The sequence below is a fragment of the Sitophilus oryzae genome, unplaced genomic scaffold, assembly GCF_002938485.1.
Source record: "Sitophilus oryzae breed Bouriz unplaced genomic scaffold, Soryzae_2.0 scaffold_1658_pilon_pilon, whole genome shotgun sequence".
Lineage (NCBI taxonomy): Eukaryota > Metazoa > Arthropoda > Insecta > Coleoptera > Curculionidae > Sitophilus > Sitophilus oryzae.
In genome coordinates this window covers 429,511-655,788 of record NW_022146345.1, presented here as the reverse complement: position 1 = coordinate 655,788, position 226,278 = coordinate 429,511, and the positions used below count along the sequence as shown (strand labels likewise).

Here is a 226,278-nt window from a genome sequence, read left to right as displayed (position 1 = left end):
ATATATTTGTTTTTTTATATAACTAATTTCAGCTATTCTAAAGTCTAATAAATTTCCTTAGAAAATGAAAACAGCTTATTTCCACAAGAAAATTTTTGTGTTTATATGTTCAGAAAAAGATTAAAAATAAAACGCAAAATATATTTTTTTATAGCAGATTTCAGTTATTCTAGAGTGCGAAATTTGGAAATTACGCATTTCCGCAGGAAAATTTGTGTTTTCCGTGGTTCACAGTAGCTTTTTAAAGACAATTTTTTTTCTAATAACTGATTTCAGCTAAACGAAAGTTGACCCATTATAAGTATTGAGAAGTTATATATTTAAAATTTATTATACATGGAAAACAATAATGCACTATATTAGAAGAACCTGATATAATAGAAGATTTACGATATAATTTAACTGGAATAAAATTTCTCTTTTACTGAGCTGAAAATTATTTCTCATTTATTTTTTCTTTATTCCTTCTTCTATTGTGACAGATATGTAGTAGTAGTATTTTTCAAATTCCTATTGTTGTTGGTTCTTTTCCTCAAATTCATTATTTTATACAATGTAGATTCATTTCTAATACTATCAATGTTTTTTAATAACAAATGTAACAAAATATATAAAAATTGTTGGCATTGTCTATAATTTATTTTTACAAAAAAGGCTGAAACATAAATTTAATTATATCGCAAATACACCATATTGAATTTTAAGTATAATAGGTTCATTTTGTTACAGCAGGTATTAATTTACTTCACAAACCTTGAGTTGTTTCCTAGTACTATATTCCTAGCACTATAATCTTATTTTTATTAAGTAAATCTTTTTTTATTGTAATAGATTTAAGACTTTGACTAGTTTTTTTTACTTATTTATTTAAAGAGATTATATAGTGATATTGATTGCAATTAAAAAAAAAACTTAGAACATCATAACTTTTTTTGAACACTCTGTTTGCAACAAAATATCTTTAGAATATGCAACATTATAGAATAGACCGTGCAACATTTGTATATAACTTTTTTTCATATCCTTTGTTAACAGGATATGAAAAAAAGTTTCTGTTGAAAGAGCCATGTGTTATAATACCACAAATATCGTTAAAAATTTAGAAAACACTTTAAATACAAAATATGTTTATTTTTTAAATATGCCATCTAAAAGAAAATTGACATAAAGGGTGTTGCATTCATAATTATAAATATACATATATTTATAATTAATTTATTTTTGTTTCCTAAAATATTAGATTAAAAGAAAATATGTAAAAGTGGGTTCTGTGATATTAGACTTTATCACATTAATGGGCCACCCTGTACGTATACTATAATGATACCGTGTTATTACTGAAAAGTGACAAAAACAATTTATTTGAAGCTTTACCATCATAACCATCGCCTCCATGAAGACAACTTTTGACACTCATTAGCCATATGATTAAAGATTGCAACTCCAGTAACTGTTTCTTGATCATTAGTTGATATTAATTATAAAAAAAAGTTAAACCAGCAAGTACTAAGAAACTACTAAAATAACTTTTCTTAGTATTTGTAAATCGAATGGTAGTAGTCGTCCGGGATTTTTTTAATTCCGGATTTGGGTAAAGTGTCCCGTATTCTGGAAACTCAGTATACTATCCCGGAAAGCGTCAATCAAATTATAAAATAAACTGTTTTAAAGTTCCCAAAGCTAATACACACTTACGCTTATTATTATTTCATTACATTTTTCGATTTAGCTTAGCGATACAGGGTGGTCCGAACTATATTCCGGAAACTTCGGCAGCATATTCTGCAGTTAAAAATAAGTAAAAAAGTTCGTATGAATGTATGTACAGGGTGTAGGTCACTCATTATTATTTCACCTTATTCACTTCATATTATTCCCCACTTTTGTTTCGATTGTATCCAAATAATTTCTGAAGTAACGTTAATATTTGGATGAAAATTGGTGTCTGGGAGTTTTTTGATATGAGAAATTTGATTTTGATGTCAATATGTCTCCTACTTGTAGGGGACACCACCTGCATATTTTCTAACTGGTTAAAAATATACAGTTTCGGTGAGTTTCGTTATTTTTTTACGTAAAAAAGGTCTCTGTGTAAAAATCGCTACGAGAAATGGTTCTCGAGATATTTGCAATCGAAATTATCTATACCTGTCGTCATTGACATAAATTAAACATGTTGACTGAATAGTTATTGACTGAAATCACAAATTTTAAATGTTTTTGTGTCAAAAGTTCAACAGAAACTGTTAAAACATTTTTTCGAAGAAAAAATTATGATTAATTTAAAAAAGTAAAAAGTTCCCAAATTTATCATTTCAGTCAAATAACTATCTACTCAAAATGCTTATTTTTGTCACATATATTGACTATTTCCATTCTAAAAATCTTGGGAACGGTTGCTCCTAGCGATTTTTACCAAGAGACCTTTTTATGTAAAAAATAATGATAATATATATTGTTTACCCAGTAGTTTTATACAGGTACGGACAAAAAGTGATTACGCTTCAATACAGTTAAAACACATATAGATGGCGCCCCCTACAAATAGGAGTCATATTGACATCAAAATCAAATTACTCATGTCAAAAAACTCCCAGACATTAATTTTCATCTAAATATTGACGTTACATCAGAAATTATTTGGAAAAAAATCTAAATAAAAATGAAATTTTACACCCTGTATCACTGAAACTAAGCATTTTAGGACATACATTTATACGAATTTTTTTATTTATTTTTATCTGCAGAATATGCTGCCGAACTTTCAGGAATACAGTTCGGACCATCCTGTATAACTACTTTCGTTTTTCGAGAGCGTCGTTTTTCCTTGCTCTCGTTTTTTTGCCCTCGAATTTAACGAAATTTAACGTAAAAATATTGCAATCCTAACTTGCAGTGAAAAATTGCTTACCGTGAATTTTCCAATTTTTTTAATGGTGTTTAAGCTTAACATGAAAAATTTCGAACTTGAAGGTGTGAATATTTTTCCTAGTGAAGTTTCAGTGATTTGATGTTCCAAACAATACTGAAATGCATGAATTAACTAAAATGATTTTGGGTAGTTGGGTTATATCATCATGCTTCTACTACTTTGAGTATACCCTCTAAAATGAACATACCATTTAGTAGTTTATTATTACAATTGACTTTGTGATGTAATAAAAAATTATAAGTTGACAAATAAAACAGTCGAATGAATTTCTAATATGCATTTATAATTTTATGCCATTATACATAATTCAAAATCTTCTAATACCAATAATGAAAGTACGAATATCACTAGGATTCAAAGTTATTTGAAGATCGTCCAAATTATCTTGTAATATTGACTGTGGTGTGATTTTTGACCTTTCCATCCAGGCGTTCTTGACTACATTTGCATACTCTATATTAGTATTATAATCTTCATATACGAGTTGTTCCAATGTGCTGTTTGTTTTAAATTTTAATCTGTTGCTATCTCTCAGCCATTGGTTTGCACCTAATGTTGTTTCTTCTAAAGATAAAATTTCGAAGCCAGTAAACAAATCCTAAAATTGTCGTGTTAATACAGGATTTACGAAATTAAATCAATATTACTACGCTTACTGTTAAGTTAACTAAAGCTGGTTGAGATAGAATAGAGTCTTCGTCATAATCAAATAAGTGTTCTAACCTAAGAAGTAAACTAGAATCTTTCCAGGGTTCCAAGGTGAGTATTTGAACATTTTTAGGCAAAGCACTACGCAATCCAGAGTACTGGAATTAAAATATATAAATGTATATTTCTTTGATTATGTCTTTAAGAAAAAATATGTACCTCCATAATATATTTGGATTTGTACTCATCCACATTATCTTGAAGGGGTGTAATAAAAGTCCAACTGTCCAATAGTTTCTTTTGTGCAATATCTTTTGTTATTGCAGAAATCGAGTTACCTATGTCGAAATACAATATCTGTCAGAAATCTTTAAACTAAATAACTAACAAAACATTATCTTTAATAAATAATATTGATCTACCTTACCATTTTCATCGCTCAAGTTGCCAACAGTTAGAAAATGGGAACCTCTGACTACTAATCCTTTCTCGAAAGCTTTCTCGTTTAGAGATTCGGAAACACCAAAACCGTCATCGTGATGACAGAGTCGATGAATCTGAAAAAGTTATATCATTTCCTTGTGTCAGTATAAGTAGAATAAAGAATATCATGATGAATATTCACGAATCGAACTTTTTAACTGTCGAAAATATTTGTTTTAATACAGTAATCTTTCTATTGATATTCGAGAAGTTGTTTTGAAATAATCATTTTAGACAATGACTCTGTCTATGAATCATTGGAATTAGTTAAATTAGGATTAGCCATTGACAATATTAAAGACCAAATAATATACAATCTTCTAAAAATATATGTGTGTGTGTGTATATGTGCGTGTTTGATATAGCAAAATACTTAAAATAGAAAAGTTATAATAAGAAAAGTATTTAATAACACCAACATTAGATAACTTAGCTGGGAAACTTAAATGGAAACGACAGTTCATTAGAAATAGTTTTTCCTCCAACCACCAGTATGCCGAAAATTCCAAAACTGTCAATATCAAAATGAAAATGCCAAAATTTGATTTTTAAACACGATACGCTTTTGTTGTGATTTTGCGGTTTGATTTCGTTTTGATCTTTCGAAATATTGTAAAGTATATTCCTAACTTTAGATTTTTTGCCAGTCTTCTGTTTTAGACAATATTTTGTAATAATGGTGGGCCAATCTGTGTTTTTGTATAGACTCTTATTTTTTTTTTGTCATAGAGATTAATTGTTGCACACCGATTTTGCGAATGATACAATTACAATGGTAAGTAAATTAAATATACCCATTAATATAGATTTTTTTTTCAATTAATATGATAATAATAGCTCCCGTATATAGCGTTTAACACCTTGGGAGTAGCAAGGTACAGCTTGCCATGCTAGAGCCGTTCGGTATACAAGGAAGGTAATGTGGCTAGCACTACGCTTCAACCGCCTATTATTCAAGTACTCATTTAAGGCTGAGTTGACCTAGGTACCCAAACTATTTTTATTTTAATAAAAATAGTCGGCTGATGAAATACCGGGTGTGGGATTCGAACCCACTACCTTGAGATTGGTAGACGAGAGCCTGTACCTCTACACCACCGGGCACTTTTTTTTCGATTAATACTTGTGAATAAATGCTCCTTTGCTAGTAGATATTTAAAAAAAAATCGGTACATGTAAGGAATTATGGACGCGCGTTGCGCTTTGTTAGCATAACCAGGAGATGTTTAAAATTGATTGAATTTGTTTGTTTTTATTATTTCATGTCTCAAACGGAAACAAACTCTGAGATTCTTGCCTATACAAAAATTAAATAGCTCTTTCCAATTAACTTCAAATGGAAGAAAATTATGTAAAAGAGCCTGCGATTTGCAGAAAACTGACAATAGATTAAATTGTTCAACCTAATTCTAAAGCTTCTAAACCTAAAAAGCACATAAATTGCTCTTACATGTCTAAATTTATTTTAAATCAACAAAAACAATCCCTTCCTCTCCGTTTCCTTCTCATTTTTTCCTTCAACCACCAGGTAGCGCACTTGTATAAAAAAAACAAAATTGTAATGTATTATAAGTTGCCTATCTATTTAATATGATAAGTTTTTTATCTCTAATTATATAACATACTAATTGATAAGACAAACTAACGTATCTTTATTATTTTTGAAAAGCAGCAAATAAAAGGGAAAAAGCAAGAAAGAATATGGTCGCGTTCATCAGGACGTAGCGCTACCGCAGCGATCACTAATTTTCTGCTGAACGCGCCGATTAGTTGTGAGCGCTCTGGGATCAGCCGCCATTTTTTCCATCAGATTTAAAATACGCTACGCTACCGATGCATGATGGATTAAACGTCACATACGCCAAATGTCACAAAATGTTTTGGAAAACGAAAACAAAGCATTTTGTTTATTGTTCTCGGTTCACTAATCCCCTCGATTTGTGCCAAAAATGGGTGAAAACAATTTAATATGCATTACTTATGATTTTGATCTAAAAAGCACGTTCAGCAGGACAACCAATCGATGGTACATCGCTCACTGATCAACTTGTCCTGATGAACGCGACCTATGTAATTAGTTAATTTCATAAATGATTAGTTTACTATACGTATGTATATATTATAGTCACTTGCCAGTGAAAAGATATTCCATTATTTGCCTCTTGTACATTACATGAACTATTTTACAGTCTTTTTTGATAAAACGCAATAGATTCACTGTTAATTTAAATCCTGACACAATTTCCTTCCAGATTTACTACTTCTAAACCAAAACCAGTCGTAGATAAAATAATAGATAACATAAAATAAACTCAGTAAAGACAAACAAATCCACAAAAATTCAAATCCAATTCATTTTTTTTACATGAAGCGTCAAACAAAACTGTCAAGGATCCCCCACTCTATATAATGGCAATTCCGTCTACCATGCATTTACATGCATATGCATACACATTATACATAGATAGAATAAAACTCCTTTTTCAATAGTTTTATTCAAATATATAGAACTATAGACTTTTTTCCAAGTATGTACATACATACATTTATTTGTATATCAGAATTTCGTTGTTGAAATAGGCGTACTTGTAAAAAATGCTTAAAGCTTCTTGCACGTTTGAAAATTTATTTTCTGTAGATGGGTGGGGGAGGAGAATATTTTTGAAACTCTTTAGTATTTTTTAGTTGGTTAAATTTGTTTGTAGGTATGGAGTCATGAGTTTTGTCTTTATCCATAAAAAAAAAATTAAGTTTTAGGTATCTTGTTTCAATGGTGCTATTTCCAGAAGATTATAGAAATATTATAATATTTTACCATTATTTCAATTTCTCCATTATGCAAGCTGGTTCCACCTTGAGCTCTGTCATTTAGTACTGCAACCTCTATCCCTTGCTCTTCATCTCTTATAGCTATTTTCGATGGTATTGGGTAATAATTACCAGACGCTAGTTCTGAATTATCCACTTCCCATGTAGGTCTGTAATCTCTCACTCGTTTCAGCATTTCTTTTCCATTTGAATCAGTGTAAAATGCAGAATTTGTTGATAACTTGGTTGAATACTTTGTTACTACCTCCACTCCTTTGGAACCGCTAAAATGTTATATTTTAAAATATATATTATTATTGATAAAACCTATGTTTATTACTCGGTAGGTAGCGGCCCAACAACCCAATCAAACTCGATATAGTTTTCAATTTTGTTGACTCTAACAGTTTGGCTAATGTACTCATTAAATGTCTGTCTTGCTTCTGATACAAGAGCACCTTCTAATAAAGTAACTTCAGCCGTATCATTAGTTTTAATAATATTTCCGTCAGGCCTAAATACGTAAGCTCCTGACGATCTTCTCTCAGGATCACCATTACCTCCAACGAAGCCTTGGTAATAGTAAAAGTTTTGATCTAGCGTGACTGACAAATTATTTAAAGATACTTTCTCTACCAGTCCTGTTTCTTCATTAATAACAAATGATGCGCTAGAACCCTATAAGGTATTAAGGACATTAAGGACTTCAGTTAGGGGGCTAAATAAAATACAATAAATCTACTTACGTCAACTTTTAGAGAACCAGAAATTTTAGTGGAGTGTACAGGTTTAAAACTTGAAGAATTGTCTAGGGAAATTATAAACGATTTCCATCCAAGTGCAGGTACATTTTTTGCCACAAAATAGAGATCGTGAGTAGCACTGCTATCTCTGCCAGGAATATTTTTCACAAAATCGGGAATTGGTAAAAGGTCGTTAGCATATGAATTCCCTAAATAAAAAAAAATAATTAAAATTACAAAGTTTCATTTAATAAGTGTTTTACCTTCTTTATCTGTTACATTATAGCCTTCTCCATTTACGGGTAACCTTACTAACTTATCTACTGATTTACTTAAAGGATTATAAATGGTAACTACGAAGTTTTCTGCATTTTCTGTTGTAGCACACTGACTTATGTTTGCTAATAGACAAGTCTTTAATGGAACTGAATTGCCATATTCTTTTTCTGAATTTGAACTTCCATTATTGAATAATTTACTATAAAATGTACATTTAAATCTGAAATTTATATTAGTATTCTTTATTTACTTTAAAGCAGTATTTGTTATATTTTCACATCCATCTATTGCGTGGTGCAATTGTCTAGCATAATCCTTGGCAACGTGTTGTTGTTCTGTTCCAGACACGGCATCGTGATGTTGCAGCACACCCATTATTTCTCTCAAATTGTCTAAACTTGTGCTCTCACCCAAGTTTGCTAACACAGAAAGTTGTTTACAAACCTAAAATCAAGAAAATTTAAACTAAGTGTCATTAACACAATATTAATAATAAAGGACATACTTGAAGAAAATTATTGCCAAGTCTTTCAAATCTTTTCAGAGCTGGCCTAGAGGTAAAATATCCCGTCCAATATGAGTGCTCGTCTGAGGCATATGGAAAAAAATCGTCATCTTTTAAAACCCAGTCTTTGTCTTGAGTCTCGTTGTTTACAGCTTTTACGTAACAAGATGGAGTAGAATACATTAAATTGAATTTTGATCCGCTCTCTTGGCGTTTGTTTACATGACTGAAATAATAAGGTTGCTGCATTAAACATTAGCTTTCACAAATAAACTAAGGTCTCATACTAGATAAGTTTGTCCAAATTGATGAACCAAGCTTCTGCGTCTTGGTAATTGAAGTCGCCACCCATGGTCATTAAGAAGTTGCTTGTAGTGTAAATTTGAGGAATACCATTAACGTATTCAAGAAATGCATCAACCTAAAATTGATAATTTATATGGTAAATGTGAATGGGAGTTTGTGCCTCCAATAAAAACAGCATATCTACTGGTAAAACTGTCTTCAAATAATAAATTAATAAAGTAAATATACCTATGAGTCTCAATACTAAAATAATACTATGATTACGCACAATGTTTGTCACGCCCATCGGCGTGACCAGGCAATTTTTTTTTCATACGGGCGTGCGCAAATTAATTTTCTGCACGCAGAAAATTGATTTTCCCGGTTTTCCAACGGTTTTTTTATGGATTTTCGTTTGAGGTCTTTTTTTATTTATTATTTACTCTGATAAGGGGGCTATGGCCCCCCTCCGTGGTTACGCCTATGGTCACGCCAATGACAAATTTTAGGTTTTTAGTGTTGTTTGTGGCAAGAAGATATAGGTAACAAGTAGGAGCGATAGTAAATGAAAGTTAAGTAAGTGTTAAAAATGAATTTTTAACAGAACGTCAACGGTTTCTTGTAGACGTATCTGTTTTAAAAAAGTAAAGTGTTCTCGAATAGTTGAATTTAAATATTTTAAATAGTTTTTTTTCTTATTCTTTGTATTTTTTTTTTGCTTCCGACGACGGAAAGATATAATTTACCGAAACGTTAAGCATTTTTAAACCTAACTTCTGACAAGCAGCGTCCGTTTAGGTTTAACGCAGAAGTGTTTACAAAAAATAATTATTTTATTTTGTAGATTTTCTTGCAGTGCAGTGGCGAAATACTCATAAAGGATTTTTTTGGAAAGATGAATCCGCCACATAGGTATAGACATTTTTTACATTCTTTAGGTTTGCACTTAAACAAAATTTCGAATTTTTTTATTTTAGTAGCTTCAGATGCCCGACGCACTATTGTCGGACCCTGTATAGTGGGGGAAATAACGACAATTTAATATTGTATGATAAAATAAGGCAGGAGAAGAAGCTGAAAGAATTATTTTTTTATACAGGAATAAACTTGAACATTTTCTCAGCATATCGTATCTGTTTAGAACATTTTGGAAATATGCTTATAAGAATATTTTACGTATCGGGTGGACAAATAAGAATGGACGCCGGCTGTATCCCAAAAACTTCTTCTACTTCTGGTACCGTCCGCTTCAGTAGCCTGTTGGCGTTCATAAAATATGTTCATTAGGCGCGATAAAAAATGTGTACCCTCCTTAGCTCTCCTAAATATCGTGGCAGCATCCGCAATGTTATAAGCTATTCCCGCATATTGCGAAGCCATGAATGCTGCTACCAGCATGGTCCTCTTCTTCTTTCGACCTTTCTCATAACCTAGGACCTCGCAGAAACTACATATCGTATATCTTTGTGAAAACACTGTAGTAAATAAATCGACCAAAGGAAATCGCTCGAAATTATTTTCAAGTTCGAAAAATATCCGCTAGGAGGCGCATCTGTAATGGCCAATCAGAAAACAAGATTTTCTTCAAAAATATGCAGGTGAAGATGTGTTTTAAATATTGGTATTCTAATCAGTTAATTGTATTTTTTTTCTCAGATAATAAAGTGCTGGGAGAATGTCAAACTTGCTTTTATTAAAATAAGGATAACACTGGTTTGGGTTAGCCGATTTAAATACACTAGGACTCGTTTAAAAGAGCTTTTCATTCTTAATAATCTCCAATATAAATTTTGTTTCCATAGATTTTGTCGTGTTAGCTATAGGAGGGCGCTGTTTTACATCATAACAGATATTGCGCTTTTGAATATAAAAAATTATATATAGATATAGATATGTTTCTTTCTCACAGTTTAATAGAGCACAACATTTCTAAAAGATCACCGTAAACCGCAACTTTCTATCTTCTCTCTAACGGGAGGTATTAAGAGAACAAATCATGTTAGGCTACCGCCTAGGATTATAAGGTCTAAAACTTATAGGACCTAGTAGGCTAGGAAACAAAAAGGGGCAAATTTGTTTTGTCAAGATACCAAAACGTTTAAGCATAGTTTTCATGCATCGGAATTTCGGACGTTTTCTGAGAAAAAAAGATCTCATAAATTTTTAGAACTGTTAGTCTAACATTATCGTCCATGCATATATTTTTTACGAATAGTTAATTTTATGTAGGTATTTGTCAGATTAAAATGTCCAAAAGTCGGACAATTAATAATTTTTATTTATTTTTTAGGAATTTTGTGTCGCCATATTGCATTTAACAGAAAACGTCTGAATTTCGTATTCTTGGGCTGAAACCTCGGGTTCAGGGAATTCTTGGGCTGAAACCTCGGGTTCAGGGAATTCTTGGGCTGAAACCGAGGGTTCAGGCTAAAGTTATTTAGTTATTAATCCAAGTTCGTTCTTGATTTAACTTGTTTTCGTGTTTTACTTATTGTTTATTTATTATTAATTATTATATTATTAAGTTTATGTTGTTCGCATCACTTTTCATATAGCAACAAAGGTGCGAATCTCAACAATATACACTACTGGTTTAAATCTACCCTTTTGATGCAAATATAGAGATCAGTACCAAGGCCGTTGGTCAGTAAATGTTTAGGCAGGAATTCTAGGAGGACGAGTGATTGGACTTTTTTAATCATCGAATGGAATGCACTGTCCACAATTTCTAAGAGAGGAATTGCCAATTTTGTTAGAGGATTCATGATGAAATTACATTTGTTGCTATTTTAGCATGATATTTTAGTTATTGCAGTTGTGCAGCTTATTTTGGTATGAAAGTGTTGGGCGTCCTGGATACCACTTACTTCAATAGATAGAAACGCTGGCGCTGGACCGGCATATTTCCATGGTCAGCTTGGTCACCGGATTTAAAACGCATGGTTCTTTATTTATGGGGTCGAATCAAGAACGAACATGGCATTAAAATGGAACTAAACTATACGTTCTGATATTCTGACGTAACCAGTTTACCTCTTTGTGTTTCCTAGCCTACCACTATAATTTTTAGACCTTATAATCCTAGGCAGTAGCCTAACAGGATTTGTTCCCTTAATATCTATCGTTAGAGAGAAGTAATAAAATTGCGGTTTGCGCTGATATTTTGGAAACTTTGTACTTTATTTAACTATGCAAAAAGGAGCATAACCTGCTATTATTTTTTTTTTATGCAAAAGCGCAATATTTGTTACGATGTCAAACAGCGCCCCCTAGTTATCACGAAAAAATCTATGAAAACAAAATTTATACTGAAGACGCTTAGAACGTTAGAGAAGAAAATCTCTTTTAAACGAACCCTAGTTAGTTTAAATCGGCTAAGCCAAACCAGAGTTATCCTTATTTTAATAAAAGTAAGTTTAAATTACCTCCACCACTTTATTTTATGACATAGAGCAAAGTACGCTATATAAAAAAAATTACAAATTTTCTTTTTATTTATAATAGCAATGTTTAAAATACCTCTTCACCTGCATTTTTTTTTTCGGAGGAAACTCCTGTTTTCTGATTGGCCATCGCAGCAGCGCCCCATAGTGGACATTTTTATAAGTCGAAAATAATTTCCAGCAATTTCTCTTGGTCGATTTACTTATTACAATTTTTATCCCAACATTACAGGATAAGTAGTTTCTGAGATACAGCCGGTGTCCATTCTTAGCTGACCACCCGGTACGCTGCGCTGAATAATTGTATTTTTTCATTATTTTTATGATTATATATTTAAAGTGAAATATCGCAATTTGTCTGTACCCTATCATCTACGTTGTATTCGTAGCTGTCTGGATCGTCGATAAACGGTATGTCACTACACAGAATGTCGAAACAGAATCCTGAAGGAGGTCCATATTCATTGTATAAAACACTAGTGAAGATATCGCTGGATTGTCCTACAATATAATAATAATAATAATAGTGAACATAAAAACGTGTTTCTACTTAAATAATATATGCTGTATTAGTTAATTAATAAAATTATATAAGGATTCTTGCCACTTAACTGCTGACATAGAAATTTAATTCTACGCTGTGTTTGTCACAATGTGGATCAACTTGCTCTCGCTACCGGTTTCGGAGCCCTACTCCATCATCAGGTGAGCTTGGGCAGATCCACAAAATGGCAACCACAGCGCAGAGTAGTTAATTCCGACTTGTCGGAAAGTATCGGTTAGATATTAAGTCCCGAACGGGAGATAGCGGCCTGCGCGCAATAGCCGGTAGTGAGAGCAGGTTGATCCACATTGTGATAAACACAGCGTAGAATTAAGTTTCTGTCAGCTGTTGAGTGGCAAGAATCCTTATATAATTTTATTATATACCTATACTGCAAGAAATTTCTTTTCTATTTTATAATTTGGCTTGCCTGAAAAAAAGCCTTTTACCATCCTTTTAGTATCGATAGTTGCGCCTCGGTGGTACTAAAGTACTGCTATTGCACGCAGGCCGCTATCTCCCGTTGGAACTTAATATCTAACCGATACTTTCCGACAAGTCGGAATTAACTACTCTGTGCTGTGGTTGTCATTTTGTGGATCTACCCAAGCTCGCCTGATGTTGGAGTAGGGCTTCGAAACCGGTAATGAGAGCAGGTTGATCCACATTGTGACAAACAAAGCGTAGAATTAAATGTCTATGTCAGAAGTTAAGTGTCAAGTATCCTTATATAATTTTATTATATACCTATACAGCAAGAAATTTCTTTTTTATTTTAGTTAATTAATACTCCTTGGAACATTTTTAAGTATCGTCATATTCTATTAATACTAAAATAAGTTTCTTGAACTCGACAGAGTCTTATGTTAAAAAATAAAGACATTTGTATATGTCCAAAAAGTTACATGGTCGAAATGTACTTGGACCAAGCCAGCCGGATGCTGTCATATATATCAGTATAGTTTGACTATATAGGTATAGGGATAAAGGAATCCGGCACTACCCAACTTTGGGTGTCTTATGGAAGATTCATATTTAGCAGCATTATTATAGGTATGTTATATGGCAGCATCTAAGTGTACTTAGATCAAGTACTCTTTAATGTGACACTTTGTCAACCCGTGTTTAATCTTATCAAGCTAGTTGATGTATTGCTGTTGAATAACATCTTTATAATGAAGTATTATTTTTAACTTTTTAGTTTACTTTACTATAAAAGTGTGTTGTTTAGTTCTTAAACCCTAAGTACCTATACATAGATTTCTAAAATCAATGTAGTCCAATTGCCCAGATAAAAAATATAAATATTAAAAGTTGTTTTTATTTCTTTGAATGTGAGTCAAAATAAAACTCGATTTTTTATTTAATTATAATTTTCTTTCAAGGTATTATTATAATTTTCGTAAGTAAAGTAATTTTAGCGATTTGAGTGAAATTTTTAAGATAAAAGTAACTATACATGGTACATAGCTTAATGCTAAAAATGTGTCGACAGATTCACCAGGGAAGTGCATATGAGTTATCACTGGAATATTTTTCTATGAAAAATTTTGTGCGCCACTGACTTTTTTCTCTTGTTAAAACAGGTGTGTAGCCCGTTTAATGCCGATTAATAGCTTAGTCTAGTTCACAGCTCGCAGTGGCCGCCTACCTTTAATCGGCATTAAACGGGCTACACACCTGTTTTAACAAGAGAAAAAAGTCAGTGGCGCACAAAATTTTTCATAGAAAAATATTCCAGTGATAACTCATATGCACTTCCCTGGTGAATCTGTCGACACATTTTTAGCATTTCAAACCAAATCGCTGCGAAAAATTCGCTGGAACCTGTCACGAACTAAAACGAGCGAAACTAAACTAAGATTTGAATTTTCGTTCACATATTTTCGTTTAGTTTCGCTCAAGTGGCCGCTGATGCATTTGTATGGGAGCTGATATTTAGCTGCAAAAGTATGGGAGCTGATTTTTAAAAATTTTATCTTCGCTTGGCTTAGTTTAGTTTCGCTAGCAGTGGTCGCCTGCCTTAAAAGTTGTCTCTTGATATTTTGTTGATTTCACTCTCCTTGATGGCACACTTTTATTAATTTGCCTTAATCTAAGGCTAATAACAATCTTTAAAAAAATGTAATGCCACTAACTGGCTCGCTAACTGGTTAAAGTGTTAAATAAGTATTCATTGGTTCCTCATAAAAATATAGAAAAAGAAGGTCCTATAAACATGGGTGCGGAAATGGATAGTTGAAAAGTTACAGGATTTAAAACTTTAAAAATAGGTCTTTTGTAATTATCTTAAATATATATTTTTTTTAATTTGCTCTAGGCAGCACTGAATATCAGTGTTATAAATATTAATAAGTAATAATAATAAAATAGATTAAATAAATAATTTTATTTTAATTTTTTTAACTGGGATTAATAAAATTTCGTTAATCTCATCGAAGAGATCGAAATCGACAAAATATCAAGATACAACTTTTTTAATCGGCATTAAGCGGCCTAGAGAATTTTGCTAACAAAAAATATTCCAGTGATAACCTATATTCACGTAACTGGTAAAGTTGTCGACACTTTTTTTTAGTACTAAACTATATCACACTAATAGTATATTTTACCCTCAAAATTTCATTCGAACCGCTAAAATCACTTGGAAGAACATTATAATAAATAAAAAAAAATCTTATTTTTACGTAAGGAATCTCCCCACGAGAGATGGCACATGTTTTTTGGAATACCCTGTATATGCCAATTCCGATGAGACATAGGTAGTACGATGTGTATTAAGATATTGTGAATTATATGGTAGTTTTTTCTTTATATTGCTTGGTCTTACCTAAACTTTTGCTCCCTCTCCAAACCACTTCTGGTGTCTTAGTTTCCCACCTGTATTCCTTGTCTTGATAATCGATTCTGGCTAAAATGTAACCATCAAAACCCAGCTGGGCAAAAATATTAGCCATTTCTTTGCTGTGACCGAATGGATCAATTTGCCATCCGATTTTGGGTCTCCCGCATGCACCAAAAGTGTCATTAAGTCTCCTATTATTTTGTGTAAACAGAAAATAAAATTAATTAAATTATTTTGTTAAATATAAATAAATCAGAATAACTCTTATGATCTGGCAATTGCCCAGTAGCAAAGCCAAATCCGAGACAAGACAAGACAACTCTTATGTTACATTATTACCTAATAGGTACTAATATATACTTGTGCCAAGTTAACAATGCTATTCTAAGAGTTAAAGCTTGACAGAATCTTATGGTATAAGGTTCTGTCAACCCTTATACCTCTTTAGGGTATCATTGGTATCATTTTTAAAGCTTGTTACCTCAAACCCCAAGTCATTTGGTCGATAATAGAATGATAATGTGTAGCAGCTTCATCGTTCATACTCCATCCTCCACCTATAAATTCCAGTTGCCCATTATTTACATAATTTATGACTTCTTGTTTTATTCTGTCATTTTGTTTAATCCACCATTTCCAGAAAAATGCAGTTTCCACATAGATAAACCTAAACAATCAATTTAACAGGATTATCACTTAAAAATGGACAATACAGGTATCTATTACTTTCTATCCGAATTTTTCCTCAAGGAATCCATTACTGTTTCGATGATATACTGGACACCAGCCTTTTGAATATTCGGGTTACCTAAAGTTTTTGAATTATTATTTTTGATGTTATTTATTTGTATAACTACTCACTTCCATAATAATATTGATCAACTGTTTTTAACCAACCAACGTCATCGTGTGAGTGTGCTACAATATGAATATTAGTATATCCTTCCTTGGTCGGTGTGCAGGACTAAAAATATATTTTTCGGGTAAGGGATTCATTATAGTTATTAATTCTCACTGCATTGTTTCTGTTGTTCCACTAAGACTAGCTCTCGGCTGTATCTCATAAAGCATTAGCCATAGAGAGAGCCCGTGGAAAAACTATTTATAATTAAATTGGTCATGATAAATTGCTGGAAAATATTTTCAAGTTTGCGGAAGCCATAGGACAAATAAGAAAATGGAATTTTTACAGAAATTTGCCTAGATAAAGGGTACAATAAATAATTGTATTATAATCTTCAGCAAGTTTCGGATTATTTTTGTCTGGACAATTTTGTGCTTTATTCTAAAATGAAGTAGTGGGAAAAGGTTATGTCTATTTTGATTTAATTATTAATAACCCCGGATTGGGTAATCGGAATCCAACAAACTAGGGCTCGTTTTAAATAACATTCCTTTCTCTAAATTATATCATATAAACAATAATAATGAGCATTCGAGAGGTGTCTCAATCGGGTAAAAAATGTACACGTACTGCCAAAATATCCTTCCACTGCGACTGCCATCTTCCTTGCGACTGCCAATGACTACGATGCCAATGACTACAATGCGACTGCCATAAGACTGCCAATGACTGCCAGCGACTGCCAAGAAAATGTACATGTAATTCCAGTAGTGAGGCACCCCTCGTAAGCATTTAACAGTAGACGCTAGAGGGCGCTCTCTTACAATTTACACACATTGCGCGTTTTTTCGCAGTTATAAATAAATAAATAAAAATGATTTATTGTGCAAAACTGCATTACAGTAATTATACACAAAGGGTAAGAGATTTGACGTAAAGCCACTATTCCACTCCACCCAAAAAATATGCAGCAAAGAAATACCTAATATAGAAATACAAAAAATACATACTTTATAAAATTAACTACCAAGAATAATAAACATTAGTATCCAAATACAAATAGAAATATCATAAAGAAAAATAATTATAGTTTAATAGCGAGAAAAATAAAATAAAAAATATCTTCTAGAAAAATATATCTAGAAATCCAAACTATAAAAGACTATACCTTTACGTAAATAGACGACACCTAATCTCATTTTTTAAATTATGATAGTGAACAATACCAACAAATCTAAAATTAAAAAAAGACAAGTTGCCATATAGAAAAAACAGCTCTTATATATCATAATCATTATATTTTTGCTAATATCATCAGTTTAAAAAGAGATATCAAGATGCGGTTTTAGCTGACTTTTTAAACTTTTATTTCTCTTTACTAATAGATAAAATAATTACACTCGCGATAAAATAATTACACGCGCCCTCTAACGTCTACTATTGAATGCTCATTATTATTGTTTATATGGTATGGTCTGCGAAAGGCTAAAAAGAAAAAAAAAAGACGCAGAAGGAAATCTTATAATAGACACGAGGAAGCAGATTATAGAATGGACGAATTATATCGAAATTCTTTTTCATGATACTAGACCGGAATTGAATCTTCCTCTTACAGAAAACATTGGATCAAAAATTTTGAAGGAAGAGGTGATTTATGTCATAAAACATACTAAGGCCGGCAAAGTCAGCGGTCCAGATGAAAGTCCTATCGAACTCCTAAAACTAATTGACGACGACTCAATTGACATCGTTGTAGACTTTTTCAGTGATATATATCCGAAGAGTGGCTTCAATCCATATTCATAACACAGCCCAAAAAAACCGAATGCTAGATTACAGAAGAAGCTTATTACAGAACCATTTCACTAATGAGAATGAGTCATACACTGATGGATCTATTCTACAGCAGGATATACTCAAAATTAGAAATGGCAATTCCCAGCTGGGATTTAGGAAGGAAATGGGTACAAGGGAAGCGCTCTTCGGTTTAAATGTTCTTACGCAAAGACGTTTAGGCGTAAATCAAGTTGTATACATTGGTTTTATAGACTTCGAGAAGGCGTTCGACCATACTTCGACACGAAAAGCTAATCCATAATATTACCAAGAAAGAATATTGATAGTCGAGACCCGAGAGATAAGATTGATACTGAACTGATTGATTGAACTGAATTGATACTGAATTTAAGCTCTCTTGTATTGGGGACAGGCCACTAAGATCAGATTAGATGATGATTTTTCAGAAAATATACAAATACAACGAGGTGTGCGTCAGGCATGATGTCTCCCCTTCTTTTCAAGTATATAGTTAGGCCATCTTTCAAGAAACTTTGGAAGAGGGAGATGAGGGAATGGTCGACGAATCAACAATATCGAATATGCTGACGATGCAGTAGTAATGACAGATAATAGTGAAGATCTGCAGAAATTACTTCAAAGAATACATGTCTCGTGCAAACGATATAGGCTGTATATGAATTTGAAAAAAATAAAATTCTTGATTATAGCAAAAGATCAAAATATAAATACTTCAATATCAATAGACAGCACGCAAATAGAAAAGGTCCAACACTACAAATATTTGGGCACAATAATAAGTGAAACTGTCGAACAATTACAAGAAGTAAAATCCAGGATTGATATAGTCAGAAATTCTTTTTTAAAACTAAAGAAATTTCTTTGCAGTAGAGACATAAACTTAAATTTAAGAATATGAATGATCCGATGCTACGTGTTTTCGAACTTATTGCATGGTGCCGAAGCGTGGACCCGTAAAACAGCCAAAGTAAACAAACTGGTGGCTTTCGAAAGTGGTGTTATCGTCGCATGTTACGGATTTCTTGAGTCGACAGAGTTACAAATATCGAGGTGTTACGCCGTATGAACAAGGAAGAGGAAATACACAAATCCCTTAAGAGGAAAAAATTAGAATATTTTGCACATGTTACACGAGATCCTAAATAACAATTACTCCAGAATATTAAGGAAGAAAAAATCTAAGAAGGACGTAGTCGGGGCAGAAGACAAACATCCTGGGTGAAGAACCTCAGAGAATGGTATGGAATGATATCAAATGGATTATTTAGAAGAGCCGCAAATAAAATAAAAATGGCCATGATGATAGCCAATCTCCGTTACGAAACGGTACTTGGAATGGTATAATATACGTATGTACTATGTACGTATAATATGGGTACGGCTCTAATAAATGAGCTCTAGTTTGTTGGATACCGATTACCCAGAGATGAATGATTAATATTTAAATAAAAACAAACTTAACCATTCCTTACCACTTAATTTTAACCGATAGGACAAAATTGACAAAAAAAAACAAAAAAAAAATCCAGTACAAAAATGTCACTTTCTTATTTGGTTGCAGTTTGGAGCAGTTACGCTCCTTTGAGGTCCTTTCTCAAAATCGAAAATATTTTCTATGATTTTATCATGGTTAATTTAATTATAAATATTTTTTTCCGCTGGCTCTACAGCTGAAAGCTATTCTTAGTGGAATACCCTGTACATATTAAGCCTTGCTTAATTTGTAAATAATTTGGCTAATTTCTATTAAAAAATGAGGAACAAAATATTTGAAATTCTACTTAATTTTAAGTGCCCACTCAATGTCGATCGACTTAAATATTTAGGAAATACCTAATGCTTGAGGATCTTTTTATAGTTTACGTAGTATATACTAATGGACTATAATGGCGCAGTATTTTTTGATTGACAATAAGTTACTTTGTGAATAGACTTCGTTTATTCACATGTTTTATGCGAATCAGTTCCTTATTCTTTCAGAATATGTGTTAATGTTTCTGGTTTCTTGAATATTCTGTAGAAAGAAAAAAATAAAGTAGTGTCTAAGCAGATTTTTTACCAAAGTAGTACTTCAAAGTTCTTTTTCCATTTCTAATCAATAACTTTCTTGCCACATTAAAAAAGTTGATATATTGAGTTATACTACTTATATATTTTATGTAGCTCTTTTAATGTGGGTTCTGATCTTATGCTTTAAGATACCTATGGTGAATAAGAAACTAAGTGTATATTAGTTTCGGATACAACCACGCATATTAGAGTGTTAAGTATTGATTGCTAGATTGATCGATGGTAGTGTTCTCTGCAGCATTAATACTTTAGGAGTATAACCAAATCTATCACATTTCCGTGCACTTAAGATGCAGTCTTTTATGACAGCATGTTATATCCTCGTCAATTTTGTTGGTCCTCACATTATACGTCTGCTATTTCTGCATTCATTCTATGTGAACGTTCTACATTCTACTCTGGGCCTAATCCGTATACTAGACATAAAACAAATCAGATTTAATTGAGTCTATGAATGACCTAGAAAGTAATATTCAAATCACTATTACTTAATTTTTTTATTAATTTTTTAGGTAATCGTATTAAATTTTAAGAATGAATATCTATACCAAATGATGAAATTGAGCAAGTATCTTGGAATGGACACCCTATCCGGATGGGATTGGAAAGACCGCCACTGCTAGCAACAGAATATTCTTCTTCTAATGCAACTCCATTAATCGATGTTTTTGATAATATTTTACATTGCTTCTCTGTGCCTGGCGGTGTTACCACGATTATACATCGTGTAGCTGTCCACTGTATAACACGCCTTATTGGGTGCTTTTCGCACCACACCAGTGGAGGGTCTTTATGCCTTATCCGGATATTCTTTCTTGTATCATAGGATAATTCTCCATACTCTTAATTATGGAATATCCATTAAGTCAAAGCCTTTTTGGATTGACTATGGCAAGTTCCTCGACTTACAATACATTGAAAGGTATACTGTTCATCCTAAATACCAACGCCCTATTAATATTAGATACCACCTATTTTCCTCCCAACAAAACATTCCTAGTATTTCTGTATCCACGTTTTCCGACCCACTGCCTCCTCTATGGAAGGAGGATCCTATTGCAATTAATATGGAACTTTGTAAATTAAAAAAATCTCACTAGTATATATATAACTAGTCTAATACAAATTTTAGACGAAAAATATCGTGACTGTATTTGTTTTTACACAGAGGGCTCGAAATCTGACCAAGGTTATGGCTGTGCTTTTTACAGCCCGATTTCTAATAAAAAATCAGATTACCTAATTTCTCTGGCATGTTAGCAGCCGAACTCACAGCTATTTATCAGGCTCTTTTCCAAATTCGGAGCATGCTACCGATTGAAGTAATACTAATAATAAAACCCTATTTCTTATATTATGTGTATTTTGAACTGTTCTGTATATTATCATGATTTGATGTTGTTGACTTCTCTCTTGTTTCATTGCAGACTGCCAGATCCGCAATGTAAACGTGAGAGCAGTCAACAGCAAGAGAAGAAAACCCCCTTCTGCGTCATGCTTGTGAGTCTAAATGTCTCTAAATGTTTCACAGGCATCTCTTGCATGATAAGATACGCTTATGACATTAAAACTGTATTTTTTAGCGCCAAATTTCTGACAATGCTTCAAATAATAGCTTCTGTATGCATGAACAATTATTTTTTTGACTCAAACAAAACGTTTTTTTTTTTCTTTGTCCACACAAAGTTACAGAAAAAAACACACACGCATGTATGTTTATGTATGTTAAATGATTATCGATGTTAACGAACTTTGCGGGAACTCTTGCATTTTCCAAATGCTTGAGAAAATTTGACTAGATGTACCACGTCAGTTATATCGATTTTCCGTCCAAGGTTACAAACTTCGCCGGTTTTAATTAAATAAATTCATCGGAGTATAATATCTGCTTGAATTATTTATATTCGAAGACAAATTGATTGGTAGCGTCAGCAAAAATTAGTCCCGTTTATGAACATGCATTATTAAATTCTTATACCAGGATATTGTATTTTCTATAAATTTTTGATTATTTCGAATAACGTAAATTGTTTTGTTGCAGCTGCGCAGATCCCCCAACGAGGCAGTAAGTAAAATTACAGTATTTTTCATAAATATATTAAGAACATTCATATCTTTCGAATATCCTATACTTAAAAACTCTACACTCTACAGGGTGGTCCGAATTGTATTCAGGAAGCTTCGGCAGTTTATTCTGCAGATAAAAATAAGTAAAAAAGTTCGTATAAATTTATGTCCTAAAATGCTTCGTTTCGGAGATACAGGGTGTAGAAGTTTCATTTTTATTTCGATTTTTTTCATAAATACATTCGTAAATACTAATAACTAATATCTGATTCACTTAGTTTACTCAACAATATTGCTTCGTTAAACTCCAAAAACTCTCTAACCTGCAGCATTAGAAATCTGGTATATAAACTTACTGAAAGAAACTACAATATTAACTTTATGTGGATTCCTGGACTCTCTGACATTGCTGGTAACGACCGAGCAGACAAACTAACTAACGAGGCAACGATCTTACACAATATTGAAGGAACTCCATCCGCTCTCTCTCTACATAGAGAGAAAGCGTATATATGTTCCTTTTCTGCTACACAATTAACATAAATTTAAAGTCATTACCTCATATCCACAGTTTACTTCGGAAAGATCGGGACTCTTTTCCAATGAAAGACCTTCTATTCCAGCCAATAGCAGGACTAGGATAATTATTGTCCGTTTGTCATACATTCTTAAGCAACCCTACAAAACAATTATGTAATTTAAGCTCTCTTGAGGAATAACATTTTCTTAGTTAAAGAAAATCAGTAACTGATTTTACTATTTGTAATAAATTTAGTAATTAATAATTAGGTTAGTTAGAATCTTAATTCTGACTTTGAGTAATACATGGTAACCGTAAATATAAAAAAGCATAATTATTTTTAAATATCAAGTTTAATAAATATTTGAATTGAGCTTAATTACTTACATAAAAAGGTATATAGTGTAATAAATAATTTAACGGATATCGTCTTATATATAAGGATTCAAGATATTTATAAATCAAGATTATTCTAAACTTAACTTTTAAAATATCTATTTTGAGAATACACTTAAGTAGTTAATGAGTCTTGACCAAAATGTGTTATTGATTAGTGATGTTTTTTCCAAAATTCCATTGCATGATTTGTACATTGTATTTATTGATAGGTATTAATATTTGCTTTCTATTAGATCATTATATTATCTTGTCTATTATGTAAGTATATCGCTATCTCATCTTGGCTCATTTTTCTTTGTTATCTTTATTTAATTATGTGAGTTTGTGTATTCTACTTATCCCGATACTCTCATTTCCTGATCCTTGGTCCTAATGATCGTCCGTATAACATTATAGATTATCTTCCATTCATTTTCTTCTCCCATGATGTCCAAGGCAAAGTTCTCCAGAGTAAACCTGCCCAATTCTTTCTCATATATCTCTCTTGCGTCATGCCATTTAGGACAGCAAAAAGCATATGTTCCGCATCATCTATTGCTTCACAGTATTTACAAATCTCCGTATTTGATCTTTTCCTTTTATATAGGAATGCGTTGAAGCAGCCGTACCCCGAGAGGGCCTGAGTGAGGTAGTAGTCGACCTCCCCGTAGCGCCTATTCTGCCAATTGCTAATGTTTGTGATGATCCTATGTGTCCATCGGCCTTTTGTAATAGTTCTCCAGCGCCCCTGCCAATTGGCCATTGGGGAATTTCGCGCCGTGGCTCTGTCCTGTCCGTTGTATATGTTGGCTCTTTCATTGATAAGGAGGTCTATGGGTAATATTGCAGCTATTACTCCGACTGCTTTAGCTGAGATTGTCTTGTAGGCCCTAGTTATTCTAATGGACATCTGAATTCTGGTGAGTTTCCTGGTATCTTACTACTCGTTGCGTTATTCCACACTGGTGCAGCATAAATTATCTGGGATTGCATTACACATGCCAGTATTTTCCTTTTAGATTTGCTTGGAATAAGTCTGGAAAGGGAGGACATTGTTTCTTCCGCTTTTTTATGGTACTGTGTACGTGTATGGAGAAAGTTAAAATGATCTACCAGGTACAACTCGTGTCCCAAGCAGGTTAAAATGCACTTGTTTCAAGTTAGTCCATTTAGTTAGGAGGACCGCTTCCGTTTTTTCCGATGCGAGTCTGAGACAGTTTTTGTCCATCCAGTTTTGTCCATACATTAAGACCCTCCATTTCCCGACATTTCCCTAACCTCACTGCTATCAACTGATACCATTGCTATATCGTCTGCAAATCCAAAACAAACAAACAAAACAAACAACGCTTTATTGTGCAAAAAGCCAAAACAGCTTCATCGACAAAGCACTCACATCATCGACAATCACAAAAAAATACAAACAACAAAAAATACACAATACAAATAATACAATTCAAAAAAAATTAAGTCTTTAAAATTACAAAAAGAATATACATGGACAATTTTAGAACAGTACGCAGTAAATAGATATAATTTTAAAGTTATAGAATATTAAATACTTGACCTTTGACCAGTGTGTGAGATGGTCTAAATTTTAAAATTCAAAATTGTTCATAATCAAACATCAACAAAAAAGTCGTTTACCGCATATAGGGCTCTCTCCAGTAGGTATGATTTTAGAGCCTTGCGAAATGCGGGAAAGAATGAAAGCGATTTGATATTCAAAGGCAGATGATTGTACATTTTTTTGGCATTGTACAGTATTGAACCCTTAACTAGTTCTGAGCTCGGGGTTGGCAGATAAAGATCGTGCTCTGCATTCCTAAGTGGATAGTTATGAGATGGCCTTTCGGGAATAGCAGATATGTGCTTGCGGATTAAGCAAACGGATTCAAAAATGAATAAAGAAGGAAGAGTCAGTATTTTCAAATTTTTAAAGAAATTCTGGCAGTGAGTTCTACTGTTCAGTCCCAATAAATATCGAACTGCTCTCTTTTGAAGTATGAAAACACGATCAAATTTTGTTGCGCAGCAAGTACCCCAGAATGGAAGGGCATAACGAAGATGTGACTCAAAAAGGGCATAATAGGCTATTCTAGAGGTTGAGAAGTTAAGTTCCTTAGAAACTGATCTTAGCGCAAAACAGGCAACGCTTAGTTTCTTTGATAGAGCTTCAATGTGAGAGTCCCATTTTAACGAGTTGTCTACAAGAAGTCCTAAGAATTTCACCGAGTCCACGGCGTCAATAGTAGTGTTATTGAGTACAAAAGGTTGTATAGTACTTTTATATGACAAAACTTTAGTTTTTGATAGGTTGAGGCATAGGAGATTAGAATCGCACCAAGACTTAATGGTGCGTAAGTCATGGGATATAGTATCATATAGCGCCGCAACATCTGGGCCGCTCCAAGTGAAACTAGTATCGTCCACAAAGAGGCAGATTTTACCGCTAATGTCCAGATTTGCAATGTCGTTGATAAACACTAGAAACAAAATAGGGCCAAGTACTGAACCCTGAGGGACACCACATTCTATAGGCTTACAAGAAGACATAGACGTATCAATCCTCACAAGCTGCCTTCTGTTGCCAAGATATGACTTAAGCCATTCGAGAGGCACTCCCCTGAAACCATAGTATTGCAATTTGTTAATTAAGATATTTTGATTTACACAATCGAAAGCCTTAGAGAAATCACAGAAAATTGTTGTTGCTGTAGAGTGATGGTTATTCAGGCTAGAGTATACATTATTAAAAGGTCGAACATAGCATCATTTGTGCAACTGTTACTTAGAAATCCAAATTGATGGGTAGTAAGTATTTTATATTTAAGGAGAAAAAGATAGAAACCTTTTTTAACCAATCTTTCAATGATCTTAGATAATGTGGGCAGGAGTGCAATTGGGCGATAGTTCGAAGCTTCATCTTTATCACCTCCTTTATACAGAGGAATAATTATTGCTGTCTTAAGACAGTTTGGAAAAACTCCTTTTGGAATGACTCGTTAATTAAAGTAGTAAGATGGTTTAATGTGCATTCAGGAAGTTCAGAGAACATTTTGAGAGTAAGCCCATCAGTCCCAGATGAGGATTTGTTTTTAATACTATTAATTGTACTACGGAGCTCATCTAATACTACGGGCGTGAGGAAGAAACTGTGTAAATTCTCATTTGCTTTAGGGAGATATGAAAGTGAATCATGGGAAGGAGTTATGGTGTTCACTAAATTTTTAGCCACATTAACAAAGTAAGTGTTTAAATCTTCAGGTGAATTAAAGACTGTGCCAGACGAAGAAGTCTTATTCCTTAAGTCATTTACAATAGCCCAAGTCTCCTTAGCGACATTACCGGCTTTGGCTAGCCTCGCATTATAATAAATGTCCTTGGCAGCTTTCATAGTCTTACGATAAACCTTTCTATAAAGTTTCACGTAATTATGAAAGAAGACGCTGTCCGTGAATTTCTTAAGCGTTAAGCATTTCTAAGCTTAAGATCCAATTAGCGTTACGTCCTTTGGCATCTCCGTTCTCAATAGATCGTCATACAAGACATTCCATAGAAATGGCCCAAGAACTGAGCCTTGAGGTACGCCACTACTCAGTTCCAAATTCTTATTTGCGTCTTCGTACTGCACAATCAACTCACGCTCACTCAGGTATCATTTTACCAATGCTAAAAGGCTTTCATCTATTCCTCGCCCCCTTAACTTGTCCAGAATTAACTGCCATGAAGCATTGTTGAATGCATTCTTCACGTCCAGTGTGATGACAGCTTATAATATATTTATATATTAAAAGCTATATATATGAGGCGTCAAGTTGCAAAACACGTCTTATCCCACAAACGTTGTGTCAAGATAACATGCAAAAACTGTTTTAGCATATGTTTGAAGCGTTAGTTTACAAAAAAAACGTGTCCATTGAGTGGAATCATTATTTTGTGTTTTATTTGTCTAGAAATAAAAATTAATATTTAATTTTTAAACAGAAAAAACACAAAAATAATTCAGATAAGGCGGGTTTTGTTGCAGTATGATGGATATTGCGGGTTTTGATACAATATGATCATGAAATGATTTGAAAAGACGTCAGTAGTAATATTATACTTGTGTAAAAAGCTTATAAAAATGCAGGATTTGTAACAATAACGACAATAAAAAGCTATATAAGTAGATAAGACGGATTTTGCTGTAGGAATGTAATTTGTAGTAAATTTTATACAGGAATAGGCGACTTTTACTGAACTTTGGGATTATGTTTATGTAGATTTCAGGGTCCCACTATTAATATATGTCATTAGATATGTAACAGTAAATTTATTTTATTTTATACTGTATCGTAAAACATATCTTTACATATCTGATTTCAGTCAGGAGAATAAGGTTTCTACAGTAATTTTTTTTACCGGACTAGACCGGTAAATAGTTGAAGCTAACTTATTATCCCGTTTCCATTGATCAAATACAGGAAATTCTGGCTGGGAAATGGCGATCGATAACATTTCCCATATAAATTTACATATAAAATGACAGCAATCTTTATTTCATAGCTATCGCTTCCGCCGTTTTTTTTTCGATCATACGTACGATCCTAATGCATTTTCTGGTATCAATTACTCACCGAGTGTCAATAATCGTTTTCTCCATGACTTTTTTTGAAATATGATTTTCAGTACTTATCAACTTCACTGATATTTAAGTGACAACTTTGACGTAAATAAAATTAGAACAGTTGCGCTGTATTAGGTGGATATGCCAAAGCATTCTGCACCAAATTCAAATTTTATGTCAGTACTGATAATGTTTTCATCAGTAAATACTATAATATATACTATATAAATTTAAATGTATTACAAATATATAATAATTTGAAAAAAGTACAGTAATATGAAATTGCATGAATAATGTCAACACTTATCGAGGATTCAAGATATATTTAATTTACTTGATAAGCGTCAATATCTGTTCAAATTGATTATGAGTTTTGGGGATGATTCTGTATCTTATTTTTAAAGAAATATTTTAATGTCGTTTATAATGAGTTTTTTCCAATTAACCGGATATAAAAAAAAACACTACAACTAAGTATTAGTATCATCTATATTTAATTTTCAATATTTTTAGTGTATTTAAATCCTCTTAATTTCAAGTACAAATGTACGAATATCACTTGGATTTAAGACTACTTCAAAAGCATTTATATTGTCATTCAGAGCCACATTGCCAACATTTTCTTCCTTATTATTCCACTTTTCATTGATCAAATTAGCGTACTCAATATCTGTATTTTCATCATTGTAAAGAAGATCTTCTAACGTACCAGTTGTATTGAATCTTAGACGTTCGTTATCTTTTAACCATTGATTAGCTCCTAAAGTTGTTTCTTGAAGAGATACAATTTCAAATTGTACAAATAAATTCTAAAACAACACGATTTTATATTATGCAATACAGAAAATGACAGACTTACTTTTAAACTAATGCTGACTGGTTGAGACAATGCTTGATCTTCATCATTTTCAAAAACGTGTTCGAGTCTTAAAAGTACACTTGAATTTTTCCATGGTTCTAATGTTAGTATTTGAACATTATTAGGTAGAGAATTATTAATCCCAGAATACTAAAAGAGTAATTTAAATATTTTTATACAGTTTCATATAACTACTGATTATTGTACCTCCATGACATAATTTGTCTTATAATCTTCAAAACTCTGTCTTAAGGGAGTAATAAAAGTCCATGTATCCAAAAGTCTTCTTTGAGCGATATCTCTTTCGACAGACGAAATTGATTTCCCTAAGTTTTAATAAAAATTCTTCTGAATGTTTTCAAATAATAAACAAAACGCCTAACTTACCACCTTCAGGATTTAAGTAACCTGCAGTTATATAATGAGATCCCCTTATTACTAGTCCAGTGTCAAATGCTTTTTCATTTAAGGCTTCACTGACACCAAAGTCATCATCATGAATACAACTTCTGTGAATCATTAGCTCAATTTCTCCATCTTTTAAACTCGATCCCCCTTGAGCTCTATCATTGAGTACAGCAACTTCAATACCTGCTTCTTCATCTCTAATTGATATTTTGGAGGTTATCGGGTAGTAATTTCCAGATTCCGGTTCTGTATTTTCTAGCTTCCAAGTAGGTCTAAAATCTCTAATTCTCTTTAGCATTTCTTTTCCATTGGAATCTGTATAAAACGTTGCGTTTGATGTTAAGTTGGTTGAATATTTTGTAACAATTTCAATTCCATTGGGACCACTAAAGTAAAAAAAATGTAAAAGGTTTAAATTAAAAATAGCCGACAACTTACGTATCTGGAATTGGTCCAATTACCCAATCAAATTCAATATAATTTTCTACTTTATTGACTCTTGCGGTCTGACTCACATAATCGCTGAATTTTTGTCTAATTTCAAAGACTAGCGACCCCTCGTAAGAAGTAACTTCCGCACGTTCAGCAATTTTTTTAATCTCACCGTCTGGTCTAAAAACGTAGGCACCAGATGATCTATTTTCAGGATGTTGATTATCTCCTACGAAACCATTATAAAAATAGAAGTTTTGTCCAAAAGGAATAGATATGTTGTTAAGAGTAATTTTATTGACTAATCCAGTATCTTCGTCAATGTCAAACGATGTCGTTGAGTTCTAAAATAATTTTGCTTAGAAGTTAAATAATTTATTACAGAAAGAAACTGCTTACTTTAAGTTTGATAGATGATTTTTTGGTGTCGTTTAAGCTAATAATGAAAGATTTCCAACCCAAAGGTGGAATACTCTTTCCGATAAAGTAAAGATCATGGGTTGCGTTGCTTTCTCTTCCAGGGATATTTTTTATATAGTCCGGTATAGGAAAAATGTCAGACTCCAAAATATTTCCTAGAAAGTATACATATATATATATATTTTTTTTTCTTCTGTTTTTAGTTGTTTTTTACCATCTTTGTCCTGAATATTGTAGTTACTTCCAGTTACAGGCAATGTAATCAGTTTATCAACAGATCTACTTAGTGGGTTGTAAAGAGTAACTACAAAATTTTCTAATGTTTCGGTAACTGAACATTGACTTATGTTAGCAAGTAAACATGTCTTGAAAGTAGCTTCAGTAGTATTTGAGTTAGAGTTTATTAATTTACTGAAACATTTTGTTAAAAGTTTTAAGTTAAAAGTTATTTTTATATTTTTTTACTTTAAAGCAGTATTAGCCAGATTTTCACATTCGTCAATTGCTCGTTGTAGCTGTCTGGCATAATCATCTGCTACATGTTGCTTTTCGGTCCCAGCTACAGCATCGTGATGCTGTAAAATTCCCATTATTTCCCTCAAATCACTAAGCTCTTCATTGTCATCTGATCCTAAATCTGCTAAAGCATATAACTGTTTACAGACCTAAAATTTAATTTGTAATATTATTAATTCGATTGGTCGTTACATGATCATTTTGTTCAGATTTTTAGGAAAATGTACATATTTAATAGAATTACGATCGTGATACCTAGCGCTTACATCTAGTGTCCTAAAATTTAGTTTGACACGCGTGCTATACTCTTAACGACGTCACGATTGAATTTGAGAGTTTGGTATTTGTTGATACGACTATACGACGCATATTAACCCTTAAGTACTAACACCCCGTCTCACAGACGCAACGGACTAGCTGGACATATGACATCTCCTCTCCTCTCCGCTTCTAATTATCATCCAACTCTGTAATTCAATACGCACCAAAACAAGTTAAAGGCCGGCAGGGCAATTTGGGAAAGTGTGCAGTTTTCGAAATATTTTAGTTCAAACTGTCGATGCCGTCTGACAGACGGAGTGTTAGCGTTAACGTATTTTTTTTTTAATTTGTGGAATGAATCAAGCACCTAGTAGCTCAAAACAGCTCAGTGAAGTATGGTGAGCAAAATTACAAGGGGGCTCTTCTAAAGTGGTTTGAAGAGACTGGCAGCGATAATAGCAAAATATTGACATAGAATCTGAATGTGGCGAAAATGTTGCCATAGAGAGCGATCATAATTCTGAATTCGAATTAGAAGGTAAAAAACGGTTTTTAACTAATATCTAACGGTATGTAGCTGTGTATGTTTTGTTATAGATGATGAAAATATGGATGTGAACGATCAGTAGACTAATATTGAAGAAAGTGAAGAGAACAATTTGTTTAGAATGCGCAAAAAAGTGTGTAGGGAACAAGCTCATCTTTAGGCACTGTCATTTTTTTATTCTTTATATTTTCTTTGCTTTTTGTGCTTAATAGATAGGTTTTTATCTTTTTATATACTATATAGAATAATAAATATATTTATAAATTAATAAATAATATTTTCTTGCCTTTAGCTGTGTATTTTTTTTAATTAATAATTTAAATTTTTAATTTTTTTTAATTAATAATAAAGTAGAGAAAAAAAATAAAAAGTGAAAAGAAAATTGTTTTGCTTTGTTCCTTGTCGTAAAGGGGGGGTTTCTGGGCCTACCCTTCATCAGGGGTGGTTCTCACCGATACGGCAAGCAAAACTTCTTCTATATCAACAGACGATGTCGTAAAGTGTCGGTGAGATATTAATGCATCCCCCGTCAAAAGATGGTAAAGAGCGTTTTTCGGCCCGCTCAAATATATATGAAATGAACAAAATTCTTACAGCTTTAGAATATATTAATAAATAAATAATATTTTCTTGCCTTTAGCTGTGTATTTTTTCTAATTTCAAAAATCGAAAGTAGAGAAAAAAAATAAAAAGAAAATTGTTTTGCTTGTCGTAAAGGGGGAAACCAAGCTCCCATAACCCGTTTTTTTTTGACGAGAGATGCATTAATATCTCACCGACACTTTGCGACATCGTCTGTTGATATAGAAGAAGTTTTGCTTGCCGTATCGGTGAGAACCAGCCCCTGGACAGCCCACCTGATGAAGGGTAGGCCCAGAAACCGGTTGTGGGAGTGGAGCTTGATTCCCTCCTTTACGACTAGCAAAACAATTTTCTTTTTACTTTTTTTTCTCAACTTTCGATTTTTCGAAATTAGAAAAAATACACAGCTAAAGGCAAGAAAATATTATTTATTAATATACACTAAAGCTGTAAGAATTTTGTTCATTTCATAATAAATATATTTTTTCATTTTCCTTTTGTTTTATTTTGGATCTCGATGAGAAATAAAGATATGTCAAAAATTCAAAACTAGTACTTGACAGAGAGCTATATGGAGAGTACAGTCTCCAAGTTGCAAGACTTTTTGAGAAGAATAGGACTGGATGATGTAACCTTAGGATGTAACCTAAGGATCAGTAGAAGATCACAATAGTTCTGAAAAGGTCGCAGTTGATCAGGCCGATAACTATGTCGAAGAATCGAATAATTTTTTGGTAAACTTTTGAAACTTAAGAGCGATAATAAAAATCGTTAGTTTTTATGGATCTAGAACACATATTCGCCTTTTATTCCATACGATTTAAAACACAAATGCACCTTTTATGCTAATTAATAAGGATATATCATCTTGTATCTTGTGTCTTCTGATCAGAAGAACTCTTTGATACTCTTGGAAACTAAGTTTTTTCATAACATACTGAACATTTTACATTATTCATCTATCCTGTTAATATTGTCACTGTCGAGGAAGATAAAAAATTGTAGAAAGTATTTTTGTTTAGTTAAAAGAGGCTTAAGTTCAATCTTAATTTTAAACATTTCTTCTCATTTACCAGAAAAGATGTTATTGTAAATAAAGAAATTTATATTTTTTGTCACTATGTTAGATTTACAGAAATCGGGATAGAATGTAAAATGGAATTTAGCGAATATTAGCAGAATATTGTGCTAGGTTTAAAATCACATCACAGATTTTAAACCTAGCATAAATGCCAAATTATACATTTTTGAGGAAGAAAAAAAAACAGTTTTGAACGAATGTTATGTTTTGAACATATTTCATCAGAAATATGTTCATATTCTGTTCATATTTCTTCTCTTCGTATATTAATACGAAGAATGAATATCTAATAATTAAGGCATTAAATAAAAAACATGGCTTGAAGGAACGATAAACAAAGTTTATTACAAAAAATATTTAAAAGTCAGTCTAATGCCAAAACGTTGCAAGTTATTATAAACATGCAAGTAAAAACGTTAATGACTATATTTTTAATCGTTGATTTCGGCAGTAGAAACTTGCCCTACGTAACCTAATTTATCTTTAAAGAAGTTTTTATCATCACCGTGCAGTATGAGAGCATTTTTTTAATACACGCTTCCTTTTTTTCCGTAATACCAAAGCGAGTTCTAGTTTTTTTGGATCTGCGGCTGCGTGCCATTAACGCCTTCTAATGTAGTACCAGACTTAAATATAATGGTCTGACTTCACCGATCTTGCTCAAACGTTTAGCCACCATCATCGTACCAAATTTCTCTTTTGTAGACCGAAGCTGCGAATAAACTTGCACTGTGATATTTACAACGTTACGACTTGTATAGCCACGCTACCCCCAATTTTCAGGTCGCCGCGCGCTGTCAACGATATCATCACAAAATAAATTTAGGCTTTTAACATGGCATTTACAACTGTTTTCCTATTAAGAGTCTCCTAACTGTTTTTCTATTAAAGCAACATAATAGGAAATATTGGCACTTACAACGTTATGGAAATGCATGCTTTAACTTACTTGAAGAAAATTGTTTCCAATTCTTTCATAACGCTTGATCGCAGGTCTCGAGGTAAAGTATCCCGTCCAGTAAGTGTGATTTTGCGATGCGTAAGGGAAGAAATCGTCTTTCTTCAGCAACCAGTTACTATTGTTTTTAGTTTCATCATAGACGGCTTTAACGTAACAAGATGGTGTCGAGTATAACAAGTTGAACTTTGATCCGGTGCTTTGACGTTCATTAGTGTAAAGTAGTAAATATGTTCTAAGTAAGTGTAATGGCAGAAGTATTACCGTATAAGTTTATCTAGATTTTTAAACCAAACTTCAGCATCTTGATAATGGAAATCCTCACCCATTGTAATCAGAATATTATTCGTAGTATAAATTTTGCTTACATTTGTAGCATAAGCCAAAAAGTCATCTACCTGAAATGATTTTATTGTTTTAATTAATAAACAGTGTTCTTAATTAATGTTTTTATGACAGATTTTTTTGAAAAATCCAGGTTACTGGAACAGATTAAAACAAAAACAAAAGCTATTTTTTGTAAACCCCCACTGCGTAGAATCCAAACAGAAAGCAGTCATTACACTACAACAAAAATCCATAACGTTTCAGAAGGCATATCTCTTCCCGGCGTCAGAAGCAAAAAGAAAAAGAATAAAAACCAATGAAATGTTAGAGGCCTTAACTTGCAAAACCCGCCTTATCTATTTGTTTTTAAAAATGGCCTAATGACATATGTTAATAGTAGATGAATAGGACCCCGAATTGAATGGAAATCTACATAAACATAATCCCAAATTGCAGTAAAAGTCGCCTGTTCCTATATAAAATTTACTACAAATTACGTTACTGAAGGAAAATTCGTTTTATAAACTTATATTTGCGTATTATTGTCATTATTGTTACAAATCCTGATTTTTTTATAAGCTTCTTATACAAGTATAATATACTACTGACGTCTTTTTAAATCCTTATTTAATTTTAATAAAATAGTATATTTAATAAATCAAGTTAGGATGCAAATACCGTATAATCGAAAAAAAACGGCATCCAGTTGGCTAGGAAATGACGATCGATGACATTTCCCATATAAATTTACATATAAAATGACAGCGTTCTTCTTTTCATAGACATCACTGACGCCTTTTTTCTTGGTCATATTGTATCAAAACCCGTAATGAGCATCATACTGCAACAAAACCCGGATAATCCGAACTATTTTTGTGTTTTTTTTTCTGTTTAAAATTAAATATTAATTTTAATTTCTAGAAAAACGAGATACTGAATGATTGATACGTGAATGATTCCACTCAATGGATACGTTTTTGGAAATGAATGCTTCAAATATTTGCTAAAACAGTTTTTGCTTAATATTTCGACGTTTTCGTCGTTTGTGGGATAAAAAAAAAAGAATTTTGCAACTTGACGCCTCGTTTGAATCTTACTACTACGAGAACACTTTTTATATTTATATGTATATGTTTTAATAGTTAGTATGTTTACGAGTAAAAAACTACTTAGAACACATTTGGATTCTACACAATGGCATTTTATATAATATAACTTCTTTTTAATTTTTTAGACTTCTTTTGCTACCGGCAAAATATTATTGGTACTGGAGTTTGGTAGTGACCATTTCTCAAGAAACTATGCTTTTATATTAATATATCTTACTCTTTTGTCTACGTTGTATTCAAAACTTTTTTTGTTGTCTATAAATGGTTCATCGCTGCATAATATGTCAAAACAGAAGCCTGGTGGTGGTGAGTACGTGTTATATAATATTCCAGAAAATATGTCGTTGGATTCTCCTAAAAATATGTTAGTTTAATCCTATTGATCCTTCCATATAGAATATTTAAATTATAATTAACAAGTATTTATTTCAGATGTTCTTTGCTTTTAATGAGAATAATGTCTAAATTCATTCTTCCTATCGAAATTTTAATCTTAATTGTTTTTATATTTACTGTAATTACTTTGTCTCTTGATTCTTAAAATATAGTTCTATTTGTCATTTTTACGATTTCCATAGGGTAGTCCTTATGTAGAATGTTTAGGAAGGGAGTTAATCACCGCGGCCTTACAAGTCTATTGTGTGTTCCCCTTTCTTGAGTTATCTTCTTCTTACAGTACCATATTCTATACAGAGCGTCGGCTACCTCTCGCATGTACTTGTGATGTGGGTCATCAGTGTTTCACAAGTACACGGACCTACAGTTTATCACCAAATCCGAACGGCATTATTTGAGATGCTGTCCAAAGCAAATATACTCAAGATGGTTTGCCATTGCCTTCCTTGAGGTGGCGGCTCGTTGGTCACTCTATTTAGTTAAATCAATATTTTTATTTAAATAAATAATGCGACCGTTCTGGCTGAGGATCGAACCCAGTACCATCGCATCTCTCGCACCGCAGATCGACACACTAACTGCTTGCGCTACGGCCGGCCACCTCACTTTCTTGAGTTATAACGAGTTATAATTCGTCATACAGGCTCAGGGCTTTAATAAAAGCCAGTATTTGAGACGGCGCCATAGAGGCCAGCTCTCCATCTTCGATATCATCCGCACAAAAGTTTTTGGCACGAACGCGTCGTTTCGGCGCACTCAGTGATAAGATGTTCTGGTGTTTCCCCATTTTCCCCACAGAATCTGCATTCGCCGCTGTTTTTCAGCTTTCGCTTACTGAGGTGTTCATTGAGAATACAGTGTCCTGTTAGAAACCCCGTGACAATCCGAAGATTGTTTTTACTTATATCAAGTAAAATCTTTAGAAGAACCATTCTGTATACTTACCAGACCACAAAAACCAGAAAGTGGAGTGAGAACTGAATTTATAAATCACATTGGGTAACCAGTGACGTGCGGTAAAATTTTAGAAGAGGAATATAATATAATTCGATAAAGGTAATAAAAAAAGAGACATTTTAGATTAGATATCATTTACTACCTAAATTCATATTAATTCTTACGTAAATTATTAATTAAAACTTGGTTTCATTTTTTCTCACTGTATAGGGAAGCACCGCTTTCCCAGCTTCAAAGGACTGAACAACCCCCCGTGGTGATCACAATTTAAGATACACATTAGCGTTGATTAATGTATCTCAAATGTGATCCCCACGGGCGGGGGGTGTTCAGTTCAGTCCATGTCATATGTTGGGACAAGATGAAACCAACTTTTTAATTAATAATACAAACCAAGAATTAATATGAATTTAGGTAGTTAATTATATCTGATCTCAAATCTTTCTCTTTTTTATTACCTTTATCGAATTATATTATATTCTTCTTATAAAATTTCACCGCACGTCACTGGTTACCCAATGTGATTTATAAATTAAGTTGTGCCTATTATACTATTATTAGTAAGGTAAGGATATTATACCTAAACTGCTACTTCCCCTCCATAGAAATTCGGGTGTTTGAGTTTGCCATCGGTAGTTCTTATCCTGGAAGTCGATTCTACCTATAAGATAAGCATCAAAGCCAAGTTGGGCAAATATATTAGCCATTTCTTTGCTGTGACCAAACGGATCTATTTGCCATCCAATTTTCGGACGACCACATTCTCCAAAAGTATCATTGAGTTTTCTATAACACATGCAGATTTAATGGAAACATTAAATTAAAAAACGATTTATTAATTAACCTTAGTCCCCAAGTCATTTGATCAATGATCGAGTGGTAATGAGTAGCAGCTTCGTCATTCATGCTCCATCCTCCTCCTATAAATTCCAGTCTGCCTGTGTTAACGAAGTTTTTTACTTCTTCTTGTACACTCTCACTTTGTTGTGTCCACCATTTCCAGAAGAATGCTGTTTCTACATATATAAACCTAAGAAACAACTTTAAATCAGAATTAATTTTTTTAGAGGGATTTTTTAATTACTAAATAAAATTAAAATAAATAAAATTCTTCGAAATAAAATGAGTCCTAAATGCATTCGCAAATTATGTAAACTTAGAACACAACCGTCCTCTAGCAGACATGCCAAATTTTTTTTGTGACTTAATCCGATTTGAAAGTGGGTTTTCATGTATTCGTTCGTAATATCCGATGGAACTTCGTAGGCACAATGGCATCTTAACTGATAGAGAACAAAGGTACCTTTTAACTACTGACTAACGAACAGGTCGATGCCGAGTAGTGATGGGCATTACGATTCTTTTTAGTGAATCGAATCACACGATTCAATTTCGCATTGAATGCCGAATCGACTTCTACGATTCATTCACTACCGGCGATAATTTGGTAGGACAATTACTTAAAGGATCAGAAAAAGAAATATACAGTTCTTTCATTTGTTTTTCAACACTTTATGGCACTGGCGTAATTGAATTGGTTATTTTACCAATAATATTAAATTATCAATCCAATTCATATATACTATTTATTAAAGAGTTTTTAATACCAATTTAATATTTTTAGAGCATATTTTAATTCCGATTTAATAATTATATAATAAATAGTATATAATACTGCATGATAAAAAAAATGGCATCCAGTTGGCTTGGAAATAAGCATCGATGACATTCCCCATATAATTTTATATATAAATGACAGCGACCTTTATTTCATAACCATCGCTGACGTCGTTTTTTTATCATATTGAGCAGAGGCCAGCAATATTTATTTGAAGTTGTATAAAAAGACGATTTCGTCTTTTAGTCTGATATCCAATGCTTTATAGTTGGTGCATATTTTTTAACAAAAATATTAACGTGAAAATTAAATGCATTACAGATACTCCCATACTTAGCCCAGTATAAATAAGTTTTTTTCTTATAAATAATTTTTCTTATTATTTGCATTTTATGTCTATGATGTTTGTTAGGGACTTTGTTCAACACTAAATATTGGTATCCCACTCTATGCATATATTACCGCCGCGCCGTAGAAACGAACTAGTCGCATTGTGATCAGATTCAATTCTTACGACTCTTTTTTACGGCTCATCTTTCAAATTCTATGGATCCGTGCTGGCCACGATTCATTTGAACGAACCGGATTGTAAGCAATGAATCAATTCTCACAACTCTTTGAATGAACAATCCGTAGAAACTAGAAATTCCGATTCAATTCTTACGACTCTTTTTTACGGCTCATCGTTCAAATTTAATGGATCCGTGCTGGCCACGATTCAATTGAACGAACCGGATTTTAAGCAATCAATCAATTCGCACGACTCTTTGAATGAACAATCCATAGAAAGTAAAAAACGAACCATCGCATTGTGATCCGATTCAATTCTTACGACTCTTTTTTACGGCTCATCGTTCAAGTTTTATGGATCCGTGCTGGCCACGATTCAATTGAACGGATCGAATTGTAAGCAATGAATCAATTCTCACGACTCCTTGAATGAACAATCCGTAGAAAGTAGAAACGAACCATCGCATTGTGATCTGATTCAATTCTTACGACTCTTTTTTATGGCTCATCGTTCAAGTTTTATGGATCCGTGCTGGCCACGATTCAGTTGAACGAACCACGATTCAGTTGAACGAAGCAATGAATCAATTCTCACGACTCTTTGAATGAACAACTCTGAACAATAATACAACACCGTGCTGGCCACTATTCAATTGAACGAACCATATTCTAAGCAGTGAATCGAATCTCACGATTTATTTTTAATAGTTGTTCAAATGAACGACTTGTTCAATCCTTGCCCACCTCTAATGCCGAGACGTCGTTTTGTTGGGTAATATAATTCGCATGCAATTTACAGAAAATTTGTAAATTTACCGAAAAAGTGCAAATTTACAGAAAAAGTGTAAACTTAAGTTTGCTTTCGTAGGCTTGATTTGATTTGAAATTTATATTGAATCTTATAATTATAGCCAAAATTACCTCCTGTCTTCACTTTTCCTTAGAGAATCTACTACAGTGTCTAAGATGTATTGCACCCCGGCTTTTTGAGTCGCTGTGTTACCTATACAATATTAGATGTAATAAAATATATAATACATATTTGATTTTAGAATAATACTTCCGTAGTAATATTGATCAACTGTTTTGAGCCAACCTACGTCATCGTGGGTATGTGGGATAATATGGACATTAATGAAACCATCTTTCACAGGATTGCAGGACTACAAAAAAGGAAAATATATAGAAATTAATTTTAATATAAATTATATATAATAATATAGTTTATTATTATATTTATAATAATATAGTTTATTATAGAAATTCCTTTTTATTAATTTATAGTAATTAACATTTCACTTCGAGTTGAACCAGGTCTGGCGAAGGACTTAACAGAATCTCAGCTATTCATAATTATTTGAGTCTTTGTTAAAAATTATAAAAATTACACTGAGTTTAATATAATTTGTTCCAGTGGGCCGATTTTAATTATTTTTTACGTAATTTTTAGAGTCTAATCCCCATCTGCCCATTATACGAGGCAAATCAAAATGTCAAGTCCTGTTAAATGGTCTATTTGTAAACCATTTTATCATCAAGTGCTTTTTTTTCTTCATAGTTTTTTTTGACTCAATAAAAAAAGATTTTATTTTTTCCTAATATCGCTTACATGAAAAAGTCATGTTATTATTGATATTCATTATTAATAATTATTTGTTAGCTACTGTTTACTCTAGGAGATATTTTTTTAGGTTTTGAGAAGTTGATCTCTATTATGTTGTCTTTAAATATTAACATTTGTTGGAAGTTACAAAAATAATAAACACTAATTCAAATGTGTGTTGATGAGGACAAAATTCTTCAAAAGCGAATATCTCCAATAAAAAACAAATTAAGATCAATCAAAACACATTAAGAAAATATTCACCTTGATAATAAATTTGTTATTAAATTCCTTACTATGTTAAACCATTCCACAGGGTGTTTCCAACTTTTGTCAAAATAACAACATTGCTTTTTCCAAATATAATAAACAGATCGGGACATTAATTCTTAATTTGAAAAGAAACTAATATATCAAATAATAAGAAATAACAGCTTTCTTTTAAGGTTTATTTGGCATTTCTTTTGACGATTTTGGATTTATAAATTTGGAAAGACATTGTATTAAGACTTGGTATTATAGTGAGATTATTATTAATCTTTTAAAGATGCTTCACCAGTTAGATAACTTGTGCAGCGAGCGATTATTTCTACAGTAAAAAGAAAAAATATTGGAAAACTTTTATGTTACTTAACTAAACCGTCAAAATCATGAAATTCGTTTAGGCATAACTAAAAAAATGTCTTTACAGAAGATCTGAATTAAAATAAGCTATTATTTTACTATTTTTTATATTACCTTATATCCATTTGACACATTTCACTTCTTTGATATTATTATTGAACCAAGGTAAACTCGTTGCACCAATAAAAAGATAAAACACTACTACTAGTGTTTGCCTGAAATTCATACTGAAATCCAAAAGTTCCTATTCAATAGAAGACAGAAATGAGAAATATACACCTTAAATTTTTACCTACTTTTTACTTACATACAGGAAATACAACTGTGTATATGTATAGAGACTATAATCGTTAATCTATTTAATAAGAGACGAAACGTTGATTTTAGTCTGACATAATTTGAAGAGGGTACTTAAGCATATTAGATGATATATAAAAACACTTTTTTTTCTTTTTAAATGCAGTACTTAAAATTATCAGGTATTTGTTTGTTTCTCAAAGAAAATTTAGTTTAATGTTCGTAAAATCTTTATAATTAATTTAATAACTTTATAATTTATTTTTTAGTTAGAAAATATGTTTTTTTGTAAAAGTACCAACGGAGTTTTATACAATTTGAGAAGTAGACACTTTCTATTTTGTATTAGGTATATTGCAATTTGGATATTATATTTCGATTTATAGTCTAAATAAGGAAACTATAGTAAGATAGTTCACTTAGATTGAGAACAACGATAGATTACTATTCCTAGATGTAGATGTAGAATGACTGCGAGGGCAACATCCTCCTCTGACAACAACTGCTCTTCTTCCGAGGGTATACGCCCTCCCACGGTTGGGGATTGGCTCTCCGTGCCCTTCATAGCGGAGGAGTTTGTCTCCGGCTGAGGTACCCGTGAGGTGTGTCTCTCCATATACCTGACACCGGTATTGTTCCAAATCTATAATAGAAGATATGTCCCTTTTTCTCTATTGCCCCCTTGAATTTGAGGTAAATACCTAATGTAAAATACCTGACCATGACCCTCCTTCCTCGAGATGATTACTCTACCTACTCGATGTCCTTACATTAAGTGCTGCCTGGATAAGGCTCAACAGGTAGGTGGTGCTTTTCCCCTTGCTCCTTGACAGAAAGACCATGATGGTCGCCCCTTTTGGGATGTTTTCTCCCTGCAATCAGCCCTGGCCCTTGCTAATTCTATGTATTAGTTCTTAGAAATACTAATAATTGCTTGGAATTTGGTATCTATAGAAAAAAAGACCACTACAGACATTCCTAATGATTCTGAATGAGAATACTATCTATGATACTATTGAACATAAGATGGCTAGTTTAACTTTCTTAGTTCATAGATTACTGACCAGAGCCGCACGCGCCGCATCGACCGAAGAAAAATATTGTTTGTGTTACTTTCAATGAAGGTGCGCACACTAGCCAGAGCCGCACGAATCGCATCGACAAAAATGCGGCCAGCATTGTTGGGCCAGAATGATTTTCGATAAATGCGGCTAGTGCTGCTGACGTCACACGCAATTCCTTCCACTCTACATAGGTAGCCGAAGAGGAGATTAGAAATTCAATATGCTAAGAAAGTTCGCAAATTTTTCATGGCTCATATTGAACATTTTTTAGTTCATCCTCAATTAAATATGGAAATAATTTGGATTTTTGCAAATATTGTGAAGATATAACTTTCGATTCTTTCTCGTGATTTCTTCTTCTTCTATTAGCAACGAGCTTATAATTATTTCTTGTTCGTTGTCATTCATTGTCAAGATATATTAAAAGACACGCTTATCACCGCAGACAAGACTCTGGAAGCGACTGATGAGAAATTCGATTGGCAAATACGGGTGTAGTATGGACAAAAAGAAACAAAATAGCGAATAATGCGGCACGTGTGGCGCGTTCGGTACGGCTCAGTGTGCGCGACAAGAAAAAAAAGTGCGATACGTGCGGCGATTGCGGCGCTGGTCAGTGTGCGCGTACCTTAAGTGTAATGCATATTCTCCTTCATTAGTTGATAAAACAATTAGAAAACGTAGGTAACGTTTTAGTTTACCAGTTCTGCGAATTTTACTTTTCAACTGGAGAAAGATACGTCAAACTGTATTTCAATACCATTTGACAGGGAGTTATCCCGTGGTATAAAAATAATTTTTAAGAATGTTAATTATAAACTTTTATATAGCGCTCATAATAAATTACAACTATTAGATAATCCTAAAGATAAAACACCTCCACTTCATAGGTCGGGTATTTATGAAATTTCATGTAAAAATTGTAATCAAAAATAATAATTGTTGGGCAACTAAATCAATCAGATTTAAAGAACATATATGGCTCAGATAAGATATATGGTAGAGCAAATAAATCTTGTGTTGCTCAACATATGTTTGATAAAGATCAAAAGAGATAGATGTTAATAACTTAAAATTATTCATACAACTCTCAAGTTACAGACAATTAGATGCATATGAGAACGTCAAAATAAATAAATGTATAAAGAATATATGAACAGAGGTAATGGTCTAATTCCTTACAGTTCTCTGTCCCCTCCCTTTAGCCTCGGTAATTAATTGTTACGCTCGATTGGTTTTCACGCGCTTGGCAAATTTTGTCAGTTTAATTTGATGCTAACATGGTTAGCGAAACGAGCGTTCAGCGTTAAAAGCGTATTGTGGTGAATTAGTTTTATATTTTGCTGGGATAATTCACAATTACAAAAATAAATCTTGTAATTATTTCGTTAAAATATAAAATTTTAGACTACTAAATAATATAGGCGCAATATATTTTAGTCATTTAACGGTTAATTATTACTTGATTAAATTAATGACGTAGATAATTTGTTTATTTGCCGTAAAAATTGAAACTGAAACTTAAATTACTGTGCATTTATTTTACAACAATAAAACTTGACGCTGTCATCAAATTATTATGCCGTTTTTGATGGGAAGATATACAGGGTGTCTTTTTTATATGTGCACTTATTTTAAGGGGTGGTAGATATGAATAAACATATTTTTTATTTTTTAAACATAAATTGACAATAACGATATGATTAAAATAATTTTTTGTGTAGAGAATTAAGATCACTGTGAACTTATAAACGCAAAAACAAGCATAATGTAGTTAACATATAAGAGGGAATATTGAAATAAATCTAGTATGATAGACAAACTAATATTTTTAGTTTATTGTTTATTATCACAGAAATAAATTTAACAAATATATAAGATAGGTATATAAGTTTCTAATAAATTGATTATAGTATATATTATTGTGTTTTATTTAGTGACATTTTAGATATTAAACTTTCTTAATATCTATTATGAAAGTACGAATTTGGCTTGGGTTCAGAACTATTTCAAAATTCTCCATGTTATCTTCTGCGTCTATAATCACTTCTCTTTTGACATTATCTTTACGAATATTTTGCTCCATCCATAATTTTTGCACAGTACTATCTTCGATATTCAAATCGATATCTTCATATACTAAGTCCTCTAGCGTTCCATTGGTATTAAACTTCATTCGGTTGTTATCTTTCATCCACTGATTCCCACCTAATGTTGTTTCTTGTACAGACACTATTTCAAATGCTGTAAACAGATCCTAAAATACATATAGAACAGTATGATAGAGAATGAATTTTTAAATTCTTATGTAGCTTGCCTTTAGTTTCACAACAGCAGATTTAGAATAAGTGGGATCTTCGTTTTGTTCGAAAACATGCTCCAATCGCAGGAGAAAACTAAATCCGATCCATGGTTCCAGAGTTAGTACATTTACGTTTGGTGGCAATGCAGTACGAAGTCCCGAAAGCTAGAAAACGACATTAGATTAGGATTGTTATGTCATATTATCTAATAATTATTATAAATAACTGAATAGTTGTAAATGAATATAAAAAAACGAAAGAGAAAGATTTTAAAATTGCTAATTTAAGGTTGATTCTCACTATACCTTCCATTGTAACGCTCTACAACAATAAAATAAAATTCAATAAACTAATGTCCTAGTTGCCAACTCTAATATTTCCCAGTGTTGGAACTGTAGCGGCCGCCAGCTTTACTACAGTGGGGACGGGTCGGGGTGAGGTGTAAGTTTTGGGCGCCACGTGATTACGCTACAGTCCAATCAGAATAAAAAAAAATACTTCTACATTTACTCTAATCACGAATAGTAAGTGACTAAATAATATTAGAAGCCAACAACAACAGGTTCAATAAAAGTTCTAATTTAGATAATAATGATTTATTTTAAACTATTAAAAATTATTTATTTTAAACTGTAAAAAAAATATTGATGAGTAGGAAAATACTTAAAAAATAAAAAAAAATATACACATTAATGCAATTGCGCACCCCCCAGACGTGATCACGTTGGTTCACACAAGACGCAAATTAAACTAATCTCAATAAATTTCGCTAATTAGAGATATCTATCTCTGTTTTAAGTATCTAATATCTACCAATTTTTCTCAAAGCAAAATAGTTATTTTCATGTAAACTAAATTAATCTTAATTTGAAAGTTGAATAGAATAAAAAAAAGTAACAGATAAAACGTTAAAAACTTGCGGTTTGTTGGCTATGGTTCCCAGGGTGGTTAGGGCACGTCGTGGTCCAGAAGTCGTCCCAATCCAAGGTCTCTGCTGTTAGGTTTGCATCAACAGCAAGGGTAACTGGATAATTGTCGAAACCCACGAGGTCCAAAAAGAAAACCAATCAAAACGGAATCTTCGGGAAAAGTGAAGACTTTCGAAAAACTTCCAAAAAAAAATGGAAAATCGGGGAAAGGAAAAAAACCCTATAAAATATTTCCAGAATTAAATCCTGAGAAAATAAGGAGAAAAATATATGCTACTTTACCTCGATGTTGGTGAGAGTTGATGTAATAGTAGTCTTATTCTGCGTTGAAAAAGTTTTGTACGGCTGAGGGCTAAATTACTCCCACAAAGTGGCGTGGAGAGCCGGTTCCAAATTCGCTAACAATACAACTCTACTACACAAGTTATCTTCTGATTTTTTGATCCTCACAAAGAGAAGGAGTCATCCACCAATCCAGAAGGAGACAACCAGAACAAATCAGAACGTCAGGCACCTGCACTACCGACAAAATTAAGCAGAAAAATGGATGCTTTCTGAATTTTAGCGAGACGTGTTAGTCCCGGAAGAAGATTTTTTCTACCCTTACTCTGAAGAATTTGAGCCAATAGGAATATACCACAATTCATTTGAAATTAACTGTCAACTGGTACTTTCCGGTACTGAGTAGTACGCAAGTACCATAGTAAAGAATCATATATTTTATATATGACAAGACTTAAGTTTCCTTAAATACTTAATGAAGATTGACAATCGGTGAAAGAGAAAAATACTTGATAAAAACTGGAAATTTATTTAACAGAAGAATGTAACCAAAATGATTAATAAATAATTAGTTAATAATTATAAAAACTTAAACAATTAACGCTAGCTTCACAGCCAACCATATTTACTGGTAACAGCGCCGTCTCCAAACCAAATCAAGACGTTAAAGCGCACTCTCAAGCAATTTACGTTAAAATGTCAAGATTTTCAAATATGTTTAAAAACAAATACACATAAAACCTAAATACCCATATTTATATTAAATCAAACCAATTATTACTTAAATCATAATTATCTAAAAATGTATTATATTTCATACTATAAGAAGATTCACGGGATATAATTATTTACAATCAGAAGGTAAGTGTAAAAACACCGGTTTATTTATAGCTTTAAATTTATAACAATAACAAACATTTTAGGAATTATTTACTGATCGAATAAAAATATACTTATACGATATAATATTTCTAACTGTATTTAAAAAAGGGAAGATATCCAGGAAAAATCAGCTTGAATATATATTTTAAACTTACAAAGGTAAAAATAGAAAAATCATTTGTTTATAAATATTTTCCACTATACTTCAAAACCATGTATTTTTCTTCAACATAATATCTAAACGAAGCTACTAATTATCAGGTATAGTAATTATTTTTTTTTTAAGAAAATAGAGTGAATATTATTTCTTTTCTTTTCCAAAAAAAAATTATTTCATAATAACAATAACTAAATTTATAGAAAGTAACTGATATTTTATTTCTTTTTAACAGCTAGATGTACAAAATATATAAAAGAAACCCTATTGAAAATATAAATACATATAATGAATAGACCCAAAGGATAAACAAGTGAGTATGCTCATAAACAAGCCGAGTATCTCATGCTCTTAAGGAACTGTAGAAAATGACTGCCTACTGAATTTTCTTATAAAATTTTTGACTCGTAACACCATATCAGCTCACTTCCGTTTCCCTTCCGTTTACATAAAATATTATATCATATAAATGAATAGGAAAATGCACACTATCCGTTCCATTTCCCTTCCGTTCCATATCGTTTTCTTCCATACATTTTTTTGGCGGACGGATTGAAGCGTATCGGAAACATGGTTGTCAAGTTCTTACATTTGTACCAGCTCTGTTAAAATTTAGCTGATAGACCTCTTAATTAAATCTATTACCTTTTTCAAAAGATACAAATTTTTAAAATAAAACTTTCTTAATGATATAAATTGTAAAATAAAAATATGGAAGTGATACGGAACGGAAGCTTACGTATAGCGTCAATACAATAAAAAATACGGAACGGATATGGAATGGAAATGGAAGGAATAGTGAGAATCAACCTTAATAACGCTTTGTTGACAAACTTATATAACGGGTGCGTCTCAAAAGTGACTCGCCCCTATAACTTTTTTATTTTTTCTGATAAAAGACCGAGACTTGGTATGGTAGTATATGACCTAAATTAGGATTGATTGACGATATCCAGTTGTTTTGGGTCACTTCCTGTTTCACCAGAAATGACTACAACTTTTAATTTTTAAATGACACCCTCGGTATTTTTTTTTTACTTTATTCAATAGAAAATGATATACACATTCAATAGAAAATGATTTTACATTCCCGCGTAATAAAAAAATCGTACTTAAAATTTCAATCTAGAGTGCCATGACTATGTTAAAACACTAATTTTTAATCAAGAGGCCTTGGAAAAATAGATTTGATCACCTAATGTTTTTAGTGTCTTGTCCTGGCCGGTTAAAAGATGCCCGAATCGTAATTTTAATCGTATCTTATTTTTTTTTAAACGGAACGAGGGTGGCTCATTAGCATATTTGGAAAAAGCATTTTTTTATGAATAATTTGATACCACACACTTGGTATTTCGAGTAAAATTTTCGTCATGAAACGCATGTTACAATTTCAAATAAACCATATGCGAAAATGTCATAAGTTGACATATGATATGTCATTCTATCTAGTGTGTCATTTTCTATCGAATAAAGTAAAAATATACTGAGGATACCATTTATAAATCAAAAGTTGTAGTCATTTCTGATGAAACAGGAAGTGACCAAAACAATTATTAATACGTCAATCAATCTAATTTATGTCTTATATTAACATACCAAATCTCGTTTGTTTATCTGAAAAAATAAAAAAGTTATAGCGGTGAACCACTTTTGAGATGCACTCGGTATATGATATCCAGTCAAAGTATCAAATTTGAAATGCAATTTGCGAAGCACATTCACTTACTGCCTTTTTTTATTTTTGGAGAGTAATCTTCCTATTCCGAATTAAAAACGTTTGAAGAACGTTGACCCTCTTAGAAGGTCAACGATAATTTCACGGAAAAGTAAAATCAGAAATGAAGAAATTAGGCAACAGATGGGAATAGAAGGAGCAATAATAAACGATTATATTAAATGTTGAGACCGAGACAGAGTCTTATTGCTTTGGCTTTTGTAATAATGTATGATAAGAACAAAAATAATTAATCTGGTAGGGCCACGTTCAGAGTATGCACAATGAGAGGTACTCCAGTTGATACCACCTGGTAAACGACAGGAAGAAGGACCTGAGAAATCATGAATGAGAGGAATAAGAAGATCGATAGGCGAAAAAATCTTACTGATAATCATTGAGAATCATTGGTCAACGTCGTAGGACATTCTAACGCGGATGATGGATAGGACGATCTTCCATTTTTGATAATAATGGTGATTTTAGAATGTCTAAAAGTCTACAAGTTAAATATGCTAACACAGTTGACAAAGTTGGAAATGTAACCTTCACTAAGCCTGTTGAGGATTATATTTCAATACGTAAATGGACAAGTATAGTGAATGGGAATAAAGATAATATAGAGCAAAAGATCTAGATTTTTTAGATGAATTGGAGAATTTTTCCGGAAATGTATAAAAGATTACCGATGTTGGCAAACCAGGATATTGTAAATTTAGTTTAAGTCCGAGGACACTTGAATTAAAATGAACAATGAGAAATTTGAAGTAACTTTCTATATACAGAACCTGTTCTAGGTATACCAATTAATACAACACGATACCATAATAAAGATTGAATTCGAAGAAAAATATTGTAAAGAAATTAAGAAAATAACCATCATAAAATAGCCGAGGAATCGCTATGATTAGAAATCAGCGTATTAAATAAGTCTTGCTTTAAAAAAAAGAACAAAAAGTAAAGTAAAGATTTCAGTTAACGTCTCCTTTTTGCTGCAACGGCTAATCTGGACGGGGCCTACTTTGTTTACGCGGAATCCGAACCGCGGTCCTCGGCCATATCATGGTCAGTGGCTTACCGACTTAGGAAGTGTCTAAATTAACTCTTACTCACGATATATCCGATCTCATCCGGCCTCGAACCGGCCTGAATGAGCAGTGTGTATCAATAGATTTTACACTTTTCCCTTGGACAACAGCACGATACAGAGTTTCGAGAAAAAAAAGAGAACAATATATATTATAATAATAGAAAAAAAAGGAACAGCTGAAATAAAGAATCCTGTTTAATTTAAACCCTCACTGCACACTATAAGTTGAAGCAGTTAACTAAAATGCAACACACAAAGAATGAGGAGTATACAAGTCACCATGTAGAGAGCATGATATTATTAATCGATATTCATTGAAAGGCAATAAGTAGTAAGAGTGCAGTGTTGCAACAAGATAACAGATGGATCTGTATTGAAATATATTCTTATCAGTTTCAATTTTTTTTTAAATCTGAGATAAATAATTACAAGGTATTACCTCCATAATGCGGCTTTTTTGATATTCCTTAGGAGTAGTTTGAAGTGGCGAAATGAAGGTCCAACTGTCAAGCAATTTCTTTTGTGCTATATCCTTCTCGATAAAGGCAGGTGTTTGCGCTAAAAACATTGATATTATTTCCAGTAAACAGATACCGAAATTAATTAAATACCCTTTCTATTATCTGTGTAACCGAATGTCAAATAATGTGATCCTCTGATTACCAATCCTTTTCCAAAAGCGGTTTCATTTAAAGCTTCTCCAACACCGAAGGCATCATCGTGAAGACAGTTTCTGTGAATCTGAAATGAAATACTAATTATTTTCTGTGACCTCAAAACGGAAAACGCTATTTTCTGTGCCCTAAATTGCAGTAGGGAGAGTGAGGGAATTAGTAAGTGCGCAATGAATGCGCACTTAAGCGTAAATCATTATAGAAATATAAACATTATAGATAGTTTAATTGTAAATATCGTAATGGAAGTATTATTTAGTCACTTTAAGTTCGTAAACCAATATTAAGGTAAAGTAAAAACTATTTAAAGCACAATATTGGTAAAGGTGCATTGCATTTGCGCGCCATTCCCCGCTATTGCGGTGATCATGCGCACATGTTAGCGAATGATGCGCATTAGAAGTAATATTAGCCAGAGTTAAAAGATACTCTCTTAACTCAGATTCTATGTGATCTGAAAACACAGGCTTTGAATCCTACGAGGTGGTTTAGGCTGCAACGGCTCTGACAAGTGTTGATTCGGAAATATTGGAGGCCCTTTATATTTCTGCCATCATTTCTAATTGTAAATATTGAGTTTTGTAAATTTTCTGTCGTATATTAGTGTATTGTCGTTTTTACAAATATAATAATAATTAAAATTAGATTACGTGTGGGAGGATGGTGTGTATCATTACCCCGTTAGATATTAAAAGAAAACACTTAACACAGTTAGCAAATTATTTTACTTAATAATTAATACGTAATATCGATTACAAACAAATTCAGTCACTGTCTTATATTCCAAGATCAAAAAATTACAAAAAAACTGGCTTGATTTTAAATAAAAAGTGCTAGTTCCATACAAGTGAGTAGAATGGATATGAATATGGCGTGAGTGATTCACAATAGGAAGTAGAAAGCGCAGCACTAGTCGAAGGAGCTAAAAATCCCGCGAATAAGAAATAACATGATGCGCATTATTACCCGACGCTCACGATGCCCCCATTCTCCCCTAATAGATATTGATATTTTTTATGTGAAAAAACTATGATTTATTTACTTGCTCTTGGTTATTGGTCTTGGTTATTGCTCTTGCTCATAAAAAAGATCACTACAAACAGCAATGTTTGCTAATAGCTAAATGAATCAAATATTAGCCCTTAAAATTGGACGAATTTTACCATTAGTTCAATTTCGCCATCATTTAAGCTGGATCCTCCTTGAGCTCTGTCGTTCAACACTGCTAATTCCAAATGTTGTTGCTCGTCTCTGATAGTTATTTTCGACGTGACAGGATAATAGTTTCCGGAAACAGGCTCGGAGACATTCAATTTCCATGTTGGTCTGAAATTTATCCTCCTTTTTAACATCTCTTTGCCATTAGAATCTGTATAAAAAGTTGAATTCGATTGAAAATTGGTTGAGTATCTGGTGACTATTTCTCTACCGCGCAATTCGCTAAAATAGAAATAAGGACTTAATTTTGAAATTGTTTAGTAGTAATTAGTATTACTTTGTTGGTAGTGGTCCAATAACCCAATCGAACTCTATGTAGTTTTCAATTCTATTGATCCTGATTGATTGACTTATATATTCGTTAAACGTTTGTCGTGCTTCTGCGATTATTTCGCCGATAATTGGTGTGAATCTGACCCCATTGCTGGCAGGTTTAATGGGGCCATACGGCCTAAAAACATAAGCTCCAGACGAGCGATTACTAAAAACCCTATTATCTCCTACGTAGCCTTCGTAATAAAAGAAATTTTGGGTTAAAGGCATGGAAACACCATCTACACGAACTTCTGTTATTAATCCAGTCAAAGAGTTTATTTGGAATGACGTATCTGTATCCTACAGTTAACAACCTACTGTAGTTTCCTACACAATCTATCAAAACGTTACTTACTTTAATAGATATTCTGTTACTAGTTTCTTCAGAGTTATAGTCGTTATTTTTCGATTTAGTTTTGCTAACTATATATGATTTAAAACCTAAAGCTGGTATGGCAGTTGCTACAAAGTACAAGTCGTAAGTAGCATTACTTGATCTTCCGGGAATGTTGATAACAAAGTCAGCTATGGGGACAAGTTGCGTTAGAACTGCAACTCCTGAAACATATACAGAACATAATCAATATTTTGTAATATGTATGAGAACTGTAAAGTAGTCTAATGAAGAGAAGGATATGAAAAAATAAATAATTTTTTTTCTTGCCACAGGAAAAAGATATTAAAGAGTAATTTACCTTTTTTATTATTTTCTTTTGTTAAAAAATATCAAAAAAACTTTGTGTCTTAATATAATTCGCTTCCGCAAGATATAGTGTTTAGTGAAATAGTACGTGGGTGTACAACGAGAGACTTTAGTTTAGGATTTTTTTTAATTTTGTGATCGGATTTTTAATTGCTATATTATTTGTTACATCATTAATTATTAGTACCTTCATCAATTTTTATTTGGTTAGTATGCTTTAAATTATGATAAATGCATTTTTAAAATTATTTGTTAAAAGATGTTTAATTTGTAGAATTTATGCAGAAATCGGATGTTGCATGCTCGACTTTACCTTTTGAATCGGTAACATTATATGAACCTCCCACTACTGGTATATTTATAACTTTATCAATTGATCTACTTAATGGATTATAAATTGTTACAACAAAATTGTCCAAATTTTCTGTAGAAGCACATTGGCTTATGTTAGCCAAGGGACAATGATAGAAGGGTTGAACAGATTCTTCAGGATTATGCGATGAAGAGTTGGTTGTTCCATTTGTTAATTTACTGAAACAACAAAAAAGTATTCTGTATTTTTAGTGAATTTTGGTAAACCTATTTTTTAATTGTCAAAAAATTTCAATAATATTTTTTTTCTAGTTTAGATATTATTTATTGAAGATTACATTAACAGAGCACATTATTGTGGTGAAAATTATATGTATAACTTACTTAAGGGCTGCGTTGCTAATAATTTCACATTCTTCAATCCCTCTTTGTAACAGTCTTGCATAATCGTTTGCAACGTGTTGCTTTTCAGTACCAGTAACTGCGTCATGGTGTTGCATTACACCCATCGCTTCCCTCAACGCATTTAAGTCTATTCTATCCTCTGGGCCCAGGTCGGCTAATGCATACAGCTGCTTACATACCTACAATATAAGTTTATTTTGTTAAGTAAAGCTGTTATTTTTATTCAGTTCTCTGTAATATTATTTATATTTTTTTTTCTTCCAATAAGTATCCAATAGTAGAAATAAATGCATGTATTGATATAAATTGTAGTGGAGATTATTAAAATGCCTGAAATGTAACAGATGTATGAATACGTAGACTTGTTTAGCATACTTAATTGAGATAATGACCAGAGAATCCACTATTCAAGGGAAATCGGAGAATATTGGTCTCAATTTAAGGTCTCACTTTACTGAAGACGTAAGGGCATATTGTAGCTGATATACTACGAGTAAATGGTTGAATATAAACGGTATCATATGTTCGAACGACTTTCTCTATAAAAATTTCTATATAAAATTATATAAGCTATTGTGGGAGTAGTTAGCTTTGCCAGAACTTCAATCTAAGGACATCGATTTGTCAAGTCAGCAACTTGAAGGAGGAGAGCCATGGTCAGGTCCTTACAATAGGAACTGACTTCAAATCCAAGGAGGCCAATCCAATCCATTATAGATCCCGAACAACACCTGTATTAGGGTTAAGGAGAGATCAAGTATAAGAGGTGGAGAAAATGGTGCCTGATCCTCCAGCCTCCACCTCAAGGGTGCCTCGGCTGAAGGCAAGCTCCTCGACTGTGAAAGGCGCGGAGGGCTAAACCCCAACCGTGGAAGGGTGTATACCCCGTAGGAGCTAGATGTCCAGCTGTCCTCGGAGGATGGACAGTTGTTATCAGAGGAGGATGGGAAATACACTGTCCCCCGTACAACAGGAAGATCCCCATATTTTCCATATATGATGAACGCAAGAAAGGGAGACACAATAGATCTTTAAGGTTGCGGTGATTAACCCTATTTCACTCATTCTACATTCTACAAGAGTCTATTTAGAGACTCGTTTGGTCGATAGGCAATTATATGGCTGAGTACTGCGGTTGGAGCTCTGCGTGAACAAATTAAGCCCAGTCAAGATAAGCTCAGGCAGCAAAAAGGAGACGTTTACTCATTAAATCGTTCAGAAAAAAATCTATTAAAAATTAACATGAACTAACCTGCAGAAAGTTATTGCCATATCTTTCGAATCGTTTGATTGCTGGTCTTGAGGTAAAATAACCAGTCCAATATGCGTGAGGGTCAGATGCATATGGGAAGAAGTCGTCATTTTTCAGTAGCCAGCTCTTGTTATTAGCGGTTTCGTCATGAATAGCCTTAACGTAACATGATGGTGTGGAATAAAGAAGATTGAATTTCGAACCGTTTACCTGACGAGCATTGGCATATCTGCAATTTAAAATATTTTAATAACTGTGTGATTGAATATAGCACCATAATAGCAGGTTTATAAATAGGTCATCGTCAGAGAGCGACGATGCATTTTCACTGTCAGGAACTTGAGGATCCGTTGCTAATTGCATTTTAACTACTTAAATATTAGACTTTATCATAAAAGATGGTTTAATTGTTGTCCGATAGTGTAGGTGAGTCCGAATTAAAGTATTATTTTTAAGTCTGACATCGTTTTTACTCAGTATACTATTAATAATAAGTAATAGTGTAAATTTGTTTTAGACGTACAGAATGAGTTTATCCAAGTTGATAAACCAAGCTTCTGCATCCTGGTAGTTGAAATCTTCTCCCATAGTGATTATAATATTGTTTGTAGTGTAAACTTTGCTGGCATTTGTGGCGTACTCTAGGAACTCGTCAACCTAAAATTGACATACAGTTTAATGTAGAATTTAGAAGAAATTGCGATAAAATATACCCTGCGATTAACGTTATATTCGAAACTTTTTTTATCGTCGATTATTGGTTCGTCACCACATAAAATATCAAAACAAAAGCCAGGCGGTGGGCCGTAAACATTGTACATAACTCCAGTAAAAATGTCGCTAGATTCTCCTGAAATAATATTGATATGATGTTACAGATTTTATCAGTAAAGTTGGAATTATAAGTAAAATCTATTTGCCAGAAATTGAGTTCATAATCTCATATTTCCAAATACTTCTAATTTGAGACAGTCATTATGTAAAGCTGGTAGATATTTTATCCAGTTAATAAATAATAAACAAAAGTTATTATGCTGTGGATAAGCTTTGGTTCGTATTGTATGCCTTGTACTTTCGTATTGTAAACTTTCATTACTTCGGTCTAAAAAAAAACACAGGACATATTTCATGGTACAGTCTCCAATCGTTATCATATATATAATTATTTTTTTTATTCCTAACCCCCTGTGTTTTCAGGTACGGATAGCGTGTTATAATCTGCCAGATATATTTTATTTGACGGATAGCAGAAAAACGCGTATCTTCACCTATAGATAACAGTATCTATTAGATAAATTAAACTTATCTCCCAGATATCCTATCTGGCGCCCGAACTGCCAAATAGTGCTTTATTTGTCGGATAAAAATTTGACGCATGAGCAAAGGCATGAGGAGATATTGATTTTATTTGATATTTGACACAAAATTGCTTAACATAACCAAGACATTGTTATTATTGAAGATTTCGTTTATTCCAATAAATTCCATTTTAGATTATTTGGAAAAGACTTACCTATTCTGTACAGGCTATAATCATTTTAGAACGTATGGGGTATAAACACCAATAAACACATTGAAATGGTGCAAAAAACTATTGTTGCTAGGACCGTTACAAAATAAAGAGAGTCTCTGTTCTGTTAGAGCATCAGAACGAAGAGAATGCATTAAGTTAGGATAATAGTGATAAAACAGTAATTTATAAATTATTTTATTTAAATCCTTTCAATTATAAACCATTACTACATATTATATAAAATGCTAATGTTTATCTGTGTCGTCTCTACTGAAGTAACGACTTGCTCTAGAAAGTTGCTTTTGTACTAAAAGATAGCTAAATGGCTCTTCTAAAAACTGTCGTCGCCGGATTTTTTTGTTTTTCATTTAATTAAAAAAAAAAATAAAAAGTATTTCTTTTCCTGATCTCGTGGCGGATGCGCCAGGCTTCAACTAGTTTTTAATAAAGCTCTAAAGTAGGTAAAAATAAATAAAACTTTTTAAATCAAACTATTTATTTCATTTTTAATTCGCATATCTTAATTCATTAATATTATAACAGGAACCTTATAAAACCTGTTATTCAACTCACATTTGCTTTTATTTCTTTTGTGTTACAATTTTAGTTTAATTTCTTGCACTATGTACCTTATACCGTATGATCGAAAAAAAAACGGCGTCCAGTTGGCTGGGAAATGATGATCGATGATATTTCCCATATAAATTTACATATGAAATGACAGCAATCTTTATTTCATAGCCATTGCTGACGCCGTTTTTTTCGATCATACGGTACATCTCTTCTCCATGCTGATTTTTAAGTAACTCTCTAGCTAAACCTTGCTAAAACTATTGTGGTCCTTTGAATTCCAGTTAGTTCAACTTTGTTTAGACAAGATTTTTCCTTTATTTTTTCTTTTTTTTGAAGTTCCATCACTTTAAGTTCTTAAAAATAAAAGTAATATGACAAAATTGTTTTTGTTTAATGTTTTTTATTAAACAATTTGTACATATATAATGTGTAAATATAACAATTATTATAGCTACTATTCATTTATTATTATTAAGACAAAAGTATAAGTGCATTTATCTATCTATTTTATAAAATAAAATCTCACCTTAATTACTATCATTGATGCTATCCTACCTATTTCTTTACTATGAGAAGCCCTAGAACAACATATTTGTTATTACTAACAGTCTTATGCTATTTTTAATTTTCAATATTAATAACTTACCAGATGGTGGTTTTAGGATTGGTTTATAAATCTCTGCTTGCACTTCACCAGCTTCTTCCATATTTTCTATTATGAATTGTACTAAAATGTTAATATAATAAATATAACAGTAATATCATGTAATTAAACTATAAATTACTTACAGATTTTCTTATTTTAATTTCTTATAAATCGCATTCCATCAATAGATCTATTGCACCACCACCACTGCTGAAATTGAATTATCTTTCCCTTTTTCCATAAAGGTAAATTTAAATAGCCTATACCATAATAGGACTAGTTGGAGTTGAACACAAAATGTATTTTAGTTGAATTTTATTGTTTTTATTTTCATTTTCACGATCTTTTGATAACTGAACAATAACCTCACCTTTTAATCTAACGATTTGAAATTCCGAGTTTCTGTCTCTGTCTGTTGTATCGACTTTTCATATATAACCATCTCAATTTCAGATATCTTATATTGGCAACACTTTCTCTACTGAGTGTCTACCGGTCCGTAGGCGGCCGTCCTCCAAATTGTTATCTATTGGATTATTTTGTATGAAAATACCCAAATGTTATATCCTATAGATATCAGGCTCTAGATTGTTTATCTTTTAGATGGTTATTTGTTAGATAAAAGTTATTTATTCATAACTGAAGAGACCGCGCCTTAGTGAATTAATATAAGCATATTATATTGTTTTGGTGACGCTAACCATAAGTAGTCATGACTTTCTTGGGACATTATTAACAGGAATTAAGATGCCATAATTCCGTCTACCTTTTCTAGGTAACAACCATGAAATACAATAGCGATTTTGAGTAATAATATAAAATGAAAATGACCCCATCTTACTACTCTAAATAATTTATTTACATCATGAATGTCACAATATAATAAATTTACAAGAGAACAGTTTTATCGGTATCCCTTCTATACATGAACCTTATTGAAAAAAACGTAAAATTATACAGGGTGGCGCACCTCATTCGCCTCGGTTGATTATACGAAAACGGAAAGATGTAGAATCAAAATATTTTATGGGTATATGTAGGAAGGCAATGTGCATAATTTAAAATTATTTTGAAATGTACAGGGTATGTTAGAACTAAGATCCATACCAAAGTTATATTTTTTCTTATGGAACACCCGGTATTTTATTTCATTTTTGAATTCTTGGGCCCAAAAAAACGAATTTATTATATGCTACACTTAAATAGATTATTAACACCCTGTACGTTACTTTTCAGAATTAATTCTTGTGCTGAGTTTAAAGGTAGAGAAATAAACTGTACTGAAAAATGTTATTGCTTTCTTAAATTTATACAGTGGTACCAAAAATTGCTGTTCTATTTTAAGGATTTATTTTACATAAAAACTTCGTTATTTCAAATACAACACCCTGTATTTTTTTTAAATAAATCGAAGTAGATTCAAAGGCTCTTTCAAACTATATTAGGGTTTCCTATACCTATCTAGCTTAGATTTTGAATAAAGAGCAATTTTTCAATAAAATTGAAAAGAGGGCTAGTGCCGTCATGGCAAGTTTCTAGTGACAGTTAGTAGCTATTTTCAAAATCGAAATTAGTTTATGGACTTTATTCAAATTTATACCAGTTTATTTTTATTTAATTTACCTACAATAGTTTAATAAGTAATATTTATTAAATATGTAGTTATTATTCTATCAAGAAAAAGGAAGTAGTTCTTTGATTTATTTTACGATGACTTCTAGATATATAGATTTTCTATAAAAGAGCCAATTACGGCAAATTCATTTCTACATTTCCAACGACAGATTTCTGCCTAATATTTTTTTTATAAACCACACTAACAGCTCTGCTAAATAGAACAAGTAGTTTTTCAAAGGAACGCATAATATCCGGGAGATTCCTATTTGGATATCTCTGAGCATAAGCCCTTGAGGCTAAGAAGCGACATTCCCTCACAAAATAAAATCACTAGTAACACATCCATTCGTTCCGCCAGCAGATATTGCTTTATTTTTCTGGATAAAATAATGAATAATTACTAAACTATTCTCGGTAAATTTAAGTAAACTGTTATAAATCTATATAATAATGTCCATAAACTAATGTCGCTTTTGAAAATAGTTACTAACTGTCACTAGAAAATTACCTTGGTGACACCTGCCATCTTGATTGCCATTTTATTGAAAAATCGCTTTTTATTCAAAATCTGAGCTAGATAGGTATAGGAAACCCTAATATAGTTTGAAAGAGCATTTCAATCTGCTTCGATTTATTTAAAAAAATACAGGGTGTTTGTTTTACATTTGAAATAGCGACGTTTTTATACAAAATAAATCCTTAAAAAAGATCAGCAATTTTTGGTACCCCTAATTGAAGAAAGCAATAACATTTTTCAGTAGAGTTGATTTCTCTACCTTTAAACTCAGTACAAAAATTAATTTTGAAAAGTAACGTACAGGGTGTTAATAATCTATTCTATTGTAGCATGCATATTTAAATATCTTTAAATATGTCAAAAACCAAAGATTTTAAACATATTTAACCTTATAATAAATGCCTTTTTTGGGCCCAAGAATTCAAAAATGAAATAAAATACCGGGTGTTCCACAAGAAAAAATATAACTTTGGTATGGATCTTAGTTCTGACATACCCTGTGCATTTCAAAATAATTTTAAATTATGCACTTTGCCTTCCTACATATACCCATAAAATATTTTGTTTCTACAGCTTTCCGTTTTTGTATAATCAAACGAGGCGAATGAGGTGCGCCACCCTGTATATACACGGTGTCCCTTAATGACATGCTAATTTAAGGAGGTGATTCTTGGGTCTATTCTAAAGAAAAACTTTATTTGAATGTATAACCTAAACATTCTAACTTTTGACATAGAGGGTGATAAAATTTTTTATTTTTTTTAATAATAACTCTGATGTTATTGTCCATATCTTTATGAAATTTGATATTTGGTTTATGCATAAAAATATATTTTTTTTAATTACTGTACAATTTTTTTAATAACATCTTTAGGAAACGATATACCAACGCACCAATGCGGGTATTCTCAGTGGACAATCTCACGGTAGGTTTGGTATAATAGCTCAGTTGTTCCCGGATTTAGATTAATTTACACTTGATAAGTTACATTTGTCAGTGATACATCTGACCGAAACGTTGTGTTAAGTTAAAATAAATAAAAGAAATTCTTTTAGTTTCAAGTTTTGTTTAATTATCCCATTCTAGTAAAGTATTTCAAGAATAGTGTTTTCTTTCATAATAGTTGTTTTTTTTTGGTAATAGAAACAGTTTTCTTGATACCTAACAGGGGAAGAATTATAAACTCAGTTAACAACGACAACCAAAAAGTAAAGAGGCAACAAAGTACTGAGACAGGTAAAGGCGACAAAGGAATGAGACTTATTGAATGACCTGAGTGCGGAAGAGAGATAACATTACGTAGCGGGCTTTTCAGTCACAGAAAAGCTCATGAAAGAAAGCGTAAAAAAGCCTTGCGTAACCATCCGTCAACGAGTAATAGTAATGATGATGATGAATAGAAACAGAACTAACTCGACACAGAGATATGGCTGCAATACTGAATTTTAAAAATAATGTTTACCTAAACTACTACTTGCTCTCCATACGACCTCGGGAGTTCTCGTTTTCCATCTATAAGCTTTGTCTTGATAGTCAATTCTACCCAGAAGTAAAGCGTCAAAACCCAGTTGAGCAAAGATATTTGCCATTTCTTTGCTGTGACCGAAAGGATCTATTTGCCAACCAATTCTAGGACGACCACATTCACCAAATGTATCATTGAGTTTCCTAAAAATGAATTTGATGTCCATAAGCCATGTTGTTATTACTTAATGCCATTAGATATATTATAATACACGCCGACCTCGATGAACTTCCTAACAATTGATTTTTAGTATTAAATTATTGAAAAAAAAAATACGAATCGCTTTAGCTTTTCCAGTAAAAAATGTTTATCAAACCATAAAAAGTTAGAAGATTTCGATTTACTCTATATGGTAGTAATTTTTGAATATACTCAAAGACTTTAATAGAGTGATGCTTTTTAACAAATATTTGTTTTTCTTGATTTACATCAAATAAGACAAATTGAAATAAACCAGTTCATAGTCAGTAAATATTATTTTCTGCCTTGTAATAAATATTACTGTACCTTAAGCCCCAGGTCATTTGATCTATAATTGAATGATAATGAGTAGCAGCTTCATCATTCATACTCCATCCTCCACTGATGAATTCCAGCTGTCCGTTGTTAACCAACTTTCGTACTCTAGCTTTGACAATATCGTGTTGTTTTATCCACCATTTCCAGAAAAATGCTGTTTCCACATATATAAATCTAGAAGTAGCATTTTAAAAAATTAAGTTTAGATTGATTTTACTTAAACTTATAAGCTTGGTGCATTCTCCGCCGGAGCTGTTACCATCGGGGAAAATTGAAAACAATCGGCAGATACAGATAGCGAGTATACGAAAAATTTATTATATATAATTATTCTAAAACTGTTAGGAAGTATAATTTGTAAAAATTCTAGAAATAAAAAGAAAAAAGTAAATAATTTGATATTTTCAGAAGGTCTACAATAATTATTGTTGGTACATGTAATTGAAGGTACATTAATTGTAGAATTCTAACGCCATCGTGTTTTAGTTCCATATGGCGTCTTATGGCTTCATTTGGTATTTTATCTTTATCGAATTCCATATGCCGAGTGCGTTTAAAATCTTGCTATATTTTATAAATAAATGAAAATAGTTCACCTCCTCAAGAAGTTTTTTGCGTGTCTGTATTTAGAAAAAATTCTAAAATGAAAAACAGAAACGTGTTTTCATGTAACTGGTTTCAGCTATTCTAAAGTTGAAAAATTGAAAATTATGCATTTCCGCAGAAACATCTTCGCGACTTTCTATTTGAAAATGCTTCCATAATAAAATAAATTTTAGAAAAAAAAAAAGAATTTAAGAACAAGTTTTTATTTAAATACAAGAAAAGAAAAAAAAATTGAAAGAAAAAAATTCAAACTTTTTATTTCAAACTGTATTATAACGTCATTACAAAATTTTATAATATATAAAAGCTTGTCGCAAGATTTGATTGTACAGTTGCACTCATAAAAATCTGGTACAACTTTATCTTGTAATTCCTGGTCTAGTGGTCCATCATAACACAAACTTTCAAAATGAGACATGGTAGACACAGGTTTTAGTTAATTTACTTGTTTATCGATGTAGAGAAATCTCTCGATCATGTGTAATGACGTTATATGTTGATAATAAAAGTTTTAAAGAAAATCTTTATTTTTTTCTTTTTAGTGTATTTAAATAAAAGCTTGTTCTTAAAATTTTTTTTTTTCTAAAATTTATTCTCTACTTTTTAGTTATGCTGGTTTCTCAGTGCCACACACTTAAACTCCATTTTTTTTCTTAAATAGCTTCCTATGGGCATTCTAATAATATGTATATCGATTTTCATTAAAAAAGGAGAGCTTAAAAAAAACGACAGCTGTCAAATTTGACAGTTCAAATGTGAGACAAATAAAATGAAAACCGACTATGGGGTAGGGAGCATCCAATATATCGATTTTTATCAAAATCGGACAACTTTGAAATTTTTTTGACAGCTCAATTTTTTTTCTTTCATTTTAGCCCACGGCCATCCTATATATCGATTTTTATCAAAATCGGTCAACTTTGAAAGTTTTTTGACAGCTGTCAAATTTGACAGCTCAATTTTTTTTTATTTTAGCCTATATATCGATTTTTATCAAAATCGGTCAACTTTGAATTTTTTTTGACAGCTGTCAAATTTGACAGCTCAATTTTTTTTTATTTTAGCCCATGGCCATCCTATATATCGATTTTTATCAAAATCGGTCAACTTTGAAATTTTTTTGACAGCTGTCAAATTTGACAGCTCAATTTTTTTTTATTTTAGCCCATGGCCATCCTATATATCGATTTTTATTAAAATCGGTTGACTTTGAAATTTTGACATGTCATTAAACTGTCATTTTTTCAAGATGGTCGCCCATATATTTTTTTTCATATGTATATACCCACAATATACCTATATATATAATTTCAGCCCGATCCATTCATAAATAGAATTTTAAAAAATCAAAAACCTCAAAAATGCCGCCATTTTGGCCGCCATTTTGACAGCTGTCAAAAATTCGGGTGATGCTTTGCAAAAAAATGTATTGTCATCGGGACTGAACCTACATGCCAAATTTCAATTTCCTACAATAAATGGAAATGGTTCTAATTTAGCTTACAAGATTTGCCCCGAACAAACATAGATACATAGATAGTTACATACAAAGCAAGTTAAATAAAAGCTTATAAAAAAAATTCTTACATAACTGATTTCAACTAAACTAAAGTAAGTCTGATTTCTGTTATTCTATAGTTGGAAAACTCTCGGCAAAACTTAAAAAGGATGTATTTTCGCAGAAAAATTATTCTAAAATATGTGCTAATCTAATGCTATTCAAAAAGGCTTCCAAATACTAAACGCTATATACTACAGCTAATAGAAAGTTGCGCATCAGTCAAACTGCGTTATTAACTAATTTACTGTCGTATAATACAAAGGGAACTTATAACTTTATCCTTATTTTCTCTGATTTACCTTCTGTTTTTATCCTTACGTAATGAATCAATAACGGTATCAAGGATATATTGGACACCAGCATTCTGAATATCGGATTTGCCTAAACAAAAAATACATATTAATATTTAAAAATTGTGTATATATTATGGAGATTGTACATACTTCCATAGAAATATTGATCCACTGTCTTTAACCAACCAACGTCATCGTGTGTATGGGGAACAATATGGACATTAATATATCGTTCCTTTATGGCTGGGCAGGACTATAAAGGCATCATAATTGCGATATCATCAAAGAACGATAATCGAATTCTGTTATTTAAGTTTAGTTTTTTTATAAATTAATTTTAAGTATAATATATAATAATATAAGACTTTTTTTTTAAAATAATAATCGAACCGATATAGCATGGCTAAGCACGAATAAAAAGTACAAACCAATTCAAAATAATTGAGATTGGCAACTTTGATTTTGCCGATTTGGTTAGCAGCAAAATGAAAAAATGGTTTTATTTCACAAATATGAAAGTCAAAACTGGTAAATTCACAGGGAGAAAAAAATCGATCGATAGTTTATTTTAGAATCGGAACCTATCACTAATCATAAAATGTTATTCATTAATAGAGATAAGATATTTAATGTATTGCCAACTAGTTCAATCACTGTATACCGCTCTGTACAGTTTCTACGTATATCTTTGTGATGTGATTGATGTCTTAAGTGTGATATCAAAAAGAAAAATTGATAAAAAATAAAATTTAGTTTTATCCCATTTTTAAAAATATCTGCGTAAACTGTTCTTATTTTACTTGTTTAAATAATAAAAATTAAAACTATATGAGCCACATAAATATGTATATTATTATGCTCCTTGTAGTTCGCAAAGAAGTATATGAATTTGAAAAAAATTAAAAATAAAGTATATCTGTACGATACGTATTATATATATTATACGATCATGTATTAACACTGTTGAATAAATAAAATCTCTACAGTGGAGTCTGTAGAAAATTATATATATTAATTTTCAGAACCAGTTTGTTTTTATTTATTTATGATATTACGTTATTGCTTGATCCATACTTACAGAATATCCGCAGTTTTTAGGATGCGGTTTTGCAGTTGTTGTGGTTGGTTTATCAGTAGTGCCTGGAAAGATAGGGGCTGTAGGATAAGGTGGTGGAGCTGAATGACCATTTCCAATCAATATGGATAGTATTACAAAGAATATACTTCCATTAAAAATAATCCTCATGTTTTCTTTCTTAAATTAAATAAATAGTTTAAAAACTACCACACATTTTTGGAAAGAGAACATTATTGAATAAGTACTTAAACCTATTATTCTGTCCTATATCTTGGGGGAGTACCCCATTAAGTTCTCGAAAAATCAAATTAAGTTTTGACCGTTAGCCAACCTACTTCTTAGTTATGAATATTACAAAAACTAGAGTTCAAAAAATGAGTAAACATCAATAGTCTGCTGATGATGCAAACATGGTTATCGAAACGCGCGTTCAGTGCAAAAGTAAAGTGTTTTGGTGTATTGTGGTGAATTAGTGTTATATTTTGCTGTTGTAACACCGAAGGTTCCAAAATGCAACTGTAGTAGGTTTGGTTTGGTTTGGTTTGGTTTGGACCGAAACATAATCGTGGCTTTAGAGTTAAAGTAGGATTGCCAACCCTGTCTTGGATTCCAAAGGACAATCCTCTTTTTGGGATCGCACTGTTCGATTTTCTCTCACGCAATGAAATATTCCTCTTACACATCAAACTGAAAATCTAAAAAATATTGGTATATAGCCACAGTGCTTAATAAAACTGTTAATATGACAGCACTGTGTCTTTTGCTACTCCCACTCGTTGTGGGAGCTCCAAAAAAGAAATATTACGTACAATAAATATTTTTTGTAGAAACGTTAAATATGCTTAGCTTTTTTATGTTTACCTACTGTTAGTTTACGTTTTTTTACTTTTATTTTAGTAAGAAAGACCATCAACCCCATAACATTTACATAACTTTCGGGTAAATTCTGTAGAGAGAGGTTTTAAAATATAGTTCGCTTTTTTACTCTCTTGTCCTGTATTTTTTATTTTGAAAGTTGACAACCCTAAGTTAAAATCGTGTGTAAAATAATAAAAACTCTTTTAAACTATAACACATGACTTTAAACTATAACACACGAGTTTTTTAACAAAATTCTTATGAAACCGATCGGTCAACTATTTGATTATAGAGCCGTGCTCACACGCAATCAAATAGTAGATGAGTGCAACTCCATAAGAAGACATTGGTTTCAAACTTACAACTAAATAGTAGGCCGACTGAATTGCCTATGAGTGCATACCTTAAGGATATTTTGTTGATTTCGATCTCCTTGATGAGATGCATACCTTAAGGATATTTTGTTGATTTCGATCTCCTTGATGAGATAAACGCAATTTTATTAATCACAATTATTGATACATTATTTATTTTATCTAATTTATTATTAAATACTATTACTATTAGTTATAATTAATATTAGTCCAAAACCTACAGCAAATTCAAATAAAAAAATAATGGAATTAAACATAATTACAGAAGACCCAGTTTTAAAAGTTTTTACATCCTGTAATTTTAAAACTATGCATTTCTATACCCATATTTATAAGAACTTTTTTTCATAGTTTGTGAAGAGGAATCAATGAGTACTTATTTAATTGGCAAGTTAATAATATTATTTTTTTTAAAGGTTGCTATTAGACTTGGATCAAAGCAAATTAATAAAATTGCATTTAACTCATCAAGAAGGCTGAAATCGACAAAATATCAAGAGACAAATTTTAGTGGACGAACGGCTTACGCTATTACTCTAACAAGAGAAAAAATGTCAGTGGCGTACATGTTTTTTTTTAAATATTTCAGTGACATTGTGAATATGGCAACGCTTTTTTAGCATTAAAATATGTCGCATTTATAGTAACTTTTACACTCAAAATTTTATTGAAATCGCTAAAAGTAAAAATTATAATAAATCGCAAAAAAAATAAAACTTAAACACCCTGTAGCCACGAAACAAAGAAGAAGCAGACCTATGTTGATATCGAAAATAAATCTGTTATCGACGCCTATGATCCTTATGATAGGCAGTCATTTTCACGCCGTGCCTGCACCCCGTGTCCGTGGATGTTGGCGAGTAGCGGAGTAGTAGGCTTTGGAAACAGTTGAATGTCAGAGATTGTTGATTTCGGCCGAGGGAAGACATTGTTTGTCAAGCTAGTTAGAATTACATTTTAAATATCAATTTCTGTTAAATATATTAATCTCCCGATTACAAATCTTATTTTTATTTGGGGAATCTCCTCACGAGAGATGGAACGCGTTTTTTGAAACACCCTGTATAAAGCGCCAGAAAACTTTTTGATTATATTGTATTTAAATTTTCTATTTCCTTAATGTTACAACAAAGTTTCAAATTATAATAATTCTTTTATTATTATTTTAATTGATTTATTACAGTGACATGATATCTAAAATAGAATAAATTATAGTCATGAAGAATAACGTAGAATATAGAACTGTAGCTTATTAATTTTTCTTGTACTTACATGTATAAATGTTTACATTTACCCGATGTAATTCACTGAAGCACTCACAGAGTCCAACTAACTGTTTGTTCTTTGTTATTATTTTTAGCTACCGTTTAACGATAATAACATCAGAGTTTATCGAGAAACACACTGTGGCATTATCATATTCTCTTCCTATTACGATTTGGTGATATTGTCAACATATTTCGTTGTTGATTATTTAATATTTATTTGTATGAGATATTTTTTCTTCAGACAGGCTAATCAAACACAAATAATTTATAACATTGATTTTATTAAAAAGTAAATAAATACTTAATCTACTAGGATTACATTTTTGGTATTTTTAGAAACTAAATTTTAGATATACAGGGTGAATCTTAAGTAAGTGCAAATATTTTTAGGGGTAGTATATTTAGACCCTAGGCACACGATTATGAGTTTTTTTCGCAAAAAAAATAAAATTTGGAAATTTTCGAGGAAATTTTTGAAAACTTTTTTAGATTTTTTTTTACTTTTTAATTAAAAAACATAATTTTTTGATAATATGGATTTATTTAAAAAACGGTAAAGAGAAAATACGTTTCTTTTATGGAGAAAAAAAAAGTCTGTACCAACCATGAAAAAAATTGCACTTATTTAAGACTTACCCTATATAGGTATACTGTTTGTACAATTTAATTACAATATTAAATAAAAATGGCCACAATAAATTTATTTAAATATTTTTGGAAATATAAAGAAAAGAAGGTTAAAATGTTGCTTTTTTGCTTTTTTTAACTTTCTTAGTCAATAAGTATTAACTAGTACTTAAGCAACAAAATAAACATATTAGCAAACTTAAATATAAGAACAAAAAATTAAAAAGAATCTAATTCAAATTGGATTATAAATAATTTAATAAGAAAACAAAGAAAATAATATTTAATAAAACAATACAAGGCATAGAGACAACAGACAAGTAGTCTTACAAAAATGGCTCTTTCAATATTAACTGCCTAGAGAGTCTTCTAAATGTCGCACATGCTGATGGATAAAATCATCAGTTATTGTAATCAATAGAGCAAAAAAGAAAAAATAAAATCATATACTAAATCCAACACATTAAATAGAAAATATAGCGGCTACTATAAATGTGTCATACAAAAAGAAAACTTTATTTTATCGAAATTAAGAAAAAAAGGAATACAATCTTGTCTAAAGACTACCCCCCCCCCTATTCGTTAACTTAATAATATTACACAGCACAGTCGGGTTTTTAATAGCATTGCTTCACTAATTTCAATTATATAAATTTATGTTATCATAATTTTCATCAAAATGTAATGCTGAAAAAGAAACGATAAAACACACTTATAAATTTTAATGACTATTTATGAGTTATATTATATTATATAATATTGTATTTTATATTAATAAATAAAATATTTCTTTCTTGTTTTCCTATAATTAGTTTAATCTACGAATTTAGTATAATCTACGTAATGGTATGGAAATTGCACAATTTTTGGACTCTATGTGTATACGAAAGATAATTCGTATTTTCCTATTTTTTACATATCCACTATATACATGCATAAAAATCTCTTAATATACTCATAAAACTAAAAATATTTTAAGTACGTATTACCATTTTCAGTTTTATGTACCATTTTTATTAAGCCTTTCTAATAAGTTTCTGGCTTAACACATCATGTGTCAGATCATCTACTGCAAAATACAAATAATTTTTTTAAGTGAGCGTTAGACTACTGAATATTAACTAAAGACAATAAACGGTGACATTAACAGATGTGAAGATGAATAATTACATTAGGGGGTCTATATTAATGCTTCTATCTATTAAAACTTCTAAAATTAGCTTGGACTTATTTTTTTTTTTGAAAATACGATTGCTATAGTCGAGGATTCTCGTATGATTTTGTAACCTGTTGCTTTATTACTACTTTAGTGTCTTAACATTCAGTGTATTTTCTTCTTCGTACTAAAGAAGATCTTTAAAATCAGACTATTTTTCAGAGTTTAAAACCATTGGAAGGCTGTAGTTGAGTCAAGTTCACTTTAGTGGGCTTGGGATATTCTAATAAAATGAGTCTTCCAGAAGACTTATAGATGCTATGAAATAAAATCTCTTCTTAGACTGGATTTTACATAAAATAAATATCTGACGCTCATCAAATGTGAGGCAACAGGTTTGTCATTTTCTATTTTGTTTTTAAAGAAATAACACCGAAAAAAAGGATAAAAACTCTAAACAGATCAATTCCAACATTTTAAATTTAGTTGCAATTTTTTAATTCTATATTGACCTAATCAATGTTTTTAAACAATTTTAAACGGTTTCTCAATATGATTTCAGAAAAAAAAAGATAAAACTACTGATAATTAAAATTATTTATAGACTAGTTTGCATATTCTAAAGTGTTAACTATATAAATGATGACATATTTATGAATATGTTTTGTAATTGTGTAAATGTGTTGTAATGGATATTAAGTAGCAGCCACAGGTTTATGTCACTGTTTGAATTTATTGAGCAGTTACAGTTTGGAGCTGTCAGTACTTTTCTTTAGTCTTATTAGTTAGTGCCATGTTGAAAATAATTGAAAACCTGAGGGATCGTGAATGTGTTTCGCCAAAACTCCTATAACTATAATTAAAACGACTATAATTATACATAAAACTATGACTGTAATTAAGAGAGATCTTTCACACTTTGTCCTCCTAGTGAAACAGCAATACTGTTCGTGATATATTCTGTAACAAAAAATTGGTGGTTTTATTTTTCTTCTGCTTTTAAATACCGTATGATTGAAAAATAACGACTCCCAAGATGGTTGGGGTGACAACGACAATTTTTTTTCGATCATACGATATTAACACTCTTTTTAATTTCGTCCAAAGTATACATAATCATTAAACATATACATAGTAACTAAAAATATTTAACTCTCCCCCAACAGTGTTCACAGCAATTGCGTGAAATGGCCAAGCTTTTAAGATAGATGGTGAATGTCTTTAATTCGCTGATGATTCTCAGTTCGACAGTGGGTCAATAGGGGGCGCAACAGCAATACAAATTCGATTTTTTTTTGTTCTTGTAGTATGGATGTTCTTAACTAATTAGGTACTTTTTTTGTTTAGTAGTATTTTTGTGTATTGTCAAAAATAATGTGTTGAGGAATGGTTAAAATTTTTTACATTTAAATGTGTGTCCAGTAAAGGAGTTTTTATCTACTCGTGCAGCAATAAACACTACCGTAATGACTTTCTCCGTCGTCACTAGAAATCATTATTAAAAAAATCGAGAAAAATTACGAAATGGTATGGTTTGATTTTTATATAGCAATATAAATTTTTATTATGAAGGGCATTGAGTAGTACATATTAACTTAGTAAAGTAAAAAATACAAATCCGTATTTAAATACGGAAAGTTGAGGATGGTGTCTGGAATTCGAAACGTCGGATTGGAATTGCCACATTGTAGAGGAGAAAAAGTAACAATAAAAGTCGAAATTATTTATTTCTACCATTTCAAGTAACCCTAAAATATTAGAAAATTGTAAAAATGTAAATATTTTTAAGTTTCTTTTGGTACTGGTTCTTTATTGACAAACACAATAAAAATTTAGTAGCAAAACAGAAGACTAAGGGTAAAAACATAGTGGAGAATTTCATATTGCTGAATAGTTAGCATCACGGTGCTAGCCATTCACTTCGCCGTAGTGACAATACTTACACATTTTAGGACAAATTTATGCATATTGGAGCCAATACTAATACTATACTACTGGAGCCAATACTAATAATTACCAAACAAGTAATAAAATAAAATAGGCATTATAGTGGCTTTTAAAATTCCAACAAAACAAAAATCGTATTATGTGGTAACCGATCTGAATCAGCTAAAGCGGACAAAAAATGGATGCTGTCTCAAGTTTAATAATACAAAAGCAAAATACCTTCATATTACATATACCTATAAATTTTATATATTTTTATTGACTAATTTCCTTATTCAATGCTACCCGCAATTCTACGCTTCCCTGGAAATATTGAAAATATTGACTTGTATTAAAATATCCAGTGGCGCGGCGATGCTATGGTATGGTATTTTATACCTTTAATTTTATTTGTGCGCATTATAATAATTAGTACACCCATTCTAACAAATCTTACTATATTCAGCAAATCAGTAAACAAAATATAGATATGTTTAAAGTAATTTACTTGCATATTTTGGGCTCCTACGTGGGTATAGGAGCTCGTCATAGTGTCGTGACCGTGATCGTGACCAATCACGAATCCGCACACCTTCATATCCATCATTAATATTTTCCTCACTAAATTCTTCACTTTTACACAAAACCATCACGATAAAAATCAAATATCAAAATTATTTAACGTTGCAAACGTTAAACTTGTTCACTATACGTATCTGGAATATATTTGTGAATAGCGATCAATGATACGTTTACGTTAGACTGCCGGGGTGCTGACGTCACGAATGTCAAATTGCTTTCCAACGAACAAAGTTTAGTTCTTTTATATTTCTATTGAGCTCTCCCAAATGACGCCACAAGTTAATATAAAATGTAAAAAAAACAGGTGATTGTCGACCACCGCCGACTTATGTCTGGTATTTTCAATACGCCTATGATGGTTGCGCATGTTGCAAAATCTGTGAATTTTTAGTTAAAACTTTATTTACTAAACGTGGACAAATGATATAGATAAATTTAAGATTCTTTATCAACTTCAAAAAAGATCAGAAAACTAAAATCTGTATCTCGTTTTTTTGTAGGTATACACCACAACAATGAATAAAGATAATTAGTCATTCTGGGAAGCAGGGAGTCTATAAATTATAATTAATCTAGGTAACATAAATATGTTTGTACAGCTGACTCCGTTTCGTAAGTCGTTTGTTTTTAATCTCAAATTATTAAATATATATGTTACCATTAAAATGAATATTTAGATAACTTAAAAACTAACCAGTAATTTTGCAAAATAACTAAAAATTCTGTTATTTTCAAGAATTCCAGCTATTCTTGCAAAATACCGGACAACCAGCAGCTGGTTTACAAACTAACTATTTAGAGTTTAGTTTGAACAAATTAGGAAAAGAAAATAAAGTCCTCCTACTCTGGGTGCCCTTTCAGCAAGGGATAGAAGGTAATGAAAAAAAGATGATCTAGCTAGAAAAGAAGCGAACACTCCACTAACTGGATGGATTAGAACCGTTCTGCTTTCAAGTGGAAACCAACTAAAAGCGAAACTGAAAAACCTAGAAGACTCCATACGTAACCTGGAATGGTCCTCCAACGGTCTAAGACGCTCGTAAAAGTTCCTCAGATTTCTAACTCTCTAGCTCCTCCTTTTCCTTGATTTAAATAAAAACAATCTTCGGATTATCAACGGGTTTGTAACAGGACACTGTCTTCTCAACGAACACCTCAGTAGGCTGAAGCTGAGAAACAACGAAAATGGGGAAACACCAGAACATCTTATCACTGAGTGTGCCGAGACGACGCCGACGCCGACGGCGCGGCCGTGTCATGACCTTTAATAACGCTGATGTCGAGGATGGAGAGACTCCCACTGGCTTTTGCTAAAGCCCTAAGACTGTATGATGACTTATAACTCGTTATAACTCAAGAAAGGGGAAGATACAATAGATCTGTAAGGTCGCGGTGATTAACCCCCCTCCTAAACGTTCTACAACTGGTTAATGTTCAAAACTATTTACAAAATCTGGATAAAACGGCTATTTTATGTCAGTGACTTATAACTCATTACACAGTCTGTATGTTGTAGGAGGGACAGGGTATTTCCCATCCTTTTCTGACAACAAATGTTCTTCCTTCAACGCATGCGACAGAGATAAATATAAATGACCGGTCGACAGATAGAGAGACAAAATAAAAAGCGGCCCACAGTTTTGTTGGTTTTTACATGTGTCAGAAAATGCGTGTAGTAAAAAAATAAACTATTTTAAAAATTTCCATGTACACTATTGAAATGAAGATAAGTTATTTAAGCTAAATATAATATTCTGTTACAGCTGTAGTAAAATGAGTAACTAATTCCGAAAAATAAGGTTCCAATCCTAGATGTAACATTTTTCATAAACGCCTAGTTGTGCAGTTTGAAATATTGATGCAAAATCCGGCAATACCGCATAAAAGAAAAATATCAATCCTACTTTTATATATTTCTAATATATTTGAATTAAGCTTACTTCACTGTCATACACGTTAAACTCCAGACCACGCTTTTACCATGACCAGAATGGTATAAACTTTAAATACCAAATAAAATATAAAGGATCAACAAATTAAAACAAAAATAGACTAAGTTCTAAGGAAAAACAATAATCACTGACACGCAGTTCTTAATACGCAGATCAGTTTGGCTTTTGAGTTAAAAAAGTTTGAGTTAAATCACCGTCCCAAAAGAGGTTCATTAACGATTACAATTGTGGTTGGAACGCAAAAGTTAGCGTTCGCTAACCGATTTACTGCATATAAGCGTAACCTTACCGAGTTTTCTGCCTGTGTGGTTGCACAACGAGTGCGTAGCACAAATTGTGTAACCACACAAGTATCTTAATGCAGTTAACTCGCGTGTATTGTATTGTACATAATTTTATCTACATCTAACTATAAAAACACACAATAAATTTTACAAATTATTGTACTTAACTATATACCTATCCCCTATCCTAAAAATCAATTACCTTAATATTGTCCAAATAAGACATGCATGGCAATGTCAATATGACAATAAATAATATTGATGTCACTAGTTTGAAAATTCCGAACACTGACATTGAAGAAGAGGCATTCAGATCCATTTCTGGATTGCTTAGAGCAAGATCGAAACAGAAATATGAATATATATATTCTAAGTATGAAAAATGGTGCACCGAAAAAAAAAGTAAACATCTATGGAAATGAAAAGGTACTCATAAAATATTTTTCCAATTTATCCGCTACTTATAAGCCTTCGTCTCTTTGGGCTTTCTATTCAATGATACGGACTATGATATATCTATTAAAATGAATATATATATGCTTCATCAGGCATTCACTTGAAAGATTGTACTAACTATATCATTAACATTTATAATAAATAAGTTTTCATGTTTTTATAATTATTATCAATAGAACAGTTTATTTGTATTTAGTAGGTATTTAGTGCAAAATAAATGTTTTACAAAATATTTTTTTCTCTTTGGTCGTCATCTAAACGAGGAGTGCGGTAATGAAAATGCGTGAGTTAAGAAGCTCTTAACACACTCAAAATGCGTGAGTTAAGAGCTCTTTAACTCACTGACGTAGATAAAATAAATTACATTGATTTACTGCTTTTATTTCTCAAATGTACGGTATTATTTACCAAAAGATGAATTACAATTTCTTTCGAGAGCTCTAGAGACAAGAGAGAAATTATTTATAATATTTAGATACCTGTCAACTTTGGACGCTTTTTGGATTTCGTTTTCGACCACTGCAGCTGGGTATCGAATCTGGCTTTCCGACACGTCATCTTCGTCTTCAATAATCGTCGGTGTGAGGGGTGCTTTAACTTTTTTCCTTCCTTTGTTCGTGTATTCCGATATGGTATTCCTCCTCTGTATGTCTTTCTCATGGCGAAATTCCTTTTCGGGAAGGGAAAGCCTCGATTTTCTATCGAGTCTTGCGCTGCCTACGGATACCGGTTCAATCGGTTTGGATTTTGGCATTGCACTTCTGAAAATAAGAAGAAAAAGTTATATTAGGTGATCTCCTGTTTCGAAAACCTTCTATATGCGGGTGCTAGTTTAGGATTCTCAATCCAATCATTCATAAGCTGGGTTTAGATGACTGGTGTACTTGGCAAGTACACCAATATTTGAGTATTTGACAAGTATACCAACTTTGTATCTGCTGTATCAGCTGTTGCAAGCCTAGCGCTCACACAACGTGTCCATAAGTACGCTAGCACGAACATTACTTAAAATCCTCGTCAAAAACAAAATAAAAAAAAAACTAAAAGTTAACAAGCCACCACGAGGCTGAAATAAATGGAAAATGCGCAATAACAGTAAAATTATTTGTGCATTCGTTACAGCGCCTCAGTACAGACCAGTTTACGTTTGGCAAGTGTACCAACAATTGTGATCTCTTTGACTTGGACCATTTTTACCCACAGAGGATGGATTCGCGAAGAGTGACAAATAATTGCACAAGTAAACCACACATACAACATGGCAAGCATATGCCAATAACAAATGTTTGCCAAGTACATGAGTGGTCTGAGCCTGGAAATACATAATGTGAGCAGAATTTTAAGTATTTTCATACATATATTTACAATGTCAACAAATTCAAATGTATTTTCCGGTTTAAAATGAAATGTATAATATATGTTTTGTCGGTCAGTTGATTTACTCGTATCATCTAAATTCTATTCCAGAAATATATAAATCAACCGCATCATACCGAATACGGTTTTGCAAAACATATTAAGATCAAGAGAAGATAATGAAAAAATTTACAAGTGGGAGTCGGTCTAGCCCAAATAGGTTTCCTTACAAATTTGTAGGCACATATTATAAATAGACTTTGAATAAACACTACAGTATGTCCGCGGATTGTGTTTACTAGAGGAAAAGTTTTTTTTATTATTGATATTTTGAGAAAAATACATTTTTTAAAATGGTTAATCTCGCTTATGCTTTTCCAAATCTTTATACCGTTTTAGGTAAAATTAAAAAAAACAAGAGAATATGGTTGAATTTTTGGTTGGATATTCCAATATATTATAAATCAAAAGGCGTTTCTATGGTAATATAATTTCGATTTCATTCTTTGATAAATGGTTATTATTAATTTTGATTAACGTCATATTTGTTGTCATATTTTGCTGTTGCTAAAGTATCAGATTTCCTGATAATTATATCATCCTTTCCTAGCATTCAACTAAATAAAGTTTTTGCTTCTTTATCATTTTAAAACAGCAAAAAATGTGACGTTAATTAAAATTCTATCAAACATTGAAATCAAAATTATATTACCATAGACGCGTTTTGATTTTTAAAGCTTCTTTGGAAAAGTATAAACAGTATTAATTAGTATACAGTATGCCCCCGGATAGTCTTTACAAGAGGAAAAACTTCTTTATTATTGACATTTTGAGAAAAATGCATTCTTCATAAAAAAATTTGCTGGTTCTAAAATGGTTAATCCCGTTTATACTTTTCGAAATTTCCGTACCGTTTTAGAAAAAAATTAAGAAAAACATGAAAATATGGTTCAATTTTCCTAAAAATCAAAAAGCGTTTCTATGGTAATACAACATCGTTTTCATTCTTTGATAGATTGTTGTTAATAGAATTTTAATTAACGTAATATTTTTTGTTGTCTTAAAATGTCAAAGAAGCACAAAATTTATTTAGTTCAATGTTACGGAAAGGGCGATGATAGTTATTGGAAAATATGATAAACATTTTGAAATTAACAACAGCAATGAATACGACATTAATCAAAATTAATAATAACCGTCTATCAAAGAATGAAATCGAATTGATATTACCATCATATTACCATAGAAACGGCTTTTGATTTTTAGGACTTTAGGACTGCAACAAATTGGATTATAGATTTTTTTTCAATTCCGTCGTATTTTGCCTTCGATTGAATTTTGGCATGATGCGCGGAAATTCTTGGGATAATTTGTATTATTCTGAATAACAAAATTTACAATACCGTAATAAAAGATTAATACAAATTTATTACTTTACTACGTGGATATACGTTGAATTTCGTTTTTACGCAATGCGTTCTTTACTCATTTCGTGAAATTTTTGTGTGTGTTCTTATTGATATAAACCTAATATATGTTTCTATTATAGAGTGTTTTTGGCTACATAATAAAAGTTTTCAAGGGATGAATCAAACCACAATCTCTTTAAGGAAGCAAACGGAGTACTTGTGACTTAAGACGGATTGTCACTTGTCAGGTTCAGTGAAGCAGTCTGATTGAGTGTTACTGAAAGACGGAAAACAGTGCTTCTGTTCATAATTTTGCCAGTTGAATATATTCGGTTGATCTAGACATCTTTCGTTGATCTTGTAAACATAAAATGTCTACAAAAATACAAACAGTTTTTCGAGAAGTTAGTATGTTTAGAATTAGCATATGAGTGACATATTGTATGTATAAAAACGACAAAAATGTCGTAGACAGTGGGCCAGACGAGGATATTACGTAGAAATATATGGAGAGCTATTGAAACTATATAGAAATAATAAGTTTGGAAGCCAATTTTGTCAATATTCCCTGAAAACTTGGAAAAATAGACGAAAAAAATAGGTTTGATTCATTGTTTAGTAAAAATGAACAGAAGTAGAACTAGCTTTCAGTTTAACTAGAAATGGGAATATACTGATCAGTTTCACAGAAACCGTGTTCTCACGTTCATTCTTAATTCAGTACCATAAAATCAGCCAAACTGCTTCAGTAAGACTTATAGAACCTTTGTGTGGATGATTGTTTCCTATGATAAAGATTCAGTCTAGGATATCTTAAAGCCCGCAAATACAAAAAAATAAATTTAGGCCGGAACTTCTGGTGTTACAACAGATTATTACAAAAACTACGATACACCAAAAGAGGCGAGGGGTATCTCACTTGGGTAAAAAATGTACTTGTACTACGAAAATATCATTTTACTTTCAAGTTAATTCTGTTAATTCAGTACCATAAAATCAGCCAGACTGCTTCAGTTAGACTTACCGCCTTATCTGTGGATGACTGTTCCTTATATTTATAATATGATAAAGATTTAATGTGGACATCTTAAAATAAGCAAATATAAAATATCAATTTAGACTGGAAGTTCAGGCGGAAGTCCAACAGAACATTACAGAACCTACGATACACCAAAACCCCTTATCAGCTAAATAAGATTAATTTAATTCTTATACAATATCATATAGACTAAACCTCAGACTCATCCGAGCAGAACAGATGGTTATATTTCTTTTTTTAGTTGATAAACCAATTAGAAAACTTATGTAACTGTAAAGTAACTGTAAGGGCGCAAACATAGTGAGGCATCTCGATACGATGCTCGCCAAGATGCTGGCCGCGCTGCTCGCCAGGATGGTAGCCGGGATGCATCCTACGCGCACTATTTTAAAACGGCGAATGGGTGCGCGTAGGATGCATCGCGACTATCGTACAAACATAGTGAAGGCATTTCATCTCGACGCGATGCTCGCCATTCACCTCGCCATCCGGCGATGCTGAATCAAACATGTACAAATTTATGCGTCAAAACATACTGGAGCCTCGCACCTCGCCACGCACCTTGATGTTCAGCGCGATGCTTCCTAAAAAACAAAATTTTTGTTTTTTGCGAGAAGCGGACGCGGATGCCTGAAACTTTACATTTGATTGGTCGGTTTAGGATCACAATTCGTTGAGCATATGTCGAACTAGAGTCGGGTGGAATAAAATGTTCACAATACTAATATTTAATTTATCACCAACAATGTAATAACCTTGATTCTACAGGGTCCGGCAATAGTGCGTCGGGCATCTGTAGTTCTAATAATAAAAAACTTATGAATTTTGTAGTCCAGACATAAAGTATGTATTAGGATGTATTTGAGGAAAATATTTGAACTTCTAAAGGGTGGCTCAAAAAATGTGAGTGGATCGCGAATATTTTTTTAAATGGAACACCTATATACGGGGTGGCGCAACTCATTCGCGTCGGTTGATTGTACGAAAACGGAAATATGTAGAAACAAAATATTTTATGGGCATATGTGGGAAGACCATGTGTATAATTTAATATTATTTTGAAATGTACAGAGTATGTCAGAACTATGATTTACACCAAAATTATATTTTTTCTTATGGAACACCCGATATTTTATTTCTTATTTGGATCCTTGGACACAAAATAAGGCATGTATTATAAGGGTTATTATATATTAATATGTTTACAAGCTTTGGTTTTTGAGATATTTAAAGTAATTTAAATATGCATGCTACAATGGAATAGATAGACGGAAAACGGTGCTTCTGTTCATAATTTTGCCAGTTGAATATATTCAGAATAGATTATCAACACCCTGTACATTACTTTTTAGAATTAATTCTTGTGCTGAGTTTAAAGATAGAGAAATATACTTTACTAAAAAATTGTAATGCTGCCTTAAATTTATACAGGGGTACCAAAAATTCATGATTTATTTTAAATATTTATTTTACATAAAAACTTTGTTATTTCAAATACGACAACCTATTTTTTAAAATATATCGAAACAGATTCAAATGCTCCTTCAAACTACATATATTAGGGTGTAGATTTTGAATAAAGAACAATTTTTCAATAAAATGGCTACAAAGAGGGCTGATGTCGTCATGGCAGGTTTCTAGTGACAGTAGCTATTTTCAAAATCGAAATTAGTTTATGGACTTTATTTTTTTATAGCAAGTACTTTAATCACTAGTTGAAAAAAAAGTATACCATTAATATTGCAAATTATATTTTATCTTCTCATAGTATATGTCTTTTTAATTTTTTGATTATGTAACGAGCACTTTGTTCACTTTGTTTACTCACTTGTTTCGTCGAACTGCTTGAAACAATTTTTGCTTTTGATCAAATCGGTGTGAGAAACTATGATGCTACAAAAATTGTGTTTCAGGAGAGTTGAATATCCGGGAAAGTTGAGTTATTGAATGTAATTGCACCCAACAACGCCCTAATTGCGCTCTCCTTTATGCGTTAACATTTTTTCGGCAATTTTATTAACATTTGACATTGTCACAACACAGCACGACGCCGACGCCTAGTTCGAATTCTTTTTCATTTATTTTTTACTACCCGAAATAGCGTTACATCATACAAACCTGGTACCTGAGTGTTTTATCTCTCAATAACTGCGCTAGCAAAAATCTAAAATACTTATATATTATAACAAAAAAACCACGATTTCAATATTATTCTATGCGATCAACATGACGGCGACGTGAAATAGATAGGAATAATTTTTGATTTTTGCCATTGACTCGCTGCGGTAGGAATTTGTTGAAATCAACTGAAATGCACCAAGCCTATACTAATTAATAACTACTATTACATAAACTGGTGCTTAATAAAACGGCGATGGTAAATATTTCAGTATGCCATCGCGGCTACCATCCTGGCGAGCAGCGCGGACAGCATCTTGGCGAGCATCGCATCGAGATGCCTCACTATGTTTGTGCCCTAAACCATTTTAGTATATACCTTTACGAGTTGGGTGAAAACTTAAGACATCAAGTTAAACGGAAAACGAGACTGAATTATGTTTCAATACCATTCCCCATTGATAGTCAACCTAGACACTTCAAAAAAACTCACGGAAATTCTTTAGATAATTTATATTATTGTGAATAAAAAAATTAAAACCGTATTAAAAGATTAATACCTACAGATTTATTACTTTACTGCGTGGATATGCGTTGAAATTCGCTTTTAAGCATTGCGTTCTTTGCTCTCATTTCGTGGAATTTTTGTACGTGTTCTTATAAATATAAACCTACCTTATTGTGTGTCATTTGGTGTAATTTTCAGTGTTTTTAGCTACATAATAAAAGTTTTCGAGGGATGAAATATCACAATCTTGTTAACGAAGTAAACGGAGTACTTGTGGCTTAAGACCAATTTTCTCACTTGTCAGTCTCACTGAAGCAATCTGATTGATTCAGTGTTACAAGGGTGTTACTGAAACTCGGCTTTGACCGCAGGAGTCTTGCATACTTCATCTTTCTTTGGTGGGAGTCTTGCACTGGTCGGTCTTGGTCTTGGGCATGCTTTTTGTACAAGACTATAAGACCAATACCAGTTCATCACTAATTTTGAACAATTATTAAAATGACAACGTTTTCAGTTTTTAATCATCTGTTGATAATACTAATATCTGCTCTATATGTATAGTAAAACACCTGTACAGTGTTTAAAGTAAAAGTATTTTGCTGCATTGAGGTACTTTATTTTACTATATTTTTGAAAAAACAACAAGCATCAAAATTTTAAAAAATAATCGTTTTTTAACACGTAATATTTGATGACTTTTAATATTTCATAAATATTTTATCATTTATCGATAAAATAAATAATTCAATTTAGGTACGTAAAAAATTTCAATTTATGTTTTTAAAATAATTAAGTACGTTAAAAAATTTTGCAGTGTAATTAAGAATATATAAACAAGGGTAATATGTAATGTTTTTTCTTTGACAGTACATAGCAAAACAAACATTAATCATAGTTTTTGACAGTGCAAAACAAAACATATTAATCATCTGATTAATTGTGATAAAGGGAATATAATGTTTATTTAAGGATGGTATTATAGATTATTAAAATGACTTGGTTGATAAGTAAATCCTGTAGGTACCTTTAGATATTACAAAGGTACTGTAGGTATAAGTAGGGCAAAATTTTAGTTGAGTGGGAAACTTGAATATTTAATAAAATCTAGGTATTTGATTGAAAAATAAATAGTCATATGAATTACCTAGGCCTGGAAGTGAAAAAAGATTCGATTTAAGTATTATATTTATTTAATGAAATAGAGAGATAAAGATTTATCACTTTTTGATAAATGCACTGAACTATAAATTAATACTTATGTTAATAAAATCACGGAATGAAAATATACCGTTGGATATTTTAATATGTTTCTAGATGTTGACACTAAAATTATATATTGTGTTATAAATATTAGTTATTATTGCAGGAGGCATTTTTATTTTTTTTATTTTATACTACACGATGGGTAAATAAACGCGAATTTCTTTGCAATATTTGTTTGTTTATACATAAAAGAATCAAGTAAATTAAGGATTTTCGCAAGAGCCTTAGCACTAAACAGAGAAAAATAAATTTAAAATATGAGAATTGTATTATGGATAAACTAATTAATATTTACGAGCCAGTAAGAAAATATCTCAAAGAATTGTCTCAATGAATTTTGGAACCCAATGGCTTTATACTCAAAAAGATGTTTTAATTTTCAAATGTTTAGTTTTACTGGTAATATACCGAAAATGTTGGGGAGACTCTGTATAATTGTCGCAAAATTAATTAGATTTTTACTAGTTTCTCAAACTGTCCAAGGTACCGGGTTTATTTTAATATATTATAAAGACAAAAATAATAATATTATTATATTTTATATATTATAATATTATATTTTCATGTTTTCAATTATTTTTTTGTAAACCACGCGGAACATTACTGCAAATAATTATAATTTAATGGGAGAAAAGTTCCGAAATTTTTATTTATTGCTTATAATTATTTCTATTAATTATTTATTATTTCTCTATTCTATATTTTAGTGTAATTTTTTTTATTATAATCATTATGTGATATTTATTTCTACTGTCTTTATATTTTAATGTTTCATTTCTTTATTTGCTCGGTTTAATGTTTTTTAAGCGAGGATTTTGTATTTATGCAGAAGACAGTATATTATCTATGTATATATCTAAAAAAAGCTTTTAAATATCTAAATAATAAATAATAAACGTTTGCATTAAAACTTTTAAACATAGCTGAAGACCAATTAATTGTTTATCTGATAGAATACAATATACAGGGTGTCAAAAAAATAGTGTATCTAACTTCAGTGGGGATTCTACAGATAAAAATAAATCAAAGTTCTTATGAACATATGCCCTAAAATGCTACCAGCAGAAGTTATAGCTCAAAAAAAATATATTTCGTTTATTTTTAAGAATATTGGTAAACCGTTTTTTTTTAAATTTGGTACCCTTAAACATATTTTAATTCCAAAGCAAATAGCGATGGTGTAAAATTCCGTAATAGCCATGAAAGGGTACTTTGATTTCTTAAAGCTAGTACTTTTTTATGTAAAAAAGGTGCTCTTCGTTTAGGTCAAAACAGTGAGCGGTTTTTAAGATATTTTCGTTTAAAGGTTCCGATGCATCGATTTTAGTATTAGGTGGTATTAGAGAAATCAGGAGATTAATTTCTTAAAAATTCCTTTACATTTTATGATTTCACTAATACTAAAATTAATAACCCCCCAAAAAGTAGTTTCCCCTTAAAATTAATAAACCCAACCCAACCCTTCCCGTACTTTTTCTTCATTTTTATGAAAGTCAAATATTAAGGCACTTACTTATTATTAAGGCAAAACATAAACACCCAAATTTTTTTTCGGTTCAAATCGGTCTCAAAATCGGTTCAAAACAATCAAGAAAGGTTCTTAAAATATCTGAAAAAATGCGTTAATTTTTTTAAAGTTTAATGCCCTCTAGCAGACAAACGAAGCACTTTTGAATGTCCACCGTATAATTGGACACATTGTATTATATGCAGGGTGAGTCTTAAATAAGTGCAAATATTTTTAGGGGTAGTATATTTCGACCGAAAAAAAAACAAAATTGAAAATTTCGAATTTTTTGAAAAAAATTTGGAAATTTTTTTAGTTTTAGATTTATTTGAAAAGCGATAAAGAAAAAATATGTTCCTTTTATCGAAATCTACCAGCCCTGAAAATAATTGTACTTATTTAAGACTCGCCCTGTATATTATATTAATAATAAAAAAGGTTATAAGGGTGTTTCTCCACAATACTACCCCTAATACTGTATTCGACCCAATAGAAAGTTAACGTTTTTTGTCTCAAAACTGCTTAATGAAAAAAAAAAAATCATCCATCGTAATTTGATGCACTTTTATTGTGCCAACAAAAGGCTTTATATTTTTGCTTTCGTTTTTAATAATGTTTTCGATTCCATCAATATCTTGTTTCGTTATTGTAAAATATGTCACTTTTATTATGTTCCCTTTAAGATGTGTTACTAGGGCCTTCAAAGGAACCAGTATCTTTTACTTCGGCTACTAGCCTATCAGCAGTCCTTTTAGTGACACCCCCAATGCCATCTGAGGCTCCTATACCGTGCCCAGTCTCATAATAATTCCAAGTAAACTTGGAAATTTTTGGGTAGAGTTTGTGAAGGCTTATAATTTTCTTCTAAGGAACCTCTTTCATACGTTCGTATCTTCTTTTTTCTGCGTCTCTTTTCTTTCTCAATTTCTCTTCGCGACTATCTGGTTGTTTCCGTCTCGTTCTCGCCATGTTTAATCTAAAAATAATGTCATATTCAATAATAAATATCTATGTGCCCTACATTAATCAATATTTACTATATTCGTGATAAGAAAAATGGGGTATTAAAGTATTGAGGTAAGAAACATTCCTCTGGGATATCGTCATTCCTCTGGTATTTTTATTTCCAGAGGAATGATGCCTGAGGAATGACTAATTTAAAATTTGTCCTCTTTAAATAGCACGTGAATTACTTTCATAAGCTTAAATAGTTCATTACTAATGTTCAGCCTAGCAATTATAATCTTTAAACTTAAAAATAGCATTAATATTATTTTCAAAAAATATAAAAACACTTACCAGAGGACTGATTCCTAAACTGTGACACCTTGTATCTAAACACAAATTGTTTAATAGCACAAATTTATTAACAAATAGTTTGTTTATGTTACCATAGATACAAAACAAACACAATAATGATTTCCTTTCGTTTAATACTTTGAATAAGAAGACTAAGGAAGGAGCATAATGCTATCCATGTATTCATGCATGGTGGGCGGAAAAAGCGTCATAAAAGCACTCTAGGGTGGGGATCCTTGACAGTTCTGTTTGATGATTCATTTGACACATTTGAATTTGATTTGAAATTTTATGGATTTGTCAGTCTTTACGGAGCTTAATTTATGTTATTTATTATTTATTCTACTACTGATAGTTGTATAAAGGTAGTAAATCTAGATGGAAATTGTGGCAGCACTTAAATTAACAGTAACACTATCGCGATTTATCGAAAAAGACTCTAAAATAGTTGGTTGTGTAGCGTGCGGTAGATCTCGGCAAAAATCGAGTGAAATAATGGAACAACTTTTCGCTAGGAAGTGACTATATAATATATATACGTGTCGTAAACCGATCATTTATGAAATTCACTTAAATTAACTAATTATATATTTTTTCTTGCATTTTTGCTTTTATTTACTACTTGTCAAAGATTAGATGTCAAAGAATTTAGATACATCAATTAGACTTACCTGCTTCAGTTCAGTAGCGTATCGGATATTTGTGTTTGTAAATAAATAATTATTATAACTTATCTATTTTTATTAGAATTTTATTTTTATTTTTATAACAATTTTAATAACTATGTACCAACATTTATTCACAACGTAAAATAAAACAAAAATTATTGAGTCTACCCTACGTCTACCCTACATCATAGTTTTACATTTTTTAAATAAAATTAGAACGGCACTGATAAACCGGAATTTAAGTCGGCCATATTTGAGGCCCATCGCGGTGTACCTAAGATTTTTGATATGCTCCTTCCTTAGTCTTCTTATTCAAAGGTTTAATAAAATATATTAGTGACATCTAGTTGAAATTTAAGGAACAATAACTTTGAACCAGAGGACTGACGTTAGATTATGGTGACAAAATGTAAAGGCGTATAATGAAAAAAAAAACATTATTCTTTTTGTAAAACCAGAAATGTTAATTAGTTTTCACTTATTTTTAGTAACTTAATCATATATTATTTAGTATTTATTTGGAATAAAACATGTTTTGTAGTCATAAACTTAGAGAATTTTTTGTTGGTGACAGCCGTTTTCGTACTTGAGCTTAAAAAAATGTTAATAATATTTTTTGATACCGAGCTATCCTCTGCATTTTTTTAAAAATACATTTACTGTTACTCCTGTGCAAAAAAAAATAGTATACTTTTTTAAGGTAAATAATTAAAATACAGAGACAAGAAAAAATAATCTTTCTGGAGAAACACCCATAAACATTTCAAAGATATTTATGAATAATTATTAATCAATACCTACAACTCCCCAATCAAATGATATCACACATGACACTAATCATCACCACAGTACACTATTGACACCAAAGACATAACTATCCATCATTAACACCGTATATTTCCCACAAGTCACTTTACAATTTATTACTCATAAAGTTACAAATAATAAATGGAGCTGCAAATGAACGTGTGTCGAGCGTAAATCGTTGTTTTGAATCGAATAATGTGGGAGAGAAATTGTTAAAACAGAATAATGGCAAAATTACGGCCGATAAGATAAAGCGAGACGTCAACCACGAATGTAATAAAATTCAAAATAAGTCAAGTGATTGCCGCCAAGCGGCAGGAAAACTTTATTTATCGATTCGAATATTTAATATTTATGAAAATATTTAGGCGGCCTGTGGATGGACGGGACGAAGTTATGACAGATGCGATGGCAAATTACTAATTAAAAATAAATAACGTAATTAACGGTCTTGATGTACCTATGTTCTGTTTTATGTAAAAGGTTAACCGTTATTAAAACCATATTGATACATTTCAGAGTTGTTTCTTACATATACACATATTTACTAGTGCAACAAATAATAACTTAACATTTCAAAGGGTAGATTTTTAGAAGATATAATGAATCAAAGAAGAATACATTAGAATTTAAATAAAAATCTATATTTTCTTAAAAGTATGCAACAACTACAGGGTGGGTCAAATTTGACGCTTTTAAATGGAAACACCCTTTTCTATAAGAGATAGACGAAAACTAATATCGGTGTCCGGAGCTCAATTTTTGTCAAAAACATGATGGTGAAAACCGCACATCGATACCTGTTACCGTTTCGGAGTTACAGGGTGTTTTTCAAAAATATGCATTTTTAACAAACGGCTGTAACTTTTTTGTTATGGAAAATTTATCATTTTTATGAAAACCTTCCCAAAGCATCTTTTTACGCAGAATTTAATGGTTTAAGTATATTTTTTTAAAATTAATAATTTAAAAATTATCAACAGAAAATTTAATTTTTTAAATGGGACACCCTGCCTATTTTTAACTCATTGAAAATAATTTAAAATTACCTTTTTAAAAATATAGCACACTTGATATTTTGCTCCATTGCTCTTCGAGATATAGAGTTTATTAAAATTCGCCCACTTTGAATAAGTAGGCGTAGAACGGCGCCGGCTCTAATGTAAAAAAAATCTAGCCGGTGAGCAGCAATTAAAACGAAAATAATATTTGCAATGAGAGATGCAGAATTTTATAACAATTTAAACTATATTTTACCAACATCAATACGTTTAAACTATATCTAATAATAATAAAAATAAATAGCAAACCGACACATGAGATTTCGCTGCAGGTGTTCGACATCTTCCGTTATGGACAGACGGGGCCGTTATTGAATATTTCTCGCGGAATTCAATTCAAGTCCGTGGGGGCGAAAGATACCCTCGCATAACCGCTAAGTACTTCTAATTCTTAACTAGATTATATGGACAATTTAAAAAATAAGAACCTTTATACTTCCTCAAAGATATCCGTAGGATTAGATCCCTAACCTAACCTTGGGACCTTGGTTAGTTATTTAATTATTCTCGAAATTGGCTGCAAAAATTTGCCAATAACTTCAGCGTTCTGAGGCGGTACCTCGTCTTTCTGAAAAAATAAGTTTTCGAGTTCCATTAGGGCAGATCATCAATAAGGGATCCAAAGCCTACTAGTTAAAAGTGGCAAATTTTTAAAAATTCTGTATTTCGAAGAGGATTATAACAAAATATCAAGTGTGCTATATTTATGGAAAGTTAATTTTAAGTTCTTTTCATTTAATTAAAAATATACAGGGTGTCCCAAATAAAAAGTCAATTTTTCTGTTAATGACTCTTAAATTATTAATTTTAAAAAAAATATACTTAAACCATTAAATTCTACGTAAAAAAGTGCTTTGGAAATGTCTTCATAGAAATACAAAATTTTTCATAGCAAAAAAGTTACAGCAATTTGTTAAAAATGCACATTTTTGAAAAACACCCCGTAACTCCGAAACAGTAACAGATATTGATGCTGATAATGAATCAAAGTCGAATACATTAAAATATAAATAAAAATATTTATTTACTTAAAAGTATCACACATCAATAAATCACACATTGAAATATTCTCTTGAATTCAAGAATATGGAAATCCAAATTCTGTGTAGTTGGAACAAAAATCTTTACCCTCCATTTACGATTAATTTTTAAGATGAAGAAGTATGCGTTAAATCTGTTACAGAAATTAGATATTCACTTATCAGTCATTGGCATTGGTCTTGGGACTGAGTATGTTTTTGATTTACGAAAATATTTTTATCAGAGATAGTATGTAGAAGTACAACATCTAGACAACTGGTAACACAAGGAAACGATTTGAAAATTCTCTCTTGGCTATTCCGTCTAAAAAAGAAACAACAGAAAAGATCACATCAATATGAAAAGAGGCAAACAGTATAACATTAAAACTGTTTTTACGTTGGGAACTACTCTAAGAAACGTCTTAACAAAAAAAAGACCGGAAGTATCAAGCCAAGAGAAAGTGATGCAAGTGAGCCAGAGTGCATCTAGTAGGTATTTTGTAAATGCAGTGTGAAAATGGCTTCCAAATATACGAATTAACGAGCATAAAAACAAAAAATGCAAAGAGGTAAAGGATCATGTAGGGTACCCTATCTAAAATTGGTCAGAAGTTCATTATCAACAAAAATCATTCAATGGCAAAAGTGATTTTCCAGAATATATCTATGTACTAATAAAACGGACCAATGCTGGCAACCTCACGCTCAACACGTATTCCGTCACCGGTGAATGTAATGCTGGAGTATCGCTGTAGTTTAGCTGCTATGAGTCGCCATTTTATATGACAGATTGTCAATCTGCCTAAGATCAAGTTTACTAATATACAGAGTCGCTGATATGTATGGAAACGGTCGATTATTAATTAAAATATAGGAGGTACCGCAAAAAGTTAAATACAAAAGTTATATATAGAATTTTTAAATATCTATTAGCGAGTAATAAATAAATCATAAAGTCGTGGCACATCAAGTTTTATTTTTTTTTTAATAGATTAATTCAATTCTTTCCTCAATTCTAAGCAAAAATCGAAATACACACAATGTACCTCAAACCAACCGTGTCCGAGTTATTGACTTTTGAAAATACCACTTAAACAATTTGATTTAAATAATTTCGATATGTTCAGTTTCATTTAACGATGCCATTCTGCCGAAACTGTGATACTTAATAATATTTGGCATTAATTCTCAAGTTAGCATTTATAGATGTATAAAATGAGATTATATCAAGTCTGGAAATTACAAAATCTTCGTTTAGCATTTCAATTCTTCAATTTATGTACATTGTATATTACGATTAGTGCTTAAAATTGAAGGAACCATTGAAATAATATGCAATAATATACAGGGGGTTCCATTAAAAAAGAATAAAATTTAATGTGCCACAACTTTATGACCGACCCTGTATACTTCAATTTACTAGTAGCTAATATGCATTTAAAAACTTATTACAACATTATCACAGATTTGGCAGAATGGTATCATTAAATAAAACTGTACATAACGAAATTAATTAAATCGAATTGTTTAAGTGATATGTTCAAAAGTCAATAACGCGGAAATGGTTGGTTTGAGGTATATTGTGTGTATTTCGATTTTAGCTTAGAATCGAAGGAAAAATTGAATAATATATAGGGTGGATCACTACTCACTACTACTTCTCATTACTTATTAGCTTCAAGCTACATCCAATAGATACTATTTAGTAATGTTATCACTCCAAGCTTAAAGCATATTGACTCTTTTTCTGAAGTAATAGATAATAAGAATTGAAACTCGATTTATTACCACTTCTTTCAATGTACTTGGATTCTGATTATTGATATTTCTTAATTTGATTCTATGATCATCTCGAGTATTGCCGCATAATACTATTTAATTCTTAACGTTTTAGGTGTTATCTCTTTACGTAGCCTACTAATTATTCTAATTTATTTAGTCTGTTAAATAATTACAAGAAATTGTGTTAATTACATTGAATAGAAATAATTCGAATTATAGCAAATGTATATTTAAATTTTTAAGGCCGATAATAAAACCTAAAACAAGCAAATTAGTGCAGTGAAAGTAATAGAAATGAAGACTGTCCTATAATTATGTTTTAAATTACCTACTATAATTACTTAGTAATTTTGATACACTAGAATAATAAAAGAAAGTTTGTTGTAGTTGGAGAGGAAGCTCCTAAATAATAGTTATCAAGTTCAATGTTTCCAGCAAAATAAAAACACTAAATCACCACAATACACCAAAACACTTTTACTTTTACTCTGGACGCGCATTTCGCTAACCATGTTAGCATCATCAGCAGATGACTATAAACTTTTTTTGGTTATAACTTATTTTTCTATTTATAAACTTTTTGAGTTTATAATCATCTGCTGATGATGCTAACATGGTTAGCGAAACGCGCGTCCAGTGTAAAAGTAAAAGTGTTTTGGTGGTTCCAACCCTCAACTGTAATCAATGTTTCCAATTACAAGTTATATTAACATACTACTTAAATTTATACAAAATATTAAGGACTGTTATAATAATATTATTTTTTTTTGTAGAAATTTTAACTTTTGTTTTTTTTTGAAAATTCCGCATGACAACCAGCGCCTTTAAAAAATTGAGAATTTTGAAAGGCAATTTTGAGTGCATCTTATAGAGAAGTGAGTAGAAGTGGGAAAAGGGGTGTTAAAACTGCTTTCCACAAGTTTTGGCCTTTGCGAGACGGTATTGATTAATGAAAAAGGCCTTTAAAGGCAGAGTCCTGAACCCTTCAATTTTTTTGTGATGCATACCACATTGCAAAATACATAAATACTACTAACACAATAAATTAATTATTATAGGTATAATAATAAACTATTAGTAGGAAAAAATATTTTGTTAATTAAACGTTGCTATGTTATATAAATGGCAAGTTTATCCTGCAACAGTAGCTAAAACCTATAGTTCACATATTAATAAATTAAAATGTTAAAAGAAATGAAAAAGTTGAAAAAGGGCTAATTTTCTACTGTTCGGAATGTTCTAGCGTTAACGGTTATAAAAGAGCTGCAGTTCTAGAGGATTACTGATATTACTGACTCTGCAGACTACACCTAATACCAATAATGTTGTTATTCGAAACTTAAATAACTTGCAATAGATAAATCAACCAGTAATGCATCTAAATCTTGTAATTAATATTAAACCCCGTTTTAGCAATAGTTTAAATAGCACATTTTTGGATCTATCAGTTTATTTGATATTTACTAATTTGATCTAAACTTTCGTTCACATTCTTTTTCATTAGAATAGATATGCATATTTTATAAATGGTAGAAGTGGGTATTCCCTTTTTAGCTCGACATATAAGATAAAAGTTATATCAAACACACATATAAATAATAAAAAAAGACAGTAGTTATGTATATTTATGGTAAACATGTATTGAGACTATACTATTGAAATAGTAACTAAATCTCAGTAAATAACAAAACACTATATAATTTTTATGAAACACAATTGACAGATGGGACCTCTTTAGGAAATTAGTAAGTTAATCTTAAGGCATAATAAATAAAGATTAATTTTTGATCATTTGTTACCAGGCTAGTAATTGCTGGTGGTTAAAATATACAAAGTAACATTAATGCGGATGGAATAAATAAAATAAGTAAAAACCTGCCCGTTATACCGTTTTATACTCGTTAAACGCAGACACGTGTTTCCAACATTACTGCGGAACTTACTTATTCAATAAAATTATAATTCAATTCACAACTCAATAAAAATATAATTAACAATACCTAAGAAGCCAACGGATGCCTAAATCCTCAATTTACAATATAGACACAGAGTATGTTAGCAGGCTTCATCCAGAACAGATACTGCGAAAAATTAACAGACAATATTTACATTCCCTCCCGAGGATGATATCTAAGGAATAATTACGACTGTATCGATTTTAGATTTTTGTATTTAATATTAATAATATAATCTATGCTGACTCGTGACAATATCTGGACTTCCTATTTCGCAATAGAAATGTTGAACTTTTAATATTGAATCAATAAAACGTTAATAAATAATGCTTACCTACAGAACAACAGTTTATTTTTCTTTAATATTTAGTTGGTATATTTCCATTAATGAAAGTGTGATTTTTGGCGATTTTTACATTTTTACAAGTTCTATTTAAGCCTCTAAATGGTAGGTGGTCTTGGAAAATCACAGGGCGGGAAATTCATTGACTGTATCTCCAGTATTTTCCTCGTCCACAGCCTCAGATGAGTGGCGATCGTGCCCGGTGCATGGTGTTCTTCCAAAAATCCAAAACATAGTCGGAGTTCAACAGCCCTAAATCACAAAATCCGATTAAAATTTTTGGCAGGCGACTCAGCGGTGTAATTCGCGGACGCTTTGTGTGATCGGTTATCGCATGCGAAAAAAAAACAAACATCCAATATGTTTATAAACATTTTAGGTAAGTTATTTTTAATAATGTTGCTTATTTACTTGGAGAATAAAAATGAACATTGTTTTATTTTACTTATATAAGTGTTTGTTTGATCGATTTTAGATGTATTTTAGCCGACGATTAAATATTATAATCCGTAATGGCCCAATTTGTAACCCATATTCAACCCACGCTGGTTGAAGCATCCCATCATCACATACCGCACCCGCATCACCACAAAGACCATCATGAAAAACACGAAAAACATCATAAAGATTCAGCTGAACATCCTGCCTCAACCAAAGAGCATCATGGGAAGGAGAAGCATGGATCTAAAGCACATACACCAAAAATGAGAGATCTCCTTGGTAAGTGGGAAAATTATTTGGTTTCCTAATTTATGTAGTATACTATCGATTCTATGAGTATTACCTGAATATAAAACGTTATATTTTATTCAGTATTTTATGAAATTCAGTAGTAATAACTGTATAAAGTAATTAGAGTTATTTTCTCTATGAAATAGTAATCTACTAAATAGTTAAAAATCTATAAAGAAAATGTTAAATTAGAACCGTATTTTTGTCGTTTTCTCAAAGTGCTCGAAAATGCGTAATAATGCTGCATAAAATTATAAATACTGTTTATCCTTTAATTCAGAGTTTTATCTCTTGAATAAAAACAACTAGAAATATTTAGCACATAATTTAATTATCAACAAACATCTTTATTTATAAATGAATTATTCTAAAGAATTGATAACGCGTGCTCTCGCTCTTATGGGTAATTCATGATGATAAATTAGGAGAGATATGTCTATTAGGTAGGATAGATAATGTTTCTCAGCTCAAAACAAAAAAATATTATTTTGGAATAATCAATATGTATAGGAGACTCCCACCCTAGGCTAATACTAGCAACGAAAATCAAGATTCAAAAGTCGTTTATGGGATTAAAAGGGAGTAATTAAGGTATATTTTTTGGACATGGTAACCTTCAGAGTTTTTGGAAGATATTGAGTTTTAAATTAAAACACTTTTCTGGACAAAAATTAGTGTATATGGGTTTAGCAACTATAGAAGATCAAAAATTTGTCTAATGTGACATTACCAAGTATTAGATATATTTCCGTCTTCGTATCCAGTTTTTCTGTAACTATGACATTTGTTGGCATAATCGGAAAGGAATGAATTATTTTTGAATAATTCTTGATATGATTTTTTTTCTCTATATCTATGGGTGTAGCAACTATAAAGTCAGGAACTTGCATTTAATGGATTAACATCTTAATTTCAGTTAATTTAAAGAATTGTTTAAATGCCCCATTGTCTAAACCCGTAGAGAATTATGACAAAAATGAGGTACGGTTGCGAAAAAAATAGCTTTGATACATGTGCTAAGTTTTCAATTTATATATCATGCCAAATAAACTTTTAGTCACGTGATTAAGCTTGACCAGCACAGCGTTGTCCTCTTTTACATATTTTCTTTTAATCAAAATATATATCGAACAACATTGATTAAGTAGATATTAGAGACTAAAAATATTCATTTTCTTTTATGGTTTTTGTTGAAAGAATAAGAGTTTTTTTCATATTTTATACAAATTATGATAAATATCTATATTGATTATTTATTTATTTGCAATGTTGAAATGCAGATTGAACATAAAATTTTTCTGCAAAGAAAAGTAACGGAAAAAATTTTCGCCAATTTTGTTTTTATTTTTAGCTCAATTTTCATGAATTCATTAGAAAATTGGTTTTATATAAACTTTAGTATTTGGCTTATTATACAGGGTTAATATAATAACTTTACAACAGCCTGTGCAATAATTTCGTAATTTTTTTTTAAAAAACTGTATTTTTGGGTCAGAACCACGTTTTATTTTTATCTCCTATCGAAACATAATTTGATTAATCTTGAGAGATTTGTAGAGCGAAGTGAACGTGCCACCAATAATTTGCAATTTTTTCAATTATCATTACTTTTTGATATAGCTTTTTAATATAACGACACGGCTTTGGTGATTCTATTGTGTATACAGGGTGGTCCGAACTGTACTCTTGAAACTTCGGCAGCATATTCTGCAGATAAAAATAAGCAAAAAAGTTTGTATAAATGTATGTTCTAAAATGCTTATTTCGGAGATACAGGCTGTAAAAGTTTCATTTTTATTTCGATTTTTTCCAAATAATTTCTGAAGTGATGTCAATATTTGGATGAAAATTGGTGTCTGGGAGTTTTTTGACATGAGAAATTTGATTTTGATATCAATATGACTCCTACTAGTAGACGGCGCCACCTACATATTTTTTAACTGGTTTGAAGAGTAATAACTTTTCGTCCGTACCTGTATAAAACTACCGTGTAAAAAAATATACACTAACGACGTTTTCCACGTGAAAAAGGTCTCTTGGTAAAAATCGCTAGGAGTAATGGTTTTCGAGATATTTGGAATCGAAATTATCAATATCTGTCATCATTGACATAAATTAAACATGTTGACTTAAATAGATACTACACTGAAATCATAAATTTAAAATGTTTGTGTGCTAAAAGTTTAACAGAAACTGTTTTATCGTCATTTTTTGCAGAAAAATTTATGATTAATTTAAAAAAATAAAAATTTCCCAAATTTATTATTTTAGTGAAATAACTATCTACTCAAAGTGTTTATTTTTCGTCAATAATAGGGGTTTTCGAAAATAAAATCCTAGATTAGGTAGTTTACTAATCAGCTGTTCCAAGATCAGTGCTGGGAGTAATCAGCTGGTAGTTTAATTACGAACGGTTGGATCATTAGATTAACCGAGTTAACAATCACATTTAAATATATTTCGTAAAAAGAGATAAATTAAACAAATAATCTTAATATCCCTCTTTAACGATTGTATAAGATCTATTTTTATCCTATTTGTTTTGCTTTAAGTATACTTTTTAGTTTCTGTAAGACTATTTTTTATAAAAACAAAATGTGTTTTATTTTAGACTTTTTTAAAATTATGCCATTTAAAACAAAAACACTATAAACTTTATTTTAATCATTTATTTACTGCCAACATAATAAACATTCCATCATATTAATAATAAAAAAATATATCAATTTTTATCTACCATTGTGATGAAAATTTTCAGAATTGTCTATCAAGTTCCATTCTTTCATTATGCCTGGCTATTTTAATCTAAATGTTTTATACCACTTTTCTGTAGTTCAGTTTTCATTTTTTTCCTATTGGGTGTCTCCGATAGTGCCTTTTCGCAGTCAGTATCTTTAGAATTACTTGTTGGTTTTTTATTTATTTAAAATCTAGAGTTACTTGATGATATGCTGATTGGCTCATTTTTACGGTCACTAACAAAATATCATGTATTTGATCAACATTAAATAAAGTGATTTCGGACAAAACGGTTATTAAAAAGCTTTATACTTCTATGCGGACCGTTACGTTTAAAATTACCCTAGAAATGATCAGCTGATTAATTCTACCCACCTCGTAGGAGGGTTAGTAGGATCACAACATATGGCAAAAATCGAGTTATTCGGATCACTTTCCGAACGCATTGACTCGTTTTGAGATCACTTTTTGAACGTCTGGATTAGTAATCCTATCAATCCGATCAATCAGATCACAGTTTCCGAAATCCCCTAATGACATGTATTGACTATTTCCATTTTAAATATCTTGAAAACGGTTGTTCGTAGCGACTTTTACAAAGAGATATTTTTTACGTAGAATGTCACAGAGATGTATATTTTTTCACTCGGTAGTTTTATACAGGTACGGACAAAAAGTTATTGCGCTTCAAAACAGTCAAAACACATGTAGGTGGCGCTCTCTACTAGTAGGAGTCATATTGACATTAAAATCAAATTTCTTATGTCAATAAACTCCCAGACACCAATTTTCATCCAAATATTGATGTTACTTCAGAAATTATTTAGAAAAAATCGAAATAAAAATGAAACTTCTACACCCTGTATCTCTGAAACTAAGCATTTTAGGATATACATTTATATAAAAAAATTTTACTTATTTTTATCTGCAGAATATGCTTCCGAAGTTTCAGGAATACAGTTTGGACCACCCTGTATACGCAAACCTATATATTCTGTAATACCAACCATGGTTTTGATAAACTTTAAAAATAATATTAGAACTAACGATAATAAAGATAATATAATTCTAATAACCAAGTAAACAAACAGAAAAAAAAAATGTAAAAAATAATCTAATACTTTGAATTGCCTCTCCTGGCTGCTATAGCTGCCTGAAGACGTCTGTTCATACTATCAATGAGGCTGCCCATACCATATGGCGTTACGTTTTCCCATTCTTATTTAAGGACCAAGCGAAGTTTATTAATTTAATGAAGTTGGTACCAACTCGCGACCTCTAATCCCCTGCCAGCGATGTTCCAAACATGTTCTATATTATTCAGATCTATCGGACATGGTTGCCAGTTCATAATATTATATTAGTATAGTTCCAATAATAACCACCAAAGCCACCTCGTCATGTTGAAAAATATCATCAAAAGTTACGAATATTGAAAAATTTTCGGGCTTAAAAATTAACCAATGCATCTTTTGACATGAACCAAAAAACAAAACTTCTTCTTGGTGCTCAGGAAGTATGGTTCTCACAGAAAAATAATGTTTTAGGAAAATTTGTCCACGAATTGTTGCACAGACTGTTTTAAAGTTAGGGTAAAATAAAACCTTCTATTAACTCTGTATAATAAGCCAAGTACTAAAGTTTAAAAAAAACTGAGTTTACGAGTTAAACCTGATATATTTATACAGGGTCGCTGATATGTATGGGAACGATCAATTATTAGGTAAAATATCAGAGGTACCGCAAAAGTTAAAGCAGACGTTATAGGGTTTCTACATATTTATTAGCGGGTAATAAATTTAACTATACAGGGTCGGTCATAAAGTCGTGTCACATCAAAGTTTATTTTTTTAAATGGAACCCCCTGTATATTATTGCATATTTTGGTTCTTTCTTCAATTTTAAGCAAAAATCGAAATAGACAATGTCCCTCAAACCTACTGTTTCCGAGTTATTGACTTTCGAAAATATCACTTAAACAATTCTATTTGATTAATTTCGATGTGTTCGGTTTCATTTAACGATGCCATTCTGCGGAAACTGTGATACTTAATATTATTTGACATTAGTTTTCAAGTTAGGATATATAGATGTATAAAATGAGATTATATCAAGCCTGGAAATTACAAAATTTTTGTTTAACGTTTCAAAATTAAAACTTCATAATTGGGAAATTGTTGAATTTAAGTACATTATGTGTATTACGATTATAAGTGAGGAAAGCGTAACATTCATCTAAAATAAGATATAATTGTATTAAATTTTAAAATTTAGTCAATTTGGTAGAACAGATATGTTAGTACAGATTTATATTTAAGGCCAAAATGCCCTACGGGACAACAGCTACTATAAATTATTATGCGAAAAAACACGACAGTTTTGTTGTTAGCGCCGCAGATTTGTTGCAACGGCTTGTATGAATATTGGAATTTAATCGCCGACTCGACAAGGAAATCAGATAAAATTGCATGCGGAAAATTGCACGATATATTGCATTTTCAGTTCCCATTTCATGGAAACAGCCAATTCAAATACTAAGCAAATAAAGTGTTTTCAATATTATTGAAAACTTAATTCATAGGACTATATTGAATTCGAATTTTCATATTGAGAATGGAAATTATCTTGTAATTTATCTCTATTAAGATTACACTCTCAGATATAAAGTTAATAATTCAATTTATTAGATTTGTTTTTGGTTTTGTTGTTAGAATTGACATGTGCTTTACTTATTTATTATTATAAGAGTTTATCCAAAGTGTTTCCAACTAGAGGATACCTGACGGTACCTGAAAGGTTGTTTGTCATTCAATGACAAAATATCCCCCTTTAGAACATTTTCTGTAATGGCAATGGCTGGAAGTAAAAGCTGTAGTGTGCGAACAAACACTAGAGGCACTGCTAGTCATTAAAAAGTTAACAAATATTCATTTGTTTTTTAAATATGTCAATATTTTTATTTCGTTGTGTTTTGTTTTTGGTGTGTGTATTTGTACTATTTTTGCCAAGTACATTTTATTTTAATTATTCATATTTAATTGCAATGGATTTTTTTCGACCGAGAACGCAAACCTGCGAAGAAGTGTAGCGTTCCTAATTGACGAAAAAATTGCGATTTGGAAAAGATTCGACTTGTTTTGTACGTTTTTTTTAAGTTTATAAGGTAAACGTAAATAACGTAATTAATTAATATGTTATAATAACATCAATAATTGTTTTATTTTTATAAAGGTTCGATCGTGTATTGACATAAACATTTTTTTATTGTAACAAAATAGATATATTAAAATTTAATTACACATTATATAAATTACAATTTTTTATTTTAATTTTAAAATACCTATTTTGTTACAATTAAAAAAAAATGTTTCTGTAATATTCAAAGAAAATTAAATTAAATATAGAGATCGATATTTCATGAATTTATTACGCGAACAAAATCCAGGAGTGCGCTTCTTTTACTTTCATTTCGTAACATATAAGTCAAAATTCTAAAGGGGGATGTTTTGTGCATTCAATTTTGTGTTATTTTTTGGATGTCATCAAAAAATCATAAAATAAACTTTAGAACAAAGAACGTAATTCCTTTGTAGAGTCGTGTGATAAGCGGTTTACTTATCACCATTATACAGTGGCTGTGGTAATCACTTAATTTGATTTTTAGACTATACAATTTCTTTTAACAGGCAGTTTTTTTCGTCCAAAAAATTTATTTCTTTTCTCAAAAAAGGTTATTGTTAGGTATAGAGTGTTTAATATCAAAATTCATAAAATTTTACAGAGAATTTAACTATGTAATAAAATTGGGGGCACCCATTTAAAATCAGAAAGTTGTTGTCAACTTTCGGTATTTCCGGAAGTGCCGCTATATTCAAAATATGTTTAATCGATGGATATCGTTGTAAAACAATGATATACAAAAAATCCCTAATCTAGATATTGTAGTTCTCTAGAAACTTCTAATGCACGCTCAGCATGGGAAACCCTGTATAACATACAAATATTAAAGATGTATATTTATGGCACGTATTTGCTTTTACAGCCCATTCTCCCCAGAATTTCCCCATTCTGCCCCATACTCCCAGCCACCCTCACTTGGAAGAGCACGGAAATGGCGACCATCGTGGAGATTCCCGTCAGTATTTAGATTCTCACGGCATTCCGCATACGTATCAGTTGCATTTCATCGATTCCCAGGGCATTCATAGGTATTTATGAACACATAGTTGCCTTTTCTACACTCTAAAGATAATTAAAATGTGATTATAATATTTGTCATGAAGTAGGAGTATATCTAATCTAAACCTGCAGTAGTACAAGCAATAACCTCGCTAATTGTATTTATATAGGACTTAACATTTATTTGTTTATATACGTTTGTACTATTTAATTTTAACTTATAATGAATAAAAATTAATATCTGACTCAGTATACTGGCAATAGTAATTCTTACTTAATTTTGAAAAATAATATTTGGAACAATATACCACAAAGTAATATGATTTTTTTAACAATGAAAAATTATTTAAGCTAAAATAACTTATAGATAACCTCTATACCTTGGTGCCTGCTTTATTTCTTGAAAAAATCACGAAAATTTCGCAACTGAAATAAATACTGAAATGTGTGTGTGTGTGTACTTTAAGCATTACAGTACACACGCCTAAGCATAATGCTAATGCTGGAACTACACACTCGCGACAAAAAAGAACGGTCCTAGCCAATAACAATGTACATATCGTTAATTTTTTGTCGCGCCTCGGGTTGCCTCGGCCGAGTGTGTACTTCCAGCATTAAAGTACACACTCGTCGAGGCGACCCAAGGCCCGACAAATAATATTTAAGCATAAAAAAATACATTTTTTTGTCAAATATCGCTGCGTACAATCTAAACGGAACCCAGCTTGTCAGTGTCTTTGGACAAGTTTGCATAACCAACAAAAATGCTTTAAAAAACAAATTTTAAATAGTTTTTTTTTCTTTGTTTATTTCTGACGATAGGGTGAGATATACCCCCTGAAGCTTTAAGTATTTTTATTTGTTAAACAACTTTTTTGTGAGTAAAAAATACTGACAAGCTGGTTTGTGTTTTAATTGTACGCAGTGCATTTTACAGAAAACAACGTTTTTATTTTCTTAATTTTTATTTTAAAATAATCTTCTATACTTGGTTAAATAAATTGGTATTCTGGTGAAGAGTCCCTGAAATTCTGTGTTCATCATGAAATTAAAACCTTTTACCAAATATATTGGGCTTTTTATTTAAACATAAGTTTTTATAAGAAATACATATCAAATATATCGTATATGATTGAAAAAATGACACCAAGAGGCCTTGAAAATGACGACCGATGACATTCACTATTTTTGTATAATTTTACCTATAAAATGGGAGCAATCTTCATTTTCAAGTCATTTATGGTCCCGTTTTTTCTTGATTGTATGCTACTGCTTAAAATTTTTAATAAGATCGATCACTTAAGATTACTTTAAATTTTCTATTAAGCTTGCTGGATAACTTCTTTCTCCAAATTGATCTGTTTTGATTTATTTATTTAAATCTAAATTTTTGTCAATTATTTATATTTGTCATGACACAAAATAACTTAAAATTAAACTATCATGTATGAACTGTATGAACATAAATTTATATAAAAACTCCTAGGCTTTTCTATATTATTAAGGTGATGCGGGAGAATATTTACAGACTTTGTTGTTTTAAGCCTTTCTGTTCCCTTTAAGTTAACCTTAATGACTGCGCCTTTAATGGTTTTGACATTAATGCTATTCTGCGTCTAGACGTTCAATGACATTCCTAAATCAATTTTCTGTCATGCTAGGATCGTCTTCCTTTTATATTTAAGACAAATTATGCAAAAGATTGATGGATAAATTTAAGGTGTACGTATAAAGAATAATTACCACTATTTTCTATAAGTATAACAAATATGTAAATGAGAAATAAATAAATTTAGTCAGGAAATTAATGATGGTGTTTTTGTATCAATTTTGGCAAATTATTATAGATCGAGCATTAAGCGAAGACAGAATAATTATTAAACCAGCTTCGAAAGTATGTTGATGACAAGATTATATATTTTATATGGATAGATATTTGGAAATGTTAATTATAATATTTCTTTCAATAAACTTCTATTTTAAACGTGATAAAATTAATATACTAAATACTGTTTATAGATTATTTTTGTCAATATAATCATTGTACAGGGTGGGTCAAATTTGACGCTTTTAAAGGGAAGCACCCTTTTCTATAGGATATAGACGAAAACTAATATCGGTGTCTGGAGCTCAATTTTTATTAAAAAGATGATGGTGAAAACCGCACACTGCTATCGGTTACCGTTTCGGAGTTACGGTATGTTTTTCAAAAATGTGCATTTTTAACAAATCGCGGTAACTTTTTTGCTATGGAAAATTTCGTATTTTTATGAAAACATTTCCAAAGCACCTTTTTACGTCGAATTTAACGGTTTACTTATTCAAACTGGCCGAATTTTTAAAAACTCCATATCTCAAAGAGTAATCGAGCAAAATATCAAGTATGCTATGTTTTTGGAAAGGTACTTTTAAATTCTTTTTAATTAATTAAAAATATACAGGGTGCCCCATATAAAAAATCAAACTTTCTGTTGATAATTCTTAAATTATTAATTTAAAAAAAATTATATGTAAACCAATAAATTTTATCTAAAAAGGTGCTTTGGAAATGTGTTCATAAAAATACAAAATTTTTCATAGCAAAAATGTTTTTGCGAAAAAAACAGCGAATTGTTAAAAATGCACATTTTTTAAAAAACCCATAACTCCGAAACGGTAACAGATATCGGTTTATGGTAACAGAAACGGTAACAGATATCGGTACCCTGTACAAGTTCCTTAATGTTTCTTCGAAAAAAATATACAAATAAAATATTTTAATTTAGGGACTACCATGGCTATGTTGAAGACTACAACGAAAAAGAACAGAGTTTCGATCACGAATACGAGCAATATTACGAAAAAGAACACCAAAAAGAACAATATCATCACCATTATGAGAAACATCACCGTGAAATTGAATATCAGGCCGAGAAGGCTGTTCACGAGGATCGATCGCCTTTTGACAAATCACCATCCAGAGAAGATAGAAGGCCTACACCACCCCAATTTATCAATTTGCACACCGTCCACAACGTGGAGAATAAACAGAGCGTAAGTAAATATTAGTTATTGGTTGATATATTATTTTTAACAATTACGAGTAATATCTCTAAAAAAATACTGCATCTTATTGTTTCTATATCTGCTTCTCTAAAACTTAAAATATTTTTTAATAAATTTTTGTGGCGGTGTAGACAAGTGATGAATATTTTTTTCCATTTTTAGCCAACCATACCAATAGGTATGGTAGGCTATTAGGATCGGCAAAAAAAAAGTTTTTTTAATTTCACTCAAAATGAGTTATTTGGGTCATAAATGACCTAAATACAAAATATTTTCATGGTATCTGTCTGTCTGTCTGTCTGTACGTCTGTCCGTCTGTAACACGATAACTCAAAAACCGCTGAACCGATTTTAACCAAATTTGGCACAAAAATACCGTGGCACCCGAGAATCTGGCCATTAGTTTTTAGTGGGGGTGGGGGATTGGTAAGGGGGTAAGGGGGGGGGGTTCAAAATTTTAAAAAATCTCCAAAATTACAGTAGCTAGGGAAACGTGGTTTTCAAATTAAGATTAGGAATAATATTTGCAACAAAATTTGTAATAACATCAAAATCAGTCAAAGTCGCAGTTTTCGAGATATTAACATATTTTAGTATGGGCGGCTATACGTGCCTCCCGGCGCCAATTTTTCTATTTTATTTTAGAAGAAGACATAAAAGCAACTTTTTAAATAACTCATTGAAATAAAGCAGATTATTACAATCTTAATGCATCTTAAAAGATGCAGTATTATATTAAATTATGCAATTTTGTACAAATTTGGGGATGGTGTATCTAATATTCGCCATATAAGATTCGCTGATGACATATTCCTAATAGTACGATAAGCTCAATTCCGATAAAGACAAATTAACGAACTAAATACAGCCAGCCATAAAGTAGGTCTCAAAATAAATTTAGCAAAAACTAAGGGTACAGACACAAATAAAGCTGATTATATGCGCTTATTACCAGCGTCTACAAATCGTCTCAATAGTACACAATGAACGTATCTTGGTGGCTTGTTGTCTGCGCTGAGTGTGTTTGCATATTGTGATTTTCGGCGCTGATTTTCAACGCAGGCTCTGCCGCTGGTTTTCTATGGAACTATGCGCTAATTAATCAGCTTGCTTTGTGTGCGTACCCTAACGTAATATACAACGAACTAGTGGACAAAAAAGATAATCTAATAAATAACACAACACTAGAAATAGTAGAAGAATATATTTATTTCGGGTACCTAATACAAATATATATCTCTACTATCAGAAATCAACAGAAGAATTTAGTTAGCATGGAGTACTTATGGAAGAAACTCTATCATATTCAAATCTAGAATGCTTTATCTAAAGAAGAAAACATTCGACCAATGTGTACTACAGTCATGACCTATGCATGCGAAACCTGGACAGTTAAAACGGACATTATAAGGAAACTGCAGGCCACATAACACTGAATGAAACGAAATATGCTGGAAATAACCAAGAAAGACCGTAAAAAACAGAGTGGATATGACAAAAGATTCAGGTAATAGATGTCATCTACAGAATTCAAATGGAAATGGGCAGGACACCTGGCTAGAAGAATGGACAACGGATAGACCATAAAAATTACAGCATGATACCCACGAGGAGTTAACAGACCTAGAAGAAGACCAATCCTGAGATGGGACCATGATAACTTGAGCCCGCACAGCCAACAATAGACAACAATGGACCCAACTACAAAGAGAGTATCTAAATAAAAAAATGATGATAATGATGATGATGCAGATCATGTGTAATAAGGTTTATCCTTTTTATTTAAGTTGTTTGATGACACCAGAAAATCAGTCATATGTATTGTGTATCAGTGGATTTAACTTCTCATTCAAGACAATTGCTGACAATTGCTTCAGTTATCCCGCCGAGAACGCTCATATTAGTAGATTTTATAAGAGGTTATCATATTGTCGAAATTTGCATACATGAATTGCTCAAGATATTTACTGATACTTGAAACAAAAACAGCTTTTTGTGTGTTTTCAATGACATTTTTGTAGATAACTCGAGTTTCTGGCCATTTATTGTAGAGCTGCTTGGACCACAAATGACCTGAAATAGATCCCATTATTGTTTCACCTTATTTTAAAGTTTTTTTAATTTTCTTTAATGTTAAATTCGTATATTTAGAAGTCTTTTTGTCACTAAAATATAATAACTCGATTAATTTAAGTAATATCAGTCTTTCAAATTTATCTTTCTCATTCCATAAACAATTCATCACAGACCAAATATTAATAAACAAAATCTTTTCACATTTCGTTAGTTTCAGAAATTGCTGCCTGACAGATAACTATAGCCTGTTTAGATAATATCTAAATGATTTAGTAATGGAACAGATAGACGTCTTTTACAAGATGCAATAAGCAATTAACTTTATATCGAGAGCTATAATCCAGCCTCTTCCTTAAATTAATCCTCTCCCTAATGTCCCGAAACAAGCCATTCTAACCTAATAAATATTGAGCCTATACGTCTGGCTCCATCCAGACTGGAGGTTAGGGGATTGGGGATGTTCCCGAGGGGTAAACTGGAGAGGCAGGCGCCGCGATGTCGGCCGTCGTTCCTGTTCGCTGAAACAGGCCGCGATTATGTGTTGTCTGGATTTTTCTGGCAAGCGTTTTATGTTGGAATCGCGGCTTTCGGTTTCTAATAGCTTGTGGGACGACGTGACCTGCTTGGCGAGATAAATTGATGCATGCCGTGTAACCTTTATTTCAAAAGATTGGTTTTATTTTTATTGGGACCTAATTTATTCTATAAGTTATTAATATTGATGAAGAATATAAGGCAATTTGGTTAAATAAACACAGCAAACATTCAATACATACCGCAATCTAAAACTGATAGAAACCTATTTATATATCTGACGAGTATAATTCACCTTAACCTTGTTTCTCTTCAGACAACAGTCATGAATAATGTTAAAGATATAATAATAACACCGCCGTTTTTATTTTAAAAGAAATTAAATTTAAAATAATATAAGACCTGAACCGCGATCCTCAAAAATCTATTATATTTCGTGGATGTGGTTGACAATGATTTAGAAATTGAATATAAAAGAGTTATCTCTTGATATTTTGTCGAAATCAGCCTCTTCGATGAGATAATCGCAAATTTATCAATCTCAATTAATAAAATTAAAATAAAATTAATAAACTATATATTTCACCTAATTTATTATTAAATATTATTACTATTAGTTATTATTACTGTTAGTCCAACCTAACATCAATTTCAAATAAAAAAATAATGGTATTTAAGATATTTACAAAACACCTAATTTTAAAATGTTTTAACATCCTGTAACCTTAAAACTATGTATTTCCATATCCATGTTTTTAGGAACTATTTTTCATATTTTTGATGAGGAATCAATGTGAACTTATGTGAAACTTAATGATAATATATTTTTTTAAAGGTTATATTCTTTTCAAGGCAAATTAATAAAATTTCGTTGATATCATCAAGGAGGCCGAAATCGACAAAATATCAAGAATACAAAACGCGAACACAAAAAAATTGTACAAAGGTGAAATAATGAAGTCAGGTATTGCAGAAGAAAACATCTTCTAAATGTACGATATAGCGAATATAAAAAAACTTATACAAAGAGGTGAAATATGAAATAAGGAATTGTAGACCATTTGCGGTTTAATGAACACAATATAAAACACATAAAAAGTTTATTGCTGACAAAACATCGCAATGTGATAATCTTCGAACCAAAACTAAACTATTAGAATAGCAAGTCAAAGCAAAAAAATATTACCAAAACTAAACTAATAGAATACCTAATATGTGTGTGTATGATACACTTTTCTTTCCTTTTAACTTGTTAAACAATATATTCGATTTATATTGTGTTTTTTTATTACTATTTTTTTATTGACATAACTGTGTATATTTATTTCATTGACAGATATTTAGGCCAATGCTCACAAAAAAAAACATAAACATCACAATCTGAAATTTTTGAAATATTCCCTATAATATTTGATGTTTGTTTTTAAGTACTATGCGTTTTCTTTAAATTCTTCATTTTATTGTTAGAACTACAATATATTCAGATGATTGCCGATATAGATACGATACTACATATAGATTTACACTTTTATGCGAATACTAAGGTGAACTGGAAAGATGTATTCCATACTAGATATTCACTATGACTATGGTGCCCAAATCTATACCAAAAACTATACTTAACAATTTACATTCTTAAGAATTAAGAAATGTGCATAAAAATGAATTAAAGGCATATCGAATAATCTGTAAAGAAATCCAATGTTGTAGATTAACGCGGAAATGTGTTTGTGGCTGTGTGTATTTAATGAGGAAAATGAATCCAAATCAGGAGGTTGATTAGATGATAGATAACAATTTACTAAATATTTTGATATATTAGTATGCTTCCGTTAAAGTGCTTTTGACGGCTTCAGTTACAGTGGTTGCGTCACAATAAAATATTAGTAGTTTTTACAGAATTTAATTATCAACAATTAGTTTTTTAACACAACATATTCAAAAAAATTATATAAAAAATAGAGCATATTTAATAATCTATACAGGATTTTTATAAAACTAACTATTATTTAATACTTCCACTATCAAAACGTATTTTATCACTTTTCCTAACAGTAAGGTGTGTGATCGTGTTTTTATCGATTATGCCATTATATTTGATACTTTGTCTTGAAAGACTTTTAAAGGTCAGACAAATTGTTTGGAAATGCCAGGAATAACTAATACGATGTTTATGTTTAATATATTATTTTATCCCTACAATGTTTTTACCTTTGATGCAGTCAATGACATATAAAGAAAGATTAACTTGTTGCTACCATATTGCATGTGGCATGTCTGACAATGAACTACAATTATTATTTAAATATAAACTATAATGATTTTACTATTTCTTTTTTTCCTTTCTAATAACAATCCTATTCAAAATTACATTTTATATTTATGGATTTTGGAATCTTCAGCTTTCTCCTTTTATGCATGCATTCAGTCATCCATATTTATTATAAGAATTGCGTACTTTTCTTACTAAGATATACATAAATGTATTCTAATTAATAAGTCACCGATTGTTTGACATTCGCTGTTATTTTAAATTATCATTTTAGTTCATTCTTTTACACAAACAATTTTATATCTTTTGGCAATAATTATTTTTCCCGTTACAAACTGTTAATATATTAAAATGACTGTCACAGTAACTTCAGATTAACCATTTTTCTAGTTTATTTCACAGATTTATCCATTATCTTGGATAAACATGTTTCAATGTTGTATTAAACAATATAGTTTTGCTTGAAAGTGGTCGGTCGACAATGATAAACTGTCAAATTATAATAAAACTCTTGGACCGACATTGTTTTTAATTAATGATATAAAATTATGAAATTTTACTCGTTTTGGCCAATGATATATCATATCAAGGAATATATATTATATCAAGGAAAGTTCGTTTATTTCAAAATGACAGAGACAAAAAAGCAGGACACCTACATCTGTCATCATAATCATTTTCAGCTTATTCAACCATTTCTAATTACGGTGTAGCCTCCCTCACATATTAAGATACTCTTTTTGTAGTTGGGCACATTGTTGTCTATTGTTTGCTATGCGGGCACAAGTTATCTCTGCTAATTTCCTAATATCATGGTCCTCTCGCAAGTTTGTAGGTCTCGTCTTCTAGGTCTCTTAAGTCCTCGTGAGTACCATGCTGTAATTTTTGCGATTAATGTGATGGTAGCTTCCGACCTTAGGTTTTCAGCTCTATCAGACAACTTATTGGAAAATCTGGGTCAATAATGTGTTGCTGACCCCGAGTACTGACATACTCATTGAGACGCATTCTGATGAATTGGTCGATTTCCTCTTGGGCTATCCCATTCCAGGCCGCTTTAACTTCATGCATAAGTCTGCAGATGATATTTTAAATTCGACAGCCCATTATGTCCTACATATGTTCAATGAGAGACAGAGTAAGAGCATTTCTACGAGCACGTTACGGCTATATCAGAAAAATACTTGACGGTTAAGGTGTAACCGGTAATTCGCGAAAACCGAATGGTACTGTCTCAGTTATCTATTAACACAGGTACTGAAAAACTCAAGCGATAAGCCTGAAAATTTAAACACTTTTTATTTAAGGCAGCCAGCAAAAAATTATCGAATTCTGGTAAACATATACAGGGTGTCTTAAATAAGTGCAAATATTTTCAGGGGTAGTAGATCTCGATAAAAGAAACATATTTTCTTTTTAACGTTTTTCAAATCCAAAATAACCGAGTTATTTTACTTTAAAAATTTAAAAAAAATATTTTTTGGTTATATTTTGAGAACCACTGAATCTTTTCTGGGTTTTATTTCTTAAATTTATTTAATCTACTACCTATGTTGCCATATTATCAAGAAATTATTTTATTCCAAATTCTCCAATTTTTTTTCTTGAAAAGAACCTCATAATCGTGTTTCTCTGGTCGAAATATAATTCCCCTAAAATATTTGTACTTATTTAAAACTCACCCTGTATAAATGCCCTCCTTTTCTGGTCACTCAGTTTATATCTATATTATATTATATTACTATTTTGAGTATAATTGGCCATATTTCAATCAACAGTAAAATTGTTAAGATTTTGGTATAAAATTTATAACGCGAAAATAATTGTCGCAAAAAGCTGTATTAGGTATACAGAATATTCCATAATTAGTTATTGGTTATATGTTTTTTCTTAATACAAATTCAATTGTATAATAAAATATTAGTAGGGTAAGTATATTACACACTGAAACTACGTACTTTGAGATAAATCATAATTCACACACTAATTCCACTAATGTAATGTGTTCATGAAATTTTCCTCTGATTTTATACTAGAATACTTTTTCATGTGAACAAATTTTATACTAGAAATTATCTCTTGACACTTTTAATTTTTAGCACGCATACCGCAACTAAAATATTATTAACCGGTCCAGGAAATAACTAAATCTCATCTGATTTTAATGTACTAGATGCTTAAAATAAAAAAATTCCAAAAATATTTCGGAAAAAATGCGGGCATTGAAAGTTTTCTAATGCCTGACATCTATGTTTAAGCATACGAACGTATTGATTGAAAATTTGAGTCGTAGTTTGGAGAGTCTCTCATAGATGTCGATTGGAGCGCTATACTGAAATTGAAAATGTTACCAATCGATATTTACGGTGCCTTTGGGTCTGAAAAGGTTTATAAAAAGGGTTTACGATCAGCGGCGATGTTAAGGTAATGAGCTATAAAGCTTTGTATTAAAGGTGGAAGTTTGCATTTTAAACAGGAATTTTGTCATGCTGACCCCATTTAAATGGGGAAATGGAAATACATTATTTTGCGATGAAATGTTGGATAAGAATACATATTTGTGTTTAGTTTTGTGTATTTTGGATACCTTTGTTCGTTAAGTTATTACTAATAGATTCATAGTTTTATATAGTAATAATTATAGGCAGACAGTAGTATCGACTGACTAGTGAGAAAGAAAATCTAGGAACAAGTGGGGTTGCAGTCGGAAGGGTTTAGACTAGAATTAATACACTGTGTTAATAGTCAAGCTTTTTGAATTTATTTATTTCATCCTCAGGACATCATACGTTTTATATATAGTAAAATAATTATTAGTTTTTATATGAGGTGTTTTATATTAAGAAGAATTAAGAGAATTAATTTTATTAACTTCCCACTCTATTTTTGATATAATTGATTTATTGTTAGTTTTGATTATCAAATGATGTGCTCTTTTCGTACCATAAAGAAATTCTGAATGATTTTAAAAATAATTACATATACATTTTAAGTGAAAATATTTTTTCCAAAAGCGCGACCAGTTATTCATTTTCGTAAAATCAGTTAAGGGGTAAGTATAAGTACAGATTGTAACAATCCAATAAGTCTGTGATAACTTCCAGTAAAGTACGCGTACGCGTCCCTATTATAATATACCGGGTGCGTCTCAAAAATGACTAACGCCTGTAACTTTTTTATCTTTTCAGATAAAAAAACTACACTTGGCATGATAGTATGTGACATAAATTAGGATTGATTGACGTATTCAATTGTTTTCGGTCACTTCCTGTTATACCGGAAATGACTATAACTTTTGATTTTTAAATGGCACTCTTGGTATTTTTTACTTTATTCGATGAAAAAGGATACTCTGAATAGAATGATAATATATATATATATATATATATATATATATATATATATATATATATATATATATATATATATATATATATATATATATATATATATATATATATATATATATATATATATATATATATATATATTATATATATATATATATCAACTTTTGACATTCTAACTTAAGAAAATCGTATTTTAAATTTCATTCTAGAGTGCCATGGCTGTGTTAAACTTCATTAAAACAATTTTTTTTTAATGAAGGAGCCTTGGAAAAATAAATTTGATCGTCTAATGTTTCTTGTCTCTCTTCCTGGCCGGTTAAAAGATGCCCAAATCGTACTATTAATCATACCTCAATTTTTTCAAATGCAACCAGGGTGGCTCATTAGCGTATCTGGAAAAGACATTTTTTACGAATAATTAATATACTTGGTATTTCGAGTCAAATTGTCGTTACATTTATAATTTTGTGTTGGAAAAAGGTGCATCCAGAATTAAAAAACCAGACAGATTAATGTATACGCTCTTTGTACTTGGCTTAACCCAAAAATTACTCTTCATTAATTAATTTTGTATTTCGGATTCTGTGTGTTCCATAATACATTAATATTTTTCAAAATTATTAATAAACCTCACAGAATTTTCTTCTGACCAACTACTTGCATCCATTTTAGAAAATCTACATGAACGCCAAAAGTTAAACCGTAGTCGTAAATTTGCCTTTTAAGACGCTTAACTATACAGGATGCTTATAAAAGCGACAAAAAATCGGATTAAGTGGTTATTTAACCAATACTTGGCACTTTTCTCCTTCCGGCTTACAAGATCGCCATGGCGATTCACCCCTAGGTTGTAAAAATTACACTACAAGTCTTTGTTTCTTCCAGATATGGTATAACAATAATCTGTCCTATGCACAGATATACAGGGTCCGGCAATAGTGCGTCGGGCATCTCTAGCTCCTAGAATAAAAAACTTGGGAATTTTGTTTAAGTGTAAATCTAAAGTATGTACAACGATGTATTTCAGGAAAATATTTTAACTTCTATAGGGTGGCTCAAAAAAGTGCGAGTGGATCAGGATGATTTTTTTTAAATGGAACACCCTATATATTATTGCTTTTTTGGCTTCCTTTCAGATCACTTTACAAAATCCTAAGATATGGATAAACATATTTCGATAGTTTCAGAGATATTAATAAATAATTAAAAAAATTATATTATTCAACCTTAATTAAAAAAAAAATATTACAAATACAAGAACTGGCCTGAAATCAAAACTATATTAGATATTTACTTTAGATGGTCTGTACTTAACTTTGCTATAAATATCGTAATCTTAAATCATACAGGATGTTCAAAATTCTACGCCAAACTTTCTAAAATATAAAATAATTTTTCTTTGTTTTTTTAAATGGAACACCCTGTATATTATTTTTTTATTAGATGGAGAATTAAAAAATGAACATTTTTTGTATTTAAAGTATTTCAAAATTTTAAATAGTTTCGCAAATACACGCAGTATTATTTCATATGGCTCTCTCAACGGTAAAATACGAGAGAAAAATTATTGGGTGGCTTTGATAAAAATTTACTATGGCAAATGCCATATGAAATATAAAACCGCGAATATCTGCAAAACCGTTAAAAATTTTTGAAATACTCTAAATACAAAAAATGTTCATTTTTTAATTCTCCATCTACTGAAAGAATAATATACAGGGTGTTCCATTTAAAAAAACGAAGAAAAATTATTTTATATTTTAGAAAGTTTGCAAAATTTTGAACATCCTGTATGATATTCGATTACCATATTTATAGCAAAGTAAGTACAGACCATCTAAAGTAAATATCTAATATCGTTTTGATTTCAGGACAGTTCTTGGTATTTTTAATACATTTTTTAAGAGAGGCTGAAAAATATATATTTTTTATTTATTTATTAATATATCTAAAACTATCGAAATGTATTTACTCATATCTTAGGATTATGTAAAGTGATCTGAAAAGAAGCCAAAAATGTAATAATATTCAGGGTGTTCCATTTAAAAAAAATCATTCCGATCCACTCAAACTTTTTTGAGCCACCCTATAGAAGTTAAAATATTTTCCTGGAATACATCCTAGAACATAATTTAGATTTGCACTTAAACAAAATTCTTCAGTTTTTATTCTAGGAGCTACAGATGCCCGACGCACTATTTCCGGACCCTGTAGAAAGATGTCTTTGGTCCTGAGTGAGTGACAGTCACTTTAATTATATTTTGTTATTGGCCAGAATTGGAAAAATTGAAACTTTAGCTTAAAAAAGTATCTAAATCACCCTCTTTATTAATAGAGCGTTTTAGAATGTTCCCTATCATTGCCCGTGTATTTTATGAAAACGACTAGCGTGTACCCGCGACTTCGTTCTCATCGAATTAATCATTTGTAATGGTGATGATAAAGCACAGCAAGAATTTCCATTAACAAACTGGATAAAATTTTCTCACATTTATGTCAGCATGAAAAACAACAATATGGCGATGTTATTATATAACTTGGTAATATTTGAGGGGTAGTTTCATCTCGTTGGAATTTGACTTTCGAAAAATCCGTTTGCCAAAAATAAGCTTTTTACGTCAAGCAGTTTAAGCAGAATCATGGTTAATCAATTACCCAACTTTTTAGAACACCCTGTATGATTTTTTAAAAAATTTCAAAATATGTAAAAAAACAAAATAAATTATGCGTTTCCAAGCGTTTTCCCGAAAGACTAACCGTTTTTTATTAACAAATAGTGTAATATTTGAGGGGCGTTTTCACCCTCTTGGAATTTGAGATTCGAGAAACCCCTCCTTATCGAACCTCTACACCCAACCTCTACACCGTTTGCCAAAAATCAGCTTTAAACATCAAGCAGTTTAAGCAGATTCGTGATTACTCAATGGTCATATTTTATGAAACACCCTGTAGAAATTTTTAAAAAATCTTAAAATATGGAAAAGAACAAAACAAAATATACGTGTTTAAGAGTTTTTCCGAAGAACTCACCGGTTTTTAAATAAAAAATATTCTGATATTTGAGAGGTGGTTTCACCCCCTTAGAATTCGAGTTTCGAAAAATCCTTTCTTATCGAACAGTCTCAAGTCAATCTGTTTTCACAAAATCAGCGCTTTAAGCAGGATCGTTATTAATCAATGACCAGATTTTTCGAAACACCCTTATACATTTTTAAAAAATCTTAAAATATGTAAAAAAACAAAATAAAATATACGTGTTTAAGAGTTTTTTCGGAAACTTGACCGTTTTTTAAATAAAAAATATTGTAATATTTGAGGGGTGGTTTCACCCCCTTGGAACTGGAATTTCGAAAAATCCTTTCTTATCGAACCTCTACACCTTAGAATCCACCTGTATGCCAAAATTAAGCTTCTTAGGTTGAGTGGTTTGAGCAGGATCGTGATTAATCAGTGAGTCAGTCAGTTAAGGATTTTATATATTAGTATAGATTAAATTTAAGCCGTATAAAACGATTTAATTATGTAATATTTCAAATAGGGAGCTTGATATGTTTTTTGGACCCCAGGCCACCTTGTATATAGTTATTTATAATATTGATACTAAAAAGGAATAATTTGCACCAAAGTTTTATTAAAGAAAAATATTTATGTCCAATTGATTTCCTTGGGAAGTCGTCAAGATCGCTGATAAGCTAATATAGGCGTGGCTTGGCATCTCCACTTGGCCAATGGTTGCAAATGCTCTAACGGCCAGAGACAAAAATACGAGAAAATAGAGCCATGTGTCGCATTGCACCGCAAAAGCGAAGAATCTTTATAGATTTGTAGATGTTCCGGTTTATATAGTGCCTATTATCTACTGTTCAACCGAATGTCTCGTATTTATATCGTTGATAGGTGATAAAAATTGAAATTTTTATAGTTAAATGATAAAATGAAGCTGAGATGACTTCAAATGGTACTAATAAAAGTCCAGGCTCAGTAGGGGTAAGTACGATAGTCTTCTATTCTAGTGATTACGTTTCATGTTTGTTGCGAATGCATCAGGTTTTCTTTTTCTGTCTTTGATTTTATGGTAACAGTTGTTGGGAAATTTGAAAAAAAAAATCATTCAACTATATGTTACTCCTTTTAATTATAATCTTTTTTAAATTTATACAAAAATTATTTTGAAAACGTGGTGCGATAATTCACTACTCCTTTTTTTGGTTACATTTACAAAATAAGAACTACTTACTGAACCAAACTGGCCAGAATTGGTATTTTGCGTATGAACTTTTTACTAATCTTTTCTGTTATGCAGAGTTACGATTATAAATTAAATTTAATTAATTCTTGTTTAAATGGATATTAGCTTATTATGTGACAAAATATAGATAAATGCAGTGATAACTTTTCATGTGATATACTTGAAGTTCTATGTAGAATAAAATTTGGAAATAAATATGACGTAGATATACGGGTGCGTCTCAAAAGTGGCTCACCCCTGTAACTTTTTCCTATTCAGTTCTTTTTGGTCACTTCCTGTTTCACTTCCTTTTAAATGGCACTATTGGTATTCTTTTACTTTATTTGATAGAAAATGACCCGTGAATAAATGACATATCATATGTCAACTTTGACAGACTCGGGGCTTTACAAAAGCCATTATCTGAGACAGCTCCACAGACGCCAGCTCTATATCTTCGACATCAGCCGTACCAAAGTTTATGGCACGAATGGTTGTCTTCTCAGCGCACTCAGTGATAAGGTGTTCTGGTGTTCCCCATTTTCATTACAGAATCTGCATTCGCCGTTGTTTCTCAGGTTGAGATTACTGAGGTTGTGATGTGAGGTGCGTTGGGGAGACAGTGTTCTTTTAGAACCCCGTGACACCCCGTTGTTCTTACTTAAATGAAGGAAAATCTTTAATTTTTCTCGGTCGTAAGTTCCGAGAAACTTTTTCAAGTGTCTTAGACCGTTGGAAGATTCCCATTCCAGGTTACGGATAGAGTCCTCCAAGTTCTTCAGTTCCGCTTTAAGTTGGTTTCCGCTTGGAAAGCAGAACGGTTCTGGTCCAGTTAGTGGAGTGTTCGGTCCTTTTCCAGCTAGATCGTTTGATTTTTCATTGCCTCTATCCCTTGGTGAGCGGCCACTCAGAGTAGACGGATTTTTACTTTTCCTAATTTGTTCAGCTTCTCTAGGCATTGATAGGCTTACTTATTTATTTACATACGATTTTGAAAGATATATTATTATCCAAAAGAAAAAAGGAGGATGATCTACAAAACGAAACTTGATCTTGACGCAGTCCTTCTACTAGGAAAAGTTGATCTTATATGTATAAAAGCAAGTAAGTTATTTTAGTTAGAGTCTATTGAAGCACATATTCAATTTTGTTATTAATTATTAACTAATCAATTAACCGCAACATTTATCACACACCTAAAATACCGTTTAAATGGTGGTTTAATTAACAACCATATACAGTCAACATATTAGCGACACCAAATCAACTTTTGGGACGCGATTATTAAATGTATTATTGTTTAGTTTTGTATTACAAGTTTTTGGTTTAAGTGAATTATGTTGTGATAGTTTAAGCTTAAAATATTATACTAGTAGACCTTGCAGTCGAAAATAATTGTTCTTTTTATAACGCTTGTAGTGCGAGTGTGCACAAGGTGCCGAAGCAGCTTAACAGCCGCTGTAAAAAACTCATCCCAAACTTACTAGAATATTTTGAACGGAAAAGCGGTCATAATAACCCTTTATATGTCCCTTAAGTGCTGTTAAGGAGGTGATTTTTGTTAATGTAAATAATAACTGTTTATATATTTATAATTAATTCAGTTTTGTTTTCTAAAATGTCTTGGTTAAAAAAAATATGTAAAAGTAGGCAATACAGTGCTGGTTAAGCTTCTTCACGTTCAATTATACATTTATTTGGTAGATCTAATATATTGGTTAGCGTTCCTATGCAAAGTAAATTTTCATGATGAAGTGCAACTAAAATAGAAAAACATTCTTGGAAATTTCAATTTTTTGAACCTTGTATCAATATTCTTAAATTAATTTGAAATGAAAACCTAATTGAGCGTTTTCGGAACCTAATGTCCCAAGAAAATTAATTTAAGGATAAAAAAATATTAAAACGAGAATATGAACTTTAGCCTGATTAAAATAAATAAATCACGATCAAACTCATCTTCCGCTCTCTGCATACCTACACAGCAGTACTGTTTCCGAATTTCTATAACCGACTCCTCGTTAGTTACACTCACTGCACATAATTTGCACTATTGTAATGTTTATTTTTCGATGCTTGGCTTTATGACATCATCCGATTGTAATAGCCGGCTTATGATCTGGCGCTCATGTATAATGCATTCATTCATTTTAACGGAATAGGTATGTGGCTTGCCAAAACTCGATGATTTTTTGTCAGCTTCTCACATTTTCTGTCACAAGGTAAAATGATTTATGTAACTCGCATTTTGGGGTTTTTATTTGTATACAAGGATTTTATGTTATTTTTATTTTTATGTTTATTTTTTAATATATTTTTTCTTGTAATCTTTCTGTCTTTCTTAATATATTTTTTAATGTAATATTTTATTATTCAATGAATTGGATTTGATATTTGGACAGGTACAGAAAAAAATTATAGATTGGAAAGTGCCCATATGTACAGGGTGGGTCAAATTCGACGCTTATAAATGGAAACACCCTTTTCTATAGGAGATAGACGAAAACTAATATCGGTGTCTGGAGCTCAGTTTTCTTTAAAAACATGATGGTGACAACCGCACATCAATATCTTTTACCGTTTCGGAGTTACGGGGTGTTTTTCAAAAATGTGCATTTTTAACATATCGCTGTAACTTTTTTGCTATGGAAAATTTTGTATTTCTATGAAAACATTTCCAAAGCACCTTTTTACGTAGAATTTAATGGTTTAAGTATAATTTTTTTAAAATTAATAATTTAAGAGTTATCAACAGAAAAATTGATTTTTTATTTGGGACACCCTCTATATTTTTAATTAACTGTAAAGAATTTAAAATTACCTTTTCAAAAATATAGCACACTTGATGTTTTGTTACAATCCCCTTCGAAATACAGAATTTTTAAAAGTTCGCCACTTTTAACTAGTAGGCTTTGGACCCCTTATTGATGATATGCCCTTAATGGAAGTCGAAAACATATTTTTCCAGCAAGACGACGCACCGCCTCTAAACGCTGAAGTTATCAGCAAATTTTTGCAGATAATTTCAAGAATAATTGAATAGCTAACCCTAATTGAATAGCTAATTGAATATCCCAGCCGTTGGCCGTCGAGGCCGCCTGACTTAGTGCCCATGGATCTAATCCTATGGATATATATTTGCGGAAGAATAAAGGTTGCTTATTCCGTATAATCTAGACAAGAATTAGAAATACTTAGCAGTTATGAGAGGGTATCTTTCACCCCCACTGAGTTAATGAATTCCGTTCAAAAACTGCCCCGTCTGTCCATAACAGAAGTACAGAAGACGGTCGATTTGTCGAACACCTGTAGCAAAATCTCATGTCTTGGTTTGCTATTTATTTTTATTGCTATTAGATATAGTTTAAATATGTTGATGTTGGTTAAATATATTTTAAATTGTTATAAAATTCTGCATCTCTCATAACAAATATTATTTTCATTTTAATTAATGCTCACAACTTGAATTTTTTGCATTATAGCCAGTGCCGTTCAAATTCTACTTATTTAAAGCGGGCAAATTTTTATATACTCTATATATTGAAGATGAATCGAGCAAAATATCAAGTGTTTTATATTTTTGAAAAGGTAATTTTAAATTATTTTCAATAAACTAAAATTATACAGGGTGTCCCATAAAAAAAATAAAATTTTCTGTTGATAATTCTTAAATTATTAATTTTAAAAAAATTATACTTAAACCATTAAATTCTACGTAAAAAGGTACGTTGGAAATGTTTTTATAAAAATACAAAATATTCCATAGCAAAAAAGTTACAGCGATTTATTAAAAATGCATATTTTTGAAAAACACCCCGTAACTCCGAAACGGTAACAGATATCGATATGCGGTTTTCACCATCATGTTTTTGACAAAAATTGAGCTCCAGACACCGATATTAGTTTTTGTCTATCTCCTATAGAAAAGGGGTTTTCCATTTAAAAGCGTCGAATTTGACCCACCCTGTACAATGTAAACATTATTTGGTGCTGTTATTGCAGGGGATGCGATAATGAACATGTGTAAAATATTTGAAATTTTCAAATTCAATAAATTAAATTTAAATTAAACTTACAAGCTATCGATGATAACTTTGAAAAAGAAAAGCAATTGTAAATTTTAGCGGAAAGCGATCATTCCAATCTAAACGTATTTCCTTTATCTATAGTGTTAGTGGAGTGCTTTGAGCCCTTATGGGATACAAACCTGGGAATTCATTTACTGTGAACGAATTTTTATAAAACGTTTTGCATTGTATTGTGAATAAGATATATTACAAAGTTTACCCATTTAAATTCGTTGCTTTCACTTTAGTATTTAAAAAAACACACATATACAAATGCATACATACAAGATGGATCCGTGTTCCGAAAAAGCTCTGTATCAGAATTTCTATTTGAGATTTTTACTCCAAACCTTTTACAAAATATGTGATTAATGGTAGTTCACATTTCAAAAATATTTTTATAGATACACAATATAGATAGAGTCAAATATATATCTATATTTGTTTAGTTCAGTGAGTTTGCTATAAAATTCCGGTCCCAAAAATACCTTAATACCATAGAGTATACTAAGTGGGTTTTGAATTATTACCACAACTGAGAACGTCAATCTAGACGTCCAGGAACCTTCGTATGAAAACTTCTAATCGAGACGATCGACTTATTGTAAGTTTATCGCTAAGGAACCGCTCTTTGCCAGCTTTTCAAATTGATAATGAATTGCACTTAAAAACGTACATATTGACTATAAGAAGAAGATTAAATGAAGCAAATATTATGCTTCAGGACCAGAACTTACTAGATGTGTTGACCAGATCCAAAAGCAAAGGCATGGTCTTAATGTAAAAATTACGAAAAAATGTTAGTGTCTTCTTCAAAAGCGAATATTTCCAACAGAAATAAAGTTAATGAGATGAAACAAAAAACAAACCATCGAGAAAGGATGTATCTAGATGATAAAATTATTTTTAAATTTCTTGCGGTTTTACCATATTCCACAGGGTGTTTCAAACTTTCATCAAAATATCAATATTTTGTTTTCCCTCGTATAATTAACAGATGGGGAGTTTCATTTTTAATTTAGAAAAAGATACTAAAAAGTCAAATAATTTGGCTACACACTGCTTAAAAATCATCAACATCGGCCCATTAAAACAAAATATTAACCTTTAAAATACATCAAAGTTTTAAGGTGCCCATTTTTCGTGTCGGTGACTGTATTTCAAAAATTATACATTTTAGTCATATACTTTTCTAATGAAACAAACCTTTATTTTTTTACTAGAATCCAAAAATCAATTAATATATTGGGTGTTCCATTACAAAAAACATAATTACATAATTTTAGAAAATGTTTTAAATTGACTTACATAAGCTCACAAAATTTCACTTCAATACAAACTTTTGTTCTCTTTGTAAAAACCGCGTCGTATATGTCGCGCCACCCTGTATAATTCGATTTCAATCAAAATTTCAATGATTAGAATATAAGCAGAATAGGTATAGCTTAAGTATTAGATTTATTTACTTCAATAAATTTACTTAGAAAAAGAATAAAAAAAATCAAAAAATTAAGAAGAAAATAATTAAGAATTTACAAAAATTACTAAAATAAAAAATTAAAAGCAACGAAAAAAAAATGGGTAAACATTTTAGTATTTTATCTATAAAACACAATACTGAAGGTTTCACGTTAATACATTCACAGTAATTGAATTCCGAGGTAAATGTCTCTGGGCACTCCACTATATAGACTGTTTGTGATTGAGTTTCCATGGAAGTCTCGAGAAAGATACAAATAGAGCTCATTTAAACATTAATAAATATTGCGACGTTCACGAAAATAATTAAAGTTGATTAATACGATAATAATTATGCAAAATAAATAAATAGTGCGTAAAACAACAAATAATAGTTATTTTTTATACAAGACGATGAAATGGTATTTTATCGTCGACCGAAAAGATTGGGCGACGATAATGCAATTTTATCGTCGTGTATAAAACAGTATTTTTTTCCATAGCGAGTTACGTTTTAAAAAATATTCAGAAATTTCAAGGAATTTATTACGAGTAGAAAAAATATTGTGCTGGGTTGGCGTTGGTTTCTATGTAATTTGACAAATAAATAAAGCTGTCTCTTTAGTTGTCAGTTTTGAGTGAATATTTTTTAATTCTCTTTCGTGTCGATTGCTGATTGAACTGGAGCCAGAAATGGATCAAAACGAAATAAGTAAATTACCAACAGATATTCAGGCTGAGGCGACAAACGCCATATCCAAATTACTTCCATTTAAATCACGAATAACTTATGAAAAGGAATACAAAAATTTTCAAAAAAAGAAGCGATTGAAAAGGTGCGAGAAGAAATAAAGTTTTTAACCTATCCTCGTTGTTAAAGCATCATTTAATCCACCCTTGCGGTTAAAGTACTATTTTATCTACTATTTTTGATAGATATAAGGCAATTTTAACAGTTGCTATGGAAAAAAGTATTTTTTCTGGTTAATTCTTCTCTAGTAAAATCCTTTTTCAACTTAAAGTTCCTAAAGCCTTGTTGACAAGTATAAGAGCGCAAATTCCACCCGTTGTATTAGCTGAAGTACGAAAAGCAACATGCAGGATTTTCACTGGGAGAGAAAATTGCGCTTTCCAGTTTCATTATTGCCGGATGCATTTTCCTCTCGTTTTAGCGCTTTGTACATCGCTTGATATTGCGGCAGGAAGGATTACGGATATAATGCTAGACGCTTTCTTGACATAAAAGGAGAAATGGGAGTGTAGAGCACTAAACCAACCCTTTTGTCTTTTATGGTTCATTTTTACTTTTTTTCTACATAGTTAAGTTGAAAGTCTCTGAAAACCTCTTATATACATTTAGTCAGTATTCTGCTACAAATTTTTAAGATGATAATAGATCTCTCTATCTTACATTAGTGTTAAAGTAGATAAGACAGTTAAGTAAAATGCGTGAAAGGCCCCAATGAACCACAAAACACACTAAAGAAATTTTGCAATTTTTGTGGACGCTAATCATATTAGTTCTATCAGCAGATGGTTGAAGATTTTTTTATTAAAACATTTCTGCTTAAAAAAAGGTTTATACCGATTTTTTCTTAAAACTGGTTAACCCCTGTAACTTTTTTTTTCACATAAGAAAAATTAGACTTTGCACGTTAGTACATAGACCGAAAATAATTGAATACGTCAATCAATCGTAATTTATATCATCATCACATCACCACGTTCAGTTTATTCAACCATTTCCAATTATTGTGTAGCCTCCCTCACATATTCTCTTTGTAGCCCATTCTTGTTTATTGTAGGCTATGCGGGCCCAAGTCATCTCTGCTAATTTCCTAATATCTCTAGGTCTCTTCATTCCTCGTGGGTACCATGCTGTAATTCTTGTGGTCCATCTACTGTCCGTTATTCTTGCCGATTGTCATTTGAGCTATTTAACTTTGTGGATGACATCTATTACCTGGGTCTTTTGACCTATCCACTCTATTCTTTTACAGTCTCTCTTGTTTATTCCCAGCATATTTCATTCCATGAGCGTTGTGCGACCTGTACTTTCCTTACGATGTCCGTTTTAAGTGTCCAGATCTTGGACGCATAGATCATGGCTGGAAGTACACATTAGTCGAATGTTTTCTTCTTTAGATAGAGTGGCATTCTATATTTGAATATGATTGAATTTCTTCCATAAGTACTCCATGCTAACTTAATTCTTCTGTTGATTTCTGGTCGCAGAGATCCCGACCTGTGTATTATTAATTGTACCAAAGTATATATTCTTCTACTATTTCCAGTGTTGTGTTATTTATTAGAATGTCTTTTCTATTTACTAGTTCGTTGTACATTACTTCAGTTTTTGCTAAATTCATTTTGAGACCCACTTTATTGTTGACTGTATTTAATTCATTAATTTGTGATTGTAGTTCTTCAGGACTATTGGCAATTAGGACAATGATGAATGTCATCAGCGAATCTTAGATGGTTAATATATTCTCGATCTATTTTTAATCCTTTATTGATCCAGTCCAGTTGAAGGAAGATTTCTTCTAATGTTGCTGTAAACAGTTTTTATGTCATAATATACTAACTTACTTAACTACACCATAAATAAAAAAGTTATAATGGGTGAGCCACTTCTGAGAGACATCCGGTATACTAGTGGCGGAAGCGAATGAATGTTGAACTAACTCTATAAGTAAATATTCCTTTATTCTGTGATATAAAGAATAATTATTCGGTCTTCCTATTCGCATTTTCTAGCTTCTTTATTCAATTTTAATCATGTTAAAATAATATTCATCGGAGAGTTAAGATTCTAAAACAAAATTTTCACCTCAATAACTAACTTAAGATTTTAAAACATAAATCTACTCCATTCTGTTGTTTAGATAACAAGATTACTCTTTGACCATTGGACAGATCAAAGACTACACTAATTCTGTCGCCGTGTTAATACGTAATTATTTGGCTCGTCGACCACAGCGAAAAAATCCTTGACCGAGTCCAATAATGTAGCGCCATTGCATCGGTTGAAACACTCGGAGAATGTAGACGGACATGCGACGCAGTGGAGAAAATGTACCGATGATTGGTTCAAAAGGTCAGAAGGACTTTAGAACTGTCAAGTTCAGTGTTTGTGGTATTTATTCGAGGGGTAAAAGAAAAAAATGAATTATTATGAAGGTAAATCGAGGCGGTACGTGTGTTTTAAACATGGTGATAGGTTGCCACAGGCAAAAACTTACCTAGTGTTATCTGCATATCCATGCTCTTACTTTTTATGCTGAAATATATGTTAATTAATTTTTATTAAATTCTCCCTTTCTTTGGGCTATGTATTTTTTAACTGGGACTTTTTTATGCACTCATCTCTAGAAAATGTTTCTGCACTTCCTCCGAAAGATTTCTTTATTCTTCTGTCTTTTCAATGGTAACCCAGTCTGTCCGGGACCAAAATAGCGTGTTTTCCCCCGCACAAACGCCACTGGATTTATTGTGATCATTGAACGGTCTTGATACACTGTTTTATATCTTAATTTGTTCCGGAAAAAAATTCACACCTTGGCTAGATAGACATTTAAGGATAAGAAATTCACAATTTGTTCTTTTATCCTCCTTGTTGTTGGAATACGAATGGCTCAAGTAACCCACATACACACTCGTAGACACCTGAATACAACTGAAGATAATTGAGTTTGAGTTTTGATTTCTAAAGTTGGATCTTGGAACACTAATAAATATTTACATAAGCTCTTATGGATTTAACGATTGGAATGTTGTTAGTTCCTCTCTGTGTTGGTCACTCTGGTTGCTACTCTTGGCTTTAGAACTGTCAAGTTCAGTAAAAGAAAAAAATTAAGTATTCTAAAGATAAACAGAGGCGGTACGTTAGTTTTAATCATGGTGATAATAGGCACAGGCAAAAACTTACCTACTGTTAACTGCATACCCATTCTCTTACTTTTTATGCTGAAATATATGTTAATTATTTTTTTGTCAAAATCTGTCTTTTTTTGAACTATGTATTTTTTTAACTGGAACTTTCTAATGCACATCTCTAAAAAGTGTTTCTGCTACCTCCGAAAGATTTCTGTGACCATATTCAGCTGTAGCTTTTGGTCTGAAAAGGAGATAATCTAGGCCGTCTCGTTCTCTACCGGCAACCCCGCATCGGTTGCATAACACAAAATTCCGATTGATATCAAGGCCCATTCTGTATTCAAGATCGAAAAGTTAAACATCTTTGATCAACTATCCATAATGATATTAAACAGAGTAGGGCCTGACTCTCCCCTTGCCTCATGGCGACAGAGTCCCTTTCATTTTCAGAGAGTTGTTGAATATGAAAAGTGATCCGAACAACATAAACTTAATAATATTATAATAATTAACGGAAATAACAGATAAAACACGAAAACAAGTGAAATTAGGGACGAACATCGAACATGGATTAATAACTAAATGACGTTGGCATGAAAATAAACGATAGTTTTCGACCATACGAAATTCGGGCATACGAAATTCGGCCATACGAAATTCGGGCGTTTTCTGTTAAAAGCAATATGGCGGCACAAAATTCCTATAAATTTAAATAAAATTATTGATTCTCCGACTTTCGGATATTTTAATCTGACAAGTAGCTACATAAAATTAACTAGATATTAGTAAAAAAATATGTGGATGTGCGATAATGTTACATAAACACGTTTACAAAATTATGACGTAATTTTTTTCCCAGAAGATGTCCGAAATTCGGATGCATGAAAACTAAACTTAAACGTTTTGATATTTTGACGTAACCAATTTACCTCTTTTTGTTTCCTAGCCTACTACTATAATTTTTATGCCTTATTAATCCTAGGCGGCAGCCTAACATTATTTGTTCCTTTAATATCTCCTGTGAGAGAGAAGATAAAAATTGCTATTTGCACTATTTTGGAAATTTTGTACTCTATTTGACTGTGCAAAAAGATACATAACCTGCAATTTGATTTTTTATGCAAAAGCGCAATATCTGTTATGATGTCAAACAGTGTCTCCTAGCTACCATCAGACTACCACGAAAAAATGGATGGAAACAAAATGTATACTGTAGATTAGTAAGGAAGAAAAGCTCTTTTAAACAAGCCCTAGTTTGTTTAAATCAGTTAACTTAAACTAGAGTTATCCTTATTTTTTTAAAATAAGGTATACGCTACGTTTTTGATAAAGCAAAAAATACGCTTTATCAAAAAATGATTTTAAGGGAAACACCCTTTTCTATAGGAGATAGACGAAAACTAATATAGGTGTCTGGAGCTCATCTTTTTTATCAAAAATATGATAGTGAAAACCGCACATCGATATCTGTTACCGTTTCGGAGTTACGGGGTCTTTTTCAGAAATGTGTATTTTTAACAAATCGCTTTAACAAAACTTTTTTGCTAAGGAAAATGTTATTATTGTATATTTTTGTGAAAACATTTCCATAGCATTTTTTTACGTAGAATCTAATGGTTTAAGTATATTTTTTTAAAGGTAAAGAAAAAGTATAACAGGCACTAATTCCGGCGGCCTTGGCGGACTCGACGCCGACGCGACGGTCAACGACTGAGATCTTGGTTATAGCCACTCAGTTCTCGAAATTTGCTCCAAAAATTTGCTAATAATTTCAGCGTTCTGAGGCGGTGCCTCATTTTGTTTAAAATTTATGTTTTCGAGTTCCATTAGAGGGAGATCATTAATGAGACAGAGGTCCAAAGCCTACTAGTTAAAAGTGGCGAACTTATTAAAATTCTGTATTTTTAAGGGGACTATAATAAAATATCAAGTGTGTTATATTTTTGGAAAAATAATTTTAAGTTCTTTTCACTTAATTAAAAATATATAGGGTGTCAAAAAAAAATCAATTGTTGAAATGTTTTCTCAAAAATACAAAATTTTCCATAGTAAAAAAGTTACAGCAATTTGTTAAAAATGCCTATTTTGGAAAAATACCCTGTAACTCATTAACGGTAACATATATCGATGTGCGGTTTTCAACATCATGTTTTTGATAAAAAACGAGCTCCTGACACCAGTATTAGTTTTCGTCTATCTTCTATAGAAAAGGGTGTTTCCCTTTAAAAGCGTCGAATTTGACCCACCCTGCACCGACTTAAGCTCTTATGGCTTTCACGATCGCAATGTTAGTTCACATTGCTACTCTCGGCTTCATGACTTAGTATTTTTCTGTAATCTAGTGGTTTTTTTTTTAAACTATTTTTTTAAGATGAATATACCAAATGAGTCTTCAATCATTAATGGTCATCGAAGTTGTAGTAGTACATTTTCGTCTGTTTAACATTTCTTCTTTATTTTTAATACCGGCAAAAAGATTCCATGTAAAATTTATTTGAACTGCAGATGTTTTTATCTGGGTATTACACATACTTTGGTCAATTCTGTCCAACCATTTAGGGAAGATTTCGACAGAGGAAAAAATTACCGAAAATTCAATTTAGGCCAATTAAATCACAGTTGTAACTGTCACTGTCCTTGGACAGACTACGAAATGCTCAGGATTGTATTATTAAAAATAACTTTGTGATTCATAGTTACGTTCATTCCTAATGACATTAGGTGGATGTTCTTTTGTGTTGATATTGACCAAATAACCTAAAATAAACGTAATAAATATCCACTGGCGAAAAAAAAACGGCTAATTTAACTGGAGGTTAATTAATATTGTCGGTTACGGAGCTCGCTTCTGGACAGTATTATGTCAATGGTTTCCCACTTCTGTCCGGGACCGAAATAGCGTGTTTCCCCCCGCTCGGCCAACTAAATATACGCACTCGTGAATTTTCGCTAGTGTTCCCGTGCTTTGCGACGCGTCTTTAGTTCTTTGGCGGTCGGTTGGTTGGAAAATTCGAAAAAAGAGAGAGAAAGACGAATGCAAATCGAAGTAAAAAATTAAATTTTCGACGCGAAAAAAATATAATTCGAAGTTTTTAATATTTTTTTACGATTTTTAGTGTATACGATGACAGTTTTTTTTTATATATGGTGTGTAAAGAGAGTTATTATGTCAATACTAGTGAATTTTTGGTGTAAAACTTGTTGAGTCAGTCGTTGGAAATATGCGGGAATCTTGTTTAGAATTTGTCATTTGTATACCAAATTTTCTTTATAAACATATATTATTATACTTTTATATAAGGTCACCGTTTGAAAAGTCTCTTATACAAATATTCTATCAGAAAGATCTGAAATATAGTACATATCGGGCTACGATGAGAAGCCAAACTGTGATACTTTACTCCTTAGAGAGTAGCCACTTCAACTTAACTTATTTTTTAATAACAACCGGGCCTACCTTGTTTATTTTTTGAATGTGGTAGACAATGACTGGACTTCCATTGTCATTATTTATTTTAAATTACACAACGTTTTGGTCCGATGTATCGTATCACTCACCATTATCAAGTGTAAAATTAGTAAACGAACCTACTTTGTGTTTTGCCACATAGGTAGTTAAAAACCTTCATAGTCACTAAGAAATATTTATTTTAGATTATTTATACTTTTTACTACACCTAACGTTTATTATATAGTTACGTACCAGTGAAAATTATTACTTTAAATATTTCCTTTTTAAACCGAGACCTATTGCACGCTACACAACTATTTTATATTGTCTTCTCCAGGAATTAGTAAAAATGTCACTGTTAATTTAAGTTCTGACGCAATATTCTTCTAGATTTACTACCTAAAACCAATTGTAGAATAAATAGTAAACAAGATAAGTTCAGAAAAGCACAACAAATCTAAATATTTTCAAATCAAATTTGAATGTGTCAATTGAAGCGTCAAACAGAACTCGCAAAAATGTGGGCTCATGCTGTTGATTCCGTCTCTAATGCATGAATATATGGAAAGCATTATACTCTTTCTTAATATTTTTATTCAAAAACTATATATTTTCTAAACATCTAGAAACATTTTTGACTTACAAGAAAACTTCACGTGAAAGGTTTTAAATAAAAAATTCCCATTGTTTTTTAAAAGGCCGTTTCAATTTTTTGCATTTATTTGTTTACCCCTGTATATTTTGACTTAAGGGTTTATGATTTAAATGAAAATATTTCCAAAAACGGAGCAATGCGATGGCTGGGTTGGCGAAATAAATAGTATACAGGTGTATATTCCGTGGACATAGAACTACTACGTATTTTTGGAATCAAAATAAGTTCATTATACACAACTTCCTCTATACAAAAGTGCTTCGTTTATCCGCTAGAAGGTGTCAAACTTTAAAAAAATAAACACATTTTTTAAGATATTTCAAGAACCCTTATTCTGATTTGAATGAAATTTTGGATGATTATGTTTTGCTAAGTGCTTTAACATTTGACTTTCACAAAAACTTAAGAAAAAGTACCGGAAGGGTGAGAACTACCCTCATCCCTACATAAATTTTAGTATAAATATTTTTCTGCAATCCCACCGACGGCCGATTTTCTTTTTGCAAAACGGTCTCTCTAGTGTTTACTCTCTGTGTCTACTAGTATTACTTTTGCTAATTTTTCTCACTTTGTCATCATTTTTAGTTCTTTAGCCAGTTTTTTAGATCAAAAATAGAAAGGAGGGAGATAAAGAGGCTTAGCTCATAAAAGTGAAAACTTAAAAGATACATCCGTTGACGCGAAGAAAAAAGAGGAGGAATTTTCTGTTACTTGTTTTTTTTTTCATTTCACGACGACAATGTTTTGTATGATGCCAATTATCAAAGAAAGTCATTAGTCATGGCGAGTGTATTTTTGGTGAAAAAACTTGTTGAGTCGTTAAGAATATGCCGTCTTTTTTTCGGATTTGTTCCTACAGGCAAAGCAGGTAACATCTTATTATTCTATTTATATTTCCTCTATTTAATGTGTTATGTGTAAGTAATAAAAAAATGATATTTTTATAACATATGTGTATATTTATTCAATAATTATATTTCAAAATTTGGGATTATTATATTTAAGCATATTTTATTTTTGATTTATTTAATTTATTTACACTGGCAATGGAAACTAATTAAATTAATTGGTTTTTAGAAAATTAAATTTTATAATAATACCTACAATAATTTTTGACCTATAATATTGTACATAATACTATTAAATTAGAAAACATAAATATTTATTATATATCTTTTGCAAAGTTTTTGAAAATTATTATTAATTTTGAAAATTTGAATGTTTATTGAAAAAAACATACTTCTAAAATGAGCATTTTTAATTAATGACTGGCATAGGATTATTATTTGATCAAAAATCTGTAATAATATTGTAAGATTGATATTTTGAAAATCTAAATAAATAAAAAATGTCTATACTTCTGTGGCCGATTCATCTCTAATTCAAAACAGTGCGGTATAGGTATTTCGCTACTGTAAGGAAAATCTACAAAATAAGATAGTTATTTTTTGTAAACACTTCTGCATTAATCCAGCGTAGACCAAATAGTCAGCAGTGGTTTACTAATAAACAAATTTGCCTAACGAACAAAAAAATGCTTAACGTTTCTGGAGCACTTTCCGTTGGATCTATACACATTACGCGGATACACATTACGCGGATAAACAAACGCAGATGACCAGCTGGTATTGAATTAGCTGTGGTTGTACTAATTATACAGGGTGTTTTAAAAAACATGTACCATCTCTCGTGGGGAGATTCCTTACGTAAAAATAAGATTTATTTTTCATATCAACATAGGTCCGATTCTGCTTTGTTTCGTAGCTACGGGGCGTTAAAATCTTAATATTTTTTCGGTTTATTATAATTTTCTTCCAAGTACTTTTAGCGTTTCGAATAAAATTTTGAGGGTGAAAGTTACCATAAATGCGACATATTTTAAAGTCAAAAAAATGTCGACATATTTACCAGGGACGTGCATATGGATTATCACTGGAATATTTTTCTAAAAAAAGCGTGTACGCCACTGACTTTTTTCCCTCGTTAGCGAAATAGTGTAAACAATTTAATGCCGATTAAAAATTGCATTGTAATATTAATTGTAATATTCTTAAATACCATTATTTTTTTATTTTATATTGCTGTAGGTTAGACTAATAGTAATAATAACTAATAGCAATAATATTTAATAATAAATTAGGTAAAATATATAAATTATTAACCTTATTTTAATTTTAATTTTATTAAAATTGTGATTAATAAAATAGATAAACCCATCTCATCAAGGAGGCCAAATTCGACAAAATATCAAGAGATGACTTTTAATTGACATTAAACGACCTACACAATTTTGATATCAAAAGAAAAAAAGTCAGTGGCGCACATGTTTTTTTTTTGAAAAATATATTCCAGTGATAACCCGTGGGGGACATGCATATCCCTGATGAGTTTACCGACACTTTTTTAGCATTAAAATATATAGCACTTATAGTAACTTTTACCCTAATTTCATTCGAATCACTAAAAGTACTTGGAAGAAAATTATAATAAATCGAAAAAATAAAAAGACTTTAACACCCTGTAGCTACGAAACAAAGCACGATCGGTCCTATGTTGATATGAAAAATCAATCTTATTTTTACGTGAGGAATCTCCCCACGGGAGATGACACATGTTTTTTGAAACACCCTGTATAAACCAATGGAACAAAGACAAGAAATAAACAAATGATTATAACTGTCAAACCGATTGCCTCAATAATTCCAGGTCTCTCAAATAACTATCTCTATAACACTCTCACTTCACTGGGCCATCTAGTGTTTTAAAAAAAATATCAGTTACTAGAATTTACATCCGGAAAGTATTAGCGTTTGAAATATGAACTGTTTATTATCTTAGTGCATTATATATCTGTAATGTACATGTGTATTTATAGTTTTTAAGTTTATATTTCTAAAAATAATCTATGTACATATTTTGAAATTTTACTTCTCGAATGTATTCCAAATGTACAATTTTTCATGCAAACGAGGACATTGGTTTTCTATTTTAACATATATTTACAATATTTAGGTCAAAAATTAAAGAATTTTTAGCAAAATACACTGAGTTATATTAATATTAACGTCTATAAAACCGGTAGTAAATACTACTAGCAGAACTGCAATCAAAACGATGTTTGTATGCCGGCTGTATTATTCGTAGCGAAATAATATTTCTAGCGAAAATAAAACTAAAATTAGATTAGTGATTTACGTTTTCCATGCAAACCATGAGCTCGGTTATATTGACGGAAATCCTTTATTTTCATTATGTTATGTTATGTTAATTATATTTCGAACTATTATGTTTGATTGTAAATTTTCAACATTTTTATAAAATGAAACTACTTCTTCCAGTAATATACTTTATCTATCTTGTTTAATCATCATGGTCATCATTTTCTATCTTCTTCAGGTGCTAATTCACCTATTTCCAATTATGGTGTAGCCTCCCTCACATACTAGCTTTGTAGTTGCGCCCATTGTTGTCTATTGTCGGCTATGCGGGCCCAAGTTATCCCTGCTAATTTCCTAATATCATTGTTCCATCTCAGGTTCGGTCGTCCTCTATGTCTCTTAATTCCTCGTGGGTACCATGTCTTGTTTATTATATCGGCATATTTATTGGTTAACTTGCGTATCTATTATATATTGGTAACTTATATTGGTATATCAAATTACAGTAATAATGCAGTATAATATCCATGAATTATTGTAAGGAATACAGCCTGACATTGGGTTCCGATATGGTTCCGATTATCTTGTACGAGGAGTGTAGTTCATTCAATACGTTCAGTACAATATGAGTATGTGTCAAAACCAGTGCTCGTCACATTAAGAAAAGTTCATTATGGTAGTATATATATATATATATATACCTTTCGGTAATAATTTCATTTGTAAGCAGACATATATCGAATTCATTATTCTAGGTCGTATTTTTGAGTTTTTGTAGCCAGTTATCGCTATAAATCTTTTTTTCTTTTTTCTTTTAAGTACATATTGTATTCTTCACCCCTTAAATGCAATAGTTGTCCCAATTATCGTCATTATCGTGTCCGAGTAATCGTCATATTTAATGAAATACTGTATTTATAGTAAACATGAAATTAATATTTACTTAATATGAACAATAATTGGTATATTCAAGACTTTTTTACTCCAGTACATTTTTCGTGCACCTAGCTCTTTTTCATGCGCTGGACTATGCCCTCTTGAGAATATTCTTGAAGGTTTTTTTTCTTATTGTTAAAGTTATTTGTGCCATCAAAATTTTATTAGTTTTCTGAATCTCTTTTTTCGAAGGTTTCAATAATTATTTAAGTTCCGGAAAGATATAATGAGTGACATGAAATTTATCTATTATCCATATATTATCAATTAAGTTGTTTTCCTCTGGCTTTCTTAATGGATAAACTATTATCAACAGCTTCAATCGTTTTAAGCGTGTTATCTGCGGAATATTTAAGTTTTCTTACCATATTATCTGATAATACCAGAAATTGTCACCCCCATGCCCCGCTATTCGTCGTCTCTAATTAACATATATTTTCTTTAAAATCCCGAAACAAATGGTATGACGCAGACTGGTACGCATATTCTTACTGCTTAAAATAACACCATTAAAGATAAGGTCTAGACATACTAACAAAACTAATTAATCTATACGCATTTATAATTTTTACTTACACGTAGTTGGTTAGGTTAGGTAACCAGTAACCGGCATCTGTGCCGATTATTAGGACACCACCCCTTTTATTAGACCTAGTAATCGTCACACGAAAATAAACTAAAACTATTCCTTAAATCTTGTATAATCGCCTAAAGAAAACAAGTTCAATATCAATACAGGTTATTTAACATGAAACATGCATAATTAAACTTAATTTTGTACACTGCTAATCTATCTTAAAAGATTGGATGTCTTAACATACACGTTAAACGACTAGCACAGAACGAATATCGTCCCAATCACGTACCAAAAAGTAATGCAGAAATGAATAATTATGACAGCTATTATAAAATGCACATGTTGCGTAATCGATAAAATAATATCAAATCTGTGAAATACATTATTGTGCTATATCAAAATTCCTTAATTTTTGACAAAAACTGTGATGTGAATTTTTCTTTTTCATTTCTCCAAGATTCACCATAGCGATTCATTTCTAGACATGTAAATACCGACCGAAGATTCTCTGCTGTTGACAGTGTATATTTTTACCAATGTCTATATTTCAATTTTCAGTTATACTATAATTTTTACTTGTATTAAGCCAAATATATAATGTGTCAGACTTATAGTCTTGTATAGGGCCTATAGGCATGTCCTTGCGATGTGTGTCCTTGCGTGTTTCACGAGTTCAGGGGGTCCCATTTTCGTGTGTTTTGCTGGGTTTCTCGTTTATGAGTAGAGCTATATTCATAATTTATCGCCAAATCCTATAATTTAGCGCCAAATCCAAATGGCACTCTTTGAGATGTTCTATTAGATATTATATTACTATAGTCTGTCCAACGAGAAGATCCTTGACAGTGATAGATGTGTCTGTCATTTTAATTTCAAAGTAGTTTATTTTATTTTACAAAGAAATAAGTTGGTACAACAGGAACGCATAGCAGGAAATATTTAAAATTTGATTGACAAGATGACAAGTGATTACTTCAAAATATTGTGAAAAAACTGTATAAAACTGAAAAAGGTAATCGAGTTATTTTATTTAATAAAAAAACGGTATGTGTTAATACAAAACAAACAAGAACAAGACACTACATACCAAAAAAAATAAAAAAAGAACTATTATTTACTTTTAAGCTTTATGAAACTACCCGCATTTATGATTATATTTATCAATATAACTTATGTACAAATACAAATTTGTAATATTCCACCGGAATAAATAAAACAACATAGGTAAATAAAACAAACTATTTTATTAATAATAACTCCTACCAAATTTTATACCTTAAAGGTTGATTAATTAACTTTAATCTTAATTTTTTTAAACCAGTACCTTTTGACATTATTTTTCTGCAGTACTAAAATCCATTATTTGCCTATCGTGTGATGTCGATATTTTACAGCTACTCCAGTGTTTAGTATGTGTTTAGTTTGATCCTTCTACCTTATACGAGATGCACTTATCTACGACGAAATTGTATAGAAACTTTATCGATGGCAACTTCATTGATGTATAAGACTTTCTGCCTGGGCAGCGAGTATTAACCATAAACTGTGCTCTGGGTCTACAGTTAATTTTCACTCGATTTTTCCTCCACTTGACTTCAAAAGACACAAAACACACGTAATAATACGAATCAAAATGCATCATCTTCAAAAACGCAGGGTATTTAACAAAGTTGACACAAAATTATAACCTATAATTTGGCAAGACTTTGATAAGCGTCAAAAATGACAAAAATCTAAAGGCGAGTTCATACGCATCGGCGTCCGTTTATCGTTCATCGTTCCGTCAAACCAATAAAATTGAAATACGGTCTGTCATTTTTTTTAAATAAACTAATAAAACTGGTTAAAAACAACAAGACACGACGCATGACGGATTTATATTTAAACCCATCCATAGATAACTTAAAAATAATTAGAAACTTTTTTTAGTAAAATAAATAGATTGGTATGGGACGTCATCTGCTTTTCTTCTGTCATCGTCTGTCGAAATCTTACCTGAGAAAAAAAACAGAGTATATAATATTATACCTATTACTGGATTTTTAACAGAAAGCTAGGAAGTGTTATTTCTTCATTTAATACATCTTTGTAGAATGTAGAATGAGTGAGAGGGGGGTTAATCACTGCGACCTTAAAGATCTATTGTGCCCCCCCTTCCTTGAGCCATTATACAGTCTATTACCCATCACATCCCTGTTGTAGAGGGGACAGGGTATTTCCCATCTCTGACAACAGATGTCCTTCCTCCAAGGGTACCCTTCCACGGTTGGAGTTTGGCCCTCCGTGCCCTTCACAGTCGAGGAGCTTGCTGTGATACCCGTGAGGTGTAGGCTGGAGGATCTGTCTCCATTTTCTCCACCTCTTTAACTTGGTCTCTCCTTAGACCTGCTACCGGTGTTGTCCCGTATCTGTAATAGAAGATATGTCCCTCTTTCTTATTTCCCCTTGAATTTGAGGTCAATTCCTATTGTGAGGACCATCTTTTTGAATACATCTTTAAATAAGGAATTATTTGGTAAAAATATTGCAGAGAAATTAAAAAAAAGACACATTTTAGGTTGAAACTTTAGGTGCCACAATATTAAAATGTGTTCCATTCATAATATGTATGACTTCCTAAAGATTTTGGAAGCAAGTTTCGGTAATCGTGTCAAGCATGATGAGCAGATGTTTATAACATTTATAGAAACATGCATTCACAATTTAGTACAGTTGTGTAAATTTGAAAGACAATACATGTAAAATATTGCAGAAAAGAATAGAAAACATTATTTCAGATGGTATGGGATAGAAATTCGTCATGTTTATTTATCTTAGACGTCTAACGCGACAAAGTATTCGAAGAATTTACTATCCATCTAACCGAACTCCTATTTATATCATCAACGTGCGACGTAGCGAATAGTTTTTCCTAAAACCTATTTTCGCGGCATTAGAGTTTATATTAAACGTAAAATTTTTAATCCTCCAATAAACATAAATCCGTCCCGAGTACTACAACAGTCCAATTTTAAAAATAGGTAATTTATATCGGAACGAGAGTTGAGAGTCGGTTTGGCATATTGTTGAGATAAAAATGTTGATGGAATGCGACGTTCTACTCAAATGGTTTCTATATTTCGTCTTTGATTACGTTATGTTTTTAAAATTAATGATATCAATTAATAAGTATATGTCAGGCGGTATATATTTTAACTACATATTTATCAAACATTTTGTAATACTAACTCTTTAGCTCTTTAATGTTTGTGAAGAGTTTATAAATTTGAAATATATGAGTTATAGGGTTTGGCAAATGAACTGCTTGTGTTATGTTGTTATTTTAAGAGTTTGTAGGACTAATGAATGGTTCGAAGTTAATACATTTACATGATAAATAAAAATTGACCATTCTTGGTTTTGACGTCTTTTGGAAGTGAAGTATCGTTTATACTCATGAATGAGTCTTTATCCATTTCTGACTATTTAAATCACATCATTCCTTTATTTGTTACATATTATTAATAATTAAGTAAAAATTGCTGTGTTTATTATTTCAATTATCAATATCACAGTCTCACTAAATGGTTACTATAAAATTTAATTTGAAACAGGGTCCAGTAGCCTCCACAAGTTGAACATTGAGTATTCTGCATCCAATATCAATTAAGCTCTCAGTTTGGTTTACTTTTGTTTTTCTGACTGGTTTTTGGAGAGGTACGTTTATAATAGTTTCATCTAGTCATTGGATGGTCAGACCTACCAAATGTAGACTAGACGCACTAAAAAATGTTATTTGAGTTATGTTCTGTATTATGTATAATGTATTTTTTTATTATTCAAAGCTTATATAGTTAACTTATGTAGTTGAGGAGCAAAAGAGGAGATTTTGGAGTTTACTCAAGGGCGGCAGAATAACATAAGGGGAGAAACATTGCACCCTGTTAAGTACTCCCATCATATTGGAACCTTTATACAGGGTTGTGCTTGTAGGGCAGCCGATCAGAGTAGTAAATAAAAATGATCATTAGAAAAACTTGAGCGTCAGATTATAGGACAAGGTCAGTTATCTACATGCAGAAAAGTGTGCATTAAAATGATTTGATGATTTAGGCGTGATATAAGGGAATGGGAGAGTCACAAAGTTACAAAAACATCACTTGGATATTCTCGGCCTTGGTTATTTTTTTTTACTTTGATCGAAACCAGTCAAGAATCATGGAAATAACAATTTCCAAAAAATCTGCCATAAGTTTTGGTCGCGTCAAAGCGTCAGTCTTTTGAATAAGAGCTTCTTTAGGGTTCATTAACGTCTACTATTACTCAAACTCTATTTTACTACCATTAGAATGCGCAGATTAATATCCCTTCGTTATTATAAACACGTGATATCATATGCACTATTTGAAAGGCCTAATTATTTCTTTGCTACTGCTTTTTACATTTTGAAAACCTGTACATGCTTCTCCCATTAGTAAACTGGCACACCTATACAAGCTTTTAACCCCATAACGTTCGAATAAATCCCAATTTAGCCCCCCATCTTGGGCCAACCTACTATTATATTCAGAATTCAGATATTACTTAACAGCTCTACTATCAAAGATTTATCGTTTTTTTATACAAATATTGAACTGGTTAAGGTATACAACTATTACTTACTAAATTATTCTCAAATGGTGTATAAACAATAATTATGTACCAAGGCAAAGTACCAAAACCAAAGTTGGCATATTGGCTCCAAAAAATGTTGGTATAATTTATTCAAAAATATGTTTTACATTTCCTTTAAGCTCAAAGTAAGTTAGTCATATACCAAATATTACAATCATAGGTTTAAAAATAACCGAGTAATTAGGAAATAACTTCATATAAGGACTTTAAATTCGTTTTTTCTCAAAACTGTTTTTTGTAACTTAACATAGTTTATAGTTAGCTTCTGGGATACAGTAAACTGATTTTGTAGTACAAAATCATATTATCAGATATTTAAAATGTATTTTGGTTTATATCTTGTAATTTAGGTTTAAAAATAATTGGAATTTATAAATATAAGAAGACTAGAAAACTTATATAGAGAAAAATAACAAAGATAAATATAATGAAATAGTTTTGGGTTGAATTCATCTATGGCCTATTTTTACATGTAAATAAAGTCGATAGCATGTCATCTGTGATATTTTGACAACTGAGATTTAGAACAGAATACTGACCACCGAGAAATATGAGTATACAGGTTGTCTCGAAAAGTTTTATTAGAAAAACTTCTTTTAGACATTTTTATGTCGGCAGTTTTTACATCAAAAGTATATAGAAGTCGCCGCATTAATTAATGACGACAACTGAGTTAAATTTATATGATAATTTAATAGGAATATGAGTATAGGATGCACAGACAATTTTTAGTCAAAACATATTTATTAATGAGATATATTTTTTTATTTTAATCATTATTATATGTGGCCGGCCGTAGCTCCAGCGTTAGTGTCTCGATCTGCGGAGCGGAAGGTACAGGGTTCGATCCCCAGCCAGTACGGTCGCTTTATTTATTTAAATAAAAATATTTATTTATCTAAATAGAGCGACCAACGAGCCGCCACCTCAAGGAAGGCAATGACAAACCACCTTGAGTATATTTGCCTTGTACAGCCTCTCAAATAGTGCCGTTCGGATTCGGCAATAAACTGTAGGTCCCGTATACTTGTGAAACACCGATGACACACATCACAAGTACATGCGAGAGGTAGCCAACGCTCTATAATAGAGTATGGCACTGTAAGAAGAAGAATCATTGTTATGATGAGTATGGTAACATCTTTTTACACTAAATATAATCCTGTTTGTCAGATATTCATATCTAATAAATGCGATGATGAACGCATAGCTGTAAATTTATAGATATAAACGGCTCCTCAATGAGTTTACATTAAAAATGCCCTCGTATTTGATCGGTTTTGACCGAAAATTCGCCTTTTTGTTTACATTTTCATATTTTCTTACATATTCGTAATTATTTTTAGATAATCTACTAGTTTTAAAATAATTCCTCTCCGGTACCTACTGGTTTATATATTTATTATTTAACTATAGTGAGTAATCAAAGTGCAGTACAAATAGTTATAATGTCACAGTCTATGAAGAAAAAATTTCCTTCGCTCACCAGCATAGATGTTGAGGTAAGCTTTTTTTTATTTTACTGCTATGAAAAAAATTATTTATTATATATAATTACTATTTATAATTTTAATTATATATTACATATAATTTTAATTTATATTAATATATATTTATTATTATTAGCCGTATCATTTTATTCGTTTGATAAGAAATAAACCAGCTCTATTCAGATTTCAACTACTTTTATATATTTTTTTTGAAATTCCTATCGAGCGTTGAAATTATTTCGCTAGGAATTGTTTTTACGATCAAGTTGTCGCATAATCATAAATTACAAAGGATAGACTTAAAACCATCTTTATTTTAAATAAGTAATAGGTGTTTAATAAACGCAATAATATATGAAGAAAATTAATTATGTTTATAATATCGTATAATTTGATACATATATAGCTTTTTTATGGCGAAGATTATACAGACTTTTTGGCATATTTTTAGCTTGTAATGATTATCCAGTAAAAAACGACTAGTAGACGAACTACAGTCAGATGATATTCTGGGAATGGTCTCAGATCTCATACGCACCGGTCCAACTATTGACACGCACCTACAATGTTCTGTTTCCTAATAGAGACAAATGGGATAAGCTGAGAAACGGTTTGTTACAAGCGGAAATGTGTTGGTACACGGACGGATCCAAGAACGAAAAAGGATCTGGCGCAGGAATTTAGAATACTGCAGTAATAAAATATTACTGCAGCAGTCCAAAGTCCAAAGACTGAGATATACCACACACTGAAAAAAGGATCTCTCAGTCGAAATGAATATGACTTTGACCCAAAAGATTGGCGCTTTTCAATAGGGCCAAGAACGATGTTTCTTTGCCCAAAGCATTAACTATCTTTTCATAAGCTTTAAAAAATTACTTTAGAGAATAGAAGAATCTATCTGTCCAAAGTATTTCACTCTTGACCCAAAATAAATTTGCAAAGAAGTTCTTGCTACAAGAACAATAGTCTCTTTGATTCATGCAAAAATTCTTGATTGAAAAGGGACCATTTCTTGATTAAAGAGACACTTTTCTTAAACCAATAACGAATACTATTGACTCAGCTAAAATTTATTTTGATATAAGAGAAGTCTATACATCATATACAGGTATATTAGATACGAGGTATATTATTTTCTGATAAATTTAGGTTATTTCAGCTTCTTCATTTCTTGGTATTTTTTGGGGTGGTTCATCACTCTACAAATTACAAAAAATGTTACAACACGATTAATCAAAGTAAAGCAAATAAATTATTAAAATTATAAGCTTTGGTCACATTTTGAATTTTTTAATACGTCGACTTGAAATTCTAAAATTTTTGTAATTATTTGCATAAAAAAATCGATACCTATATTTTTATTCTATAGTCACGCATGCATTATCTAAACAGGTGCATTAGGTACATGTCTCTTACCTTCAAATATAGCAAATAAATGCTCTAATTTCCATTTTTCAGAAACTCCTTTAAAGAATCCATATATCCTAAAATTTGTCCATAAAAAATGACAAATGCATGTTAATAACGATCACTAATTTGCTATACGATATGCGTTTAAAAAGCAAATTATGCAAAATTCCAAGTGAAGTGATTCCAAGCAACAAAACCCGTGCGTACTATGATGTGCGACCTATGAAATGCGACGTACGACTGATTGGAAATATACTGACTGATTGTATATACCGTCCTTCGTCATCGTCTTTGCGTGTCGATACTATTTTTCATCAAAAGAGTATTTAGCTATTGGAAAAATGGCCATGTTTCTTGAATGAAGTACTTCCCAGCGTATTTTTCTTATTATCTTAAAACAAAGTAACTTGCACTTGGTTGAATAAAAATAGATTCAAGAGAAATTTTCGAATTTTTCAAGAGAACCAGTTTTCTTGAGTTAATAGAGTTTTTCTTCAGGCAAAATATTTTCTTTTACGCTAAAATAAATTCTATTGCCACTAAATTTTTTTTTTCAAGAACGATGACGACTTTAGTTCAAGTCTATCTTTTTTATCAGTGCAGTCTTGGAAAATATACCACAATTTTCCAAGCTGAGCTATATGCTATTCAAACCTATGTGCAACTACTGATACAACAGAAATACACTGGGAAAACAATAAGCATATTTTCGGATAGTCAAGCCGCGTTGAAAGCACTTGAGGCAACGAAAAGCACGTCTATGACGATTCTTTGCAGGAAGGCGAACCTGCACCAGTTTTGGCGAGGGAATCAGTCCGTTCGTTTCCCGCTAGGCCGACATGTCCTTGGTATCCATATTAGCGACACTTTGTTCATTATATTAGGAGATAGGAACTATCAATATTATAAGGAGAAATTTATTGAGAGTATTAGGAGATAGGAACAAAGTGTCGGTAATATAAATACCAGGACATGTCGGCCTAGAGGGAAACGAACGCATTGATTCTCTCGCCAAAACTGGTGCAGGTTCACCCTTTCGTGGGCCCAGAACCGACATTTAGCGTTCCAAAAAATATCGCAATGGACAGGCTCTATGAATGTGTTAGGGGTGCGACGTTTTGGGATTGGAATGACAGATCCGGAATAGAACATGTCAAGAAAATCCTAGCCGGGCCATCCAAACGTAGAACAGGAGAACTCTTAAAGACTGGTATGAATGGAGCGCGTACGCTCACTGCAGTATACACGGGCTACTGCCGGCTGAGATCCCACCTACAGAGGATGGGACTGGTGAAAGACGCCGAGTGCCGACCACAGGTGCCGACTCTGTATGGAAGATGACTAAACAATGAAGCACATTATGTGTACCTGCCTCGCTGGGAGCCGGACCAGGTTTGAGGTGTTTGGCAAAACCACGTTAGACCTATCAGACTTACATATCACCCTCGGATGTGCCTATGTTAAAAGGTTGGATCTTGAGAGTGAACTTTAACACTCTTTTTCTATTAAAGAGCTTGTAGAAACTGAGCCAAAATAGGCCCTCGCGGAAGCATTGGAGGGCCCCACATGGGACCCACTTTATTGAATACGAATTCGACTCTCCAGTAAGGCTCTATTTGATCTTTCTCCTATTATTGAGTTTGCTCTAAATAAGACCCTTTCTGATACCAAAGAAAAGTTCGAAACTTTCTAATAACATATTTTGTCAACAAAGAGAAGAGAACCTGAGAGAAGCTATTTTTATAAAGTTATCAACACTCTGATTGACTCTTTAGGGCAGCCTACAAAATTAATGACATCAAAGACAAAAAAATTAAGTGTATGGTTTTGTTAATTAATTACAAAATTACACAATGTGGAGTTAACTCTCAAATCCGCCGTGTTGGTTGGACAGCTAAAATTAAATGATATGCAGCATTATAAGCTCTTATGAGATATCTAATAACATAGACACCAAGATAAATAAAACAAGTTTAGATTGGAAATTATCCATAAATTACTTATATAGATACTATTTGGTGCTGTTTTTTTTTATAAGTTTTTAATAAGTTTTTTATGCTTTCTGGGCCGTTAGAGCTTGGTTAGGGGTTTTCCGGAATTACTTCGCTAAATATGTTTATTCAAATTTATTTTGACTTATATTAATTTATTTTATACTTATTACTTATTTTCATAAATAAAATACAGTCTGGTTTTATTCTTATAAAAGTTGTTGTATATTCACATGAAAATTTTCACACAACTGTAGCTACAAATGTTATATTTTTTTGTATCTTCCAGACCCAAATCGAAAACCACAAAACAAACTGAATTGTCTAAAAATAGCCGACGTCAAGTAAAAATAAATTTAAAAGCCAATGTGAAATACCTCAAAACAGTTGTCAAAGTAGTCCATCACTTTTTCATTGCTCTTTAGTGGATTAAACGTTTTAAGAGACCAAAACGCGTAGATCGTTGTTTATTGAGGTAATTTAATTATTTTCAGTGGCTTGAAATGTTTTATTTTTGGACAAGTCTAACCGATCGATCTCGTAATTTGTGGTGATTTAATTGTACGATAAATGGGTTACGTCTGTTGTGGAATCTATAAATGTCCGTTAATTTCGATCGAGTATGATATATTTTTAGGGTCACAGCAAACTCGATTGGGATTTGTTTTTAGTTTCTATTTTTAGTAAACTCTAATATAGTAGAATTCAGTATTGAAAGTAAAAGAATTTCGTACTTTTCGGACCATTGTCTTCATTTACTTAAATCGATGTAAGGTTTCGGTCAGAGGTATCACTGACTCATCAAGTGTAAACTAATCTAAATCATAAAAATACTGGGCTTAAATCATAAATAATCATACGCCATAATCAAAGACTTGGGAGTAGCAAGGTACAGCTTGCCATACTAGAGCCGCTCGGTATACAAGGAAGGTAAGTAATGTGGCTAGCACTACGCTTCAACCGCCTATTATTACCTCAGTATTATGTATCCCAAGTACTCATAAGGCTGAGACGACCTAGGTACCCAAACTATTTTTATTTTAATAAAAATAGTCGGCTGATGAAATGCCGGGTGTGGGATTCGAACCCACTACCTTCAGATTGGTAGACGAGAGCCTGTACCTCTACGCCACCGGGCACCTTAAATACTGAGCTTATAGACTAGAATAATGGCCCTGAACAAGTTGGGTGTAGTCAAGTGTGAGATTGTCCACTGAGAATTCTTGCATTGATGCGTTCCCTATTAAGTATGGATGCTGTATCGTAGGGATTTTTCTACTGGCTGACCTGGAGGATTACGATAGTATAATCCTCATAGTTCCACTAAAATTTCATCAGGAGTGAATAGTCATAGTACATGTAGAATGTAGAATGAACAGGAGGGGGGGAGTAATCACTGCAACCTTACAGATCGATTGTTTCTCCCTTTCTTGAGTTATAACTAGTGAGGGGACAATAATCAATCAATAAGCGTATGATTGGTTGATAGTACTCGATTATTGAAATAATCGACATCGCTCGATTGCAAGTGAGGAGTTACGAGCGATGAACGCAAGCGATCCTAGCATGAAATAAATTGAAATCCGATTTTTAATGTGACATACTCGATAAAAAGCCGAGCGAATTTTCTACATACATTGCAGGTAGCAAATTTATACGACGCCGTATATATGTATTTATCCGTTGCGTACTTGAGTGACAAAATTTTACGACCTATATCTACAATGCATTGAAATAAACTAAATCAAGCGAATCGCTCGCCGCTTGCTACTTGCCATTTATCACCGAAAGAATATGTGCCCTGCGCACGATTGGCGCTTGGCGTTAACGAGTACTTACAACAAGCGACGGTCGAAAAACCGTATTTTTTAATACGATCGATATTTTGCTCGAGCCATCGCTCGGTTTTTGCAATCGCTTGAAACTCGTGTGCTCGATTATTGAAATTAATCGTTTTTTTCCATCACTAGTTATAACTCATCATACAATCGCAGGGCTTGTCCGATATCAGTCGATCTCCGATACCAGTCGTACCACAGTTTATGTCACGAATGTTTTCTCGTCGCAGCGGACTCAGTGATGAAGTGTTCTAGTGTTTCCCCATTTTCTCCACAGAATCTACATTTGCCTTGTTTTTGCATTGTTTCTATTGAGGTGTTCACTGAGGAGACAGTGTCCTTTAGAAACACCTTGACAATTCGAAGATTGTTCTTAGTTATAGTCCAGTAAAGTAAAGTTGAAACCACTGCTTAATTCGTGACTTTTCAGGCGGGTTTTGGGGAGTAGTTTTAAGGAAAAAAATTGTAACACCGTTCCCGGCTGGCTTCCTCCGAAAAAATGGCCCCAAATAGCCGAAAAATCAGTTTTTCGCAAATATCTGTCAAAATTTGCAGTTTACAACATTTTTATTCAAATAAAAATTATAAGCTTAGGTAATTACCTACAAACGAATCTTATATTTTTACGTAGAATTAGTAGTTTTCGAGATATTCCGCCTCGAAGATCCCTCAATTTTCTCTCATTTCGGTTTCATAAGCGTATCATTGATTGATAGGACAAATTGTTTAATAATTCGGCTAAAATTTAATATTTTTTGATGATTCAAAGTTCATTTAAAAGGTAGAATTAACAGCTATCACATTTTGGAACTTGTTTGAATTTATCATATTTTATGATAATAAAAGAAAACGGGCAAACATTCCTTGGTCTAAAAATTATCAGATTTTTACATATTTATTTATACATTTATCAACTTTTTTCATATTTTCACTAATAATAGCTTATTTGTCCATATTTTTTAACAGTTGTTGTCCTTAGAGTTTTCTTAAGCAACTCAAATTTGAAGAATTTGTTAATCACATTTTAATAAAAAACAACTATTCGTGAGTGGTCTTTTTCGCTTTTTTGGGGATTTACCGAAATTGTCGTAAACAAAAGAAAATTGCATAATTACGAATAGTCGAATTGGTTTCTTTTTACGAACAACTTTACGAAAAAAAGTGTAAGGATCATATTTTTAGCTAAGCACCAAATCTTCCATTTGGCGATCATGGAAATCATCTACATGCCATATTTCGGCCAATATTCCAAGAATTTTTCGTCTCTCAGAATTGTTGAAATTTCTTTAGAAATATATTATTATAAAAAAATACGTGTCTTGTAGTATAATTCCTTGATTTTAAATCATTAACACTTATTAAAATTAAAATATTTCTTGTGTATCTCAGAATCTATAAATAAACTTTCTAAAATTACTTAGTGGAGTAAAAATAGACTGCAGGAAAATGAAGAGTGACACCTGTAAAGTATTCTACAACTTTTCCGTTTTGCTCTGTGAACGTGGCAGAAACTGGAACACCTACTTAATTAACTGAGCTTAAGTTATGTTAGTCACAGTTCTTTCGCAACCGGTTTTCTGTCGGTCTGGGCCGCTTTTTGACAACTTAATGTGTTTCAGAAGATTTGTCTGTTCTTTGAGTGTTAAAGTTATGCTAAAGGAATTCCAGAAACTTCTTATTTTACTTTCAGTTTATATTAAGTTAGAGAAATGTAAAAAGAACAGAAAAAATTGAAGAGACGGAACAAAATAAAAATACATTAAATATAGTTATTGAACAACAATAATAATTGGTCTACTTCTACTTCTAAATACAATTATTCATCCACTCATTCTGTAATTAGTAGATGAATAGTGTGGAACTCTGAATAACGTAGTACTGGATTATTCAATGGAAATTCATTGAAGTATGTTTTTTTCTTGGTTTGATAATTAGGTCATTAATATCCAATACAGCATATGCCAATAATATGTAAAACTTTTCGATATAGCAGTCCTTTTTTAATTTTGGTTGCATTTTGCATTATCCTGACAGTAAAAATAATATTTACTGTTGTATGCCACTTATTACGTGGAAAATACATAGACTATAAGATAAAAGTATTATTATGCATCATGCATCACTTATTTGGCACTGTATACAGATGTATTGATTTATCTAAATTAAAACAGTTTTAAACGGTGACTGACATTGATGAAATTTATTTTTAATTGTTATCTTACTATTAAAATTTAATAGAAAGGAATATGATGTTTAATATTCCGGATGTGTGTATATTTACAGTTGAAGTCTACAGTTTAGACAATGTATTGACTAGTTAATAAGCCATCTGTTTGGTCGAATTCACTTATTGCTAGTATTAAAAATATGAAAAAAATATGTGTTTATATCTTTACTATGGACTGTGCTTTGTTAAAATATAAGTAGTTTAGCAACTACTTCAAAATAGTTCAAAATTTGGTAAATCTGTAGTAAGTCAAAAATCATCAAGCCGTACCACCCATTTCTCGAAGCACCTCACGGTACTTTTGATCCCTTTATAACTTTGTTGTGAATGAAGCAAGAATTCTAATTTTTAGTTATCAAGAAGACATACTATAACTGGCTATATTGCCAATATATCTAATAGTTATATCTTATTTATAATAATTTATGAATTATCGCTAGTTAAATTTCTTTAATTAAGACAGTGACTCACTAGTTACTTCTAGAAGTCTCACAAACTTCAAATTTTGAGTTTTAGTTAACGCTTAGCTTATAAAGGAACGGAAAATTACAAAATATCGAGAAAATATAATTTCATTTTTGATATACATAAATTATCAGTCAGTAAAAATATACTTTTATGATTTTCGTTTTATAATTTCGATTGCAGTTATTGGTCTGATGATTGAAGATTTTACATATTTATTTGCCTACTGGTATTATCTTAAAAAGTTTATTACCCTACCAAGAAAAGTATGACATACAAAAAGAAACGAGATTCCATCAAAAATATAAATAATTGTAAACAAAATGTATATCTCAAAACGCAGTTCTTCCACTACAAAAAACTTTTGAGATCTCATGTAAAATGAAGACAATTATTGTCTTCGTTATGTTCGTCAAATCGTACATGCAGCGGACGTTTTGTCTCTTGTACGAATTGACGAACATAAAAAATATACGCAAAGAGATGAAACAATGAAGTCGGGCATTGTAGATCATGTGTGGTCCAAACCCCATTGGCAAAAGCGCAAATTTAAAGAAGCCGTATTCATATCTAGCAAAAATAAAATCTTTAGCAATCCAACTATAGAAATTTCAACCATATGGCAACCACTCATCAAATGCTCCAATGTAAGTATTCTCAGTGGACAACCTCATGCTTGCCTGCATGAGGTTGCATGCACCCAAATTCTTCAGGAGTGAATGCTCAGCTATAGTATAAGGTCAGTAGTTTAACAGTCTATAACGCTGTACTTGTGGGTCGTTCTCAGGGGTGGGGTAAAGCGGGTGTGTGGCCGAAGGAAATATATATTATATTTCAGAAATCTGCCTAAGGGTACGAACATAGTGGAGGCAGGTTTCTGCTTTCCGGCAACCAGCGCCGTCTCTGGGGACCTATTCTTGACCACTCGCATCTTCAAATATCGCTCGCATCTCGCATCTCCTAAAAAGCCATATAACAATACACAGATGCGTAACTTTGCGTATATACATCACGTGTATTGTATATGGCTATTTCGGAGATGCGAGAAGGATTCGGAAGTAGATAATTAAGAGGAAATTTACCTGATTAACTAACCTAACCTAACCAAACCATATTCAAACGCCGCGCCCGCCTCGCCGGGGCCGCACATAGGTGTATTTGGTCTATAAACCTGGCCAAAAGTGATATTTTTTTATTTTCATTTTTTATCTTAACTGAACACAAATCTATAAATACTAAATGTAAGCATGTTTATTAGTTATTAGCTTTTTTAAGTCGTAAGTTGACTATCAAATAAATAATATATTTCAATTAAAAGTATGAATTATCTTGAGTGTATTCTGAATATTTCTAAGATTATAAAAATACTGGAATTGTTTGTAGTGCTTTTTTTTGCAAATTGTTCATAATAACTGTCATGATGGATACAGAGCCAGCTTTGTTTGTTGGCTCTATTCTGTTTTATGCCATATTTTTATTTTGAAACGTTTCCTTCTATTCTATTTTTTTATAATGTTTTATATTTAAAAAATCAGTGGCATTTTTATAAGGTGTAAGACTATTCGGCAATATTCCGCATGGAAATTAGTATCCGTTCAATGCTTAAAGTCTCCAGCATTGGAATATGCACAAAAATCTTGCCAATATTTGCCACTGCCAAAAAAAAACATTGATTTAAATAGATTCTTAAAGGAAATAGTCTTTACCCTATTAACACCCATCCTCGCTCAAATATCGTCTATAATATACAAATTACTTTCTTGTTCTAGCATCCTCATCCAATTGCTTGGTTTTGCACAGAATGGCCCTATTTGATCGGTGGAAAGGGTTTCAGAGTAGAGGAAAAAATATTGTGTAGGAAAAACAAAATGGGGTTCCATATTAGCAACCTCTCCTCTAATTAATAATTAATATTACTAGCAAAAAAGCAAAAAAATCATAAAACATAATTTTGGCCAACTTTTAGTTCTTAATACCCCCTGTGCGCCGTCGGCGCGTGCAAAAGCAGAAATAAATAAATTTTCGTTCCGGTAAAAGCGAGAACGCCGATGAACGCTGGTTGACGGTGCCTGCCTGCTTTCACTGTGAACTAGCCGATTTGATAACACGCTTTAATTTTTCAAGGTTATAAGCGAGAGGCGGCGCGGCGCGGCGCTACTATGTAACCATATACAGGGTGTCCCAGAAATAAGTGCAAGTATTTTAACTTAACTGGTAGTATAGTTCAACCCCAGAAACAGGTCTATGAGGTTTTTTTCTAAATAATTTTTTTTTGAAAATTCGGAATTTTTTGAAAATATTTTTGGAATTTTTTTTGCAATTTTTTTTAGTTTTTATTTAAAAAAAATAATTTCTTGATAATATAGCAACATAGGTAGTAGATTAAATTTACAAGAAAGAAAATCCAGAAAAGATCCAGTGGTTCTCAAACAAATTTCGAAGTATTGGAAAGAATGTGTAAGGACCAAGAACTATTGACTACAATAAAACGACGGAAAGCAGCATATTTTGATCATATTTTTCGAAATAACAAATATAGTTTCCTACAGCTGATCGTTGAGGGAAAGATTGAAGGACGACGAGGCATCGGGCGTAAACGGTTTTCCTGGTTGCGGAATTTGGGCCAGTGGTTTAATATAGGAGAGGCCAGTGCAATTATCCGTTTGGCTCAAGACAGGGAGGAATTCCAATTGATGGTCGCCAATCTCCGATGAGGAGAAGGCACATGAAGAAGAAGGTTCTCAAAATTTTAGCAAAAAATATCTTTTTTTTGGAAATTCAAAGTAAAATAACTCCATTATTTTGGACTTATTTGAAAAACGATAAAGAGAAAATATGTTTCTTTTATCGAGATCTACCACCCTTTAAAATACTTGCACTTATTTCTGGGATACCCTGTTTATAACAATACACGTGATGCGTATATGCAAAGTTGCGAACGATTTCAAGAATAGGTGCCCAGATTGGCGCTGACTACCAGTAAGCGGCAAATCTGCTTGCACTGTGTTCGCACACTAAGGCTTTGCCCGATCCTGTCGTGTTAAGCCACACCCAAAATTCTAAACACACGTGCTTTGATTAAGACTTACTTAAGGTTTGCAGAGCTTCAGCATTTGCCATAAAATAGCGAGCAATTTGTTACAAAATCATATAAATTATATATCACTGTAATCACAAAACTTCAATCTGTTTCCGTATTGTAACGGAATTTTAAATTATGTCTTTATTTTCGAAAGATAAGGAATATTTTGTTGATGTTTGACCATCAAAATATTAAAAATAAAGAAGTTGTCTAAAAATGTGCTACAATTCGGATATAGTATAATTCTTTATCTTTAATTTCCTTCATTTGTATAAAAATACCCAACCAGTTTTACATAAACCGTTAAATGCCGAACGCTTATTTTGCTACTTTTTAGGACTAGTGAAATGGACTCTTAAGGATTTAGATTGGATCACACTTGATAACGGCCAGTGGTACTTCTGACCGGAACGTTGTGTAAGAAAAATAAATAAAGACAATGAAAGTCTGAAATTCTTTTCAGTTTTAAGTTGATAGTTCATTAAATTGTCAGGAAATTGATGAGTAATATGTCTTTTAAAGACTTTATCATTATAACAATGTTAACTTTAATTTCACTAAAAAACATTACCTTTTATGGAAGTTTCAGCTTCAAAACGGCCAGTCGGACACTAATATTGATTACTGAGATGGTCACTACGAACGCTAATAAGTAATTTCTTAGAAAGCAATTTATAAGAAAGTTGATGAACAGGTTCTTCCTAGACACAGATCTCATGGTTTTATATGAGATCTTATAACTTGTTATAGTGGAAGAACTGTTCCAAGACTTGTTTTACGTTATATGTTTTTGATGGATTTATTTTAATTTACCATGTAAATTTGTTGTACAAATATGAAGATACGTCATTTTGCCTCTCCTCTAAATTTATATTAAAACCAACTTCTTTTCGCTATGCATAAAATGATAATTTATTAGTAAGCAAAAGATTTGTATTAAATATTTGCATACGTATATAAATAAAAAGCTGCGTCATTTCGCGGCTGCCGTTAATACACATTAAAACCAACCCCTTTCCTGCAATATTCCACCCTTCGTTTGTCATTAACACGTTTCTATTCCCTGCTAGTTCCTGCTCAAAGTTAAACCGCAACTACCCTATCTTCTCTGGCGACCGTACACCATGCAAACCCCAAAGGAATCAATTTTTACCTCGCCCGAATGTTAAATACACAATTTTACCCAAGAGTAGGTACAATGGGGGTTTGTAACAGGTTGACATGGGGACCGGCGTACCTGTTTTCGTTTCATAAATAAAGAATTTTAGATGGGAAAGAACTTTTTTAGATGGGGGATTGGTTATGTCCGTTTGGAATACAAACGTGTGTTTCTAAGTCATTTCAATAAAAATGTCATTATTCGGGGTGGTCGCCATGTTACCCATCAGTACATTTTTAAATAAGGTAAAAATAAACTGTACAAACATAGATCTAAGTAAAAAGAGAACATTGAATTAGTCCTGTTTACTGTTTACTGTGGGAATACAATATACTCAAAAATACATTTAGCTACAAATTGCTAAAAAGATCATCTAAATCGGTCCACTAGAAAACAATATATAAATCTTTAAAATACATCAAAGTTATTTAAGGTGCCCGTTTTTCATACCGGTGAGTGTATAATCTACGAAAAACTTAGTAAGAATGTATTCTCCCTTGAATGTACTTATGAGATTAATTCTTTTAAAAATATTAAAATAACTGCAAAAAATTGGACTATTTATTCTGTACTGTTTTACAAAAATTCAACTTGTTTGTGTGTACTACTTAGCGATCAATACGGCTGATGGCGCCAGTGGAAGAGTGGCATATTATTGTGAGAGATCAGCTGATAAAAAAAAACTTTTTTCGATTGTTAGGGGTGGCCTGAATAACGAGTTTACATAAGTTACTCATAAAAATATATTAAGAAATAGACACTAATTATTTTTCTTTAATGGAATTGCAAATACAGGGTGGGTCACCCTTATATATTATACCGGGTGCGTCTCAAAAGTGGCCCACCCCTATAACTTTTTTATTTTTTCAGATAAAAAAACGAAATTTGGTATGTTAATATATGACACAAATTAGGATTGATTGACGTATTCAATTGTTTTCGTTCACTTCCTGTTTCACCCGAAATTACTACAACTTTTGATTTTTAAATGGCACCCTCGGTATTTTTTACATTATTCGATAGAAAATGACACACTGGATCGAATGACATATCATATGTTAACTTTTGACATATTCGCTTAAAAACAAATTTTATTTTAAATCTTAATCTAGAGTACCATGGCTGTGTTAAAAACATTAACTTTTAATCAAGGAGCCTTGGAAAAATAGATTTGATCTTCTAATGTTTTTCGTGTCTTGTCCTGGTTAGTTAATCATATCTCAATTTTTTCAAATGGAGCGAGGGTGGCTCATTAGCATATTTGGAAAAGGCATTTTTTTACGAATAATTTGATACCACACACTTGGTATTTCGAGTCAAATTGTCGTTACAAACCACATGTTACAATTTCAAATAAGCCATATGCGAAAATGTCAAAAGTTGACTTATTATTATGATAGGTCATTCTATTTAGAATGTCATTTTCTATCTAAATTTAATAAAGTAAAAACATACTGACGGTGCCATTTAAAAACCAAAAGTTGTAGTCATTTCCAGTGAAACCGGAAGTGACCGAAAACAATCGAATATGCCAATCAGTCTTAATTTATGTCATATACTAACCTACCAAATCTCGTTGTTTTATCTGAAAAATTAAAAAAGTTATAGGGGTGGGTCACTTTTGAGACGCACCCGGTATACATATAGATACATATGCTAAAAATATTTTTTATAGTATGCAATGCAAGGTATCCAAAAAAATATTATGACAAAATTGTAAGTTTTTTAAATTCCAACTCCCATATTTCTGTACAAAAATATGTTCAGCATAAAATTCTGCTATAATACAGTATTTTTTTTACTATGCGGGGTTTTGGTTAATTTTGGTTAAAAAACGCATATCTAAAATATGGTTAAAACCTGCAGGTAAATTTAACATTATTCATAGCTAAATTTTCCTAAACACCAAGGAAAACAAAATAAATCCGTTTAGGTAAACTAACATATCATATATAGAGTACCTATTTGTTTATGGCGAGGTCAACGTTGCAATATTTAAAATGCCATTTTTTTAAATTTTAATTTTTCCAATTCAAATCTCAATTTCTTTAACAACAACAACAAACAACGCTTTATTGTGCAAAACAGCTTCGTCAACAAAGCAATCACAAAACAAACAAAAGCACAAAAAAATATATAAAAACAACAAAAAATACACAATACAAATCATACAATTCAAAAAAATTTAAGTCATTATAACTACAAAAAGCACATACATGGACAATTGCAGAACAGTAAGCAGTAAATAGATATAATTTTAAGAGTTATAAAATTTTAAATACTTAACCTTTTAGTCAGGGGCCAATGTGTAATCCGCTTGCAAAAAAGTGAGGCAAGTATGAATCATACACCAAAATTTTTAGAAAAATAAGTGGATTTGATTTTTTTTTGGTACCAAGCCTTCATGTATGTCAGAAGGGAGAAACAAGCCCTATTAGGGATTAAGGGGTGGAAAATAAGTATCACCATTTTACATTAACGAATTGTTTTTTTTTTACATACGATAATTTACATAATATTTACAAAATAGTTTTTTAATTATGTTAAACCTGATTTTGGGGTTGTTTGACGCCATATTTATTTTAAAGGGATGATTTTTAACTTTTTATTATATATTTTTGTATACAATATGGGTGTCGATTTCATATATCTTTGGGATGACTAACTTAATGGTATATATTATATCGCTATAAGATTATTTGTGAAAGCCCTGGGAAATTAAAACAACTTTCGTTGCACGTCATCAATGACACCATGCTTCGTCTTATGGATTTTGCTGGTGGTCGTATTATGATGTGCAACCAAAGTTATTTAATTTCCCTTATACCTATCAGAGTTTTTAGGTTCCAAAAAAATAACCTTTTATAATTTCAAATTTTTATTGAAATATTTTACAATTTGCAAGAATTTATCAATAGTTTCCGTGAAATATTTAAAAGTCCAAATCAGAATCTTCAAGTTCATCGTCATTATTAACTGTGACATCGCAGCTGGCTGTGTTTCCAGAACATTCGCACATTTCTGTGCAAAAAAAAACCGCTAGACGCACATTTACAACGAAAATTGCACATTGATTTTTGACAGGAACACTTTATATTGTTTAAAACAAAATCAGGTGCTGATGATAAATCAGATGTAATGGGTTCATATTTGCCATTTTCGAATTTCCAGCCATAATCATCCGGTGATGGAAGGTTTGGATGAGCCAATATATCACGACACCACTACATACATTGATAATGGCATCGTCTTATAGTTGGTTTTAAGGCTCCTAAAGTAGGCAGAAAGGCATCAGAACTTTGTTTTTTTTTTTTTTAAATGTCCACCACCTCAATTCGGACAGTGATTCTTGGTTTTGGTTATAGAGGGAACATATAAATTGGTCAATTTTAGAAAAAACTGATTCTTCAATCGGTTCGGTTTCACCCAAGAATGCCAGAGTTTCCAGAGTATGTGTCGAAGCTACTAAGAATTTATTCCAAAATGTAGTTTTTGAGTTTCCTCTAAAAGAACCCGTTACATCTGCGCCAGACAATGCATGCAAACCGGGAAGCGCTGCAGCTTTTAAAGGACCTAGTTTATTGTAGATAGCCTGCAATGGAAACTTGCGAATTTTAGAACCTGTTTGTACAAAAGCTGAATCATTTGCTAAAAGAGGAAATCGCCTTATAGCTAATACTAAGATATCCGTATCAAGAGAAAAAATTCTTATTTTACTTGCCCCCTTACCAGACGCTTGTATTACATGAAATAACATTTTTGTATCTGCCTCTTCGTGGCTGCTTTCTAAAAATGACATGTCCTGCTTTTTTTTTGTTAGTAATAATCTCTGATCTATATGAACAAACTACTGTGACTTGAATGGAAGTCTTTTCCGCTAGTTTTTTAGAGAGACACTCGGTAAGCTTATCTTTTGTAGTTGTATGCGATAATATTTTTTTTATGTTAAGGTTTTTTACATTAGTTTTGTCACGGACATTGTATTTTACTGGATCTATACCCTTTTGTCTTCTAGTCCGTTCAAAATACTTCAACGAATTTTCATTGTAGGAATCAAACACTACATGAATTTCATTAAATATTCCATACTTGGAAAAATTTCTGGTGACAAATGCGTCTGCGAAATCTGAAAGAAATTTCATATTGTTTAAGGACATCACTTGGACTTCTGCCATGTCGTCTACGGTTGCAACAGATGTGTGAAATTTAAGACATCGCATAATACAGGTGTTTCCGAGGGGTCAACCACCAAAAAATGTACAATGATTTCCATATTTGGCAATCACTCATCAGTTATTCCCATGTATTCCCAAGTATTGCCACTGATTTCCACTAATAGTCAAGTATTTTTATATGATTCCCAAGCGATTCCCAATTTTTTAACGATTTCCATGTGATTCCCGATTGATTACCTGATTTCCTCGCTGATTTCCTAAGCAATCACTTGATTCCCAGCCAATTTAATTACGAAAACAATGTTTAAGTGTTTATTTTCGTTTTATTGTGATCGAAAAATATGTACTAGCCGCATCTAGCAAAAAAAAAATGAATATTTTTTTGAACGTCAGAAATTTTAAAAAATATTTCATTACGCCATAAGCAATAATAAGCATGGTTTCTTAGAGATTTCATTATATTTCATTATAAATTTCAAGTTATAATAATTAAAATACATAGACCTAACTACATTTAATGCTAAAAAATGAAACAAAATATGATGAACTGAAACTAAGAAAATCATTATGAATGACATGCGAGATTGCGAGATATATTAACTAAGTAAAACTAAAACATACATAATAGAGGTATATTTGACTTGTAAGTTAAACAGAATAAAAAACATTGTACTAAAAATATTAAGGCAGAAACCTACTGTAATAGGAACATGGCATTAAAAGTACATTGGCTAAAAAAAACTAAAATATTATTACCTATTTAAAAAAAGAACGAAACTGATAAATAGAATCTAAATAGATAAATTATTAACATTTAAAACCTTTGTATTGTTTGCTAATGGCAACCAAACCATTTCTCTTTATAGTAAACGGATCACAGCCACATAATGTGATAGGTCCATGAAAAATGAAACGTCGATGAACTTCTTCTATATCGTACTTTTTGGACCATTTAAAAATATCCTTGTCCTGTTGTAAAAATTTCATTTTAAATTTTTCTGATTTACAGTTAATTACTAGCCCTAGATATCATTGCGTGTCATAGTACACAACATAATATGAGTCTAAGCTAATGGACTCGATAATGGACAATTTAGTCTTAATCGAGGTTTTAATCAAAAACACCCTCTCCACCTCTTACTTCTTAAAACTGCATGTATGTATCTGTTTTGATAAGAAAATTATGAACTTACCCCCTTTACACAATTCACCCACCTACACGTCGTTGATTAAATCGCGAGTTAAATTGTATTCTCGCCAGATCAAATCATCAATGTGAATACCGCCTATTCATATTTGATTTGGTTCCAAAATTGTGAATTTCCCCCCTTGACACCCCTCACTCACCCTCTTTTTTTTTCATTAAATTGTATTTTTACCACATAAAATCATGAATCTGAAACTGCAAGGTCGTATCATTTTTTATTCCAAAGTTATGAGTTGTTACCCCTTTTACACCCCTTCCTACCCCCTACTCCGTTTTTTTATAAAAATTTCTTGTTATCGAATCAAAACATAAAATCTCAACACAGCATATTTGTATCCGTTTCATTACAAAATTCTGAATTTACCCCTTTACACCCCTCACCCACCCTGTATTTCCGATTTTTTTTATAAGATTGAGTTCATAAAACATAAAATCCCCGATAAAATCATAAATCTGAAAACCGCATGTTTGTATCTGTTTTGGTGCCAAAGTTATGAATTTACTCCTTTTACACCCCCTATACCCATTTTTTTTTCATAATAATGTATTGTCATCGGACTTACATTACTGTGCCAAATTTCATTAAAATCGGTTTACGGGAAGTGTGTCAAAAATGAATTGCAAGATTTGACAGACATCCCAATCAGTCAATACAAGTTAAATAAAATCGTTTAATCGAGCGTTTAATAATATAGATATGTCGTGACAATCATAAAGGTACTTTTTAACTCTTGGTGCTCTTGTATTATTTGAATTTTATGATGATAATAATACATTTAATTACATATTTTTTTATCAATTAGCTACTTTTGAAAATACATTTTTGTTTAATCTGAACGCACCCAAAAATCAAAATTGACAAATTGACAAATAAAATTTAACCTTATTACCGCGCTTGTTACCATCTGGCTCAATGACTAAAGAATATAAGGACATGTAACGTCCATATACATATACGGGCTACAACAGAATTTGTGACCTTAGACGCCATTGTTTTGATGGCAAACAATGAGTCATCATCTGGTCACCAGCGACAATTTTAGCGATTTTTAATAGTTTGTGTGTAGTGAACTTTGTATAAACTTTATTACAATGGTGATTAGTTGTTCAGCTTTCAAGTGTAAAAGCAGCAGCGATAAGAAAGAGCCAGGAGTTACGTCAGCTCCACCTTTTTAGCGATTTTTTAGTTTTCTTATTGAATTTCGATAATTATTTTTCTGATATTATATGTACTTGATGGGTGCTATACGTCGATACTATATAGTTTTGTACCTTTTTGTTAACATTTTAATACGTTTTTTCGTAATTAATTAGTATGATACACCACAGTATACACCATGGGCGTAGTCAAAACATTTATCAAAAATATAAATCTCTTCAAACAGCTAGGATAAGAAAAATAATTTGAATTTTTAAATAATAAATATTATACAAGCAACAGAAGTATATTAAACAATATTAATAAAGTACAGAGTAGAGTACCTACTTATCTTACTGCTTTAGGAAAAGTTTCATCAAAATAAATAGTAAAGTACAGTACGTCTGTCCGTTCTGTAGCTGGGGTATCCATGAGAGGGAAACGATATTCTCGATATTTTTCGTAAAAATAGACGACGCGTCCCATCAATAAAATTCAACAAATTTGCAAGTAGCCAATAAAATGAGTGGGCGGAGCGATTTGCGGTGACGCTCTCGTCAAATCGACGTATAAAATATTGCTGTTTATTTAAATGTTTTTGTCCGCATTCCTTTAATAGACACAGATCCAGCATATGTACTGTACGTCTACTAGATCTGTGTCTATGAAAGGAATGCGGACAAAAACATTTAATCAAACAGCAATATATCTTATACGTCGACTTGACGAGTAATGTCACCGCAAATCGCTCCGCCCACCAATTTTCCTGTTATGGGACACGTCGTCTAATTTTTTACGAAAAACATCGAGAGAATATAGTTTCCGCTCTCAAGGATACTCCGTACCTACAGAACGGACAGACGTACTGCACACATGCGAACGGGAACGCGGCGTCGTGAAAAACTTTTGTATAATGACATGTGATTTCTAGGTTAGGATGAGGTGATTCCCAACGATTATCACATCATTCCCAGCGATTGCCAGTTGATTCCTAGGTAATTCCCAGGGATTCCCATGTGATTCCCAGATATTCCCATGTGATTCCCAGATATTCCCAGGTGATTCCCAGGGATTTCCATGTATTCCCAGTTGATTGCCATGTTATTCCCAGGAAAATGTACAATGATTTCCACTAGTGGTTTACCCCTCGGGTGTTTCTATATCATCTTCTATAATTTCGGCCAAATGGATCATGATATTACTTTTTGCAGAACACTTAATTAATGATCCATCAGAATAAAATAGACAACGAGAAAGAGCAGATAACCTATAGGTTCCGATTATACTTTTTAAACCAACATCGTCCCGACTACGGCAGATAAGGACACATCTAGTAAAAATATTTTGATCTTGTCGTAATTCGATGACTCCTTGTTTGGTATTGACATCAACTTTTTTTTTCATAGAACTACATAGTTTCAATTTTACTGTCTTTGCCGGATCCCAAAAACCAGCCTCATTTGTTTTAATTCTGCTCTTAAAAAATATATCAGCCTCGGTCTTTCCTATCTCGGACATACCTTGAACGAACGTACTCACTAGCTATGCGATTGGTAATTAAATTAACCAAATTTTTATCTTCGCACTGGACAGTATTGACGTAGTTCTCAAAAGTTTCTTTCATTGATTTAGATGCCGACGCTTGCCTTTCAGAGGTGGATTTATTCCATTGGTGGTGCCTTTCTTTTTTGTATCGGGAAAGAGTGCCTATAACCGTGTCATTATATTTGATTAAGATGTGTAGCACATAAAAACTACTTGACCAATGCCTCACGATTAAGCGTAATTCCAGTAAGTCCTCCAGAAACTTTTAGTTTCCGATTTTCTTGTTCTAAAGCTTCATCAGCACCTAGAGAACAAAATGCGTTCCCGTATTTATTTGGAGCCCAAAGGCCAGAAGATAGGTATTCCCAAGTAACAGGATCTTCTTTTTTAATGACACTGATTTCTGCAACATGGTGACATATCATGGATGCGTAGTTCCTTAAGTCAAGTGCAAAGAAATATTTTGAAACTCATTTAAGGTAGCAAGTCGTAGCTCACAATTCCTACTTCGCACAGCACTTATAAAATGAGAGCATTATGAGAGCCATATTTAAGTACTGAACTGCAAAGGCAAAGTTGAGTTGTTCTCAGAAATATCAGCATTGCATTTTAGAATATTTCTCGTAAAAACTTGATTCATCAACACGTGTCATTAGATTTTCAAAATTATCCAACAAAAATTTGTCATATGTAAAAATTTCAAAACAATTATCCAACTTAATTTGTCATATGTAATTTTTAATGTGTACATTACAAAATATTACTAGCAATGTTGAATATAATTATTTTGTACCAAAATGTCAGTGGTATTTTGTTTTGAGCAATAAATCGAAATACCCACTTCAAAAGACGCGCAGTGTACGTTCTCGTCCAGGTTTTTTTCTTAAATTGATCTAATATTTAAATTTGCCGGCCTGAAGTTATACGAAAACGACACCAATATCAATATTTTACGTCTAGAAAACCTTTTCAAAAAGTGGACCCCGCCTAATTAGGGGAGGGGGGTATTTCTCCGCTCTGACATGGATGCGGGGCTGGTACCAAAAAAAATCGTATTCTAGATGATACTCTGAAAATTTTAAGGTATCTCACAACATTGCCTCACGAAATTGCAAGCGAACTATGTATTTTGACAAATTGGCCATTGACTATTTGACCAGCGTGTGAGATGATCAAAATTTTAAACCTCAAAATTGTTCATGATTAGACATCAACAAAAAAGTCGCTTACCGCATATAGGGCTCTCTCCAGTAAATATGATTTCAGAGCTTTGCGAAATGCGGGAAAGAATGAAAGCGACTTGATATCCAAACGCAAATGATTGTACATCTTTTTAGCATTGTACAGCATTGAATCTTTAACTAGTTCTGAGCTCGGGGTTGGCAGATAAAATCGTGCTCCGCATTCCTTAAATGGAACGCCTTAAGATATGTATATTTTTTCTTGCACTTGCAGAATTGAAAAAAACGATTTATTTTTGTATTTAATATGTAGATACTATTTATTTTTCTTTAACGAAATAACAAATACTGGATGGGTAACTAATGATTTCAGCCTTAAATCACCACAGTTAAGGCGTTCATATACCCTGCTGGTCATCCAATTTATGTGGTCTGGATTATAATGCGTGTGACAGAGAATAATAAAATGACCGGTTGACAGACAGAGAGACAAAATCAAAAGCGGCATACAGGGTTGCCGGTTTTTTACATTTGTAGGAAAATGTGTGTAGAAAAATATAAGCGATTTTAAAAAAATACACGTATACTACTGAAATAATATAATATAATGATAGTATAATTTTATTATAATGATAGTATATCTAAATTAAATATAATCTATTATAGCTTCTAGTAAAACGAGTAACTACAATAATAGTAAAACATAAAGTTCCAACCCTAGATGCAACATTTTTGTGAACGCCTACTTTTGCGGTTTGAAATTTTGATGTAAAATCCGGCAATCATAGAAGAAATGTGTTGACCGAATTTTTATCTCTTTTTAATATATTTAATTTTCTACTAAGTTGTCTACATCACTGTCTTACACGTTAAAATCTAGACCGCACAGTTTTGATGACCAAATCGGCATAAATATTATAGGCAATAGTATAGAAAATGGTTCTAGATTAGAGAGGACCAAATAGTTTATTTACTAACTATAATTTAATTTAATTACTCTTAACCATAGACTTAAAATAAAATATAGACTGAGCATATCATTCATAAATAGCTGGAACATGCGGTCAGACACTGTCTTGTTATTGTTGTGTTATTGTTTTAGGTTATAACGAGTGCGACACGAGCGATAGATAGGTTGTCTCTGTCGTAACGGTCGTTCCCTGACGACTCTGCCGAGAAACACAACACTGTCTTTCGTTTCTCAAGTACACCTGAACTCTCCGTATCATAGCCGGGTAATTTTTTTATTTTAATGAAGCTATAAGTAAATTAAAAATATATCGTATTTAAACGTTTTTATATTTTATTAAGATTTAGGACAGGTTTTTTACATAAAAGTTTAGAAAAAACGTCTTAGAGTCCGAAAAGGATAAACATAATAAAATACACGTTATAGAAGAAATTTTATAATCGAAATTACGTAATTTTTGAAATTAATAATAAATTATTAATTTTAGTCAAACATTTACAACCCCTAATATTAATCAAAACCGGATCTATTCCACAGATATAATAGAATCGGCGACAGGGAGAGAAAAAAAAATGATTGTTGTAATTTTTTTTCTAGTTAAGTGATGTCTTATTATGTAAATTAGAGAAAACATAAATCTGTTCCATTAAAGCAAGGAAGGTGATAGGAAGTGGATAAAATAAAAACTACATTTATTTAACTCGGTACTGTCTTTATTATACCGGGTGCGGCTCAAAAGTGGCTCATCCCCATAATTTTTTTATATTTTCAAATAAAAAAACAAGATTTAGTATGTTAGTATATGAAATAAATTAGGATTGATTGACGCATTCAATTGTTTTTGGTCACTTCCTGTGTCACCGGAAATGACTATAACTTTTAATTTTTAAACGGCACCCTCGGTATATTTCTACTTTATTCGATAGAAAATGACACTCTGAATAGAATGACATATCATATGTCAACTTTTGACATTTTCGCATATGGTTTAATTGTAATTGTAACACGCGGTTCATAACGACAATTTGACTCGAAATACCAAGTATCAATATATTCATAAAAAAATGCTTTTTCCAAATATGCTAATGAGTCACCCTTGTTCCATTTGAAAAAATTGATATTTGTATGATTAAAAATACGATTTGTACATCTTTTAACCGGCCTAGACAAGACACGAAACCTATTAGACGATCAAAACTATTTTTCCAAGGCTCCTTGATTAAAACTTAGTGGATTGAAAAAAACTGGATTGAAATTTAAAATAGGATATGTTTTTAAAATGTCAAAAATATGTCAAAAGTTGACATATGATATGTCATTCTATTCAGAGTGTCATTTTTTATCGAATAAAGTAGCAATATACCGAGGGTGCCTTTAAAAATCAAAAGATGTAATCATTTCGGTGAAACAGGAAGAGACCAAAAACAATTGAATACGTCAATAAATCCTAATTTATATCATATACCTACTAACATACAAATCTGTTTTTTTATCTGAAAAAATAAAAAAAAAATAGGGTTGAGCCACTTTTGAGACGACCCGGTATATTAAAAAATATTGTTTCATAATGTAATATCATTTTAAAATTCTTGTACGTTATTTTAGATTCTGAAGATAATTTTAGAATAAACCGGAATATATTTTTAATAAAAACATTATTAATTATTAACAGGGTTATAATTATGATTTTGTTACAATGTAAGTAAGTAAATAATGTAATGTAAAAGAAAAAAATTCAGATTTTACATTTTACTAAAATATTATCTAAATAAGTGCCTTTCTACAACAACGCCACTGACTGCCAATGGGTAAATTGAGAGTTGCCTACCGGTCAAAAGTCGTTTCAAGACTTAAATGGATTATTTAAGTCAAATTTCTTTGCAAATTTGGCACTGGCGAACCATATTTTATAGTTTTGAACAGAAAAAGTCAATAAAATAAACACTTAAGGACTACAAGCTAAGAAAATGCGTTAATACAGCCGGGGAGATAGCGGCAACAAAGCTTTACCGCACACGTGCGACATGTACTACAAGGTAATAAATGAATGAATAGGCTCCCTCGCCTCTAATCGGTGTTGTTATGTTGTAAAGAACTTATCCTTATTAAACAGTATCCGACTTATAATTTAGTAGTATAAGGACTATTTAATACATCTATGGAATATTAAAACCTACTTTATTAAACTGTAGTATTACTACACTACCTGCTCGGTCGACTGTACCCAGAAGTAAACATGTGTACAAAAAAGGTTGTTTGTCCGCGTTGAGATGTAAATAGTGTAGTCTATATTTTATTTTAAGTCTATGCTCTTAACAAATTGGTATTAAAATGTAAATCATTAAATCTACAAAGTATTGTAATCTAGAGAGTTTCCTCATCAAACATGTGATTATTTAGCAATCTTAAAAAAGAAATGACCACACTATGTTTTCATATATTAAACCGGGTTGGACGGTGTCCAAGATCTATATACCGGAGACTTACTGATGCATAAAATTTTTGATATTCTTTCCTTTTTGATACGTGACACATTTTTTACGGTTACATCTCACATAAATAGAGGTATGAGTATATTTTTAAATTGGATTGCAAAATCGTTTGAAAAATGGAAAAACAATAATTATCGTTATATTCTAGAACTTTGTTTTGAAAAACTATCCAAATCTATTAAAAATATTAAATTGTTTTATAAGCTCACATTCAAATAATATATTTTTTAAATTAAAACTTTTTATTTTTTTCTTGAAAAGACTTGTGAGTTTTTCGCCACTACAAGGGTATAGACATTATTTTTTCATTCTTGTTTATATGAAAGTAGACTTCTCAGAGAAATTATGTATGCACATAAATATAGTAGCATAAATTTAAATTTACTATTAATATTATAATTATATTCTTCAGTAATCAGTCTAAATCTTTGTAGGCTATTTGTTCAAGATATTCATTTTATTGAAACAAAAAAGAACTTTCAACAGATAAATTATTTATTGGTTGTAACATGGCACCGAATTTATTTTATATTGAAGGTAAAAAAGGTGTTTTATATCTAGTGTGAGGTGTTGTATGTGGTCTCTGAAAAAATCAGTTAAAACATAAGTAACTCAATATTTAATTAAGAAAATCTATGTAATGACATTGCATCTGACATACATATTTGTTTGTCATAAATTTTGCAATTTTATATTATTAGGCTCCAGCCTGATCATCAGTACTTCTTTGTTGAATGGAAATAAATACGTTGTAATAAATTACTCAAAAATAAAATTCTTTATAATTTAGTTAAATATAATTAAGTTCTATTTTTATATGCCCTTTTATTAAGTGTAATGAAATACAATACGGTCTTCAATCAATTCTTCTCCAATGGTGAAATTCAAAACCTCCATACTTCCAGATTTACCCTTGTCGGATAATTTACGTCTTTGTTCTACCTCCTGCTTTGTTACCCGATTCGTTCACGCTAGATTTGGCATTAAGGTAACCGGAACACAGGGTTTTCTTCTAATATTTCCTATTATTTTTGAGGTTTTCCAGAATTTTCTTTAACGGCCCTAATTGCGTTACCTGAACAATGGGTATTAATTAATAATCTAATCTTATACGGTTATAATCTAATATTACACGGATAATTATACAGGGTGACAATTTGAAAACGAACAGTATTTAATATTACCTCTACTGATGATAGTGTGAAAATTTGGCGAAATACGTCAATTTACATATCAAGGGGGACAATTTTTGAGGCATTTGTTGTCGTGTTACTTTCAACTCTCTGACCAACAGGGCATCTACTCCTTAAAATTTTAAATGGCAACCCCTATTTCTTTTACCTTTTTTTATTTATTTTTTATAAAAAAAATAATGCAGTTTATGTAGAATTCTATAAGAAGCACAAAAATGGTAAAAGAAATAGGGTTTGCTATTAAAATTTTAGGGATAGATGCTCTGGGGGTCAAGGGTTGAAAGTAACACGACAACAAATGCCTCAAAAATTGTCCCCCTTGATATGTAAATTGACGTGTTTCGCCAAATTTTCATAGTATCACCGGTAGAGGCAATATTAAATACTGTTCGTTTTCAAATTATCACCCTGTATAAAAAGGGTATACGATTGCATAAAAAAACGCTACTTGAATGGATAAACCTTTTTACACATCATGCAAATGGAATTACCATACCAGTAGCGAAAAAATTAAAAAATTATACCCCGGAAAAACTTGCGGTGAATACCCTGGGAAAATTTGCGCAGAACAGAAGTTCTAAAAAGTTTTCTAAAATTCCAAGAAAAATTTAAAAGAAAATGCACGATTTTTAACATCATTTTTTTGTGATCCTGGGGTTGAAATATACCACCCCTAAAACTATTGGGACTTATTTAAGACTCTCACCCTGTACCTATAATATACTATCTTCTTCTTAAAGTGCCTTCCCCATTCAGTGAAGATCGGCAACAACTTATGACAAATTTAAATTCAAACCAAACCAAACCAAACAACCATGGCAAATTCCTCTCTATTTTTCGCTCGTCTCAGCAAAGTATGTGAGTCCAAGCCTGTCCAATCTCTGATGTTCTTTAGCCAGGAGCATTGCCGTCGTCCGGGTCCGCGCTTTCCCTCAATTTTACCCTCGATGATGAGCTGAAGGAATTCATACTTGCTATGTCTCATGATATGGCCTAAATAGGCTGCTTTCCTCTTTTTTATTATGTGGAGGAGTTCTCGGTCCTTATTCATTTGGTTTAGAACTCGTTCATTCGAGACACGGTGAGTCCATGGTATTCTCAGCATTCTGCGATATACCCACATCTCACATGCTTTCAACTTATTCATTGCGCTTACTTTGAGTGTTCACGACTCAGCCCCGTAGAGAAGTGTAGAAAGTACGTAGCACTTGACGAAGTTGTCTTTTATTTGGATGTTGAGACGTTTATCGCACAGTAGGTTCCGCAATTTTAGGAAGTTTGATCTAGCCATCTCAATTCGAGCTCTGATCTCAATGTCTGGGTTTAGGTCTTCACTAATCCAACTGCCCAAATATCTAAACTTTGAGACTCTTGCTATTGGTGTCCCACCTACGACTACCTCCGTTGCCTGTCTTGCATCTCTATTTATCACCATGACTTTTGTTTTGTTTGTATTTATCCGAAGACCCATTGAGTCGCCCACCGAGGACAGTCTATCAAGAAGTCTTTGCAGGCCCTCAGTGGTGTCTGCAATAACGACGGTATCATCAGCATATCTCATGTTGTTAATCAGCCTGCCATTTACTTTTATGCCGTCTTCTGATCCCTCAAGCTCATTTCGAAATATTAGTTCGGAGTACATAGGGCTCAATACGCATCCTTGCCTAACTCCACGCTTGATAGGTATTGGTGTTGTTTCAGTGTCCTGTAGTTTTACTGTCGCTACTTGTTGCTCGTATAGCTTTTGGAAAATTTTCAGGTCTTGGGTATCCAGGCCTCTTCTTTCAAGGATGCTCAGCAATTCCCTGTGGTTGACGCAGTCGAATACCTTCGTGTAGTCTATGAAGCATAGGTGTACCTCCTTTCGTTGATCTCTGCACTACTGCAAAAGCACCGATAGCGCAAACAGGGCAATAATATACTATAGTTCAGAAAAATAAAAGAAACAACATTACAAATATTAGTACTATTAAAAATTATTATTCTTAAAAACTATACCGGCGATACTATAAGAAATGTCTAAGATGGTAAATGTCTAAATGCAATTTATTTGATCTTTCTAGTGGCGTTTTTTTTTTTCATCTTTAGGATTATTTAATAGCTACCGCATTTTGTTGCTAGCGCTATACACAAAGATTGATACTCTATAAAATTCTTTTTAGACCACATGTTAACTCTCTATCAAACGGCATTGAAAGAAAATTTTAGGTATCACACTTTATAATGACAAACAAAATCTTCTATGCCAGAATTGTACATTTTTTTGGACAGAACTATCAAATTATCAAATTTTTTGGATAAAAAGGGATAAAAAACTTAGTGCATATCGAGTTAATATTCTATCTTTGTTTTAATATATTTTGAAAAATTACTAGCTCTGATAACAGCAAAATATCATTTTACTACCAAGCGACTGCCAATGACTACGAATTAGACTGCCTATGACTGCCATGTAAATATTATAAGCGACTGCCGTCAGACTGCCAATGACTGCCAATGACTGCCAGCGACTGTCAAGAAAATGTACATGTAATTCCAATAGTGAGACACTCCTCTGATAATAGATAATTTGTCTATCTATCATCTCCTATAAAAAGTCACAAGTAGCTTTAAAATAATTTCAATATCTTGTGTTACTCCGAGCCTAGCGAATTCATATAGAGTTTCGCCAAGGATGGCCCCAGTATTTGGCAAGTGGGGTAGAAATTTCCCAACCCTATGCAGCGCCCTCTTGTCCAAGCAATTTTCCGCTCGATATTGGGGTTGCCGTATAGCCGGCATTCTCAGTAGTCGCAAATCGCTGGTCCTGCTGCAACTATGTAGCGTTCCTGCGATTGGGATGTGCGTTTCACATGAAATTGCTCAATAGAGTTTTCTCGCTCGAGTTTTCCTAAGTATTTAGTCTGGTGTGGTGGTAGAGGATCGGGGTAGCGCAATGGTAACGGAGAACGGACAGGTAAGATGACATAACATCTATTTGCGGAATTTGTATCAATTGCGCCTGATAATGCCGGCAGGATGTCTACTTCGGGGTTGCTATGCGGCGTTTTAAACAAACTGGATCGAAGAATAATAGCTCAAACACTAAAACTTAACCAAGATTTGGTAAATTTAATAGACACTTATAAAAATGCTTTAAATTAATGAAATAATCATAATTATTATACGGGTGTACTATTTAAACGAACATTTTTACAGGTGAATTAATACTAGTTGAATATTGATTAACGATCCTATAAATTATTTTTTTTATATTGGGGTAGTATAAAATGAAGCAAAGGGAAGGAAAAGGGGAAATTTCATTTTGCCAGTATGTCGTATAGCTTTATTTTAATTCGGGAAAATCGATAACGTTATGAAATTGGTTTTATGAATAAATTTCCTTTCTTTTATTTTCAATAAAAATGGACGAAAGCTATTTACAATTCCAATTATTTTTAATGGAAAAATCCTGATATACGACCAGGGTTTTCATTCAAACACTTTATTAAATGTTTTTAAGTTCTACTTTTGAATGTTTCAATTTGAGGTTAATTCCAGATATACTCGTACTTTCTTGTTAAAATATTTGCGCTTTTATGGCGCTTTAACGGGAAGTGTCTGTCAGTTTGATTATTTTACGTAGAACACACTCTATATTTTTGATCTTTGAATTCTATATGACATTTTAAACATATTTTGTCTATAATTTCGTATACCAAAATATATATATTCGTTTATGAAATAATTTTAATTTTATGTAAAAAATGATAATTCTATATTTTATCATTGTATATTTTTCATCACTTTATCTTTCAAAAAAATGTTTTACTTTACATAAATTTTTACTAAATTTCCAAATATTATAAGGGTAGTCATAAAAGTGTTACAACAGTGTTACATGCATACAAATATCACATTATAAAAACTATACCGATTTTTTTTATTTTTACTTTTATTTACTCTATCTTTATTTATTTTTTATAACTTATTTTTCTGGTTTTTAATGTTATAAATTATTTTTTGTTTGAGTTGATTTTAATTTTAATGTCGCAGTTTGAACAATTCACTAAGGTAATTGATGGACAAACTTCATTTCCAGTGATCTTTTGAATTTTATTCCCATTTCTGCTTTTGGAGGTCTCCTGTTCTTGTTCTTCACTTAAAACTCTTTTCCGGAGTATTATTGCAAGGTTTTCAGTACCGGTACTTGGTTTACCTTCCAGGATTTGACAAATTTAAAAAAAAAAATTGGAAATTAATCATTTAGTCATTAATAATGTCGATGGTTTTTAGCAACTTATTTTTTAATTAATTATTAGATCATTAGAAATATAACTTAGTCAAACCAAAATAAAAATAAGAAAAAACTTATTTTTTGCACTAGTGTAAAAAATTGACTTTTAATAGAGTAGATAGTGTAAAAAATAGCTACTTTTTGCATGATCGTCGAAAAAATATATTTGCAAATCATTTTTAGTGAAAGGCTATTTTCTCTATTAGAGACCATAACTAGCAGGGACGACTCTAGGTAAATATATATTTTTTTATTTGACCGGAAGCTACGTTATTAGTTTATCTGCGTTATTAGCTATCTAATTTACTTCCCGTTAAGTAAAAATACATATGTTTTTAATATCATTGGAGCCTAGTTATGGCCTACTGAGGACTAGTTATGGCCTACTAAAAATAGGGCAAATAGCTTTACTAACAGGAAAATATCAATTTGCAAATATTTTGGAAACTGTTGTATTTATCTACAAACAAATTCAATCGAAGAAAATAAAAAAAAAATAGAAGAAAAATGGGAATTTTAATTTAAAAAAATCGTTTTTTATGAGTACCCCGTATAATATTAATTATTATTAATAATATTTGTTATAAATTATTGTAAAAAAATAAGTAAAAATGTATTTTAAGTCAACATCTCATTTTTACTGTTAAAGCTAAGCTGGACGGTACTTTTTGAATTACTACTACTACTTTGTTTGCGCGGATTCCGAACCGCGGTCCGCGACCGGTTTCGTTAATGGCTTATCGACTTGGCCTCAAACCGGTGCGGCGCAGCGTGAATGAGCAGTGTGTGTCAATAGATTTTACACTCTTGCCATGGAACATGAGTACGACAGAATTTCCAGACGGTCACACGTCCATCGACTCGCATCTTCTAATGCCGCTTAACTTCTGCTACTTCCAATTAAACTGGAAGTGCCAGCAACAGAAAATATTTTAGAAGGAAAGAATATCTGATTAATAAATTTAAAACTTGAATCATTCAAAATTGTTATAGAATTATATACTAAAAAATTTTCAATAAACAATTTGCGTGAAATCTCCAGTATATGGTTCTAGTATATTTCTGATTAATATTGTACAGGATGGCTCAACGATTATGAAGAGTAAAATTAATTTATTTAGTCATTATTTTTAGTATCTACTGTCATTGAGTAGGTTATTAATTATTGTAGATCTTAATTCTTATGTAAAATCTAGTAGCTAATTCAATACTAATACAATATTTGTCATCGTGGTCAGTTTAATATTATAGCTATACCGGGTGCGTCTCAAAAGTGGCTCACCCCTATAACTTTTTTATTTTTTTCAGATAAAAAAAATGAGATTTGGTATGTTAGTATATGACATAAATTAGGATTGATTGACATATACGTCAACATCGACATATACAATTGTTTTCGGTCACTTCCTGTTTCACCGGAAATGACTACTTTTAATTTTTAAATGGCACCCTCGTTATTTTTTTACTTTATTCGATAGAAAATATCACTCTGAACTGAATAATATATCATATGTAAACTTTTGACATATTCGCTTAAAAACAAATTGTACTTTAAAGTTCAATCTAGAGTGCCATGGCTATGTTAAAAACACTAATTTTTAATGAAGGACTCTTGGAAAAATAGATTTGATCATTTAATGTTTTTAGTGTCTTGTCCTGGCCGGTTAAAAGGTACCCAAATAGTATTTTTAATAATATCTCAATTTTTTCAAATGGAACGAGGGTGGCTCATTAGCATATATTTGGAAAAAGCATTTTTTACGTATAATTTGATACGACACACTTGGTATTTCGAGTCAAATTATCGTTATGAACCGCATGTTATAATTTCAAATAAACCATATGCGAAAATGTCAGATGTTGACATATGATATGTCATTCTATTCAGAGTGTCATTTTCTATCGAATAAAGTAAAAAAATTAAACATCAAAAGTTAATTTAAAAATCAAAAGTTGTAGTCATTTCCGGTGAGACCGGAAGTGACCGAGAACAATTAAATATGTGAATCAATCCTAATTTATGTCATATACTAACATACCGAATCTCGTTGTTTTATCTGAAAAAATAAAAAAGTTATAGGGGTGAGCCACTTTTGTGACGCACCCGGTATAATATATCATATCATATCATTTGGATAATTTTGGTGTGGAACTAGGTGTGAATCTATTATATTTGTTTTAAATAAGACCGCATATTTTGAGAAAAGAAAATTAAATAAAAATCTGAACCGAAAAGCACAATATCGCCCGTTTTGGTTTTTGACTTTTGATTTTTTTTTTAATTTTTTCTGAGAAATATGTAACACCGTGTATATGTGCAATATTACTTGTTTTGTTATACTTGCATATGTTGCTTCCAATATTATTTTATGAACATATTCATTCATATGCCAGATTATTTGTCTTTATTCTATATAATTTATTGGTTTATGTTTAGGCTAGTTCATTTCTTGCACATTTTTAAAGTTAAATCATCATTGATTTTTACGTGGCCGTGGTCTATAATATATTGAAAGTTTTACTATTAAGTTATTGCCCTTATTTCATTAAACCTGTTGTTAAATTTTATTTTGAATCCAGTCCATTCTAATATAGAACAAAAAACGAAACTATAACCAATATTTTGCAACGGATATTACAGATTTTCCAGCAGCATCAGCTATTTCCTCTAACACATTTGGACCGTTGCCAAAGTAATTCGTACCAAATCTCCAACGTATACTATTGTAGTTATATTTTTTTTTTAATTTGGAAACAGTTAGAGAGTTTATTATACTAGTATTGCAACTGTCTTCTTATTAGGAAGGTTTATTTTAAGCAAAAATATGGATTTATATTGTTTCGGTATTTCTAAAATATATGAGTAGGGACTTTCGATTAAAATATATATATGTTAATCACTGATCATTACTTCTTTGTGAAGTAAGGACTTGAAACTATTTTTATTAATCATATTGTAAGGGATTTGGTGGGTCCGTATATTTAAAATCATTATAAAACAGTTAAGTAATTTACTATTCACCACCAATAATACAAAACCATACCACAATAATGCTTGAGTATTAAGTCCCACTATCGGGTCTTCACTATTTATAATAATTATGAAATATCTACTGGACTGACTCCTTTCGTCTTCCTTACTTATATACCCAAACCTGTCAGTTCTGAAAGTTCTAATACATATTTGACAGTCTCTATTCTTAGTTGTGCCCGAATTAAAACCAAAATTCTGGATATCTTCAGCCACGCCGAAGAGATGACTCTCGAGGCACTATCGGTAGAAATTTTTCCACAACAACTGTTTACCTATAGAAGGAAGGAGATGTATTTGATGTTCTACTTTGAAATCTTTCGTAGATTGTTTCGGCTTATTGCAGGGATATGTCAATCAAGATCTAATAAAGGAATCCCAGATATACGAAACATTAAGTATCACGGAACATGTCAAGAAAGGATAATGACATATCCCTGCAATAAGGAACTACTTTTATTATACAGGATGTCGCAGAAATAAGTGCAAATATTTTAACTGGTATATAGTTCAACCCCAGATACACGCCTATGAGTTTTTTTCAATAGCAATAGCCAGATATTCCAATTGCCCTTGCATCCATTTCTTCGTTGTCCACTGCAATTATTTTTTGTGCAACGTCTTGCGACTTTATTATTGCCTTTTCAGACACTTGCTTTCAAAATGTCTGCAAAATTATTCATGACTCTCTAACCGCTCACAGAAAAACATACGGTTACATGGTACTGCAATATCATATCAAACTAACGACGGTATACTTCATACTAAATTTCTCCAAGTTTATTTGTTTATATCGTGTATGCTTTTGGACTCTGAGCGATTAGAGGCGTCGCTATAAGAGGGTCGAATACATGGCGACTCTCTAACCGTTCAATACCCACAAATTTCCATATATTAATTATTACACTACAATAAAAATAATTTAACAATATAATAATAATAATTTATAAGAAATATATACATCATAACTACCGATAATAATTATATCGATACTTTATTTGATGTTTTCTGATACTTGTACCTATTAATTATATTTTCCTGCATCGGTCGGCTATAACAAACGAATCTCTATTAATTTATGTTACGGAGAGTTTTCTAATTGCTAAAGCGGCGTTGTGTGTTATTTCCTGAACTAAAAATACTCCAATGAATGCTTTAAATTGCCATAACACGCAGTGAATGTTAACGATGTTACGTATGCAAGGTATTCGCGACATCGGTCACTTGACTTTTCATCCCATAACCTCAGCAAATTGGTTTAGATCACGGCTTTATATAATACTATATTTAAAGTAATGACAACATTTATTTGTATTAATTAGTTATATTAAAGGTTATATTAAAGTTATATTAATAGTTATATTTAAAGGTTAATATAACAGAAATGCTACTCTCAAAAACATAATTAATTTCACTAAGAAAGTATCTTCAGTTTACAAGAGGTCTATAAGTGCATATTTGTTCTGTATTTTTAGTTAATCTAATTTTAAAATAATATCAGAATAACTAAACTGATTTTAGAGTAACAAACTAAAAAAATATAAGATGGTCTGTTAATATGTTGTGTCCCTAATGAAAGAGCAGGTTTTGAAAATGCAATATTGAAATTTGACAAGGACAATTTGGAAAAATTGGAAAAGAATATAAAACTGAAAAATAAAGCTATTACTGAACAAACTTTAAAATCAAGACCAATAACTGACAAAGGTATAGGGTTATCAGAGAACGCCTACACGGACTCGTATTATAATATAAAAAGTATAAGTTAATGAATCTTAAAAGTTTGTTACATTCAAACGATAAAGCTAACCTAACTTGACAAGAAAACGAACAACTAGCAAGAAATCATGTACAAAACGCAACCACCAAAATTGGGTAGCAGAATAATAAATTCATGGGATATTATAATATTAGTTATTGTATGTAGGTCGTTGGCCCTATAGTAAAATTAAAAAATATGTTTGAAAATTCGCAACCGTCCTGTTTGTTAAATGTGTTCCGTGATTGTTTTTTATAAAGTTTCTTTCTATGATCTACGTTCATGGACTCTGATGAAGGCCAAAAAAATGGTCGAAACGTAAGACGGTGTATAAAAAAATAAATGTACTTAATGAAATAAAAGGAAAATTATTACTGACCTAAAACCAAGAGAAAACATATATAAGAATAATAAATTAGATATGCTTCTGACAAACTACGAAGACGCCATTCTAAACAATATTTTAGTAGCTGTAATAGATAAAGACGTTTAAAGGAAATCCTTAAAGAATAAGGCTCAAAACCTACAGGGTCTTAATTAAAATTAACAATTATTTGAGCCTATTTCATTAAGAGGCTAAAGGCGATCAGTTAGTGATGATGAACTCCATACCTTGATTACAAAAAGTGTGAAATTTCATTACCTCATTCAGTAATTTGTTAATCATGACGCGGAGAGTATAGCTGCGTAGCATGGCAACTTCAAAATAGGAATGAGGCTCTACAACAACATTTTACACATTCTACTAGGTTAAACAATACTATCTAACACTTTATACATTTCGGTGCAGAAGTTCTGCTGCTGTTGTTGATTTACGGAAGATTCTCTTGACCTACCTATATTTTCCAAATTAAGTTAGCTTCAAGACTTCCGGGGTAGGATATATGAGGTTGTAGGTAAATGGGAACTCTGTGATGTAACCCTTTTGGACTGTCATTCAATCGATCAGATCAGATCAGAGGATCGCCTCAAATAAAAAAAAAACTACATTAATCACGTTTAATCTGCGAAATAGTAATATAAGAAATAAGAAGTAAAGTAGTGTTTGCTTCCAGTGGCGGATACAGAGGGGGCACCCCTAAAATCTATAAATTGTGTTAAATATTCGGCTTTTGGATTAAAAATAGCGCTCTAAAAGCATATTCTACATTATTTTTTATTCGCCCCCCCCTAAAATAAATTTCTGTATCCGCCCCTGTTTGCTTCCTTCATTTTTACTTTCATTTACGTCATCTATTTCAATTTTTTAGAGGCTTTCTAGAAAACGTCCACGAAGAATGACATGATGGTGGTACATCTCATAATAAACATGACAATAATAAACATAAACAATGTGGTACATCTCATAATAAAAATAGAGAAATTACGTCGTTCGAACAGAAAAATGTTCTGCAAAATAAAACACTAATCCAATACAGAACCAGAAAATTCTACCAAAATTAGATTAAACATTAGGAGGAAGTCTGGTGATATATGGGACAGAGATTGGGAGACAATAAAACAAAGTAAATAACTGCACCCACACGGAAAGACTTGCCATAGACAAAACGGAAAGACTTTGCCTTTCACAAAAAACTATGGTAGTTAGTGAAAAGCCCAGTCTTAAGACCGGGCCTTGAGGCAGCTATGGACAGCTAATAAATTCCTTGCAACGGATATGGAATAGACTGATGGTATTACTAAGAAACGAGCACATAAAGGACAGAATAAATATAGCAAAAATATTCTAGACCATGAAACCAAAGAAATTAAGATGGTATGGGCATATTTGTAAAATGGCGAATACAAGATGGCTAAAAAGAATTCTAAATTGGAAACCATCAGAACACCGAAAAAGGGAAAGACCAAAAACAAGTTGGAGTATAGAATCTGCAATAGGTGACAGGAATTTAAATACAGATGGCTAGCTATGGAAACTAGGATGCAAAAAGCGACTAAATGTTGTAATTAAAATCGCAAACCAATGTACAGCCAAATCAAAGTACTTTTTTACTAGACCTGGATTTGCACGGACATCATCAGCATGCTGATTAAAACTAAAAATGATTACTGTCGAGATCCTAATTCAAAAGAATTTAAAATCAGATAAATGAAGAATTCAATGAACTGTACAGAAGTAGCAATGTTGCATAGAAAATTATTTAAGATGGTCTGCTAAACCCATACACATACACACAAGGAGAACAAATGATTATAAAGTAGATTGTAGTAAATTACAAAGAAGATTGTAACAGGTAGAAGGAAATAACCTAAAACTATATTAGCTATATTATTTATCAGTTGTTTTACAGAAAAAAAATACATCTTATAATCCATTCGTTCGGAAAAGTAATTTTGAAAATTTTAAATTAAATATAGGTCTCCATCGTTTATTCGCCTAAACGATATGGTTCTCGTCCTTCTTCCTTTTACGTCAAGTTACGTCATCTATTCAAACCTCCCAATACTTCCCCAGAATACGTTCAAGGAGAATGGCATGATAATGTAGCCCGAATTTGGCAACAGTCGGCATTTCTCTACAGGGTAAAAATTGGTCTGGCAGACGCGGGGTGCCAGACGCGCCGTCGCGACGCCTTTATTGACCGATGACGTCGCAAGGCGTCGTCGCCGGGGCGCTTCACCGCCCCTCGCTTCTTCCCTTTGCCAATGCCACCTACCCATCTGGGCGTTCGGCCGGGCCTGAAAAACACTTTAATCGCGAACGACGACATTCGATACGTTTGGCGCTCGTAGGTGCGTGTTCTTTTTAAGGGATGATTTTCCGCTATCTGTGATTTTCCGACCAAGTAGTGTAGGAGTAGTGTTGCGCCTCTTTACATACTCTCTTACCGTATTGTAGATCGAAGAGAATATATTTGTTATAGGAATATTGGGCGCTATAGCCATATTTTTGATAGATTTTGTTGTGTATCGAGGCGTTCCGATCCTGATTTTTTCGATAAAATCATGTCCTGAAGAGAATGTCAATGTGTTTTAAGTTCTTACGAATGGTAAGTGTTATTTTTCTTGTTAAATAAACACTTGTGGATGAATTATAAATTTGTATAATAACTTTATATAAATAATATTAATTTGGCATTTTCCAATTTAGTGCAATAATGATCTGAACATAATATTCAATACTGTATCATGGAGAACTGAAAACATACTTATATTGAGAAAATTTGGCGCGGTTGTCATACTTCTATTCGATAGTGTTGCATGGAGAGTTTCTGGAAACTGCGTTCAGATAAAATTATAATATGAAGACGTTCAATAAATACGTCTTTCAAAGTATATGAGGCATATATTATGCAGTTTACAGATTCAACATTTTGCATTTTTTTGGAATTATCTGAATTATATTTTTTGTAGGATGATTTATATGGTAATATTTTCTGAAAATAAATATTAAAATATTGTTCATTCAAGAATATAGTTTTTATGAGAATGCTGTTATCATTATCATTAATTAGAAATATTCTTTGATGTGAAAATTCAAAAATACGTTGTGTATTACCATACATATTGTGTATTTGTATTGATTGTGAAAAGGATGGACAGTATATTACAGTAAATATAAAATATATTTATAAATAGAACAGTTGTATGGACATCATATTTCTGTTAGATTTTCTGTGACTGCTCGAAATCTGGTATTTTCAATCCTATATTTATCCTATCGCGACTGATCACATTCGATATGTTTGAAGCTAGTGTAAGAGTAGTGTTTTTGTAGTGTTTCCCTTCTTTATATACACTTTCATATAGTATTGAAAAAGATATAGTTGTTATAGAACTACTATTAGCACATTTTTTTCTCTATTTTAAAAACTATTTGAACCAGCACATGATTTACTAAAATTTATCTTATTTCAAACAACACCACAGACTATAAGTTAGACTGTGGCAATACAAATAAATGCGTTCAAAAAATAATATAACATTTATGGATTAAATAACATTGAACTTAAAATCTGAATCAATTAAGTTCGCAACGATAGCTCGGATCGAAATAATGTCTTATTCATAGAATTCTTTTCACGGCCTTTTCGGACGTGTGTCTCATTGAAATGTACCCTCACGGCACAGGACAAACGGAATATGTAATATGCAGTTGGACATGATGCGGAAATAAGGCCAATGGCGTAGAAATTATATCTATTAGTGGGGTCGGATAGCATAAAAATATTTCAGTGCTGGCGGCGAATTTGAATTTTTGGATATGGATAGTACATAAACCAAGCATCAAAAAAGGCCCCAAACTCCAAAATTTTGGGCCCCTCCCCCCACCACCGGTATGACGTCATTAAAGCGGGAGTAAAAAAACGAGTTTTTAAGCATATAAATACTTTTTTTTCTTTGTAAAAACCCATTTTAATTTTATTTTCTATACTAAAACAACTTATGTGAAAATATTTTCAACTGTTTTTAATTATATGGCGGCCATCTTCTTATATAAATGTCAAAATTTTGACATTTTATCTGAAACTTCGTGTTTGATATCAATTTGTAGGTTTTTGGGGTCGACAAATTTAGTGATGATATTAAAATTTTAATACGATACATCTACAACTAGATGCTACCCCAAACAACCCCTCAAAAATTTTCTTTTATACATCCCTTCCACAACACCCCTCTATGCTCCAACCTTTATACTAAATAGTCAGTCACAACATTGCCATAGATAATTATTTTCTGAGTCTCTGTATTAAGCTCCTATTTATCTTTGCCTCTTTGATTGGATCGAGCTTTTTTAAAAAACCTAGTGTAGCATGATTTATGGTACTTCGCCTCAAGTGCAACCATGACAGTCGAAGAAAGTTTTGTCAGAAGTATTTGATCCTGCAGTAGGACAGCATTTTCTTAGATAGACGGTCCAATTCCAAGTGTCAATGTACATAATATGAAGTGTCCATTTTCCTCCCCAAAGTCACAGAATATACATAGTTGCTTTAGGTTTTTGGGTGGTATAGATGAACGGGTTGGCCTTGTATTTGTCACAGGTAATGAAGTTGCTACATCATCAGCTTGGTTAGTTGATTTACTAGCCACAATGCGTTGAGCTTTAAATTTATTATACCTATTTCTGCATATTTTGTGGTATTTGGCATTAAGACGCATTAAGGTTTGAAGGACACCATAGCCTTCATCTAAACGAGTCAGTTAATCTTATGCACTTTGGCAGGCTACCACAATCTGCAAAAAGAATCAAGTCGTTATATCAGGACAGATATCCTTCATATTTTGGTTGTATCAATGGCTGAATGGTTCCTATTTGGCATAAGAGACATCCTGTCCAATCAATTCTTGGTAGGGGTGCTTCTAAAGATGGGTTAACTTCCACAAGCTCGTGCTTCCTCTTCAGTGACATCTTTTTATTTAAACTATTTTATTTCTTCTGGTTTCACTATCTTCTATCGCTTTTCTCCTGAAAAAAAAACTATAATAAAAAAATAAAGATTTGTCCAAATGAGGCTGGGTATTTTTTACACATTCATCCAAATAAAATTTTAATACCATCACTAAATTTTTTGACCCCAAAAACCTATAAATTGATATCAAACTCGAAATTTCAGAAAAAAATGTCAAAATTTTTACATTTATGTAACAAAATGGCCGCCATATAATTAAAAATAGTTGAAAATATTTTCAAATAAATTATTTTAGTATAGAAAATAAGATTAAAATGGATTTTTACAAAAAAAATTGTATTTCTATGCCTAAGAGCCGTTTTTTTGACCCCCGCTTTAATGACGTCATACCAGTGGCGGGGGGGTCCCAAAATTTTGGGGTCTGGGGCGTTTTTTGATGCTTGGTATATGTACTATCCATATCGAAAAATTCATGTTCGCCGCCAGAACTGAAATATTTTTATGATTTTCAGAGCTATCCGACTCCACTATATGTGAATATAAAAATTACTTTGATGAGTTGGATTAACGGAAACACTTTCTGACTTATTGAAATTAATATACAGGGTGAGTCTTCAATATGTGCAAATATTTTGCTGAAAATTTTAGCAAGAAATCATTTTTTTGGAAATTTTCAAAGTAAAATAACTCGGTTATTTTGGATTTTTTTGAAAAAAACGTTATAGAGAAATTGTGTTTCATTTATCGAGATCAACCAGCCCTGAAAATATTTGCACTTATTTAAGACTCACCCTATATATTGCTGATTCACAGTGACCTTAAACAAGATTGATGAAAAATTTTAAAGATAATTAATTTTATTAACGATACATTTTAATTGTTGGAAAATTTATTATTCTTGAACCTTGTTTTAAAAATTCTGATTTGATTTTAAAAATTCTGATCTTTTTTTATTTTCTTGGGATTTAGGTTCGGGTGAATGATTTGGTGAGTGTTTGTTTTGTGTGATTTTGTTTTTAACTTTCAATAACGGGTAAATAAGTACGAAGAAAAAAATGTTTTGTAAAGAATTATTATTGTTTTTATAACATAAACTTTGTCACACTACACTTATTAAGGTTTTTTATATATAAGCTACTTGACTTTTTAATTTTAACTATGTATTCGTGATTTGTATAAGTAATGTTGTTTCTCAAAAAAAAATCAACAGATTTTTGTGGTAAGTTAATTTGAAATTGGTATTTTGTTATAGACACTACACTGATGAAGGCTGTAATGTTGGCCGAAACGTTTGTTTTTTCTTTAAAAATGAAATAAAGATATGAAAAACCAAATGCAAACTTAATCAGAGTTTTCCCGAACCTAGATCCCAAGATAAATAAAAAAAAATCAGATTACATTTTAATTTCGGTATATGTGGCTATATCTACGTACGAATTTCAAAAAAGAGTTTTTAGTGCATTGAGTCATTTGTGAATTCGCATGTTGGTGAAGCTTTAAGAATATTATATGATGACAGATATGATGAGTCTTTAGGATACATATTTAAGCAGTTTGGAAAATACCCAGTATCATTGTCCTGTAATAAATAAATTTGGATATTAATTTAAAGAACAAATAAAAATTAAAATAAAAAAAAGTAAAATACAAATAAAACAATATTTTCTAATAGATATTTTGTTATGCATGGAGTGGACAAATAACTTTTACACGAGAGGGTATACTTGTATTTGAGACACTCTATTTAATTATACCATAAATTAATTTGAGAATGTATCAATTACACTGACTTACAAATGAGGAAAAAAGCAGATTTATTGATACATGATTGCGTGCAGGAAGCGTATCTAGTTCTCTGTTTAAAATGTCATTGTATAGATACCAGTATGTCCAATATTCAAATTACGAAGTAGCACTGAAATTAATTAAGGTTACTTATTAGATTAGTCATTTACTAATTAAATAGTAATCCGCCTGACTTCATTATACAGGATACTATATAAACACTATTTATAAATGTGCATCATTTGACAAACGTAATATTTTAGTTGGTTTGGTGAGTGTGATCTAATTATTAACAACTCTTTTGAGAATTCTGTTTAATATCAATAATTTTTATATTTAGAATTTTGTTTTTTAAATATTTTTCTAGTAGTATAAGTATCAGTAAGTTACCTTCAATACTTTCACTTCAAATAATATAGAATACTATACGGGCTGGCCTATCGAAAACAGTCCAGTATGTTTTACGGCTTTGTATGTAAAAAATAAAAAAAATTGTAAGACCCATATATTTTTTTATTGGGAATATTTCTCACTACTGATACATTGTAACTTCCAACCCTTTAGAGGGTTGGGGGGCTACTGTTCTTACTCTTCTTTCAAATGGAAAGGGTTAGGTATGTTGTTCTTAAAGGGGATTTTTTAAATGACGTTGAGTTTTTAAATTTGCGTTATGCGTTGCTCAGAAATTAAGTTTTAATACTGTCCGCTGTTCTGCTCCATACAACAGTACACCAACTGTTGGAAGTGTTCTCGGACATTGTGACGAATATCTAGTGTAACTTGTCATTAGTGATCTGGGTCCGTATATCTTCTAAAAATTCAGACTGGCTAACAGCACTTTCGATTTTAAATGTCCCCACAAAATGAAATCATGGGGAGATAAATCTGGCGATCTCGCGAGTCGTTCAATACTTGATCTACAAATATGATCCGTATTAAAATCAAACATTAATTCACCATAGTACACCAAAACAATTTATTTTTTATATTACTAAAACTAAAAGTAGTAGTTTTATTCATCTGCTGATGATGCTAAAAATAAAGTGTTTTGGTGTATTGTGGTGAATTAGTGTTATACTTGTTGTGTTGTAACACCAAAGGTTCCAGCCCTAAACTGTAATGATTGTAAAGTACTACAATCATAATTAGTGCGAACACTAGAAATTATTGTGATCTAATTAGTATAATATAACCTATTTTGAGAATATCTTTAATACAAATAACTTTTTTATTTAAAATTTGGTATTTATTAATTCATGATATATTAAAATAGCACACATTTTTGTCTACTCCTCTTTTTCGTTGAAGTTCCTGTATTTCAAAAAAAATCTGATTTCCAACGCTTCTAGTTCTACATAATATTCAATAACTTACATTGTCTCTGTTTCTACTCTTATTTTGTAAAATAAAAATAAATTTATTGGTCTGCCTATATGGTCAATAAAATACTGAGACGCATGTTTTCACAGACTTAATCCAGTGTACTGCTTAGTTAACTATGATAAGATTTCGGAAAGTGAATTGAATTGTATGGTCTAATGGTAGAAAACTAAATAAAAAATATATGTATTTTTCTCTTTTTTAAATTTTAATATATTTACTAGCTCTACGTCACTGAACACAGCTCAACAATCAGAACATATCTTAAAATTTACCACCCCTCAGTAAGCAAGGGTGTGTGGGATTTAGGGTTTGGGGTTCGTGACAAGTGCACTAGAACAAGTGCACTGCACTCTATTTTTAGTCATTTTCCCTTCTGGCCTATGTGAGTTTGTTTTCTTTCTAATATATCGATGTCAGCTTAATATGATGTCATTAATATTTGCATAAACAAATATATTGCTCCAGCTAAATTCACCATTTATGATAGAATGGACTCGTATTTTATACATAATATAGGAAATTAAGTAGCTAAAATGGTTATGATATATTCTATTATTTCGTTTTTAAAAAAAATTTAGCTTATATAGACTTTGCAATTAACGTGTTTTTTTTTCTGGAGATGTAATATGATATCATAAGAGAACTAGCCTTTAAAAAAATAATATAAAATTATACATATGAAAAATTATATTAGTTTATTAATTTTATATATTTTTTGACGAAAAATAGGAATTTAATTATGAGGAATGGTTTAAGAAAATTATTTGTTCTACGATCGTGCGAAAAGTGGCTATTTTTTACACTATCTATTGTATAATAATAACTTATTTTTTGTACTAGTGCAAAATACACCTTGACATTATTAATAACGAGTTTAACTAAAATGAAAAAAATTGTAAATTAAAAATTTCCAAATCCTGGAAGGCAAATTAAATACCAGTACTGAACACCTCGCAGCAACATTACGGAAAAGAGTTTTAAGTGAAGAAAAAGAAGGCCTCCACATATATGAGCAGAAATGAGGATAAAATTCAAAGGACTACTGGAAATGATGTTTGTCCATCAATTACCTTAGTGTATTGTTCAAACTGCGACATTAAAATTAAAATCAACTGAAACAAAATATTAAGAAAATAAAAATAATATTTGTTTATAGTGTCATTGTTAGTGGTATCTAATATTATCTGTGAATTATTGTAAAAACTTTTTAATAAACATTTAAATAAGAATTTCAACTCGATTGTAGAAAAAATGTTTTGTGCAATATATACAAAAAACATATTTGTTGCACTCAGCATATTTTGCGAAACTCATTTCGCAAAACTGCAAAACTCATGCGTCGTGCGGCAAATATGTGCTTTTTGCACTAGTTACACAAATAACTATAGTATAGTTTCTTTCTACTGCCTTGGACATTGGAATAATTATTTTATATTAAGATGTAGTTTGTTATTGAGTTCTCAGAAACTTTGATAAGAAACCAACAAAATTGTCTATGGATTTATTAAGATGTTAGCATAGACTAAATTCTTTGGAAGTTAGTTAATATGAATAATGGTAGTTTGTATGTTTAATTGGCTTGCTATTTGATGTGTTATTTGATAAAATATCCTTATTTTATGGAGACTCTTGGTTTATTTTTAGGATAGTGACTATAGAACTAAAAATAGTACTTTTTGGGTTTGGCAACCAATTCATGATCTTATCTATACACTAATTATTTATTATCTAGCATTTTATAGATATTAGATAAACATACTTTAGAGTTATATTGTTTTTAAAATAAGCTTAATTCTACAATAAAATTGAATGTAGTTAGAGGGTACCCAATATTTAGCTGAAAGAAGAATGGGAAGACGAATATTTATAGAATGTTTTCTCATATCAATCTATCATATATTTCTCAAATCTTAATAAATGCATACCTATATCCAACAATATACTAGATGAAAATTGTTACCTAACCATATTTTAACAAATAAAAATATAAAATTATATAGAACAGCAACAATCAATAATTCAGTTCAAATAATAAAAGTTATAAAAGCAATTTCAGTTGATTGACGTTTTAAAGGTACTTTTTAGTATAAGTTTAAAGTATATAGACTTAAAGTAATAATATAAAAAATATATAGTAATAAAATAATAAAAGTATTATTATAAATTATTAAAATTATTATTACTAATATTTCGAAGTATATTCTTCGCAAATAGTTCGTCGTACAGGTGCTGTTGTGTGTACACAACTTGTTGTGTGCTGATTGTCATCGATCGTGATTTCCAAGGCAACTTGATGGCCTTTTTTCGATCATATAGTATTAATATGAAACATACTTTAATTGATAACACAGTCTGAATATTTTGTGATATAGCTATTAATTGAAGAATTTAATACTAAATACTTTTATTAAAATTTTTATTTTGAATCTCAACAGAATTACTGAAATTAACGTAAGCTTTTACGGAAATTTAGCAGCAATGCACAAATTACCGACAATTTATACAAGAAGCTTAAGATAAAAGGGATTATCTAGGAAGCAAAAAAGTGCCACAAACGATTTCGTGAGTTAAATAGCAGGCGAGGCATTAAACTTTATTTTTAAGCTGGATATAGCTTCTGAAATGTCAGAAGTTCACCACTGGCATGACTATCCATCAAGAGGAATAAATAAATCTAGCGCTGTTAAGAAATATTGATCTGCATGATTGGGAGAGTTTCAATGCCAAATGATTATTTAAAAAAAGAACTAAAATTATTTAATTACACTTAAGAGTTATTTTAGTTTTGTATATGACATTATTATTGCACTACTCAAAATCAAGTGCATATTTGAAAAACAAAGTAATTATTACGTATTTCTAAATATTACAGTTGGTGTCAAAACCTTTTGTGTTACAACAGCAGGATAAAACACTAGTTCACTACAATACACCAAAACACTTTAATATTGCACTTGACGCGCATTTCGCTAACCATGTTAGCATAATCAGGAGATGATTAAAACAGTAAGTTTAATACGTTTTAATCATCTGCTGATGATGGTAACATGGTTAGCGAAATGCGCGTCCAACGCAATATTAAAGTGTTTTGGTGTATTGTGGTGAACTAGTGTTTTATTTTGCTATTTATAAATAAATCATGCATTTTTTATCTTCCTCTTGCAAGTCCTTCGGCATAATTTTGGTTTTGAATTTTCTTTTACGGCATCTAGACAATTTAAAAAGGTAGAGAGAATCAGATAATTCAAGGTGTCTAGTTTTTCAAATTAATATATATGGCTCTTCCAACAATAAGTTTTTATCAAAGCCACCCAATGATCTTTATCTGGTATTTTACCGTTGAAAACACTATACAGGGTGAGTTTCCTATGGTGTTCTCTATGGGTATCTCGGAAACTACTGGAGATAGAGAGTCGGTTAAATAGGAAAAGAATTGCAGTTTTGTGGGGTCATAAATATGCGCCTTTCAGATTTTAGAAAAAGTTCACAGCTTGGCCATGACTTTATAAAAAGCGCCATTTTTTAAGCTTTTCAGCGATATAAGCTATAATATGTTTTCTTCGAAAAATTACTGAGTTATAGCTAATTCTTATTATTTTTCAACAATTTCACTTAGTTAGCTATGGAAACAGGTTTAATCGTCTTTGCTCTCATAAATGTGAAGCTGTCACATCCAAACTTTGTAAATTAAAATAAACAAAAATTGTAAATATGAATTTTTCAAATGAAGAAAAGCGTGTAGGATTATTGGTTCAACTTTTCTTGGCCATACATTTTCGAGGATACGTTGACGGGTGAATGTTACATTTTATAAAGAACGGTTTTCAAAACATGTTAGAAAAGTCGAGTTTAGTTTGAGTCACATCTTTTTAAAACTGAATTACTATAGTGTGACCAACGGATCTGTAGCTACGGGGTATCGGCAGGGGAACGCAGTTGTAAACAAAACACGCCCAATTTCATTCATAAAATAGGCATGGGCGTACGGTGTTATATGAAAATAATGTGTATCATAAATATAATACCCAGATTAATAATTTTTTTCAAAAAACTTTATGCTGTTTGAATCGTTACTGTTGAGTTAGCAGATAAACACTAAAAGCTTTTATTAAAGCTCCCTTAAATATTTTGAATCATTTTATTATTGTGTTGTTAATATAATAGAAGAAATAATTACAGCTGGGGGTTGGAACCTTTGGTGTTACACAGCAAAATAAAACACTAAATCAGTACAATACACCAAAAAACTTTTGATTTTACACTGGACGCACGTTTCGCTAACCGTCTGCCATCAGCAGATGATCAAGACTGAGTCTTGAGATATATTAGTTATATATCTGTACTAACTATATTTTTTTCTATAATACATAATTTTAGATATAACTATTTCCAGCAAAAAAAAATCTTGAAAATAGTTAACTTTGGAAGCGCAAACAAAACATAATTTTACTCATCAGTAGATCTGATATTGCCTATTACACCAGATATGGTATCGCTCCGCCAGCAGTTTTTAAAGGTTAGGTCATTGTCTACCCATATGTTACATCCAAATAGATAATACTTGGCTATATTTTCGAATTTCGCGTATATATATTTATATCTCTCTCTGCAATATAATGGGCCGCTCCATTAATATTTATCTGTTATTTTAACATTTACGCCAAAAAAATTCATTTGATTTTAATAACCCCCTAAGCGTTTCCCTGCAAAAGGAAAATTCGATTCTTCCTGCAATTTTTGCAAAAGCTTTCTAATTGTGGGGACGAGTTTGAATTCGAGATAAAATCTATTTATCAAATTCCTGACCACTTCGAAAAAGTCGTTGAGCTTTTCGACAGCAGTCTCACGTGGTCGTTTCTTTCCAGAGAGGATATCATTTTATCGGGGTTAGTTTTCAGCCTTTTTTTTATCTTCTGTGTGAATTTTTTTATAGCCGATACGCTAACTCCGGTATAAAGAAATATCCGCTCAAGTTTACGTTTAAGCGGCAACTCAAGCGAACTCTCTGTAGCTTCTTCATCGCAAACCCTATTATGAACACAAGGAAATACACCAAATGAGATTTCATCCACGTTATTATTAACTTACCTATATAAATTAGCTATTATTTCTCTTGTCTGACTATGTAGCGTCTTACCCTTAACAAATTTATTCGTTTTAAAACACAAATATACGATCAAACTTGATATTAATAATTAAAAACTACGAACGAAAAACATTATAACAAGATAACAAAACAATAAAACACAACTTAACTATCAAATATACTAAAAATATAGGAATAAAGTTTAGGATAACCGGTATAAAATAATGAAATAAAGTAATAATGATCAAAAAAATGACACCGCCACTGGATATTTCAATAGTATTCAATATTCCTACTCTTTTCAGAAGAGACCGTGAAGTTGGGGATAAAGCAAGCGAATAGGAAAGGCGTAAAAGCCATGGCAACCGCGTGGTAACAAATCCTGTGACGTACTCTCGCCAATCATGTTCGATGAATAGGCGGCCATGCGCGGCGATGCCGGTTTGCCAATGATATCGTTGAAAATCTTCAACTTTCATAATAGGCAGATTAAACAGAATGAAAGAAATAAGTTATTAAATAAAACATATCGAACAATATGAACTACGTTAAAATTCCTTAGTAATATACGTCAGAATATATGCTAAACACATTATATATAATAAAAATATATTAAATTTATAGTTCATGTCTGGCAATTTTGCAATTTTATAGATAAACGTGGCAATATCGATTTTTTTTTCTCGCATTCCTTCCGTAGCTTCAGATCCGCTGGTCAAACAGTACCTATTCTCACACAAGGACCGATCGACTTAATTAAACTTTCCTCGTACCGCCACTTCGAGTGTCCCTCTTAATTCATAAGTTCTTTTGTAAACCTTATTGTTAACTATACCGCATAAAAAATTCTAAAATGGATAGGTCAGGTGATCGAGGAGGCCCATGGTCTCAAATAGTGGACTATTTGGGGAGAGGCCCCAAATAGTCCACCTCTTCCTATCTCTGCGTTTGTATACTTATGGTATAAATAATTTTTAACATTTTTTTCATTATGAGGGGTGGGGGTGGTGTGTCATAATGAAAGTCATGTTGGAACCACTCTATTGATGCGCGAGTATCTACACGTTTTTCTTCATTTGAAAAATTCATATTTACAATTTTTGTTTATTTTAATTTTCAAAGTGTGGAAAAAATGGATGTAACAGCTTCACATTTCTGAAAGCAACGGCGATTGAACTTGTTTCCATGGCTAACTAAGTGAAATTATTTAAAAATGATAAGAATTGGCTATAACTCAGTAATTTTTCGAAGAAAAGATATTATAGCTTATATCACTAAAAAGCTTAGAAAATGGCACTTCTTATGAAAACTTTTTGTCTAAAATAGCTTATAATGGAATTAGGGACAATTTTTAAAATAGCCGAAATTTGTTTTTTTCGAAATATCTAGTAAGCCATGAACTTTTTCAAAAATCTGACAGGCGCATATTTATGACCCCACAAAACTGCAATTCTTTCCCCATTTAACCGACTTTCTATCTCCAGTAGTTTCCGAGATACCCATAGAGAACATCGTAGGAAACTCACCCTGTATATGTAATTTAAAAATGCTTCAAATAGAAAAAAATCTTCCTTATTTAACTCTGCGTCTAAATGAAATATAATATACAGGGTGTTGCATTTCAAAAAAAATAGCAGGTTGAGTCGTGACTGACTAAGTTAAGAAAAACTATAAATTTAAGTAAGACTAATAAGACTAATTTTATTTCTACATTGTTGTTTCGAGCTCGATCAAACAGTGACAGTGACAATGACAGTGATCAAACAGTGAAAAAAATGTTTTAAAAGGTAATGTCGTTCGATATGTATTTTAATATTTTATAAAGGAAATTTCCTTGCATTCCAATGTCATATGATGCTAGTTTTAAGGCCTTTTTGTGCAGAGGATGTTGTTTTTGCCAATTGACTCAGTCAAACTGTCCTGATGATGGGAATAAAATTCTCGAAAGCTTGACAAATTTGAAAAAGTAGTTTTATTAGCCTCTGTGGTGATTATTGGCTGCATCCTCACATAAATTTTGAGTTTTTTTTAAATAGAGATATAGCATGTTAAAAATTCCGATCTTGGTGACGCCATAAAAAATACTCTGTATGGGATGATGTATATTTTTCACAATTCATCATGTTATCTTTGGTGTTTAGGAAAATATAGCGAAGTATTAATAAAGTTATACCTATTCACTCCAGATTTTAATCACTTTTCGAATATAGTGTTATTAACCAAAGTTTTAGTAAATAAGAAATAGAATGGCAATACAGCATAGTGCTTTAAATAAAAATAGTGCATATGTTACGCTCAATAGTCGAACAATGCCCGAAAAAATACGCAAATCTAGTTTTGAGCAAGGAATATTTCCCAAACCCGAAAAACCAACTAACCAATGAATTAACACCCTCCAAATAACCACGCTAACCAATTCGCCAAATTACTAAACCAATCCAACCAAAAAGAGTGAAACCAATCAAATCACACTATAAGAAAAAAAATAATCGAATAAAATTAATTTTTCGGGTTTGGGAAATATCCCTTGCTCAAAACTAGATTTGCGTATTTTTCTCGGGCATTGCCCGAATTCGACTATTGAGCGTAATACATATATGCAGAATTTTATACCGAAGTCAATTATTTACAGAAAAAGAGGCGGTGCAATTTAAAAAAAAACTTAAAATATATTCATAACTTTTTTGTGACATCCTGTAAACGAAAAAATATTTTTAGGACATGCTCCTTTATAATCCATATACAACATAAATATAAAACTTTATTTCATATCTTCGACAACAACGCCGATATTGGATTTCAGCCTACTAATGAACTACCCTCTGTATATACATACATAAATAATTTAATAAAGTAGTTAATCCCTTGACGTACTATTTTTAGTTTTATAGACACTAACTTTAGAAATAATACAAGAGTAACAAAATTGGCATATGTAATTGACCAGATAGCATTAGTTAAATAAAGATCCATATTGGGAGTTAATTTGTAATTCCCAGACAACAGTATATTTGAAAAACTGGAGAACAAAAGAATATATACAGTATAATTTATCTGTACTATAAATTAGAAAATAAAAAATATATATTTTGTTTTTATTATTAAGTTTTTTCTACTGAGGTAAACATAAAAATTGATGTTATCTTCTTATCACAGTTGGGAAATATATTTATATTTGTTCATCTTCTTGCTTAAGTAGCTACGCTAAAGTCTCAGACCTACTTAGTATGTGATTATGGTAATGTGTTTGTTTATAAATTACTCAACAAAAAAAATATATCGTATACTTCTAATATGCCATTCGCCATTTTGTCAAGACTAATGAAAAATAAGAAATAAGAAGTCTAAATTTTTGAAGTTTTAAATAAATTATTGGACTCAGTGGCCCTTATACGGGAGGGGTAAGGGGGGTAATTACCCTTCCCAGGAAGTAATTTATAAATAAGATAAAACGTGACATAAAATAAAATTATTTTAAAAAAACTTAATAATACCAATGAAAATATAGAAAATACCGAGCAACAAGTTTACTTTTCTTCCAAAATTACACAAATTATATTCAGTACCAGCCGGCCGATGACTTTTACATTGAAACTTACTATCCCTTTCTAGATATATTAGATTTCTTAGATTTTTTATCTTTTTAGATTTCTTTTATTCAAGGAATCTTTTAATGGATATCATATTTCGGAAATGTAGCTGGAATTAAATAGAATAAAATAATCATATATATTATTTTTGTTTCAGTCTGACGGAAACACGTCCTTTCTGCGCGCTGCGCGCAATGGCCAACTCGACAAAGTTCTCGAACATTTGAAATCAAATATCGACATCAACACTAGCAACGCTGTAAGTTATCTTTTATTTACAAATTACTTTCATATCAACCAATTTTTCCCCATCATTCTAGAATGGTTTAAATGCTCTTCATCTCGCTTCCAAGGATGGCCACATAGAAATAGTTAAGGAGCTTCTCAAGAGAGGCGCGCTAGTCGATGCCGCGACGAAAAAAGGCAACACCGCGCTACACATAGCCTCACTGGCTGGACAGGAGGAAGTTGTCAAACTTCTCGTCCAGCACGGCGCTTCAGTAAATGTACAAAGTCAAAATGGCTTTACGCCGCTATATATGGCTGCGCAGGAGAATCACGATAATGTCGTGAGGTATCTGTTGGCCAATGGCGCGAACCAGAGTCTCTCAACAGAGGTAAGTTTGAAAGAGAAAAGGTATATTTCTGGCAATACACAGTCTGTTCAGCCGGAGATTAAATTCATACGTGATGTCGACAGTAATTCGGTACCTACTTTAACATTAGCTATAAGTTAAGCTTAAAACTTATAGATTAAAACCCTAAAAAAAACGTTTATTAACATTGCAGAATAAACATTCTCAGCTAAAATGATCTTATTCTACTTCGCTGAGTGACTTGAGTGAGAATCAGGAATGCCAGATGGAGGTTCTCACTTTGAACATCTTTTTTAAAGTGTAGCAAATATACCTGAAAAAATGTTAGTGCTTCTTTTAACCATAAGGAAAAATACAAAAAAATTAATTAGTACTACTGATAACATTTCAACAGTTTCAATAACTGTTAAAATAATACATAATAAATTATTGTTCCTTTTAGGATGGATTCACGCCATTGGCCGTTGCCATGCAACAGGGTCACGATAAAGTTGTAACAGTATTACTGGAGAATGATACCAGAGGTAAAGTCAGACTTCCTGCATTGCATATTGCTGCAAAAAAGGATGACGTAAAGGCAGCAAGTTTACTTTTACAAGTAAGTCTAAAAATTCAATGCATTCTCGACTATTAGAAAATAATAAATATGTTAATTAGCCACAAAGGATTGTAATATAATTATTTTTTTTTCTCATTTTATTTAGAACGACCATAATCCTGACGTTACATCAAAATCAGGCTTTACACCTCTTCATATAGCTTCGCATTATGGAAACCAACCAATTGCTAATTTATTAATTCAAAAAGGTGCCGATGTTAACTATGCAGCTAAACATCTTATTACACCCCTACATGTGGCAGCAAAGTGGGGTACGTAGTAAGAATGTTAACTCATTAGGGAATAATAATATCCTTACTAATATTATAAACGCAAAAGTTTGTATGCATGGATGTATGAATCTTTGTTAATCTTTCATGCGAAAACTACTGAATGAATTTAAATGAAATTACAATAATATAGTTTATACTTCAGAATAAGATATAGGCTATAAATTACGGGTAGTTCAGTATTTCGGTACTTCGTTAGTTCGTAGTTTGGTAGTCCGGTACTTCGGTAGTTAACGTATAGTCGTTAGCCATGCACAGCAGCGCGTTGACGTGTCTGCTAGTTAGTACCTACTTAATACTTTTTAAATTTACATACAAACGGAAATTTTGAACTTATCTTGAATTTGGAACCACTTGCCTTTGTATTTACTTGTGCTTTGTTATGATTACACTAAATATACAGGGACAGGGTTGTTCACCACATACGATATGAATTATTGTTGCTAAACTATTAGATATTTACAAATTGTAAGTTTTGGGTTCGTTCAAGGACTATTAGAGCTACAATTTAAACATATTTTTACAAGATACAGAGTGTCCATATAAGTAAAAAATATTATATAGTTGTATTTTTTTAAATAGGACACCCTGCATATTATTCTATTTTTAGATTCTACGATTGAAATAAAGATTAATTTGATTAAGGTTTATCACACTTAAACCTTACAGTTTTAAAAGTATTTCCAATTTTATGAAATTGCAGTAAACATTTTTATTGTAAAATTATTTTTAAATTGTATAGCTCTAATAGTCCTTCAACGAACCCAAAGCTTATAATTTGTAAAAATCTAATCGTTTAGCAACAATACTCCGTGTCGTATGTGGGGAACAACCCTGATAACTCTTACTTCTGATTATATTACTTTTATGAATGTTTTTATGTTCCTTAAGATGTACAATGTAGATGTGTTCTCTTTCCGATATGCGACATACAACACTTACAAGGGGTCTGATAAACACACTTTCTCTTTGGATTCTTTCGACTAAAGCGATGAATCAAAAGCTCACAATTCATTAATTTTTATTACCAAACTCATTGACTACCACATACACATACATATTTTTTGACTAGGTAAAACGAATATGGTCGCTTTGCTTTTGGAAAACGGTGCCTCTATAGAAGCAAAAACGAGGGATGGTTTAACACCCTTGCATTGTGCAGCTAGGAGCGGGCACGAGCAAGTGGTCGATATGGTATTAGAAAAAGGAGCTCCTATTAGTTCTAAAACGAAAGTAAGTAAACAATTAACGAGTTTTTATTATAATAATTTGCAATTTTTCTTAAGAATGGTCTAGCACCGCTTCACATGGCAGCTCAAGGAGACCACGTTGATGCTGCAAGAATACTATTATACCATCGGGCACCCGTTGATGAAGTTACTGTAGATTATTTAACAGCCCTTCATGTTGCAGCTCATTGCGGTCATGTCAGAGTTGCTAAACTGCTTCTTGATAGGTAACGTATGATTCTATTTATAAAATATGTAAATTCTCAAATTTTATTAAAATTGGCTCTCCCTATATAGTTTTAATAGATATGGACAATTGAAATCAGTAACACAAATAATATTTTTATTTCAGTTTCGTGATTTGTACTGAAATATATTTTAAATCTCTTTTATATTTTAGACAAGCAGATGCTAATGCAAGAGCATTAAATGGGTTCACCCCACTTCACATAGCCTGTAAGAAAAATCGAATAAAAGTGGTTGAGTTACTACTAAAACATGGCGCAAGTAAGTTTAATAGTACCTACTGTGTATCTTTTATTTCAAATATGCTGTTAGTAAATTATTAATTAATATTTTAACTTAAATTCTAACATATAGTAGATTCTAAAGAGAGGAGAGAAGCTTTAGTTGAAAAAATAATAGATTATTAATTTTTCTTTTGTTAATATGTCATAATTTCTGTAGGTATTGGTGCTACAACGGAGTCTGGCCTTACTCCACTTCATGTTGCCAGCTTTATGGGTTGTATGAATATCGTTATTTATCTTCTACAACACGACGCTAATCCTGACGCACCAACGATTAGGGGAGAAACACCACTCCACCTTGCAGCAAGAGCAAATCAAGTAATTACCTTATACAAGAAACACAAATATACTAGTAAAATTACCCCAGATTATAGCATTACAATTGAGGCGTCAAGTTGGAAAACCCGCCTTGTCAATTTTATAAAAAAATTGTCTAATGACATATATTAATAATGGACCCTGAAATCTACATAAACATTGTCCCAAATTGCAGCGCTAGTTGCCTATTTTTATATAAAATTCTCTATAAATTACGTTACTGCAGCAAAATCCGTTTTATCCACTTACATCTGCTGTTTATTGTGATTATTGTTGCAAATCCCGCATATTTTTCATAGGGCTTCTTACACAAGTATAACATTAAAAAATGTCTATACCTATATGGCGGATTCATCTCTCCAAAAAATCCTATATGGGTATTTCGCCACTGCAAGAAAATCTACAAAATAAAATAGTTATTTTTTGTAAACACTTCAGTGTTAAACCCAAACGGAAACTACTTGTCAGAAGTTAGGTTTACAGTTATACAAATTTGACTAACAAAAAAAAATGCTTAACTTATCTGTTTTAAAAAACTAAAGTGTTCTCGAATAGTTGAATTTAAATAATATTTTAAATAGTTTTTTCTTTATTCTTTGTATTTTTTTTTGCTTCCGACGACGGAAAGAGTAAACTTTCCGAAACGTTAAGCATTTTTTTGTTTGTTAGGCAAATTTGTATAACTAAACCTAACTTCTGACAAGTAGTTTCCGTTTGGATTTAACGCAGAAGTGTTTACAAAAAATAACTATTTTATTTTGTAGATAAGGTCCCCGGTGGCGTAGAGGTACAGGCTCTCGTCTACCAATCTCAAGGTGTGGGTTCGATTCCCACACCCGGCATTTCATCAGCCGACTATTTTTATTAAAAATTATTATTTTAATAAAAATAGTTTGGGTACCTAGGTTGACTCAGCCTTAAATGAGTACTTGGGATTCACAATCCTGAGGTAATAATAGGCGGTTGAAGCGTAGTGCTAGCCACATTACCTTCCTTGTATACCGAACGGCTCTAGTATAGCAAGCTGTACCATGCTACTCCCAAGGCGTTAAACGCTATATACGGGAGCTATTATTATTATATTTTGTAGATTTTCTTGCAGTGGCGAAATACCTATATAGGATTTTTTGACAAGTGTAATATTACTGACATCTTATCCATACCTAATAAATAAAGTTAGGATGCAAATATATTCCTGTATGCATCATACGAATCAAACTCCCAAAATGCATCATACTGCAAGAAAACCCGCCTTATCCGAATTATTTTTATGTTTTTTCTCTTTAAAAATTAAATATTAATTTTTATTTCTAGAAAAATGAGACACAAAACAATTATTCCACTCAATGGACCCATTTTCTTTGTAAAATAACGCTTCAAACGTTTGCTAAAACAGTTTTTGCATATTATTTTGAAACAACGTTTTGTAACTTGACGCCTCAGTTCAATAACATAAAAAATGAATGCAGAAGATTATAAGTACAAAACAAATTTATTTATTTTTTGTCAGTATACGATACAGATTTTTTAAACTAATTACACTATGACACTAAATTTCAAATATTAATTATTTAGATCATTTTCTATTTTTTTTACTGAAACATTGAAAGCCACTTTTTTCAAAAATATGAAAGCAAGAAACATAAAATTCATCGCAAATTCAAATATTATACTTGCTTTACAAAACCTTAGCGGCTTTAAACATTTTTTTAAGAAGTTACTTTGAACTTTTTTTATAATCTTTGTATTTATAAAATTTTACTAAAATGAAAACGGAAGATACAGGATCGATCTGATGTGAATTATACTAGAGGATTCCTGAATTTAATGCCAACGTTTTTAACAAATTTATAATGAAAAAAAAATACTTTCTATGGTTTTTTATATTTATTAAGGTTGACGAAAAATAATTGTCAATCAAATTACTATTAATTGAGTGCATTGACGTCTTTACTTCATTCATCTTCATCATATACACTATTTTTTACACAAATTTAAGTCGATTGCAAATTGTATGATACGTTATTGAGATCATCTCTAGGAAATGCTAAAAATAGGACCGCATTGGACCAGTGAATGTCGAATTTTAAAGAAACTTGTCGACTATTACTCGCAACCACTGTTGCCAGTTAGAGTAACATTTACTAAAGGTTGTCGGTAAAAGTCATTCTTATGCAATAGGGTGGTTGGAACAAAAAAATAAGAGCGTTGGATCATCTTCACATTCAAGCTGATACGCTCATCTTAAAATTACAAGACAACAAAACAGAAATACAAAAACTAAAATATTTGTCTTTATATTTAACCCCAAAAAGCATTAAGCGTCTAGCCGCTACCGGGTAACTAAATATTAATCAAGACGAAGTTGCACAAATTGCACAAATGAGAATTTTTATTGCTTGATTTTTTTTTAAATTTTAATATGGATTTTATTGTTTCTAGCATTCACTAGTAATTATTTCAAATTAAGTTGTTGAACTGTTACCTTCTCTCAGCGAATGTGAGCTTTGACTAGTATTAGTTAGCATTCACTTATTTCTGCATTTTACTGCAACATATACACTAAACAATACTTTTATTTATTTAAAAAATATTTTCAGACCGATATAATTCGGATTCTTCTTCGGAACGGTGCCCAAGTGGACGCAAGGGCCAGAGAACAACAAACCCCTCTACACATTGCATCTAGACTTGGCAACGTCGATATCGTAATGCTTCTGCTACAGCATGGTGCCAAAGTGGACAACACCACTAAAGACATGTACACGGCTCTACATATTGCGGCCAAGGAAGGTCAAGACGAGGTAAAACACTTTTTGATTAAAAACTTTACAAGCTTCATTGGCATTGTTGAAATTTTATGCTTAAAGCAACAGGAATATTTAATATAAATTTTGGGTAGTTAATATAGATTTGTTAAGATATCATCAATTTAAGGGTATTTAAGCATTCCTACTTTATTAAGTGATACCGTTACATAAATGGTTGTGATTCGTTTGTTGTTTATATATACCTAATGATATATTGTTAACGTTCCAATGTTTTTAAATAAACCTTTCTATTTTTCAAGTTCTGCACTCTTTTATTTCACACCTCTAGTTGATTGCACCTTTCACTTAACAAAAAACAGTCAAGGAAACTTAAAAATTAAACAAGTCTAGTCATCTTTTAGTGCTTTAATCGAGTAACCTCTAATGAATAAACATTTAAATTGTTGTTACGTAAGCTCATTAATTGTTCTCACTAACAAAGAATTTCATTTATACCTAAAATTAAACATGTGAGTGATAGTTAATTTAAAACATAAATTCAACGAAATTGATTATTATCATATTAATGAGTAAAATATTGGCCTTTAAACTTTTTAATAAATCTCTCATGATTCTTTATTAACTGGCATACGTTAAGAATTATTCTATTTCAAGGTGGCCGGTGCATTGATTGACCACGGAGCATCGATTAACTGTACGACGAAAAAAGGATTCACTCCCCTACATTTAGCTTCGAAATACGGAAATTTGAAGGTGGCGAAGCTATTGTTGCAGAAGGAAGCTCCTGTTGATGCCCAGGGTAAAAATGGGGTCACTCCTTTACACGTCGCTTCACATTACGATCACCAAAATGTGGCACTTTTGTTGTTGGACAAAGGAGCATCTCCTCACGCTACAGGTATTTCATTTTCTGTTTACATGGTGACCCAGTTTTCCAAAGAAGCTTTATATGAGGACTTTATATTTGAGATTTTCAGTCCAATCTATATACAGGATATATACAGGATATACAGGATGAATCATATATAATTTTTTGTTTTTTGCACCGTTTGTATAAACTTTGTTTAAAGGCTAAACAGTGATTAACTATAATAAAATATGTATAGTTAATCACTGTTTAGCCTTTAAACAAAGTTTAAACAAACGGTGCAAGTGGGCATAAGACTGATAAAATTCAACTAAATTTTCATAATTTTCTCTAAAACGGTAAAGATATTTAGAAAAATATAAACGGGGTTCACTATTTTAGAACAAGCAAATTCTTTTATGAAGAATGCATTTTTCTCAAAATGTCAATAATAAAGAAGATTTTCCTCTTGTAAAGACAATCCAAATAGTATGAAAATCGATTTTAATTATAAAAATTATAGGTACATTCTATCCAATGAGTCAGAGAAGATTTCTAGAGTACATTTAAAAAATTACAGAAAATTTAATTTATCTGTGAACTAAAATGACAAATAACAACTGTAACTGTCAGGTATTCTTTCATTGGACAGACTATAGAGGGTAATCCATATGAAACATCGAAGAAGTGTACTACACTAATGGTGTGAATAACCCCTATGTAATATTGCTTATTATTATGTTAATCTAGAAATAAAAATCTAAAAAAAACTGTTAAACATTTTCAACTATCAAAAAAAAACATAAAAGGAAATTATTATTTCATAAGAGAGTAAGTGTTTTTGATGTGCAGAAAACTTCCAAGTGTGCAGAAAAAAACCCAATATAGAGAATTATATTTGAAAACATAAATAAAATGAATGTAAATATCTATTTGCATCTTGCTGTATAAATATAAAATACTTTTAAATGACCGCTACCCGTACCTGCATATTTTGAGGAAAAGTTTGGAATGAAAATCTGAAAGAGAACATCTTTATATTTTACTGAATAATTTTTGTAGCTAAAAATGGACACACGCCACTTCATATTGCTGCGAGAAAAAATCAAATGGATATAGCAAACACCCTCTTGGAGTACGGAGCACAACCTAATGCAGAATCGAAAGCTGGATTCACACCATTGCATCTCAGCTCCCAAGAAGGTTACACCGATATGTCATCATTACTGTTGGAGCATAAAGCTGACCCTAACCATGAAGCTAAAGTAAAAAATAAACTACTAATTATTTATAATATTATTAATGATGATATCCTATTTTAATTTTAGAATGGACTGGCACCTCTACATTTATGTGCTCAAGAAGATCGAGTCCCCGTAGCAGAAATATTGGTGAAAAGTGGTGCTCACGTCGATTCTGCTACTAAAGCTGGATATACACCGCTCCATATTGCTTGCCATTATGGACAAACCAATATGGTGCGGTTCCTATTAAAGAATGGAGCCAGTGTTCAAAGTCCTACATCTCTTGGATATACTCCTCTTCACCAGGCTGCCCAACAAGGTCATGCGAATATCGTAAATATCCTGTTGGAGAACAAAGCTGATCCTAATGCAGTAACAACGGTAAGTCTATAATATTTTTGTTATGTAGAAAATCCAGTTTTTAATAGAAATGCCAATAACGGTCTTGTAACCAAGTTGTCTAAGAACCAAAATTTATTGTTTGGGGCAGAAATTTAAAGATTCATCTAAACTAACTTCGTTTAATATATATAATGTCATATATATTCTTCGCTATAATTCAAACTTAAAATTTTCTTTCAGAATGGACAAACTCCTTTGAATATCGCTCAGAAATTGGGTTACATTACTGTAATTGAAACTCTGAAAGTAGTTACTACCGTAACAAATATCACGACAACCACCACCACCACGGTAGAGGAAAAATACAAAGTTCAGGCACCAGAAGCAATGCAGGAGACCTTTATTTCGGATTCAGAAGAAGAAGGTGGTGAGTTTTTACTAAATTATGTGTTTGTGGTGCTGCATGACTTTATGTGAAGTACTTTTTAATAAGGGTTGATTTTTTAATGGTACAGTTTTATATTAGAAACAAAATTCTAAAAATATTAACTTCATTTGAAATAAAACAATATTTTTTTAAGCACGGTCATCATAAAACAAAATAGATATTTTATTGTTCCTATATCAAGCACAATATCTAAGTATAATTTCAAAAATTAATTTTAACTTAATATTGTAAACAATATGTGTATTTATAAATAATTATTATTTAGTAGTTGTTCGCTTAGTCATATATTTATTTCTTTGAAGCAAATAACTATAAAGTTTGTTCAAAGATTATGGAAGGCATATTATTGTAATGACTGCATACATACAGCTTTATTATCTTATTCACAATATTATTCTTATCATTCCAAGAATTTGAAATGGCGGTTTCATATGAGAATTTTGAAATTGAAAAGTTTAATAATTAAGTGCATTTTTAATACCCTAAAACATTTTCTGTCATGTAGAAATAAAATAATAATATTTTTAAGCTCAATCAGTCATAGGTACATTATTCTACTCATAAAATTTCATTTGGATATTTTTAATAACAAATAACAAGCAGGTTTCTATGTCATCTTTCATCATAATTTTTTGATTTTTTTTTAATTATTTAAACGCATACACCTATTTTAACGATATTCGAAGAGTTAGTTTTGAATAGTATTATTGTATGTCGTTTCATCCCCGCGATACTGAAAATAGTCAATAAATAATAATAGTAAATATTAAGTTATTAAATAATATTCAGTTATGTTATAATTTCCATATTTTCCATATACCAGTACGTAATAAGTATAGTTTTAAGTAGGTCTTAAGTCTATCCCAAGGAGAACGGAAGATTGTGGCAAATAACATTGAAAATCTTTTAAAAAACATAATTTTCGTTTTGAATTCAAAAAAGATAATAACTCATTATACACAACTTTCATTATTCTGTTAATGGATGTACTATACATGACAATATGTGATGTCCTGAATTCTAGCCTGACGCTGCTGATCATCACGTCGAAATTCTTTCATCCCATTGTCACCAAAAACTGTAAATAAACATTACTATTCAAATAAATGTATGAATAAAATAAACGTATGGTGCTGAGACCCTAACATTAACCAAAACAGTAAGCAAAATCAGAATATCACAAAGATCAATGTTGCGGCTATCTCTGAGAGACAAGTACAGAATATCGAAGTACGAGACAGAACAAAAGTCATGGATGCCATAGAGAAAATAAATACTTTAAAATGGAATTCGGCAGAGCACATTGCAAGGATAAACGATGACCGATAGACGGAGAAAATATTAGAATGGATATGATGCATACAGGAGCAGAAGCCGTCCTACAACCAGATGGCTTGACAACTTAAGGCGTATCAACAGTAACTGGATGCAAATAGGTCATAGAGAAAGGGAGTTATGGAAGCAAACGAGGGAAGTCTACGTCCAGCAGTGGACTTCAGTGGCTGGTTGATGATGATGATGATTCAAATAAATAAACTCCAAAAATACGAGATCATACGAACGATCAATAAGTAGACCTACGCATGCGACGTCACAAGTTCCCGATTCAGGTCTCTATGAATTGTGTGCACTGTGCACTGTATGTTTAACAGTCCGCCGATGACATAATACTGTCCTAATTACCAAATCGACCACGGAGATCGACCGAGTATACGGAACGGCACGCTTCGTACGCCATCCCCGCCTCACAATCTTTTATTTTTATTTTCATATCATCCTCGAGCGCGAGGACCAGTCTAAACTTCGGCCGATAGCCACAACCTTGATCAGTGGCGAACAGAATGGACGTAGGCCTTCGGTCAGTTCACGAGTCTCCCGCGTATACATATGAATCACCGGCTAATTTTTACTACCAGTTTTATAAATATTTATTCGCTAATAAGTTTACCGGGCGACGGAGAGATAAATCTGAGAGAGAAAGAAGGCCGCGTAAGATGCTGGAACAGTGTTGTCAGATTTACCAATTAATCAGCACAGTTAAAGTTTTTTTTTATCTCTATCAAAACTGACTGGGAACTGCCATCAAGCATCATTACTTCCAGCTATGGTGTGCTTTCAGTAATCTTTATCTATTATTCTATGATTTGTTTAAATTTTACTAATTTCTTCTAAATTCAAATTTCTTCTAATTTTCAAATTTTGAAAATATTTCAATATCTGTAGTCATGAAATCGACGTATTTGATTCGCCCAGCTAAAGAGTATTAAAATTTATTTCGTCTTTCGACAAAGTTATCATGTTTTTCGAATTGTTCGGAGTTCAAATACTTCGTTAAACAAATTAAAAAAATCAGATCAATATCATTAAACCTTAAAAAGTTACCACTTAAGACTCTTGTTAACTCGCAGGAACTAACTAAAGATTTATTGTCGATGAACTGATTCCTTCAGGATTTGTTGATTAAAGTGTTTAAAAAATCATGGTACCCAACTTAGTTCAATGGGACACGGAATCGTTTACTTGGAGACTACAGCTTCGTAGCTCTTGAAGATATCACCCAGAAGAGCATAACGGAAGTCGTCCGTTTCTTCAGCTCTACCGAATGGTTTTAAACTACACTTAACAAAACAATTGTAACATTTCTAGGGATATGGTCTAAGAGTGATTGGTATCAAAACGGCAATTTTGCTTATCGGGGTTCGAGAAGGGGTCGCATTCACTACTTTAACCAACTAACTTTGTCCAACAAACTAAATTTTTAAATTTCCCAGTCAAAGTCGTCAATTTCAAGACTACAGAAAAAAGAGATCAAATCATTTTAGAACATTTTCGCAGAGGAAATAATTGACAGATTTGTCAATTCATAATTCAACATCACAGAAACAGTGATTGAAATACTTTTTCAATAATTTCAGTCATATGTAGGCTAGCCGTCAGACTATATTGGCAATTTTAAGTGTAGCAGTCGCAAATATCTCTTAGCCAAAACTAGCAAGAAGGAACATTAGTTTCTCCGATATACAGGGTGTTTCAAAACAAATGCGAAAAACTTCAGGGATGGTAGTATGGCGGAAAAATAATGTTTTTATTTTATATCTTGAAAATGAAAAGAGATAGATTAATGAAATTTTATGGAAGCATTACGGTTATGAAAACACACTTTCTGGTAATTTTTCACTTTTTTAAAATGAGTAGAAGGAGTTGAAATAAACTACCCCTATCATTCTTGTTAACGAAATTTAAAGAAAAATCTTATCAAACATGCAAAAAAAAAATTTGGATAGTTTAGTTTGTTTAGAAACTCTTATCTCTTGTGTTTTTTTGATAAAACTCACCGATTTGAAATTAAAAATAAAATGTAAAGCATTACATGTCAGGATAAAAAACATTTTTAGATGAAGAATCTAGTGTGCTGCTGTAATTTTTTTAGGAAAAAATCTAGTCGGCCGCTGTCTTTTTTTAGGATGTTTCTAATATTATTTTATTTGACATTACTCTACTGTAATACGTTATCTTACGATCAATTAATTATTTCGAAGCCTTTTTATGATGTATTTAATTGCGTCAAAAAAGGAGTTGGCATGTAATGCTTTACATTTTATTTTTTAATTTCAAATCGGTGAGTTTTATCAAAAAATACAAGAGATAAAAAAGTTTCTAAACAAACTAATATCCAAATTAATTTTGTTGCATGTATTTCATAAGATTTTTCTTTAAATTTCGTTAACAAGAATGATAGGGGTAGTTTATTTTAACCCCACCACTCATTTTAAAAAAGTGAGAAAATTACCAGAAAGTGTGTTTTCATAACAGCAATGCTTCCATAAAATTTCATTAGTCTATCGCTTTTCGTTTTCAAGATAAAAAATAAAAAACATAATTTTTCCGCCATCTTTGTTCCGCGATATCTCTCTAATGGTTGACTTTTGACCCAACGTTTATAAAGCAAACAACCCTTTATTTTGAACAAGGAATCACCCCCTGAAGTTTTTCGCATTTGTTTTGAAACACCCTGTATATGGGGTATTTCCCAAAAGTGACTCGCCCCTATATATATATTTTAATTTTTTCAGATAAATAAAGATTTGCCGAAAACAATTGATTGGCTTATTCAGTTGTTTTCGGTCATTTCTTGTTTCACCGAAAATGACTAAAACTTTTGATTTTTAAATGGCACCCTCGGTATTTTTTTAATTTATTTGATAGAAAATGACACTCTGAATCGAATGACATTTCATATGTCAACTTTTGACATATTCGCTTAAAAACAAATTGTATTTTAAATTTTAATCTAGAGTGCCATGGCTGTGTTTAAAACACTAACTATCAAGGAGCCTTGGAAAATATAAAAAAAATATATGATAAAATATTTTTGTCGAAAAGTAAAAAATGACTAGTTTTCAAAAATGTTACTTTTCAACATCGACATCTCATAAACTAATCGCATATCGTAAGATATAAGATTTTAGTGTAAGGCTGCGAGAAGAAGACAGTTAGCTTTTCAACAATGTGCCACACAAACTAGGTTTATTTTTAAAAAATTCTGGTAGCTACCCCGTCAGGGCAAGGCAGGATGAGCCGGATGAGCAGGAAAAACTCCGAGAGTCTGTTAAGTGATCAAAGTTTGAGCCATGGAAACTGTACCAGTGTCTTTAGGTTCAAGCTTTGCAATGAGGGCCTCCATTAAATTGGTTTAATAGATATATGCAGAATCATTAGATTATATTTCATTCTCTAAAAATAAATGGCATGATAATAAAATAAAAATAGCAATGGATACGACAATACAATAAACAAAAACAGACTTAAAAATGTGTATAGAAAAACGTTATCGTATATCTCATCAACTATTATGTATTATAACTACGTGCTATACCTACCAATTGAATATCACCTATCATAATAGACGAATTTTAACGATGTACTTCATGCAACCGCCTGACTTTCAGTTGAGTTCATGTGGCAACACCGACCGGAGGAGATTCTCACGAATTTCTCAAAGAAAACACACTCGTTTCGCGATTCGCTAACGCGTGAATACGTTCGAATTTTTTTTTCTGCGATGTGCACGCGTGCCTTCGATACAAATCGGTGTTTTGAAAATTTTCTGAAAATAAAAAGAAACGTTTGATTGCTTTTTGTGTGAAAGAAGTCTAAAAGGAATATGGTGAAGCATAAGAAATATAAAATTGTTCAAATTTTTAAAAGAGGAGGTGCGTAGTTTTTTATATTTTATCGTAATTTTTTATGATTGTTTTAGAAAAATTATCAGGAAAGTTGTGATTCCATAAAATACTTACTGATCTTTCTATTTGCTAATATTTATATTTTGTATTTACGAAACATGATATTAATTTAATAAAAAGTGAAACGCATGAATAATTATGGACAAGTCATAAATTTGCTAAAACGCGACATGAAAGCTGTATAGAAAATAATTGTTTCATTGTAAAATCACTTGTTGATTATATTTTCATCAAAATGTTTGTAATTAAAAAAAACTTCAAAATATTGCATATTTTTTCGGGTAAAATGGAAAAGGAATAGGTCTAGAATAACGGTGCAATTATACACAAAAATGGCGCTATTATAGAAAAAGTTTTTTATTGTTTGTTTTATTTTTAATATTGATACAGTTTATCATAATATAAGGTTATTAGAGCTTATGTTGCTAAAAACTATTATTATAGTAAGATTATTTTGATGCGATGCTATGATACCGAAGTAATCAATTCAATTTTGCCTAATCTTGTAAATGTTTAGTGAAACCGATTTTACTTACCTTATTGTATTAATTTTAATTTTTAATTATGAAAAATAGCACTGGGATAAATCTCCACTGTTTGTCATCCCCGTTCACAAGAAAATAAAAAAATAAGTACGAGTAAAATATACAGGGTGTCATTGAAATGGTGTAAAAAAATCAGGGGGGGGGGTGATAGTACTCCTAAAAATAGTAAAAAAAGTTCCTATAAGTATAGGGCGGAAAACGCATATTAAGGGAGTTAGGGACACTGAAAGGGTGAATTTAAAAAACGGTTGTTTTGAAATTGTAGGCTTAAAAAACGAGATAAAATTTCGAAAAAAAATCCTGTGCCATAAATTTTGACCCTAAATCAAATGGTGATACTGAAAAATTATTTGGAAAACCAGAAAGGGTAGTTTTTACAAGGGTGGGGTTTTTTCGTGAATAACTTTTTTGAGGTTATTTTTTTTGCAACGTGGGTTCATTTTTTGAAAACTGCATCCTTTTTCCTACAAAAAAGGTGCTCTTGTTGCACATCGCCCAGAGCGATGGTTTTGGAGAAAATTGAAGGCAAACAGTTTGCTCTGATGGGTTGCTAACTTGTTAATCAACATAAACTTATTATGGCGGTTCAAAAGTAACCAAGTAGTTATCAAATAATTAATTGAAAAATCAAAATTTCATGATTTTTAAAACATCTTATGGCTTTAAAAACGAAATAATCCAATTACCAAAATAGGTAATGCATTCCGTCATTCATTCATAGTAAATGTTCAAAGTGACCAACATTCATTTCAATGCAGACATCTGATCTTCTTCTCCACGATCTGCATACTCTGTGGAATATTCTTGGTGTTGTCCGAATTTGATTGGAACAGTCAATAATGCGTAATTAATCGGCACTGAGTAAACCAAATTTTTTTAAAACCAAAAAAGTTTATTTCGTTTTTAAAGCAATAAGATGTTTTAAATATCATGAAATTTATGATTTTCCAATTAATTATTTAATAACTACTTGGTTACTTTTGAACCGCCATAACTTTCAGAAGTTTATGTTGATTAACCAGTTAGCAACCCATCAAAGCAAACTCCTTGCCTTCAATTTTCGCGAAAACCATCGCTCTAGGCGATGTGAAACAAGAATACCTTTTTTTGTAGGAAAAAGTTTGTAGATTTCAAAAAAATAACCTCAAAAAAGTTATTTGCGAAACAACCCCCTACCCTTGCAAAAACTACCTTTTTCGCTTTTCCAAATAATTTTTCAGTATCACCATTTGATTTAGGGTCAAAATTTATGGGAAAGGATTTTTTTTTCGAAATTTTATCTCGTTTTTTAAGCCTACAATTTCAAAACAACCGTTTTTTAAATTCACCCTTTCAGTGCCCCTAACTCCCTTAATATGCACCCTATACTTATTTTGGAACTTTTTTTTACTATTTTTAGGAGTACTATCACCACCCGATTTTTTTACACCATTTCAATGAACACTGTATAAAATAATCCGCATTGGAAAATTTTCCCAGTAATGAAATAAAACGAATAAAAATGAGAATAAAACACGGGCAAAGAAATAACACGAAAAGAAATGATAAAAGAAAAAAATAGAGGTAAATTTCTGAAAAGGGGTGTATAGTGTTTTTTTATTATTGTCGATATGTCTGACGATTAGCTATCGATAATATCGAAAGAAAACAAAAATTATATGATTTTTATTTTTCTGTGAAGAAAATCATAACAAAAATACCGCAAAACAATTGAAACATTAGATTTCCGAATATGAAAAGCCAGTGAAAAAACAATGACAAAACAGAAATACCGAAATTAATATATTTGCCTTTATACTTCTTAATCTCAAAAGTAAGCGTCTAACCGCTATCGGGCAGGGTGAAAAAAAATCAAGATTTAAAAAAAATAATCAAACAATCGATTTTTTTACTTTGATCAGATTTTTTTTATTTTAATCAGTTTTCTATAAGTCCTATCCTAAATGGCTAAATCTTCGTAACTCTGCTCTATATCAATAACATTTCCACGGCGCGTGTCGTTTTTCCAAATCGGTCACCGATATATTTTATTCTGTAAATTTCGCCGATGCCGCTATTTTCGCAAAAAATCGCACGTTTAGACCAAAGGGACTTTTTTTGGAAAAAATAGTCATCACTGTCTTAAGTCGGGAATAAAATTAGTACCATCTAATGTTCAAAGTGCAAAATACTAAATGCAGAACAAAATTTTGGTAGAAATTTGGAATGAACTAGAAGATAAAAAATTAGGGAAGGCAGAAGTTAGCTTGATCAACATTCAGCTGTTTCAAAAAAGATAGAAAACAGCCTTCACACCAGCATATTTTTTGACATAGATCAGTTCTCGGAAATAAAATATAACGTGACATTAGAAGAAACTAGTCTACACTAGGGTTTATGAATGAAATGTATTCGAATCCCGGATTTCTGGCACTTCACAATTTCAAAATAAATCTCTGCCATTTGGAAGTGTAATGGATTCACACGATATAACTTCAAAAATCGGTCCAACATTTTATAGATGAATAGATATGTGTTATACTCGTATGTTATATATTTTACAGTTATTTTTCGATTTATTAATGTATTTAAACGTTACAACAGCAAGTGCAACTTTGTATTTGATGAATAGATATAGGGCATATTTGTTATAGGAACAATTTTTTAGAATTTACTAGGACACATTTTTATAACGTTTATAATAATTTTTCGATTCATCATAAGTTCATTTTTTGAAAAAATATCCGTTGATTTAAATCAATGCACTCTGCTATTGGGTAACTGACCTGCTTTGGTTTTTATACATTCTTTTTAATTTTAATACGAATTTGATTTCTTTAATATCTGGATTTTAAAATTGAATGTTTTATATCCACTTTTTAGTCAGCTGTTGTATCGATCGGCTCTGATCGTAATTTCCGAATATGGGATTTTGCCAAATAGCAAAGCGAATTTGAATACTAGTATTTACTACTAAGCTCCAGTGAATGCTAAGGTTAGGTTAGGTTAGGTTAGGTTGCTGGAGTTTGGGATCATGTTTGATCCCTCACTCGGAGGCCTTAGGCCCATTGCGATACCCCTGTATTGTTGTACCAAACCTTCCTCTCATTCTTTCTTTGCGTTAAAGCACTTCCAGCTCTTTGCAAAGTTCCCGATGTCGCTGATGCTGGCTTCTGCTACTTCCTGTAGTCCCTCCAAAAAACCTTGCCCTAAAGTTTTAAAGCGTCGGTATTCCAGTGCCGGACAGTGGCACAGCAGGTGCTCTATGGTTTCTTCTTCCTCTCCGCATCCTCTGCAGTAGTCATCATCGGAAACTTTCCATCTCACGAGGTTTACCCCCGTGGGAAGTTTGCAGTGACGACACCTACAATTATGCGTACTAGGTCCTTTTTGTGCTCTAGTAGTTGTTTTGTCTTTTTGCTATCTACCACTGGCCATAGTTTTCGAGCTGTAGCGCAATCCTCACGGTGTTGCCACGTCTCTTGCTGCTTGGCTTTGATAGCAGTTCCTATAGCTTCCTTCAGTGTGTTGATCGTCATAAGTGGTGGGTCATCTGCCATGGCCTCTCCCCTGAATGCTAATATTCACTAGTAAAAGTTTGTTTTGTGTTGTTAAAAAATTAGTTGCTGAACTTTTCCAGACCTACTGTTAGCAAATTATCAAATGTGAGCTTTTACTAGTTAACATTAATTTTCACTGATTTCTGGCTTTTACTGTAACAGATGCATTCCTTGTAACTGAAATTTACTAGTTTTGTATGTTTTAACCAAGTTATACTTAAGCAAAAATTTCATTCCAGTTAACGAAATAATTTGTATATTTTCGATTGTATTGTAAGTTTTTGTCTAAGATATATTGAAAATGTTAGTCTTTAATTTAACTAAAAATTAATCTTTTAATTTGTTATTTATAAATAAGAGTCCAAATTTTAAACGAAAACGTGCCTCGGGTTTGTTTTTGACGGCGCCTTATATTTTTGTTCGAATTAAAGAAATATTTAATGTGAAATGCGATTTGGCACAAATACAATTATTTTTATCTAAATTTAGAGCCAGTCGTCTCTTTTCGGTTTGAAGGAAACTTTCGAAATATTAGGCGCAAGCATCAGTTATGTAAAAAAAAACTAGCCAGTCAATTATAATATCTCGAGTGGTCATTTTTAATAAGCACTTAACCTCTCTTGACATTCGAATGAGTAATTTTCGTGTATATGTATTATATCCTGCTATTTTCATACCTAAAGTGTTTTAGACGGTTAAGTGTTACATTTTAGTATTCACGTAAGTACACGATATTCGAAATATTTTAGGTTATTTTCAACTTCGAGTTTTATTTCCCTTTAAATACCAATTCTAAAGCTACTATTTCTACAATGTTTAAGCTATAAACTAGACATGCATTGAATTTAAACTGTAAACATGTTTTTCTACTAGTATTTACATGAATACCAGTTACAAGGCTTAGTAACATAAACAGACAATTATTGTATTTATATATTATATATTATATTGACAAATTTGCAATATTAATAATACTGAAATTTAATGGGTGTTTAATTTTTTTTACAAATGTAGCTTTATTTATAATTTACTTTTGTGTTCATCGAATGCTAATTATTTTAAAGTTTGTTTGCTTAATTAATAAAAATGAATAAATATAAATATTTATTTCTTATACTATATTCAAAATATACGTATTTGTATTATTTTTTAATATATGAATATTAATTATATCGATCTTATTATGATACACTCCGTGTTTAAAAATAGTAATGTTACTAATATTTATACATGAAGATTTTTTTATATAAATGTGCTGATTGATATTATAGGAATAATATTTATAAACTTGATAGACAGATACCATTTTGAAGTCGAAGTGTCTAGAAAAACAAATGAATTTGTCTATACAGAGTGAGTCTTAAATAAGTACAAATATTTTCAGGGCTTGTAGATCTCGATAAAAGAAACATATTTTCTCTTTACCGTTATTCAAATTAATCCAAAATAACCGAGTTATTTTATTTTGAAAATTTAAAAAATATATTTGTTGCTTTAATTTTGCGAGACACTGGACCTTTCCTGGGTTTTATTTCTTGTAATTATAATTACTGCCTATGTAACAAGACATTATGTTTTTTAACTAAAAAAAATTTCAAATTTTTTCTTTTAAAAATTCCAAATTTTCGTAATTTTTTTTTCGCATAAAATCTCATAGACATATTTCTGGGGTTGAAATTTACTACACTAAAAAATATTTGCATTTATTTAAGCCTCACCCTGTATATTTTTGATGAATCTAACATTTTCTCTCTGTATGAGTGTTTGTCATCATTTAAATTTTTATTTGAGGATTTTATTTGAGGTCATTTTATTTTCATCTTAAGTCTTAGAGAGTGGTGAATTACGACATAAAATTTTCTTGCACTGATATTGTCATTACTGTTGAAATTTCACTTGTTTATACTTTTATGCATCATGTATCAGTAGGTTGTTATTGTTATTAAACACACAATGGACCTATAAGGTAACGGTGATTAACCCCCCTCCTAAACATTATCTACAACATCACTATGTTATGATCAAATAAATCTACACTCGAGCTACGAAATGGGATGAAAGCAACTGTGTTAACTTTTTCAAGTCACTGATATGAACCTGAAAAATTTTCTTGATGTCAATTCTGGGCTGACCAAAGGCTTATTGTGCATATATGCGCCTTCGTTGAGTCTTCTTCTACCGATGATCTCTCTTAATTATTAATATTTAGGCTTCCAACCATTGTATATTTTGCTTATTGCTTCATATATGTTTATCGATACGAGAATCATGATGTCACCTATTGATGTGAAGGTCCCTTGGTGTCGCTGATACAACTTGCATCAAACTTAAATGGAATAATTGTAAATGCAGTTGCGTGGGTCTTTGGTATTCTCATTTTTTTACCTAAATACTTAAGTATGTGGAAATTAGAGATGCGCAAAACTGCGATTCTCCAATGGGAATTGAAACTGCGATTGCGATTTTTAAATCGCAGCGACTGTAACCTGCGATTGCGATTTTAATATTTACCAAACCAACTTATTCGTAAAAAATGCTTTTTCTAAATATGCCAATGAGCCATACTCGTTCCATTTGAAAAAATTGAAATATGATTAAAAATATGATATGAGCATCTTTTAACAAGCCATGACAAAATTCGAAAAACAATAGATGTCAAATCTCTTTTTCCAAGGCATCTTGATTAAAAATTAGTTTTTTTAACACAGCCCTGACATTCCAGATTGAAATTGAAAATACGATTTTTTAAGCAAAAATGTCAAAAGTTGCCATATGATATGCCATTCCTCTCAGTGTCATTTTCTATTAAATAAAGTAAAATATACCGAAGGTGCCATTTAAAAATCAAAAGTTGTAACCATTTCCGGTGAAATGGGAAATGGCCAAATAAATGGCCTGATTTTTATCAGAAAAAAAAAAGAAAAAAGTTATAGGGGTTGGGTTTGGTTGCTCTTGAGGAACCCCCGGTATATTATGATAGTGGCCCTAGAGAAATAATACCTTCTCTATAAATAAATAATATCAGAGAGAAAATTCAATCGCAGTTTACTATAAATTGCTTTAACAGACCACAAAATTACATTCGCAACAATATCGCAAATCGCAACTCCTAAAATAGAACTTATTTACTAGAAAGAAATATTAAAAAACAGTTAAAAATTAAACATCCTATGATAGCCATGGGATAGACTGACAGTGGGGATCGCATCACGCTGTTAAATTACTGATATTTGAAATCACGGAATGAGTATCACTTTTCACGATAACCTGCATTCGCTAAAGCCATGGACCAAATTGAAAATCGTGATCACATCACACTTTTTCAGTTGTTTCAGTTTCGTCCCGCAACAAAATTGAGTTCTTCTATGGGGCAGCCTCATAAAGAGATTTGATGCGAGTTAAAAGACTTCTAGAGTGTAAAATATTCTTCGGCTATTATTCAGGAACAGTATGAAAGTTGTAGACACGTCATCAGTTAATTATTTAAAAATCACAATATCGTTCATCCCCCCTCTTTTATGTTACACCGACTGCGACTTCCATTGATACTGAAATTAAATCAGCCGTACTATCGAAATTAATTGAGACGCAATTACAAAACTAAAGTGGCTATTTAAATCCTAAACAAAACATAAAAACCGATAAATACATATAGGTACTGCGCAAACACAAATTCAAATTAAACAAATTACCACATTTTTTACATTCCGAAGCGTAGTGACACCATTTGTTATGACACGAATCCAAGCATCACGTTTGCCTGTTTGACATTGAGCTTGTTAGTACGTAATCGACCATAAGATGTTATGTGGAACTCAAGCGGTGAAAAAAACGGCAACAACAATAACCATGCGGTAAACCAGAATATGCGACTTTACTATAAATAAACAATGGCCAGTGTTTATGTTTGTGGATTATTTTTATGGTAATATACACCTACTCTCAATCAGCTCATTAGCATAACCAGATTCGTCTTTCCTTCCTTAGTTTTCAGCTCGATTGTATCACTGAACAGACAGACAGTTGTTTTTGTGGCTCTTTAAAGATACAGGTGAATGAGAGTATGACGATAGGTCAAGAATAAGAATAACAACTATCTTGTATTCAATCTTTAAATATTATTGAATACCGTTTTCAAAGAGGCAAACCAACAGGTTTTCTGCTCTTTATTGCTACACAATCTGCGTATAGCTCCGCTATACGAATAAAAACTTCTCAGTAGATCTTTAAGTCGTCAGTGCTTTACTGGTATACATATTTGTCTAACCTACAAAAGCACCTGACGTTTTTAGGAATAATACCTAAAGTTAGGAATAATACCTAGACGTTTAGATTCTTGAAATCTACCGATAATGAAAATACTGTAATTCTGTTAGATTTGTTGATGTTTTGTTCTATACTTTTTTTTGTAGAATATTTTTGTCTCACAATTTGCCCCCGATGTAATATTGCAAGTAATGGAATGTCGGTTATAATAATCGGAAAAGTCAAACATGAAGAGTACATAAGAATGAACGCGCGCGTAGATTATGTGAAATTTCAATAAAGAATTAAAGTAACAATCAAATTCCTGATTATATGCACAATCATCGTTGAGATAGTGTGTAGTGATGTGTAGTGATGAGCGAGACTGTTCTTGGTCTTGGGTAGCGCAAGACCTTGGTCAATTGCAACACCCCTGCGGTATTGCATTTTTTACGATGTTTACATCTGATTGTGACAAAATAAAAATTATCAGCTCAATTTTTATTCTGTTTTTTTTTTAATTATTTTCTAGTCTATCAGAACATCAATCAAATTCGTAAAAGACATATCTCAAACAAAAAAAATATTGTTAAAATTATCTGCCTTATTTTATATATTCAGATTTTGCTATCTTCACCTTTGATGAAATATATCATATTTATGTAATAATAAATACGGATACTGTAGTTTTTAAGTATTAGCTTTAGTGGAAATATTACAAGAAGGAAGTGACGGTACTCTATTATCGATCTCGTCATGAAGATATATACAGTAGTTAAACCAGAATTTGTTTTCGTGTGTGTAAATTACTCCTAACGCAAATATTAGGCTCCAGATTTAATTTTGTGGTTTTGTTAACACGTCATATACCCAAAAGAGAACCAGTGAACATATTTGATAGCACTGAGTATGTGAAAATTAGGTAAAATACGTGCCAGTATTATTTAAATGTATTACAGTTTGATAGTCCGAAATATTAATTATCAATTTACTTTCTGGTAGAACGTTAAATAAATCCCTGAAATATATAAATTGGTTGGTTAGTAGGCATATTTGATTGATTTATTATTGTATTAGAATATTGGTTTGGTTTTCATTGTATGGTTTGTTGTTGCAAGCAATTTTTTGAAGAAATAAGAAACATTTGAAATAAATAGTGTTTTATTTTAAAAACTGAAAGATACTGCATTTTTAGTAGACAAAAAGAGGCAAACAATTATTCAATTAAATTTTCATATTTATTATTAATAATACCAAGTGGTGTTTTTTAATATCTTGAAGAAGTAATAACAAGCTTGTTAAGAGCGCGGATGAATCGAAGTACCTTTTTAGAAACATATAAATTACTGATCAATTTTCTACAATGGACTATTAAATATTTTAAGAATATTGTTTAAAAATGTTTTTTTTTCCTACTGAAACATTAACGTTGTGTGTGCCACTTGGGTAAACCGAACCGATGTGTGTGCCACTTGGGTAAAAAATGTACATGTACTGCCCAAATATCATTTTAATGCCAAGCGACTGCCAATGACGATGGGGACTTTTAATGTCTGCTATGTGATTATAGTTGACTGATGCTAATTGCATTTATTTTTATTTCAACACTGTTTATATTTCAATATGGTTGTTTTAAAGTTTAACAAGAGTAGTAACCTCGATCATCGTCTGTTACTATCACTCTCATGATTGTCAAGGATTAACTGATATAGTGAATTGGTTGCATTAGCATGATCACAATAATATTAGGCTAGCTAATTCCGCGGTACGATTATGTTATGTGTCTGTGCAGAACCGGCCGAGAATTGTATTGGACCTTAGTTCAAAACTTTTAGCTGCAGCAGGTAAAATTATATCGATTTTGAGGTAAAAATGGCTAAATATTTGCAGCAATTTTTAACAAATTTGAGATCTACCGAAGTTTTACTTAAGTCTTTTGAAAGTTAAGGCCCCAGAGTACCATGATCGTGTGGCAGGAATACAGACAATGAGTACTCTAAAAAGACTCTACAAAAAACTGCTTGTTTTCAGTCATTTCATAAAAAGCCAAATCGAGGCTAGGCAATATATTAAAACCTTAATGTAAATATCTCTTTTAATTATTATACCCTGTAATTCGATTCTGTGTACAGGGCTGCTTCTTTGTGGAACTTTGTTTTCTTTTAGAATAAAATGAATTTAGTTCTTTATAATAATCATCCTCAACCATACTGTAACAGAATTATCACTTTTTGTACCATTATTTCCAAATTTTGAAAGGGAAGTTCAAGAAGATGATGTCGTTGGCTGAATTTAGGTTAGTTATACCAATCCCGCGTAAAATATTTTGTGTATCTGAGTCTTCATTAGGCATTTTGCAAAGTAACTGAAAATAGATGGAATCTTTGTAAAATGTCTTTCTTCTGTTTGAAACGCTGGCGTTTTATAATATGCCTAGTCTTTTTGCAAAATGTCGGGTTATTCAATACACCTACGACATATATATTCCAATTTCCGATACTGCAAAGTGTTGTTTTAGACTGTTTTTGCCTAGAGCATCCACAAAATATCTTCTTCGCTTTCCGACATTTTTGCTTAAACAACACTTTCAAACTTATGGTTTTGGTCAGTAAGTGAATATTATCAATTTTCTGCGAAATTATTCAATTTTGTTGTAAGATTCCACCGTACGACGCGACGGCGCAGTACCGTGAGTGGCCCGCTTTACATTATATCTTTTGAGCGACCCCCGTAGTTTTAGAATTTATTTTTTTTTAGATAAATTCTAACCCCCGTAGTTACTTAATGATTTTTTCAGCATTGTAAATTATGTAATCATTATATTATCAGATCGTGCGTACTGCCTACGTCTCTAAACGATGCGATGGGAACTATTATTTATTGTTTACAGTCGGACGTACCTTTTATACGACTATTTCTATTTTTTTGGTTATTCAATGTAGCTAGACTTTTCAATGGCCTCGTTGAAAATGAGTTTGGCATTGAAAATCTCGGCCTGACGGTCTGCCATCGTCTATTTTTCTGCACCTGATGACCATTTGAACAGTTGTTTAGTAACAAAAAACAAGTCTAGGTTAGTGAAAATACAAATAACGAGATAAACAAGTACATTCTAATTATAAATTAGATTTGTTTATTTCAATATACCGGGTGTTTCTGAAAAGTGGCTCACCCCTCTAACAACTTTCTTTATTTTTTCAGATAAAAAAACGAGATTTGGTACGTTAGTATACGACATAAATCAGGATTGACTGACGTATGGAATTGTTTTCGGTAACTTCCTCTTTCATCGGAAATGATTACACCTTTTGATTTTTAAATGGGACAATCGGCATTTTTTTACTTCATTCGGTAGAAAATAACACTTGGAATAGAATGGCATATTATATGCCAACTTTTGACAAATTCTCTTAGAAATAATATTTTAAATTTTAATCTAAGAGTGTCACGACAATAAATATATGGACAATTTGACAAGAAATAACAAGTATGTAGTACTAAATTATTTATTAAAAATGCTTTTTCCAAATATGCTAATGAGTTCCATTTGAAAAATTAGCTATCGTTAAAAATTCAACTAGAGCATCTTTTAACCGGCTAGGAAAAATCACGAAAAATACCAGACGATCAAATATATATTTTCCAAGGCTCCTTGATTAAAAATTAGTGTTTTTGACACAGCCATGGCAGTCTATGAAATTTAAAATACGATTCTTTTTAAACGAAAATAGCAAAAGCTGACATATAATATGTTATCCTATTCAGAGTGTCTTTTTCTATCGAATAAAGTAAAAAAATAGAGGCTGTCTTGTAGTCATTTCCGGTGAAACAGCAAGTGACCGAAAACAATTGAATACGTCAATCAATTCTAAATTTATGTCATATATAACAAACCTCGTTTTTATTTGAAAAAATAAAAAAAATTATAGGAATGAGCCATTTTTAGAAACACACGATATACCTAGAAGATTTTAAGTATTCTGGAGATGGAGAAGGGACCAAATGACGTAGTTTCTGATATACTCTGCCCCATCGATTAGAGAATAGCTACCAACTTTTTTAAATATAGAATGACTTTATGTGGCACATCGTTGACAATCTGAGTTTTCTTTATAGTTTTATAACAAAAATTTAAAACGTTGAATTAGTTTTTGAAGTATCGACAATTAAACGTAAGAAGCATTTTTTTTCAATCTATTAATTTTTACTTTGTCTTTAGTCTTTAAAAGACTCTCTTCCATTTTATATTTAGAATACAATTACAATGAATCTTTTATTACTTAACAGACATTTTTATTTAAATATCTTAAATACTTAGTTATCTCAGAGAATGTTTTCAAATAAATAAGCGCTGGTTTTAAAAGGAAAAGTTAAAAGGACAAACATTAATTTTACAGAATTAAACCACTGCTTGGAATTTACGACCATACACCTAGTATAGTAGTCGATCTTCAATCCAGTTTTACATATCTTCACATATTAGCATATTGTCATTTTAAGATAAAAAATAGAAAAACAATTTTTATACAGGGTGAGTCTTAAATAAGTGCAAATATTTTCAGGACTGGTAGATCTCGATAAAAGAAACATATTTTCTCTTTGCCGTGTTTCAAATAAATACAAACTAAATGAGTCGTTTTACTTTGAAAATAACCAAAAAAAAAAGATTTTTGATTTTTGATTAAAATATTCATATTTTAACCAGAAATATGAATATTTATTTATGGTTAACTAAATCTTTGTATTTGGCCTCATTTAATTAATACAATTCAAATAGAATTATAACATAATTCTTAATAATGTTCAGACATTTCGATCACATTTCGATCATTTTCAAGGAACATTGAATGTAGATATATGTATCTCGTCAGTTACAGATATATGTCAAAACATTCCGTTCATATTTCGTATTGAATAAACTTAATAATAAAATGCTGTAAGTTCATACATATATGAAATATACAAGACAAAACAAGAAGAAATTATAGAAGTAGGTCAGACCTATATTTAATTTTGTTTAATTTGTACAATTCCAAGTCAAAGTTTCAGTAGTTTCTGTCCAAAATTGGATAAATATTTTTTTTGTATTTGGAATCATATGATGTTTTAAACCAGAACAGATGAGATAACAAAATTAATAATATAATTTTACATTGCTATTAATACGATTACAAAAAATATTTTGACATACATTTTTATAAAATTATTTATTTGATCTTGTCAAGTGATGCTCATTGATAAATAATCAAAGTGAATTTAATGCATTTATAAAACTCAGAGTCACTTTCAACTTTACATCACACCGATTCAACTTAGTTATTTCAAGTAATGTTTGCTTTTTAAATGTACAATATTAAATGTTATGGGTAATATTCTTATATTACGAATATATAGTAATACTTAGTAAAGGCATAAACAAATGGCTATAATAATATAAGTAATATACCTAGTTAATATTCGGTGATAATACGCATAAATAAATATTTATGTTTAGTTTGAAGAAGATTAAATGAATAATTAGTTTTGAAATCACTGATTGTCAAACCATAATTTGCAGCTTATTACATTATGCTTACATTAATCTAACAGCATTGGCATTGAACTGTTGGGTATATTTATCTTTTCTTCTCTTATTCAGATTATTTTTATCTTATGAGAAAATACATTCCTAACATGGAACATCAAGATTTAAGTAATACTCGTTTCGCTATTCATTAATTGAATAATACATACTCATTACCACCCTACGTTCTTCTAGATAAAAATGCATAATTTCAGTGGAGGTGTTGCTCTGACTAAAATTATTATCTAAAAATACAGACGAGAGATGGTTTGGCAATTTCCTTCTAGTTAAAATTTAACTGTCTTATTTATTATACTTTTAATGCATCGTTTACATTTTTCTCGCAATTTGGGATAGCGCTCATGATTTCCAAGGTTAGAGCGATGTTTGTTGACATCATCGACATTAACATTAACATTGCAAATCGTTAAAGTAACGCTAACAAAAATCAACGCTGTGTAAAAATAATACGAGTTAACAAATTTTATTTGTGTATCTATTAAATATTTTAGATGCGTGAAAAGAAAATACGGAATATATACAGTAGTTTTTGTTTGTATTAATTTAAATTTAAACTTTTCCGAAACATACATAAATTATAAAAGTCGCTCTTTAGTTAGGTCTCTATAGAATTGCAAATCAGTACCTACATTTGGAAATATAGTGAAATTAACTAAAATATTATCACAAATTACAATATTTCTTATTGCACCGGATATGTTCAAAAAAAAATGCCTTTATTGTCAAAAAATCTTACAAATTGTAGAAAAGGTAAAGTAAACAAACAAAGTAAACAAACAAACAAACAAAATAGAATACAAAACATAATACAAATCTCGTCATCCTAGAATAAAATTGTTCTATAGACCATTTCGATGAAACTGAGAAAACAAAGTTTAAAGTTCAAACTGGATATCCGTGAATACTATATACCAAAATGGTTCTAAAAAACCTATCAAATATATGTATTTATTTTACTTTTAGAAGCTTTATTTAAAAGATATTAGTGATTTTAGATTTGGTTATAGAACAAATGTGTCTATTAGCTGTGCATTGAGCCAATTCTAGGGATATAGAACAAAATAAGGGGATACAGAATAATATAATACTCATTTTAAGCTGATTTATTTGTATTTCAAAATATTATTTCAACACAAAATAACTGAATTGGAGACATTAAGACATTAACTAAAAACGACATAAAAAAATTAAAACCTAAAATACAATAGTAGTAATTATTCGTCTGCATTGTTTATTAAAAACTCTCATTTTTTTCTGCCTGTTTGTTTGGTATGTATTTTGTTAGAATAACTTAATCAGATTTTAAATCTGATTTTTAACTTTCATTGGATTATTTAAATGTTTTTTTAGCTATCTCTAGTATTGATAGTATTAGAGAACGATTGAGCAGTCAATTGAGTTGAAGCAGCTGGTTTTACAAAATTTCAAAGTGTGAAACATTCGAATTTGCCAACAAATCAGGCAATCAGTGCTTTTTAAATGAACGATTGAGCAGTCAATTGAGCTGAAGCAGCTGGTTTCACGAAATTCCAAAGAGTGAAACATTCGAATTTGCTAACAAATCAGGCAATCAGTGCTTTTCAAACGAACGATTGAGCAGTCAATTGAGTTGAAGCAGCTGGTTTCATGAAATTCCAAAGTGTGAAACATTCGAATTTGCTAACAAATCAGGCAATCAGTGCTTTTCAAACGAACGATTGAGCTGTCAATTGAGTTGAAGCAGCTGGTTTCACGAAATTCCTAAGTGTGAAACATTCGAATTTGCTAACAAATCAGACAATCAGTGCTTTTCAAACCAACCGATTTGCCGCCTATTTGACCAACGAACGTTTAGTGGTGCAATTTCACCCGCTTAAAACAAAAGCCTTAAATTTAAATAAAAACAGATACATACATTGTATGTTAGAGAGAAAGAGATCGATAATAAATGGATATAGAACAATCTAATTTTTATGCATAGTAACATATTTTTTGATCTGGTATTTTCGTTCCATATCCACTTCTTAGGATAAAGAACACAATAATTCTATTTTTTTATTACAAACTGTAGGATGTAGCCTTAAATAGTGATTTTTGGATGTAGGCCATTATATGGTTTCGCGACTTTCAAATTAATATGGATATAGTACAAAATATTAGATTTTTTTTCTTTATTTTTGTGGATATAGAACAAGCCAATTCTGCATAAAAAATGGTGTTTGTAACTCATTTTACCCCAAAAGTGGATATAGAACAACCTAATTCTAGGGTGACAAAATTCCATTGTCAGTCTTATTGTTTAAAATAAACATTTATAAATGTTTACAATGTCAAAGAATAAAAAAATAAAAATAAGATTCAAAAATATTTAGTAAGTTTATAGTAAATATCAATGAACTCTAAATAAATTAATTTCGATGTCATTGCTAAATATAGTAATAGGAAACATTAGACCAGTGTTTGCAAGATCAAATTCGATTATCAAAATATAAGTCATTTACGGCGTAGAAAACCTTGTCTAGTAAATAAGATTTCAATGCTTTGCGAAATGAAGAAAATGATGTTATGGATTTGATTTCAAACGGCAGATGATTGTGCATTTTGTTTGAGTTGTATAATATTGAACTTTTAACTAACTCGGAGCGTGGGGTAGGTAGATAAAGATCCTGCTCCGCGTTCCTGAGTGGATAAGTGTGAGATGGCCTTTCTTGAGAAGTTGATACATGCTTACGTATTAGGCAAACGGATTCAAATATAAATAAGGAAGGAAGAGTTAATATTTTTAATTTTTTAAAAAAGTCCTGGCAATGAGTTCTGCTGTTTAGTCCCAGTGAATATCGAACAGCTTCTTTCTTCTGGAGCTTGAAAATGCGGTCAAATTGAGTTGCATAACACGTACCCCAGAATGGAAGGGCATATCTGAGGTGCGACTCAAAAATTGCAAAATACGCCAACTTGACTTGGAAGCGAGGATCAATGATATTTCCCATATAATTCTCATTTTAAGTCATCTCTGACAAGTTTTAATCCCTTTGAAATTATGTATTGATGTAGAAATTTATTTTGAATTACCAAGGACTTATATAAAATGTGCAAAATACACAATCTACATGGGCAGTATATAGTTTATTGCCCACAGTATGCAAAACGCACGAAATAGAAATATCATTAGAAAAAAGTCGCTTGACAGTAAAGCTCGCATCTTAGCAAAGAAAATCTAAAAAAGGTTTAAATGTGTAGAAAATTTAGTCTAAAAGTAGTGATAATTCAAAAAACTTTCAGTGGCATGGAAATTTTAAGGCAAATTCACTTAGCAAAAAATATACATATCATTCAATTTCAAAAAATACATCTTTATTATAAAAATAAATTTGAATCTTAATATCACAATCATATAAGTAACATCTATGAAAATATTTTACAAAAATGATCGGCATGAAAATTTCAAATAGGAAGTCTGAGAGAGTGCTTTTGTGAACCCTGGGCTACCCTGTAGAATAATATGAGTAGACCGAGACTAAGAAAATTTGATTTCTTTTATACGAAATTTAAAACTATTATTTCAATAATTTTAATACTGGTAGGGTTCAAGTGAATTGCGCGTGTGTGTGTGTGAGTGAAACGTTTGCATTAATTGATAGATGACAAAGTGTAAACTTGAAGAAGGTACGCGCCAGACAAGAACAAAATTATAAAAGTCAAGAGATATGACGTGGTTCATGTTGAAGGACAAGTTTAAAGGTACCTGGAAACATCCCAGATCAGGCCATTGGCATCAATTGGACCACGTAATCGTTCTAAGAACGCATCTAAAAGATGCCAGACTCACAAAAGCCAGAACAGATGCCAAATTCGGCACTGACCACCGATTTTTATTCAAAAATGAAAATCCAGTTTAAACCCAAACATCCACACTGTAAAAAGCAAAACAACATGACCAGATTGAACGTACGGGGTCTAGAGAACAATCTTGGAAGTCTGGCTGGACACAATTAAGGGATGCGATTCATAAAACCAGCGAACTGGGAAAGTCGAACAAAAAGAAACAACCAGACTGGTTTAACCAAAGTTAAATGAAGTTGTAGGAATGTCTAAATTGAAAATATGTCTGCGTGATTCTGAAACTCTGGCACAACATAACAGAATTAACTTATTCTGACTGCCGTGTTATAGGCATCCAAGGCCCCGAAACAGCCGACGAACTAGCCAGGCAAGGATCATTGAAGCCTAATCTTGGTCCAGAGCCAGTACTACTATATCCAAATGTATGAGCCGTAGTTCAGTAAAAACTCTGGATCAAGGAAAAGCAGACCATCCACTGGCGAAAGAGGTGGCGAGATATATGAGCACAGGTATAGAAATTCCTTCATCCAAGGACCCAATTCTAAAACCACATTTTTTTAATGCGTAACATGAATAAAGTGCAGATAAAAACAGGTTCTTGGCAGGACATATGGCTATCAAGTGCTACCTGAATAAGCGTCACCTATATCAAGGAAGTCTTTGCTGTAGACCCTGCGATAAAACTCCTGAAATAGCAGGGTACATAATATGACACCGCAAGGCTCTGGATCGCAAGCGACATTTTCTATTTAGAAAAGCCAGGCTAGAATCGGAGGAACTATGTTTTCATCCTATCAAGGACCTGTGCAATCCGCTACAGGTACAGGTATAAGGGACTGGGTGCAGACATAGTCATGAAGGAGACAAACACTATAGATTTTACTAGTGGCAGTGCGTCCGGCATAGAACGGCTCCTTAATAGCAAGAAAAAAATCGTAAAAAAACAACTAGACTTTCATTAATTTTCTCCAAAAATTAAAATACACAAAGTTGTTGAAAGTTCACTCGTTCACTCACTCTATGTATTTCAGTAGCCTTAAAGTGTTTATAAACACCCTAGTTGTATCCGCTAATTTTACGTTGTAAACGGTATTTTACGACTATTCGTATCCTTGCAAACCTAAACACCAATAAACCATATAAAGACCAATTATCAGTGTTGAAGTTGGCGCGTAAATTAGCAAATTGTACTCGTTATAGAAAGATTTCACACCTCCGTGCTCTCAATTTGTTCAATTATCTGAACCGTTTTCAATTTGCATAAGAAAAAAGGCGAGTTGATGTCATCGTAGGTCAGATTTATTATTAGAAATAAAACGCATAACTTAATAAACAATAAAGTACGATCACTGATGCATTAAGTTATTAATTAGTCATAATTTGGTCATGATAAATAACATTCCTTTTATTTCAAACTAAGTAGAAAGTAATAAGCAGAAACAACAACTGATTAAAAGTAGAATCTTCCAGGTTTAAGTTCGCCACTGGCAAATCCTTAAATATACAGGGTGGTCCGAACTGTTTTCCGGAAACTTTGGCAGCATATTCTGCAGATAAAAATAATTAAAAA

The 226,278-nt window shown here is 31.5% G+C and overlaps 5 protein-coding genes and 1 long non-coding RNA gene across 7 annotated transcripts; 1 reads left to right on the top strand and 5 right to left on the bottom strand.

Annotated features, from left to right (window-relative positions):
• Nucleotides 1–3,194: 3,194 nt before the first annotated feature.
• On the bottom strand, nt 3,195–23,256 carry LOC115880774 (lysosomal alpha-mannosidase-like). Its single transcript, XM_030898056.1, has 18 exons — nt 23,222–23,256; nt 22,873–22,992; nt 16,377–16,479; nt 16,242–16,323; nt 15,997–16,182; nt 15,501–15,706; nt 12,491–12,627; nt 8,686–8,819; nt 8,399–8,624; nt 8,144–8,337; nt 7,878–8,092; nt 7,618–7,823; nt 7,212–7,549; nt 6,879–7,155; nt 4,008–4,137; nt 3,800–3,918; nt 3,589–3,738; nt 3,195–3,530 (listed from the first exon to the last, which is right to left on the bottom strand). The coding sequence occupies exons 2-18, from the start codon at nt 22,978–22,980 to the stop codon at nt 3,240–3,242; spliced, it is 3,102 nt and encodes a 1,033-aa protein (XP_030753916.1). The 5' UTR covers nt 22,981–22,992; nt 23,222–23,256; the 3' UTR covers nt 3,195–3,239.
• A 374-nt stretch (nt 23,257–23,630) lies between these two features.
• Nucleotides 23,631–24,122, bottom strand: LOC115880792. The gene has a single exon (XM_030898077.1). It carries the CDS (start codon nt 24,120–24,122, stop codon nt 23,631–23,633), a length of 492 nt encoding a protein of 163 aa, XP_030753937.1.
• A 4,170-nt stretch (nt 24,123–28,292) lies between these two features.
• Nucleotides 28,293–41,942, bottom strand: LOC115880791 (lysosomal alpha-mannosidase-like). Its single transcript, XM_030898076.1, has 16 exons — nt 41,772–41,942; nt 39,863–39,965; nt 39,724–39,805; nt 37,519–37,704; nt 37,255–37,460; nt 35,539–35,675; nt 34,150–34,283; nt 33,877–34,105; nt 30,406–30,605; nt 30,155–30,351; nt 29,920–30,095; nt 29,527–29,864; nt 29,068–29,474; nt 28,888–29,006; nt 28,681–28,830; nt 28,293–28,630 (listed from the first exon to the last, which is right to left on the bottom strand). The coding sequence occupies exons 1-16, from the start codon at nt 41,940–41,942 to the stop codon at nt 28,340–28,342; spliced, it is 3,126 nt and encodes a 1,041-aa protein (XP_030753936.1). The 3' UTR covers nt 28,293–28,339.
• Nucleotides 41,943–44,206: 2,264 nt separating this feature from the next.
• Nucleotides 44,207–67,704, bottom strand: LOC115880780 (lysosomal alpha-mannosidase-like). 2 transcript variants are annotated; one of them, XM_030898062.1, is made up of 18 exons: nt 67,580–67,704; nt 65,076–65,252; nt 64,148–64,250; nt 64,004–64,085; nt 61,526–61,711; nt 60,956–61,161; nt 55,340–55,476; nt 55,150–55,283; nt 54,627–54,855; nt 53,354–53,553; nt 52,971–53,188; nt 52,310–52,512; nt 51,917–52,254; nt 51,585–51,861; nt 50,359–50,488; nt 50,187–50,305; nt 44,708–44,857; nt 44,207–44,647 (listed from the first exon to the last, which is right to left on the bottom strand). In XM_030898062.1, exons 2-18 carry the CDS (start codon nt 65,241–65,243, stop codon nt 44,342–44,344), a joined length of 3,186 nt encoding a protein of 1,061 aa, XP_030753922.1. In that variant the 5' UTR covers nt 65,244–65,252; nt 67,580–67,704; the 3' UTR covers nt 44,207–44,341. The 2 variants fall into 2 exon arrangements, with proteins under 2 accessions (XP_030753922.1, XP_030753923.1); XM_030898063.1 differs by having other exon boundaries at nt 65,076–65,248; nt 67,580–67,681.
• A 7,417-nt stretch (nt 67,705–75,121) lies between these two features.
• On the bottom strand, nt 75,122–86,766 carry LOC115880778. Its single transcript, XR_004049938.1, has 2 exons — nt 86,523–86,766; nt 75,122–75,319 (listed from the first exon to the last, which is right to left on the bottom strand). It is a non-coding gene; the product is annotated as an uncharacterized LOC115880778 (long non-coding RNA).
• Nucleotides 86,767–92,802: 6,036 nt separating this feature from the next.
• Nucleotides 92,803–201,756, top strand: LOC115880789 (ankyrin-3-like). The gene is made up of 17 exons (XM_030898075.1): nt 92,803–93,074; nt 93,171–93,415; nt 100,209–100,374; nt 103,111–103,378; nt 192,672–192,773; nt 192,835–193,131; nt 193,553–193,708; nt 193,815–193,980; nt 195,071–195,231; nt 195,285–195,454; nt 195,628–195,734; nt 195,915–196,075; nt 198,676–198,879; nt 199,501–199,744; nt 200,756–200,958; nt 201,022–201,318; nt 201,520–201,756. The coding sequence occupies exons 2-17, from the start codon at nt 93,208–93,210 to the stop codon at nt 201,754–201,756; spliced, it is 3,147 nt and encodes a 1,048-aa protein (XP_030753935.1). The 5' UTR covers nt 92,803–93,074; nt 93,171–93,207.
• Nucleotides 201,757–226,278: the final 24,522 nt, after the last annotated feature.

Excerpts from the sequence above, each read along its gene's own strand:
- LOC115880774 (XM_030898056.1), bottom strand. The coding sequence starts at position 22,980 with ATGTATGACAAACGGACAATAATTATCCTAGTCCTGCTATTGGCTGGA. Across the intron at positions 16,183-16,241 it reads AGGAAAAATTCGGATAGAAA|GTTTATCTATGTGGAAACTG; the intron begins GTAATAGATACC and ends TTGATTGTTTAG. Across the intron at positions 7,550-7,617 it reads CTGGTTCTCTAAAAGTTGAC|GGTTCTAGCGCATCATTTGT; the intron begins GTAAGTAGATTT and ends AATACCTTATAG.
- LOC115880792 (XM_030898077.1), bottom strand. The coding sequence starts at position 24,122 with ATGTCCATTAGAATAACTAGGGCCTACAAGACAATCTCAGCTAAAGCA.
- LOC115880791 (XM_030898076.1), bottom strand. The coding sequence starts at position 41,942 with ATGGAGAGACACACCTCACGGGTACCTCAGCCGGAGACAAACTCCTCC. Across the intron at positions 30,352-30,405 it reads CTGGCTAATACTGCTTTAAA|TAAATTAATAAACTCTAACT; the intron begins GTAAAAAAATAT and ends AAAATGTTTCAG. Across the intron at positions 29,007-29,067 it reads TTACTTAAATCCTGAAGGTG|GGAAATCAATTTCGTCTGTC; the intron begins GTAAGTTAGGCG and ends ATTAAAACTTAG.
- LOC115880780 (XM_030898062.1), bottom strand. The coding sequence starts at position 65,243 with ATGAGGATTATTTTTAATGGAAGTATATTCTTTGTAATACTATCCATA. Across the intron at positions 61,712-64,003 it reads CGTAAGGATAAAAACAGAAG|ATTTATATATGTGGAAACAG; the intron begins GTAAATCAGAGA and ends TGCTACTTCTAG. Across the intron at positions 55,477-60,955 it reads GAGAGCAAGTAGTAGTTTAG|GAGAATCTAGCGACATTTTT; the intron begins GTAAACATTATT and ends ATATTATTTCAG.
- LOC115880789 (XM_030898075.1), top strand. The coding sequence starts at position 93,208 with ATGGCCCAATTTGTAACCCATATTCAACCCACGCTGGTTGAAGCATCC. Across the intron at positions 93,416-100,208 it reads AAAAATGAGAGATCTCCTTG|CCCATTCTCCCCAGAATTTC; the intron begins GTAAGTGGGAAA and ends TTGCTTTTACAG. Across the intron at positions 198,880-199,500 it reads CCAAGGAAGGTCAAGACGAG|GTGGCCGGTGCATTGATTGA; the intron begins GTAAAACACTTT and ends TTCTATTTCAAG.